This window comes from Neodiprion fabricii, chromosome 5 (genome assembly GCF_021155785.1).
Source record: "Neodiprion fabricii isolate iyNeoFabr1 chromosome 5, iyNeoFabr1.1, whole genome shotgun sequence".
Classification (NCBI taxonomy): Eukaryota; Metazoa; Arthropoda; class Insecta; order Hymenoptera; family Diprionidae; genus Neodiprion; species Neodiprion fabricii.
In genome coordinates this window covers 21,371,532-21,648,854 of record NC_060243.1, presented here as the reverse complement: position 1 = coordinate 21,648,854, position 277,323 = coordinate 21,371,532, and the positions used below count along the sequence as shown (strand labels likewise).

The 277,323-nt window shown below is 41.1% G+C and overlaps 1 protein-coding gene across 15 annotated transcripts; it reads right to left on the bottom strand.

Annotated features, from left to right (window-relative positions):
- Positions 1-37,588: 37,588 nt before the first annotated feature.
- Positions 37,589-194,760, bottom strand: LOC124183312 (protein muscleblind). 15 transcript variants are annotated; one of them, XR_006870959.1, is made up of 12 exons: positions 193,074-194,472; positions 186,197-186,222; positions 184,408-184,999; positions 100,883-101,053; positions 99,121-99,210; positions 96,964-97,152; positions 83,490-83,708; positions 76,440-76,607; positions 72,765-72,806; positions 71,851-71,983; positions 49,829-49,913; positions 37,589-48,726 (listed from the first exon to the last, which is right to left on the bottom strand). XR_006870959.1 is itself a non-coding variant. In XM_046571646.1 (12 exons), the coding sequence occupies exons 4-12, from the start codon at positions 184,591-184,593 to the stop codon at positions 60,109-60,111; spliced, it is 1,257 nt and encodes a 418-aa protein (XP_046427602.1). In that variant the 5' UTR covers positions 184,594-184,999; positions 186,197-186,222; positions 193,074-194,330; positions 194,500-194,760; the 3' UTR covers positions 59,674-60,108. The 15 variants fall into 15 exon arrangements, 13 of the variants coding, with proteins under 13 accessions (XP_046427602.1, XP_046427603.1, XP_046427606.1 ...); XM_046571646.1 differs by lacking the exons at positions 37,589-48,726; positions 49,829-49,913 and adding exons at positions 59,674-60,167; positions 194,500-194,760 and having other exon boundaries at positions 193,074-194,330; XM_046571647.1 differs by lacking the exons at positions 37,589-48,726; positions 49,829-49,913 and adding exons at positions 59,674-60,167; positions 194,500-194,760 and having other exon boundaries at positions 193,074-194,325.
- Between the last annotated feature and the right edge of the window lie 82,563 nt (positions 194,761-277,323).

Sequence of the window (277,323 nt, the reverse complement as noted above, 5' to 3'; positions counted from 1 at the left end):
AGAAAAAGGCCATACAAAGCGAATTAAAGACCGAAAATATTATGCACAGAAAATAAGTAAGGCTAACCCCTTAGTATTTTTGGCGAAAATTTTCGAGATTTTGAAAAGTGCTGGAATAAATTCTTTCACGCACTATTACGACGTAATTTTGCGAGAGGAATTGATTGGGCGCAGTTCCAATACGCTGCGAGCAACGGATCAAGATTGGCAGCCAAAAAACGAGAATCCGAGTTTTCGCCAATTTTCAGCAGGTGCTCTGTACGTCGTAATTTCTCTGCCGTTGGTCCTACGCACTTTTCGCTGCATTTTCTGAGTTCCTGGTAGTCCAATCAGTCAGAAAAAGGCCATACAAAGCGAATTAAAGACCGAAAATATTTTGCACAGAAAATAAGTAAGGCTAACCCCTTAGTATTTTTGGCGAAAATTTTCGAGATTTTGAAAAGTGCTGGAATAAATTCTTTCATGCACTATTACGACGTAATTTTGCGAAAGGAATTGATTGGGCGCAGTTCCAATACGCTGCGAGCAACGGATCAAGATTGGCAGCCAAAAAACGAGAATCCGAGTTTTCGCCAATTTTCAGCAGGTGCTCTGTACGTCGTAATTTCTCTGCCGTTGGTCCTACGCACTCTTCGCTGCATTTTCTGAGTTCCTGGTAGTCCAATCAGTCAGAAAAAGGCCATACAAAGCGAATTAAAGACCGAAAATATTTTGCACAGAAAATAAGTAAGGCTAACCCCTTAGTATTTTTGGCGAAAATTTTCGAGATTTTGAAAAGTGCTAAAATAAATTCTTTCATGCGCTATTACGACGTAATTTCGCGAGAGGAATTGATTGGGCGCAGTTCCAATACGCTGCGAGCAACGGATCAAGATTGGCAGCCAAAAAACGAGAATCCGAGTTTTCGCCAATTTCCAGCAGGTGCTCTGTACGTCGTAATTTCTCTGCCGTTGGTCCTACGCACTTTTCGCTGCATTTTCTGAGTTCCTGGTAGTCCAATCAGTCAGAAAAAGGCCATACAAAGCGAATTAAAGACCGAAAATATTTTGCTCAGAAAATAAGTAAGGCTAACCCCTTAGTATTTTTGGCGAAAATTTTCGAGATTTTGAAAAGTGCTGGAATAAATTCTTTTATGCAGTATTACGACGTAATTTTGCGAGTGGAATTGATTGGGCGCAGTTCCAATACGCCGCGAGCGACGGATCAAGATTGGCAGCCAAATATCGAGAATCCGAGTTTTCGCCATTTTTCAGCAGGTGCTCTGTACGTCGTAATTTCTCTGCCGTTGGTCCTACGCACTTTTCGCTGCATTTTCTGAGTTCCTGGTAGTCCAATCAGTCAGAAAAAGGCCATACAAAGCGAATTAAAGACCGAAAATATTTTGCACAGAAAATAAGTAAGGCTAACCCCTTAGTATTTTTGGCGAAAATTTTCGAGATTTTGAAAAGTGCTGGAATAAATTCTTTCATGCACTATTACGACGTAATTTTGCGAGAGGAATTGATTGGGCGCAGTTCCAATACGCTGCGAGCAACGGATCAAGATTGGCAGCCAAAAAACGAGAATCCGAGTTTTCGCCAATTTTCAGCGGGTGCTCTGTACGTCGTAATTTCTCTGCCGTTGGTCCTACGCACTTTTCGCTGCATTTTCTGAGTTCCTGGTAGTCCAATCAGTCAGAAAAAGGCCATACAAAGCGAATTAAAGACCGAAAATATTTCGCACAGAAAATAAGTAAGGCTAACCCCTTAGTATTTTTGGCGAAAATTTTCGAGATTTTGAAAAGTGCTGGAATAAATTCTTTCATGCACTATTACGACGTAATTTTGCGAGAGGAATTGATTGGGCGCAGTTCCAATACGCTGCGAGCAACGGATCAAGATTGGCAGCCAAAAAACGAGAATCCGAGTTTTCGCCAATTTTCAGCAGGTGCTCTGTACGTCGTAATTTCTCTGCCGTTGGTCCTACGCACTTTTCGCTGCATTTTCTGAGTTCCTGGTAGTCCAATCAGTCAGAAAGAGGCCATACAAAGCGAATTAAAGACCGAAAATATTTCGCACAGAAAATAAGTAAGGCTAACCCCTTAGTATTTTTGGCGAAAATTTTCGAGATTTTGAAAAGTGCTGGAATAAATTCTTTCATGCACTATTACGACGTAATTTTGCGAGAGGAATTGATTGGGCGCAGTTCCAATACGCTGCGAGCAACGGATCAAGATTGGCAGCCAAAAAACGAGAATCCGAGTTTTCGCCAATTTTCAGCAGGTGCTCTGTACGTCGTAATTTCTCTGCCGTTGGTCCTACGCACTTTTCGCTGCATTTTCTGAGTTCCTGGTAGTCCAATCAGTCAGAAAAAGGCCATACAAAGCGAATTAAAGACCGAAAATATTTTGCACAGAAAATAAGTAAGGCTAACCCCTTAGTATTTTTGGCGAAAATTTTCGAGATTTTGAAAAGTGCTGGAATAAATTCTTTCATGCACTATTACGACGTAATTTTGCGAGAGGAATTGATTGGGCGCAGTTCCAATACGCTGCGAGCAACGGATCAAGATTGGCAGCCAAAAAACGAGAATCCGAGTTTTCGCCAATTTCCAGCAGGTGCTCTGTACGTCGTAATTTCTCTGCCGTTGGTCCTACGCACTTTTCGCTGCATTTTCTGAGTTCCTGGTAGTCCAATCAGTCAGAAAAAGGCCATACAAAGCGAATTAAAGACCGAAAATATTTTGCACAGAAAATAAGTAAGGCTAACCCCTTAGTATTTTTGGCGAAAATTTTCGAGATTTTGAAAAGTGCTGGAATAAATTCTTTCATGCACTATTACGACGTAATTTTGCGAGAGGAACTGATTGGGCGCAGTTCCAATACGCTGCGAGCAACGGATCAAGATTGGCAGCCAAAAAACGAGAATCCGAGTTTTCGCCAATTTTCAGCAGGTGCTCTGTACGTCGTAATTTCTCTGCCGTTGGTCCTACGCACTTTTCGCTGCATTTTCTGAGTTCCTGGTAGTCCAATCAGTCAGAAAAAGGCCATACAAAGCGAATTAAAGACCGAAAATATTTTGCACAGAAAATAAGTAAGGCTAACCCCTTAGTATTTTTGGCGAAAATTTTCGAGATTTTGAAAAGTGCTGGAATAAATTCTTTCATGCACTATTACGACGTAATTTTGCGAAAGGAATTGATTGGGCGCAGTTCCAATACGCTGCGAGCAACGGATCAAGATTGGCAGCCAAAAAACGAGAATCCGAGTTTTCGCCAATTTTCAGCAGGTGCTCTGTACGTCGTAATTTCTCTGCCGTTGGTCCTACGCACTCTTCGCTGCATTTTCTGAGTTCCTGGTAGTCCAATCAGTCAGAAAAAGGCCATACAAAGCGAATTAAAGACCGAAAATATTTTGCACAGAAAATAAGTAAGGCTAACCCCTTAGTATTTTTGGCGAAAATTTTCGAGATTTTGAAAAGTGCTAAAATAAATTCTTTCATGCGCTATTACGACGTAATTTCGCGAGAGGAATTGATTGGGCGCAGTTCCAATACGCTGCGAGCAACGGATCAAGATTGGCAGCCAAAAAACGAGAATCCGAGTTTTCGCCAATTTCCAGCAGGTGCTCTGTACGTCGTAATTTCTCTGCCGTTGGTCCTACGCACTTTTCGCTGCATTTTCTGAGTTCCTGGTAGTCCAATCAGTCAGAAAAAGGCCATACAAAGCGAATTAAAGACCGAAAATATTTTGCTCAGAAAATAAGTAAGGCTAACCCCTTAGTATTTTTGGCGAAAATTTTCGAGATTTTGAAAAGTGCTGGAATAAATTCTTTTATGCAGTATTACGACGTAATTTTGCGAGTGGAATTGATTGGGCGCAGTTCCAATACGCCGCGAGCGACGGATCAAGATTGGCAGCCAAATATCGAGAATCCGAGTTTTCGCCATTTTTCAGCAGGTGCTCTGTACGTCGTAATTTCTCTGCCGTTGGTCCTACGCACTTTTCGCTGCATTTTCTGAGTTCCTGGTAGTCCAATCAGTCAGAAAAAGGCCATACAAAGCGAATTAAAGACCGAAAATATTATGCACAGAAAATAAGTAAGGCTAACCCCTTAGTATTTTTGGCGAAAATTTTCGAGATTTTGAAAAGTGCTGGAATAAATTCTTTCACGCACTATTACGACGTAATTTTGCGAGAGGAATTGATTGGGCGCAGTTCCAATACGCTGCGAGCAACGGATCAAGATTGGCAGCCAAAAAACGAGAATCCGAGTTTTCGCCAATTTTCAGCAGGTGCTCTGTACGTCGTAATTTCTCTGCCGTTGGTCCTACGCACTTTTCGCTGCATTTTCTGAGTTCCTGGTAGTCCAATCAGTCAGAAAAAGGCCATACAAAGCGAATTAAAGACCGAAAATATTTTGCACAGAAAATAAGTAAGGCTAACCCCTTAGTATTTTTGGCGAAAATTTTCGAGATTTTGAAAAGTGCTGGAATAAATTCTTTCATGCACTATTACGACGTAATTTTGCGAAAGGAATTGATTGGGCGCAGTTCCAATACGCTGCGAGCAACGGATCAAGATTGGCAGCCAAAAAACGAGAATCCGAGTTTTCGCCAATTTTCAGCAGGTGCTCTGTACGTCGTAATTTCTCTGCCGTTGGTCCTACGCACTCTTCGCTGCATTTTCTGAGTTCCTGGTAGTCCAATCAGTCAGAAAAAGGCCATACAAAGCGAATTAAAGACCGAAAATATTTTGCACAGAAAATAAGTAAGGCTAACCCCTTAGTATTTTTGGCGAAAATTTTCGAGATTTTGAAAAGTGCTAAAATAAATTCTTTCATGCGCTATTACGACGTAATTTCGCGAGAGGAATTGATTGGGCGCAGTTCCAATACGCTGCGAGCAACGGATCAAGATTGGCAGCCAAAAAACGAGAATCCGAGTTTTCGCCAATTTCCAGCAGGTGCTCTGTACGTCGTAATTTCTCTGCCGTTGGTCCTACGCACTTTTCGCTGCATTTTCTGAGTTCCTGGTAGTCCAATCAGTCAGAAAAAGGCCATACAAAGCGAATTAAAGACCGAAAATATTTTGCTCAGAAAATAAGTAAGGCTAACCCCTTAGTATTTTTGGCGAAAATTTTCGAGATTTTGAAAAGTGCTGGAATAAATTCTTTTATGCAGTATTACGACGTAATTTTGCGAGTGGAATTGATTGGGCGCAGTTCCAATACGCCGCGAGCGACGGATCAAGATTGGCAGCCAAATATCGAGAATCCGAGTTTTCGCCATTTTTCAGCAGGTGCTCTGTACGTCGTAATTTCTCTGCCGTTGGTCCTACGCACTTTTCGCTGCATTTTCTGAGTTCCTGGTAGTCCAATCAGTCAGAAAAAGGCCATACAAAGCGAATTAAAGACCGAAAATATTTTGCACAGAAAATAAGTAAGGCTAACCCCTTAGTATTTTTGGCGAAAATTTTCGAGATTTTGAAAAGTGCTGGAATAAATTCTTTCATGCACTATTACGACGTAATTTTGCGAGAGGAATTGATTGGGCGCAGTTCCAATACGCTGCGAGCAACGGATCAAGATTGGCAGCCAAAAAACGAGAATCCGAGTTTTCGCCAATTTTCAGCGGGTGCTCTGTACGTCGTAATTTCTCTGCCGTTGGTCCTACGCACTTTTCGCTGCATTTTCTGAGTTCCTGGTAGTCCAATCAGTCAGAAAAAGGCCATACAAAGCGAATTAAAGACCGAAAATATTTCGCACAGAAAATAAGTAAGGCTAACCCCTTAGTATTTTTGGCGAAAATTTTCGAGATTTTGAAAAGTGCTGGAATAAATTCTTTCATGCACTATTACGACGTAATTTTGCGAGAGGAATTGATTGGGCGCAGTTCCAATACGCTGCGAGCAACGGATCAAGATTGGCAGCCAAAAAACGAGAATCCGAGTTTTCGCCAATTTTCAGCAGGTGCTCTGTACGTCGTAATTTCTCTGCCGTTGGTCCTACGCACTTTTCGCTGCATTTTCTGAGTTCCTGGTAGTCCAATCAGTCAGAAAAAGGCCATACAAAGCGAATTAAAGACCGAAAATATTTCGCACAGAAAATAAGTAAGGCTAACCCCTTAGTATTTTTGGCGAAAATTTTCGAGATTTTGAAAAGTGCTGGAATAAATTCTTTCATGCACTATTACGACGTAATTTTGCGAGAGGAATTGATTGGGCGCAGTTCCAATACGCTGCGAGCAACGGATCAAGATTGGCAGCCAAAAAACGAGAATCCGAGTTTTCGCCAATTTTCAGCAGGTGCTCTGTACGTCGTAATTTCTCTGCCGTTGGTCCTACGCACTTTTCGCTGCATTTTCTGAGTTCCTGGTAGTCCAATCAGTCAGAAAAAGGCCATACAAAGCGAATTAAAGACCGAAAATATTTTGCACAGAAAATAAGTAAGGCTAACCCCTTAGTATTTTTGGCGAAAATTTTCGAGATTTTGAAAAGTGCTGGAATAAATTCTTTCATGCACTATTACGACGTAATTTTGCGAGAGGAATTGATTGGGCGCAGTTCCAATACGCTGCGAGCAACGGATCAAGATTGGCAGCCAAAAAACGAGAATCCGAGTTTTCGCCAATTTCCAGCAGGTGCTCTGTACGTCGTAATTTCTCTGCCGTTGGTCCTACGCACTTTTCGCTGCATTTTCTGAGTTCCTGGTAGTCCAATCAGTCAGAAAAAGGCCATACAAAGCGAATTAAAGACCGAAAATATTTTGCACAGAAAATAAGTAAGGCTAACCCCTTAGTATTTTTGGCGAAAATTTTCGAGATTTTGAAAAGTGCTGGAATAAATTCTTTCATGCACTATTACGACGTAATTTTGCGAGAGGAATTGATTGGGCGCAGTTCCAATACGCTGCGAGCAACGGATCAAGATTGGCAGCCAAAAAACGAGAATCCGAGTTTTCGCCAATTTTCAGCAGGTGCTCTGTACGTCGTAATTTCTCTGCCGTTGGTCCTACGCACTTTTCGCTGCATTTTCTGAGTTCCTGGTAGTCCAATCAGTCAGAAAAAGGCCATACAAAGCGAATTAAAGACCGAAAATATTTCGCACAGAAAATAAGTAAGGCTAACCCCTTAGTATTTTTGGCGAAAATTTTCGAGATTTTGAAAAGTGCTGGAATAAATTCTTTCATGCACTATTACGACGTAATTTTGCGGGAGGAATTGATTGGGCGCAGTTCCAATACGCTGCGAGCAACGGATCAAGATTGGCAGCCAAAAAACGAGAATCCGAGTTTTCGCCAATTTTCAGCAGGTGCTCTGTACGTCGTAATTTCTCTGCCGTTGGTCCTACGCACTTTTCGCTGCATTTTCTGAGTTCCTGGTAGTCCAATCAGTCAGAAAAAGGCCATACAAAGCGAATTAAAGACCGAAAATATTTCGCACAGAAAATAAGTAAGGCTAACCCCTTAGTATTTTTGGCGAAAATTTTCGAGATTTTGAAAAGTGCTGGAATAAATTCTTTTATGCAGTATTACGACGTAATTTTGCGAGTGGAATTGATTGGGCGCAGTTCCAATACGCCGCGAGCGACGGATCAAGATTGGCAGCCAAATATCGAGAATCCGAGTTTTCGCCATTTTTCAGCAGGTGCTCTGTACGTCGTAATTTCTCTGCCGTTGGTCCTACGCACTTTTCGCTGCATTTTCTGAGTTCCTGGTAGTCCAATCAGTCAGAAAAAGGCCATACAAAGCGAATTAAAGACCGAAAATATTTTGCACAGAAAATAAGTAAGGCTAACCCCTTAGTATTTTTGGCGAAAATTTTCGAGATTTTGAAAAGTGCTGGAATAAATTCTTTCATGCACTATTACGACGTAATTTTGCGAGAGGAATTGATTGGGCGCAGTTCCAATACGCTGCGAGCAACGGATCAAGATTGGCAGCCAAAAAACGAGAATCCGAGTTTTCGCCAATTTTCAGCGGGTGCTCTGTACGTCGTAATTTCTCTGCCGTTGGTCCTACGCACTTTTCGCTGCATTTTCTGAGTTCCTGGTAGTCCAATCAGTCAGAAAAAGGCCATACAAAGCGAATTAAAGACCGAAAATATTTCGCACAGAAAATAAGTAAGGCTAACCCCTTAGTATTTTTGGCGAAAATTTTCGAGATTTTGAAAAGTGCTGGAATAAATTCTTTCATGCACTATTACGACGTAATTTTGCGAGAGGAATTGATTGGGCGCAGTTCCAATACGCTGCGAGCAACGGATCAAGATTGGCAGCCAAAAAACGAGAATCCGAGTTTTCGCCAATTTTCAGCAGGTGCTCTGTACGTCGTAATTTCTCTGCCGTTGGTCCTACGCACTTTTCGCTGCATTTTCTGAGTTCCTGGTAGTCCAATCAGTCAGAAAAAGGCCATACAAAGCGAATTAAAGACCGAAAATATTTCGCACAGAAAATAAGTAAGGCTAACCCCTTAGTATTTTTGGCGAAAATTTTCGAGATTTTGAAAAGTGCTGGAATAAATTCTTTCATGCACTATTACGACGTAATTTTGCGAGAGGAATTGATTGGGCGCAGTTCCAATACGCTGCGAGCAACGGATCAAGATTGGCAGCCAAAAAACGAGAATCCGAGTTTTCGCCAATTTTCAGCAGGTGCTCTGTACGTCGTAATTTCTCTGCCGTTGGTCCTACGCACTTTTCGCTGCATTTTCTGAGTTCCTGGTAGTCCAATCAGTCAGAAAAAGGCCATACAAAGCGAATTAAAGACCGAAAATATTTTGCACAGAAAATAAGTAAGGCTAACCCCTTAGTATTTTTGGCGAAAATTTTCGAGATTTTGAAAAGTGCTGGAATAAATTCTTTCATGCACTATTACGACGTAATTTTGCGAGAGGAATTGATTGGGCGCAGTTCCAATACGCTGCGAGCAACGGATCAAGATTGGCAGCCAAAAAACGAGAATCCGAGTTTTCGCCAATTTCCAGCAGGTGCTCTGTACGTCGTAATTTCTCTGCCGTTGGTCCTACGCACTTTTCGCTGCATTTTCTGAGTTCCTGGTAGTCCAATCAGTCAGAAAAAGGCCATACAAAGCGAATTAAAGACCGAAAATATTTTGCACAGAAAATAAGTAAGGCTAACCCCTTAGTATTTTTGGCGAAAATTTTCGAGATTTTGAAAAGTGCTGGAATAAATTCTTTCATGCACTATTACGACGTAATTTTGCGAGAGGAATTGATTGGGCGCAGTTCCAATACGCTGCGAGCAACGGATCAAGATTGGCAGCCAAAAAACGAGAATCCGAGTTTTCGCCAATTTTCAGCAGGTGCTCTGTACGTCGTAATTTCTCTGCCGTTGGTCCTACGCACTTTTCGCTGCATTTTCTGAGTTCCTGGTAGTCCAATCAGTCAGAAAAAGGCCATACAAAGCGAATTAAAGACCGAAAATATTTCGCACAGAAAATAAGTAAGGCTAACCCCTTAGTATTTTTGGCGAAAATTTTCGAGATTTTGAAAAGTGCTGGAATAAATTCTTTCATGCACTATTACGACGTAATTTTGCGGGAGGAATTGATTGGGCGCAGTTCCAATACGCTGCGAGCAACGGATCAAGATTGGCAGCCAAAAAACGAGAATCCGAGTTTTCGCCAATTTTCAGCAGGTGCTCTGTACGTCGTAATTTCTCTGCCGTTGGTCCTACGCACTTTTCGCTGCATTTTCTGAGTTCCTGGTAGTCCAATCAGTCAGAAAAAGGCCATACAAAGCGAATTAAAGACCGAAAATATTTCGCACAGAAAATAAGTAAGGCTAACCCCTTAGTATTTTTGGCGAAAATTTTCGAGATTTTGAAAAGTGCTGGAATAAATTCTTTTATGCAGTATTACGACGTAATTTTGCGAGTGGAATTGATTGGGCGCAGTTCCAATACGCCGCGAGCGACGGATCAAGATTGGCAGCCAAATATCGAGAATCCGAGTTTTCGCCATTTTTCAGCAGGTGCTCTGTACGTCGTAATTTCTCTGCCGTTGGTCCTACGCACTTTTCGCTGCATTTTCTGAGTTCCTGGTAGTCCAATCAGTCAGAAAAAGGCCATACAAAGCGAATTAAAGACCGAAAATATTTTGCACAGAAAATAAGTAAGGCTAACCCCTTAGTATTTTTGGCGAAAATTTTCGAGATTTTGAAAAGTGCTGGAATAAATTCTTTCATGCACTATTACGACGTAATTTTGCGAGAGGAATTGATTGGGCGCAGTTCCAATACGCTGCGAGCAACGGATCAAGATTGGCAGCCAAAAAACGAGAATCCGAGTTTTCGCCAATTTTCAGCGGGTGCTCTGTACGTCGTAATTTCTCTGCCGTTGGTCCTACGCACTTTTCGCTGCATTTTCTGAGTTCCTGGTAGTCCAATCAGTCAGAAAAAGGCCATACAAAGCGAATTAAAGACCGAAAATATTTCGCACAGAAAATAAGTAAGGCTAACCCCTTAGTATTTTTGGCGAAAATTTTCGAGATTTTGAAAAGTGCTGGAATAAATTCTTTCATGCACTATTACGACGTAATTTTGCGAGAGGAATTGATTGGGCGCAGTTCCAATACGCTGCGAGCAACGGATCAAGATTGGCAGCCAAAAAACGAGAATCCGAGTTTTCGCCAATTTTCAGCAGGTGCTCTGTACGTCGTAATTTCTCTGCCGTTGGTCCTACGCACTTTTCGCTGCATTTTCTGAGTTCCTGGTAGTCCAATCAGTCAGAAAAAGGCCATACAAAGCGAATTAAAGACCGAAAATATTTCGCACAGAAAATAAGTAAGGCTAACCCCTTAGTATTTTTGGCGAAAATTTTCGAGATTTTGAAAAGTGCTGGAATAAATTCTTTCATGCACTATTACGACGTAATTTTGCGAGAGGAATTGATTGGGCGCAGTTCCAATACGCTGCGAGCAACGGATCAAGATTGGCAGCCAAAAAACGAGAATCCGAGTTTTCGCCAATTTTCAGCAGGTGCTCTGTACGTCGTAATTTCTCTGCCGTTGGTCCTACGCACTTTTCGCTGCATTTTCTGAGTTCCTGGTAGTCCAATCAGTCAGAAAAAGGCCATACAAAGCGAATTAAAGACCGAAAATATTTTGCACAGAAAATAAGTAAGGCTAACCCCTTAGTATTTTTGGCGAAAATTTTCGAGATTTTGAAAAGTGCTGGAATAAATTCTTTCATGCACTATTACGACGTAATTTTGCGAGAGGAATTGATTGGGCGCAGTTCCAATACGCTGCGAGCAACGGATCAAGATTGGCAGCCAAAAAACGAGAATCCGAGTTTTCGCCAATTTCCAGCAGGTGCTCTGTACGTCGTAATTTCTCTGCCGTTGGTCCTACGCACTTTTCGCTGCATTTTCTGAGTTCCTGGTAGTCCAATCAGTCAGAAAAAGGCCATACAAAGCGAATTAAAGACCGAAAATATTTTGCACAGAAAATAAGTAAGGCTAACCCCTTAGTATTTTTGGCGAAAATTTTCGAGATTTTGAAAAGTGCTGGAATAAATTCTTTCATGCACTATTACGACGTAATTTTGCGAGAGGAATTGATTGGGCGCAGTTCCAATACGCTGCGAGCAACGGATCAAGATTGGCAGCCAAAAAACGAGAATCCGAGTTTTCGCCAATTTTCAGCAGGTGCTCTGTACGTCGTAATTTCTCTGCCGTTGGTCCTACGCACTTTTCGCTGCATTTTCTGAGTTCCTGGTAGTCCAATCAGTCAGAAAAAGGCCATACAAAGCGAATTAAAGACCGAAAATATTTCGCACAGAAAATAAGTAAGGCTAACCCCTTAGTATTTTTGGCGAAAATTTTCGAGATTTTGAAAAGTGCTGGAATAAATTCTTTCATGCACTATTACGACGTAATTTTGCGAGAGGAATTGATTGGGCGCAGTTCCAATACGCTGCGAGCAACGGATCAAGATTGGCAGCCAAAAAACGAGAATCCGAGTTTTCGCCAATTTTCAGCAGGTGCTCTGTACGTCGTAATTTCTCTGCCGTTGGTCCTACGCACTTTTCGCTGCATTTTCTGAGTTCCTGGTAGTCCAATCAGTCAGAAAAAGGCCATACAAAGCGAATTAAAGACCGAAAATATTTTGCACAGAAAATAAGTAAGGCTAACCCCTTAGTATTTTTGGCGAAAATTTTCGAGATTTTGAAAAGTGCTGGAATAAATTCTTTCATGCACTATTACGACGTAATTTTGCGAGAGGAATTGATTGGGCGCAGTTCCAATACGCTGCGAGCAACGGATCAAGATTGGCAGCCAAAAAACGAGAATCCGAGTTTTCGCCAATTTCCAGCAGGTGCTCTGTACGTCGTAATTTCTCTGCCGTTGGTCCTACGCACTTTTCGCTGCATTTTCTGAGTTCCTGGTAGTCCAATCAGTCAGAAAAAGGCCATACAAAGCGAATTAAAGACCGAAAATATTTTGCACAGAAAATAAGTAAGGCTAACCCCTTAGTATTTTTGGCGAAAATTTTCGAGATTTTGAAAAGTGCTGGAATAAATTCTTTCATGCACTATTACGACGTAATTTTGCGAGAGGAATCGATTGGGCGCAGTTCCAATACGCTGCGAGCAACGGATCAAGATTGGCAGCCAAAAAACGAGAATCCGAGTTTTCGCCAATTTTCAGCAGGTGCTCTGTACGTCGTAATTTCTCTGCCGTTGGTCCTACGCACTTTTCGCTGCATTTTCTGAGTTCCTGGTAGTCCAATCAGTCAGAAAAAGGCCATACAAAGCGAATTAAAGACCGAAAATATTTTGCTCAGAAAATAAGTAAGGCTAACCCCTTAGTATTTTTGGCGAAAATTTTCGAGATTTTGAAAAGTGCTGGAATAAATTCTTTCATGCAGTATTACGACGTAATTTTGCGAGTGGAATTGATTGGGCGCAGTTCCAATACGCCGCGAGCGACGGATCAAGATTGGCAGCCAAATATCGAGAATCCGAGTTTTCGCCATTTTTCAGCAGGTGCTCTGTACGTCGTGATTTCTCTGCTGTTGGTCCTACGCACTTTTCGCTGCATTTTCTGAGTTCCTGGTAGTCCAATCAGTCAGAAAAAGGCCATACAAAGCGAATTAAAGACCGAAAATATTTCGCACAGAAAATAAGTAAGGCTAACCCCTTAGTATTTTTGGCGAAAATTTTCGAGATTTTGAAAAGTGCTGGAATAAATTCTTTCATGCACTATTACGACGTAATTTTGCGAGAGGAATTGATTGGGCGCAGTTCCAATACGCTGCGAGCAACGGATCAAGATTGGCAGCCAAAAAACGAGAATCCGAGTTTTCGCCAATTTTCAGCAGGTGCTCTGTACGTCGTAATTTCTCTGCCGTTGGTCCTACGCACTTTTCGCTGCATTTTCTGAGTTCCTGGTAGTCCAATCAGTCAGAAAAAGGCCATACAAAGCGAATTAAAGACCGAAAATATTTTGCACAGAAAATAAGTAAGGCTAACCCCTTAGTATTTTTGGCGAAAATTTTCGAGATTTTGAAAAGTGCTGGAATAAATTCTTTCATGCACTATTACGACGTAATTTTGCGAGAGGAATCGATTGGGCGCAGTTCCAATACGCTGCGAGCAACGGATCAAGATTGGCAGCCAAAAAACGAGAATCCGAGTTTTCGCCAATTTTCAGCAGGTGCTCTGTACGTCGTAATTTCTCTGCCGTTGGTCCTACGCACTTTTCGCTGCGTTTTCTGAGTTCCTGGTAGTCCAATCAGTCAGAAAAAGGCCATACAAAGCGAATTAAAGACCGAAAATATTTTGCTCAGAAAATAAGTAAGGCTAACCCCTTAGTATTTTTGGCGAAAATTTTCGAGATTTTGAAAAGTGCTGGAATAAATTCTTTCATGCAGTATTACGACGTAATTTTGCGAGTGGAATTGATTGGGCGCAGTTCCAATACGCTGCGAGCGACGGATCAAGATTGGCAGCCAAATATCGAGAATCCGAGTTTTCGCCATTTTTCAGCAGGTGCTCTGTACGTCGTAATTTCTCTGCCGTTGGTCCTACGCACTTTTCGCTGCATTTCCTGAGTTCCTGGTAGTCCAATCAGTCAGAAAAAGGCCATACAAAGCGAATTAAAGACCGAAAATATTTCGCACAGAAAATAAGTAAGGCTAACCCCTTAGTATTTTTGGCGAAAATTTTCGAGATTTTGAAAAGTGCTGGAATAAATTCTTTCATGCACTATTACGACGTAATTTTGCGAGAGGAATTGATTGGGCGCAGTTCCAATACGCTGCGAGCAACGGATCAAGATTGGCAGCCAAAAAACGAGAATCCGAGTTTTCGCCAATTTTCAGCAGGTGCTCTGTACGTCGTAATTTCTCTGCCGTTGGTCCTACGCACTTTTCGCTGCATTTTCTGAGTTCCTGGTAGTCCAATCAGTCAGAAAAAGGCCATACAAAGCGAATTAAAGACCGAAAATATTTTGCACAGAAAATAAGTAAGGCTAACCCCTTAGTATTTTTGGCGAAAATTTTCGAGATTTTGAAAAGTGCTGGAATAAATTCTTTCATGCACTATTACGACGTAATTTTGCGAGAGGAATTAATTGGGCGCAGTTCCAATACGCTGCGAGCAACGGATCAAGATTGGCAGCCAAAAAACGAGAATCCGAGTTTTCGCCAATTTCCAGCAGGTGCTCTGTACGTCGTAATTTCTCTGCCGTTGGTCCTACGCACTTTTCGCTGCATTTTCTGAGTTCCTGGTAGTCCAATCAGTCAGAAAAAGGCCATACAAAGCGAATTAAAGACCGAAAATATTTTGCACAGAAAATAAGTAAGGCTAACCCCTTAGTATTTTTGGCGAAAATTTTCGAGATTTTGAAAAGTGCTGGAATAAATTCTTTCATGCACTATTACGACGTAATTTTGCGAGAGGAATCGATTGGGCGCAGTTCCAATACGCTGCGAGCAACGGATCAAGATTGGCAGCCAAAAAACGAGAATCCGAGTTTTCGCCAATTTTCAGCAGGTGCTCTGTACGTCGTAATTTCTCTGCCGTTGGTCCTACGCACTTTTCGCTGCGTTTTCTGAGTTCCTGGTAGTCCAATCAGTCAGAAAAAGGCCATACAAAGCGAATTAAAGACCGAAAATATTTTGCTCAGAAAATAAGTAAGGCTAACCCCTTAGTATTTTTGGCGAAAATTTTCGAGATTTTGAAAAGTGCTGGAATAAATTCTTTCATGCAGTATTACGACGTAATTTTGCGAGTGGAATTGATTGGGCGCAGTTCCAATACGCTGCGAGCGACGGATCAAGATTGGCAGCCAAATATCGAGAATCCGAGTTTTCGCCATTTTTCAGCAGGTGCTCTGTACGTCGTAATTTCTCTGCCGTTGGTCCTACGCACTTTTCGCTGCATTTCCTGAGTTCCTGGTAGTTCAATCAGTCAGAAAAAGGCCATACAAAGCGAATTAAAGACCGAAAATATTTTGCACAGAAAATTAGTAAGGCTAACCCCTTAGTATTTTTGGCGAAAATTTTCGAGATTTTGAAAAGTGCTGGAATAAATTCTTTCATGCACTATTATGACGTAATTTTGCGAGAGGAATTGATTGGGCGCAGTTCCAATACGCTGCGAGCAACGGATCAAGATTGGCAGCCAAAAAACGAGAATCCGAGTTTTCGCCATTTTTCAGCAGGTGCTCTGTACGTCGTAATTTCTCTGCCGTTGGTCCTACGCACTTTACGCTGCATTTTCTGAGTTCCTGGTACTCCAATCAGTCAGAAAAAGGCCATACAAAGCGAATTAAAGACCGAAAATATTATGCACAGAAAATAAGTAAGGCTAACCCCTTAGTATTTTTGGCGAAAATTTTCGAGATTTTGAAAAGTGCTGGAATAAATTCTTTCATGCACTATTACGACGTAATTTTGCGAGAGGAATTGATTGGGCGCAGTTCCAATACGCTGCGAGCAACGGATCAAGATTGGCAGCCAAAAAACGAGAATCCGAGTTTTCGCCAATTTTCAGCAGGTGCTCTGTGCGTCGTAATTTCTCTGCCGTTGGTCCTACGCACTTTTCGCTGCATTTTCTGAGTTCCTGGTAGTCCAATCAGTCAGAAAAAGGCCATACAAAGCGAATTAAAGACCGAAAATATTTTGCACAGAAAATAAGTAAGGCTAACCCCTTAGTATTTTTGGCGAAAATTTTCGAGATTTTGAAAAGTGCTGGAATAGATTCTTTCATGCACTATTACGACGTAATTTTGCGAGAGGAATTGATTGGGCGCAGTTCCAATACGCTGCGAGCAACGGATCAAGATTGGCAGCCAAAAAACGAGAATCCGAGTTTTCGCCAATTTTCAGCAGGTGCTCTGTACGTCGTAATTTCTCTGCCGTTGGTCCTACGCACTTTTCGCTGCATTTTCTGAGTTCCTGGTAGTCCAATCAGTCAGAAAAAGGCCATACAAAGCGAATTAAAGACCGAAAATATTATGCACAGAAAATAAGTAAGGCTAACCCCTTAGTATTTTTGGCGAAAATTTTCGAGATTTTGAAAAGTGCTGGAATAAATTCTTTCATGCACTATTACGACGTAATTTTGCGAGAGGAATTGATTGGGCGCAGTTCCAATACGCTGCGAGCAACGGATCAAGATTGGCAGCCAAAAAACGAGAATCCGAGTTTTCGCCAATTTTCAGCAGGTGCTCTGTGCGTCGTAATTTCTCTGCCGTTGGTCCTACGCACTTTTCGCTGCATTTTCTGAGTTCCTGGTAGTCCAATCAGTCAGAAAAAGGCCATACAAAGCGAATTAAAGACCGAAAATATTTTGCACAGAAAATAAGTAAGGCTAACCCCTTAGTATTTTTGGCGAAAATTTTCGAGATTTTGAAAAGTGCTGGAATAAATTCTTTCATGCACTATTACGACGTAATTTTGCGAGAGGAATTGATTGGGCGCAGTTCCAATACGCTGCGAGCAACGGATCAAGATTGGCAGCCAAAAAACGAGAATCCGAGTTTTCGCCAATTTTCAGCAGGTGCTCTGTACGTCGTAATTTCTCTGCCGTTGGTCCTACGCACTTTTCGCTGCATTTTCTGAGTTCCTGGTAGTCCAATCAGTCAGAAAAAGGCCATACAAAGCGAATTAGAGACCGAAAATATTTTGCTCAGAAAATAAGTAAGGCTAACCCCTTAGTATTTTTGGCGAAAATTTTCGAGATTTTGAAAAGTGCTGGAATAAATTCTTTCATGCACTATTACGACGTAATTTTGCGAGAGGAATTGATTGGGCGCAGTTCCAATACGCTGCGAGCAACGGATCAAGATTGACAGCCAAAAAACGAGAATCCGAGTTTTCGCCATTTTTCAGCAGGTGCTCTGTACGTCGTAATTTCACTGCCGTCGGTCCTACGCACTTTTCGCTGCATTTTCTGAGTTCCTGGTACTCCAATCAGTCAGAAAAAGGCCATACAAAGCGAATTAAAGACCGAAAATATTTTGCACAGAAAATAAGTAAGGCTAACCCCTTAGTATTTTTGGCGAAAATTTTCGAGATTTTGAAAAGTGCTGGAATAAATTCTTTCATGCACTATTACGACGTAATTTTGCGAGAGGAATTGATTGGGCGCAGTTCCAATACGCTGCGAGCAACGGATCAAGATTGGCAGCCAAAAAACGAGAATCCGAGTTTTCGCCAATTTTCAGCAGGTGCTCTGTACGTCGTAATTTCTCTGCCGTTGGTCCTACGCACTTTTCGCTGCATTTTCTGAGTTCCTGGTAGTCCAATCAGTCAGAAAAAGGCCATACAAAGCGAATTAAAGACCGAAAATATTTTGCACAGAAAATAAGTAAGGCTAAGCCCTTAGTATTTTTGGCGAAAATTTTCGAGATTTTGAAAAGTGCTGGAATAAATTCTTTCATGCACTATTACGACGTAATTTTGCGAGAGGAATTGATTGGGCGCAGTTCCAATACGCTGCGAGCAACGGATCAAGATTGGCAGCCAAAAAACGAGAATCCGAGTTTTCGCCAATTTCCAGCAGGTGCTCTGTACGTCGTAATTTCTCTGCCGTTGGTCCTACGCACTTTTCGCTGCATTTTCTGAGTTCCTGGTAGTCCAATCAGTCAGAAAAAGGCCATACAAAGCGAATTAAAGACCGAAAATATTTTGCACAGAAAATAAGTAAGGCTAACCCCTTAGTATTTTTGGCGAAAATTTTCGAGATTTTGAAAAGTGCTGGAATAAATTCTTTCATGCACTATTACGACGTAATTTTGCGAGAGGAATCGATTGGGCGCAGTTCCAATACGCTGCGAGCAACGGATCAAGATTGGCAGCCAAAAAACGAGAATCCGAGTTTTCGCCAATTTTCAGCAGGTGCTCTGTACGTCGTAATTTCTCTGCCGTTGGTCCTACGCACTTTTCGCTGCATTTTCTGAGTTCCTGGTAGTCCAATCAGTCAGAAAAAGGCCATACAAAGCGAATTAAAGACCGAAAATATTTTGCTCAGAAAATAAGTAAGGCTAACCCCTTAGTATTTTTGGCGAAAATTTTCGAGATTTTGAAAAGTGCTGGAATAAATTCTTTCATGCAGTATTACGACGTAATTTTGCGAGTGGAATTGATTGGGCGCAGTTCCAATACGCTGCGAGCGACGGATCAAGATTGGCAGCCAAATATCGAGAATCCGAGTTTTCGCCATTTTTCAGCAGGTGCTCTGTACGTCGTAATTTCTCTGCCGTTGGTCCTACGCACTTTTCGCTGCATTTCCTGAGTTCCTGGTAGTTCAATCAGTCAGAAAAAGGCCATACAAAGCGAATTAAAGACCGAAAATATTTTGCACAGAAAATTAGTAAGGCTAACCCCTTAGTATTTTTGGCGAAAATTTTCGAGATTTTGAAAAGTGCTGGAATAAATTCTTTCATGCACTATTATGACGTAATTTTGCGAGAGGAATTGATTGGGCGCAGTTCCAATACGCTGCGAGCAACGGATCAAGATTGGCAGCCAAAAAACGAGAATCCGAGTTTTCGCCATTTTTCAGCAGGTGCTCTGTACGTCGTAATTTCTCTGCCGTTGGTCCTACGCACTTTACGCTGCATTTTCTGAGTTCCTGGTACTCCAATCAGTCAGAAAAAGGCCATACAAAGCGAATTAAAGACCGAAAATATTATGCACAGAAAATAAGTAAGGCTAACCCCTTAGTATTTTTGGCGAAAATTTTCGAGATTTTGAAAAGTGCTGGAATAAATTCTTTCATGCACTATTACGACGTAATTTTGCGAGAGGAATTGATTGGGCGCAGTTCCAATACGCTGCGAGCAACGGATCAAGATTGGCAGCCAAAAAACGAGAATCCGAGTTTTCGCCAATTTTCAGCAGGTGCTCTGTGCGTCGTAATTTCTCTGCCGTTGGTCCTACGCACTTTTCGCTGCATTTTCTGAGTTCCTGGTAGTCCAATCAGTCAGAAAAAGGCCATACAAAGCGAATTAAAGACCGAAAATATTTTGCACAGAAAATAAGTAAGGCTAACCCCTTAGTATTTTTGGCGAAAATTTTCGAGATTTTGAAAAGTGCTGGAATAGATTCTTTCATGCACTATTACGACGTAATTTTGCGAGAGGAATTGATTGGGCGCAGTTCCAATACGCTGCGAGCAACGGATCAAGATTGGCAGCCAAAAAACGAGAATCCGAGTTTTCGCCAATTTTCAGCAGGTGCTCTGTACGTCGTAATTTCTCTGCCGTTGGTCCTACGCACTTTTCGCTGCATTTTCTGAGTTCCTGGTAGTCCAATCAGTCAGAAAAAGGCCATACAAAGCGAATTAAAGACCGAAAATATTATGCACAGAAAATAAGTAAGGCTAACCCCTTAGTATTTTTGGCGAAAATTTTCGAGATTTTGAAAAGTGCTGGAATAAATTCTTTCATGCACTATTACGACGTAATTTTGCGAGAGGAATTGATTGGGCGCAGTTCCAATACGCTGCGAGCAACGGATCAAGATTGGCAGCCAAAAAACGAGAATCCGAGTTTTCGCCAATTTTCAGCAGGTGCTCTGTGCGTCGTAATTTCTCTGCCGTTGGTCCTACGCACTTTTCGCTGCATTTTCTGAGTTCCTGGTAGTCCAATCAGTCAGAAAAAGGCCATACAAAGCGAATTAAAGACCGAAAATATTTTGCACAGAAAATAAGTAAGGCTAACCCCTTAGTATTTTTGGCGAAAATTTTCGAGATTTTGAAAAGTGCTGGAATAAATTCTTTCATGCACTATTACGACGTAATTTTGCGAGAGGAATTGATTGGGCGCAGTTCCAATACGCTGCGAGCAACGGATCAAGATTGGCAGCCAAAAAACGAGAATCCGAGTTTTCGCCAATTTTCAGCAGGTGCTCTGTACGTCGTAATTTCTCTGCCGTTGGTCCTACGCACTTTTCGCTGCATTTTCTGAGTTCCTGGTAGTCCAATCAGTCAGAAAAAGGCCATACAAAGCGAATTAGAGACCGAAAATATTTTGCTCAGAAAATAAGTAAGGCTAACCCCTTAGTATTTTTGGCGAAAATTTTCGAGATTTTGAAAAGTGCTGGAATAAATTCTTTCATGCACTATTACGACGTGATTTTGCGAGAGGAATTGATTGGGCGCAGTTCCAATACGCTGCGAGCAACGGATCAAGATTGACAGCCAAAAAACGAGAATCCGAGTTTTCGCCATTTTTCAGCAGGTGCTCTGTACGTCGTAATTTCTCTGCCGTCGGTCCTACGCACTTTTCGCTGCATTTTCTGAGTTCCTGGTACTCCAATCAGTCGGAAAAAGGCCATACAAAGCGAATTAAAGACCGAAAATATTTTGCACAGAAAATAAGTAAGGCTAACCCCTTAGTATTTTTGGCGAAAATTTTCGAGATTTTGAAAAGTGCTGGAATGAATTCTTTCATGCACTATTACGACGTAATTTTGCGAGAGGAATTGATTGGGCGCAGTTCCAATACGCTGCGAGCAACGGATCAAGATTGGCAGCCAAAAAACGAGAATCCGAGTTCTCGCCAATTTTCAGCAGGTGCTCTGTACGTCGTAATTTCTCTGCCGTTGGTCCTACGCACTTCCGCTGCATTTTCTGAGTTCCTGGTAGTCCAATCAGTCAGAAAAAGGCCATACAAAGCGAATTAAAGACCGAAAATATTTTGCTCAGAAAATAAGTAAGGCTAACCCCTTAGTATTTTTGGCGAAAATTTTCGAGATTTTGAAAAGTGCTGGAATAAATTCTTTCATGCACTATTACGACGTAATTTTGCGAGAGGAATTGATTGGGCGCAGTTCCAATACGCTGCGAGCAACGGATCAAGATTGGCAGCCAAAAAACGAGAATCCGAGTTTCCGCCAATTTTCAGCAGGTGCTCTGTACGTCGTAATTTCTCTGCCGTTGGTCCTACGCACTTTCCGCAGCATTTTCTGAGTTCCTGGTAGTCCAATCAGTCAGAAAAAGGCCATGCAAAGCGAATTAGAGACCGAAAATATTTTGCTCAGAAAATAAGTAAGGCTAACCCCTTAGTATTTTTGGCGAAAATTTTCGAGATTTTGGAAAGTGCTGGAATAAATTCTTTCATGCATTATTACGACGTAATTTTGCGAGAGGAATTGATTGGGCGCAGTTCCAATACGCTGCGAGCAACGGATCAAGATTGGCAGCCAAAAAACGAGAATCCGAGTTTTCGCCATTTTCCAGCAGGTGCTCTGTACGTCGTAATTTCTCTGCCGTTGGTCCTACGCACTTTTCGCTGCATTTTCTGAGTTCCTGGTAGTCCAATCAGTCAGAAAAAGGCCATACAAAGCGAATTAAAGACCGAAAATATTTTGCACAGAAAATAAGTAAGGCTAACCCCTTAGTATTTTTGGCGAAAATTTTCGAGATTTTGAAAAGTGCTGGAATAAATTCTTTCATGCACTATTACGACGTAATTTTGCGAGAGGAATTGATTGGGCGCAGTTCCAATACGCTGCGAGCAACGGATCAAGATTGGCAGCCAAAAAACGAGAATCCGAGTTTTCGCCAATTTTCAGCAGGTGCTCTGTACGTCGTAATTTCTCTGCCGTTGGTCCTACGCACTTTTCGCTGCATTTTCTGAGTTCCTGGTAGTCCAATCAGTCAGAAAAAGGCCATACAAAGCGAATCAAAGACCGAAAATATTTTGCACAGAAAATAAGTAAGGCTAACCCCTCAGTATTTTTGGCGAAAATTTTCGAGATTTTGAAAAGTGCTGGAATAAATTCTTTCATGCACTATTACGACGTAATTTTGCGAGAGGAATTGATTGGGCGCAGTTCCAATACGCTGCGAGCAACGGATCAAGATTGGCAGCCAAAAAACGAGAATCCGAGTTTTCGCCATTTTTCAGCAGGTGCTCTGTACGTCGTAATTTCTCTGCCGTTGGTCCTACGCACTTTTCGCTGCATTTTCTGAGTTCCTGGTAGTCCAATCAGTCAGAAAAAGGCCATACAAAGCGAATTAAAGACCGAAAATATTTTGCACAGAAAATAAGTAAGGCTAACCCCTTAGTATTTTTGGCGAAAATTTTCGAGATTTTGAAAAGTGCTGGAATAAATTCTTTCATGCACTATTACGACGTAATTTTGCGAGAGGAATTGATTGGGCGCAGTTCCAATACGCTGCGAGCAACGGATCAAGATTGGCAGCCAAAAAACGAGAATCCGAGTTTTCGCCAATTTTCAGCAGGTGCTCTGTACGTCGTAATTTCTCTGCCGTTGGTCCTACGCACTTTTCGCTGCATTTTCTGAGTTCCTGGTAGTCCAATCAGTCAGAAAAAGGCCATACAAAGCGAATTAAAGACCGAAAATATTTTGCTCAGAAAATAAGTAAGGCTAACCCCTTAGTATTTTTGGCGAAAATTTTCGAGATTTTGAAAAGTGCTGGAATAAATTCTTTCATGCACTATTACGACTTAATTTTGCGAGAGGAATTGATTGGGCGCAGTACTAATACGCTGCGAGCAACGGATCAAGATTGGCAGCCAAAAAACGAGAATCCGAGTTTTCGCCAATTTTCAGCAGGTGCTCTGTACGTCGTAATTTCTCTGCCGTTGGTCCTACGCACTTTTCGCTGCATTTTCTGAGTTCCTGGTAGTCCAATCAGTCAGAAAAAGGCCATACAAAGCGAATTAAAGTTCGAAAATATTTTGCTCAGAAAATAAGTAAGGCTTACCCCTTAGTATTTTTGGCGAAAATTTTCGAGATTTTGAAAAGTGCTGGAATAAATTCTTTCATGCACTATTACGACGTAATTTTGCGAGAGGAATTGATTGGGCGCAGTTCCAATACGCTGCGAGCAACGGATCAAGATTGGCAGCCAAAAAACGAGAATCCGAGTTTCCGCCAATTTTCAGCAGGTGCTCTGTACGTCGTAATTTCTCTGCCGTTGGTCCTACGCACTTTCCGCAGCATTTTCTGAGTTCCTGGTAGTCCAATCAGTCAGAAAAAGGCCATACAAAGCGAATTAGAGACCGAAAATATTTTGCTCAGAAAATAAGTAAGGCTAACCCCTTAGTATTTTTGGCGAAAATTTTCGAGATTTTGGAAAGTGCTGGAATAAATTCTTTCATGCATTATTACGACGTAATTTTGCGAGAGGAATTGATTGGGCGCAGTTCCAATACGCTGCGAGCAACGGATCAAGATTGGCAGCCAAAAAACGAGAATCCGAGTTTTCGCCAATTTTCAGCAGGTGCTCTGTACGTCGTAATTTCTCTGCCGTTGGTCCTACGCACTTTTCGCTGCATTTTCTGAGTTCCTGGTAGTCCAATCAGTCAGAAAAAGGCCATACAAAGCGAATTAAAGACCGAAAATATTTTGCACAGAAAATAAGTAAGGCTAACCCCTTGGTATTTTTGGCGAAAATTTTCGAGATTTTGAAAAGTGCTGGAATAAATTCTTTCATGCACTATTACGACGTAATTTTGCGAGAGGAATTGGTTGGGCGCAGTTCCAATACGCTGCGAGCAACGGATCAAGATTGGCAGCCAAAAAACGAGAATCCGAGTTTTCGCCAATTTTCAGCAGGTGCTCTGTACGTCGTAATTTCTCTGCCGTTGGTCCTACGCACTTTTCGCTGCATTTTCTGAGTTCCTGGTAGTCCAATCAGTCAGAAAAAGGCCATACAAAGCGAATTAAAGACCGAAAATATTTTGCACAGAAAATAAGTAAGGCTAACCCCTTAGTATTTTTGGCGAAAATTTTCGAGATTTTGAAAAGTGCTGGAATAAATTCTTTCATGCACTATAACGACGTAATTTTGCGAGAGGAATTGATTGGGCGCAGTTCCAATACGCTGCGAGCAACGGATCAAGATTGGCAGCCAAAAAACGAGAATCCGAGTTTTCGCCAATTTTCAGCAGGTGCTCTGTACGTCGTAATTTCTCTGCCGTTGGTCCTACGCACTTTTCGCTGCATTTTCTGAGTTCCTGGTAGTCCAATCAGTCAGAAAAAGGCCATACAAAGCGAATTAAAGACCGAAAATATTTTGCTCAGAAAATAAGTAAGGCTAACCCCTTAGTATTTTTGGCGAAAATTTTCGAGATTTTGAAAAGTGCTGGAATAAATTCTTTCATGCACTATTACGACGTAATTTTGCGAGAGGAATTGATTGGGCGCAGTACTAATACGCTGCGAGCAACGGATCAAGATTGGCAGCCAAAAAACGAGAATCCGAGTTTTCGCCATTTTTCAGCAGGTGCTCTGTACGTCGTAATTTCTCTGCCGTTGGTCCTACGCACTTTTCGCTGCATTTTCTGAGTTCCTGGTAGTCCAATCAGTCAGAAAAAGGCCATACAAAGCGAATTAAAGACCGAAAATATTTTGCACTGAAAATAAGTAAGGCTAACCCCTTAGTAATTTTGGCGAAAATTTTCGAGATTTTGAAAAGTGCTGGAATAAATTCTTTCATGCACTATTACGACGTAATTTTGCGAGAGGAATTGATTGGGCGCAGTTCCAATACGCTGCGAGCAACGGATCAAGATTGGCAGCCAAAAAACGAGAATCCGAGTTTTCGCCAATTTTCAGCAGGTGCTCTGTACGTCGTAATTTCTCTGCCGTTGGTCCTACGCACTTTTCGCTGCATTTTCTGAGTTCCTGGTAGTCCAATCAGTCAGAAAAAGGCCATACAAAGCGAATTAAAGACCGAAAATATTTTGCTCAGAAAATAAGTAAGGCTAACCCCTTAGTATTTTTGGCGAAAATTTTCGAGATTTTGAAAAGTGCTGGAATAAATTCTTTCATGCACTATTACGACTTAATTTTGCGAGAGGAATTGATTGGGCGCAGTACTAATACGCTGCGAGCAACGGATCAAGATTGGCAGCCAAAAAACGAGAATCCGAGTTTTCGCCAATTTTCAGCAGGTGCTCTGTACGTCGTAATTTCTCTGCCGTTGGTCCTACGCACTTTTCGCTGCATTTTCTGAGTTCCTGGTAGTCCAATCAGTCAGAAAAAGGCCATACAAAGCGAATTAAAGACCGAAAATATTTTGCACAGAAAATAAGTAAGGCTAACCCCTTAGTATTTTTGGCGAAAATTTTCGAGATTTTGAAAAGTGCTGGAATAAATTCTTTCATGCACTATAACGACTTAATTTTGCGAGAGGAATTGATTGGGCGCAGTTCCAATACGCTGCGAGCAACGGATCAAGATTGGCAGCCAAAAAACGAGAATCCGAGTTTTCGCCAATTTTCAGCAGGTGCTCTGTACGTCGTAATTTCTCTGCCGTTGGTCCTACGCACTTTTCGCTGCATTTTCTGAGTTCCTGGTAGTCCAATCAGTCAGAAAAAGGCCATACAAAGCGAATTAAAGACCGAAAATATTTTGCTCAGAAAATGAGTAAGGCTAACCCCTTAGTATTTTTGGCGAAAATTTTCGAGATTTTGAAAAGTGCTGGAATAAATTCTTTCATGCACTATTACGACGTAATTTTGCGAGAGGAATTGATTGGGCGCAGTACTAATACGCTGCGAGCAACGGATCAAGATTGGCAGCCAAAAAACGAGAATCCGAGTTTTCGCCATTTTTCAGCAGGTGCTCTGTACGTCGTAATTTCTCTGCCGTTGGTCCTACGCACTTTTCGCTGCATTTTCTGAGTTCCTGGTAGTCCAATCAGTCAGAAAAAGGCCATACAAAGCGAATTAAAGACCGAAAATATTTTGCACTGAAAATAAGTAAGGCTAACCCCTTAGTAATTTTGGCGAAAATTTTCGAGATTTTGAAAAGTGCTGGAATAAATTCTTTCATGCACTATTACGACGTAATTTTGCGAGAGGAATTGATTGGGCGCAGTTCCAATACGCTGCGAGCAACGGATCAAGATTGGCAGCCAAAAAACGAGAATCCGAGTTTTCGCCAATTTTCAGCAGGTGCTCTGTACGTCGTAATTTCTCTGCCGTTGGTCCTACGCACTTTTCGCTGCATTTTCTGAGTTCCTGGTAGTCCAATCAGTCAGAAAAAGGCCATACAAAGCGAATTAAAGACCGAAAATATTTTGCTCAGAAAATAAGTAAGGCTAACCCCTTAGTATTTTTGGCGAAAATTTTCGAGATTTTGAAAAGTGCTGGAATAAATTCTTTCATGCACTATTACGACTTAATTTTGCGAGAGGAATTGATTGGGCGCAGTACTAATACGCTGCGAGCAACGGATCAAGATTGGCAGCCAAAAAACGAGAATCCGAGTTTTCGCCAATTTTCAGCAGGTGCTCTGTACGTCGTAATTTCTCTGCCGTTGGTCCTACGCACTTTTCGCTGCATTTTCTGAGTTCCTGGTAGTCCAATCAGTCAGAAAAAGGCCATACAAAGCGAATTAAAGTTCGAAAATATTTTGCTCAGAAAATAAGTAAGGCTTACCCCTTAGTATTTTTGGCGAAAATTTTCGAGATTTTGAAAAGTGCTGGAATAAATTCTTTCATGCACTATTACGACGTAATTTTGCGAGAGGAATTGATTGGGCGCAGTTCCAATACGCTGCGAGCAACGGATCAAGATTGGCAGCCAAAAAACGAGAATCCGAGTTTCCGCCAATTTTCAGCAGGTGCTCTGTACGTCGTAATTTCTCTGCCGTTGGTCCTACGCACTTTCCGCAGCATTTTCTGAGTTCCTGGTAGTCCAATCAGTCAGAAAAAGGCCATACAAAGCGAATTAGAGACCGAAAATATTTTGCTCAGAAAATAAGTAAGGCTAACCCCTTAGTATTTTTGGCGAAAATTTTCGAGATTTTGGAAAGTGCTGGAATAAATTCTTTCATGCATTATTACGACGTAATTTTGCGAGAGGAATTGATTGGGCGCAGTTCCAATACGCTGCGAGCAACGGATCAAGATTGGCAGCCAAAAAACGAGAATCCGAGTTTTCGCCAATTTTCAGCAGGTGCTCTGTACGTCGTAATTTCTCTGCCGTTGGTCCTACGCACTTTTCGCTGCATTTTCTGAGTTCCTGGTAGTCCAATCAGTCAGAAAAAGGCCATACAAAGCGAATTAAAGACCGAAAATATTTTGCACAGAAAATAAGTAAGGCTAACCCCTTGGTATTTTTGGCGAAAATTTTCGAGATTTTGAAAAGTGCTGGAATAAATTCTTTCATGCACTATTACGACGTAATTTTGCGAGAGGAATTGGTTGGGCGCAGTTCCAATACGCTGCGAGCAACGGATCAAGATTGGCAGCCAAAAAACGAGAATCCGAGTTTTCGCCAATTTTCAGCAGGTGCTCTGTACGTCGTAATTTCTCTGCCGTTGGTCCTACGCACTTTTCGCTGCATTTTCTGAGTTCCTGGTAGTCCAATCAGTCAGAAAAAGGCCATACAAAGCGAATTAAAGACCGAAAATATTTTGCACAGAAAATAAGTAAGGCTAACCCCTTAGTATTTTTGGCGAAAATTTTCGAGATTTTGAAAAGTGCTGGAATAAATTCTTTCATGCACTATAACGACGTAATTTTGCGAGAGGAATTGATTGGGCGCAGTTCCAATACGCTGCGAGCAACGGATCAAGATTGGCAGCCAAAAAACGAGAATCCGAGTTTTCGCCAATTTTCAGCAGGTGCTCTGTACGTCGTAATTTCTCTGCCGTTGGTCCTACGCACTTTTCGCTGCATTTTCTGAGTTCCTGGTAGTCCAATCAGTCAGAAAAAGGCCATACAAAGCGAATTAAAGACCGAAAATATTTTGCTCAGAAAATAAGTAAGGCTAACCCCTTAGTATTTTTGGCGAAAATTTTCGAGATTTTGAAAAGTGCTGGAATAAATTCTTTCATGCACTATTACGACGTAATTTTGCGAGAGGAATTGATTGGGCGCAGTACTAATACGCTGCGAGCAACGGATCAAGATTGGCAGCCAAAAAACGAGAATCCGAGTTTTCGCCATTTTTCAGCAGGTGCTCTGTACGTCGTAATTTCTCTGCCGTTGGTCCTACGCACTTTTCGCTGCATTTTCTGAGTTCCTGGTAGTCCAATCAGTCAGAAAAAGGCCATACAAAGCGAATTAAAGACCGAAAATATTTTGCACTGAAAATAAGTAAGGCTAACCCCTTAGTAATTTTGGCGAAAATTTTCGAGATTTTGAAAAGTGCTGGAATAAATTCTTTCATGCACTATTACGACGTAATTTTGCGAGAGGAATTGATTGGGCGCAGTTCCAATACGCTGCGAGCAACGGATCAAGATTGGCAGCCAAAAAACGAGAATCCGAGTTTTCGCCAATTTTCAGCAGGTGCTCTGTACGTCGTAATTTCTCTGCCGTTGGTCCTACGCACTTTTCGCTGCATTTTCTGAGTTCCTGGTAGTCCAATCAGTCAGAAAAAGGCCATACAAAGCGAATTAAAGACCGAAAATATTTTGCTCAGAAAATAAGTAAGGCTAACCCCTTAGTATTTTTGGCGAAAATTTTCGAGATTTTGAAAAGTGCTGGAATAAATTCTTTCATGCACTATTACGACTTAATTTTGCGAGAGGAATTGATTGGGCGCAGTACTAATACGCTGCGAGCAACGGATCAAGATTGGCAGCCAAAAAACGAGAATCCGAGTTTTCGCCAATTTTCAGCAGGTGCTCTGTACGTCGTAATTTCTCTGCCGTTGGTCCTACGCACTTTTCGCTGCATTTTCTGAGTTCCTGGTAGTCCAATCAGTCAGAAAAAGGCCATACAAAGCGAATTAAAGACCGAAAATATTTTGCACAGAAAATAAGTAAGGCTAACCCCTTAGTATTTTTGGCGAAAATTTTCGAGATTTTGAAAAGTGCTGGAATAAATTCTTTCATGCACTATAACGACTTAATTTTGCGAGAGGAATTGATTGGGCGCAGTTCCAATACGCTGCGAGCAACGGATCAAGATTGGCAGCCAAAAAACGAGAATCCGAGTTTTCGCCAATTTTCAGCAGGTGCTCTGTACGTCGTAATTTCTCTGCCGTTGGTCCTACGCACTTTTCGCTGCATTTTCTGAGTTCCTGGTAGTCCAATCAGTCAGAAAAAGGCCATACAAAGCGAATTAAAGACCGAAAATATTTTGCTCAGAAAATGAGTAAGGCTAACCCCTTAGTATTTTTGGCGAAAATTTTCGAGATTTTGAAAAGTGCTGGAATAAATTCTTTCATGCACTATTACGACGTAATTTTGCGAGAGGAATTGATTGGGCGCAGTACTAATACGCTGCGAGCAACGGATCAAGATTGGCAGCCAAAAAACGAGAATCCGAGTTTTCGCCATTTTTCAGCAGGTGCTCTGTACGTCGTAATTTCTCTGCCGTTGGTCCTACGCACTTTTCGCTGCATTTTCTGAGTTCCTGGTAGTCCAATCAGTCAGAAAAAGGCCATACAAAGCGAATTAAAGACCGAAAATATTTTGCACTGAAAATAAGTAAGGCTAACCCCTTAGTAATTTTGGCGAAAATTTTCGAGATTTTGAAAAGTGCTGGAATAAATTCTTTCATGCACTATTACGACGTAATTTTGCGAGAGGAATTGATTGGGCGCAGTTCCAATACGCTGCGAGCAACGGATCAAGATTGGCAGCCAAAAAACGAGAATCCGAGTTTTCGCCAATTTTCAGCAGGTGCTCTGTACGTCGTAATTTCTCTGCCGTTGGTCCTACGCACTTTTCGCTGCATTTTCTGAGTTCCTGGTAGTCCAATCAGTCAGAAAAAGGCCATACAAAGCGAATTAAAGACCGAAAATATTTTGCTCAGAAAATAAGTAAGGCTAACCCCTTAGTATTTTTGGCGAAAATTTTCGAGATTTTGAAAAGTGCTGGAATAAATTCTTTCATGCACTATTACGACTTAATTTTGCGAGAGGAATTGATTGGGCGCAGTACTAATACGCTGCGAGCAACGGATCAAGATTGGCAGCCAAAAAACGAGAATCCGAGTTTTCGCCAATTTTCAGCAGGTGCTCTGTACGTCGTAATTTCTCTGCCGTTGGTCCTACGCACTTTTCGCTGCATTTTCTGAGTTCCTGGTAGTCCAATCAGTCAGAAAAAGGCCATACAAAGCGAATTAAAGACCGAAAATATTTTGCACAGAAAATAAGTAAGGCTAACCCCTTAGTATTTTTGGCGAAAATTTTCGAGATTTTGAAAAGTGCTGGAATAAATTCTTTCATGCACTATAACGACGTAATTTTGCGAGAGGAATTGATTGGGCGCAGTTCCAATACGCTGCGAGCAACGGATCAAGATTGGCAGCCAAAAAACGAGAATCCGAGTTTTCGCCAATTTTCAGCAGGTGCTCTGTACGTCGTAATTTCTCTGCCGTTGGTCCTACGCACTTTTCGCTGCATTTTCTGAGTTCCTGGTAGTCCAATCAGTCAGAAAAAGGCCATACAAAGCGAATTAAAGACCGAAAATATTTTGCTCAGAAAATAAGTAAGGCTAACCCCTTAGTATTTTTGGCGAAAATTTTCGAGATTTTGAAAAGTGCTGGAATAAATTCTTTCATGCACTATTACGACGTAATTTTGCGAGAGGAATTGATTGGGCGCAGTACTAATACGCTGCGAGCAACGGATCAAGATTGGCAGCCAAAAAACGAGAATCCGAGTTTTCGCCATTTTTCAGCAGGTGCTCTGTACGTCGTAATTTCTCTGCCGTTGGTCCTACGCACTTTTCGCTGCATTTTCTGAGTTCCTGGTAGTCCAATCAGTCAGAAAAAGGCCATACAAAGCGAATTAAAGACCGAAAATATTTTGCACTGAAAATAAGTAAGGCTAACCCCTTAGTAATTTTGGCGAAAATTTTCGAGATTTTGAAAAGTGCTGGAATAAATTCTTTCATGCACTATTACGACGTAATTTTGCGAGAGGAATTGATTGGGCGCAGTTCCAATACGCTGCGAGCAACGGATCAAGATTGGCAGCCAAAAAACGAGAATCCGAGTTTTCGCCAATTTTCAGCAGGTGCTCTGTACGTCGTAATTTCTCTGCCGTTGGTCCTACGCACTTTTCGCTGCATTTTCTGAGTTCCTGGTAGTCCAATCAGTCAGAAAAAGGCCATACAAAGCGAATTAAAGACCGAAAATATTTTGCTCAGAAAATAAGTAAGGCTAACCCCTTAGTATTTTTGGCGAAAATTTTCGAGATTTTGAAAAGTGCTGGAATAAATTCTTTCATGCACTATTACGACTTAATTTTGCGAGAGGAATTGATTGGGCGCAGTACTAATACGCTGCGAGCAACGGATCAAGATTGGCAGCCAAAAAACGAGAATCCGAGTTTTCGCCAATTTTCAGCAGGTGCTCTGTACGTCGTAATTTCTCTGCCGTTGGTCCTACGCACTTTTCGCTGCATTTTCTGAGTTCCTGGTAGTCCAATCAGTCAGAAAAAGGCCATACAAAGCGAATTAAAGACCGAAAATATTTTGCACAGAAAATAAGTAAGGCTAACCCCTTAGTATTTTTGGCGAAAATTTTCGAGATTTTGAAAAGTGCTGGAATAAATTCTTTCATGCACTATAACGACGTAATTTTGCGAGAGGAATTGATTGGGCGCAGTTCCAATACGCTGCGAGCAACGGATCAAGATTGGCAGCCAAAAAACGAGAATCCGAGTTTTCGCCAATTTTCAGCAGGTGCTCTGTACGTCGTAATTTCTCTGCCGTTGGTCCTACGCACTTTTCGCTGCATTTTCTGAGTTCCTGGTAGTCCAATCAGTCAGAAAAAGGCCATACAAAGCGAATTAAAGACCGAAAATATTTTGCTCAGAAAATAAGTAAGGCTAACCCCTTAGTATTTTTGGCGAAAATTTTCGAGATTTTGAAAAGTGCTGGAATAAATTCTTTCATGCACTATTACGACGTAATTTTGCGAGAGGAATTGATTGGGCGCAGTACTAATACGCTGCGAGCAACGGATCAAGATTGGCAGCCAAAAAACGAGAATCCGAGTTTTCGCCATTTTTCAGCAGGTGCTCTGTACGTCGTAATTTCTCTGCCGTTGGTCCTACGCACTTTTCGCTGCATTTTCTGAGTTCCTGGTAGTCCAATCAGTCAGAAAAAGGCCATACAAAGCGAATTAAAGACCGAAAATATTTTGCACTGAAAATAAGTAAGGCTAACCCCTTAGTAATTTTGGCGAAAATTTTCGAGATTTTGAAAAGTGCTGGAATAAATTCTTTCATGCACTATTACGACGTAATTTTGCGAGAGGAATTGATTGGGCGCAGTTCCAATACGCTGCGAGCAACGGATCAAGATTGGCAGCCAAAAAACGAGAATCCGAGTTTTCGCCAATTTTCAGCAGGTGCTCTGTACGTCGTAATTTCTCTGCCGTTGGTCCTACGCACTTTTCGCTGCATTTTCTGAGTTCCTGGTAGTCCAATCAGTCAGAAAAAGGCCATACAAAGCGAATTAAAGACCGAAAATATTTTGCACTGAAAATAAGTAAGGCTAACCCCTTAGTAATTTTGGCGAAAATTTTCGAGATTTTGAAAAGTGCTGGAATAAATTCTTTCATGCACTATTACGACGTAATTTTGCGAGAGGAATTGATTGGGCGCAGTTCCAATACGCTGCGAGCAACGGATCAAGATTGGCAGCCAAAAAACGAGAATCCGAGTTTTCGCCATTTTTCAGCAGGTGCTCTGTACGTCGTGATTTCTCTGCCGTTGGTCCTACGCACTTTTCGCTGCATTTTCTGAGTTCCTGGTACTCCAATCAGTCAGAAAAAGGCCATACAAAGCGAATTAAAGACCGAAAATATTTTGCACTGAAAATAAGTAAGGCTAACCCCTTAGTATTTTTGGCGAAAATTTTCGAGATTTTGAAAAGTGCTGGAATAAATTCTTTCATGCACTATTACGACGTAATTTTGCGAGAGGAATTGATTGGGCACAGTACTAATACGCTGCGAGCAACGGATCAAGATTGGCAGCCAAAAAACGAGAATCCGAGTTTTCGCCATTTTTCAGCAGGTGCTCTGTACGTCGTAATTTCTCTGCCGTTGGTCCTACGCACTTTTCGCTGCATTTTCTGAGTTCCTGGTAGTCCAATCAGTCAGAAAAAGGCCATACAAAGCGAATTAAAGACCGAAAATATTTTGCACTGAAAATAAGTAAGGCTAACCCCTTAGTATTTTTGGCGAAAATTTTCGAGATTTTGAAAAGTGCTGGAATAAATTCTTTCATGCACTATTACGACGTAATTTTGCGAGAGGAATTGATTGGGCGCAGTTCCAATACGCTGCGAGCAACGGATCAAGATTGGCAGCCAAAAAACGAGAATCCGAGTTTTCGCCAATTTTCAGCAGGTGCTCTGTACGTCGTAATTTCTCTGCCGTTGGTCCTACGCACTTTTCGCTGCATTTTCTGAGTTCCTGGTAGTCCAATCAGTCAGAAAAAGGCCATACAAAGCGAATTAAAGACCGAAAATATTTTGCACTGAAAATAAGTAAGGCTAACCCCTTAGTATTTTTGGCGAAAATTTTCGAGATTTTGAAAAGTGCTGGAATAAATTCTTTCATGCACTATTACGACGTAATTTTGCGAGAGGAATTGATTGGGCGCAGTTCCAATACGCTGCGAGCAACGGATCAAGATTGGCAGCCAAAAAACGAGAATCCGAGTTTTCGCCAATTTTCAGCAGGTGCTCTGTACGTCGTAATTTCTCTGCCGTTGGTCCTACGCACTTTTCGCTGCATTTTCTGAGTTCCTGGTAGTCCAATCAGTCAGAAAAAGGCCATACAAAGCGAATTAAAGACCGAAAATATTTTGCACAGAAAATAAGTAAGGCTAACCCCTCAGTATTTTTGGCGAAAATTTTCGAGATTTTGAAAAGTGCTGGAATAAATTCTTTCATGCACTATTACGACGTAATTTTGCGAGAGGAATTGATTGGGCGCAGTACTAATACGCTGCGAGCAACGGATCAAGATTGGCAGCCAAAAAACGAGAATCCGAGTTTTCGCCAATTTTCAGCAGGTGCTCTGTACGTCGTAATTTCTCTGCCGTTGGTCCTACGCACTTTTCGCTGCATTTTCTGAGTTCCTGGTAGTCCAATCAGTCAGAAAAAGGCCATACAAAGCGAATTAAAGACCGAAAATATTTTGCACTGAAAATAAGTAAGGCTAACCCCTTAGTATTTTTGGCGAAAATTTTCGAGATTTTGAAAAGTGCTGGAATAAATTCTTTCATGCACTATTACGACGTAATTTTGCGAGAGGAATTGATTGGGCGCAGTTCCAATACGCTGCGAGCAACGGATCAAGATTGGCAGCCAAAAAACGAGAATCCGAGTTTTCGCCAATTTTCAGCAGGTGCTCTGTACGTCGTAATTTCTCTGCCGTTGGTCCTACGCACTTTTCGCTGCATTTTCTGAGTTCCTGGTAGTCCAATCAGTCAGAAAAAGGCCATACAAAGCGAATTAAAGACCGAAAATATTTTGCACAGAAAATAAGTAAGGCTAACCCCTTAGTATTTTTGGCGAAAATTTTCGAGATTTTGAAAAGTGCTGGAATAAATTCTTTCATGCACTATTACGACGTAATTTTGCGAGAGGAATTGATTGGGCGCAGTTCCAATACGCTGCGAGCAACGGATCAAGATTGGCAGCCAAAAAACGAGAATCCGAGTTTTCGCCATTTTTCAGCAGGTGCTCTGTACGTCGTGATTTCTCTGCCGTTGGTCCTACGCACTTTTCGCTGCATTTTCTGAGTTCCTGGTACTCCAATCAGTCAGAAAAAGGCCATACAAAGCGAATTAAAGACCGAAAATATTTTGCACAGAAAATAAGTAAGGCTAACCCCTTAGTATTTTTGGCGAAAATTTTCGAGATTTTGAAAAGTGCTGGAATAAATTCTTTCATGCACTATTACGACGTAATTTTGCGAGAGGAATTGATTGGGCGCAGTTCCAATACGCTGCGAGCAACGGATCAAGATTGGCAGCCAAAAAACGAGAATCCGAGTTTTCGCCATTTTTCAGCAGGTGCTCTGTACGTCGTGATTTCTCTGCCGTTGGTCCTACGCACTTTTCGCTGCATTTTCTGAGTTCCTGGTACTCCAATCAGTCAGAAAAAGGCCATACAAAGCGAATTAAAGACCGAAAATATTTTGCACAGAAAATAAGTAAGGCTAACCCCTTAGTATTTTTGGCGAAAATTTTCGAGATTTTGAAAAGTGCTGGAATAAATTCTTTCATGCACTATTACGACGTAATTTTGTGAGAGGAATTGATTGGGCGCAGTTCCAATACGCTGCGAGCAACGGATCAAAAGTTACGGTCATAAAACAAGAAATTTCCTGTGTAATTTTCTTGCAGATGGTCCGACGCACTTTTAGCTGTGTTTTCTGAGTCCCTGAGGGTCCAATTAGTCAGAAAAGGGCTATACAAATCGAATCTGAAACCAAAAGTTTTTCTCCCAAAGAATGAAGAGAAAAGTAAGGCCCTCTGTATTTTTGGCTGAAATTCTCGTGATATCGAAAAGTGCCGTAATAAAATCTTTGGTACATCATAACGACGTCATTTCGCGAGAGTAATCTATTGGGAGCAGTCTCAATACGCTGTGAACAACTTAACCAGAGTCACAGTCTAACAACTAAAGATTTGCGCGATAAGTCCTATACCATCGGACCGAAGAATTCTCTAATGGTTTTTTTGTATGTCCCAGGGTCTAATAAGTCGAAAAAGAGGCCCGCGAAACGTGTACGAGATAAATAATGTCCGAACTCTGAAAGTTGCAGAAAAGCAAGGCGCACCTCTCTGGTTCTCAAAGAAATATTAGTTATGTGTCCTAGATTCATAATAATAAGTACGTCAGTTACATAAAACTACCCCTTCATAAATCAATTTTTCAATTATAGCTGTCGTGGCTAGTTTTTCATTGTTGATAACAACAACTGGTTCCCAGCAGTTTATTTTTTGGATCTGTGTTGCGCACGTATTTAAATAACATTGGTGTTGACTACGTGACTGATTGTGAGATGTAATCAGATTAACATTGCTGAACCTGGCTGAAATGATTCGCCTCAAATGAATTTGCACAGTTATGCTGAGTATATCACGTCCATATAGCTGTACACGCAAATTTCAATCCGTGGTCATTCCGTAGCCATAAGAAATAACCGACACTGCGTTATCCATCTGGGTACACGTCATGGTAACATCAGTCCCCGTCGTATTTTCGTACCCACCTTATCGACTTTAGTTACATTACGCAGAGGGCGCCGCTTGACGATGAATTTATCCCGTCTATTTTTGGTTACGATAAGCCCTCCTGATAAGGCTAGAAGTTTTTACACATCTTGAATCAACGTTTTCGGCTGGATATTTTTCGAATACCAGGAGCAATGTCACTTTGAATTTCCTTCGATTCGCAGAATCCAAATTAACATGAGCATCGTCTCAAACAGATGCATGTCCTCTTTAGCGGCTGAACCTCATCTAGACACGGCGAATCGACGTCTTCGATAAGTTATCTACTGATTGTTCTCCAACCACATCTAAGCTGTTGGACTTATGAACGCGAAACATTCCTGAGAATGAGAATGAGATGGTGGAGGAGTGAGTTATAGATACTTACAATCAGTCAAATAACGGAGTCATAAGTAACAATATTTCAGTCACTTCCGAAAGTCATCAACCATTTGAAGATATTTCACGTTTTAGGTCAGTAAGATGTCTCGTCAAATACTTACCATAACGTTGTAGAATTAGACCATCTCTGTCACACGAAATTTCCGCAAAGGGATCGCATAGATAATAAATGAATACAAGTTTTGTTCAATTTTACATACTGTTTATTGTATCTATTATTATTTATGTAGCGTACTCAGAAAATGTAGGAGGGGAGCGGCCTCAACCAGTGGGCCATATCTTTTTCTAATTATTTTCATTTCACCTTATTTGTTTCATTTAAATCTTTGTATACTTATACCGTAATTTTTATTTTTACTTAAATTACAAATATATATATATATTATATATGTCATTCATACATATTATATAATATATATACTTGATCAACGATCGCATCACAATGTTATAATATATTCTTTATAATTCTCACCGCGTCCCTGAATTGCGGATAGTTCGATCATTACTCTTTTCTTTCTTCTCTTAACTTCATTATAAATTAGGCTTTGTCATGTGTTGGTTGTCTCCTTTCATTTTTCTCGGTCGTTGTTTTATTTCATTTCAATCAGTTTTTTTCCGTTCATTTCCCACGCCTTAACAGCCATGTATATAATAATAAAATATAAGAGTTCATCGTGTTTGTCAAGTTCTTTCAAAAGATTTTCTAAACGCAGTCGGCATATAATATTCGCGATTTTCAAAAAAATGTATAATAATAACCTGCTATCTTCGGCTTTTTCTCTCTCTCTCTCTCTCTCTCTCTCTCACTCTCTCTCTCTCTCTCTTTCCCTCTCTGTTTCCCTTTTCTCCTCCCTCGGGACGCCAGATGATATTTTGTTATATAGTTTAAGTAGTAGTAGGTAGTAGTAGTAAAAGTAGTAATAGTAGTCACAGTAGTACCAGTAGTAGTGATGGTAGTAGTAATAGTAGTAGTAGTAGTAGTAGTAGTAGTAGTAGTAGTAGTAGTAGTGGTAATAGTAGGTAGTAGTAGTATAAGTAGTAGTGGTAATAGTGTAGTGGTGGTAGTAGTCATCGTAATAATATTGATAATAATCGCAACAACAACAGCAATCATCGTAATAAATAATAGTAACATGAGTAAGATGTAGCAATCGATCGCTCATTACCAATTATGTTGTATATGGATAATTCTATATGTTTAGTCACACTAGATTTATACTTAATGTTATTTATAATCCGAATCATTCTTACCGTAGGTATATACTAAGGGTATATGAGGTACATTCATATTAATAATACATTATATAACAATAAAATGTATAATTGCGGAAGATATTTCAAATTCATTTTTATCGTGATTATAAAAAATTGAATACAATTGAGAAATGTGAAAAAAAAGAATTGCCAACAAATTAAAAACTATACCAAGAATTAGAAAGAAATAACAAATGATTCAAATTTCGTCTTGCTTTCTTATTTTGTCAACCGTAGTGTTTTTGATTTTTCGTCATAGTCACGGAACAATTCCCGAAATTTTTAATCACCATACAAAGGTATTATTTATGCTATGATAATATACTACAATATTATTTTACACATGTACGACGATATTCCAATCATACAATGTATACCTAATTATAATTTCAGCGCTACCTCCGCCAACAACTCGACTACTTTGTAGTTTTTGATCGGAGGTAGCATAAGAAAATTGGATTCATGGCATGTGCGCATATAGGGATTTCTTGACTCGTGTGAGATTCGCGCTCACCTTCGCCTTCGGCTCATGCGGAAATTTACACTCGTTAAGAAATCCCTATTTGATGCACACTTGCCACTAAAATAATTATTAAGTTTATCTTACAAGTAAATATATATATATATATATATAGGACATTCCATCCCAACTGACCCTTGACCTCTCCGATTTTGCTTGCGATGTTTTATACGATTGTTTTAACTCTCGAAAGCACTAATTTCAAACATTTTTTTTTTTTGACATTTCGCGAAGAGATTGTTATTCTGCAAGATAAACAAATTGCAAATTATTAATTATTTTGGAAACGTCTGTCTAGAGCAACCGCCCGTAGTAAACTGACTCTTCCTTCTAATATTTGTTAATGCTTGTTTCGAAGAAAGCTCGAAACAAAGAAGGGAACAACGGCCGCCTCAGCTCAAAGCTGAACATTTTTTACACCTAACTCATGATTTTTCAGAATTATTACAGATTTATAAATTGTGTCAATCAATACGTTCGTTTTAAGAAATTTTAGATAGTTTAAATCGATTAGAAGAATTCGTAATGAAAAAAAAAAAAAAAATTACTGCCGTCGAGAGTCGAAACAATAGTGTAAAAAATCGCGAGCCAAATCGTAGAGGTCAAGGGTCAGACCCAGGTTAAGTTGGCATGGATATGGTATAATATTCTATTTCAAATTCTAGTTCAAAAAATAATATATATGGTAATATTTTATTATACTGAGTGTGTATTAGGTGTACTAGGTTTCCATTAGTAATGAAACTGTGGTAGCGTGACATCTGGCGGCAGAAGATATCTTAAACCCTAAATTCATGGCCGCATATTTAATTATAAACCTTGTTCTTTATCCCATATTTCACTTCATGTCAACTCAGCGTAAGAAATTATGAGTCTGATAACCTGCACGAAATTCCTGTACATTGGTATTCGCATAATTCACGCTAGAACGACGTGTAACTGACATTTGAAAACCTTCGCTTCAGCGCCATGATGCGGATCTACGCTTCTTATTACGTTTCGTGTCAATTTCTCTTACACCACGCACGTGACTGATTTTCATGTTTCATTCAAATATACATAATTGATTTGTCATGTTTTTTATTCTCTTTGAGTTTACATTTTTATGCACGATTAGTTGTAGTTACTTGGAGGATATATTACTTTTTTATTTCCATCCTTATTTGTTGTTATCTCGTCTTTCTTTAATTTACCTTATATACGTTGTTACAGTAAACGATTATTAATGTATATAATTTTCTTATCGTTGTATACAGTCTATGAATGGAATCGCTAGGCGCTTTTCGAATTATTGTTAATTTTATGTACGTGTAACCTAATAATTACATTTGAAAATAACAAACATTTTTTATTTCGCTTCAGAGATTGTATAATAATTCTTATATTCGTTTCTTACTTTTTCCTTCGTCTTAAGCCACATCTTTTTCTGGTTTATCCTTTTTCATCGAAGTAAGTATTTTGTCGCAAAATCGCGGTTTTATTGCCTATTATTATTATTATTATTATTGTGATATTTTTTTACTATCTTTATCGTTATAGTTATAACTGTCAATATAGGTGTGACCGACGTTATTATTATTATTATTATTATTATTATTATTATTATTATTTTGCTGTTATTATTATTGTTATCATAAGTATCAATATTACGGTGTTCGTAATAAAAAAATTTACTTCCTTACGCTTTGTACGATCGCTATAATTTAGCGTAGTTACAACTTACTATCGACAAATATTATACACAAAAGAAAAAAGTGTATTATAGAAAACTGGTGTTGTCATCATCGTAATTATTGTTTTTATTACTATTATTGTTATTATTTTTTTTATCATTATTTAGCATATTATATAACAGAAGATCGTATTAATTTCAATATAGATTGTGAATTTTCAGTTATGCGCTATAAGTATACGTATAGCGTGAATATCTCACGAAGCGGGCTAATTGTAGAGGTAATCGAAACGACTAAGTAGCTAATTGACTAATTGTCAATTAATCGAGACGACTCCGAGACCTTCATGCATTAATTGCTACAAGTGACTCACTTCGAAAGACGTTCACGGTATGTATAACTATTTATATAACATATGTAAATGCTGTCGAAGGAAGATTTTCTCTCTCTCTCTCTCTTTCTCTCTCTCCCTTTCTCTCGTTGTCTCATTCTCACTCTCGCCACCTAACTAGCTGTCTATCTATATCTTTCGTACTAACTCTTTCGCTCTCTCTCTCTGCCTCTCTTATATATAATACTATATGTACCTATAACTATTCCATGCAATTATACTTTGCACAAGTTCAAAACCTGATTATTATTATTATTATTATTATTATTATTATTATTATTATTATTATTATTATTATTATCAGCATCATTAGTATTACTGTTATTATCATACCATCGTATGTATATATTACCGATTCATATGTGTGCATTTATTTGTATCATATATACTGTATATGTCTTTTATTCTGCGGACACAGAGTTTATTTCACTTCAGGGATACAATTTTTCTTTCCTTCTTTTTCTTCATCTTCCTGTTCTTGTTCTTTTTGTTGAATTATATTTTCTAATTTTCATTCCAATTATTATTATCGTTGCCATTACACCGAGATATTTATTTTCCCTCATTGCCGTTCTTTCAATCCATTTTTTGGAATTTCTTGTTTCCCTTTCGATTAATTTAAACACTTGGAGCCAGGGGCCGGGGTGAAGGAGAGGGGGGGGGGGGGGGTGTATGTGAAGCATCCCGCCACAGTATATAATGTAAAGCAGAAGCCGGATTGATCGCAGCTCTACCCAGTGAACCAAAACGAATTGCTTGGAATTGAGTACGTCCAAAAAAGAAATTAGCTCGAATTGAAGCGAATTCTAAAGACTTAATTACCAATTCTTTTGAATTTGTTTTAATTTCATTTCAATTCTGTCAATTCCATTTTCGCCTTACTCAATCCGATACGGTTTACTAGGTACATATGCTATTTGAAAAGATTCTATTTTGATTTTTGGAAGTTGCAAAAAGTTGGAAATATTTCAACATATCACTATAAGTTAAAGTTAGATCATTTGCCGTCTGGTGGCGCCATACAGAATTGTCTCATCGGCAGCAGGAAGCGGAAGTGCAAGGTGCTGTGGAACATCAGCATGGATGCTTGCACTTGTATGCTTAAATATATACGTTAAATATAGCGATAAGCATTATGCTATGGATAATAATATACGATATAATAATAAATGTAGCTGAACAACATCGACAGTGTAGTAAACTAACCTCTAATTCCTACTTATAGCGAGATGAAATAGTTTATTAAGCTATACTTAAATATTTTGTATAGGCTATCATACACTTGTTATGTACTAGGTTATAACTTTTTATTATGCCAGGATTGCGTTAAGCTACCATATATCTATGTGTATTATATTAATAGGTTATATTAATAACATGTAGGTCCTAGGCAGTAACGATGGCCGCGTTTAGGTCGAGTAATAAGCAAGATATTTACCGCAGACGTCCTTTTAAATAAGCATGACACATTCAGAATAATAATTGCAAGAAAACTTTAAGTAAATTGAAGAAAAATAGAAAGAAAAACACGTAACAGATTTCTTCCCATACATCCATCGTTAATAGATATCGAACAATTTATCATCGGTATTCATGTCATCGATATTTGGATACCAGGTATAATTTTATACCTCTACAAACTAATTATTAATTTCCGTTACACCGCGTATGTATTTTTGATTACGCAATTTAACAGCTGGAGCAGCAGAAACAACGACGCAGCAAAAAGAATCAAGAGGATGCGAAAATTTCGCGCCGTTTCTTAAGCGCATGCGCAAGCCCGCGCATTTTTTCGATATATGGCGGGAATCAAGTCTCCTCATTGAAAGCGCGTAACAATTTCCTCAAGCGAATCGTTTGACGTAGCTTCTGTGTGTAACATCGATGAAGAATGTACCATGCAGAGATCGTTTATCCCGATATTGATGATCAATCAGCGATAGAAATTAATTCAAAACAGTAAGAAAGAATAAGACGCATTCCATATTTGACGAATGGTTCAAATTTATCATTCGTATGTAATAATTTTCTAGACCAAGTTCTCGTATATTTTCAAATCATGTGTACACAGAATAGACAATTATTAATCGGCGATTATTACTTTTCGATTACGAGAATTTTGTGCGCGGGCTTGAGTCATGTATACACAAGCATGTTATACGCACATATTTGTTTATTTTTCTTTGAAAATTACATTGGGAAACATTTCCAGCTGCTCGCAAAAAGCCCCTTGACTTCAAGTGGAATTGATGAGGGTTAATTTAGGGTTAGGTTAGGTTAGGCTTAAGGAATTGAGAGGCTGAAAAACTGTCACTGATTCCGTCCTACACCGGTTTAACATTACTATTTTTTTTAACGCTTTGATGTTCAATTTCAAACGTTTTATTCAATGTTATTTTTCCACTTATTTGTTTTCATTTTATTATTTTTGTTATGCTTTTCTTTCTATATGTGTACGTACTTATATGTATAGTATGTGTATATATATATATATATATATATATGTATGTATATATATATATGTATTCTTCTCTCGTTTCAGACTTCAATCGGAATAACGTTTTATAAACGCAGCAATCACGTTTTGGACATACAAGTTCAACGATTAATCAATCGATCATTTGATTTTCTGTTTCTTGCTGTATTAATTGTATCGATCAATTTTACATTTTGGTATCGAAGGGCAAGACATTCGATCGTCATAAAGTGTTCTGAATCTGCATACAGTGATTAAATATTATTATTATCATTGCCGTTAATCGATCAATCAATTTGTCATCATTACTATTATTAATGTCATTATCATTACTGTTATTATTGCGAACGTATATCACATTACTATTAAAGATTAAAAATATTTCCTAATCAATAACAAATAATAAAACGATGCAAGTATTGATATCGTGTATAATTAGAATTGAATAAATCTCCTCCCCCTTTCCCACCTCTCGCCATAAACGTTGAAAGTAAATAAAAGGAGAACAGAATTTTGAAATATTTAGTGTATACAATTTATAATTGTAGTATACATATAATGTATATGAAAGTATATTGAAAATGTAGGTATATAATTTTACGTTAAGTAAAACTACATACCGTATATGTATATTAGTCATAATTATTGTAACATAATAATGATGTATTGTTATTTTCACAGACAATAAACAGTATACCGTTGAACTATTGAGTAGCAAACCTTTCCATACTGATACCAAAGTTTCAATTCCACATTTCGTTCACTCCCGTTAAGATCCTTATTTATTTGTTTAAAAATTGTTTCCTTTACTTTGGTTGCTTGTCCTTACCATTTGTTTCTCTTAAAATGTATTAGGTCTTACATCGAGAGTAGCATGTCTATATATATATATATATATACACATATATATATATATATACATACATATGTATATACTTGATTCTTAAATGCTGTACAGGAACATTTATATGCGTCATACGATATAATACGATATTTTAATAATAGTGATTTATTATTCAATTTTATGTCGACAGTTAGTTAATCAATTACTTAGTTAATGAATATCAATCACTTGTGATTGTTGTATGCATGTCATACAGCTTCGTCACGTATGTAATATTCTGTACACAAGCTTTCTGCTCCTGAGTCGACATGTAGAGAGAACAAAAAAAGAAATAAAAAATCAAATTATTGTAAAATATATCTCAAGATTGGCGAAAACGAGGTCTTTCTAGTCTGGATTCTGTTCATTCCCAGAACTAACGAACTTCTAATCTAACCTAACTTAATACGACAACATGACTAGTTCGAAAGTATGGTACCGTTCAAAGGATCAAGTTGAAAAACTAATTCCTCAATCGCATATTCGTCGGGTGAATTCACACTACACCTCCGAAGAGAGCGAACAAGAATTATCAATTCGATTCCCGGTGACGGCAGCCAAAAACAACTGTGCAGGCACCGGTGGCCATTATTCGATCCTCGATCCACCTCGCAATTTTAGGAGAATCGTTCTCGTCAATCCTTTATCAAATTTGAAAAATGTTGATTTCATCAGCTTTATCATCTCCGGCACGAGGAGAATGCATGTATTATCATCTGCGTTCCGAGGCCGAAAACATGCGAAACAGACACTGGTGTAAAAATCGACGTAACATATCTTTTTATCACGACGGGGAACAATTATTATTATCATTTTAAAAAACAGATCCAAATATACTAGAACAGAATGTTGTATACATAATAATTGAGAATCTAATTTTTATAATCAGTAGCAACGATGAAATAATAATAATAATAATAATAATGATAATGCTAATTAATATTAAAGAATATTTCATATATTATCGTAAAGGCTTCATATTGTGTACTTTACATCTACTTTAAATTAGAACGTAAGTCCATGTATTTGTATAACTTATGAGGAATTTTAGAAACACAGAAGAAACAAAGATAAATATAAAGTCAAATTTGAAAAAAAAAAAAAAAATAATTAAAACAATAAATAATACTGAAAAAGTTTGTTCAAAGTTCCTTTGCCTCACTCTTTTCCTTTCTGCCCAAATGTATCTAATAAAATTTCATTTCGTTTCTCTTTGATCACAATTTTCTTATTATTAATATTTTATTGTTATAACTTCTATCTTACTATTATTACTATTATTATTCGAGAAATAATTTATATATATAGTTTATTAATCACCGCGTTGTCGTTATTCATAATATTATAATCCGGCATTCATCATATTAAAGTATAAGTATTACTTGACCAACGGATTGATCAGTTTACTAGTCTGTCAATTAGTTAATTTTATACCCCTCGGTAAGTAAATATGTATAATCATACCAATTAATCAACTAATTATTATACATCATGTGCATTATAATATGTAGTATTGGGGTGGGAGATTTTTTAATTTATACGATTACTGTTATTTATACACGTTTCGTTTTTTGTCCGTTGCAAAGTCGTTTTTTTTTTTTTTTTCTTTTCGCGCTTTACTTTAGGAGTATAAAAATGAGGATCATCTGATTCGTAAATGCGTGGTCCGCGCACGGACCCTAGCTAGTCTATGCCACATATACCGTAATAATAAAAATGACAATAATGATAACAACAACAACAACAACAACAACAACAACAACAATAATAATAATAATAATAATAAAATCAAATAATATTAACAATGATAATAATAACCACCTATAATATATTACTATACAATTATTACATGTATAATGAAAGGTTATTTATTTTTAATTTTATTTAATTTTTTTCTGTTTTTCTTAATAATAATCATATATCTTGGATATACAATATAATATATTATTAGAGAAACTAAAAGTACGTAATGATTTTGAATAAGTATTTTTTTTTCTCTAACGTGTATAATCACCCGAAAATTTAATCAGAGTTTTCTTGTAGTATAAAGAACATATATATACATATACAATATATATCTATCAATAATATATATATATATATTATTATTATTATATATATATATATATCCTCGCACTTATGATACCTATGAAATCCTTACTTGGTACACGAATTTAAAATTCAACTTACGAAGACAATTGATAAAATGGAAAAAAAAAAAAAAAAACGTGAAACGAAATCGTACGAGCAATAAACAAAATACTAAAGATTATTTCGTACAAGTTTATATCATCTATAGTGATAATGGTTAATTAGTCATTAATAGTCATCGGGGGGTTTCCGAGAAAAATAGATGAAAAAGAATTGTCATAATAAGAATAGTAAAAATATATGTGTTTCTCGAAAAAAAAAAAACGGATATAATATTGGATGTCGATAAAATATGAGAGTATGAGAAAAAATAGAATATAGTAATGATAATGATAAAGTACGACGGTTGATACCAACGCATCAGGAACAATAGTTTTTTTTTTTTTTTTGTTTTTTTTCACTTCTTTCTCATATCATCACCCTCCGCTCCGTCTGTCGTTCTCCTTCCTTTTTCTCTTTACCTTTATTTATATCGTAATTTTTTTTTTCCATTTTCTATCCTTTTCTACGAGTACGTATTCATATTATATACATTACATGCGCTGCTTCGAAACTTTGAATATTTCATCATTCAGAGAACCGGAAAAAAAAATTTTCGAACGAGATATTATTTTAGCACCAGTATGTGTTTCTTCTCCGTGTGAGAGTGTGTGTGTGTGTGTGTGTGTTTCTGTGTTTTGTGTGTCTGTACGTACCACATACATATATAGACGAATGCATGTATCCAATACCGCGTCATCATTATACATATACGAGTAATATGCACATATACATATGCGTTTAATATATCGTTAAAATAATAAATTAAGATCAACATATTATCACCACGAACAAAAACGAACCAAAGAAGAATGAATAATCGGCAATCATCGGTGTGTGTATATATATATATATATATATTATATATATAAACAAAAACCTTATTTCCCCTCGAGTGTATATACGTATGTGTACCTACGAATGATTAGTTAGGGGTCATTAAAATATTACGTCACGCTATTTCCGGCAATTTTGCACACCCTCCCGAAAGCGTGATGTAATATTTAAACGGCCCCATGTATAGACCGTTGTTTCGTTGCGATTGATAAGGGATAATGATGAGGGTTTGGGAGAAGGGAAGAGGGGTTGAACTTTCGTAAAAACATGCGGCGATAGGACGGTCCATTCTACACAGATTCGAATCTTGTATAGGTTGCTTGTTTCACTGCTTTGTTTTACTTTTTTTATTCTTTAATTTTAACTATTCAATTATCCAAATTTATTATTCTTTTTCGCGTTTTCCTCAGACATTATTTTTAAATATGCCTATAATAATGATAATAATGATACTAATAATAATACGAATCACCATTGAAATAACAATAGTAATGACAATCATAACAATAGGCCTATACAGTCATTAAAATCTGGGAAGGGAGTTTTATGATTTAATGATCTGTGCAGCTTGGTGTTTTTTCTTTTTTTTGTTAGCTTTAAAATTATTAAATTTTTACTATCCGTTTCATTTTAAATTCCAGTTTGATATTCATACAATTAGATTATATATATATTTTTATATATGATAACCTAGAGAGAGATTCAGTGTTATTATCATTGTAGTATATAATATTACATTATATCTATATAACATATGGTACTTACTGTGTTAAAATTTCGTGTTTATCCTTTAAAATCGCCATCTTTATGTTGGTAAAAAGTTTTTTTTTTTTTTAGAGTCCTTTTTTTGAGATTTGTCTTTCCTACTTTTTTACGTATTCGATTTTTTTATTCGTTTGTTTTTCTATTGTGAACGTGAAGTTGTATGCACATATATATGTATATGTGTTTGTGTGTGTGCATATATATACACACACACACACAACCTTGTATATTATAATTATTATTATTATAATTATTATTGTTATTATCATTATCATTATTATCTTTGTTTTCTGTTGTATATTCCGATTTCAATATTTGCTCAAGGTTTTTCTTTCCTTCTAATATTTATTCAAAGAGATTATTATTTTATAGCTACTGCAGGGCTAAAGCTGCGTTGCTGTTCGTTTTTTCGTTGATAGTCGCCGCCGCGAAAACGACGGCATTCGACGACGTTACGTTAGCATTATTACTTATACGACTTGCTGACGTTTGAATGGTGTTGCCGCAGGCTGTTGCAGGTGATGCTGATGATGCTGATGATGCTGACGACGGCGATGACGATGATACCGATGCTGAGAACGCCATCAGGGGTGCCGGTGGTAGAGATACCGGTATGTGGTAATATTTACACTGGGGACGTACGCAGGCACCCTTAGCTGCGTCTCGGCATACCGTGACACGGTTGTCGATCACCTCTACGCTTCCTAAAATGTAAATGAAAATGGAAGACCATTGAAAAACTTGTCGAAAGATCGGTTTCGTTGCCGATCCACGTTAGCGTTTTGACGAATGTCAGTTTTCGGGCATGTAAGGAAGGAGGAACGACCGAGAAATCGGCGGTAAACCGATTTCATTACCGATACCGTCCTAAAATCTTGACAAATGTCAGTTTTTGGACATGCGAGGAAGGAGGAACGATCGAGAAATCGGCGGTAAACCGATTTCATTACCGATACCGTCCTAAAGTCTTGACAAATGTCAGTTTTCGGACATGTGAGGAAGGAGGACCGATCGAGAAATCGGCGGTAAACCGATTTCATTACCGATACCGTCCTAAAGTCTTGACAAATGTCAGTTTTCGGACATGTGAGGAAGGAGGAACGATCGAGAAATCGGCGGTAAACCGATTTCATTACCGATACCGTCCTAAAGTCTTGACAAATGTCAGTTTTCGGACATGCGAGGAAGGAGGAACGATCGAGAAATCGGCGGTAAACCGATTTCATTACCGATACCGTCCTAAAGTCTTGACAAATGTCAGTTTTCGGACATGTGAGGAAGGAGGACCGATCGAGAAATCGGCGGTAAACCGATTTCATTACCGATACCGTCCTAAAGTCTTGACAAATGTCAGTTTTCAATTACGTGAGGTGAACAATGACAAAAGCGAAATCGGTAAAAGATCGGTAATATTAATCACACGAACTAGACTCGGAATATATTATGATTTTCGGGAACGTGAAGTATAGAATGACGAACAAGAAACAGGAGACGAGCCGATTTTTTCACCGATACATACTAACCTATTCAAATGTTCACTTCCGTGTATTCGGTAATGTAAACGGTAGCAAGAGAGAAATCGGTATCATTAATGACAGATATTAGACTGGTAATAAACTTCGACTTTCAAGGATTTGAAGTAAAGAACGACTGGCAATAAAACGATAAAAATCCGATTTTAATTTTGAGGGATGTGAGGTAAACAAGGTTGAAAAAGGAATCGTCAACGAACCGAGGTCATCTCCGAGGGCTGCACAAGTAGTAAAATACTATAAAAACAGAGGAAACACGAAAGAAAGGACTCACCGTCATGTAGATGGACGAACTTGCAGGCTGGTCGATTGCATAACTGACGATTAAAATCTTGGCACACCGGGAGGGTGTCCAGTAACTGAAATAAAGTACAAATACGATTTATAGCCGTGTGAATGATCGAATTTGGTGGATTAATTTTCTCCCCCTTCCCCTCAACCCCATCCCAAATTCCGTACAGGTACCCCATCTCGGGCTTTGTGGGTAACGAATACCTTTACCTCCCACCCTCCCTCCGCCCCCCCCCCCGCCCTTCTTTCCCCTTCTCATTCAGTAAAATCTAAAAAGCGTCTATCATATAAATAACCTTATTTCTCTAACCTATAACTTATTGTTAATATTTATTTCTATTCATACAAATGTATCATAATATTATACGATCCGTATAATACTTCATACATGTTTGTTTGTCAGATGTATGTACACATAGTGTACTATATGCGTGGTATTTATCCGGAAACAATCTTCAGACTTTCCTGAACAGTAACAATCAACCCAAATACGTGTTCCGCTCTCGTCTCTCGTTATAAGTCCGCTCGATATAAGGCTGTTTCTCGTAATTTCAACTTCATATTTTTTTCCGCAGATGGCCTTATAACGCGGGACGATCGCAATCCGTGCGACCTGTACATATAATACACTTTGTGATTTCCGTTTTCACGTCTTTCATGTTTGCTCTCAATATTATATACTGACTTACGTACTATGTAAGTAAATAAAGAAAAAAAAAAAAAAAGAAAAATTTGACGATTATTCACTTAGGTATACTTCATACTATTCAAACACTATCTAGTTTAATATATCATATATGAAATTGTCACGCTGGAATAACCAACGAACAAAGTGCAGATTTGTTTTAATTTAATATGCATATTTTTTTTTCGAAAAGTAAACACGATTAGCGACGATTCGTTGATCATTCGTACGTTCCGAAATGAAATTTAAAAAAAAAAAAAAAAAAAATAAATAAACGAAAACACAATTCTGTATTACATGTGATGACAATAATTATAATTTGATTTGCAGTAGAACGTTTTGATTTTCTTTTTTCTTCATCTGTCTCACTGTATTATAAGTTTTTCTGCACTTGGGCGATTATTTGACGAGTGCGTGTATGTGTGAATAAGTAGTCAAAGAAACGCAAACGGAAGTGAATCGAATGTTTTTTTTTGTTTTTGAATAATTTATATGATTCTTGTCGTTATCGTTCGATGTGTAGTGTGTAGTAAATAATACATGATATGTACGCTATGTGAAAAAGCCCTCTCTTCTCGACGGGCCATTCAGCTGCATGAAGTGACGCAAGACAGGTTCGTCGATCGAAGATTATCTCGATATTGGATATCGATAATTATTAGTACATGTTGTGTAAAAGGTGTAAACATATGAAATAATAACAAAACCAACTACCAAGTCTTATATATTATCCGTTGATATGCGTCGGCATGTGATTTGTACGTATTTATGTCTAGATCATATACTGCTGTCAATATGTATACTTTATATCGATACATACATATACTGTAAAGAGGATAAAGAAAGAAAATAGTGAAGAATGCATGTATACACGGTATACAAGTATAACGTATATCCAATATACATTACGTGAAATTAAACATCGATTGTATAATGTATAAATAATATGCAATATGTGTATGTATAGCACAAACACGTTAAGACACAAAGCAATTGTATATACGTATATATGTATATACAACGATCTACCAGAAAAATGTTAGGTTATGCATGTTGTCGAAAAACAAGTGCAAGAGAGAGGGACGAGATGAAAAAAAAAAATAAGTAGGAAAACACGAATCGTAGGTCGGCGGTATAAACATGAAACCAAATAATTAAAAATATCTATTAGATCAGCCTGCGTAAAAAAAAAGAGAAAACATAACCTCATTTATATATGCAGTATAATAGTACCAAGGCTCACCATATATAATCGTATATTCAAAAGCGTGCAAGATGTAATATATAAGTTTCAACAAGGTATAATCTATATGTAATATTGACATTGAGAGTATTCGGCAATCTTGAAAAATTCAAATCCATCATTACATGTGAGTGAGCGTATTTAAACGTGTGTGTGTGTGTGTGTGTGTTTGTGTATCTGCAATATATACTATATAAATAATGAAAACTATCCATGTACGTTTGAAAAATGGTTACGGTAATATTATTATAAAAGCAAGACTGCAGTTTTAGGTACATAATAATATAATAATAGTGGTGTTCGTGTGTATGAACGGTAACGGTAGCAGTAGCCGTAGCAGTAGCAGTAGCAGTAGCAGTAGCAGTAGCAGTAGCAGTAGCGGTACAGCAGTAGAACGTATAATTATGTATACCGTATGACAATTACAAGTGATATAAATCGAACAATGAATTGCGTCGCGGGTATTTTCATACAGAAAATTTCATCTATCGATAACTAAATCGCGACATGACAATAAGACCGACTCGGGTTAGCCTCGCGTTTCTCTACTACCGTTGTTATGACACCGGAATTAAAAGGTCTGCGAGATGTATTTTATAATAAAATTTCATTGCCGCTCTACGTCTTTTGTCTCAGTTTACTCGACGTGACGGAAAGAGGAAGTAACAGCTTGCAAGATGCTCGAGATTCGCGAAATTCAGCCAATAAGGATCAGCTGATTGCCCGTTGCGACGCCATCTTGCCTCAGCCACACAGATACTTCGGATCCCGAAATTTGATGCGGCGCTAAACCGTGCCGAGTCTCTTCGGGTATTACAGTGGCATTATACAAGCTGTATTAATATTACAAATATACTATAAGGTGTGTGTAACTACTGCAGTATGTACGTATATAAATTATATATAATAACTCTTGTAGTTGTATATAATAAATATACATAGATAAATTTATTATTGTTACGATTATTATTAATAATAATATTAATATTAAGAGGTAACTGTTTTTTTTTTTCTTCTTGCTACGAACACACAGAGTCTGGTCATGCAAATATAATGGCCCGGGAGAAGGGGGGGGGGGCGGGGTTGTATATATGTATGCGTGTGCGTTTTTTGCATTCTTGCGTGTGAGCGTGTTGTGTTATACGTGTGTCAAAGGCTTAGATAAATATGCATTAAAGTTCTTTTCCGTCGAATGCGTTGTGGAGAAAAAAAAAAATTACCACATGTATTTCTCAAGCAATTTGAAGTAATTGAAGGGTAACCGTTTGAATATTTTTGAAAAACGATAAAGGTAAGAAGTAATTTCGTTGCGTAATCAATCGTCCGTGATTTCACCCAAGCGTGTTAGAAACAAAGAAAAAAAATAAATAAATTTAATTCCCAAAGATTCGGTTTTACTGCGGCTTTTTTCTTTGTTTGCTGTTATACACATGTGTGTACAGCGTGTGCATGTGTTTGTGTAAAATATATGAAAAATATTTAAGGGGCAGGGGGGGAAAATTTGTTTCGTAATATATATATATATATGTATATAATATATAAGCTTTCCAAAATAAAAAACAATAACAACAATCAGTATAAATACGTACGTGAGTTGGATGAAAAAAAAAAAAATCAGATTATCTTTCTCAAGTATTATACGTATTTATAAAAATTGTATGTGTATATAATATAATAAAGATATTCTACTGCAAATAAGTTCCAACATTACTAAATAGTATTTCAAACTGCGGCTCCGCAACCATAACTATATTATACATCATAGATATAACAGCAATTGCTACGATTATTAGTATTATTGTTATTGCACAATAATTTCAAAAGATACACGTATAATTTACACATAATATGCGTTATACATGAAGTAAAATGTCTGGGCTTGCAAAATTTTGTTTCTGTTACGACAACAACAATAATAAATTAACAATTATAACAGCTACAGCAACAGTTATAATTTTAATGTCAAATGAATGCGGCTAAGTTGGAATCATCGATTCGTTTGCTGTATATTTATGCATGGAAAATAAAATATTTGTTGTTAGAAGTGAAAAAAAAAAAAAAAAACTTCATTGTGACGGTAAATAAAAAAAAAAAATAATTTTTAAACTAGTACGAAAGATTCAAACTCACGGCTAGCAAAGTAATGCTTGTATATTTAATAGATGTATATGTATGTATGCAATGTATGTTTATGTAGTAATATTCACCGGGCGTACACAATAAGGATGAATAAGCGGTTAAGTACAAATCCAAATCAAGCTTCTGGCAGATCAGAACACCGATATTAAATGCCGGAGAATGTTTCTATAGCATTTTTTTCTTGCTGTGCGTTTTCTTTATTGTTCATCAATTCAAAGCAGTGAGAGAAAAAAATAACCAAAAACAACCAAAAATTTCGACAATTAAATGTAATTTCGGGACGAATTCAGAAATACTTTTCATAAATATTTTCAACTTTCTTCATTCGATTCGGGATTGAAATTTTCAGAAAATTTAGCGAAACGAAACATTGAACAAATATATAGCACAATCATTGATGGTTTTTTAATTTTTTTTTTTTTGGTTACTTTTATGTTTGGATTTTTTCTGTTGCTTTAGGCGGCGCAATATGTATATAATATATATATATATAAATATATAGAGGGAGGGACACAAACACCAGATATATGCATATACGAGGCAAATAAGTGGTTATTATTTTCTTCGAGTGTGTGTGTTTTATTTTTCAATCATCAAATTAAGTTATAGTTGCGGTGAGCAGTGAGCCGGTGAGAGAGAAAGAGAGAGAGAGAGAGAGAGAGAGGGAAGAAGAGAGGGCATCCTTCCTTCTCTCTCTGTCAAAAAAAAAAAAAAAAAAAATACACAAAAAAAAAAAAATGACAAATCAATCGATAAAAGCTACGTGTTATAGCCAAAGTTGCCGTCGAGATAAGAGAAGCCTGACTGCAATTTTACTGGTATCTACCGACTTTTCGCCGCACAGTTTGTCTACCGCGTTTTGTGATCATCCGAGTCGGGAGGCTCGGCAGGGTTCCGTCATAATTTAAGGCTTATTAGGTATTGTATGCATTCAATAGCTGCGCCCGTAAAAGCTTTGGTGTTTTCATTGCAAAGTATAATATTATGCACAAGCGTGTAAAAATATCTTTTTTATTTCTCTTGTTAGAATGCATAGAAAGACACATATGTGAACACCGATGACTGACAAGATAGTGATGGAAAGACCGATAGAGGGTGTTGTACAACGTGAAGATAGTAGCGATACGGAAGGAGAGAGAAAGTGAAATTTACGTGGTGAAAGAAGTCAGATGATAGAATAAGATTTAGACAGACCCCGATATCCCTACGGCAACTTTGAGTGTTAGCGGCAATAAGATTAGTTTCGGGCCTGTAAATTTTCTCTTAACAACGATTTGAGAAAAACGAATCGGAAAAAAGGAGGAGAGATGATTTTTTTTCTTTTTTTTTGAATTTATCATCAATCGTTCGATAAAATGGAAATCAAAGAAAGGTGTTCACCGGATTTTTCACGCGTCAAAATTCCTGCCGGTTACACGGTTCGATTGACGTCGTTTTTGAAAAAACAAAAACAGCATCGAATTTAATTTACAGGTTGAAATTGAGAATGGAGTAGGATACAGGCCCGAGACTAGATAAAAACTGGTTACAATAATGAGTCTACCTGTCCGCAGCTGTCTGTGTAGATGACACAGTGAGCGTTTTGGGGCACCACTTGGGCCCCGACAGTGGCTAAGGCTGCTAAGGCGGTCCACATGCAGCAAACGAGGCAGTGTTGGTACGGTATATTTTGAAAAATGGATTATTATCGTTGTTAACGAAATGTTTATTATTTTTGATTCGTTTTGGTAGGTTCATTTTTTCCATTCTCGTTGTCGTTGAATTATTTTCGTATTCGAGATTCGTTTTTAATTTTTTTAAGCGCACATAATTGTTGTTGTTTTTTTTTTCCACATCATTTCGATTTTAAGCAATTTTTTTTAGTTTGAAGAAATTTCGTCAATTTTCGTTATGGATTTCGAATTACCGTTCCGTGCGTGCATATGTGTGCGTGTGAGTAAATATTTTGTTGTTGTTTTAATATTTTTAAACACCCAGAATTCATGTACCGAAATCCGTATAATTTCGGCAAAAACGTGTATTACAAAATATAAGAACCATGCAGAGAAGAAAAAAAATATCGTCCAAAAATTAAACACCGATGTGACAGAGAAATGTACATCGAACATATTGTCAATAAACATGATTTTATTTTGTTTTTGTAATTCGAGGAACGCCGAGGGTTACAAAAAAAAAAAAAAATAAAAAAAAAATATCAGCAAAACACATTTCGTTCGATTTTGTTATTCCATTATCAGTTTTATTTCGATTGTTGGTTTAATTCCGTTTCATTCGTTTATTGATTCAAGACACGCGCGCATAGGGACGAAGGTATGTTTATAATTATTATATTATTTTAAACATTAATTTGGTTGGTCGATCGTGTTTTTGATTTATTTATAAATTGCGTCAATTACCAAACACCGTATTAAAGTAGCAGTAAGAAAAAAAAAAGGATAATAACGAGGTATCACAAGTCATATTTCAATGGCGGCCATGGCAATAATTTCAGCGGCAGTGCACACATAACCAAGCCAGCGATTTCGATAATTACGAATTAATTATGAGTATGGGACGAAGATAATAATAATAACAGTAAATAGTGAGTAACAGACAATAATAGTAGTTACGGCTCAACGAGGAAGAAATAAAAATTTTGTCAAAATCATTGATATTGTTTTCGATTGGATTTTTGAAGGGACATGTAAAATAAGTAGAACCAAGGATTGAAATAGTATGGTAAAAAAAAAAAAAAAAAAAGAAAAACGTTGGTGAGGTTTAAATAAATGTTTTTTTTTTTGTTTTGCATCATAAATCCAAATAGGAGTATTATCATTGATATATGTATACATGTATACATATACGTGTATGAAATATGCGGAACGGCCCAACACCAGGGTAAAGAAAAAAAAGTTAGAGGGTTTTGAAATGATTTTTATATTAGTTGTCATTGGTTTGATTCGTCGTTTTGCATTTTATAATTCCGATTGATTTAAGTTTTTCATAATCCGTTTGGTATTTCAACCGATTGTCAAGTGCATTTGTCGCGTATGCGGTGAGAGCCACGTTTTTTTAAAGTTGAAAAGAAAAAAAGGAATTCGAAGTTAAAACATATCCACGAGAATGTAAACAAACAGATACGTCAGAATTATGGTTTTTTTTTTTTTTTTGTTACACAAGTATCGTATCGTATTTAAAATGTGAACGGCAATTCGATTCAAGTAACGGGGACAAAACATAGGAAAAGGATCGAACGGTATTGGTCAAATTTTTGTTTAGTATGTTATTTGGATGATTCGGAGGTTTTTTTTTTTTTTTTTTTTTTTTTTTGTAAAGGATATAACATTGCATCGAAGAATCATGCGGGGGATGTGGAAGTTTCATATGAGGTGCCATGGTTCGACGTCAGGACGATTGGGAGGAGGAGAAGCGTTGCCCATTAACGCGCAGGAGAAGACGATATCAGGATGCAGAGTTGAGAATAGAGAAAAAAAATAAAAAAAAAAAAAAAAACGGCATTAAAAGTGTCGAGGAAAGGCACGAATATAATCGATAATAACAGGCGTGTGTATCCAGCAGGCAGATAGGCGCAGGCATGAAACAGAAAGATAAAAGAAATATTTATTGAATAATTAATGGTCAATGTTTAAGAGAAAAAAATAAAATAAATAATAACGAACGTTGTTATTTATTTCTTTTTTTTTTTTACTGCATGCGCAAATTATGCTGAATTGACGAAAATTTGAAATTTATCACATCATTCACTCTCCGTAACTCGCTCGGTTTCACTGACCCCGAACGTTTCCGTAGCACCTGATAACTACAATGAATACGATCTTTCGGCGCGAGGAAGAGAACGCTGCACGTTGTACGATCGAATACTAAGCGAATCCCGTTCGTCAAACACGAATAGCGGGCCCGCTTGCGCGAAAGCTTGTTTGGAAACGCGCATGCGCGCGAGATAGCGAGCGCTCGCCTTGACGCAGAGACGCTCCGACAGTGACTGAACCGCGGTCACGTCTTTGATTTTGGAATTCGCGCTGCTCGGTGAGAAGTTCACTTTTATGTCAATTGGAAGTGCGGTTCCGCACGCAGAGAAGAGTATTTATACAATATTCATGTTTGACCGACGAAATTTTAACTTTTTTTAAAAGGTAAACGGTGAGCAATGTTTGTTCTCTTTTGTCTTGTTCCTGTTTCAAAATTTACTTCTCTTTAGCGCCGAAATATCGATGCCGAAACCAGGGACAACATGCGTCTATCGGGATACTGACATGCAGCCTCACTTAATAATATTAACGCAATCAACAAAGTTTCACACTCTTTACAACCGTGTGAACCCATTCTTAAGCGCTATGTTACTGCTCTATGCATAGTCGATGTCACGTTGTGTATTTTGTAACCTCGAGTTCAACATGCACTAGTTAAAAATCAGTCGCTTGGTGACGGGAGTATGCGCTAAACATGCGGTGCTCGATTTTTATGGTTGAATGAAATTCTGGAATTGTCCATTGTTTAAAATATTATTGGGGTTTTCAACCCTGAGCATGTGCCCCAAGTCGTTTTGTGTTCTAGTAAAAAAAATCAATCTATAAAATTATTCAATTCTTAGATCGTTGTTAAAGTTTTTGATATTTAGCATTGATTTTTTTGACTCTTCAGTGTCTGCTAGAAGTGAATTTTTGGTGGAAATATGATAACGCCGTATTTATTTGAAGCTCACTGGTTTCTTGGCATGTAAAACTAAAACTTTTTCGTTCCCTTGTAAGCTTACGCTGTATTGTGTTTTCAATTATGCTAGAATTTCGAACATTTGCCCAAGGTAAATTCTTGTTCGGGTGACAGTGAGAGCAACTATAATAGCATTAAGCACACAACAGGCGTCAACGGGACGATCATGCAGATTTATAACGCATAAACGATTTTTTATCGTTCTACTTTGCGTAATTTTTTTTATCGTTACGAATTCTTAGACGTAATTAGACAAACAGGTATGCGTATCATGCATAGGGCTTGACGTTCAACCGATTTTTTCTGAAAGTGTTTTTTACGCAAATCACAGTCTAGCACGCTGCTAGTTTAGAACATATTAACAATTATCAAATCAATAAGCGCTATTAACCGTTGAAAAAATTGGGATCGATCGATCGGATTAAGCTGGCGTTAGTTTTGATGTTTAACACAGTCTAGCACGGTGCTAGTTGAGAATACATGGACAATTTTTGAATCGCCAAACGCTCATTTTCACGGAAAAGAATTGAATGGAGAAATCGGGATGAGCGAGCATTAGTTTTGATGTGCAGAACACTCTAGCACGATGCTAGTTCGACATACATCAGTATTAAGTGATTTCAATCAAGGTTCACAATCGTCGAAAAATCTAGATTGATGCCGAGCCCCGCACATGCTCATCGCTATTATTATTACCTGTACTATCATTGCCATTTTAATTTCATCGTGAGTGCCGAGGACGATGATAGTCGTAATAATAATGATATAGAAGAGAAATCATAGATGTTCAGTTAGCAACACGCAACACATTATTTAAGCATCCTACAACAACATTCCTCTCACCTGCATTATTCGATTTGAAATATTCTCACAGCGATAAATTAATGTTCGTCACTTTCTGTCACTCTACGTCACTCACTCTAGAACTTTTTTTTTTCTTTCGTTCCGTTTATTTTCTTTTTTCTTTTTCACTTTTTCTTATCAACCTCGAAAGAGACGACAAAGTGATCCTTTATGGGAGATGTGTTTGTATTTTGTTCTACTTTATGACTCACTTCATTTCATTTCATTTGGTTTTTCTTTTTTTTGTCGGTTTTTTTGTAAAGCGTAAAGCCTGCGCAAGATTCAACGTGAACAAAGCTTTGCAACTTAATACAATGTGTGTAATATAGCTCTGTAAAAAAAAGATTATAGAATATTTCATAACCATACATAGTTAAATATAATTATCAATGATAGTAGTGGAGAGCTCTATTATCGTGGATATGAATTCGTGTTATTTGTTTTTTCTAAATACGTATAGAGTCCAACGAATATAGTGGAAAGTGTTGGAAATTTTTACAAGAGAGAAAGTTGTTTTTCGAGTTTTCAAATTCGATATCACTGGTTCTTTTTTTTTTTTCTTTCTTTTTTTTGTTCGTGTGTATGGTTATATGAGTGTTATCTTTGATACATAGAGATATTCTACAGATCAGCAACAACAGCATCAGCAACAACAGCAGGAGGGGTGAACAGCGACAGCATCAACAGCAGCAAAACCTCTACCTAAAATTATTTTTATCAGCTCAATCATTAAATTTTTGTAATGCAGTATAGGTACAGAGTGGTAGTTGTGAATGGTTGGTAGGAATCAGGCTGCGGGTAGACATAAGTGTCACATAGAGGAGAATGCGATATGCTACTATATGTATTACATACCGTTTAATAGTTTTACATTATCCATATATTGAAATTCCACATGTACGGTTTCAAGAAAAGCAGTTATTTGTAACAATGATTTTATTCTTACGATTTTTAAACAAGAAGGATTTCCAACGTGTAACGATCGTCAATTATTTAAATGTTATTGTACCAGCACCAGAAGTTCAGAAACGAAATGTTGCGAGTTTGTTTTGGCAAACCAGTGAATTATTATCGGAACACTTAGGTTGCGTTAGAATTAAAAATACGTTACAAAAATGGATCGATGTTTAACAAGATAAGAATCTACAAAAAGCTGTACATACATGGTGGGAGGAACTAGTAAGAGGGACACAATGACATGGTATAAAGAATTCATACATACACAGAGGAAGAATGACACAGAGAGTGAAAGAGAGAAATCATGAGGAGAAAAAGCTTCACCAAATGAAGGGGAGGAAAAGAATAACACATAAGCCACGTACATGGATAAGAAGTATACGGATTAGTGGATTGATGGGTCGTCGGTGCTTATCGATAAGGGAGGAAAATAAATATAAATAAACAAGTTTCTGTATTTTTTATCCGTTCTTCAGAAGCACAACAAGACTCGGCAGAGTTTCGCGCCCGCAGCTTCGGGCAGCGGCGATGATTCCTCATTTACTTCAACTTCATGATTATTATTTTCTTAGTTACAAACATCATTTTTTTTTTTTTTTTTTTAATTTGTTTTCTCCATTTTGCAAATCATCTGAAGATTCTACGAGGTTGCAATACGGAGAGAACAGAATGATTGGTATCGTCGCCGTCATCGTTATTAACTTTTTTTCTTTTGCTACCGAAATTTTTCAGCTCTGCTTTTATTCAATCATTTGTTTACCACCGAATGCGTATTTTTTCACTGATTTATTATGGAAATTGTTATTGGTTGTAATTATGTTTGTTTAAATCTCTTCACGATGTTGATTCATTCTTTCTTCCTTCTCTCCTGCAGTGTTTGATAGGGTATAAGTATTTTTTTTTTTTTTTTTTTTTTTACGGGAGGGTCTGATTTCAATTTATTTTTTTTCTGATTCTCCTGGTTGATGTTTGTTTCTCACAAAAAGCATATATATATATATATCCATAAATATATATATATATATTTATCTACTGGATACAAAAAACAGGTGGAAAAAAGTAAGTGGATACAAAAAGGACCGCCCTTCAAAACTAGTGCTTGGCTTAGTCTGTTTTCCCCCAGCCCATCACTCTGTTAAACCCATCGTCGTACATTTATATGTATATAATAATAATATTACACACGATGACCTGTACAACAAATTTTTTGTTCTTTTCCAAGTTAATTATTTTCAAATGTAAAATTTCATAATCAAATATATCGAATGTATTATGTGAGTTTTTTTTTTTTTATTGAATATCAAGATTCGAGGATCTATCTCGAGGATTGAATCATGCGGTGTATAAAACAAGAAGCTTTTATGATACGAGACGGGCTCGAGGGGATTGACTCCGGTTGTTGGGGTGGGGGGAGCGTGGATGGTTAATTAATAAAAGCACAAAATACGTCTTCGCACCACTGGCCGCGTGTGTCGCAAGCAAAAGCTCGAACAAGACCCTCTCATTTCCGTTTTCTTGGTTTCTTTTCTTCTTATCATACTGTGTGTAATAGCGGCAACAATGATTACCAACAACGAAATGAAAATATCTCATGAAACAAAACAGGAATAGGTAGTCTCGTAGGAAAGAAATGATAACAGTAAGAAAAAAAAAAAAAAAAAAAACAAAGGAATATGTGAAATCATACGCATCTACAGATTCAAAAAGAAGTGGATGGTTGGGGAAGAGAAATGCAAAGAGGGTTATGCCAAGTTACCGGCGTAAGGAGGAGTGGGGATGAAGGAATACGCGGAGGGTTCGCCGCTACAAGATCGGCGCGAGAGAAATGAGAAAAATCAATCCTTGGTCGATTTCTTTCCTTGTTTCGTTATTTATTTAATTTTTGAGTGATCTTTTTTTTTCGAACGGACAACGGGAAAGGACAAAGAAGGAACAGAACGAAAATCGGTAGAAATAAAGGGAAAGAAAAAAAAAAAAAAAAAACAACAACAACAACAAGCTACGTGAAATTCGATATACCAATTAGAAGTTGAAAAAAATACCAAGCACTGTTTCCTGCAAACGCGCATCTACGTATGCATATATTAGAAAATATCACGTAAGTAGGTAATATAGGCGTGATTATATATTATAGGTTTTAATACGGGAAATATCGATGGTTCTTAAAATCGACGGGGAGAATTCGATCGGGATGAAGATATAGATAATAGATAGGGGGGGGAGGGGGGGGGGGATGGCATTGGGTGAATACGAATGAACTGATTTTTCTTACATCGATCAATTATTCTCTTCAAGATATATTGTGTAAAATCACAAATATATTTGTGTTATGTATACGTATGTATATGTATATACATGTATGTATATATACATATATAATAGAGTTACAATAATAGAGGTTAATTTGTAATATGCTTCCTTTTCGTAATTGCGGAGAAATTTAAAATTCGGGAGGAGAACGAAAACAATGCGGGATGGAAGAAAAATATATGAAAATAGGGGAAAACAGAGGAGGGAATTATTACCATAGTATATAAGATACAATCTATAGGAATTGTATGATTGGAGACATATTGAGATATATGTATGGATAGATATATATATTTATATATATATATATATGTATATATAACGTAATATATATATATATATATATATATATATATATATATATATATATATATATACGTATATAAATATGAAATAAGATCATGAAGCATTAATAAAACAAATATTCATGCATTTATCAAGCATTATTATTACAAATACTGGCTGACTGACTGAATGATTGACTGACTCTGACTCCTTGACAATTAAAGACCCAGCCCACCGACCGAATATGCAGACGCAATACAGTTTCCATAGTTGTCTTCCTTAACTATTCGGTACCTTTGTTTCTTTCATTTTTTTTTTTTTTTCTTTTTATCTTAAATCTCTTAGTTTTTAATCTTAATTCCAAGCGATCTACATAATTACTATTAATCGACGTAACATTACACTCAGTTCCTAATTACTTGGTTGGATTTTTTCTCCTTTTTCTTGTCGTCTTTTGAATGCGTGTTTTTTTTTCATTTTTGTGCTTTCTTTTAATCTGCAATCTTGACCAGTTTTTCTTCTTCTTACTTTCGATTTCACGATCCGCACGCGTTCCATCGAACGTGGAAATTTTTTTTTACAATACAATATACGCCGAGGCGCCCGCGCCTCCTCCCAAAGCATCGATCTTATCAACGATGGAAGAAAAAATGATTCAAAAAACCACAAGAAAAAAAAAAAACAAATTCTGATACACATTTCAGATTCTTTGTCTATGAATGCGGACACAGATGCATTTTATAATTAATAATAAATTAACGAATTATTTCTTTGTTTACGTGTGTCTGTGTGTTTTTATGTGTACTTCGCGAAGTTTCATGTTTTGTCTTCGTGTTATGTTTAGGTCAAAATCGCGCTTTGCATCTGCAGATTCCACGGAGCCAGAAGTAGGTATATAGCGTATCGATATATAGGCAATAATAATAATAATAATAATAATAATAATAATAATAATAATAATAAATGTATAATAACAACAGAAATTAATTTACGCGCGAAGAATTATCAGTGACGATACAAGTACACGATGATAATAATAATAATAATAATAATAATAATAATAATAATAATAATAATAAACACTACCTACGTAGGTGTTATGCATGTAGGTATAGGTTGGTATAAGTTTATGTAGTGGTAGTGGTAGTGGTAGTAGTAGTAGTAGTAGTAGCAGTAGCAGTAGCAGTAACAGTAGTAATTGAAAAATTTTTTCGGTTCTCATTTTTGGTGTACAAAATTTTTTTTAACATGTATCTCGTCAGTAGTTTGGTAGGTAGGTGGATAATTTTTTTTTTTTTTTTTTTGCCGCTTTTTCACAGGGCTTTCTTCTCTATCATATTTTTTCGTTGCACTTTTTTGCTCTCCTCGTTTCTCTTCCGATCGACTAAATCCGCAATTCACGTATAATATAAATATGTACCCTAATATATCCCTATCTATCTACGTGTATTATCGTTTCGCGATTACATATACATATATATATATATATATACATATATATATATATATATATATATATATCTTATTAAACTCTTATACCATAAATATGTGTATATAATCATTAAAAAGTATGTTTAGTTTTAGTTTCAATACAAATAATGTAATAGGTGTTTGCGCACGCGTGCTTTTCTACTACTGTTTCTATTTTCGCTCTACCCTTCCTCCTTCAACATCTCATTCTATCTCGTACTAAATTATATGTAGTGTTTGCGCGCGTGTGTGTGTGTGTGTGTGTGGTGTGTGTAAACTTCGGTGCAATTTAAAGGCACTTGGTTTTTTATTTATTTTTTTGTTTTCTGACTTTTTCATTTTGCGCTTTAATTTTCTCCCCCTCCCCATCGAAGTTGCATATTTTTAATTTTTCCTGCATTTGCTTTACAGATTGTTTTCAGATTCAGTAAGAAGGCAAGGCATGAAAAAAACAACTCGAATGCAGAATTTCGGCAGAACATTATTTCACGATTGATTTCTTCTGTTTCCTTGCACAAATTTTGAGAATTCTAATCACCGACAAGAATACACTTATATACATACATACATACATATATATATATATATATATAGTGAATTGCTAAAGACTGCATGATCCGTCGTCTAATGCGCATGCGCTAGAATTCGAGTTATCATCGTTGACTACAATTGTCAGTGAACAAAGGTGAAAATTTTTGAGATTATGTTTATGACGCTTGGCCGCCCTAGGACACAACCGCTATCGAATTTTTATCTGTATATGTATGTATATAGGGTATTCATCGAATGAATTAGAAAATAGAGAAAGAAACCTCGATGTGTGGAAACTGTTGCATGTAATTGCAATTTCGTGATTTTCCTCTTTTTTCAGAGTTGTCAAGTCATTTTTGTAATTATTTACTTTACTTTACAAACACCTATAAAATACGGATCGGGATATTCGGGACAATCAGACATACATGTATAATATCTAAAGTCCGAAATAGAGCCAGGAAGTTACGAAAGAGAAGAACTAAAAAAAATGAACCACGAGGAAAAATGAAAATAAAAATAAAATAATGCGACAGCATAATCGCGTATTCTCTGTACAGCTACAGTCTAATAGTTAGTTATACGTGTTCGCGTGTTCGAATACTCGGTATTATACATACACACATAGGAGGAATATAATAACGTTATATATAATATATCACCTATCTATGTTTACGACAGTATAATGATAATAATTACAACGTAGTATTTATAATACTAGTAGTACGTGCAGCAGCCTCTGGTTGAACAACGAGAGTCTACTCATTTGTATTTGTAAATAAGACTAATCAATTATTGATGTACATTTATATTTATATATAATTCCGTTTTTTTTTTTTTTTTTTTTATGTATTTATTTTCCCCCCTTACGAACCGCTTCGTTATGTGAGATTGAAAATTGATTAACGATTTGTCGATTCGTCACTTTGTTTTTGACATTTTTTGCGTTTTTTTTTCTTCTCGGTTGACAGCGTAGGAAGAAAAAAAAAAAAAAAATCGGTAGCAGTTAAATGAAATCAATAATATAACAATTGTTCGAAAATTCCGCTATACGTTGTCCCGCGCGATAAATCGAGATTCCGAAATAGATCAGAACAAGAGAAAAATTGATACACGATAATAATTACAAATAAATAATTTGGAAGACTATGTGCGTGTCTGTGCGGTTTTTAATTTTTTCTCATCACTTTTCTGCGGCTGTTATTTTAATCATCGCGATCTCCTCATATGTATAATAATTATGCTTGTACTTTCAACGAAATTATTAAATATATACCTATGCTTACGATATATAAAAAGCTATGGTAAAAGCCAGAGTCAAATTGATTTTAAATCTTGTCAAGGATCGTTGATTTGTTCTTATTTTTCAAATCGGTTTTTTTTTTTTTTTTTTTTTTTTTTTTTTCAACCAGCGATTTCGTTTCGTTTTCTTTATCGGTAAAAATTTTTTTGTTCGTGCGTTTAAAAAGGTGCCGTGACGGCGGCGGAGAGGCGGCGGGGGTGGGGGCGGGGAGGGGGTGTTGGTTAAACACTGGATTTCATACATACATACATATACGTATATACATATATGTATATATTGTAGCTATCTACCTCCTAGCCTACCGACTACTCAGTAATACGAACCTTTACGTGTCACCTGTTTGTGTATAATATGCGCGTGTTTATTTCTTGTTTCATTGCTCGTTTGCTGCTTTCTCTTACGTACTTTGTTAACTTTTTGTGCCGGTATGCAATTTGCGCGTATACATGGTGTATTGTTGAAATTCATTTTTTGCCTAATTTTTTTTTTTTTTTTTTTTGCAATTCGATCTGTTGAAACAGTTGTTTCTTAAATCTTTCTATAGGTCATTTCGGTTTTCTTCGATGAAGTTCCATCATATATCTAGATGATATTCTTAAACGATTTATAATAATAATAATAATAATAATAATAATAATAATAATAAAATTGTTGTTACACACTATATAAAATACATTTTACGATTATCACTATGTAGAGTTATCATAATATTATATATATACATGTGTATATGTGTGTTCTGTGTGTGTGTGTATATATATATATATATATGTGTATGTTTTTTTTAAATTTTTTTCGCTGTATGTCGTGTGAATGTGTTCACGAAAAAATGGCGTGACACGGTACGTGGAGTTGGGAGGTAGCAAATGAGCAGATAGTGCATGTTCACACATTGTATTTCATGTGAGAAAACCTTTCTTTTTTTTTTTTTTTTTTTTTTAAGCAAATCAAATTCTATATTTTTTCACTCTTCATTCCCGCTCCAACTCGTGTCAGGTTTTTACGAGACCCAATTTTTCCACTCAGCTTCATTGAATTCTTGTTGATAAGAAGGACAAAAATTTATACTTGCGTGATTTTGAATCATGTTTTCACTGTTTCGTCGTCAACGAACTTTACCGTCTTCCGCGCAAGGGTAAGGAAAAATTTGGAAATGCAGACGAGCGCTTTTAATATTTTCATCCCGTCACTGTCTCGATTATTCGAATTCAAATTTAAATTTAATTCTTTTGTACGGCAGAAAATCGCGCCCCACTCGACATCGAATCACGATCAAAAAGTAAACACAAAACATCGTGGAAAAATTGTACTTTTCTTACTACTACCTCCATATAATACGTATATATTATATGTACATACACACACATGTGTGTGTGTGTGTGTTATATATTAAATATAGTTATAGCATTGTAGGTATATTTCAACGCATTTTTTTTTTCCTCTCTGTATTTTCATATACCATAAAGCGTTTATATGTATGTATACGCATCTCACCCGAATTGAATCTTGGACTTAAATTTTTATAGGGTAAATAGATACGTTAGTTGAGGATATACGGAGGATTAATAATAATAATAATAATAATAATAATAATAGAATAATGATATTAATAGTTACTAATAAACCTTTCAATAATATATGTATACATATATATTCGTGTATTTACATAGTACGCTTTTTCGTTAATGATCGGTGAAGATAATTATTCTTTTAGAATATTGTTTTCAGTTTTTTTTTTTTTTGTTTTTTTTTTTGTTTTTTTCCCTCAATTTTCTATTTTTCGATTTTTTTCTCTCTCTTCATTTTCTCCGTTTCCTTTATCCTTCGGATCCATTTTCGCGCTCGTTCTTTACTAACCGGTATATGTGTATTCGTATGTATACATATATCTCCCTATATATTATGTACCTAATTATGAAAGGGACGGTGGAGGGTAGAGGGAGGGCAAGGTTATCTAGGAAACATATTTTTCACTGTATAGCTCTGCTTATACTGGGAACTTTGACAATTATCGGCGCGATAATAATAATATTAATAATAACAATGATAACAATAATATTGATAACAGTAATATGATAACTAGAATTAAAAATTAAGAATTTATCACGTAAAGAAGATGAGAAAGGGGGGGGGGGGGGGGGGGTGGGGGGTTAAAATATGAGATAAAAATGTGACAATTGCAGAGTCTGGACAACGGGTAAGAAAAGAACAAAACTAAAAGATAGAAACTGAACAACATTTTTTTTTCTGACCAAATATGAACTACACTCTAACAAAGAAATTACAAGGAAAAAAGAAACAAACAAACTAGAAACAATTACAAAACTAATTCGTTTCATATTAATCTAATAATGGTATATAATAAATAGTGGCGGTAAAATCTGCGGCTTATCATTCAACCGTGAATAAAATTTGGAGAGTTTTTATTAAAAAGAATTATCGACCTTTGAGGTCCGTCCGTTTAATACAATAAAATCAATAATAATCATTAAAATAATAACAATATAACGTAAGGTGAGAACAGCGAATGAAATTATTTGTACACGAAAAAGATGAAAGGTGATTTGCCAGAAACGTTGCTTATTAAATTGTAGGAGACAAAGAGTCTTGATAGGATATCGAGTCAACGATCAAGTTTAAAAGCACGTTGCGCCATTGGCGGCTTTGGCGTGCGAAATTTTCTGCAAAACTGAACAACGTGAGTTGGCGAACGAATAAAAACTGGAATGGAGCGATAAAAATTGTCTGTAATACAGCAAAAAACGAGATAATAAAAAAGAAAAATTATCGATATTAATGGTAATAACACAATATCCTTTACGATAAAATCACTAGCTACATGTAACCAACTAACTAACTAACTAAATAACTAACTAACTAACTAGCTTACTTAATCAAACCAAAACAATAACTACGAACTAGCATAATCGCCGACTACTAAACCGCAATTATTGTATAACCGCGCGTTTATACATTGTGTATATATTTTGTGCCTGCATAAGATAGGACATCAAGTTGGGTTATGTGAGGCATGGTTTTTCTTTACTCTACGATATATGTACGTATGCACGTGTATATAGTTACGACGAATTTAATATGAAAACGTCACACGGTATCTAGGGAAAAAAAAAAAGAAAATTAAATGAAATATTAATGATGATAATAGTGATTATTACCCAAACGAATAAGCTCAATATTTTACATAAATTGTTTTTTTTTTTTTTTTTTTTTTGTCTTTCATCTTTCTATATTCCTCATTCACTGTATAATTTATATACAAGAGACTACGATTACTATTATCAATTCATATATAGGACCGGGTTTAAGGTTTGGTTAGGTTTTTTTCTTCTTTTTCTTTTCCCTCTTCTGGTTTTCTCTCATTTTTCTTTAATATATATATATATATATATATATATATTATATTTATATATATATAACATATATATATGTATATATATAGGCATGTATTTATTATATAAGGCACTGTTCACCGACAATGTCTGACTAGAAGATGAAACTCAACGTCTCTCTTTCTATCTTTTTTTTTTTACGATTTTTCTTTTCTTTTCTCATTTAATCTGATACATACGTCAACCGTATCCAAGTGTCTGTGACTGCTACAATGGCTTCGGTATTTTGGATTTGATATTTGATATCACCCCTCTCACAAAAAAGCAAACAAATATTAGCAAAAAAAAAAAAAAACAGACGAATTCACGACTCAATCCAACGAGGTGGAGGGAGAGGGGCGGGACTTTAACCGACAGATATACAGAATCGCGACCGATAGCTCACAATAGAAAAAAAAAAAATAAAATAAATACACGAAAATCATGTGCCAACTTTCGAACTTGAATACTCGGTTCTAATTTTTATCTATGTACAAATTACAAATAACTAATACACGTTAAAAAGCCAATTAAAGTCGCGCGACTGTTTAAAAAATAAGAGTAGGATGTTTTCCCCTTGTCGATCGTCGAAACACCTTGACTAATCCAGGTCCGTCACCACCCTGAATACAGGCAGTTTTATGGTTCGAAAGGGTCTCGGGTAAGATTCAGAGTCTGCGCAACGTCGAACAACGACACAGCGCCATTCAAATATCTCGCCTTACCGTCTCTGAGCCACAAAACAACAATCGAATCACCCTTGTTCAAATTTACGTAGTTTTCATTTTCTTATACGGTTGAGTGATAACCTGAACACCGGTATTGGCCGAGCTGAGAGCAACCTGCGGCTGTGCGACGATGGTGGCGGCGTTGCCAGATGCTAGCTGTGCTTGGAGCCCAGTGGCGCCACCCTGCGGAACGCCCGAGACGCCGGGGATTCCAGGCGGCAACATGGCGGCGTAGGGATGCCCCTGGTGCGTGGCGGCGGCAGCGGCGGCGGCGGCGGCGGCGTAAGGATTTCCCTGCATGCCCTGAATGCTGCCTAGCGGCACGGTTTGCATGTACGAAGTGGGCAGCATCTGGTGGTGCGGCCGCATAAGCGAGTAAGGATTTATCGGCTGAGGCTGTGGAGGTGGCCGCGGGTAGTGGAAGAGGCCCGCCGATAACGGCGATGCCGCGAGAGCTCCCGGAATGCCGGCGAGGCCCTGAAGGCCCAGGCCAGGCTGAGGGGGGCGGGGCGTCGCGGGGGGAGCCGAAATCGAAGGCGGCGGCATCGCGAGGGCCTGTTTGTTCAGTGCTACGCCGGTGTAGTTGAGGGCCGTGAGGGGATTTATGCCGTACGATGCCTGCGAGGCGGAGAGCTTTACGGCCTTGGCGTAGTTCTTCTGAGCTACCTCCTTCGCCAGCGCTGCCGGGTCCATCGCGAGGCTCTGAACCGCGTTGAAGTTGTTCAGGGCGTTGATGTTAGCCATCGTGTAGTGGGCCTGCATGTTCGCGTGCATGCTAGCCGCCATTGACGACATGCTTGCCAGGGACGTGCACATGCTCGGGTTGCTCATCAGCGAGGCGATCGACGTCATAGCCGCCGGGGACATCGAGGGGGGCAGGTGGTGCTGGTGGTGGGGGGTCTGATGGTGTGAGTGAGGGTGGGAGTGGGAGTGGGGGTGATGGTGATTCAATTCGGGCGAGGTACGCGGCCGGATTACGGCGCCCTCGGCGCCTTCGCTGCCCTGCTTGTCGACCCCGCCGACGCTCAGGCCCCCCGGGGGCGGGGGCGGCGGGTTCGCGGGATCGACCAGGACACCGTTCGTGTTTTCGCTCGCGAGGCTCGAGGCCTGGGCTGCGGGGCCGGCGGAACCAGCGGAACCGGAACCGGAACCCGAACCAGCGGTGTGAAGTTGGTGGTTGGCAACGGCGGCGGCGACGGCGGCTGATTGGTGGTGATGATGGTTGTTGTTGTTGTTGTTGTTGTTAATGTTACCCGGGTTCGAGGCATTGGTGTTATTGTTATTACTACCACTATTACTATTCATAAGATTACTATTATTATTTGAGGTTTGAGATGATTGTAGCGTTGTCGTTACAATCGAGGGTGGTGGTGGGTGATGGTGGTTTGTTGGTGTTACTCCAGCGTACTCACATGAGACGGGGACGAATGGCTGCTGTAGCTGCATCAGCTGCTGGTAGGTCGTCGCCGCTCCCGAGGGCTGGTACACAGGCATGCCCGACTTGTCGCCGGCTGGACGTTTGTACGGTACCATTCCGGGGAAGGCCTGGAAGAATATTTTCACGGAACGGAAAACGGAAAAAAAAAAAAAAAAAAAAAAAAATCGCAAGTTGAACAACGTCAATATAAACCTTTTTGTCGTCGTTATATTATCGTAACGCGTCGAACATTTGCAAAGATACAAAACATCAAGTACGCGTGACAATGTATTCATAGATATGACGAATTGTCAAGTTCGATTTCGACGTTGTCGCGTATACCTCCAAATCGTCGTATATACCGAAGTCCACGTGTCTCAAATGCGAAAAAAATGCTCAACAACCCCGTTCTATACGCAATTCTGAACAAAAAAACACGAATACATTTTCATTTGACGAAGAAATAAAGAAATGGCATGAATTCGACAGATTTAGTATTACGATTTCGTAGAATCCTTTATTTCTGTTCCAAATGAAAATGGATTCGAGTGTTTCTGTTCAGGATTGCGTACAGAACGGGGTTGCTGAGGTTTTTTCCGCGTTTGAGACACGCGGACTACGATATTTGGTGATATCTACGTCAACGTCGAAATCGACCAGGGCACCTTCTAAGGTTTTGAATTCGAAGTTTTGTTTCAGTTTTTAAGAATTTTGCTACTTTCTTTTTATTTCATAGATTATTTTAATTGTTTGGAGTGAATTTGGATCCTTTGATTCTTTTTGGCTGTTGTTTCGTTGGTGATTTGAACTTGGATTTTTTTGCATCAATTTCTAGATGTTCGTTATTTCGTTTTTTTTTGGGACGTTTTTCATTCACATTTCTAAAAGGGTTTTTCTTTTTGCACTTACAAAATTCTCGTAGTAGAATGACCCGACTGATTTCATGTCCATCTGTAACAAAGACACGAATGTGTTCAAGTTTTTGTTCGATGATAATTGATTTTTATGAATAATGATAATATTACTTACAATGTATTTAATATATAACAAATAGAAATAATAAAAAACTATTATTTGATGGTGTTGTTCTTTTGTTTTCACTATATAACAACGATAGAGCAACAGTGATAAGAATAACAGCAATAACAGTAATTCTGTGCTGTTCAAGAAATACTATTTCCAGGAATTCAAAGGCAATGATTGTATGGCTATCGTTATTGTTGTGGTTAAGATCATCATCATCATCGCAATATAATAATAATAATAATAATAATAATAATAATAATAATAATAATAATAATATACATAGATAAAAAATATAAATTATTATTACATATAATATATAATTGTGCCGATGACGCATGATAAATTAGGAATTGGATTAGTCCCACTCGAAAATGATTGCATTTTATACATACTAAGAGATTTTGTATGTAATACGAAATTATCCACGTATACATGTATGGTTAATAACAAATATACTGTCATATACTTTTCGTCTTTTTTTACTTTTCAGTCGTTCTTTTCCCCATCCCGAATATCTTTTGAGAGAAGAAGAAAATTTTCTCTGTTTCTCACCCGAATATAAGTGGGTATATATGTACAATGTGTATACGTATAAATAATCCACGGGATGGATACCGGTAATTATTTGGAACGAAAAAGAGCGACGTACTTTCAGCGCAGTGAAATAAATACTGGTTGTTTTTCCGTCGTTTTTTTTTTTTTAAATTACACTTCAGTCAAAAATTTAATCTACGTATTCATTTCTGGCATCCTTTTGTTATTTCGCTTTTGTTTTCTTCTTCGATTTACGATAATTGCGAATTTTTGTATTGTTTCATTTCGAATCAACATACATATATGCATATAAATTTATTTTCTGGTGTTAAAGATATACAATGACAAAATAAAATCAGAGCCTTGCCGATGTTTTTCCGACGATTGAATGATTGTTGTTATCATCATTACAGCTGTCTCGTTTACTATACCGTATTCTCACAGCGGTACGGTAAATTTTTTTATTTTTGTTTTTTGATCTTGCGCGCGCGGCTTTATAGATACCTACTTAAGAAGAAAGCATGGGAAAGTATATAGGCGATGCATATAGGAATTGCAAGATTCAAGTTGTGATTTAAACCAAGAATAGTAGAACGAATCGCGGATCATTTTTAAGAGTATCTACACGTGTTTTTTTTTTTTTTTTTTTTTTACATTTTTAATTGTTGATTTGAAATTTCGTCACGTAACATGGGAGATGTAGTAAAACGATGGAAGTAAAGATCGAAAAATAGAGAGCGAAAAAGACAAGGCTAAGGAATTACGCCACCTTTACACGAAATTAATTTTACTGCACGTAAACAGCGGTTTGAGGCAAAGAAAAAAAGTGCAAAAGAAGAAAACGTTGTCTTAGTAAGAAGAAAGATTAATAAAAATAAAAACACAACAATGTGCAAAACAGGGCAAAGCGATGAAAGAAATTGTTTTCTTTCACTATCAAGTTACCTGAGTTTAATTATACTATATTTATAATATATAAGAGGTGAAACGAAAGAGGAGGATTATAAGCAGCAGCGACGACATTTTGCCACAAGCTTCAAAGCTGCAGGGATTACACATTTATTGTAATAATTATATAAGCCAATTGGGATATTCTGATAATTAATTATGCATTGCGTATCAATTTTTGTAAGTGTTCTCAAATCCTTGCTATTTGTATAAGCCTTGAGGAAATTTGGAGTGCTCTTTTTTCTTTCTTTTCCATTTTACTCGAAGTTTACAACACGTGCGAATTTTTTCCTTCGTACACATACGTAGGTAGGTATATATAAATATTTTTTCGTGAGCGTGTGTTTTGTACATAAGCGGTCTACTGCGATGCGTTTCAACGTGGTTAGTCATTTCTCATATCTTCCTGAATTCAGACGAAAGTTAATAAATTGTTCGAACCCAAAACGGTTGAATTCGTTTCTCTTTTTTTTCTCATTTTGTCGTTCAGACTGCATATTTAGATGAACGTGACACGAAGAGCAGAAAAAATATATACGATAATTAAACATGACAATAATCTTCGTGAATCCGGATTTACAGAGGTACATAATTAGGACTCACATCCACCGTGTAACGTTACATAGTCAGAACGGGGGAATGGCTAGCTTTTCGACCATAGAAGAACCCTGGGACAAATTTTTTACTAAGTTCATATGGACATAACCATATAAGTATATAAACCCATCTCGAAAATATTCGCGTAAAAGCCACAACATGCATCATCGGCGCAAGCTTATTAATTATTATCACGTCATACGTGGTGTACAGGTACGTATGTGTGCATCACTACTGAGGGTATACATGTACGTACGTGGAAAAGAGATAGTGTTGAGTAGTAAAAACAGTTTTGCATTGAAGATGCAAATTGTATCTTCCATGCGTGTGTGTGTGTGTTTTTTTTTAATACAAAACTTCAATTCTCTTGGAATGTTTTTTTTTTATTATTCAACTATTCTCATCATTTTCATGTAGAAAGAAGATTTTGTGAGCACGAGAACTATACACGTATATGTACTTTGTTTATCACAATGAATTCGAGGGTAGATTATAATGATGTGAAAGATGTAAGAATTCTCAGATACATGCTGCTGGTCAAGTTCAATTTTTGCTGTGATCGAATTTAGTGAAAATTTTTACACATTTCTCATAATGATTATTCTAATTAGAAATTGAAAAATTTTTAACGAGAAGGTAAGAAATTTCACAGCTCAAATTGCACGATGGAAAAAACCAGCATTAATTTTTATGAAAAATTAGAGTTACCTAGAGGTGTATACAGTGTGAGCAATCTTTGTGTGTGTGTGTGTGTGTGTGTGTGTTTGCGTGTGTAGAAGTAATGTAAATATATATATAAATATTACGAGGCGTAAGCTCTGTGCTAAGGAATCACACACATAGGCAAAGAAAGAAAAAAGAAAATAAAAAAAAAAATTATAGTCTATATACGATAATCTGAAAGTATTATACGTATATTGCCTCTGTACGTCCGATTATTTTCAAGTTTGAAAGCAAATAAAAATAAAAGAGAGAAATAAAAAAAACTGTCTTTTTGAACTTTGCCGAATCATTTGAAGAATAAGAAAAGCAGGATAGGATTGCGTACAGGGTGTTCCGGAGTTACCGACAACGGAAGTGCGCGATTGAAATCGGTACCGATCGCACGGTCTGTATTTCGGGTTGCGATATCGTTCAGCTTTAATAATCCGTTTAAGAATCTTTCGCTCTGTCGATAATTGTACGAAAACACCCTATACAGGTTACTGGTACTTAACTAACTAGTTTGATCAAATTGACTACTAACGATATGAGTCGGGAGCTGATTTCTTGCGTCGACAAACGAATGGGAAAATAACTAACGAGAAGAAGCTGTTTATAACGTTAGAATAACATGTGAAATTTCGTGGCAAAGAGATCAGTTTCCGACGTTACCGACTGCTACTAAAAAAGAAAAATGAAGAAAAGAGGAAAAAGAAGTAGTAACGTTTATAGATAGTAGTAGAAGTAATAGTGTACTCCATGCGAAAGCTGTGGTACCATTAGCAGGTCGTCATTGGGATCGCGCATCCGTTTCTTGCCGAGTTCGACGGCGGCCATATTGGCTGCAGCGGCCGCTGCAGCTGCGTTCTGGAGTCCCGTTGGCACTCCTGGCACTCCTGCGACGGTGCCCATTCCCGGTACATTCGTCTGCACAGTCGCCGTCTGCTTTAATGCGTGTTTTTTTTTTTTTTTTTTGTTCCACATGGTGTGTTTTTTTTTTTTGTTTTTTTTTTTTTCGTTTAGCAACGGATTTTTTTTCCCCAGTGTTCCCAGCGTCGGTTTTGAAATTTTGTTACCGTTGATTGTTTCGTTTTTTTTTGAAATGGATAGACGACGACGAAGTCGACGAACGTGCGATGGTCGAGAGCATCGTGTTTTTGTAGGTTTTTTTTTTTTTGTTTTTTTTTTTGGCAGAACGGCATTTGGCGGCAGGCGTTAATTGGCAGGTAGAGAGCGAAGCGCACGGGGCGGCGGTATGTGCAGGTTTTTGTTTGGTAATGTTCAGCAACAGCGGCAGCAACAGCAGCAGCAAGCATTTTTTGAAGCATCGCCAGCGAGAGGACAAGATCAAAATCAAAAAAAGAAAAAAATACTAGTTGAGGCTCCGGCACAGAGAATATATATTTATAATACATAGATATATCAATAGATTGTACTTGAAAAAAAGAAAAAAAAAAAAAAGAAAAATCATTCCATCGAACGGTCAATTAACTAATACTAATATAGGTATCGTAAAATATGTTGCGATTCGATACCATTTTTTTTTTTTTCCCTATACAGATTAGTATAAATTAGTATCAAAGTTTCCCATTCAATTTCATACGATGTATCCATACGTAGGTGGCATATATGAGTTACTTGTATACGTCTCTTAAACACGCAGCTCTAAAATTCGAAATAATTCATTATTATCATTATTATTATTATCATTACTGTCATCATTATTATCATTATTATTATTGTATTATTTAATTTTTCTGCATGAGATTTTAATATCCTACCACCACGCGTCTCAGGGTATATAAATCAGGATAAATTACGTTAGCTTGGGTTCGCTTAGATTAGAGGTTTGGATTGAGATGGGTTAAGTCTGAATTGATCTAGTGCCTTGGTGATGTCCTGCGATTAGATGCACGCGTTCGTTTCATTCTGTAAATTAAATTTAGTGGGCCAATTTCCTAAATGGAGTCATTCACATGTTCACTGGTAGCAGTTCTCTGAATTCCGATACAGATAACCTGTAAATACTGAAAGGAACCGAAGAAGTAAAAATAATTAAAGAGGGACGAGACATTCGACATCCGGTAGAAATTTTGCTGAAAAATAATGATACACAAGATCGTTCTATATTTTTGATCGATTTCTGTTCGATTTCCGCTCTGCAAAGTTTACTCCTCGCTGTTATCGGCTGAGCCCACGATCAATCCTGGAAAGATATTTGTTATACCGATAAGGAAGAAATAAGGACTCGGTAAGGTTTCCCGTCGATCTCTGGGCACGTGTAGCAAATCTTCTTTCTTCGCAAGAGAATTGAAATAGGTGACTTGCAGAAAATAACATTACGAGAAATAAATAAATGTATGAATTATTCGTATTATCATCGTCATCATCTGCAGCAACGCTATATCCTGAAAATGAAGAGCTGTAAATCAAAAATACATGTGTACATGAATATACTTTAAAAAAAAAAAAAAAAAAAAAAAAGATATGATAATAATAATCGATCATCATACAGTTTTGTACAGTATTTACAGATTTCTTGGTCTTTTTCGCTGCTGATATTTCTTTTTTCACAGATTTATTAGTCGTAACGCCTGAGTCAAAGAAGAACAAAAAAACCAATGTATAAAAAAAAAAAAAAAAAAAAAAAAAAATATCCGTCGATGTCATTGTGTGTACGATAAAGGGTAACATCGTATGCGTTCGTTCGCAAGTTGTTGTGTTAGAATATGTGAATCGCTGCATAAAAGTTTCTTTTTCGTAAATTTCTTTCGTTAAGAGTCGTGTGAGGCTGTGTATGACATGCGTGTGTACCTATAAATTGGATTCTTTCGTGTGTATGTGTGTAATGTAAATTTCGATTTTCAAAGTACTGAAACTACGATAACGATATATGCACATACTTATTTATGAATCAAAGAATTATTCGTGTGCGTGAGAAATTTGTTTTACCATCATCTGTTGTACAATAGTTATAAAGAAAGACAAAACGAAAAGACACTTGTACAAAATATCGAGGTAAATTATACTGCGTTGCAATTCTAAAGAGTGCATAAATAGTTACACGAAAGTCAACTTTTTACAATTTGTAAGAAAAAAAAAAAAAAAGAAAAAAAAACAACTAACCATCAATTTTCCGTCCCAGTGCTCAGTTATCTATCCTTAATTGTTATCAATTAATGCATGTAAGACGACCAAGAAAAAAAAAAAAAAAAACTCGAATTCAAAACGGACGGATACACATTGATAGAAGCAAGTGAAGAACAGATAAATGTAGATATTTTGGCAGGTACAAAACTTAATCTGAAGGAAATGAAGAAGAGATGCACCCTTTGCGAACTGTAACCCATAATTTTCTGTTTTCATCTTCGCTAATTGTTTTTTTTTTTTTTTTTCTTTTTCTTAATTTTTTGTTTTAGAGAATAAGACTTCCCTGCCAACAAGCTGGACTGCGACGAAAATCCGGTCGGCGTACCCGTCGTTCGTTCGGGGGAGGGGGGGGAGGATTTTCGTGTTTCCTGTTACTCGGCCCGCCTCGAATGACTTGAGATAAAGAAGTTGCTAGGGGGCAGAGCGACTGACTCAGCCCCGAGGTTTTTCAATCCGGGAAATTATTTTTCTGCTCTTTCACTGTTTTTCTTTTTTTTTTTTTTTTTTTGTCTTTTTTTTTATATTTATTTTTTATTTTCTTTAGAAGAGAAAGAGGAATAAATCAGAGAAGGTAAAAGAAAGGGAAAGAGAGAAAAGAGAAGACGAGATACACTATGTTTCTCTCACACATACAAACACTATTCCTTTTGTTGACGTGGCCGAAGAGTAGCTGTGGAATCGATTTAGCGGTATCAACGTAATCGAGAAAATTCTATTAGATTTATACCGTTTTTTTCTTTTTTTTTTTTTCTGTCGGAGAATTTTACTTCCGCATTTTTCCATCTTTACATTTTGCACAACGATGCTTTCACTCAGCCACTCACCCGGTATTCCAATTCGATGCACCTCGTCGTAGTTCCTTACTTGCTTTCGAGATAAAAACGGATAACAATTGCGTTAATTTTTTTTTTTTTTTTTTTCTTTCTTGTTATCGCCAACGACAAAGAAAAATATTTTTTCCATCACCTTACACGTCACAAGATATACAAGCGTGTTACTTGAAGATAGAGCCGTGCCTCAAATGACTAGCATATGGTTAGGTAACGTACCAGTAGAAAATGTTCTCGACTCATATTGTATACTTACTTGAATAAATTTTGTCCAAAAACTGGTGACGTCTGTTTTCTTATCGTTTTTTCTTTCTTTTTTTTTTTGCTTTTTTTTCCGGTTCTCATTTTCGGGTCGACGAATTAGCACTGATCAAAATAAAAATAGAAACAAGGATAAACTGCAGAGAGCCAATCGAGGCACAGCGATGAAAAATTTTTGTTTATCGGTATTTAAAAGAAAAAAGAAAAGAAAAAAAAAAAAAAAATGGAAGAAAAAACAAACGAACAAAAGAAACTATCTTCACATTCGAATTGCCATTGCGGTCCTCTCAGATCCGTGCTTCCCAACAGCGAGTTTCGATTTCATTGCGGTCAACTCACGCAGCGTTATCTTCCCTTTTTTTTTTTTTTTGTCGCGTTCGTTAGTCGATAAGAACAGTTTTTTTTTTTCTTCAGTCACTCTTGCAATTTCACCCTTTTAAAATTTGTCTGGTATTTTTTTTTTTTGTCACCAGTGACATCGCTCTAGTGCGGTAGGTATAAAAACATAATATGCATTTTACATACATATAGTTTCGAATGATTTCGCGATGCGTTATTATTATTATACATCACAACCCCGTGATGATGCAAGAAAAAGTTTTTTCCCCTCTAAATTTGACGTGTGCCGTTGGTTGTTTGTATTTTTTTAATTTTTTTATTCCGTTTTAAAAATTTCTTTTTATTTTTTTTTTTTTTTTTTTTTTGGTCCGTTTCATTTTGTAATTCCAATGTCGCGGTGTGTATAAATAATATATATATAGGCGTTTGTGTTGCAGTGAAAAAGGCGCTGGGGTTTTGGGGGGTTCAGCAAACAGCAGCGGGGGTTTTAGCTGGGGTTTCGTGCAGCGCAGCTTGTCAGCAAGGTTGGTGTGGTTGTGTGCGTGTTTGTGTTTATTGATGTGTACTTGTGCTTGCGCGTGTGTGCCTTTCACAATTAAAAAAGAATCACGTCTAGTTCTAAATCATTTTGTGGCGGTAAAGTGCACCGTTTTTTTTTCAATTATTTTCCATTTTTTTTCTGTTCTGTTCAGGGATTCAATATTTTCATGTTTTACACACAGGTCCTTCGCTATGCTTCTGCTGACAAAGAAAAACGAATCGGAATAAAGAGAGAGATCAACGAAATAACGAACAGGCACGAAATTTCTAATTTATAACAGATCATGGAAATTTGACTCTGGACAATTAAGAAATTTAAAAAAAAAACATTAAACGAGAAACAACATCGGATTACTGGCGAGCCACAAATGTATCAAGTTATTATTACATTTTTTCTCAGACACTCAATTAAGCAGAAACGTTTGGACTACGTGACTACATTCAGAGATTATATTGAAATTAAACAGTAGCTAACAAAGAGCCAAGCCAACTTTTATCTGTTAACAAACCAGATAAAATATACCTGGCGCCGTATAATCGTATTTTGATATTATATAGTAATCGGCAGATCGTTTTAGGTGAATTTTATAAATATCAAAGCAGAGAAAAACCTGGCGCAAGAAGTCGAGCTATCATTACGTCGCATCAACTCGATTTCTGGTGGAAAATAACTATTGGAAAGTATTTCAAAGTGGAATACGATTGTTTTTCGAGTCGGAGATATTTTCTTCCGCTAGATGGCGTCTTCCGGTTTATGATGGATTCCGATATGATACGAAGTGACGTAACGTGACGTGACACTGTACGATAAAGCTTGATATAATGGAAAATTATCCACACGACGATGGTGCCCAGAGACAAATCACATGTGAATGCATAGGTGTAACATATTTTTGATTTGGTATTACATTATGTGCAGGTAAAGTGGTGGTCAGTGTGTATGAGGTCATAGTGGTTATGCATGTACAGGTATCGGTATATATGTATGTATATTGCACCTTGGTATACATAATAATAGGTATATAAATATTGCTGGCGATAGGCTTGCGCTAGAAAGAGAGAAAAATAGAGAAAAACAACAGCGGTGGTTTCGACGACGGTGACGGTCAAAAACAGAGACTTTTTTTTTCTTTTTTGCCCTTGTTACAGGACCTACATAATATATATCTAATAAATATACATAGAGGAGGGTATCTCTACATATCTATTGAATAGACAATGTAAGTATATATAAATACAACACAACACACTGCTACTTTTTCATTTAGGTATATACATGGTGATAAGAAGTAAACTACTGACGAGAAGGAAAAAAAAAAAAGTGTAATTCGAAAGGAACGGAAAAACACAACGATAAAACTAGAGGTCACGACTAAACTTCAAAGACACAGGATTTTTTCGGGATTTATTAGGTACTTTTTTTTTTTTTTTTTATGTTCCAAACAAAGTTTCTACACACGAACACAAGTTGAAGCACAGATTATATAAAGTGGGTCTGAGAGGCGCGGGAACGGGAGGAGAAATTTTCGTAATTGATTGAGCGATAAAAAGATTGGTTCAAACAAAATATTCATATTTAGCAAGAAACGGCGTGAAAAATAGAAAATAGGAAAAGTCTAATCGCAGTGCAGCGATTTTTTCTTTCATCTGCTTATTTTTATTTTTTTTTTTTTGGTTCTTTAGATTTCGTATTACGAATAATCGAAGATTTCGGTGAAACGGAAGGTATATACAGAAATCATTTGAGAATATTTCACGCGCTTTGATTGACAAAGTGAATAATTCATGCGAAATAATAGAAATTAAAATGACGATGATAGTGATAATATTGATAACCGTCGGAAAATACAGATAATCGTATGTGACCACTTTCAAAAAGACCACTGCGCTACGTTTATCCAATGATTATCATTCCACAGTCTATTTTCAATTTTCTTCTTCTTTTTTTTTAAGTAATTGACTTGATTTTAATTCTTACCTAACAGAATGTACATTGAACACATGGATTGTTAGAATAGAATAGATATAGAGAAGAAAAGGCTGAATCAGTGTGCGTGTGTAATAATTTTGGACGCCACACCAATATCTGTGTGTATACATATGTAATGTGAACAATTTGTAAGTATACAAGGACTAGGAGTACCCTGATATAGTGTTATAGTGTTACAGATTGCCTGGAGAGACGTATAACCAGCCATATAATATAGTATACAATATATACCCATATGCATTGGCGTAAAAGCAGCGCAGCAGCGCGGCAGCGGAAGCATTTTGAAAGAGAAAAAAAAAATTTCGCGTATTCTTGGTTCCGGTTTTTTTTTTCTTTTCTTTTCCCCTTATAATTCGTTTCTCAACAACGCGCAACAAAACGGGATATCACAGTAATGATTCGCTGGGAAAATGTAACGAGGGGGAGGTGGGTTGAAAGCAAAAAATACTATTGATCAGAAAAAGAAGTAACACGGACGGTGGAATGGTTAGTAGAAAAAAAAAAAAAAAAAAAAAAAAACCGTGGAACGAGTCAAACAAGAGAAAGAAGATGAAGTGGAGCCCGAGCGTGGTATTAGCTGCTTGAGGTGATGCTGCAGGGTGAGAAATAGCGAGGACAGGAGAAAGTAGAGAAAGAGAGATAGATAGAGAGATAGAGAGAGTGAGAGAGATAGACAGAGAGAAAGAGAGAGAGAGAGAGAGAGAGAGAATGCATTACCGCAATGCTAGCCCGAGATTGTGCGGCCTTAATGTGGGCTTGAAGGTGCAGAGGGGGATGGAAATAGCGGCAGGGGTCTCGATTGCATCGGCCCTTGACTGCGTCCATGCAGACCGTCACAGAGCCGTCCTCGTTCGCCTGCACCGTCTCCAGGGGGTGCGCAAACCGACACTCCGTCTCGCCGCGTTTGCACGCCCCGCGCTGGAACTCACGACATACCTACAGCAAGAGCGAACACGCATGGCATGGCAATCGCACGGCAACTATACTTTCTATATTGCTTTTCAATGGTGGTGGTGGTGGTGGTGGAAGTGATTTTCGAGGTTTTTTTTTGTTTTTTACGAAAAAGTGGGTCGGGGGGCTTTCGGTTACCTCAGCATTTACTTTAGCGATAATTGTTTGTGCTGGTGGTTGTTGCTTGCAGCGATAGACATTTCACGAGAGCCTTTCGTTGCAAGACCGCGGTTCTGTAGCGAGACTGATCGCGTCAGTTTGATCACCGAAATCACTTTGGACGGTTTGTAACAGGTTTCGTAGACTCAAGGTCGAGAGAAATCGGCCTGAGACCGAACGGTCTTATAACGAGAGACGGTGTGTGGTCACAGAGAAAAGTGGTGAAAAAAGACATTCTCATAATACTCTGCGATCACCTCATCAACGTACAATATATCCCTGCATCTGGTGGCGGATCTGAGTAAGCTATGAAATTGTAGAAGAATCGGAAGAGGGAGAGAGAAATATTCCCGTTATTCAATCGGTAGACTCGGTAGGGACTAGCGTGTTTTTACTTCTTCTTGACCAGATGCAGAGACCGATGAAAGCGACAGAGAAACGGAGAATAATATGAGAATAACGAAAGTGTGGAGCATGAGGCACGTGACGCGAAAGAAGATGAAAAATATAGAAAAGAATAAATAACATGTATGGATCAAATTTATATATATATACAACATTCATGAATAAGCGACGAACTGGTCTTCTAGTATACGTGGGTATACGAGTTCTTTGGATTCAGATAGCACTCAGCCACCAGCCTATACTACGTGAGGGTGTATGGGCAGTTAGCTTTTTAAAGGTTAGGGTTAGGTCGGGTTAGGTTAGGTTACTCGCTACAGCGGACCGTGTGTTAAAATGATGCTCGAGTCGATTTTGACAAGAAATTAATATATTTCCGATACGATGCTACGCGGTGGATTGATCCGTTGGGATTCGATGATTTATGAGTAATATGATCTAAAGAAGTCACGAAAATCGTCAAAATCTAGAAAAAAAAACTGACTTTTTTGTGTCTACGGGTCAGTTATTTCAATCATTCTTCAAGCTCACGCATCGCTGGCACGATTCGGGAGTGATAAGCCCGTTCCACATTCAATGCCAAGCACAAATATGTGAAAAAAATTAAATAAATCGAGTGTCGTGCAATAATGGTATCGCAAAAGAAAAACCTTTAATTTTTGGTAATTGGCGCACTATCTTATAAAATTAATGAGTCTTTGAGGTTAGGATGACAGTTTTACCGACGGATCTTGTACGTTTGATTAACGCGCGCTCTGTCCGCCGATCATGGAAACAAAAAACATAAAATCGATTTTCTATAAAATCGATGCGATTATTGCACGGACCTCCATTTTTTTTTTTACACATCTATGTTCGGCATTGAATGTATAACGGGGCTACCATTGCTTGAATCGCGTCTGTGATGCGTGAGTTTGGGGAATAATGAAAATGAGTGACACGTCACATGAAAACGTCATTTACTCTAGACTTTGATGATTTTCATGACTTTGTTACATCCCATCACTCACACATAAATTATCGAATCCCAAAGAAATAATCCTCTACGTAGCATCGTTCCGAAGATACATTAATTTTTTTTTTTTTCAAAATCGTCTGGTGCTTACTTCTAAGAAGAGTTAGAGCGTGGTTAGGGGTTAGGTTAGGTTAGATCGGGCGATGGTCCTAGGTACTAGGCGCTAGGTACTATGTAAGGTACTAGGTGTGTATGTACTAGGTTTTATAAATAGTGAATTTTTTTTTCGGACGCATAACAATCGTGAGCTGATATTTGTACAGACACAAAAGCATCGTGTGTTTGTTACGTTGAAACGTGTAATGCGAGATTACTTTAGGCACATGTATACGAAATTTGATGTTTTGTTTTTTGTTTCTTTTGTTTTTTTTTTCATTTTTCGTCCATTTTTTAATGCATGTATAATAACAATAGGTTTACACCGATAAACTCTTCATCCGTTAATTTCGTTAACTGTTATTTGTATTATTGTTTACGTATGTGTACAATATATCGTACAAATCGCACGGGGGCGAGGTGAAAAAAAAAAAAAAATTTTGAAAACTGAAAGAAAAATTGAAAGTAGAGAAACAGTTGGGAAAAACGATCACGAACGAAAAATAACGTCAAGGCGAAAGGAGAGAATAAAAAATATCTGTCCGCGCACAGCGAGCATTCTATATACTATGCTACCAATGGAATATATTCAAATGTCTATGTATTTTGAAAAATTTGTGTGTTTAAATATTTTTGTATGATATATGAATAGTAGCACAATATGCACAGTTTTATATGATGTAATATAATTTGTATACGAGGTACGCACAAGCGCACGCACACACAAATATTATATATATATCAGACGCTACATTGATCTTGAGTTTTTGAAATGACGATTTTAAACGGGCACGATTTATCAACACTAATAGAAGTATAATTGGGATAAATAGAAGAAGATAAGAAAATGCAAACGAACCACATTCGTTACAAAGATTTAGAGGCGGAGGGATTAGTTCTTCTTGAGAATCGCTCGAGAAAGGGATGAAAGAGAAGTTGAAACGTACTTGAGTCGAGGACTCTGCCAAATCTCTTGATGCAGAAAAATAATTTACTTGTAAACGAACCTCGAATATTAATTATCCGTCTGTACCGGACTTTCTACTTTTCTTGTTCTTTTACGCCTCTGTAAAGCATTTGACGTGACAAATTTTTGTAAAGTTTGTACATTTCTTTTGTATATATATATATAATTACAACGAGTTTTCGTACGAAACATTTAACGCGGTTTTTTGCAAAATTTGTGCGAATCAAATCGCTCGATTTGAGAGAAGGTGAAAGAGAGAGAAACGTTTCGTGTTTTCTCAAGAGACAGAGAAGATGGTTTCTATTTATCTACGATTTTGTGTTTGTGCCTTTAGACTTTGTTTATAATTACAAAATTCTACATTGCAAAACTGTGGATAATACAGCAGCAGCGGTAGCAACAGCAGTAAAAGCAACAGCGGATCTGATACGGAATTAGCGCGTACAATTCGCGTGGTATTCGCTTGCGAATTAGAGAAAGGGAGATAAAGAGATGGCGAGATAGAGAGAAGAGAGATGTAAGCATGTATTGGTGTGAGTGTGCGCATGTGTGCCTGTGTGCGCATATAAGAAAGAAAGAGAGAGAGAGAGTGAGAGAGAGAGAGAGAGAGAAGAAATTATAGATCATATCGGCTGAAGAGGCGCATGCTAGGTTTTAGGCCCCCTTATCGATCATATCAATCGATTGAATTATTTTCCCTTATATTCCCTCAAGTTCCGTTATCACATCCGATACGTTTGAAAAATTTTCCCTCTGTGATCAACGCTGTGAATTGCGATTTGCTACCTTTCATTGGTTGCGTTTGTTCTCGATAATACATATTAACATGTGGGCATGTTTGCTGTCTAATAATCTGCCGATATACCGAGAATGTGTGCCTACTTTACAAATATGTTATGGCAAACATAACATGTGCACGTGTCGCGCGGTCCCTATAATAATAATAGCGGTAAACGAACAAATCGATTGTAATTTTATTCTCCCATCCTTTTTCCCAGAAGATGAAAAAAGTGACCAAAGAAAAAAAAAGAAACATGTGCAAAAAATATACACGTAATAATAGTGGTAATAATAATAATAATAATAATAATAATAATAATAATAATAATACTAATAATATTAATAATAATCGTAAATTCAACCTTTGTATTTCATCTTCATCCCTAACAATTGTACATATACAATTACTAACTTCATTACACATGTGGTTATTATTATTATTATTCTTTTGTTTTGGTGATTGTATCTTTATCGGAAAACAAAAAAATTTTGTAATTGTGACGCGTGTGTTGTTTCTGTTTTCTTTTTTTTTGTTCGCTTGTTCGTTTATTTGGTTAATTTGGTTTTGTTGTTTTAATATTTTCGATTTTCGGTGTGTACTCTGTTTTCTTCTTAAACGTTTCGATTCGTGTTATATTTTTGTTGTGTTGCGGTTTTTTTTTTCTTGTTTTTTTTTTTTTTTTTTTTTTTTTTTTTTTACATCTGTTCGCTTTGTTATAATCGACTCGGCTGAAAAGAAAGATCAGTGCAAAATACTACACACACAACATCTAGACGACGACGATGTATTATTATTGTTAGCATCATCTCAGTGAGGAAACCAATCTTGAAAAGTTTTTCCGAGACAAACTGGAGGGAACAAGAAAAAAAAATTTTTTTCTTAACAGCAATTTTCAAAACGTTTTTTTTTTTCACATAATATCGTCGTTTCAAGAATGGCTCAATCATTGCATTTTATGTACCCAGGCAATAAAATATTCATACATACACAATATAGTACGTGAAATACTCCCGAAAAAAAAACGTAAATAATTCAAAAAAAAAAAAACAATTAACGAAGAAATTAGATAAGTATTAATACTCGTATACATAGCACTGAAAATTGGAAAATTTGCAAATTAAACACGTACAATTATTACATAGAACATAGCGAGTTATTTTGTTTTTCTCTGTCTTCCATATAGATTTATATAAATACATATGCAGGTAAAGAGAAAATAAGGCAGAAATTCTAAATTGGTCTAATCAATCCGACAGCGCATGCGTTGTTTTTTTTTTTTTTGTATTTTTTTTTTTTCCTCTTGTTTTGCGCATATAGTTACACATCAAGCTCCATCCTTCTCCATATGCAATATTACGTAATACAGCGCACTCTCTCAATAGGGCCGAAACGGTACGAGGAGGGAAGCGATTTTTCAAAAGTCACAAACTCTCTCATCGCCGGTAATTTTATTTTATTGTTAGCACACATTCGTTGTTATTGACACATACGCCCCCCCTCTCCCCTCCCCCTGTACGTGATTATTCACGCGAGAGAATTGTGCTTCAAAGATAAAATTGGCCCGGGGAGTGGGGGGAGAGTAATCGTATACGAAAGCGGGAAAGCGGCCCTATTGAGAGTGCGCACTGTACAAACAATAATATTACGTGTATGCGTGGCTGCAGAATAAACGATATTTCACCCATTCAAAAGAATGATTCGAATTAAAACGAAAACAAATTAACTGCAGAAAATTGGTGTACATAATGAAACGGTAACAAATACGTGTACGTATGTTAAACGTATAGATATATAGCTGCGTGTGATGGAGAAAAAGTAAAAAAACAAAAAAGTAATAAACACATTACTTAGCGACTATTGTTTTTCTTTCTGTTTTTGAAGCAACAGCGCATGTAAAAAAAAAAAAAAAAAAAATTTCAAGCGAATTCATTTAGTTACTATCATATTGCTGTTACTAACGTTACTATTTCTGCAGAGATTTTTACGTGACAGAGTTACAAGGTTAAGCCGCATTCTAATAATGCAATACGTCTATAATTTCAAGTGTAATAAAATAATCGCGAATAAGAAGCAGGGTTTTTTACTGTTCTTGTTTGATGCGACGGATGCCCAGCGGAAGAAAGAAATATTGCGAAAAATTGTTTCTCCGTATATAAGATAAATGAATAACATACATTTGTTCACATACGTACACATACGTATTACACAATAATATATTTTTGCGTACGAAATAGGAAGCGTTTGTTGTTTGTTGACGCAGGGTTCTTTTTCCCCGATCTGCAACGGTTAGAAACTCCACTAACTAAGAAAGTATATTACATCATAATGCACTAATATGTTATATTTTAATATGCAGTGATATAATACGGATATGCGACAGATTGCACGTTAAGTATGGCGGTTGGAAAAAAAAAGAATGGTTAACAAAATCTGAAAGAAAGAGTGAGAAAATTCACTGCGGTAAAAAATAGAAAGAATTTTCGAAATGAGATCAAATTGGTGTATTTTTGTTATGATTTTAGAATAAATCAAGAAGCGGTTCATCATTTGTAGCAAAGAGTGAAACATCAAGTTATCATTGTTATAGTAAAATAAGCGGAACAATCCTGATTTCAAAAACTTGGTTCAGTTTAATGCGCTGAGATATAATTTTTTCGGTCTTACTTCTTTTTTTCTTCACTTTCCGAGTATGCCGTCTACTGTAAAATACGACGCGTCACTTTTCCAACTTCAATTATATAATGTATATGGGGCATTCCACCTCAAACCAAATTCCACGTCATAAATTTTTTGGTCTGTTTAGGTCAAAAGTGATAGGTAATTGATGTTACAATTGTGTGTAAAAATAAAAAATTTACGCCCCGAACCTAATAACATCACGAATACGGGTAAACAAATGTGAAACAGTTCCGCTTCTTTTTTTTTTCTACCATAAAAATACGCGAATGTTCAAAACTTCGTAATGATTTTTGAATATTCAAATTAATACCTGAGATATTTAGCAACAAACGAAAGCGTAGATCAATTTCAACTGTCGATCAGTATTTAATCAAATGTGATGCAAAAGTGCGGTTATCGAATTGAAAAATTAATAACGACAACGATGAAAAGTCTTTTCTTCAAAAAGAAAAAAAAAAAAAACAAAGACGGAAAGATTGTCAACTATCACAATAAACAGGCAACAGGCAATTATATATCATGGTATAAATGCAATATTAATAACAATAATTATCGGTATTCGAGGTGGTTTGTATTATAAACGTATATGTATATACACACACACATATGTATATATATATATACATACATATGTATGAGTTTATATACCTACGCGGAGGGTTAAGTTAGTGCAGATTAAATTTCTCAAACCAAACAAAATAAAAACGTAGTTATTCTTTCCTCATCCTCAGCGTTTGATGACTTGAAAATTTTTCCCCGTCATCTTTAGTCTTCTGCTCACCGAGTTTTACATCTTTTACTTTATAAATATAAGTATTAGTCAATGAAAGCGAGGATGAGAAAAGAGACGGAAAAAAGATCAAGGTTTGCAGAATGATAAAAAAAAAGAAGAAACAAGAGCAAGAGACCGTTGAATAAAAAACCTTAAACGAAAACTGAAATTTTATCAAACGTAGTTTTTTTTTTCTTTTGCTAAACACACATATATACGAATGTAATATATGTATATCAATAATAATAATAATAATAATAATAGTAATAATAATCATGAGTTGCAATAAATACAGTCTACGCGTTGGTGGTTTGTTTTTAGTTTCAATTATATTCGTTTTATTTGAAATTCCAATCATCATCATCATCATCATCATCATCATAATCATCATAATCAAATTTTCAAAATTTCTTCCTTTTATCTTTCTCACGAGACCCGAACTTCATGTGCGAGTCACCGAATACATCATCATCATCATTATCGTAATAATAATAATTATCTTCATAATTATAATAAAAATTAATCATCCTCATCATATACCATCATCACAAATATTATTATTATTAAAGTTTTTTTTTCCATCGTTGTTCATCATCATCATTATTGTTATATTGTTATTATTATTGTACTGTTATTAATTATATTGTTGTTATGGTTGTTATTAATGTTATCATTACTTCTTTATGCAATATTACTACATCAATTTATCGTCATTATCTCATTATTTTATTTAATATACATTATACATAGGTATATGTATGTATGCGTACATTGTTATCGTTTTTTTTTTTTTTTTTGCTTCGCCAATTTATTTCGCATATCTTGTTTTTTCACCTATCGTCAGTTCTCACGATTTCTTCATTTTTCTCACATTTCATTTTCACTGGCGTTGTCGCTGTTGTTGCTGTTGTTGTTGTTGTGATTATTATTTTTATTATTATTAATGTCGGCGTAAACTTGCTTTTAAATAAATATTATTAAATTATAATTCGTGTTATGAGTGTTGAACGAAACTGGTTCACATAACGACTCACTTATGGATATATATTTATTTATTTATTTATTTGAAGTATACACGGACAAATTGAAAACTATATGTATATGTATATACATATAGAGAGCAAAAGTGATTCAAAACTAAAACGAATAGTTTAATAATAATAATAATAACAAGAACAACAACAACAACAACAACAACAATAGTAATGACAAAAAGAAAAACTGTGACGATATCTTATTATGAATATGTGTATATGTAAGGAAAAAGAAATTCTGAAAGTGTGAAAATTACTTTTCTCTTTTGGTTTTCAGACGTTCGTCGCAGTTTTTTCTTCATCTTTTTTTTTCTTCCTCGTTTCTGTAAACGTGTTTTCTGGAGAACACGTACAATTGGGTGGTGAAAACGAGTCTCGGTCTCGGCCCAGCTCGCTCCACTTCACAAATTGCAGGGACGTTATACATCGCGTGTCTAATGGCATAATGTCGTAACCACCAAAAATGCGATTTTACCACCTTTTGAATTTTTTAAAAATCATTTTTACTGCAAATGATCAATACGTATAATTCAAGATTGAAATCAAGTGTTTGAAAATATGAAGGCAAATGGTTGTATGTTAGGTAGATATAACCTTTTTCCATTAATAAGTATACATGAAAAAAATGATCAAAGCAGAAGGTCGTAACCACTGTTTTTTTTTCTTGCCAATACTCTAAAAACCATTGCAACGAATAAATTCAGAAATTAGAAAAAAAAAAAACAAAAGTTCGAAAATAAAACCAGAAGGTCGTAAGCGTAATTTTTTTTTTAGCAAACGCTTTAAACACTCCTGCAACGCATAAAAACTTGAAACTAACAAAGTTATGTACAGTGAGGATGTCGATTTTCTGAACATCAATTATACAAATCGTTAAGTAGTGGAATGATAGGAATAACAATAATAATTTTTGGCGGTACCGCCCTTATGCAATTACCGTAGTAGATCATTTTTTCAATTTTGCCTTTTGCTTTCAATTGAAGAATTTATACTCGGGCCCAAGAAACGTGGAAAAAATCATTTTGGCAGATACAACCTTATGGAATTAGTGGAGAAAGGTTTTTATGGTTGAATCAGTAGTAGAAGGTCGTGCATACGATCTTTTCCTAATTAATTAAACCGTCATTCAATTTCAAAGTTTCGGATCATATTTTCATGTTTGAAGCATTGATACGATAAAAGAAACGCCTTTTCGCCTACTTCAGCAGCAAAAGGGCGTAACATGGCGCTTACTACTTTATGCCATTAAACACGGGATATATATATATACACGAGTCTTCTGCGATATATCGGCATTGTCGTAAGAAGTTAAAATATTACTAGGCATTATATAATATTTACAACACGTCCTTGTCGCCGATTAAAAATATAACCTGTGTATGTATACCGAGAATTGTTCTTGGAAAGGACCTGCTTGTAACGCGCACGATTCAACTTGCTTGATTTTGATTGGCTGACACCCGTGCTCGCAGCCTGAAGCAAACCTTCGCTGCCACGAACAAATTCCCTAGAATCGATCGCTTGGTAAGTGACAGTCAAACATAACCTCTCGCTTGTTAAGAATCGCCGGGTCACTCTGCCTACCGTGATACTAACATTTTTACGAAGTTGGCTACGCTTATAAACTAGACGAGTTGCAATTGTCGCGGAGCTCTTTTCAAGTAAAATTCTGGGTATATGATATATCATGTGTACGTGTTGGGTCAAATTAGTTTATTTTAAGATTAGGTTTATGTGTGTATATATTATGTACTTCGAACCCAACGTTTTCACGAACTCGACCACATACACTTTTTCCCCGATTTCCTTGTCGCGTTTGCGTCTTTCTCACTGAACGTTGTTATGTATAATGTATATTTATATTGTAGGTATTTATATTGATATATAGTAATGTATTTGTATTACGATGTACGTGCTGATTCGACCTTCTTACTGTCCAGCTTATAACCTATAAATTTACTGATTCGTTTGCTAAAAGTTACTAATCCTTATGTGTATATATATATATATATATATATATATATATATATATATATATACACACACACATAAATAATATGCATTCATTCTTTTACACAGAATTTATTATTACAAATATTAATACACCTATCGTCGTTGTTCTTGTCATTGTCATGTTTTCGTCGGTATGTTTGATTTTTAAATTTTCTCCTTTTTTCAATTGTGTTTGCCGAAAAGAAATGTACGTACCTACGATATTCGATCGCGGATTCAATATTTTTTTTTTCTCATTTCAAGCTTCTTCACGCATAATTATTCACAACGATGAAAATTGAGAAAATCAAGATTATCGAGTGAAAAAGAGATTCTGAATTGTCGATTCGAACTTGAACAACGTATAAATTATAGCTTACTGAAAAAATGCACGATGTACATTTTTATTACCATGGAATTTGCAATGATAATGTTTATAACAACAAATATATATTAAAAGACATGCAAAATATTTCAAATATGAAGATTTTTTTCACCAACCGAAAAATTAATGCTTCATCACGTATTTAGGTATTTATTTATCCGTCTGCCTACAACCGTCCGTCTATCTACATAAAAATTCTTCACTTCGCCTAACAATTCTGTTTTCTTTCTTCGATTACAGACAGCGAAATTTTCATTTAATCTTACTTCTCTTCCCTATGTAACTATAATAGTTTCATGCCACTTTACATTTTATGTACTTACTTGTATAATTATAATTAAAAAAAAATTACGAATACACCAGTTAATGTATATATATGTATATATATAGTCGTGTTCGTTATCGTTAAGTATTTATTTCCAAACCGGCGTCTATTTTCTTTTCTATAATTTTCACCGATTATCAAATAAACTTCGAGTAATAACATTGGAAAAAAATTATTATTGTTAAAGCGAATAAAGACAATGATAATAATAATAATAATAATAGTAACAACAACAGCTACAGTAGTATCGTAATAACATTGTCGTGATAGCAAAACTAAAAATCGATCATATCGCGATAGCATTACCTAGTGTTATTTATGTATGCAACACGTCCCGATTATTTACCCTACCGTGATTCGTATTCAGTAGTAATAATGATAACAATAAATGCAATGATCGCAACAGAAAAAATAATAATCGCGAGTGAACATCGGTATAATTTTTTTCTCCTCTTGTACAGATTTTCATACAGTCGACATCACGTGGATTTTATATACACTTGATTCATTTTCATATTTATAAATTATTTCAGTTTGATCGACTCAACTGAGTGTGAAAAAATAAAAGGAAACCAATGAATAAATATCCCGACGTATAAATAAATATATAGATGTGTCTTCTTCCCCTCCGACCAGTGAATTCTTTCGGTTTATATTTATATATATATATATGCTATAAAATATTATAGGTACACCTAGTCATTATATGTATATGCCTATCTATATTTACGTGTTAATTATTATGCGTAGATAAATAGCGTGGACGCTGTATGCGAATTGTATTAAATATCTTTCTTCGTCTCTTTGTTCCGTTCCTTATGTTCCGTTCTTTTTTTTTCAAACTTTGATTTTTCACTCCAATTCCTTTGTTTACATAATATCGTTATCGTTATTATCATTAGAATTATCGTTACTGAAGAATTATGCATACTCATATGCTCATTATTATTATTATATTTGTATATTTAATCGATTGCATTAATTAGTATATTTAGTAGTTGTAGTAGTGGTTTCCGTTTATCGTTCATAGTAGATTGTGTGTGTATATTATCTATGTGTTAACTACATACTCGATTTGTTTAGTACGTGATTCTAAAATTTAGAGATTTTGTTGTTTCTCCCTCTGTTTGTATTATATAATCTTTTTAGTGTAGTTGCAGAAATAGTATAGTAGTAGTAGTAGTTTTTTTTTTTTCATTTTTCATTTTTCATTCGCGTTGTTATTATTGTACAGAATAATGGTATTTTTTTTTTCTTTTTTTCTATTAACTTTTCTTTTCGTATCAATTCAAATTGTTTGACATATAAGTTAAGGATATTATTATTATATATATATATATATATGTAAACGTCAAACCTTGTATATATACATACATATATATTTATACATGTATAATAAATATCAGGTATATATTATATTCGTTGAACGTTTTCGTGTATGTACCTATATTCACGGCGTTTCGTGCCATAGCTTTAACGACCGACGTCAAATCCTTCAGACAATCCCCAATTTGATCCTAGCTATATTATTCAATTTATATTGTTTTCGTTTTTTCGCTTTCACGTAATTATGCCAAATCTCTGAAACATTGTCACGGTATTTTTGTTCTCTATCGATGGCCCGTAAAGAACGATTTTAAAAGCTTCAAAAAATTTGGTATCACATTTTTTATTGCAGGTATGTTTTTTTTTCGTTTTTTTTTTCGTTTTTTTTTTTCTTTGTTGCCCTTTTTTAAGAAATTGGTCGACATTCATTGATAGAAAATAAATTGCACCGTTTAGATTTTATCAGCGATGTGTTTATGTGTGAATTGAAAAAAAACATGGGACACAACAGAGCATCGCGGTCAGAAAGATGATAGAAAAACAAAACAAACGATCTTACGTAGGAAATCGGTTATCGAAATTACAACACCGTTCGATTTTTTTGATATCGATTCGTTCGAAAGAGAGAATTTCAGCTATTTTCATACTTCTTTTTTTTTTTTTTTGAGTTCAGAGACGAAGACAAGAGGAAGAAGCTGGGTGTTTAACTGATCAATCAAAAGAGCAGAGAGAGAGAGCGAGAGAGTGTGAGAAAAAAAAATTAAATTAAAAATAAGGAAAACCGTGGGACATGTTTTTTTGATATTGGTACCATAATATAAAAATAATGGACGAAATCAGCGAGGGTCCGCAGGGTTTCGGAGACGTCGGTAGTTTCGCAGCCGGGTTACATGGATATTGATATATATATATATATGTATGTAGGCATGTATATGTATATATATACGTAGGTATAATATATGGGGGGGGGGGTTTGGGGGGTGGCGATATAACACGGATAGAGATTAGTAATAGGCGTGGACGTAGACGAGGTTATGGAGGGGATGGTGATGGTGGTGGTGATGGTGGTGGTGGGGGTTGTGGATTGGAGTGCAAACTGAGGTAGTTATCGTCGTCGGGGAGGGGGAAATGGATCCAGAGACGGGCGACACCTGGTTCGGGGGACCGGTCCCCGGGTTTACTTGGTAAACGGCGGTGGTTGGGGGGCCGCCGCCTCCGCCGCCCCCGCCGTTCATTTGGGGGCACTGTGGGGGCGGGGCCCCGTGCTGCCCGGCGTGTTGGTGAAGGTAGTTTGGTGGTAGACATACCTCGAGTCGATCGCTCCTTGGCATTTTCTGGGGTACGGCGACCGTCTGCGGAACTACGCCAAGCGGACTTCCGACGCCCCCCGTCGGGTCGGCTGGACCCATTATCGCTGGCATTATGGGGCCAGGCGCGAAGTACGGGCTGTAGGTGCTACCGACCTGCGGCATTCCTGTCAGGTACGGATTCGTCGCCTGTTGACACAAATTCGTAACAAAGAAACGAAAAAGTAAAAAACAAAGGAAACGAACGGAAAGGAACAAAAAAATAACGGTTATTTCTTTTTATCATAAGTACTGGAATGCGTAGGTTAGATTTTATTTATATCGATATTCTGTGTATGGCGGATGACAATGATTATGCTGCAAGTTTTCTGTGAAACTCACCGCTCAACCCTGGCAGGTAGGCAACCGAAGCTACATCGTATATCGTGACGGTCAAGCCGAAGCTACATTATTGTTTTCGCGCCGTTAAAACGAAGCTACCACTCGCGTTGTCGCGTAGTTCGAATGTAGCTGCGTTTTACGTTGCCGTGCCATTAAAATGGAGCTACATTTCGTATTGTAAAATAATTAAAATGTAGCTACATTATTCAAATACCTACTCGGAATGTAGGTACTATGTAGCCGTGAGGTTACACAGTTCAAATGTAGGTACACTTTTGTATTGTCACAATAGTCAAAATGCTGCTGCATTTTTTGTATAGCTACGTAGTTCGAATGTAGCTTCTGTGTCGGTGCTGACGTCGAACGGCCAGTCTCACAGAAACTCCCGGTATATGAAAACTTCTTGATCTAGTAGATAATTGTGATGATCATCTCTGACATTCGGAAATCAATGGAAAATAATTACATCAAAGAAAGAACAAATAAAACAACAAAAACGAGAGTAGTTGACGTTTTTTTCATTTGCATTTTTTAAACGAAAATATACAATTAACGATGTTGCACACTGAGTATGCTGTTTCAAAATTTGACAAATTTTATCATCACAATCACAATGATCGACTATGTTTGTTAAACCAATGATCATACGAGGTTTTTGGTCATTTTTTTTGTGCTCGGAATTAATTTTATTGCAGCAAGATTCTATGAAAAAAAAAATTATAAAACAAAAATATCGAAGTCACGAATATTGTTTGTTAGAAATTCAGTTTTAATTAATTCTGATGTATGGTTTTGTAAAATATGAATCAGATCTTCGATATTTCTCCATTGTATGAGACGACAGCCTAATATTATGACATCGATATATATACGATACGACATTATAAATATGTATGTAAATAAAAATATACGACAGTGTAATACAGAGTTCGAATGGAAAAAAAGAACAAATAAGAAAAAAAAAAAAAAAACATTGTGTAGTATAATGTTATATAGATTTTGGAAAGCTTTACGCAACTATAATAGAATAGACGAGCTATTTACCACAGCGTTGGAATAATATACATTCGCTCATGCAATTGCTATGACTACAACTACGATATAATATGTGCGACTGTTGAAATAGTAAAAAACTAAAAAACGATAATGGAACAATCGTAAAACGTTCAAACAAGGACGTTCCTTTTTTCCCAAGTGTAAAATCACAATGAAATTAAATCGAATCAAAATGGAAAGAGAACGGATAAGATTGGAGACGAAAAAAAAAGCAAACAAAACGAAAAACTACTATTTTGAAAAAACCGACAAACTAATTTGCACGATTACTGCATAATAAAATTTACAGTAGCCTCCCGTCACTGGCCCGCTCTTATCATTAACAAAAAAACATGACGAGGAAATTTCCCCCCAGCGACGAATAAGCGTGAGATACCCAAAATTTTGCGTTTAGCGAGGTGAGAATTTATTCTCAGGTGCAGTCCGAACAGCGGATATAGTTATCAAGAGGCTACCGTATATTCTACTGTTTCTACAATCGTTATCTTTCCATTTCATCACAAATATGCATATTTTGATAGGCTTTTCGATTACATTGCGAGAGTAATTGAAGGTCTATGAAATAGGTGAACAAAAAAATAAATAAATAAATAAAAACAAGATACTCTTATATTTTTAAAAGAAACAAATGGGCAAGAAAATAATTAGACAAAAAAAAAAAAAAAACAAATAATAAAAAAATAACGAATTTAGTGAAAGCCAACCAAAACCAGGAGTTACCATAAAGGCGTGGGTAGCGAGGAGCTGTTGCTGGATTTGCTGTTGGAGATGATGATGGTGTGACGAAGGAGGTGGTGCAGTCACCTCCTGCTTTTTGTTTCATATCACCAATAGGTAGAGGTAGTAGGTAGTAGGTTCATTGCACACGCACGTTATTGCGGTGCATGGGCACGTTCATTGCGTAGGTACGTAGATAGTAGAGAAGAAGGTCAACACACCAACAACCAACCACATTCGAGCGAGCGCGCCAACACAGCGACAACATGGGGGACAGACAGACAGGCGGTACGTACCGTGTGTAGTATTTATTTATTTATCATCATTAATATCACTAATCTGTTAGTCCATCAATTAATTATTCATCGCCGTTACAGGTGCGATAAAGTAATGATTCTACGGATAGTCTCTCTTTCTTTCTGCAAAATTCACAACGATTAATTATCACAGCTGATTCTTCGCCGATCGCTGTTCGTTATTTATTTCAACAATGATTTGAGAGAGAGAGAGAGAGAGAGAGAGAGAGAGAGTGAGAGAGAGAGAGAGAGAGAGAGAGAGAGAGAGAGAGAACAGAGAGAGAGAGAGAGAGAAAGAGGGAGAGAAGATAATAACAGATCAGTGCACAACAGTCAAGAGTTTAACGTGAAGTTGAGCTACGTGGCAATGCGTTGCAACGTGTATAGTAATGATGAGTTAGGTTATGTTCGAGACCCTACCGAGTCTCTTGACAATTATCGTGTTTCTTCGGATTGAATTGTACAATAATGTATATTGATTATATTTAATGATATAATAAATGCTGAAGGTCCGCTACGGGGTGCAAGACAGAGATCATAGCGTCAATGAAAACCATCCTCAAGGAGATTGTAAGGAGGCACAGTGGATGAAAATTAAATCTGTTAAATTTTTGACAATTCTTCCGAAATATATCCATATCCGTTCACTGTTTTTGCTTACAATTTGACAAATTTTCAAGTGATCGAAAGAAAATAGAAGAAAGGGGCAAAAAAAAAAAAAAAAAACTGATCTATATCTCCGAGAAAATGTTTTTCTTACGTACTTTTATTATTGTTTCAGGTTTAAATTGATGATATTAGACACTTATAAATGGTGAAAATGAAGAAGTGAAAATATATTTATTATAGCTAAAAGAAAAAAAAAAAAAAAACAAACAATAACAAGAGAGCGGGAGCAACATTGACGAAACATGCGGCGTGCTAATCCTTCATTCAAATAATAATAGTAATAAAAATATCGTATGTCATTTTACGTTTCTTCGTTTCTTTCTGTCCCTGTTTTTTTTTTTCTTTTTCTTTTTTACTCCATCACAACGAAATATAATCAGAATTTACGAGGCTTAAAACTATATGGTAAGAAAAATTTATCATCAGAGGAATTATTTAGAACACATCGGTTCAATTGTTGTTACTACTTTAATTGACGCATAAATGTAGAGAGGAAAAAAGAAACGAAGAGACAAAGAACAGATTGAAAAACAAAAATAATAATTTACTACGGTTGGAACTAAAAAGAAGAACAACACACACAGATGATGAGAAACGAAATCTGCACACTCTAAGCTTGTTTATACGACAGGTGTGGAAGTGAATAAGAAAAAAAGGTAAAACATAAATACAGATATTTCAATAACGAAATGAAAGTATGACGTGGGTGGCATTTTTAATTGACCCGACATATAATCCACCCTGCGATATTAATGTGTAAATATATAAAAAGTGATATCGAGAGACGGAGAGCAACATACCACAGCGGGCACCTGGCCTGGCACTAAGGTCTGTCCTGGTGTAAGGCCCATCTGATGCATCAAGGCGTTTTTCAACGCGAGATGATTCCGACCGTTGATTAGTAACTGGTCTTTAAGATGCTGTGGCGGATGGAAGTACTTGCAAGGTGGTTTCTCTCTGTTACATCGACCCTGGATAACAAGAAGAAGAAAATATGCATGATTAATCATGTCTCAGAAGCAGATTGGCGAGTACTGACAACAGTTAATGACTGGATAACGTTGATGCTTAAAAAGTATTAAAAAATCTGCCCGAGGTGAACTTCACCAATTTTTATCATTCCGTGATTTGTTGTAGTACTTAAAACACGAGACACGTATTTACAGGTCAATTAGCTTTGCAAGGGGTTAAATTCACCCCCCCAATGTTTACCCTCGGAAATCTATTTTACCACGAATTCTTAATAATGAGATACATTTTTTGGATCAAACCAATTGAACATTGTTCACGGTAAACAGCCGATACTATGCGCAGTTTTTTTTTTTTATTTTATCCGCGAGAGTTGTTCCTCAGATTTTTACGCCTTAAAAGGCCCAATTGTAACTAAAAAAAAAAAAAAAAAAACGTGCGTCGTGGTTTTTGATCTGCTGTAACACATCACAGAATAAAGAATATCAGTGATGTACCTCTCGGGCATTTTACTCGTGAGCGTAACTCTAAAGCTAACTGCATGAAAAATCCGGAATTTCATCAGCCTGCAGACGGAAGGCGCTCTTCGCGAGAGGCGATGAGGAAAAAAGAAGAGTCTCGTCGTCTTCGTCATCCAATATCGCTGAAGCGTCGCGGATGCTTATGAGACCCGCGCTAATTAGACCTTAATAATATTAGTTCAGGCAAGACGCCTGAGGATGAGAAGAGGAAGAGGAAGAGTCTGGAGTCTCTGCACGTCCTTTGCCGCCGCGGATCAAGTCGGCACTGCGTATAATCGCGACCCTTAATTTCACCAACTGCCTTCCACGTTATGGTCATGGTGACCCCGATGCTTATCAACCCCAGACGTCGTCAAATATATTCCTCTAATTAAGCGGAGGTCCAGCATGAGTTACGTCAAGTTAGATTAGGTCAGGTCAGAGTTGGCTTGCAATTTTGCGCCACTGAAGCTCAAAATTCACCTCTTCAAAATGATAATAAAACCCCAAATACGCTCCACGTCTTTAAACTAATCGCGCAAAACTCGGAACGCGATTTCGACACTGTTTCAATCGCTGAGAACAATCTGAGCATTTCGGTTCTTCGATACTCTACTTTTGTTCTCCATGAAAATTAGCGCATTCATAAATAAAAACCCACCTATAGCTCATCGTCTCTCTTACCTGTCATCTTAGTCTATATTTTTAGCTGCACAGAGTCAAATCATAAACATTCTTAGTCACAGATACTTGAAATCCGTCAATATTTTCAGCCTCACATACGCACAGACATAAACACACACACACGCGCGCGCGTACTAATTTAACTACGGTGGTTACACCGTGGCGGACCGGTAAGAACTGAACTATTTGCTCTCGGGTACCAGATTCCTGATTTTGGCGTCTGCACAGATGTGCTGACCTCTGTATACAGCGAGCACTACTACTACAAAAACAACAACAACAACAACAACTCTGATACAAGTGTTCGAGACGAGTCGTGTCAGCATGCTCCTTCATTCCATTCTTATATGTTCACAGGTGTTGTGAGAGATCTTTTACGATTCATTCGAAGAAAGTAAGTCGACCCTCATTAGTGAGGGTTTCAATCGTAACTGAACTCGAATGTTCTTGAATACATATGATATTACACACGTAGTCCTTTATCCCAAGGTTTAGTCGGAGTTGAAATTCAAGATTTGAATATGTTGTTCGTTTTTTTCTTCTCATTTTTCATAACTTTTTTTTATCTCCTGCATGTTTATCGTCTTAGGTGCATTCTTCTAATTCCTTCATTTTTTGAACTTGCTAATTATTCTCTCAATCTGTTACATTGTATTCTTGATTCTTTTTCTTTATCCTCTTCTAGATATTCATCATCTTCGTCGTCTTCGCTCGATTCGTCAACCACTGTATGTTCTTCAAATGTTCATCGTCTTAAGCATCTTCTAATTGTGATTTGTAACCCTCAATCTCAATTCTCTCTTAATCTTCGTCTACGTGCTCGTCATCTTCGGTATTCGGTCCAATTCGTTACCATCCAAATCTCCTGGATTTTAAACCAGTTCTCCACCTTCTCCTGCATCTTCTCGATCTTATTTTCGATCTCCTACCTCGTACACCCGGGCGTATTGCCATCCCTACCCGGAGTTATCAGCATTCGACCCTAACCAAGAAGAGATGGGATAGCCCTGGACTTTGGCGTAATAGATGAGATGGGCGAAGTCGCGGAGGAGGTAGAGGATGTGGAGGATCCGAACACAAGGGGCGGTTCGGGAATCGATGTAAGAAAACCGATTTCGAGTCACTGTCATCAAAGACGAGGTGGGGGTTGGCCATTTGACTGTCGAACGAAGTGTCACCTCGGCGCGATGCGGTGCAGCATGGACGGGCATCACCGAGGCCGAGGGGCGGAGGGGGTGGCTAATACACGATCCTTCAGCGGGGTGCTAACCCCACTTTATAACCGCGCCTCGTCTCCCGGGAAGAAGAAGGCAGCGCGGGGACTGGAGAGATCTACTCCTAGGATCTCTTCTCGGCACGCGAGGTTCAGATAGAGAGCGAGACGCGGGGAACGAGGAACGATGAACGGGGAACGGGGAACGGGCGTAAGGGGTTACCTGGGAGATTACTAGGATTTGCGAAGAGATTTGCATATCGATTCCGACCCCCCCACAATGGGGCGTCAGCAACGAACCTAGTCCAGGATCATCTCGGCTGTATCTTCTTCTGCTTTCACGGACCGGACAAAATCGCAATCGTTCTTCAGTCTTCGCTTCGCGCTTCAAAGGACAAAATGGGAGAAAAAGGAAGACGTTCGCTGTTTAATGCGTATTCATTTTTTGATCCAGCTTTGCCGCTTCTTCTTGAAATGAACATTGTGCGAAAAAGGAGAGAGTGGACAAGGCTCCAGGTGATCGATCTTGGTTCCAATTATCGACACGTCTACGTGGTTAATTGAACACTGCACCCTTTTGTTGCTCAGGGGTCGTACTTCATCCCCGTTCAACAAAGGAAAAGAAACACCCGGTCCCGTTTTTCACTCACCACGTAATACCGTCGGTGATGATCAACAGTCAGCCGAACGAGGCGCTACTCTATTCTCCTCAGAGCTGGTCAATGAGATAGTGACGAATAAAGTCTTGTCTGGTAACGATGAAGAAGAAAAGATGAGCCTGCCTCTGTTAAAAAGCGACCTAGTTCTCGAGTCTTGACGATCAGGCATGGGAGCCTGTCTGTGGTCACTGAAATTAGCTTTTCTCCTTTCTCTTCCAGGAGGCAATTCACCTGACTGACCAATTAACAATAGAGTGCAATTTTCTCCGTCTGTCTTCGTTTTTTCAAGGTTTGAAAGGTTTGGAGTCGCGAGAACGGTTTTCTTGCATCACCGAGTCGACTCAAGTTCGGGAAAGCTTTCGAAGAGAAAGGATTTGCATTCTAGGCACCTTGTTGTTCTTCTTCATCGACAATTCTATAATCTAAGACTTCGATCATCTTTTATTCCAATCCCTCCATTCATCCTGCTTCTTGTTAACAATGTTAAACGAGAAATAAAGGAGTACTTGAGTAAAAAGTTTTCAGTTCAGTTTCATTTTCACGGCAGAGTCAAAGCGACATTCGGGATCAGGTTGGCGTACCGCGGTTCGCGTGACTGGAGGTAATTTTGCACCATCCGCATCACTGCAGGCTTCACTCGCTCCCGTCCTCCCCCTGTTTTAAACACAACTTTATGGGCCAGCACCAGCAGCAACCAGCAGGCAGGCTCATTTAGCGGTATGGATACGTTTGTTTAATCGAATCCAGAGCCCGGCCAGGTAGTAACTAGCTAACTAGTTGGCGCGGAAGCGAGGAACCGCAATTTCACGGGCTTGATGATTAAAATTCGTTCATCAGTAGCAGAAGATCAAAATCAAGGCTCATGGGACCGACTGGAATACCTTCTATTAAAGTTGATACTTTTGCATAATCATCAGCATAGATTTTCTGATATTTGGTTTGTTCCTTACTCAAGTTACCTTCGGCTGTTCTTCGTGTTAAATTATAAATCATGCCAAGATTGCGCTCTGACTGACAAATCGTCAAGTTAGAATTAGGAATAATAAAGACGAGTTTCAAGTGAACCTCAGCGATCATTTAGGTTACTTTCAAACATATGAAGTACAAGAATACAGTGTGACCGCTTTAAAAGTTCGACCAAAGTCTACTTTAATTATCAGCATTAAATATGACACAGATTCTATTTTGAACCATCTAATACTGTATTTTTCCAAGATTAAGTCTACCGAAGTTTTTCGAAAGATTCTGGTTTTTGAAGCTGACCTTCACCGGCTATCTTTATTGCCTTCTGAAACATCACTATCTGAATGTCACTAGCAGAGTAAGTTGTAAAACTTTTCAGAGGTTTATTATTATCATAAAGACGAACCCGTCCGACTATTTGATAACTAAATGGTGTAACGATGTTCGGTAGGCCAAAATATACGAAAGCATATAATGAGTTTACGGAATGTCATCGTTCAGAAGTCGCGAACGGGAGTAATTGACCGGCTTTCGATTGTCACCGATAATGGGGCGTCATAAGCGATTGGCGCTGGCAGCCGGCATCAACGCTTATCACCTGGCCGATCACCTGCTGTCCGACCAGCTGTTGGCTCGTTCTACTTACCCGGCATCGAGCAACTGCAGAGACTGGTTTCAAAGTGGCGCAGTGTAAGTGCGTACCGAGAGTAAGTTGGTCTCTCTCTCTCTCTGATTTTTTCTCAACTCTAGGAATAACAATAAATATTGCGTGTAGGTATTCGCACCGGTTCTCTCTCACACTCTCTCTCTCTTTCTCTCTCTCTCTCTCTTTTATTTTTTGTATTTTTAAATTTAGATTCATGGTATAAGAACATTTGTATTTTGCCAACGTGCGAAGCGACTCAACTTGTACAATCCAGGCAGTCGTAATCTCCAACCATTTAGCATATCTTTTATTTTTGTCAGTTGACTGGACTGTAAAGGACCTCGAGTCCTTGGTCTTATCAATAAAATTCAATCTCTCTCTCTCTCTCTCATTTCCTTCCTTCCTTCCTCACTGATTTAGTTTCACTATTCAAGTTTTAGTAATAAGTGGTTACCATTGTTCACCATTGTTTATTTACCGATTTCCAAATCGTATAATCATATATCCTTGCCAAGGCATAATTAAATGCATCAAATCAAATCAATGTCTCTCTCTTTCTTTCTCCTTCTCCGTTTTTTACCCTCTCTCCGCTTCCCTCCTCGCTTTTCTGCGCCGTTGGTGACCCCAGGTGCGCGGCAGCACCGTGCGACCACCTGCTGCTATCAGGCGATGTGGTTCCCCTCTCCTCTACAGCGGAACAAGGGGTGCAGAACAAACGCCCCACGTGAATTTCGCGCACAAGCTGTACCCTCGCCATTTTACATATATTTTTCTTTCGTGCCTTTTTACATCGCGTACTTTTCCCCCTTTTTTCTTTTTGTATAATTCCCTTTTTTTCAGCACAGCACAGGCCGGGCTATAAATGTGCAGAATATTGCGAACCGGAAGTGTAGTTGCCACGCGGGGGTCATACAATGCCGCCACTTCCGCTCTCCTTTATTGGTTGCTCCCTCCGCGGTCGGTGCTTAAGCCTATCGCTACCGCCACTCATCGTTTTTGCTCGTGCCTCTCTCTCTTTCTCTCTCTCCCGCTAGCCCTGCATGCGAAAATGGTGCACGGCTGGTTTCAGAACGAAAATTCGCAAAAACAATTGACGCTCACTGAAAAATCAAAAAGCAAAAATTACTCGCCATTTTTTGCACGAACGGGGAAAAATTTCACTACCCTCGATGCAAAAAGGGTCTCTGAAACTCCGTTGTTTTATTGTGCATGTTGCTTCGTCAACGCTGCGTTGTATCGTCCATAACTAAGGCTCAAAAACGTATATAATACCTTGGTGCGTGCGTGCGTGGGTGCGTGCAAGAGTTGGTTAATTGAATCGGGGAGGAAAAGTACGAGGTCAGCGATATATCTAACAACTCGGCAACCCTACCCTTATACTTTTTGGGGTAAACGGAACGTAGAGAAGGCGTCACGCGAAAACAAGGAAATTGGCGGATTTTTCATATCCGATGAGATTAGAATTGATAATGTCTGGGGTTACAAAACTGGTTGGTCAATCGTATTTGAAACAATGAACGTTACGACTAATTGCGCGGTGATTTCATTGCTAACCCGTGCAGCGCATAAAAATTTTATTCTATTATTTTTTGCACAACTAGTTGCGAATAAACGTATTCACAATTTTTACGGATCCTACTGTAAGATTGGAATCTTGTGCTCTTATTGTGCCTTTTGTTGCAACAAAGAAAACGCTTTTCACTAAGTCACAGACAAGTCTGTGGAAGCTAAAATGAGTTTTTCATCTAACCTCAACGTTAACACCTCAGTCTGACGGCAAATGACCAAAATTATATTTTGTTTCGGTTTCTTGTAATCTGGTGCCGAAGAAAGAAAGCTTTCCGTAGAAATAAATCGTTAAATATTATAGCGTCTCGAATGATATTGATGAGCTTGAAGTTAATATTCATTTGAAAATGGATGAAGAGTTTTGTGCTAATCTTGTGCTAGTTTGGTGTGGCATACTTTTTTCTACTACAGATATGATTTCACGTCTGCGTGACTGATCAGAAGGGTGAGGGATGATTAAGACTAATACTTTAGCGTCCGACTGTTAGCTGCACACGAAAGAGAAACGAGTCCGTTATAATTGTGTATTTTGAAATAAAAGAGTTCTTCTTCTTCTTTTTTTGACTGTTCTGGACAGATGGAAGAAACGAAGGGTTGCAAAAGACCAGTACCGTTTCCAGAACGTCGAACCTTGGTGAGTTCCAGACGTGGGTAGGAAGAGGGAAACTAGGGGAATGTAAAAAGTCGAAGATGGTGAAACGACTCCCGAGAGGCTGGCCCAATCAGCCGGGCTAGCTATTCAGAAAAGAGAGGGAGAGGAGAGGGAGGGTTGAGGTATTCCTTGCGCATAGTATATACACGTAATACCACTTCGAGCTCGTATACCTGCCCTCCTACATTCCCGACACGCGAATACCGAATACCGAATGCATACATAAATACGTTACATGTGAGTGTCTAGAAACTGCGGAAGAGGCGATAGCAGCGCGGCCCCTTTGCCCTCCATTTTTTTCCCTCCTTTTCCGTCTCCTTCTTCGACTTCTCAGCGTATAAATAAGTAAATTCATCTGCAAATATACCTGTACCTACGGGTGTACTATGCATGTGCAGCGATGAAATAGGGGCGCATTGGGAGTCTAGGGAGAACGGGGAGAACCCAATCGGTTCTCGTTATTGACGAGGCGTTCGAGTTCTTGCAAAAATTTCTCGTCCAAATGCACTCGGCGAAAAGTAAGCTAGGTATAATACAAATCAGTATAGCAAAAAATGTTACTTTTAACAAAAAAAAAGTCGTCGGGGAAAAAGTTCACCAATCTCGATACAAGTTTTTATTCTAACTTCCCGCTTTAAGGTAAGTGAAAAATAAAATGATCAGAAATGCTGAGAAAAAGGATTTTTTTAATGGTTAAATTTACCCTTCGTTACCGATTTCGGGTTTCGTATTTCGACTTATAAATAAATTCCGTCTTTTTTTAGCAGAGAAGAGATGAAAACTGAGAAAGACCATCGATCCGGGGGGTACCGATTGTAAAATATTCAGTATTAGAAATTGCAGGTGAAAATTAAGGGTTAGCAATATTGCACCGCGGTTGGTACATCGAGGGTGTTAGTTGGATGCAGGTAGAGAGAGTTTCAGTTTCCGGTTGATCTGTGGCTCCCTTGCCGTGAGAATCGATGCCGTTGGGCAGCCAATAACCATACATCGCTCGGCTATCACTCCCTAGGGTTCTACCGCCGCTGCCCCCTGCCGCCTCCAGAGCTTGCTTCCCTTATTACGAATAGCCGTTGGTGCTGCTCCAGGCAAGTGCAGGGTACCTATAGGTGTCTATATCTACATGTATACGAATATCAGCGACTATGCAAACATATTTGTATACCAGCTAGCTGTGACGCGAACGTCGTAGAAAAAAAAAAAAAAAAAAAAAAAAAAACAACTGTTTTTCATGAGCAATATTTTCTTCGTAATTAAAACGTTTTTTGTGTAATTTAATACATTCCCAATTTCGTTTGTCGTCTCTGAAAACATAACGAGCAAAACCAAAAAACGAATACTCCGACTTGTGAAACGTGTTGAATACATGCAAGCGTTTGTGTGAGTATTTTTGTGTGTGTTTGTCTCATTTTTCGGTTTGAATTCCTCGTTCGAATTGATGATCCGAAAACGGCACGTTTTACGTCGGCGTCCGATGGACGGAGGAGACGGGTGGTTGCGGCGCCTGGCGTCGCGACGCGCTCAGCTGATCTCCGACGGACTGTGTGGGTGGATGGACGTCGGTGTAGCTCGGACGTGGGGAGTTTCTGTGATGCTCGAGGGGGGGATTGGGGGTGGGTGACAGTCAGAGTGGCGCCGCGACGCCCGCGTGACGTCTGTCGGCGCGTCGGGGCCAATCAATAGCATCCCCATGGCAACCACAGATAACATCGCGTGTGAGCAACACGCACACACGTAAGAGAGGTGGTCGAGGGTGTTGGGCGTCACGCACACGTGGCGGTGTAGATGGCGCAATCGGTCGAGAGTGTATGAAGCCCGAGGTTTCGCAGCGGTGGCGCTCGCGTCGCTCCGGCCGGTTAAACGCTTCCTCGAACCTCGTGGGGACTCGGCGAAGACTCAAACCTACCCCCATAAAATTCGAGCGAAGGACGAACGGACGGATGGATATCGTCGAAGACGCCTCACAGTCGCCAAGGGTTCCCAGACGCTGGCGCGTGGAGACACTAAAAGAAAGAGAGAGGTAGGGAGGGTGGAAGGGAGAAGAGCCTAGTCGTGAAATTGGAATTGTGCGCGAAAAATTTCGTGGGGTAGGGTCGTAGGGTAGGGTAGGGTTGGTATCGCGGAATTGGCACGCGGCCATCAAATGTTAAACTCACACGCGAACTTCGCTTTCTTGTGTCCCTCGCCGTTGCTGCGCAAGGATTAATAATCTTTTACTGCTTTCCCGAAATTCTACCCTGCACGTATACTTTTGGAAATATGTGTGCTGGTACCGAGTACATATCGGTGGGTAGATTTTTTTTTTCCTTTCAAGTTCACGAATAGTGAACATAGTAATTTCAACTATTGCCTGAATTCGCTTTGGTTAATAAAATTGATGGAATAAGAGTTGAATCATCGTTCATTTCGAGTTTCAAATTACTTAATAACCGTGAAAAGTTCGTACCGACCTAACGTGGGACTTAAGCACGAAGTTTTTGATAATTCGTTATCACCGATGTACTCCAATTACAACGCGCCATTAGATTCCAATTAACTGCCCAAACAAATATCGAACTAAATGAAAATCGTATACTGTAGTATCCTACATCCCTCCCTAGCTTATATACTCACATCACAAGTTCCGCATGCCGCCCACCCTTCTATGCCAATATACGACCGTACCACACCGCACGCGTGCAAATGTACAATGTACATACCCCGGTGCGAGGATGTGTGTATTGGCAAATACGTAAGCGTGCTCGTGTATGGGGGCGTACGTATGGTGGCCGGCGTCGCGGCGCCACTCCGAGGCGGATTCACCCCCCGCGTCACCGGCATCACCATCCAACCCCCAGGCCCTGTGCCTCCGCTCAACCCTCCGTCGAGACGACGACGCCACGAGGAATTCGTGTGCGCGACCCGATCAGCTGGCCAACCGCCTGGACAGCTTCCAACCGGGTTAGTTAAACCCGCTTCCCACCCCTGATCCTACCCCCACCTCACATTCTCTGCCCACCCGCAGCACAATCACCATACCAAAATTGTGTTTTTGCTGATTTTTTAACCATTGTATTGATCAAATCTGCGTGAACTTTCATTTTTGTTCGTAAGGTGAACCAGAATGAAGATTTGATCATTTGTGTAGATGGAAAAAAATAAAAATCACTTTTTAAAATAGACCGAAGTTTAATTCTTCATTCTTTGTTCGGGTATTTTTTCAGTGTTATGATATTCCCGGTTCGGTGATCTTGTATTGTATTTTCATGCAGAAAATCACCGTTTCACGTAGTAATGGAAACAAACTAGGGATATGCGCTTCGTGAAGCTGAAGCTAGCAGCCAGAGTTGGCAGCTAAACGTGTTAAACGTTATGGAAATAGAAAAACGCAGTCCATTTTTATTCTCATAATTCGATAAAAGTATCGGTGGTTCAAGGTATTTCACAAAATTTTGATTTCCGGACTTCATTACCTTATTCGAATGAACATCGTAACGTTTGGCTGTTAATTCTGGCAGCTAGCTTCAGCTTCGTACGCGCTTCTTGCGAAACAGAGAGTAAAAACGTAAATAAAAGTAGTGTAAAGGAAAAATTCATTCTCACTTGGAAAAGTGAGAAAAAAAATAGGGGAAGAGCTGCCTCGCTGCGACGACCGGGGCGTCGGGGTTGTTATTTGCGTAATTTAGCTTTGGAAGGCGTCGACGACGTCGAGATAGTCAGGCGGCGGTCGGAATCCTTGGCATTTGATTGAAAATTTCTCGCCCCGTGGAATGAGACCGATGGGTTTTGGGGGTAGGGAATGCTAGCTTAGGGTAGCGGCATGACATTCGTACAATTCGATCCTTCCCCGTTTCTCCACTCTTGCGCGTCGCTTGCAACGGAGGCTCGTCTTCTTCGGTGATGATACGATTCCTCAATACCAAGCTACGCCTCTTTCTCTTTCCCCCTTCACCCCGCCCTCTCCAACCCCAGGGGATATTAAGCCAGCGCGCAAATACCGAAACCCTTAATTTTAGTAGATATCTACCCACGCACGAACGAACGCACGGACGCACGAAAGCACGCACGCGTGTTGGTTCAGCACGTATTCCCTTCGCAGATTAGATATCCGGGCCGCAGCTGATATCTGTCCATCTAAAACTCACGCAAGCCCGGAAACCAACGGTTCTCTAACCCTTGCGTTGTGACAAGATTATAATCCTGCCGGAGATATAAAAATTTTGGACATGGAAGCAAGGTGGAAAAAGTAATGTTGAACAAAAATTAAGCATCGGAACACAACGAATTCGAAATCAAATGCAATTTCGTAAAACGCAGCTAACCAAAGTGACTCCACATTTTTTCATTAATAGATGAGTGAAAAAATAGATACACCTCCTCTTTAAGCGTAAGGCATCGTCAGAAATATCCCAACCGAAATTTTCCTCCTACCCCTATCAGCGTGGTAACGCGATATTTAAATGTCAGGCACATAACACGCGCGCTTTTCCTCCTCCTCCTCTCCTCTTCTCTTCTCGGTTTCTTTTTTTTTTTTATCCCTTCCATTTCACATCTCAGGACGATTAGAAAAAGCGACTCGTTCAAGGTTTTAGGTATACCTATATATTATATTGTATATATGTATAAACCTCCGCATATGCGTATCGAGCTTTTATCAACTCACTCCCTTGTCTCTTCAGGCGGAGTAGGTTTCAAAGTAAACGAGGAATATTACACACACCACATATAACGATGACAAAGTTTCCCAAGGAAAAAAATGAAAATATGCTGATCATGTGTAGTGATAAATAAATAAAGAGGATTTCTGTTATACTATGGTCTTCTGTGCCTCATGAAATCCGCATTTTGAAAATCTCCCATCCTCAGCGGCATCGTATTATATTTATTACAAGGTGAATACGAACCAAACATGACGGACACTGAGTTATCCCGTTATGCCCGGAAAAGAATAAGACCCGACTCACCTGCAACATAGAATTAGAGAATTGGGTTAGCTCGAAATTTGGTTAGGTTAAGTTACGGAATTAAATTTTGTACGATATAATAGGGACAATGCATCACCTGACTCGTTAGACAACTGAGCACAATGGAGGTGGTCTATTAATATAGGTATACACATACAGCCCCTCGGAAAGTAGGCGAGGAATCACGTCGACTAATACATTTCTCACCCCCGATAGCTGGCAAGGTAACCCGAGCTCTAAACTTTTGATATAGGGCATAAGGTGTATCTAGTTATGAGGGTGGTGTGATAATAAATTAGAAACACGAGGCGAAGAGGCCTGGATCAGCGTGGAGAGCGTGTTGAACTGTGCGCGGTGGGATGTTGCTTCGGTTATTTAAATAGAGCCGGATTTTGATTAAGTTTCAACTTTTGCACTTGGCCGCCACGCGACAACGGCGACGAGTCTTGAACAACACCGTAATCCAAACCACCGGCACCTCGTTAGCCGCTAATTATTATTTAGATTCATCCGCCGTAATTTTTTGTTTATCACCCCTTTTCGCCCCGCGAAATATTCGCAATTTTTAATTTTCTAATTATTTAAGTCACTTAGCCTGGAAGTGGAAGAAAGAAAGTTTCCCAGCTGAGTCGGATATTCTGTATCAAGGGACGGGCGGGCGGGCGAGCGGGGGGATCGTTTTACGATTTCGTTTAATTAAATTTTCATTCAAACTTTTCATCTTATAGTGCTTCTCCCTCTCCTCTCCTCTCTCAACTCGACACACTGACGTCGGCGAAATATATACACATTTTCTATTCTATTTTTCCGCCTTCATCCCGGCACCGGGTGCGGTTAACGCTTCGTTGGGGGTTTAAAGAGTTTCACCGTGGGCACGGCACCAGGAAAATCCCAGTGCAGCAATGTTTCCCACCCGGTGCGCCGGCGACGAAACGAATGATTTTCATAAGATAATCGGCCGCGAGGAAGAAGCGCGGCAAAAATGGGTTGGAAAACAATCAGAGAACAGTAAAGATTGCGGGGCTCGCCGTTAGCAGGGTTGATCTTCTCCTGGGATGATTGCTGCTGGCATGGCGGTCGGGTGACGATGGCCGAGAGGGATAAGCCAATAATCGTATAACGGAGAGATGGAACCATGGAAACTGCAGAGAGGATAGAGGGGGGGGGGGGAAGTAGGAATGAAGGAAGAGATACTGACTCTCGATGGTCCTTTCGGGCGCGAGATATGCACGCTCTATTATCTCCAATTATATTATTATCGACGCCGCAGACTTGGCCGAGGTGCTCAACACGCACTCAAACCCCATTGCTCGGCCACTTAGATGCGTTTGAATGATATTCATTATCGCACAATATCGGTCAAAACCAAGAAAGCTGACCTGCCACAGTGATATGGTTTTTGGTGTGGTTATTTTTCAAGCGCGTAAGTTCTTCTTCAACAGGGAGACTTATTTCTTTTTGGCGATAGTAGCAGCCTGCGACTCCATCTGCAGGAATATCTATTCAATTACTCCAATAATGTCGCGTCATTTGAAACCTTCTCTCTCATCCTCTGCAAGTCGTAATCTCTCTTCATCATCTTCAGAATCATGTCTATCTATCGGTCTAGAACGCTTAGTATTTGATTTCACCGTTTCCATACGATTCGAAACCTTCTACATCCTCTTCGTCTTCCTTAACACGGATGAATTTTCACCTCAGCAGAAAAAACTTCAGACCCTTATCAAAAAAAGCGACCACCATTTGATTTTCCCTGTTTTATGTATTCGGGTAATTCGAAGAGCTTAAACCGACGCTTCGGGGTTGGAGTGATATGTCTGTTTTATCCGATAAAAACAAAAGGAAGAAAGAAATCAAGGGAAAAAAGTCGCAGGCGTTTCTGTTCCTAATCTCATTACGTCAACCGAGAGTCTGTCCTCAGGGTCGTAGATAGAGAAAGAGAAAACATTAAGCAGCGGCTAGTGTCCGGCGACTCTTATTGGCATGTGAAAGAGCGGATAGAGGTACCTGCACTAATGTAATGAACTTGGCTAGGGTGTCCGTCTATCCGTTGGCCCATCCCACCGCATCGCATCGCATCCCCCGAAGGTTTGGTGTAAGCGAGAAGGTTGGCCAGCAGCTAGCGGGGTAACCCTCTCCGGGTTTTACGAGGCAGCGGGCAGAGATGCCTCGGCTGTTCTCTCTCAATCCACTCTCGGCGTATTAGATGTGCTGCCGTGGAACACAACACGTATACCCACTCGTGTGGTTGGTTTTCCTCTTCCTCACCGTGGCGCCGTGTCCGCGAATAAGAGCGAGCAAATTGGGCTGGGTAAATAAAAAAATATAACCTCATCCTCCCCAACTGGTCCCCGAGCAAAGGGAAAAGTAAGGATGGGGGGATGAGGATCGCGCGACCATGATGACTGACCCCAGCGTTCTACCTCATGAGAAGACCCTGAGACCAACCACCAATGGCATTTCTGATTTCCCCCTCCTTCATCAATGACCTGGGAAAGATCGAGGACAAAGAGGACCGCGTATTTATTATCTTTCACCTCCTGGCTGGTACGTTCAAATCCCGGAACGCTTCTTCATCATGCACGTGGGCTAGACTGCGGGGACGATATATGTGCTATTACATTAAGCTGCAGGCTGGCTATCTACTATACAATGTCTGCAGCGCGCAGCGTAAGCTCTATAATTAACTTCGTTAATTTTTACTACCGCCACCGGCAGAGGTGGCCAGCTTGCTGCACCAACGGTTCAACTTTCATTCCTCCTGTTGCATCCCTCCCGTTGTGCATGCGGTGCCTCTTCTTCCGCATTATTGCGTAGATTGCAATTCGCAATTAACAGGGAAACATGGTTACTGTATTCGGTATTTAACCGCGCGGTAAAAACACGATGATCAGGAAATGCTAAATACTCGTCATCATCATTATCATCGTCCTTTGACGGACCCCATTTCGTCACTACAGCCAGTCATTTCCGAGACTGTCAACTTCCTCTCATAATCCGATCAAAATTCGGGAAGTCTAGAGTTTGGCGCACGAATCGTTTAGGCAGTAGCTATTAGGGGCACGAAACGTGAGGATTATCTCCGCTCAATAGAAGCTTATAGATCCTGTTTCGGGAGTGATAGGGGTTATCCTTGCACCCGGAATGATCTGAGTTCGCATCTCGAGTATCGGTTATCCTCAAAGATTCGGTTCTCGAGGTCTCGAAAAGAGAGTCAGTGAACGGAAACAGCGTACGTAACGGAATGGAATGGGGAAGAAGCAGGAAGTGGCGCCATTTCGAGTTTCCGAGTAGGCTGGCGATGGCGGTTGATGGTGTTGCGTGTGACTGGGGGGTCAGTCGGCGGGTGAGGCGTGGTGGTCGCTTGTTCCTTATTCGATTGCGAGAGTACGTAGGAGGAAACGGACGTGTTCGCTGCGAAGGACATAATAAAGGCAGACGGCCTCGCCACCCGGCCCTTGCCGTGGTAATGGTAACGACTATGGCTACGGTGGTGGGTCCGCTGCCCCCGGGAGCACTGGATTGCTGTTATTGGACCCTTAACTGCCGTGTGGCTCTCTCGAGAGCGCGATTCTTCCACTCTGTACATCCTCGCCCGCTCCTTATCCAACGGGATATAACCGAGCACCCGGAACGTGATCAATCGATGCGGCACGTAGTCGACTCAAAGAATAGGAATAAGAACAACAGGAACAACCTGAGGAAGATCGGGGTGTAAGCATTGGTTGCCAGCAGGTTACTGGAGAAGAATAGTACTACCATGACTGGGAAATCCGTTCTCCTTACTTCTTCGTTGTTTGCGTTTTAGGGGTGCTGACGGTGAACATCGGGGTGCGAAATTGAGACGGCAATTGCCAGGCTCCCGATACTTCCCGAAGGACGAGGACAGCCGTAATGCCTTGCCGTTAGGTTCGGGTTCGGGTTCTCGGGTTCTCGCTTGCCCCCCTAATGGCGTTGAGTTCAGTTCGCGGGGTTGTGTAGATGGGCCGGTAAGGTTTTCTCCTTCCTCCCCGCAGCTGATCCAGGAAGGGAGGAGAAGAAGAGAGGTAATAGAGGGGAGGGGAAGTAAATGCCCCATGAATGAGCGATGAGCCCTGGGGCCAAGACGATCTAACCCTACGCCCCCGTTCGACTGCTGCCTCTGCCCCGCGGAGAATTCGAATCGGATTTCAACTCCTCGTGCCGTCCGCGGAATCGTGATCAGACCAGATCCCTATCCTGTATCCTCATCCCTCTGGCCTGTAGATACAAACCAATACAGAATACTGAAACCCGTAGCAGCCCGCCGTGGATTACTTCAATTACGTATTTCCCCGAGCCCCAACAATTCTCCGACTCGGAGTGTCACATCGATGAGACTCTGGCTAGAGGTTGAAGGAGGACAGTCGACTAGGGAGGAGAGGAAAATGTCACCCAGGTCGTGATGCCACTAACTCGCGAAAACTGCGCGACTACTTTTTAAATACGTGCCATTCGCCCGTCTTCTTTTTATTACAGCTTCTCGTCATCTTCTTCTACTTCTTATTCTTTGAATGGTAACATTCGCAGCGATGGTGGGATTCGATGGTGGGATTTAGACGGTGTACGTATAGCAGTCAGGTTTCTATCCAAGACGATAAACGAAGCGATTGAGAACGGATGAAAGATTCATGCTGCGTGCAGTTCTTCTAGCTCCCATCAGAATGCGCTAGAGCTTCGAGTCAGTCTCACCCCTTCGAAATAAATCCGTCGCGGGTGGCAATTCTGGCATCCACATCCTCGTCGTCTTGCACCGTCGACGTTGATTAGCTGACCGGAAACAAGAGACCCGCGGCACTGGGAGCGACGAGGAATTGGAGAAAATAAGAAGAATGGACGGGGAGCTGCGGAAAGTTTGCAGACTGCATCATGATGATGTATCTAGCGTCCCCCTCCTCCTCCTTTTTTCCTTTAGATGCAGAGAAATGGATAAAACAGAAAGAGAAGAAGATTCGATAACTTTTCCAAACGTCTATTCAGCCCTCCTATAGCATTTGAAAGTTTGATCGTTGCATCCTGAAATCGTCAACCCTGAATGGTATTCAGGCCTGCTTTTATCCATCCTCATCCTCCACCTTTTCCTTCTACTAAAGGTGCACGTTAACGTCGTTGACTGTGTACAAGCGGTTATCATCCATTTCAGATACTATAGATCAGACCACAGGAGAGGGAAGGAGACGAATGAGGAATGAATAGAGGAGTGAAAGAACATCGTCGTCGAAGAAACAAGAGAAGAAGAAAATGCTGGGTTAAATTCAGGATTGGGTGGGATGGGGTTGGGTGGCGAGTTGCCGGGGCGAATCTGAGGCTACGAGACCGAAATATTGGGGCGATGGAGGAAGGAAAGAGGGAAAGGCCACTTGAGATTTCGGACGCGAACCGGCCCTTTCTTAACCTCTGCCTGGTTCGCGTTTTTTAACACACGGAATCTTTTTCTTCCTCCCTTCGAGTCCCGCCCACCATTCGGCTTTCGAGCTGCCTCTCTCTGCTCACCCTGGCTTCTCGATTCCATCCTCGAAAAACGATTCGAAATCCCCGCACCAACAGCTCAAATCAGCTCAAATCACGCTCTCAGCTCTGACCGACCATCACATCGCGTCTTTCCCTCTCTCTCTCTGTTTCTCTTTCTCACTTTTACACGCGATCAGGAAAACACTTTTTCATTCCGGTCACGACAATGCGTTCAAGCCTCGGGGTAAGTATGGCACCTGGAGAATCTGCAGAGATGTGTAAACGACGAAGAACGGGTGTTTTTAGCTATCGAAAAAACTGAACGACGAAGACGGAAGTGGGATGAAAAGAAGTTGATGACGGACGACGAAAGAGGGGGGGATACAATGCAGATGTTACGTTGCAAAAAACGCATGCGAGGGTTACTATCTATGTTAATTAACGGTGGGGGTTTGGCAGACAGGCGGGGAACAACCACGCGGGTTCTTCCGTTCGTTGATGGTAATTACCATGCGCTCGCACCTGCAGCCCCCTTCTGCCCCCGTCCGTGTATCGTAAGAGTGGTAATTAATTAGGTAATTATTCGGGGGAAGGGCGACGCTGAAGAGGCGTTCAGATAACCGAGGGAGTTTCGAACCCTGCTATCCCAGCGGATCTTCTCTCTTTTCTTCACCTCGTCTGGCACCCGGTTGCTCTCGTAATATGTCCGGAAACCTGCTAATCTTTCCGAGATACTCCGTGTGCTTTTATTTATTCCAGTAGCAGTCAAGCGGACGAGGATCACATAACGAAAAACGAGAACAACAAGAAAGGATCACCCCTAGGATGACGATAAATTCGTCTGGATCGTAGCGCCAGAAGCCGACGATTCATAGTTTCTTCGCGCTTCTTCTTCGTGAGTTTGCCTCCGAAGAATAAGAATATACACGAGGAATTACGTCGTTTGAATACAATATGCTTTCTATTCCTTCGTACTCCAATCGTTTCTCCGGTATAGATCTTTTTCGCGGCATGAAAAATGCATCCGGAGACCCCTCAGGGCTCCGTTCACGTCTCGTACCTTTTCTTTCGTAGGGCCATTACATTTTTCAGATCAAAAGTTACAAGTTATAGGTATCTACCACCCTCTGTGTATCAATACTCGCTCCACAGTCAGCGGATGCCGAAAATAACTTTTTCCACTCTTATTTTTCCACGGATACAATTCCGCGACAATCGATCCTGAACGCAAACTTTTGGGGGGGACAAACTCGGCACATTAACTCTATGACCTTGACTAAATCCTTCCTGATTACAAATGAAGGAAATGATGAAGATTTGTTTTATGGTACAAAATTGAAGAAAACTCCCCGCTCAGGGTTGGCAAACGTTTTCCCCTGCAGCTGGTGCTCGCAAGTTGCGTACACGTATCCCGCAAAGTTGACTCACTGTCGGAGATTTCTGGAACCGCACCATGCGATATGTTTGGTCTAGGAATGAGGAGATTCCGAGTAACGAACGAATCTTTACCGACTGCAGTTGGCGTCCGTCTGGGTCGATGAAGGGACTCGGAGGGGGGGGTCGTTAGGACACGCGATACTTGGTCTCTCCTTCTCTTCCTCTCCTATTTCCTCCCTCCTCTCGGTGAGTCATTGAGAAGGGGGAATAGCGAACTTCGACGAGCGGTAATTTATTATTAACGGCATCGAATAGACTGGTTCGTGTGCGTGTGTCCAGCTCTCTGGAACGTAATGAGAAAGAGAGACTGTAGCCAGTTCTTTCATCGCGTTTGAAATCCGGAGCTGCTTGGAATCAGGCCGAGGAGGCGTACAATGGCAATTAACGCCAAGAGACGAACGATTAGTTGTATAGCGGGTCGCTTACAAATTCTGTTCTCCTCCGAACCCAGGCCGCCAGAGAAGGGTGATAAGTCGCTTCGTATAATTGGTTAATTAATCACCGAAGGGAGGGGGAAAGACCCACGGCGTCGAGCCCGCAGAGGACTTTGGCTTTTCAAACCCCCAGATATCGATCTGCCAGACAAAGACTCTGGAATAGCAACGACGTTACTGATTGTGCAGAATCGGCTTTGCTACTAGGTCGACAAAGGTTTCGCTCGAAACGCAGACTGCATCATTGGCGATTGACTGATTGTGAGGGGAAATCGAAACGTTCCCGTACTCGTTCTGTATTTACATGCCGCGCAGCCTACCTGTCTGCTGTCTAGGAAGCTAATACCCCGAAAGAAGAACTTTGCATTACACAGCTTGATTCGATTCAGTGCTCGCCTGGATATAAAGTTTGTTTTTCGAGTGGATACGGATGAACCGTAGTATTCATGCAGCAGTGCAGCGCGATTGCTTTTGAAGGTTTCAAGAGCTGTTGACAAATCGCGGAAGAGCAGACCGGAAGGAGGATGCGGAGATGGAGGTGGAGGTCTGAGAGTATAACTTGAGTTTAGGGTTGTTTGCACCGGGCTCACGAGTCGCTCGCTCGCGTAGCCAATCAAAACGTTCGTCTGATTAGAGGGCCTCAAAGCTCATTAACTATCGCTCCAATTAGCTCGAGAGATCTCTCTTCTCCTCTTCTCGGCGACGGTACCAGGCTGCTGCTGCTTCTGCACGGTTGAAAACTTGAGCCCCCAACGACCCCTATGGAAACTAATTATTTGGAACTTGAGCACATTTTCTTAACCGGCCAAAGGGGTCGCTCACTCGCTCGGCCGCTTCTCCTCTTCACGTTTCACGACTCGGCTGACTGTACTCGGCTTTTGAACGTTTCTCTCGCGAATTCTCCCCTACTTGACATCACCCGCCCGATCTTCTTCCATCCCCAAAATCCTTTAACATCCCTTCCTTGTGCGTGCGTACAGGTTTCCTAGTTTTCCTTCATACTCCGGAGGCTCGTGGGATCACAGTGATTGGACAGCTTCGGATAGGTATAGACGACATTTTTTTTTCTGTTCTTTACTTCTTATGGAAAAATATCATCAAAGAATTCAGAGCACGAACGACTAACTTTTGATGGTTCAATCTTGCCGCGAGCAGCACTTGTGCTCGGAGGGGTTCGTTCGTTCGTTGGTTGGTTGGTTGGTTAGTTGGTTGGTTTGGGTCTGGGCTGCCTCACTCTTCTCGAGCATCGTTGGGTTGGCGTAATGTCGCCAAGTGGGGAAAAAGTTTGCAACAATTCCGGGACGTGCCAGAGCGCCTAATATGTTTCGTATATCCTCCCTCGGCAGGCCGTGGTCACCCCTCCTCCTCATCCTCATCGCCACCTTCTTCTCGGCGACGATGCAGGCGCTCAAACTCAATCCCACTTTCATAACTTGGCTAAGTTTTGCGGGAGATTCAAGTCAGGCAGGCAACGTCTAATAGCCGCCACGTTGCGCCTGCCTGCCGGCCTGCCTTCGGCAGAATTCCAGAGGCAAACTTTCCTCTGCCAAAGGTGGTGGTTAGGCGGACCGTCCTTCGACCCGTTAGCATTACTGAGCACCGGACGAAGCGGACACACTAGAATTCGAAAGCTCTGGGAAACTGTCAAAACATAACGCGGGAAAACAGCGGAAGCGAGCTCCGAATCAAAACTTTGGTTACAACCCCATTCCTTACACTCTGTAGTTGATTTTCGTGCACGAATTAAATACTACAATTCTCCACATACGCATGCATGGTTCAAAAAATTGCGACTGGTTGATTCGAATAGTTGCCGATGATAATGATCGAAGACGACGACCATGAAGAAGCTTTGCATTTTATCCAGTCTTCTTACGACGTTGCTGGAGAGAGAACGGAACACTTGCGTAAGCAGGTAAGTAGGCGGTTAAAACCTACAAACACACATACAAAACCGATCGATCAAGTTACGAAAATAGTTTCAGACCGCCTCCTCCTTCTTCACGGGCAGCATCGATCCGACTTTTTATAATTCCTGATATTTCCAAGCTGGTCGAACAACTTGAATGGTAGGTAGAAGCATCAGAAGTTTATTAGTCATTTGGTCTGATCATCTAATGAGACTGTTGTTTTTGTCATTGTTGTTGAGTAGCTGTAGTATGAAAAAAATCTCATCGACGTTGAGCATCGATTTATTTTTCCACAAAGTATGTCTCATCACCATCACCTATATAATCACGAATGACGAATGCACCTCAGGACTTTTTTGGTTCAATAGATTTCTGAGGAGATTGTCAAAATGTATATGAATTTTATATTCAACTACTAAAATAAAATGGTAAACGTAGCGTGAAACGCTCTCTGCTTTTACCCTTTTCCTCATACCAGGCGTACATCCGGGCTGAGTCTCGCTGCAGCAACAGTAGCCTCCATATCTTTCGTGCAATACATTTCACCCCGTTCCACTGTTCTACCCTTTCTCCTTGCTTCGCTTCCACCAAAACCTGAAGGTACAGCACCATGAGCTCAGAGATGCACATTTTTCGTTTTACTCCTTCTGTGTGTCTATCCACCTCCTCTCTTTGCCCAGTTGCCGTTACATATCTGGTAGACGTATGCGGAGACGGGGATGAAGAAGGTTTGGGGCAGCAGCGCGCCGAGTTGGATAAGCTCACTCGGGCACAAATCCCCCAACCAAACAATATTCAACTAAGTTTTCTGCTAAATTCGGCATTTCGGTGCAGCACACGAGCACACTGCCAGTGCTGCAGACGCTGGTAGGCATGTGCCGGATAGCGATAAAACATCGGGATAGAAGAAGAGAAGAGAAGTGAAGAGATGGGTGGAGAAGAGAACTCACACACAACAGGAGGAACGAACGGGACGGGATAGGATAATATGGGTTGGGATGTTCCGGTATAGGGTAAGCTGTGTTGGGTTGAGTTCGGTCGGGTTCACTCGCCTGTCGACTCGAAGAGAGAGGAGATCAGAGAATAGCTGGAATTGCAAAATCCCTTTATACCAACACGTGCTCTTCCAACCAACCAACGGGTCTCTTCGATGTACATGTCCTCTTCTGTACACAACGTATCAAATTTATAATAACGTAATGTACAATGCGATTCATGATAAATTTTCGTTGCATTTACCTGTCCATTGAAAATTTTATTGTGCAGTATTCCAATCAGACGGTATTAAGCGTTTTTCGAATACATGCGTGATTTGATGACTTCAACAACGCACGACCACTAAAGACTTTTCCGTCAAGTATTCAATACGTTGAAGCTATAAGAAATGATGAATCTCTTGATTTCATTACTAACGCAAGGATAAAAAGAACCTTGTGTAATACTTTTCGTGAGCTTGAAATGCTCAACATAAACGAGACTCGAAATGAATTGAACACAACCGTGCACCGTGTACAATTATGGAATCGTCAAGTCCGTCTGCGCGAAGTGAAAATTGATTGCAGATACGGTCGATCAGAGCAGAGTAGCGTCCGAAGATAGTTTCAGGTCTGCGTACACCGAGTGGCGAGGATGAGGATGACGGGTACTGAATGCGAGGTTCTATTCTGTTGGCAGTGAAATTTTCTCACCCCCAGTTTTCAGTTAGCTACACTTGCCTAAGCCAGCCGAACTGTAGCGTTTCCAACCTTTATGTGTATTCTACTGGTGTATCTAACTCTGGCGGCACGTACAGGTGGTGCAGTTATAGCTGGGAAATGAGAGAGACCGCGACAAGGATTTCGTGAGAGAAGTGAAAAGCCCCATTTTCGGTTAACCCCGAAAACGTGGTTCACTCGATAAAGTATCCAGCTCTCGGCTTGGTGAGGATGACACCGGGGTCCGGAGGAAGCAGGCAGGTCCTGCAATGCGACAACTAATGAACCATCTTCCCGAGGACCCTCGAACGCCGTCGTCCCCGGGGACGTGACGGCGCAATGCAGTAGCCTTTGACCTTTCTCTCTCTTCTTTCCCCGTGTGTCCTCTGCCCTCTGCTACTCTCGCCAGAGTGACTCGGTGTCCTCCCGCCCTCCGAAACTCCATTCGACGGATTCGTTCGCTCGTTCGTTTGTCGCGAGTTTTTACCCAAACTACCACCACCACCATCGGCCTCCTTACTTTAAAGTCACCTAACGTTTCCTAGCCTGCAGGACAGTAGACAAGGATAAAGGAGGTTCAGCAGTTTCTTCGGAGGATGGGGATGGGTTCGGGACGGGGTGAGCTAGGGTGAGGATGTTCGACATCGTCCCCCCCCCCCCGCCGCACTGTCTTTCAGGCGTATCGACTTGTTGCCCCGAACACGATCGCCCACCACTACCAACATCATCACCACCGCCATTACCGCAAACTCGAAAACTGATCCAGTCGGATTTTTCCAATCGATAAAACTTATAGCCGAAAAGAGAATGGGACGGGGTGAATGTTCTAAAGCGAAAAAAGCTCCGCACAATTACACGGAATATAAAGAAGAAGACGAAGTCCAGAGTGAAGAATCAAAGATGGAAAGAGGGACTATGAATACTTAACACTCGCGCTTTTAATATGAATCGAAAAAGACGTGACGCTTTTTGTCGTTGGAAGTCGAGTGGCAGGGAGAAAAAAAAATAACAAAAAACAAATTAGAGTGTTGTTACTTCAACGCGGGGGTTTAATCCACCAATGTGTATTCAAGGAAATTACGATTATGCGAATGTAGAAGGTGGGTTAATTTTCTTACCCCCCACTGTGTGCAATAGAAAGAGAAAGCAGCGATAAAAAAAGGGTGGGAATGGGGGAGAGCAGAAAAAACTGTGGGAGAAGGAGGAGGTGGGCGGCTATGATCCTGCAGCAGTCAATTAATTATAATTTGAGTCGCGCGCCCTCCGGTTGGTTGAGGTGCAGGTTGTAGACGCAACACGGTGGAGGGTAAAAAGGGTACGGGAAACAGAGAGAGGGATGAAAATTTGGTGGTGTTCGTAAAAAGAAACTGGTGAGCGGGCGGGAAATTTGAGCGAATTTTGCATGAAAGTGGGAAGGAGAGAAAGAAGAAAAAGAAGAAAATTTAGAGCGCAATATTGTCCCCCAAATATTTTTTGCGAAAAGGATTTATGTATTTCGTAAATAAGTATGCTATACGTATACCGCCTCTGTCCCATTTTTCACTTAGTTATTCTTTTCCGTCTCCTCATTTTTATACGCTTCCACGTTTCGCTTTTTAATTTTTATTATCACCGTTCGCTGAAACGTTGCTGCTAGGGTAGGTATTGTTAAATAATTTGGTGGATTCCAGTGAGAAATGACCGCAGGCGACTTGCACGAAACCGGAAAAAATCGCTCATTTCGCACGCGGTAAACATACCGATTCTCTTCCTTTTTTTTTCTCCTATGCCGTTCTTGTTTTTCAGAGGTCAACTTTTTTCGCATGAAACACAACGCTTCGACGCGTAAAGGGAACAGTGGAACAAGGAGGAGAGATGGAGAACAGATGGGATTGGGATGGTAATTGATCGTAAACAGCATGGCAAGGATTTTTCGAAATATCGGTTTCGGGAGGCGGGGGTTGATACGTTGGTCCAATATTGATTCAATAACGGGTGAATTCTTTACTGCTTTGCAGAGGAGCTCAGCTGAGCTGAGTCGTCGACGGGCGCAGCCGGGCGTGGCATGCCGATTCCGTTTCATCCTTTATACCCTTCGAACGAACGGACGGACTTCGAAGCGAAAAGAAGGAAAGGGGGAAGAGAGGGACTAAGCAAACCGAGGGCAAACTATAATACAACCCCTCACCTCGCGTTATTTTCCATGCCTTTATATTATTAGTTAGCTGTACACCATGCTCAACCGGACAAGAATATGAGAAACCGAAAAAGGAAAAGAAAAAAAAACCGCGTCAAAGGCGAGTCAGATCTAGTCGGTTTCTCGGATCGAACGATGAAATAATCAAACAACACTCGGGGCGCCAAAAAAAGATCCAGAAAAATATCAATCAAATTCCGTGCTTAGAAAGACAGAGAGCGGTAATCGAATTTTGAGAACCAGAAAACATTTGCTACTGTCGAAAAGAAAGATTTCACATTCGCACCAGACCGAATACAAAATATCCTAGCAACATTGCTGATCAGCTTTTGATTTCGATTGTTTTCGTCCAAAAGCTAAAATGAACCAACATCGTATAAACATTGGCCGTAGAAAAGACCGTTAAAAAAGTACCTCATCTCCGTTTTTTCGTTCGCATACGATATTGTTTTCAAAAATTTTCAGGGCGGAATTAAGAGTCCAGTTCGGCATAGCTATAGAGAATACGGGGGTCGGTTGAATTTACTCGGTGAACAATGGGGTTTCGGTCTGGGTGGTGATTGTTTGCGCGGCTACGATCCGGGGGTGAGTTTTGATGATGATACCGAGCCGGCGGGGGGAATGGAGGCAGATACCCATACATGCGCACATGAGTCTGCTGGGCGGATGAATTTCAGCGTATTTTGTTCGGCAGAGCGATATTGGGGTGGATCCGGCGATGGCAGCAGCGGCGTCACTTGGTTTAGCAAACAGATCGAAAAAATGAAGAACCAACAAAAAAAAAAAAAGAAGGCAAATAGATAAAAATGCCGTTCGGATAGGGACGCATACCACTCCCACGTTTGTGGCGGTGTGTCAAGCGAACGGACAAACAACCGTTCTTCTCCCCTGCCCCTCCTTATTGCCGCCGAATAGCTGCGCACGCCGACGTATCGAGTCACCGATATTTTCCACCCCTAGAAGCCAGACCAAATCGCCACGATCAAGTATGAAAAGAAAGAACACGAGAAAAGTCAGAAATCAAAAAATTTCAACGAAAACTTGGAACCAATAATATGACGACATAGGGTTAAAAAAAGGTTAACCATTTTCTTGAATTGGAAGGTTTACTCACGTTTGGTCAAACAGCGTGATGAGACACTTTGGAATCGAACATGGAAGTCAGTACAAAGCTTGTAAAATCGTAAGGATAGCTTCGAGTCATACGAATTAATCTCTAGTCAAGAAAAAAAGTACTTCAAGTCCTTTTTCGTAAGATACTTTAAGTATTGTTAAAGCTTTTTGAAGATTCTTCACCTCTGAGCGAAAAACGAGGAAAATCAGTGGGTAAAAAAGGGCAATCAGCACAGCCTTTTATCGTCTTTGTCGGATGTATAAAATTTCGAAGTGCTTGCTTTGGATTTACTGTTTCGTAGCAGGGAATCGAAATGCATGCTCCGCGATGTTTCCTTCGCTTTCCCGGTTCCTGAAAGCTGCACAACAGGCTGCAATGCGGTGACGAGGGAGGCGAGACGAGGGTGTGCCAAGGGTGATGAAAATGCAGTGGATACGGAACTAATTAGTGGATTTCCGTGAGGCTGGTGGACCGTGAAGATTAACTGGTTCTTTCTTCCCTCTCGTTTACCACTTTCCTTCATTTACCGATTCTCGAATCGATCCTTCTCGTCTCTCCACTCTGTTTCACAGGAATTCAAAACGCCGTTGAGAGGACAAGTACACCGCAACTGCAGCAGCAGGAACAACCGATGCAAATAAATTTCCGATAATTTTCCTTGACAAGTAGCCGCCGGTGCTGCAGCCCGATGCAGTTTACTACCCCTCACCTCTCTCGGCGCACTAGCGAACTGACTGCACATTGCACATTGGTGCTGCTCCTGATACTCCGTGTAGTCCCGATTTTTCATGCCATTCTACCACAACTGCAGACACTGTTTACTCGACTTGCAATATGCCCCATTCGACACGGTCGAAATATCCCCCCCCCCCCCCCCCCCCCCGATACTCGGTTAAAATTGAATGAAATAGAAGAAGGGTTTGAAGGTAATGACTCTTCGAAGTCGTAGGAGGAGTCCAAGTAACTGAAATGCCGCCAACCATCACGAAACAAACCTCAGGGGGATCATCAAATCATTTTTCGGGGATACTGTTGGTTGTCAAGTCTTCAAGTTTTCACGATTAAGAAATCCAACTCATTGTGACATAGATTTTTGTTCTGAATTTGAATCCTGGTGAATGCCTATCCAAAATCATATCGACGATATTAAATGATGACATTCGTTATCCCGATAGCAAACTTATCACTGTTATCATCGTAACAAGAAATTATCTCCAATTTTTGGTACATGACATACAACGTGGATTCGGTCTAGAATTCTCCTGCCCTAATCTTCGCTCCCCGGCGACCCTTATTTGCTCATCGGCGCGTGCCAAAGGTCGAAAGTGTCGAGTCGTCATCTGGTTGGGGGGGTTGGATGACGCAACGTGACGCCACACCCATGTGTACCAGGGGCAAGACCGATCGTTGCTCGTAATTAGCACGAGAGGCAGGGCAACGCAGGTAGGTTCTCGGTGTGCGCGAGTGTCGAAGGGTGCTACTTTTCAGCCATAAACAATTTTTCGTCCCGAGAATGTCGACGACGATGACGACGACGACGCCATGGAGGACAAGGACCGCGCGAACCGGGCAAACGGCGAGGGAATAGAAACGGAAACGAGCGGAGCTTATTATCCGCGTACACAGTGCCGCACTCAGCCCCTTTCCAACAGCCGCACTCACTCCTTCCACCCGCGTACACATCCACGAGGAGTGCCGAGTGCTTGCCAAGGGCGTCCACGCGGGCCGGGAAAGGCCAGGCCGCTGATTCCGGCGCTGGCGCCGAGCAGTTTCCTTGTTTGTCAAAAGAGCCGGGGCGGCAAAGAGCCGAGGGATGGAAATTTTCTACGCTTATTAAATTTCCACACATAGTATCTGCCTACGTGCAGCTGCTCCGGCAAATGAACCGTATTCCTATGATCAACCAGTTCTCTCCTAGATTTTTCTCCTCTTTCCCAGGAAAACTCAACTTTTCATTCCCGCACTGAGCTTTCACCCTTTTTCAAATCCCCGTGCAGGAGAATCTGGCTCTCGCTCCGTGTGATTTATCCCATCGCATCATCAAATTTTACGCGTCATTGATCAATTATTGGTTTCTAGATTCAATGATAACGCCGTAGTGGTTGGTTTATTTACTCCAAGCTTGATACTTCACCGGATCCCAAGGTCGAATGAAATGGTACATTGAGTAATCGTCGATGAATCGGCAGAAGATTCTAAGCTCCTGGAGTATGGGACTGGGCGCGCTGACTCACGTACTGCAAGGGAAGCAAACCGAAGGCGCAAAGTTTCCTCTTAAGTCTTAAAGCGAACCCAGTAGTGCTCGCACGCGAATTTCTCCTCAAGTTATGATTTACGGTCTGCACTGCGCCGCGGGCCTGGCATGAAGGAGAAGAGAGAGAGAGCGAGAAGGAGGGAGGGCAAAGATAGAGGAAGAGAGAGAGAGGGTTGGTAACTTCCTAACAAGGCGGTTAGTTGCGGCTTAGCAACGCTATAAACAGGAAATATTGCCCAACGGTGTTCTACGCTAACGCAGTATTTCTTCTCTCTGTCTCTCTCCGATTCCCTTTTTTCCTTCTCTCACCAAGTGCCGAACGATCGAGGGGAGCGATGATGATCGATCGAAGGATCTGCAGGAAGGTTTTTATAAAATTTGAAGAAAATTCATCGCCCCTGTGCGGCGAATGAACGCAATCCTCGTATCTGTTTTGCCGGATGACTGTGGTAAAGTGTTTTTGTGAGGTTTTTGATTGTTCATTTTTGTCGCTCGCTCTCTTTTTTTTTTTTTTTTTTTGTGCAACCGATGATTAAAATGCGCGCTCCTGAAGCGAGGCGTCCGGTCACCCATCGAGCGAGAGTCATCGTCGACGACGTGGCGGAGCATTAATCATCCGGACGGAGTCAGGGCCGAAGCAGCCGCGTGGCGTTACGTCAGACATCAAACGCAAATTTGCTGCCACTGCTTCGAGGGTTGCACCGAGGGTTTGATAGAATGCACATCAAACTAACAGCGCTCTGGGCATTTTATTGTGAGACGATTTTTTCAAAGAGACTGTGTTGTTCTTTGATTTTGAAGATGCTTGAATGCCCGATTTCTGGGGAGAGTGGGAGAGATTGATATTGTTTATTTAGCCACAGGCTACTTGTTTTCATTTACCATGCTTCTACATCGTTTTCGTTTGATGCGTTCATACGAGAACAATTTATTTATCAAGAGACACGAAAGTGTCTCGTGCCAAGTAAGAAAAAGTTTCGATCAAACGAAGTGAGCCATATGAATTTGAGTACAAATTATACATTTCATAAAAAGAACTGTCTTGATGATGCAATATAAACAATATAAGTCGAATCACGGCGATAAGAAATTTTTTTTGACTCTGATGTAATTCGTATAACGTAACGACGGAAAATAAAGTTCTTGTGTAAATGTGATTCATAGTTATAAATAAGTAACAATATACAAATTAGTTTGATCAAATGCGGAGCTTTCCATGGGGCTAGACGCATGACCAGTAGTCTTGCTAAGCCCAAGTTTATGCTTACGTGATCGGTTAAGCTTGGTTTGTCGATGTATAGCGCCTCCGAACAAATTGAATGATGCTGTAAAATTATCTTAGAACAACCATGCCATTGTTCTAAAATAATTCTCTGCAGAAAGTCATGAAATCCCCGAAAAATACCTCTGCTAAATATTTGCCAAAGGCTCGTCTATTCGATGTAGTATCACCAAGTTTGAATCTTCGTTTTCTATTAATTAGGTACTTTACTTAAGTATTACTTTTTTCTTTAACTTGATGCGTAATCCACGGATTCTTTTTCCATCTTACAGGTATTGTTTTCTTAATTTGTGGTGCTACTAAATTTATTGCCTCTAGAATGTATTGTGCAATGTGGTACGTCATCAAATTGATGTTGTTATTTCTATTGTAATTCTTTCTAGTATGCACTCGCGTCGCGTCATTAAAACTTTGTTTGCTAAAATTTGTGTAGCAGCGTGTATAAAAGTTTACGGTTATGCCTTTGTCCTGTTCTTCAGTATATAAATCTATTCGTAATATTTAATGGTCTGTTATTTGCGACGTTTTAAGCACATTGGTCACAACATAAAAGTTTGAAAATACTAAATCTATTCGTGTCTTTAACGATTCTGTAATCCTTGTGTCTCCCGTTACGTATTGTTTGAGTCCAAGGCTTGATGGATTTTTTATTAATCTTCTTGAATATTTTTGAGCGTGAGCTGATTTCGGGCGACTTCAAAATACCTTCATCATTATTATTGTTATATCATCACTGCTACCACTAGTAATACTACTAATACCATTACCATTGTCATTCGAGCATTCCATTAGCGCGGTGTTATCGAGCGGAATATTGGCATACCGTTTCCCTGACGAATAATTGGAAACCCAAACGGAATGGCTTTCGTCCCTGATAGTTCGATAATTGGGTCTCTTATCAGGGGTTTCAATACACCCCGTTTTCTCATCGCTTCACCCACTCTTACACATACAAAATGCATGCATGCATATTAGAGTCAAGAGCATTAAGAAGCGATATGAAACCGTCCGACCGAGTTATCAACAAAGATAAAAAAAAAACGTTGTCGAGAGATGTGTCGTTACCTAACTGGACGAAAGTGATGAACAACGGACCGAAAGAAGGGGATCACTGTAGTAAAATTAAATACAAAGGTACATAAGTACGGGTGTAAAACAGCTGCAACTAGGGTTGTTATCTCTCCAAATTTTCGTGCATATCAAATGGTATTGCAGCAACAGCAGCAGTAGCAGCAGGAAGAGAAGGGTGGAAGTTGCGCCCCAGGTGGCGCGGCGAGGATTGCAGGTTGTTAATACACACCTACATTATCAGTCCGAGAGGGTGAGGGGTGGGAGGGGGAGGGGTGGGTCAGTGGCAGCTTTCACAGGTAGGTACGAAGGGCGAGGGTAAATGCAGGCGGTGATACACTGTATATACAACGCGACGCGTTGTCCGTCCGTTAGCCAAAAGCGTAGCATAGCAGAGCTTGCGATAAATTTTGGCGAAATCGCTGGTGCGGTTGGAGCGGCGCAGCTACTTCGTTGTGTCGCGCCATGTGCCATGCCAAAATAACCGACCACCCCGCGCCAATCCGCTGCTGACGTCATTACGACCCCCGACTCTGTCAGACCCCCGCTGGGCAACACGTCAATCATTTTATTGCGTTGGTCGGCCGGGGAACCGGATAGATAGGTAGATAGATAGATGGATGGATGGATGGATGGATGGATAGATAGGTAGATAGACGGCCATGCCGAAATCAATCAGTTTCGGTGTCCAAGCATGAAAATCGATCAGACTTAACCGGAATCCGTCTGTTAAGGCAAATCAACTTTCGACGTATAATTACGAAAATTGGAAAAAACCGACCGACGCTTTGCTCTCTGACGTTCCGACACCCGTCGCCAGCTTTTCGCGAGCCTTGAAGCTTCCCAGTTTGGTTATTATCGTCGCGTTTCGAACAAGGCTTTTTCAAATTTCATTCTTGAAGGCAATGGATATGGAGGGTATATAATTAAAAATCATGCGGCGGTTTGGCAAAGGTACAAGCTTCCAAGTATCTCGAACAATTAGGGCTCTCGTGCCCACGAGGGTGGGTGGTATGGACCATAACGGAAAGCAGGCATAGACAGTAGCGATGGTCGTTTTCCAGGGGGGGGGGGGGGGAGGGGGGGGGGGGCACAGGGATAAAATTGGAGATTAAAGTTGAACCTTCGCAAAGTCATTTTCTTGTAGGTCGTCCTCCACGAGAAGCAGAAGGAGGAGAAAGAAGGGCAGATCGGCAGGGGAGAGAAATATTTATAGAGGTGGAGTACGAGTTTTTCATTTCCATAAGTATAGCAATATCGTCCTTTTATCTTTCGCCTCGTATCCTTACGTCTTGATGGCTTTAGCCATGTACATTTGTACGTCAACTACCGTCGTCTTCTCATTGTTATTCCTGTTATAATATTAAACTCGCATCAGGTTAGAATTAATTGCATACGTTTACCGATTAAAATTTTTTTCTTTCGCTCTTGCGAGCCGAAACTTCGAGTAGTAATACCCATCAATCTTTTTCACTGTCTTTTTTATCTGGCTAAGACGATTCGAATATACAAATTTTCAAGCTCCATCCACGATGTCGATCTACTTGAACCTCATCATCTTCAAATTATTCTATATTCTAGCCCTAATACTACCTTCTTCAGATTCTTCATCGTACCATTCATCGAATCTTCGCAAAGATACGAAATCCTCTGATTCTCCGAATTTCTCAGGAAGACGAAGTGTGAAACAGCAGGACATCGCGCGACCGTGATTTTATCACAGTTGGGTAAAAGTTATTATACACGTATAATGTAAACAATGATATTTCTGTACACGGTAGAAGGTGGTAGGTTACTGGTCAATTATTACAGGGTTATTGTTCCGGAGGCACCATTGTGTGTATATCGTATCGTGCGGAGTATTCAACTGGGTATTGTATTCCAAAGTGTGAATGTATAGCGCACGCCGTAAAGGTTACGTAGACGACGCCCCCCGTACTCAGTATCTGTACAGGAATACCTACCGGAGTGAGTGTTTCAAGTTTGAAACAACGCCATCAGAGCACCAACAAGAACAATGATTCACTGTAGAGATTCCACGAGTATAATAATATGGCATTGACAAACATTATAGTCTACGACATAATCGACGACGCTTGCTTCCTTCCTTTGGCAAATTTGTATTTACCTTCCTAGTTTCTTATTCCAGTTCCGTCTTACTGTTGGATAAGAGTACGCAGGAATTTTTTTCTTCTCAAGATCAATTCGATGAGTCAGTCATCGCCGAGCACGTGACAGGCTTGCTCAAACGCAAAGCAGCAACCCATTTGCGTGACTGCGTGCCTGACTGCGTGCCGAGTGAGAAGAGGAACCCAAACCAAGGCCAGGTACAGCATAGTGTAACAGTGTCGGTGTGAGCCGGTGAGCCATACAACGGGATCACCCATGTCTGATGGTGGTGATGGCGTGTCGAGGTTGATAAGGTCCTCGTTTCTATGCCACCTAAGCGTTCGGGGCACCAAAACTAAGTGCGTTTCGATTCTGGTTTGCATCGGCGAGCCTTCGAAAAACCGTGTACTTTTTGCCAAAGCAATGAAGGACTAGGTGAGATCACGCAGCGTGGTGCATGACTGGGAAGTAAATCATAACTAACAGGTATTACGAGAAGAGTGATAATGAGGGAAGCAAGAAGTATAGATTGAACGCACCTAATTCCGTGGCTCAACCTTCTCTGCAAGATAACAAAAGCGACCGCGATAGGCCTTGAGTTCTGAACAGAGAACACGGATCTGCGTAAATAGCGACAGCCTAGACGATCCAACAATCGGTTCTCTATTAGCATATCAATTTATGGTGCATCCGTGTGAGCAGGAGTGGCTGCCTGGCTGACTGCGGCCCCTGCTAGCTCAAGCCAAGCCAAGCCTCCGGAAGTACGCTTCAGCGCCCTTCCGGGAACGAACGGATAGTCGGGTATAACGACGACCACCACAGCTAACCGAACGAATGTGAAGTGGTAGGATAAGAGGAGAGGCCAGTTTTTCAATGATTTATTTCTATGTATGGTGGGTGACTTCATCGTTTATTTCGCAACAATGGTATCGGCGGTACTGTGCAATGGCCATCGATGAGTAGTATACTTGACTTGAAACTTTACGTAATCCCAATTTTTTTTTCTTCTCTTTTTTTGATGGCTGTGGCATTTTTGTTTTGACAAGACCATAACGGAGATGTTTAGATTCTTCCCATGCTCGAGAGGCCGACGGGCGGAAAAAATGTGGAGAGTCGAGAATAAGAACGGTTAAGTGAGGAAAATAAAGTAAGGTTCGAAAGGACGAATGAAGAGCTGCGAAATACAATGCAAATTTAATTACACGAGCAGACGAGGAGAGCGGAGAGGAGCGAGAGACCGCGTGAGAAAGCGAGATAGAGAGAGTTGGAGAGAGAGGAAAAGAGAGAGAGAGATATCTGAGTATTTATACGGAGGCAGTTTGTTTAGGCCGCTTATTAATGGGACAGAAGAGGGGTCTCGTTGTAATTAAGGGTGAGCACGAGGAGGAGCCAGGATTCCTTCCTTTCCTCCCTTCTCTCCTTTCACTGTCGCTTGAACCCGGAGCATCCTCACCACTGGCGGTTCGAAACTCGTTTAAAAACAACCCGGAAACGTTGCGAGTGTACAGGATTGCGCTGATGACGTATTACGAATAATCACTTCATCCCGCCTCTTCACAGATTTTCTCTCTTCGTGTGTCGCCTCGTTAGTTCGTTATTTTCAAGAGTTTTTCATGCAGGCACGAGTTGCGAAAAATACCCCCACTCATTAAACGACGACGATAATGACGATGATAATGATGGAATCACAATTACCGCCCTGTTTTTCCAGACGCTTTTTCCCCGAAGGTCGTTGCTCGTTTTTGCCATTTTACACCGTTCGCCGCTTCTCTTATTCTTCGGCTTCTTGTCCTTGAGAGTGTATTTTAACCGATAGGCTGCAGACGCGTAGATTCACGGAGTGTGCATGTATATCTGTCGGTTGGTCTCGAGTCTGGAGTCTAGACACTTTCGTCAGATAGCTAACCGACGCTTTCACCATCGGCTTCTTCGATACCACCACCACAACCAACGAGTCTTAGCTTCCGCCCGGCTTGCAATTTCAGAAGTGTCGAGACAGCACTCCGCCACCTCCTCGTCGTCCTCTTCCGCCTCCTCCTTCTCCTCTAGGTCTGTGCCTAGACCGTATTAAATATTGAGAGGATGCCTTATACCCTTTTCAACCATTGTCGACGTGTCTGTACGCAGTTGAATCCTCCTGCATCGACCCCCGCCGCCGGCAAGCGTTGTCGTCTTTTTCTCCGTCTTCAACGTCTAATTCCTTCGGGATTGGATGAATTAATTTTCACCCCAAAACCGTGAAATTAAAAAAAAGGCAGGCAGACGGCAGCCCATCAGGGGGCGAAAAACACGGTGAAAATTGCGTCGCTAATGAACCGCGTTGACACCGTTCCATTTTTTAATTTCTTTCTCTCTCCCCTCGACCCGATCTCTTTTTTCTCCCTTCCTTCACGAAGAACAAGCTACTGTGTCATGAGCAGTCGATTTCTGACAGTGTGCACAGAATAGTGTTACAGAAGTTTTTATCATCATCCCTTTCATCGTCATCCTTTTCACTAATAGAACCGAGTAATACAAAGAAGAAGAAGAAGAAGAAGAAGAAAAAAGAACTGGGTTTAGGAAGGCGTCCTGGGAACTTACGTCACTTGGAAGAACTCTGAGAAGAAAAAGAAGAAAGAGAGGTAGGTAGGGAAGGGGGCACCGCGTAAGAGACACTCTCGCAAGATTGAGCCTGAATTCAATAGGGGATGAATAAAATATACACACCGCCCCCCGCGGTACCGGAGGGGTAGATATAAGGTGGGTTTCCCACTGCCGCCGGTGGTGGTGATAGAAAAGGTAAATATAAATAAATAAACAAGGGCGGTGATAAGTAAAAACACAAAATACTGCGACGAAAAAAAAAGGAAAAAGTTTGGATACCGGATGTATTATAATGTCTCGCAGACGAAGAGAACGACACGAAAATTTACGGAGTGATCGGGAAAGTGGTTCTCTCATTTTTCTCGCTACTACATTTCTACTCCTTGAAGCGATATTGAAGGCACGTAGGGAAACGATTAACGTTACTGTACTACTGCAGCTGGTTTGTCCATCATTCCACAACCCCATGGAGTGTTGGAATTGCCTCTTTAAGTCGAGTTTTTAACAGCGCGAATAACACAGAGATAAACATGTCGCTACCCTTATGATGGAGGGCGGGAGAAGTCTGTGTGCGTGTGTCTGTAAACTTTTTTCTCTTCTTGGTTAATCCGTAATTTTTGTTCACTGCAGAGACTTGTTGATGTTGTCGTTGTTGTTTTGGTCGTTGACTCGGAGAGAGCAAGAGAGACGGAATAAGGAAAGTTAGGGGTTTCCGGAAGAAGAAGAAGAGTACTCAAGGTATAATCTCGTTCTAAATGTTGCGGCAAATTTCTTCTCTTACACCGAAAAATATCGTCCTTGTCGTCTAGACGTTGTGAGAAGGTGTAGGAAGGAATTCGAGAAAGTGCGGGACGCGCCACGAGACAGTAGCACCGTTCTTCTCCTTACTCTTCTTCTTCTCCCGTTAGTGCTATTTCTTCTTTTTTATTCTTCTTCTTCTTCATCCCAAGGGAACTACCGAGCCAGGCAAAACTCTCGAGACGCGCTTTAGGTCGACGGAACTTGGGTAACCCTGAATTGCGCATTTTCCACTTTACTGCTAATTCATTCAAATTGTATTTGTTCCCAAATACACATCTCATCCTCTTTAAGCCCCGCGGAAAAGCAAACTGTCCTAGCCGCTTTTTCCATCCTAGGCAATCCTCTTTTGACATTTTCTTTTTTCAACCGCCTTCGTCAAGTCAAAAGGTGTATAAAAATCGCAACTGACGTGTTGAAATGGGGGAGAAAAGACGCATTGGTCAGAGTTATGCGAGGTTAGGTTCGATATTCTAGCTCAGACGGGGTGGAAGGGGATCTATGGGTTTCGGCTGAGCTCCGAATGGAATTCCGGGAGACGAGGGATGAGGCTGCACGGCTCGCTCATAAAATGCAAACGGGGCGCGCACAAGTTTAAGTTAAGTTTAGGCGAGCCGCCGGCTTCCACCCATCGGTGTAACCAACCGCGGCCGACAATAATGAAATCCATAAATCCGGACCGGGAACGCCGAGATGGAGGAGGAGGAGGTGGAGAACCGGGACCAGGAGGTGGAGAAGAAGTCATAAGATGCCGAGGCGGAGGTTGCGGTCGGAAAAGCTCATTTGAGTAACGGTAACATTCTTGCAGGGTCTCGACAAGCCCGAGGAGGTGACGAGGAGGAGCAGCGGAAGCAGCAACAAGCTGCGATGTCCCTCTTTGTCGAACCGGGACATCACGAGCATTCGTTTTCTTCCGACAATTCAAGGGGGTAAATATTCACAACCAGGGTGGAATCGCAGAACAAATAAATTGCAAATACCTAGGGATCGGCTCTCCTAGCTGAGGAATGAGCCAGTCCTGTTCCTCGTAAGACGCTCTTCCAGGTTCCAGGCGTTCCAGCCACTCGGCAGTGGGTTTAATAATTCAGAGCAATACCGGTCGGCGCGTGTATCTCTGCTTTGCGCAGCCAGCGCGCTGCGGTGGCTGGATGGAGTCGAGTCGAGGCGAGGAGGAGGAAGAAGAAAGCGGAGGCGGGAGGGGGTGAGGATCCGGGGTGTATAACCGAATAATATAACAGTGTCGGTGGGCCGCTATATTCCGAGACACGGCTTGCATTCATGCTATACGTGGCTTGAATCGTATAAATATTAGGAGACTGCTCGTACCCCTCAGACGTTTTGCTTCGGGGCTTTCGTTCGTTCGCTTCCATGGGTTGCTCTGCTGGAAAATAAAACGCCATTTCCAACCATGACGACTATTTCTCACTTCTCACTCGTCGCCAACCAGTCAACTGAAGATCCTAACATCCGGGCAACAAAACTGCCTGACCTTCCGTTACGTACCATCATCGTATGACGATGCAGATGACTGTGAAACTGTAACGATTCACGCGGAACCTTCGACGTGACTCGTAAGTGTGTCAAATGATTCTCAACGACTGCAATCGACATCTAACCCCCATCATTCTGGATAAATTCATGTATATGCATACCTGATTCGAAGGGTTCTTCGATCCGCGATCAAAATTGACAACTGGACGGCAGTTGAGCAAAAGCACAAGGATGATCGTGGCGTAGAGCTCTCGGTGCGTTGAGGTATGAAATGGTTTTGCCGATTCTTTTTGCGCGCTGGCGGTGGGCGGGGGGCCGTGGTACCATAAAGTGGGTTGTTGGGCTGGGCTTGGGGTGAGTCGGTGCCCCCGTTAGAAATGTATTCGTTGCCGTGCGACACATAAATAACGAAGTTAGAGGAGTTAAAAACTTGAAAAGCGGGGAAAAGAGACGCGCTGCGGGGTGGCGCGGGCGAACGAGGAAACAGCGAAAGGCGAGAACGCGACTGTGAGTCTCAATTTATTGCTGGGTACCTACATACGACTCGGAGGGTTGGATGCGTCTTATACCAACCCGCCCAGAAAGTTCGGCAGTTCTTGTAAACAAGTGCCAAGCAACCAACCAGCCAGCCAACCAGCCAGCTTTCATCCTACCTCATCTAGGTTGGAGCTGGGCTAGGTTTGCATTCCTCAACCTCGTCGACTATTTATACAAATCACGCTATTTACATCCTTCCAGTCTCTATCGGTACAAACTTCTTCTCGAATTGGGCTTAGACTACAACCTCATAGATCTTGTTATCCGAGATTATGAACTGTTTGAACCACTCCCTCTGTCAGCGTCGTGTGTAAGAGATCGCTGATGTTGACGCAAGCGGACTCGAGAATCGAGAGTTGTCTTTCTCTTTCTGATTGTCGTGTCTGCGCCTTCTCTGCATCCCAGTGAAAAAAAAAGGAGAGATAAGTCTCTATTCTAGATTAACCGGGTAGGTAGTTGTTGAGCGTGGAAAGAGGGAGGGTGGAAGAGGGAAAAGAGCAAAAGGGATGGAGGTAAGGGAACCCGAAGAAAGAGCCAACTGGCTTGTTTGTTTCACCGTCCGAGAATAAGACTAGAACTTGAGTTGACTGAGCGAATTTTCATTCGTCGAGAGGGTGGGAAGAAAAGGCTGGTTCGGAGATAGGGTCGTGAGGTAAAAGTCCAGACAGTTTTGTTGTCCGAAGCTGCGGTGAATAAGAATGAATCCAACTCAACCCCGGCATCTTCGTCTTTGTCTTTTCCTCCCTCTTCCTTACCCCTCATACAGTTTCCTACATCATGTATACGAGACGATTTTTCACCGTCGCCCTCTTTTCCTACTTCCCACTTCGTTGGGATAGGCCTACTATATGACGCTGTTACAGGGGCTGTAATCAACGAGCAGTACGAATCTTCAAATCTTGTGAAGATCGAAAATACAAGTTTTCACTTTCTTCTATCTCGCTGGAAGACCGAAAATGTCGGACATGCTGTAGAAATTTGCTTCGTTAGGTGTGCAATCTATTCTTCATAATTATACGAGTGAACACCGTGCAGCATCGGGTTTGCAGCGAGATAAATGAGAGGAGATTCTCGGGTTCGATATTTCCAATCAGGAGTATAACCCCCGGAAAGAGAGGGACGAGGAAGACAGAGAGAGATAGAGAGACACGATATTCATTAGCAAATATTTGAGTTTTAAATTGAAAATGTACATCCTGAAACGATTGGGAACCGGCAATGCCGATAATACCGCAGCTCGATACACTCCCCGAATCTGCTGCTGCTGCTAATCGCCCGGTCTTCAACCACTCCAACCGGAAATCATCGCCTAACCATGCTGAACACATTTGTATATCATAACGCAAATGAAAGTGTACCTTCGAACCTCCGAATAATTTCATTTTATGTTCTTCTCTTCATTTTTTTCACGCTCTTATTTATCATCTTCAGGTTCTTCTTATTTATCTCCAGGTTCGTCTGTACCATCTTCTTCATCTTTTATCGAAAGCTCTTCTACTTCTGACGAGGGCATCCGTTAAAATAAGAACACATTTTCACAACGTTTCTACGTTTTTCGAAACAAACACTATCAGTTTCTACGATAATTCAACGAGTCTAGAATTACATTATGACCGGTCAAGATGGCTTTGGATCGAGGTCGTTTTGTTCGTTAGTATTTTGATGTGATTAAAACGATTTATAAACCGATCATCGCGAATGGATACATCCGTAGCACCATAAAGCATCACTGTCGGGGTGGTAGCGAAACAGAAAAGGCTACCTCGCGCGAAAAAATAAAACCTGACACTGTAATTGACAATCATTCACTCCCGCTCGGCGCTCACTCACTCACGTTACCAGTCACAAGCAGGCAAGCGTCACACGAGCCATCCGTCTGTTTGCATATACATACATCCTGCGCGGAGATCAGATCGAATAATTGATACACGCGGATGCCGTATGTACCCTGGAAAAAATAACAATTTCGATTTGTCGGTGATTGAATTCCGCCAATCAATTACCCACTTTGACCATTCACTGTATACCACATAGTCCAGCGTGGAGGAGGAAGCGTAGTGAACCAAGTGCTAAAAGTTGCTGAGAGTGAAACAAAAATAGCGGAAAAAGTATACCTGCAGGGTGAAAGAGGCAAAATTGAGGACTCTGGCCTCGAGCCAACACCTGCTCATCCCAGGAAAGCGCATCTCGAATCGAGTACAGTTACGGCAATAACGTGAGCCACCCTTCTCTCTCTTTCCTCTGCGCTTCTCTTCTTAAATTCACTTTTTTGTCTCTCTATCTTACTCTCTTCGTTTCTTTTCATTTCCTTCCTCGTCAGAGTATTCTTTTTTTCCCTCTTCTTTCATTTCTGTGTCCCTCTCTCTCCGTCTTGAGACTCTCGGCATTGGTGCGCGAACAAACAAGACCCGCCGCCATGGCGCATATTGCCGTCGAGAGTGGATGATTGCAGGGCTTGGGCGGAAGAAGGTTTGAAAGCTGGTCGACCGAGGCGGAAGGAAAACGTCGCGTTGTCTCGGGCTCGAGGAAATTTTTGATAGGGTCTTAGCTCGGAAACAGCATCGCGGACAAGCTCACCCGATGCAAAGGATTTGCTGGCGTTTTCGCCGTTGACGGGTTTTCGACACGTGTGGAAAAACGACTTCCGAACAAAAATCCCATTCATAGGAATCTTGTTTCTTAAAACAGTCTTATTACGAGTTCGGGCTTTTCACGCGGATTGGAATGGTGGTCATATTCTCTGCGTTGCTGGATCATTCTTCGCGGTTAGCAAATGGAGAACGAAGAGCCAGCTTCGCTGAGACGAAACAGTATCCAGCTTCGAAAAATATAGAAAGAAGAACCGAGAACGTTAAAGGTGAGTTAGGAATGGGTTTGCCTCGGGAATTTTATTCGCATTAGGGGATGTGAAAAGTTCGATAACTATGATCCGCTGCTGCTGCTGCTGCTGCTGCTGACGCCATTGCCGATGCTAAGGCGGAAAATACCGCTGCAGCCGACGGCGGCTTCCTTCTCTTCTGTGACTTTCCACCTCCTCCTCCTCCTCTTCGTCACCTTATTCTTTTAGGGGTGGATGAAACCGAATGGATATATAAGCCCACCCGCCTACTGCTGACGATCCGCGAACTTGTCCCGTTCCTGGACTCATACTTAAATTCTCGTTCAATCTTTTTTGCGTTTATTTATACATACGCGTACGCGAAAGGGATCATCGCCTTTTCTACCTCGATACGAACACTCCGAAACGATTTTTGCCTCCGCAAGAGCAGAAGCCTCAGTTGATTCGATTTTGAACATGACGAGTTTCTATTTCTCCATTACGTTCCTTCATTTTCGAAATTCCCTAAGTCCCCCTCGTCTCTCACCATCGAAACTGTAACAAAATCCTCTCCTTCTTACCCGGGGAGAATACTGATAATCGTTGCTCCTTATCAAGGAAATAAGTTCGTTCTCGTATCTTTTTAAGCGGCTGAAACTCGCCGCGTCCCTTGAATTCGAGCACGGGGGACTGGCTAATTAAAGACTTTAATTTCATTCGCAGAGTAAAAACGAAGAAGTAAGTCACTCCTCTCCTTTTCTCTCCAAATCTGGAGTCTTATCAGCGTAGGAATGAGCAAACAGAGGGTCGCTTCGCCCTCCTTTTCCCTCTGTTTCACCTCTTCCTCCCAGCGCCTTCAGGTGAGGTAACCCTGCATCTGTGGTGTAGGATGACAGATGTCCACGGCACCTTATTATCTCACGGACCGATTACGAATTCAGGCTGGATGCGATAAAGAATATTAAAATTCAGAGTGCCGGTGTAACGTGCACAATGCGATTAATAAGCGAGATTATCATTGGTAATCACATTTCCGATCGGTTATTAGCATTTGCCAATGCATATTTAAAACATCCGTGAATAATCGGTCTGTAGCAATCCTTTTTGCGTCTATCTGCAATTTTCGTTAACGAACTCCGAAGCCAATAAAACAGGTTCGAACCAAACGCAAAAATTAATTATTAAATTCAAAAAATTATTCTCCAATTATCACGAGCTCATTCTTTTCGAGCGTTTTATAATTCTCTGACGAGTTTTTTTTTCTTTGCCAACTCTGTAACTTGTGATCACTTTCTCCTTCGATAGGTTGCATCAATATGACATGTCGGAGGATTTTATATTCCAACTGTAATTGCGAATCGTCGAGAAAATATTATATTTCAGGCTTGCGGAGAAAACAATATTTTCTTACTTTCCTCGATTTAAATCAAAATTCTTTTGGTCTCCTCGGTGACGCGAATCTTCGAGTAGATGAATGAATTATGGGTACAAAAACAATGGCAGTTTAGAATAAGGGAGACAATAGAGTTAAAAATTATTGGCAATCGCGAGGACTTTGTTCGGATACCGAGAGAAGGAACAGGGCGGGAGAGTCTGAGGAAAATCAGGAAAATTAGACAGAGGGTAGTAAAAGAGAAACGGACGGCGCTGAAGGAACCGAATTAAAGGCGGACTCGTGCCGAATACAAATTTTCATGATTCCCATAAAATATATGGGGGGATAAAATTTCTCTCCGTATATACAGCTACAAAGTACCATCCTCAGATTTGTCACCTCAGCCAGTAGAAGCCATATGTTGTGCTAAAAACACCGTCAATCTTGTCGTTATTTTCGATTTCTTTGCATGTTTGTTATTTTGGAACTTGAATGATTGTTTTCAGAATATGTCAAAAAACATCCACAAGATTAAAAATAAAAAAATTGATATCAAAATTCAACGAAATTAATAGATTAATTTCGTTATTCGATTACGTAATTTCATTCCGCCTTCGTGAACCATTTAAAATTAAGGAATATGAACACAACGTTGCAGTAAAATATTTCAAGAATCCGATGCTGCAGCAGGTTGGTGAAGAGACATCGTAACAGTTTTGTAAAGTTGCCATTTATTGTAGCTCTTATACCCACTGCACATGCCTATAGATTTTTCCCTTTTATCTTTATTCTTATTCTCGTACTTCGTTTTTCCGTATCCCATTCGCCCCGTTAACAGGTATGAACGGTATATACCGGATATTTCATTGAATGCATTTTTCTCCGTCTTATGCGCACGTAGCCGAAGTTTTTCCCAGCTGATTGGAATAGTTCCCATCCCCCGCCCTGAACTCCCGCCCCCGCTCTCGTCACCTTTCATCCCCCTGCAATATACGAGAAACTGCTTGGGACTGACGGACAAACCGGTTTACGGTTAGCTTTTTTCATTCATTCTTTTAATTTTCATCATTTTCTTTCACCCAGTTCTTATGCCAATAGTAGGCTTGTTGTATGGCGATGTGAGCAACCCTTAATTGCAAATCATTAAATTTGATTGCCATAATTATTCTTGAAAATACTTGAGTCAAAACTTAATGAGCAGACAAAAAATCTCTTATTCACTGTTCAATGGCGGTCGATTAATTTTTTTCTGACATGTAATTCGAATACGATGATCGCCAGAGTGAAAAGGAATCTTGTTTCCTTTTAGCTATCTTGAAAAGAAACGAAGGCAAAGAATAATCGATACTTATGAAAAACACAACTTTGACGCAGAGTTGTTCCGATTGTTTATGTTTCTTTGCTCTTCGCTATTCCTCGCATTAAGCCGATTTATATTCTAAATTATACTGTACATTTTTTTTTCTTGTCATCTTTCGGGGTCGCGGCGCTCAAATTTTTTCCACCTTTGATACGTGTATAGATACACGTAAGCGTCCTCTACGACATAATTATGACCCCGGTAGAAAATCCCTGAAATCCACTTAAAAATTTATGACCTTAGCACTTTGTCGGGGATTTGCATCGGTTCCATGTTATGCGCGTACGATGTCAGCTATGGTACCACTAAATCAACCCTCACGAAAAAGAATTGCGAGCATACCCATACAAATAATTTTATGTTAATGGAATATTTTTTCTCACTCACGTGGGCAATTAGGCAGGTTCCGATAAACTCAATCTGCAGCTGTTTGACTTGGAAACGAAATTAAGAATATGCTCCCGAGTGTTAATTCGGTACACTTACCTGAAACAAAAAATTGTAACACATGAGATTAGATCCCAAAACAATTTTCACATGTATATTTAAGTCGAAAAAGACGAAAAGGAAAAAAAAACTAATCAATTGATCGAGTAAAATGAGTAACGAGTAATCAGTTGTTGTGATTCAACAACACCGGCAATTAAATCGGAATCGCGGCGAGCAGCTAACCGGAGAGTAATTAAGGGATGAAGAGAGGTGACTGACAGTTCGGGGTTTCGAGGTTCTCGTATTAGTTCTCTCTCTCTCTCTCTGTTATTCTAGATCAGGTCAGAGAACCGGGATCAAGACCACCAAATGAGTGGCTCAGGTCGCTGGATCTTTTCGGGTGTAAATTTGAAACGGGCATGACAGAGAAAGGCGAAAAGGAAAGTGTGTATAACACAGGGATGAGGAAAGATCCAAAAAGGCAGGTCATTTCACTCTGTAACCCACGCGTTCTACTCTCACGAGTTGATGCGGTGCGGCGTCGATTCATCCCCGACTGAGTTGAACATCATCCTCACCCTCCAACAACAAACCCTGCGCATTCACAGCGGCGACTTGACGCCATTCTAAGAAGTATCTATTCGACGCACAATAGGTATTCTGAGAGTCGTGTTACGCCGTAAATGGGGTCCAAACACTGAGGAAGGATTTCTCGATTAAACTGAATATTATCTAGAGATCAAATGTAAAACGTTATTAGATTCGGCAAAAATGTAATCAGACTGATAATTGGTGTAGCAAAATAAAAACTTGGCATGATTTATTTGTATTGGAAAAACATTCCACTAACCATATTTAATGAAATTGGTGAATTTCTTAATACAAGTATGTTTAGTTCTTGGTAATACCGTGTTAAGATTTGTGCTCATCAAGTAGCCAAATTTAATTCCGACCAATAAGCGTCAAGCAAAAGAAGCTGGACGGGTGGGTGAGAAAAGTGTTGTCAACAGAGAGATATAGAGGAGAGACAGGGTGGGGGGTGAGAGGAAGAGCAAAAACGAAACTGGGCGGAGAAGTAAGCAGAGATAATGGCATTAATGTAACCGCGCAGGTATGAATATGAATGAACATTTAATGACCGAAAAATTCGCGTCCTCCCTCGAGGTCGAGTGGGTAGGTGGGCTGAGGCAGGGAGGATCGCAAAGCGAGAGCGAAAGAGAGAGAAAGAGAGAGAGAGGCAGACAGAGAAAGGAGAGAGTAAAAGCGGCGTTAGTCGAGAATGACAATAAGCGAGGTATCCACCCTCCGCGCTGAGGGTGGCAGGCAGCAGCAGCGGCAGCGGCTGCGGCAGCAGAAACAGCGAAGCTCCTTCACCCTTATACGCGCAGATCCTACGCGCCATTAGGCGCGTTGTTTTATAATAATTTACGGAACAATATAGTATCCCGCTTCCTTCGCGGGGGATGCAGGAAAGGGATGAAAGGGGTGGGGGGACAACCGCGCCGTGCCGCTAAACAAGTGCCGTCAAGTGCCTACTTCTGTTTTCCGGCCCGCGTTTGGGGCGCGCGAACTATCCCCCTCTCGAAACAACCCGGTAACTCGAGGTACCGAAAGCTCGTGGGGTGAGAAAACAAGCCGGGAAGAAAGAGGGCGGCCTCGCTCATCCGATTCCGATTTTCTTACGCGACAAAACGAACTTTTAAACATTGGTATATAGCGAGCCTCGTACAGTTTTTACACCGTGAAAAATGATCGTGCTGAATTCGATCGAAATTGGCCTGTGTCGACTGCTGAAGAATAATTTTGTTGGTTAGTTAGGAAATTCAATGTCAAATAGTGTCAGACTAACACTGTATAGTCTACAGAAGTTCGCGATTCTTTTTTATACAGAGTGGGGAAGTCTACAAAAATCATAAATATGCTAAGGTTATCCAGAAGTCAAAGCAATTCAATCAAAAATCACGAGGAAATGCTCGAAATGATAAATCTCAATATCAAATGTCATCAAAGCTTATCCAGTAGGTAACCAATTTTTGATTATACGGTCATGAATTACATCATTACTTTAAAAGTAATGAACTGCCAAGATGGTTGAAGGTAATCAAAAGTCATCACGAAGAGCCAGAAACAAGGGCAAGATTGGTCTTATAGTACAAAATGTTATCAAATATGGTATTTATATTGTTGTGAATTGTCAAATATGATCAAAAAAAAAACCCGATACAAAAATTTAGGTAACGTGAAAACAACTGAGGATGGGTTGACGAAACATAGAAACGTGTTTCCGTATTCTTCGAGTACCACAAGTCTCTATTTTTGACTCAGAGAACCCTTTTTTCCTTCCGACTCGCTCGTTTCCATCCCTGAAGGGAATAAACGTGCAGCGAAGGGGATGAATAAAAATTGTGAGTGATCCGATTTGAATAAGGGAAAATTTTGGAGATGATAGGTACGGGGAAAAGAATGAAACGAGGCCCAGCAAATAACGACACCGAATTACACGAGGGGTTGGAATTTTTTATGATTCCAGCATCGCGAGTGGTCCATGAATGCGACGAGGTGGTTTGCGTCGCGCATTGCCGACTGCGTCGACTTGCTGCGGGCGCACAGTGCCTCATCAGAAAGTCGTTAGCCACCCGTGAACGTTGGCCCGGGTCGTCACACCCATCCTCGCCTAGGTACCTGGTCTCTCTCTCATTCCGAAACCCTTGGCATCGGCAGTCCCGTGGACAACCTGACCCAGCCCAACGACAACGCGAGACGACGTCACATCAAACGAAGTTCGAAGAGGCTGATGTGGCGGCACGTCTTCCACGAAGCGAGGAGGGTGAACTTTCAGCGAGGCATTCAGCTAATTAAGACTGACGGGAGTGTGTCGCTGGATAGATGGATGTCGATACACCGGAGGTCATTAATCATCCCAAGCTGGATTCGCGAAATCATGGTCTTGATGCTGCGATGGAGAGTCAATGAGTCGGACAGAATGAACCTTCTTCTTTACTCCTCGGGTTTTCATTCATGTGCAAAGCGACGATTGTACCAGATCATCGTGCTCGTTGTAATGATGGATGGTCGAAATTTGTTGGCAAAATCTCGAAGGAACTATGTATTTTTATCCATCTCCAGATTTGGAATATTACTCATCTACCGATCTCGGCGAAGGTGCGAGCCGCGCCAATTACTCTGGCAGGTGGCGTCTATAAAAGTTCATCCTTTTAGGCCTGAGCCTGGCCCTTGAGACCAGCAAATAGACGCTTGGTTGTATTATGCCCTCTAAAAGCAAGGGGGACCGACCACCGAGACCCCTTCTTCACCGTAATAAAGCAGACGAAGAAGAGTCGAGTGTGTTGTGTTATGACGAGCAATTCGTAACCCGAGATTTTTTCTCCCCTTTCTCATTCTGTCTTTTTTTTTTTTGCCAGGGTTCTTTCGGGCACACACGACCTGCAGCAGCACCTGTCAAGCGATGCAAAACGCGGAGTCAAATGAGGAAAGAATTCCTTTACCTGGAGGATGATGAAAGATATTCGAAGAAGACAGATAAGCTGTGTATCCAGATTTTAATTATCATCCTTTCGCACGTTTCATCTTACTTTTTAGTGTCGTGGTAGAAAAAAAAGTAATGAAAAACGAATGAAACTAGCCGAGTACCACTGATGCATAAAATTGATTCATGGCTTCGTGGATGGCCGGGACGAAGATTGAACTGACCGGGCAGCCTGGACGCTACACCGCCAGGTTATAACATTCAACATGCATACGTACCTACGTGCATCGGAACGTTCAACGGACTTCTTGTAATGCGGATCGGCCTGGGTTATAAATAGTACAAAATGACCGCAACTTCAGAGAAGCGAAAGTGGTTACTTCACGTCGTAGGAATGTCGGGTCATATCGTAAGGCGAAACGTGTGTCTCTCTTTGTCCCTCTCTGGCGAGTCGAACGACTAAGCGCGTTGCGCGATGCAACAAAGTTGAAACTGCAGAAAACGAGAATCAATAGAAAAAGGACCGAAGCTCAATTTCACGTGCAGGAGCGAAAAGGGAAAAACCCAGGGAAAACAGATATAAGAGAATGTATATAGGAAAAACCGAATTCTACTTGGAGATATCTACAGTTTTTACGATAATGGCTGCTACACGAGTTATACAATATACAAAGAGCAATAGAATGTAAAATCTATTATTAAACCGCGCCGAATTATACTCGTATAGTACAAGAAGACGAACAAGGCCAAGAAAAGGGAAACGGATACCCACAACTGGCAACTATGATGGCGCCCGTGCCACGGTTAGGTTCGGTGCCCGCAGTGTCACGGAACCGTGACGGATTATGCAAATTCTTTTTTTATCGCGCTGTACCGATGGCGCAAGTGTGTTGGTGCACTTGTGGAAACGCCATAGCTTCACGTAGCGCGCGTGCACACGTAAGGTAGACTGTTTAGGGTGCAGTATACGTCTTCACTATGTCCGAATTATGCTAAACAACCGAATCGAACACAAGCCGCAACGCCCGATGGAGCAGCCCACGGATTACTCAGATACTCGATATGTTGTACCTGAGGGATTACGTCAAGGAAGAGCAGAACGGCATAAGCTGAAATGGTATTAGAACTGGAATGTAGGATTAGGGTGGGGTGGGGGGGGGGTCAAAGTAATTGTCTGATTTGTCAGGTTCCAGGGTAATGTCTACTCGGGATTGGAAGATGAAACCATTAAGAATGATGCTACTACCTAATCATTCCCCTTTGTTTCCCTTTCATCTGACGTTTCAGTCTTTTTAATATTCTCCACTATCTGCATCAAATCCCGCACCAAGTATGACATACGTACGATGGTCGGCAAAGCGATCACCAACGATGATCAAACACCCAGCGCGTCAATGACCGTGACAGTATCAAATATTCCCTACAAAAAAAAAAAAGAAAATGCAAACAAAAGAACCTTTTAACCGAATTGCCAAGGTGGTGATGGTGGGCGCTTTGGTTGGAGATTGAAAAAGCGAGTCGAGAAAGAAGAGAGATTCAGAGGTTATTGGTAGGCATGTGAGGTGGGTGGATTGTTTGAGTCGCCCTCTCAAAGACCGAAAGAAAAGAGAGGAAGAATAAACAGGTATGCTAAATACACCGTGGTCACAGGTACGGAACACAAGGCGTGCATATACTGTACGAGAATGTATATATAATACACCACACAGAATGTTATATTGGAGATCAGAGATTGGAGGTTGCGCGCGTGTTGGATGGATGGAGGTGGTGGTGGTAGTGGTGCTGCTGCTGCCTGTGCTGCCGGTGGTGGTTGATTTTAATTTCACGGGGCGCGAGCCTTCGGTTACGCTCCAAGCACAATTCAGCTAAGTGTATCCATTCCGTATTCCGCGCTTTCCCTCCCTTCCTCTCTTTATCTCTCTCATTCTCTTCCCATTTCTCTCGGACACACGAGTTATACATACGTTCGTTCAACGAACCAGCAGCGTTTCTCAACTGGCACTCCATCCAACTAGGACGATAATGACGCTATTCTGGACTTGGTTTTCATCATCGTTATGTCATGACCTCGTGACAGGTTTTTATATACACTTAATAAATCGATTTAAAAAGTTCATCACGATCAGGACTATCGATAGACAGTGCAGGGTCTGGCAGTCCAGAAAAACGAAGATGGAGATACAGATACGAGGCCGCGATTTCGGATGCATCGAATGTGATGAAATGGAAACCTAACCTAGCCTAACTGAACGCGGTGCATGGTTAACCGGAAGCCAAAGTTGAGAGCGAACGGGACCCGGGGGATGTAAATACAGATTGAGGGAGAAAGACTGAGTGGGAGGAAGAGAGATAACGATAGTGATGGATGGGGTGGCGTCAGAGCGTGTCTAAATAATTAGCTGTCCCCTCAGCGACCCCGAATCGTTTGTACTGACCACTACACCAAACCCAACGGTACCGCTGCGCCGACAACACACGCAGAGTCACGAACGTTGGAACACTTTCGTTACAAACCGGAGGTCCCTTTCTATATTTCCTCTATCCAGAATGGAAAATAAAAAACAAGCTGGAAGAAAAATCCTCCCCTTGGATGGTGGGAGTACGTATTCAGGACACACGTCGAGAGAGAGTAAGATATTCGAATGCGCTTGACGATGTTTCGTCATTTACTTTTACGATACGGATCAAATATTTTCGAAAAACTCTTAGAAAAAAATATTCCCTCTAGACCTCAAGTAAGCCAACTCGAACTGAGGGTAAAGATGGCTGACTCTAGGTTCGGAGGGTGAGAGGGCGCACACGAGAGCAACATTCACCATTTTCAAACTATATAGAAACCATTTCTTCAGAAGACGAGGCAAGGTGAATGGTTCGGAGGGTCCAGACAGCCCAGGGATCTGGCCAATACTCCGGAACGTGATTTTTGTTCCACTTCTTTTATTTTTCTTACCATTTCCTTAATCTCTTTCCTTCGTTGTGTTTTTCTCCTACCTTGTTGACTCAACGTATTCCTTTTTAATTCGAGGGAAAATTTTTAAAAATTGATAACGAAGTTGCAAAGCTTAACTAACCATACTCGTACCTGACAAACATGCATGAAACGTGCGAGAATCGAGTCCGTTGTCTTAGTTTAAGAAGAAAGAAGGGAGAGATAAAGAGAGAGCCAGGCTGGTCATGCAGACAACCGCCCACCTGCCCCTACTCCTCTTTTTTATTCTATCTTTTGGAAGAGGGGAATGAGAGAGGCATGGTCTGCTGAGGAGGAATCGTGAGAGAGTCTTCGTATAATCCTTCCCTCCATCTCTCTCATTCGTAGACTCACTGGCGGCTCCCCGAAGAGGAAGCCAAAGAAGAAGATGAAGCTCCTCGATCGCGAACAACCCATACAGATATACTAATGGACTGTTTAGTCTTAGTTCGGTCAGTCCCCGATTGTGTGGTTTCTTGGTACACAACTCAAAAAGAAAGAAAGAGGGGGAGGATGATGTGCGAGAGCGGCGAATACCGAGAACGAAAGAGCGGGACTGGGATGAGGATCAAGAGGAGAGGAACGCCAGCGTCGAACTGTGAGAACTGAAACCAGTCCGGTAAACGACTCGCTCTCCTCTCCTCCTCTCAACTCTCCGCGGAGGAGAGCTCGACCCGTGCCTTTGTGTGTAAGTTGGTTGGTTGTTGGTGGGTACCAGTTACGACAGTCCGGTCCAGAGGACGGTGTCTTCGAGTTCGGTACAGAGTTCATTATAAGCTCTGTTGCATGCAAGGTATATTTCCGATCATACAACGGGTGTCCAATACACCAGGAGCTTTGAAAGTACATAAATTATACTGTCACAGTTTCACCAAATCCACTGAATGATCGCAAATTTTTCGAAACGAGACTTTTCATCGCCAGCGTAAAATGGTAACTTTCGTTTTTGATGACACTTTTGTACCGGAAAGATCCTTGAAAGGTTAATTTCTAACCATTTTCAACAGTTCCTGGCGAGTTCAGAGTAGGCTAGGGTCGTTTGGCGAACGGATGTTTTCAACGCACAAGTCCAGACTACGAAGCGCCGAAGATTTTGTGGATTCATATAGTTGCATATAAATCATGTTTTTTCTTTCTAGTGGTATCAGAAACGACTAAGTCATGTAGAAAAGCCAGCGAGGTATACAGAGAATAGAAATGATCCACTGCAGAAGCGTTATGAGGAAAGAGAAAGATTATTCACTGAAACGATTTGACACAAGTTTGATGTGTTGCTCTCTTCGAAAACAGTTATAAAACGGTTGAAGATGAAAGTATGTAGGAGAATTTATCGTCGATAGGATTGAGAAGTATAATAAACTCGGCGTAGCGATAACCTGGAGGTAGATGGTGCAGCAGCATCAGCAGCATCAGCAGCATCAGCATCGACAGTGGGGGTAGAAAAAAGAAGGAGGAAACAACGACGCACACCGACCCGACACACAATATTGCCGATCAATAAACCTCAATAAAGTCAATTTCTGTCGCAAAACCATTTGAATACGAGAAATTTTGTATTCCGTTGGCTAGGCATCTGCAGCAGGCGACCGAGCGAGCGAAGCCGAAGCAGGACGAGAGTGAGGGAAAGGAGGCACGTGCCTCGAATGCCAAACAACTATCAATCTATATACCCTTGTGCCCCTCTGCACACGCGTTACGCGTCCATCTCCCGTACTCTGGATGTAACGCGAATGTCTGTATGGAAGTTTGCTCCGAAAGGTGTGGGGATAAACGACGCACACGATTTCTGTGCGACGATAGAGACCGCGAATGTGGAATTCGATAAGGACAGGGAAGAAGCCTGAACCGAGACTGAGAATGAGAATGAGAAGGGAAGGGAGGGGAGGGGAGAATAACGCTCTCGTTAAGCAATACTGAAACATCTGCAGGGTGGAGGCAGCTGGACCAATAAGTTGAGCGCGTTCACGATCTTTGGAGATATTTTTGTCAGATACACGATAGGGGGGGGGAGAGGGGAGGTGAAGGTGAGCGCGAAGAGGGAGGAAAGGCAGGCCCATCCCGAAGCATTTATCCAGCCCATTTACCGTTCCCCATTTGCCATTTGCCATTTGCCATTTGCCGTTCGCCATTTGGCTATCTGCGACATTAGGCTGCTGGCACCCATGAGGAGAGAAGGAGAGAGGTAGGAAGAGGGAATGACAGTTCCCTACCTCGTCGATATAAACCGGAGTACCGATCGAGGGTTCAAGGCTTTTATGAATTTTCTATATTAGGCGTTAAATCGAGGGTCGTTTTCCCACCTCGTTACTGTCGAGTACCTATCTCTACACCTTCTCCATTCAAGCTGGAAGGACCAATACCTCGATGCCACTTCTCGATCCGCTCTCTAAATATGAATCACCTAATTGTTGGTTATCAGTAGCGACTAAAACTAATAAAAATGCCACTGTGTACACAACGTGTCACTCGGCTAACGTAGAATTGAGTCATTAGCTAGGACTTTTTGGCATTGGGAAATCCCCAATTAACGATTTATTACCGCTTGACAAAGAATGTTCTATTCGTAAACTTGATATTCATTTTACTGTGATTTTTTTTTGTTCCGGGTGAGCTTTTTCTTTTTTGTGGATTCAAACTCAGAAAGTATTCCATTATAGCTCCAGTCTAGTTGAGTTCAGTTTCGTTCCACGCAAATTACCCGGCTTGTTTTTTTTTTTACGTTGTTACTTTGTTTTCTGCAAACGGAACACGCAAAATCTTATTCGACAATGTGGACAAAAATTTTCACCAACAATAACAGAGATGAGATCAGATATTTCTGAGAATTGTAGTTATTAAAAGAAGCTGTTGAACTGTTTAACTTGGAAACATGCAAGATGAAAGTGTATAATTGATGAGAAACTGGAAGAGGGAAATATTACGATATTGATGGAAAGATGAAAAATGAACAGAACGATTGGAACTAAATAAAATAAAAGAGAGAATGGATGGAATGAATCATCGTCCAAGAAATGTTACTTACGTAACGTCGAAAAAGGAGAAGTATGACACAAAGAGAGATGAGAATAGAAAAGAAACCGAGCCTCGCCTTGCCTGGGAACAATTCTTATATACCTACTCTACTTTGCATTTCCTATCTGAAATCGTTCCTTCGTCTCCATCTTTGTCTCTTACTGCGTCCCTCTTCACCAATCACCGTCGTAACACACATATTTTTGCACTTTCTCACATGCATCCGCGGATATATGTATACGTATATATACAAAATCGCCTCTCTGTCCCTCTCTCTCTCTCTCTCGTTATCTCTCTCTGGCCCGTTTTCTACCAAGCAGTGAACCGCGTAACGAGGCACGTAAATCAATCGACTGCGGCAGCATTTTGGCCGCCGCTTCGTCGTTCGTTCGTTGGTCGAAAGGAGGACGTAAAAATGAGAAAAAAATAATAATAACAATAAATAAAACGAGAAGATTAAAAGAAAGAAGATCCCGAACAAATATATTCGCGGGAAAATAAGGAATGAGATACGTAACGTATTACGCACGTTGTCTGCATGTAGCTTTGAGGATTTATCAAACGTTGTACAGACCGGTGAGAAAATTGAACGATTCAAAAGGAAATCGAGTGCAAAAAGTGAACCTTGAGGTAATTACGTGAAATAGAATGTTCCAGGAATCTTTGCTTACGATGTACTGTGAAGTTTTCAAATTTGTTATTTTCTTTTTACTCAAAAAATAATTTGACCGATATGCAACCAATTTTTTGTCGATATTCGAAATATTTTATGAGTTCGTGCATTTTTTATTATGCAATTTTTTCACTAGATACCAGTGCTCAAATTTTAAACGCAGTTTTCTTCGAAACTATGTTTTTCTAAACCGTGTACACGATATCTCGAATTGTAACTGATAAATCTTGACTTGAAATTTAGTACACATATTCAAAGAAATAGCACTTTTCGGCTTACGGACGATTTTATCGTTCTCTTTTTTTGCTCAGCAATTATTAATGGTAATAAAACGTATTCTTGTACCGAAAGCATCGAAAAAATTCACAGGAATTTTCTTCTCGACACCAAAGACAAAAAAAGCTTCGTCTGCCGAAAGCTAGTACAACCTATTTACTTAGCATATTTTTTCGCATCAGACTATCGACAGACCACGCACGAAAACCATCGAAAGGCGACATATCTTTATAAAATTGTATTTTTTTCCCGATAAAAATTATTCATCACTCATATAAACAACTTATTAATATGATATCAGTTGTTTTTTTCGAAAACTAGCATGTTTCGTCGCTCGTCACAGTAGGGTAACCGCGTAATGTAAAATTCAGACACCCAACGAAACTTTAGTTTTTCACAAGTTGAAAAGTTTCAATATCATTGTTCCATTCACTTGATCCGAAAATCGTATTGATTTTTCAAATTCGATGGAAAGTTCATTCGGCTCGTAAATTGATTTATTACCACCGATCGCTTGACATGAATTTCGAATAACTATATCAAACAGTTCTCAAGCATAAGTTTACGAGTGGGGTGTGATTAACCTTTTTCTGGTTCCTAATAATTGCACCTTCGCGTTGGGACTGTACGCCCGATACATCCTTAACGCGATACGTATAGAAATGCGGGTTATATGGGTGCGTCACATTTCATTTCACTCGGCGTCCCGCGTGCCTGTGTGCCCATATCGAATCCCTGCATGTGCACTGTACGTGTGCAATGTACAATACATACGCAAGTAGATAGGTGAATGTGTACAGCGTTGCACGACACAAATGGCCCAATCGATTCGCTGAGAGCGTCGCATCCGAATGCTCGAAAAATCCTTGAATTACTCCACAACTCATATTACACGTATACTTATTCTCCGTTTTGATAAATATATTCGCTAAGTAGTCTGTAATGTATTATATATATATATATATATATATATATATATATATATATATATATTCGTTGCAACGAAGCAGGAAAATATAGCATAACTGAAATTATAAAGTAATAACGTGTACGCAATAAAATTTCCTCAGCGTCGGCGGCTTGCGGTAATTACTCAACGACACGATCTTCGTCGATGGTGATAAGTTCTCGAATCACAGATTAGATTAGATTCTTTACACGGCCGTAATATCCACCGCGCGAATGCAAGCTCCTAAATGAACAAAAACGCCGTTCGACCTCTGTGAGAGAGAAAACCTGATTGCGATAAAGCTTTTCAGGCAAAAAATTTCGTATCGAGGCTCGTGTCAAGAATAATAGCGCAAGCTGCATGCGATTGAAAATAAGCGTAACTGCGTTCTCCGAGTGTTCGGTAAAATGAGAAGGCTGGATTTTGGGGCGGCGGCTGTTTCAGAGCGCGATTCGTGTGTGGTTACCAGTTTTAAAAAGAGAATAAAAAGCGAAAACGAATAAGAAGAAGGCAAGAGAGAACAAAGACGACTTCGCCAGCTAGTTGGTCGGGTCGACTCGTTTCGCAAGGGCCGATTTTTCTCGTGCAGTTCGTTTTTTCATTCTGGTTCCCTCTTTCTCCTCCTTCGTCTCCTTCGCTCACCGCCGCTGCAGGCCTTGAGAGAATTTTTTTTATCTCTCATTTCGGGTCTCCGAAAGATTCGCTGCCTCCTGCTTATCCTTCGTTAGGTCAGGTTCCACCTTTTGCCAATCCCCTGGACTCCGACTACTTCGCGAATGGGAAATGCTCGGTCAGCATCCTCGAAATCCAACAAGCCGAGTATATTTTTACACGTGGGATGCCGAAGAATACGGTTAAGGAACCGAAATCTGCATCGGCTAGAATTCATAATTCTGAGCAAAGATTTATCTACTAAATAACCAAGTGCCTGGGTGATGATATTTCAAATAAAACTACGAAGGATTCGTGAAGGCTTCAAAATCTCTCACGGAGGGAAAGGATTAGTTGCGTCGAGTGATATTCGTTTGCCTCAACTAAATTCTGTAGTCAGATGCGGATAACACAATAAATATTCACTTGATTCAACGAAATACTTTTGTCGTATGAAGTACTTGGGGTAACTAAATATAGAATTGAATCAAGCACTTGAATGCTCATGTTGATTATACATTTATTTAAGATAACACGGCCTGCGTTGCTTGCAATAATACGAACTTTGTATTAGAGAAATGTGTGATTGTAGTGAGTGAACGTTAGATTAAACTATCAATTTTTTTATTTTGAAAATATGCAACTTTTATATCAAAACAAATGGAGCTTGTCTGAATTCAAGTTTTGTTGAGATCAGAGACCAATGGTTGAAACAGGTAATTAAATTTGTTGTTACAAAAATCTTTTGCATTGACTGAACATTGGAGTTACTCAAGCACACAAAACGTATTCCTCGAATGATATCCTTTGTAATTATCTTGACTCAAAACGCTACTCGACATTTATCGGGTTAAACTCTCGGTAAAACCCGAAAACTTATTGTTGTATATTTAGAGGTAAAAATTGAAAATGTCTCAGTAGTTTTTATTTATTTGTAGTCAATATTAATTTCGATGACTCGAAACTTGGTATTATGCTTTCTTCAGTTGTACTAGGTTTGATTACAAATTTATCTAACGTTATACGTATTTGACTTCCTAAGTTCTATCCGACTATCCGCTTTTAAAACTATCTCTAAAGCTACTCCCGTAGCGAGAAACTTCACCGCCTAGTGGCTGTTTATAGTACTAGCATACTGATGTTTACGATGAATATATTCTCTACTTGTTTCAAAGCATGTGGTCTTTCTTTTACCGCGAAAACAAATTAGTGCGATTGACTCAACCAGTTACGCCAAATAAGCTTCGCTTGGATCAGCAAAGTATGGCATTCAATTGATATAAATTTTTGGTTGGGTACTTAAATTATTTCAAGTGCCTGAGTGTTTTTGCGAATAAACATGCGACTTGGAGGAAAAATACATAAGCTCTAAATGAAATAATATTTTGTTGATTCAATTACGAACGCACATCAAAAAATTCAGTGAAATCAACGCTTCACTCGATTGCGACAAGGAAAGCTTTTTGAATCAAGAAATTTGTTTGACTAAATCATTTTGTCAAACTTACTAAATTGAAATTGTTGAATTAAAGCCGTCGTATTTGGAACAAATAAGGCATACTTGTTTGAAGCAAATGGACTCCAATAAAATATAATTTGTTGGTTTAAGGATTCCATTCCTTCCGTGCGTCTGCGCATTTGAGAAGGATGGTTTAGGATGTAAGGAGACCACGCAGCCTTGAGCTTGGTTAATTGCCACAGCGGTTTATGCTAAAGTCCTTCGTTTAGACCTCACTGCAATTTCGGGACGATGAAATAACACGGCGCGTTGAGTACTTGAAATCAAAGCGTTTTTTAGCGCCTTCGTTACTCGGCTGGTTCTAAACTTCTTGAACCGTAGTCATTGGGTATAATGATTCAAATTAACCTACGAAAATTTCCACACTTCACATCACAACCAAGATGCAGTTGAAGTGGTAGAATTTAAGGGTAAAAACACAGTAGGAACATCGAAAATTAATTTCTTTCTGTCAGGAATAAGTTCTCCAAAGAGAATATGTTCTCCAAAACGAATTCAATCACAGATGGCTCTCTGTATAGAGAGTTTTGCCTGAAGACTGACAAACCCTAATGACGGACATCGGACGAACAGCTGTTTTGGAATCATGGAACAAAAATCGAACAATTTGGTTACACATTCATCATCATAAACACTCTCTGAAGAAGACACTAAAACTATCTATAAAAGCATTTCGAATTCAATTCCAAAACATCACGACCATGTTGGACCTACTTTTATTTTTCATACAAGTAGGTAGATAGGTTTGAGGTAACCAGCAGCCAACGAGTGCAGAAGGGTCAAAACATCGTTGCAGAACAACGAAACGATTCCTGCAGCCATTGGCGGTGGGATCCCAACTTCTTCTCCTTCCTCTCCCGCGTGACCGACCAAAAAATATGGCGGTCGACCAGGAGGCAGAGAAAGGATTGGAGAAGGAGGTGCTACGGTAACAGGACTGGTTAGCGAAGTTCGGGGTTCTCTCTAAAAGAGGGAAGTGGACGAGGTGTGAAGCGGAGTCCGAATTCGAAAGACCAGTTGCCTCCACTCTCGCCTCGCCGTTGTTTTCCTCGTGTGTGTTTTCAGCAGATCAGGGGTCAACAGGACCCGCAGCGCACGTAGCCAGGTAATTCGGTCAAAGGACATCCGGTTGGGGGGGCTGACGGAACTCATTTCAATACCCCCTTTGACAGAAGAGACACCTTTGCGCTTCCAGCCTCTCGTGAACGCGGCCAAAAGCATGTATTAAAAAAATTCCAGCCCCCGGAGTTCGGCTCTCCCGTAATATGCTCTCTGCCGCTTTCGCTAGCTAGAATCTCATAAAAATTCGGCGCGTTTGTCCAGATTCTTTTGCATTTTTTGTTTTTTTTTCATTCCACTATTTTCGTCTTCCCGAGAGCGCTGTTCTCTCGTCATCGTTGTTTTTCACCGAGTTAGTTTTCGAGGTTAAAAACTCCGGTGAACCGAACGGGCGCAATAATCGCCCGATGATAAATCAGTGAAGGGTGACTTTTCTTGACTGGCTAATGTTTTTCTTCTCTCTTCTTCTCGCTCGTAAGGGTTTTCGCGGAGGTTGATGGATTAGTCGGCGGCGATGGTAGCGGGTAAGTAAAAGTAACTCACTGCTGCTCCTCGCCAGAGCAAGAGAGAGATAGCGAGCAGGCGGTCTGAAGGAGGGTAAACACTGTTCCGATATGCGGGAACATTAATCTGAAGCTCATTACCCGCGCCGGAGATTTTAATTAATCATTCATAATCGCGCAGAGTCTGGTTGTAGCCACGATCGTGGCGTCGTCGCCTAACGTTTTCGATGCTTCCAGTACTTATGATAGATTGAGATTACACGACAGCCATCCACCTCCGGTATTTCTTCTTCTTTTTGTCTTCACCTCTCTTCCATTTCCAATTGAATCAAAGAAGAGAACCACGGGTCAAACCTGATTATGATCGTACTCGTACTACGGATGCGACAAAGATGCATTACTGACTGCATGGTCAAGGTGATTACGTCTACATATCTCTCCATATTTTCGTTGGAGTTCAACTTTATTTATTTTTTTATTACTGACAATAAATTCAGAGCCAAGGTCCTTTTCGCGGCACGATTCGCGGTTATGCGATGCTGAGGAAAAGACGACAACGACTATGGTGGTGGCTTTAGGCCAAGGCTTTCAATCACTGTCTAGACTGTCTCTTGTCACGAGAACGAGGAGAAGCGGTAACAGCAGGCGGTAGAGTGCGGGGGGTAAGAAAAGGAGCAAGCCGAGCGGGTGGGTAAAATTGATAAAATGTGACGAGGAACTTCGGCAAGGGTGCGGTGCGCGTCTGACGTGAGATAAGATGTGCCGGCACGTGGCAGACAGTCCAGAAGCCTCGAAACACCACCGCCGTCCATTTCCCAAGCCCCTAAGAGGTGTGCCGCCTTTCGATTTACTGATGAACTTTGGTGCGATGAGGACCACCTCTCTCTCTCTCTCTCTCTCTCTCTCTCTCTCTCTCTCTCTCTCTCTCTCTCTCTCTCTCTCTCTCTCTCTCTCTCTCTCTCTCTCTCTCTCTCTCTCTCTCTCTCTCTCTCTCTCTCTCTCTCTCTCTCTCTCTCTCTCTCTCTCTCTCTCTCTCTCTCTCTCTCTCTCTCTCTCTCTTCCTCTCCCTCTCCGTCTCTCTCTCTCTCTCTCTCTCTCTCTCTATTTCAAGTCGAGGAGATAAAGAGTCGGGCGATTTTCGTATCAACTGGACGCGATTAGACTGCAAAGTTGGGGCTGACCTTTTTGGAAGACTCGAATACATCCTGCCCGGATTTTAGTGCCTCGATTTTATCTCTTCCAGATCGATCTGAAGCTAGACGAGCGCATTATCATATCGCTGTTAGGCTGTACCAACCAGTTTTCACGAATAGCAGGAACCGACTCACAAACCTATCCATCTAGCTCCTCCTTTATGTCACTGGGACGGTTAAGCTCTCGGGTGGTTGCACCAACTGCCTGCCTGCCTGTCCCACCGACGTGGTTTGGTCGGTTTCATGCCGCAGTATTTGGACGGTAAAATTTTACAGCCTGATCCGGCCTGCGTTACTTTTATTTATAGATAAATCGCTGGAAGTATACCTCCTAGCACAACAACAGCGATGGATAACAGCGGCGATAACTCTACTACAATAAAATCGTCGGGCGACCTCCTTCCTCTACGTACATTTTAACGTCAATTCGATACACAGCTATGCCGCGGTTATTACACAGTATTAGGAGGCCACGTGCCAAGAGGAGAGAAGACCGCAATTGCACTCCTTACCAAGTTCGATTAATCACACCCGGAAGCATGCGGCGAGGAGGATAGTTCGAGACCAGGGGCGGGTGGGTACCCACTTCGGAAGACGCTATTAGAGCAGACAGATTGAGGCCTTACTCCCTCGGCGCACAGACCTTCGATATTATTAATTACCATACTGATCAACTCTGAATAAGGTCGTTCAAAAGGGAGTGTGAGTCGGTTCCTCATTCTTCTTCGCTACGCCTCAACGAGCTGCTTTGTAATGGCCTCGAGTAATGGAGAACACTGTAGTACCGTGCTTTTTCAATGCGAGACACTTGGCGACATCGATATTTCGGAATCATCGCTAAGGTCGAACGACCCCAAATCACGGAGAATCAGACCGTGGATGTTTCTTCTCTTCTTATCTTGACAGCGCCGCCGCCGCCAAATGTCCTGAATATTTTAGCGAAGCTCAAACGACCAGCTACTAGGCAGCGTATAAACTGCGGACGAGCATCGCGCGAGAAATCTTTAAAATATGCAACGCATTTGCGGACTTTACCCAAGTAAAGCCAGGGCACGGGACATGGCATCCGCCCTAATTGCCGTAATACTCGCTCTCTCCTCTCTCGACTTTCCTCGTCCAGACTTGGCTGCTGCCACCGCTGCTTCATCCTCTTGAGACCGTACTGGAAAATACCCGATTTATGTACTTTGCATACTGCGGTTCGGGGAAACTGGAGCTACTTTTGACGTATTCGTAATCTCTAAGCTGCTGCTGGCTAAAATGTAATGCTAATGCTTTTGATGATTATTCTTATTGGAGACTGGCTAAACTTCAGATTATTTCATGGGTTAAAAACACTCGTAAACGGCTTGTTCGCGAATTAAAACCTTTCGAGAGAAACGACTTTAAACTACCACGTGACTTTGGAGAGTTTGGACTGAGTGACTTTGAGTAACGTCGAGTGACTTTACGTGGAAAGGTTCTTCGCCAAGTGCAGCAGCCCCTCTGAAGACTTCAAGAATGATTAACCTCAGCTCAGACATTCGTTTCTTTCCATCCCTACTTCCCGCTTTACCAAACGGTTTTTTCATCGACCCATTCCAACTTTTTCCTAACCTTCTTTATCTTTTTATCTAACTTGACTTCATGAAGGTTTTTGTGTTGTAACGTATGCTCACAATTTCTCTGCAATTTTCATCCGTCATTCATTAATTTCCTTTAATACTCATCATCGTCGCAGAGAATATCCCGGCTTTAATTTAATCCCGTTGAGATGAAAACTGTGATACAACAACCACACAGATCGACCTAAAACGGAGAAGAAGAAGCAAGGATAGCCGCGCGCCGCTGTCCGCGAGAATATCTTTGTTGTCTGGTCTGGTTCGGGGTGAAAAACCGTTGGATCATCGCTGTTACTTTCATCCCTCTGTTACACCAGCATCCAGGGGAATACTTTAGGCGCATTTAAGCCGAGGCGCGTCGAGTTGAGTTTCTCGGAATATAATATCGCTTGACGGTGGTAGCAGCGAACCCTCAAACGTTACAAGATAATATTCGGAGCGGCAATTTAGGAATTAATTCCCGCATAAGCGGGTGCGAGAGAGCCATTTCACTGTGAAACTGCTCTTCTCGCTTTTCCCTCTTCCATCCCTCCTCCTCACTTTCCTCGTGTTTTCCTAGGTTTAATTATTATCAGCCTGGTTTGCGAAGCTCTTCTCAAGGCAACATCCACCGACTCGACCCTATATCGAATATCTCGGGATTTCACCCTCCAGATTGCCTTGCTTTGCCTCATTCCTTCCAACAGTAACAATGCCATGCAGGAAAAATGATTATACGATTTAAAAAAACGACGATCAGCCTGAGAAGGAAAGGGAACCGTGTCACCGTCGATCAAAACGTGACTGTTATGAATAGGGTCCGCAGGCAGAGGACGAGTGCAGTAATCTTTGAGCTTAGTTGCTCCTCCTTTTCGATATCCTACCATCATAAGCGCACCGTGTGTCGTGCAGAGGCAGGGTGGAAACCTTTGCAGAGAGCCGCGAGCGGGAGCGTCTGAGAGTCGTTGAAAGAAGAACGACCAAAGTAACGAGACTTGAAGAGGAGGAGCCGTTGAGCTGCAGCGCTGTTCTCTTTTCTCCTCTTTCCTTCTCTGGCAAACAATCGCGAGTTTTATAGATATACGCGAAAGAGAGACATGTCCGCGAATATCCATCGAGGAAGATGAAGACAAGGAAGAAACGAAAAAAAGTAAGAAATCCTTCTCCACAGAGATAGGATTTCTCTACACTTCTGGAAAGAGCACCGAACCGCGTCTTATTAATCGCTGTTCTCTAGTCGGATCGTCTGAGCTCCTCGACCTTGTTGAATGGTGGATATTTGCATATATTTAAAACCTCCTCCCAATCGCCTGCCACTTCAGCTATTGATATATCTACTCGAGAAGACCAAAGAATAAAGAAACGAGCCAGAAGGCTAAGAGTCAGAATGAGAAAAAGAGCCAGGACCATGATATTGAAAACAAGTCGAATTTCTTCGACGACGACGACAACGACGACGACGACGATGATGATGACGACGATCATATCTATCGTATTTTAACGCCGGTGATGTAAATCCGGACGAACCCTGCAGCACATAGGGTGGCACGAATCGAGGGTAGGAGAGAAGATAGAGACAGAGATGAGGCATGTATAAGAGTCGTGCAGATCCAGATGTATAGAGAGTAGTAATATAGCCGGGAGCGGGTTATATAGCCGGAGACTGTAGGTGGAACAATGCCTTATCGAGGCAACATTGTCTACGGCAGGTAGGTGGAATGGGAAAAGACACACCCCCATTGTCCGCAAGGTCGGTCGTCGGTGTAGTATACATAGTGTAGCAATAAGGTATGGAGAACTACGGGACGAGGACAGTATTGGGGCCCACACCAACTTATCTCCGAGTTGAGCTCCTTCCGCCCTTCTCTGCCTGCCGTTACCGCATCTAAGACAATCTCGAGTGGATCACTTGGATCGCGCAATTAGTTCTTGTTACTGTTGTTATTGCCTTCCCCGCCAAGCTAAACGAAGACTTTCAGACTCTCGTAATCGTTGTAAAAACACTACCAAACTAGAACTCCCGAATCGTGTATGACATCGAATGATCTGTACTGTACGTTGGCTCATTTATTTCTCAAGGTTACTGGAATAGCCCATTCTTTCCACATAGATAGTGCCCGTAACTGTTCAAGAGCATGCTGAACAAAACATTATCTCGTGTTTTTCCCTCACAATAAGGATAACAAATGAATGGATCAGCATGAGTCGAAGAACTGAACAAGGTGTGCTCAATATCGATTCACCACGAGTGCAGCAGACTTAGAGGACTAACACCAGCATCACCGTATCCAGAAGAGGTTGCAGGGCGTTCCCGGGGATGCTCGGTGCTCACAAAGTGCTAATGAGTGTCGCCTCGTAAGCCAATTAATACCGCACAGCGCCCCGAAGCCCGTGGTCGACGAGGGGCGGGGAAGGGAACGGGGAATAGGTACATGACCAGAATACCACCCGGACTTGGTATGCTCGGGTGCGCCTGACCAAGTCCCGGCCACCGACGTCACCTCGTCAAGTTTGCACTGCGTAGAGTGGAGCGTAAGACGGCTACAAACACCTCGCGACAAACTGCCAGGTGGTCACACGAGGCCAGTTCTCCAACTGCATGCTCTTGGGCAGCCCAAAGTGGTCGCGGTGCTGCTTCATACACTGCGCCAGTGACGTTACTTCACCTCCGCGTCAGCGGGGAGGGTGCAGGGGTGGTTGGTGGCTGAAGAAGTTAACGAAGGGGAGAGTAGGGACGCCCTCGTTCTGTACAATGCTTACTTCTTACTTACGAAATAAACGCGCCGCGAGTTATAAGAAGCACGTGATGCTCCAACGGAGGAGAAAAGAGAAGAGGAATTTTCTTCTTCATGAACTCGTGTAATTCCTCTTCAGGTACTAGTTTGCTCGCTTATGAAAAGCTTTTTCACCTGGTGTATGATTTCTTTTCGTCAGTCGAATTTCAAGGATCAGTATCGAGATTGCTCAACGGGCGAGTAATGACGACACCATGAAACGGTACCGTGGAACAAATTTAATGTGAATACGCGTGATGGTATTCTCCGGGGGGAGAGTCACGATTGCAGCAAATGATTGGTGTGTAAAGAAACGGTTGTAAATACAACGAGAAAATTTGTGAAAAGTTTATGTAACGTACATTTAGTGCCCATCATTCTATCTACTTCATCACTTAAACTGTTTATTCATTGCTCAATTTCAGCTCTAGTGCGCCAGTTAAGTTATATCATCACGGGAATAGATCGTTCTGATGACGATAATGACGCTGATGAAAAGAGTTCTGTCGGTGGAGGAGAAAAATTTTTTTTACTAACCCTCTTCATCTTCGCAACGTCAGACAACCGGTTGTAAAGACTGTAAGCTGTGCTGTAAATGTATCACGTGCCGTCAAACTCGTACTCGCTTGTCACGTATACATTTTTCAAGAGGTAAAAAAGGAATCTACGACTCCTTCGAGAAATGATTTCGAGACTCCTGGTGCAGATCCCATCGCTAGCTGGTCGGATGGGGAGGAAAGCTCGAGGAGCGGTTTCTATTCAGAGCGTTAACGTTTACCGCGTGTCTTATCTCTCGGTGGTATTTGTAAATGAAGATGATAGTGGTATACCTACGATGGCGGTCTCCTTGCTTTCGGGAAAGGTCAGAGGGTGGTGAGAGAGTGAGAGGTACGGAGAGAGAAAGAAAGGGGAAGAGAGAGAGAAAATACTGCTCGGGTGGGATTTTAAGGCTGGGTTTTGGGGCCGAGGGGTTGGAGGAGCAATAAGGAATTATTGCGGTACGATCGACAAACGGCGCTACGTGGCTGCACTACAGACGATATTCTATCCCTCTCTCTTCTTTTCTTTATTCCTCTTCTTTTCTTTTCATCCACGCGTAGGTATACGTATAGGTAACGCCTTTAACCCTTATGCGCAAACGTGGAATTAAATATTCTCACGTTACGTTATTTCGTACTCGACATCAGAGATAAAAGTTGAGTTTGTTTTGATTGTGGAAAAATGGGAATAAGACGTAATATGCCATCCATGCAGAGAATAAACGTGTTAAAGAGCGGCAAGGAAATTACTCACCGATCGGCGGTAGTGTGTAAGCACTTGAAATAACCTGGATAACTCACCTGGAATAGAGAAACATAAAACAAACACATTAGTCAGTCTATCGGTTATAAGTATACAGTAAAGCGTGATCGATATTATTGGCAAGTGAAACAAATAGAAAAAAAAGAAAAAACGATATGCCAAAGTCTGGGGCACCGATAACCTCTGTCCACGTTTGGGATTGACGTTTTATTATCGCATGCTCAAAGCCCAGGACTATAGATGAAAAAAACTAAAAGTAGAGTAAAAAAATTAATAAGGGACGCATCTAGTGCGCATATTTTTCACATCCTATGCGTCTGTAGTTAACTGCATTCACCAAAGAGCAAAAAATATATTGATAAAACTAGAAAACAAAATGAAATTGATGGAGTATCTCGATGCTCCGCTTTTTCTACCAGCGATAGCAATGGCCCTGCTATTTTCGAGCAGAAGCTAGCTTAGCAGGTGAGCGTTGAAGGCGTGATGGTTCTAGTCTAGAAAATAAGATCACGTACCGAGAAGAATAAGAGATACAGTTAGGACTGGCTGACTGAGTGACTGGCTGACTGAGTGACTGAGTAACTTGGTTCGCCAACACAAATACATTAACAACTACCCGCAAAGCTAATGCTGTTGCTGCTGTTTCACGTTGAGTTTCGTCGTCGCCGCTTACTAGCGCGATATTTATGTTTGATCAGCTGCCACGAGTCGCACCTAACCCCTTTTCTCTCATATTCTTCTTGCCTGATGCGGCGTGACAGTGCATGTCCGAATTTATGATAGGTGATGTTTTTTCCTATCAAGCTCGACGTTAGGTTTGATGTTTGATTTGGGCCGGATGCGGCGCAAGTCTACGAATCAGGATGAGGAATATCGTATCATCGTATCGGCGTAAACAGTGAACCAAAGGCTGCTTTTTCAAAGTGCGGTGGTGCTGATGACGGCGTAATATCGCTCTCGATGTTTGGTGAGAATCTTTCACCGAATCTCCATTACGACGAACGGGTAGAGCGTGCGCTATCTAGCCACGCAGCTTGCTCTTGTTCTGGCCCAATACTTTCTCCTTATCGTATCACTATCATCATATCTATCCCTCCGCGGTCATATAACAGCGTAACGAAGAACAAACCGAACAAGAAGACCATGAAGTGAATCAAGCTTTTCAATGAAACACACTGACACGGGACACGAACCGGTTTGAATCGTCAAGAAAGTGTTGTCAGAGTTGTAAAAACCTTCAGGCAGCAGGAATATTTGGTAATTATATTTTTAGCTGAAAAGAAGTAGCGAGCTTAAGGATCGGTAGGTATATAAGGGAAGAGAAAAAGAGAGGGCTGCCTAACCAGGGCATGTAGGAACGGAATGGAATGGTACAAAACGACGAAGGCGTGCAATTACCACGGGATATCTACTCATCTCTGGGGGTGCTTTGTGCGGGTTGAAAAGCACCGTGAAAAGATCCACGCGCCCGAAAGAAAGGAAGGAAGAGAAAAGAGACAGAGAAAGAGAAAGAGCGTGTACATCGACATGGACTAGGAAACTCCCTCGTCACTCGTTCCCTTCCGTCCTTTCTGTGCGTTAACTTCCTGGCTCCCCTTCCTTCTCTCTCTCTCTCTCTCTCTCTCTCTCTCTCTCTCTCTCTCTGTGTATCTTTTCAGAACGAGGCGGGCAGTACTCGGTTATCCGAGCAACTATCTCGCCTCTCTGCGAGCAACGGCGGATGTGCAGCACTGTGCACACACACCTCATCGTACTTCTCCTTCTCCCAGTGACGGTGGTTAGCCGCACTCAATTCCCGCCCATCAGCTACAGTTTCCCGGCAATTATATAACGACCAAGGCCACCGGGTAATCTGCCCACTTCTGACTCGGAAAAGGAGGCAGAAAAAAAGGGTGAAAGATTTGAGTAAAGAATTTTGGCGGATCGGGAATCAGCCAACGGCAGAAATTAGAGGAGCATTCATGAAGGTTACAGGGATTTCCCATCACGGTGTGCCGACTACCGGGGGAACAGTGAATGCTGGTAGGGATGTCCTCTCTGGTTCGCCCCTCAATTTACGTAATTGAGACCTGAATTATTTACGCATTCATTCGGATGCGTCATACTTCTGCCGCTGCCTACGTCCACTCGCGTACTCTGTCTCTACTCATCCGAATGTTGAATCAGTGCGGCTGACGGCGCTCCCAGCCCCAATATCAATTTCGATTTCCATTTCTCAGTCACGCCACTGCACACATATTAGTTTCGTCATGGTTACACCATCGGGCTCCGAGTGTTCCAGCCTCAGAATTGTACGTAGTCATCATCAAGTACTCGGGGGAATCTTTCGACGGCCATTGTCTTGACTAGGTTTCGATCGTAGTGTCAGGGTCGAGGTGGGAACAGTAACGTCGGTGTTAATAACGCCAAGGTTTGGCACAAAATTAAATAATAATACAACAACCGTGTGTAACCCGTATTGTGGTCGCATTTTGCTGCCGTTGATGCTTCGGCGTTTGGCACATTTCTCGCCTTCTTCCTCGTGTCGATGGACGAAATTCGAGTCTCGTTCACCGTTCCCTACCTTTTTCGAATTGGGCCGGAAACAATGTTTCTAAACTACGTCTTCTGTTTTCCGCAACACAGTTTCCCAACTCCGTTGTTCCGGTACTCAATGGCCTCTTTGGGAGCCTCACTCTTTCCTCCCTTTCTATTTCCCTGTACCTACACCGAGGGCACGCAGTTCTGCATACAAATTTCTAGAAGGAAGGAAGGATTGTTCAAGCGCGTAGGAGGTTATCCTTTGGCGGAATCTGCTTCTCTTTACAGGAGAGATTTTCTCTCTTCTCCTACTGATGCCGCTCTCATTTCTGGAGAGAGAGAGAGAGAGAGAGAGGGCGAGAGGGAGAGAGAGAGAGAGAGAGAGAGAGTGAGGCGGGACCAGTAAGGGGATGAACGAGTGATTTGATTAGAGAACAATGGGTTTCCATTAACAACTCCCGACTGAGAGCCGATGCACCAGTGCCTCTCTCTCCCTTTCTTTCTTTCTTTCTCTCCCTCCTCAAAAGCGGGTACTGGTCGTGAACTGTTTAAAAATTCGACAAACGCAAAACCTTCGTCCTCAACAATCTGGAGACCAGCTCGCTCGACTAAATACAACGGTGACAAGGTAATTGTTTGCCGGTACCACTTTCGGAACAAATTCCAAGTCCAGCTTCTGGGACAAGTTGTTTTTCTTTCTTCTCTGATGCCAAAAATCGGCGATAACGAGTTGAAAAGCAAATTCGAATGGAATGAAAAACAGAGAGGAACCGGAAGAGCTCCTCTCTTTCTATTAGAACAGCTTCGAACTGCCCCGGGCTTGTTTGCTTCCTCTGGTAAAACGGAAAACCACTTACTTTTGCATATTTTTATCCGTACAGCTTATACAAGCCGGCCCGCTTGGCGGATTGATGCCGGTGCTGCAGGGGGTGGAAATCATATAGCGCGGAAAATATTCGTGTTTGTTGGTAAGAAGGTTGGAAAACGCGTGGGGTCGGTCGGTGAGCGTGCAGATATATATATATATATATATATACACACACACCTATATATGTACGTGTATATTGCCCGAGTTTAAAGTACGGTTATACGGTAGGCATACGTATAACAATACAGAGCAGGCACTCCTCCACTTTCCAGGCACTTGGGCGCGATGATATCAACAATCCTGCCAACCGAACCGAACCTAGCAGCAGCTCTCCACATCCCTCTCGGTTATGACACTGTAAACTTTTCATCAAAATTTTTCTGGGGATCACAGAAGGATTCATTTTGACTCGGAAGTTGGACTCTGGGCGTCCGGCTCAGGGGATAAAGTGACAACAATGACGAGGCGAAGCCGCCGGAAAGCCGTGGTTGGACCGACTGGCGGCTCAACCCCCGGAAGTAAGAATGCAAAGCACTTAGACCTGGTTCGCCGACCGACGAATGATTACTTCCCTAAATGAAATAAGAAGAAAGAGGCCCCTAAATGAAAATTCAGAATATAAAAAAGAAGGGAGAAGGGCGAAGAGAGGAATAATAAAACCTCGTACCATCATCAAAGTTTGTCTTCCGAAAGAATCGTCTCCTTTGTTCCCCGCTGCGGCGATCAGGGCTGCTTGAAGAGAAAAATTGAGAGAGGAGCACCCTGGACCATCGGGTCCAGAACAGGGGTGCAACTTGCTCTTCTCTCACTCTTTCTATCCGTTATTCTCTCCTAACACTCGTGCCGGGAAAGAGAAGAGACCATGGTAACATCAGCCCGCGGATGAGCAAACCGACAAATGAAGCGACGTTTGCGATGTTCCATAACTGCTGCTGCTGGGTTTGAGGCTCTCTCGTTTCACCAGAATAATTCCGGAGGCAGAGAGAGAGATTTGCGAATCCGTCCATCTACTACCACATCTTTCTCTCTCTCTTTCTCTCGCTCTCTCACTTTGTCCCTCCCACTTCGTATCGCTTTTCTCATCGACATACCAACACACGAGTAGCAGCCCCAGTTGGCGATGGTATGTATGCACGTCTCGCGAGGAGAACTGAAACTCTGCGAGCTGCACGGTCGTTAAAAATAATCGATCTCCGCCAAGCCCTCCGCCAACTCTTCTCAGGTATCTACCCTGCGTACTTTCAGTTGGTGTACGCCATGTTTCACCTCTCTCTCTCTCTCTCTCTCTCTCTCTCTCTCTCTCTCTCTCTCTCTCTCTCTCTCTCTCTCTCTCTCTCTCTCTCTCTCTCTCTCTCTCTCTCTCTCTCTCTCTCTCTCTCTCTCTCTCTCTCTCTCTCTCTCTCTCTCTCTCTCTTTCTCTCTCTCTCCCTCTTTGCCGTTACTTACACCCGAATCCACACCCTCTTCTCTCGGCATCTTGTGTATTATTATGCATCACGATGAAATAAAGAGAAAATATAATAACGGCTGTATAATTCATCGTTCAAAGCTTCTTATTTTTTCTTCTTTATTACTTTTTCTTTTCTTTGGTGGTCGGTATATTAAAACGTCGAGTATAACGACTCGTTTCAATTAGACTCAGAAGAAAAGTCCTGTCTGTAGAATCGTTGTCGTTGCCAAAATGAGAGGAAAAGGTGAGATTGAAAAATACGTAGAACTCGTGTGGAGTAACGCCAAAAGCGCGATACTGACCATTTCCCCGTGTTTTCACCGTCCGGTCGTTACTCACAATCGACGAGTATTAGTTCAGTTTCTAGGCAAGTTAGGTCGGCTTAGAGCTGGGTTGGGTTAGGTTGGGTTAGGTTAGGTTTAGGACGTGTTGTTTCTAGTGGTTATCGCCGTGTCGCGAAGCTAAGCGTGGGAAGTTTAACATCGGTCGCTTTAACGATCTCGGCTCGGCTCGGCTCGCTTTGCTTCACACACGCGAGACGTACACTCCTCTACCTAACGCGTACAAATGAATCCAAGCCTACGTCACGACCTACGCACCAGTGCACGCTTATGCGTCTACTACTCACACCCTAGGACAGAAGAGAGAAAACTCACGAAATCCTACACCGTCACCATTATCGTATGGTAGGAACCGCATGTGGGCTTGGCACTTTGATACGACATTTCGACCATCTGCGCGGGAGCAAAAAAGTAAGGTTCGCACTTCGTAGGAATCTCATTGAAGAATGGAGAATATGTTTAAGATTATTTCATGCTGTTCTATACTGGATAATAGATCGGTTCCATCAAATTCATCATCAACAATCCTTTTCCACGTTTCTATAACCTGAGACCATATGCTTCGACTGATCCTGATCAGTCGTCCTTTCTCAAAACAGCAAGGAACGTTATGAGATAGTAAAAGTTATCAAGTAACCATGTCGGGACGATTGGTATTATTTCTCCACTCTCGGCAATGGAAAGTTAAACGCTTCCACCAAGTTCCTCATCATTAACAATCCTTTTCCTCGTTTCCATGACTCGAGACCATCTAATTCAGCTAATCCTGGTCAGTGATTCCATCTGGAGATAGCATGGAATTGTGAAAAATATGAAAAACCACCGAGTGACCATGTTAGGGTAATTGTCAGTCGGTTAATTACGATGCACGATGCTGAAGCTGGAGGACAGTCGGAGAGCAAAGCGAACGATGCAAGCATCATCAGCATCCGGTGACCGGGTATGGATAAATAATGGTCAATTTCCTTCTATTCCGAGTGGAGTGAAGTGGAGAACTGCTTAAATTATCGATTACCAGCTACGCCTACGACTGGGACTACTTGCTCGGCTACTCCAGATGCAACACGGGAAAATATCGTCGCTGCCACCATAGCCAGAGCTGGCTACCGGCCCTCGTACTGCTCACGCTACCCGGTGCGGCTGCACCGCGTTCGCATCATCATCGAAGGCCAGACGGGAGGAGAGGAGGACCGGTTTGTCGCCCGAGTCCACGTCATCGTCTCTCCACTCCTCAACGAGTAGAGACGAGTCGAGAGGAGACTCAAACTCGATTCGACTCTCTCTCTTCCATCTCCTCGCCGCAAACGCACCCACACTCGTTCCTCGTCCTCATTGTACCTGAGCTTGTGCTATACACGACAGTTGGTGAAACCGTGTGTGAGCCGACAGACTGAGGTAGGCCACCACCACCATCGTCTACTGTAAATGCGTCTTCCGTACACGGTGATCGGTAACGACGCAACGAAACGAGCACTACTTTGTATCATATTTTATTCATGAACAGTTTTGGCGAAGAACGTGCAAGTGATCGGTTCCTTAAAATAACCATATCTGGACAAGTGTCCTCTCAGCATGGGAACTACGGTCAACGCAAAAAATACACGCTTCGTTTAAGGCCGCGCAGTTTTCCTGGCCGCTATTCTGACAAAGTCAATGATCGGCGAGATAATACCATGAAGAGGACTAACCTATATTCGCGATTCTTGTAACATGTCTTTGAAACCCACCAAAGATTGGTTTTATCAATAAATCAACTCTGTGAAGATTTTTTTCATGATATGATACCACAAAAAACAGAGTGGCACCTAATAACGATGACACCTTTTACGTTACTAGATCAATTTTATTATATCTCGCTAGGAATTGGATGAGAAAAGTAACGAAAAGACTCTTCCTATCAAATATAGTGTCAGTATCGACACCCTGTAGAAACGAGCGCAAACTAATACACCTGTAGATACCTGAATAAGGAAAAATGAAATTAAAAAAAAAAGAAGATAAATGTATATACACATTGGCTGTAAAGAGAAACGGGCTTAAGGAGCCGCCGCAGGCGTCAATGAGGCAAGTACAAAATGCGTGATGAAAGAAACTTTAGCGAACCTGAAACCAGCCAAAGACGATCATTGCCATTCCCTGATCACATTAGCTTGCTCTAATCGTTCAAAGGAATTGTCAATCTCTTATTTTCCTCTCGCCTTTTTCGCTTTTTTCTTTCCTCCGCTCTTTTCCTGTTTCTTCGTTAATGGACTAACGCTACTCAACTATAGAAACTATCGCTGGAACTGTCCGCCGCGCTAATTGCTCTATCACCATCATCCTCACCTTCGTTTATCGAAATCTCGTTTGTTTTATGTAGAGTAGTAGTACCGGTTCCACTCACCTTAGTTATACCAGTTGTGGCCATCGTTTCATCCCGTTTCGGGCATATTCATTACGCGTAAGTTGAGGTTATGGCCACAAATGGCAAAGAGGTGGTTTAATCTCGTAAAGACTACTTTTAAAAACAATACAATGTGTACCAAGTATAAAAAACTTTTGGCTATAACTTAGTTAAGAGTCGGTTTTCCGGCATGAATCGAGTGATTGAAGAGATGAAAAAGCGAATTAACGTGAGTGATCACAAATGGTGCATTTACCCTAAATTAGAACCAATTAAATTTTCTCAGCCACTTCTTCTAGTGCCATTGTTTTAAAATACTTGATGTATTTGAAATTTTACGATACGCGAACGGTAGAACCCGATGATGGATGTCTTCGCCATCTCCGGCCTGAATTTAAACAGAAAATGGGCGGTGAGGGGGGGGGGAGGTGGGTGCAGGGGGGTGGAGTGACACTCAAAATTGGTGATCCTCCCGTTTATAGCTTCCGGCTTTTACGTCAACTAATTCGGGTATTTATAACATCGTCGTGGCTGCAACAGGATCGGACAACAGCATTAGTATATGGGGAACAATGAGGAAGATTATAATGAAACGCGTTAACCGCGGGGGCGTTTTGTAAGAACAGCTCGCGTTTAAGACGACAATGTCGACGTCGAGGCGACGGCGTCGAGACGATGAAAGAGAAAGAGAAAGAGAAAGAGAGAGAGAGAGAGAGAGAGGGGGGGGGAAGGGGGGAGAGAGAGAGGGGGGGAAGGGGGGAGAGAGAGAGAGAGAGAGAGAGAGAGGGTTTGTTCTCTGGGTCCATGATAATGAAAATTCCTCCTGGAATTCCCGGGAATATCATTACTACGTCTCATGAGAGATGAGAGAAGATCTCCAAGCTGACGGGAGGTTGGAGGGCCAGAATCCGAAGTGGAGGTCAGACGACGAACAATCGAAGGAATAGAATGAATAAATGAATTTTGACGTTCCGAAAGCCAAGGAGACAGAAATCCGTAAATAAGAGGAGCGCAGGCTGTATATCACAAGAAATTCCGAACCAGGAAAATTAAGGTCCTCGTTTTGCGGGAGAACTCGAACGAATTGGTTTCTTTTTCTCATCTATTTACGTCTTTCACACAGATTTAATCGGAATTTTCAGCAGATTTGGAATTTGTTTGGCTAATGTCTCAGTGGGTTTCGAACGACTTTGACTCCAATTTCCGTGAGATAAGAGGAAACGATTCAGAATCAATCGGAATGCCGCACTGACAAGGACACAGAATTTCAGGAGTAATTGTTCCTCGATTTCGACCAGTTTTTCCTGAACTTTGACCAAATGCTCGTTCACCGGCTCGTTTTCTCGATAAATAGGTAAGCCTTATTCCCGAAGGGTATGAAGGAACAAAGGAGAGCAACACAGCATCGCCATCAGGAGCGTATCCCTCCCCAATTTCCAGTCCTCCTCTCCCTCTTCGTCCTCTTACTCGTCGTCTATAGTAATTAAGTCCGGTCCACTTCGAGCGACGCGCGCAAAGAGAGCGAGAAGGAAGAGGGATGAGAATGGGAGAAGATGGGAACGAAGCGTGGCGAGCGGAGAGACGGAAGTTTCTATTGTCCAACGACTTCCTCGAATCTCCCTTATTTATAAATAGCTAGCAGAGTTTTCTCGTTTGTTGTTGACCGTTGTTGTTGTTGTTGTGATCTGCGTCTTGTGAACGTAGAAAGTCTGATTCGAACGAGACGAACTTTCCAGGAATTCAAGAAAGCAATTATTTTTTTATGTCATTACACCAGACGCTTTCATTATAACCGGATAAGATTTCCCACTTTATATTCAGAGAAAAATTCCGTCTCGCAACATACTTTTATTGTTTTCAGTATCTCCGAATCCTTTAAAATTACCACCCTTTATCATAAGCCGCGGTTTAATTAAGAGGTGCGAAGAATGCGTCGCCACGCGTTTCAGTAGCAAAGAATGTTTCGCATAAACATTCCACGCGAGGGCGCCACGGTCAGGGCTCTCCGATTGAACAGAGACGTATGACGTAGCTCAAGGTCGAACGGTTGTATTTCCAATTTCACTGTGTACCGTTCACGTAATTTGCTCTGCCAGATCTAGGAGGTTGAAATTTTTTTTCGATTTACGGCACCTCGATTATTATTGCAACATTCCTTAAGTATGCGATTAATGTTTTTTGCAATATCCGTAAATATCCGGGCAGCAATGAAAATTGAAAAAAACATCTTCAGTCAACGGAGATACCAATAAGGAAGGATTGCCGAGCCCACGACTATGCGATCACCGCCACAGATTTCTACTCCACGGCTAAATGCAGACGAAATTCTAAATATAGTAATGCTCTTGCGCCGCGTTAACGTAACCTAACCTAACCAGCATACTTATATCCACACATACTCGTATCATCAGTACAGTAACGATGATGGTGATGACGATGATACCTTGCACGATACTGGAAACCATACCGCGTATAATTCGATATCATCCCGTCGCGTTACTGCTGCGGCTGCGGTAACATCCGCGGGCATTCCTTTATATATATACGAGATTAATTATGTACAGTGTAAACTTGGACGATGACGTCACCGACGTACCAGCGTATAACGCTTGCCTTTCTTCTTAGCACTTCCTCTTACGACTGGTTAGTTTGATTAAATTTTTTTTTTTTCTTTCTTGATTATTATTCCAACTCTGCTTGATTTTATTCACGATACGAGGAAATTGGTGTCCCTGTTTTTTTTTTTTTTTCCGAACTTCGTTAGAGACGAATGTCTGGTGGCTTCGGGGGGAATGATATACGGGTCGTTTGCATACGAAAATCAGGTAACGCGAATCTTGATACACGAGGAAGAACGCTCGCTGCCCGCATGACGTGTGTATCTATCTATACACGTTATATCATTTTATACCAAGTGTTAAAAGTCCGACGTGAGAATGCGAATTGTCGTACTAACCAGTCGTAATTATTCGAAGCGTGATCGTCATTCGGATTACATATTATTTACCAGTCGCAGTGACTCCGCTTACGCGTATGTATGAAGGAACGACAAAAAATGTCCATTACGCCTTTGTGTGTATAAGCATGTAAGTATATTAATAAACGCAGCCTTACTTTCGAGTATAATATCGATTATTAGTTAAACCATTACCATTATTCTTGTGTCGAGCTGAGCGCGCGATAGACGAAATGGTGCGATAATGATTATAATGGTAATAATGACAACAATGATAACAATGGTTCCTGAGACTCAAAAAGGCAGTATATCACAATTAGCCGGTTAGCCTGCAGTCAGTTTGATTGTTTTTTATTGCCATTTATAGCTGATGATCGCTATTGTGAGTTACTCGCCGCAATAATAGGATCGGAACTCCTCTCCTCGTCTAATCTCATCTCGTATCGTCTCGTCTCGTGGTTAACGAAACGCCGTTGCGGTAAAGATTCGTAGCAAAGATAAAAAAAAATTTCACTCATGCATCTATACGTGTTTGGATCGAGCTAATCGATTTATTGTATGATTGAAACTTTGGAGAATATATAAGAAAATTATTAAACAAAGCAATTATCCGATAAATTTAATTACGTGTGTATAGAAGAGAACCGAGGCACCGAGGACCGATAATAATTCTTTCTTCTTTTGTACTTTCGGAAATAACGGGAGAGAAAGAGAGAACGGAAAGGTGGAAAAACATACTACACGATGAAGAAGGGAGGGATTAGCGAAGCCTCTTGCTTCCCTCAGGGTTTCGTTCCCGATCGTTTCAATATCGCGCACCGCGCACAGACAATTTTCTTTGACCATTAAAATCACCCCATTCCACCTTATACACAAGCAGGTGGATATAAGGTAGCTGCATCCCGCGATCTGCACAAGTAAAAAAGAGGATATTTTTTTTTACCCACCCTTCTTATTTTTTTGCACCTTCGTATAAACAGCGTCCCATTTACATAAATAAGGCGCTATGCAAAGAAGAAGAAATTCCGACTGATGATTTGGTACTACAATTGAGCACTGGGAGTAATTTCACCGTAAGTAATTTTATAGAAATTTATGTCTTGACTTTCGAATGCCTGAGAATCGCAGAGTTTTTACTAAGCTTGAAATTTTTCGAAAAATCACAACTCGTTTACTCACCATCAAAAAAAATCCAAAACTATTAAAGGCTGTTTCTTTCGCGTGTGAGAATATGCGACAAAATATGGTGAGAAAAATCGAAGAAGATGCGAGTTCGGGTCTGATGGAATTGGCGTGGAATATCTTATACATGATGTAGGTGTAGGGGGGGAAGCGCCTGACGGTTTGACTCGGTGAAGGCTCAGGTCGAGTCGCACTTGCACGCTTTTCTCTCTCTCCCTCTCTCTCTCTCCCTCTCTCTCTCTCTCTCTCTCTCTCTCTCTCTCTTTCCTCTATATCGATTATTCGTTCACACTTCCCCCCCAGTCCCCCCGCCGCGAAGAATGGCGGACGCGGGCAACCCTAAAGCCCTTACAAGAATCCGAGCCACCCTCTTCTTCTCCCTCGGTTCATCCCCGACTCACCGAACCTGCAGCAGCCTACCGCCTCCACATTTTCCTCTCATCGTCTTCTTCTTTCAAATGAAAAACAAGACGAGAGGAGAAGAGAGAAGAGTAGATATGCCACAGAACGGGCTTGACAAAAAATTCAAAGGGCAACGTAACGGAATGATACTGAAAACAAACATTCGGTAAGCTGCAGATACACACAAAAAAAAAATATCTTTCGACAAGAAGTAACAGAATCGACTGAATACGAACTGGAATACAAAATAACTAAAAAGTGGGACGCGTTGTACGAAAGGCAAGCTATAAAGTAATTAATGTGTAAATTAGATAGAAAAAAAAAAAAAAATTAAAACAAGTACAAAAACAAAGTAATAACAGTTATAAATAACAGTCGAAAAACGGGGTAATGAAAGATAAACCTGAGGCTAAAAAAGAAAGAAGAAAAAAAAAACAATGGCTGACGAAAGGGAAAAGAATCGTTACACAAAACTGTATGACTCATAGATTCATTTTAATATTGTCTTCTGCCTTTTATATCCAAGTGTTTGATGGGATGGGGTTGTTTTTCAAATTTTATGGGTGTTCACTTTATGGCCGAGAATACGGAGACCGACTCAACGTTAAAAAATTTCTACCGATAATCGAGACTAACTCTTCGACCTTTTTCCACCCCCTCGCTTGGGGTATCTCCTCTCTTTCTACGTGTAGTTTTTTATTCCGCTCCCTCGCATTTGGATATTATATTTCGTCGAGTATTCTCGCTCTCTCTCTCTCTCTCTTTTTTCACCCCCACGAATTTTATACCTGGCGCCACCCGAGCCGCGGCTGACACGTCGTTTGAAGGAGGAAAGGGAAGGAAGGCAAGTTATGTCACCTGTCAATGGCATCGCATCTCCCTCTTGAAGGAACCTAAAACTAGAATATGCGAGGAACGCAAGCCTAACCCACATAATATAATCCTTGTCGCTGAAACGAGGATCGATCAAATCGTCTTGTGTATACATGTGCAAAGCGGCACAAATAGCTTCCGGTATTTCGCCTGCCATTATACGCTGGCATATTTTGTATACCGACACTTTGAGAGCGGTTTTTGAATAAGCACACAAGAAAACGCAAACAACTTTGTTCTTTTCCTTCAAATTCCAAGATATGTTCTCTGAGAGCTGTTGCGATTACGGTGCGTTTTTTCTCAGCTTAAATACAATGAAAAATTATTTTATTTTTCTCTCGATGAAGAAGCAAAGAAGAACGCACGGTTCGACATATTTTGTTTGAAAAGACCAAACGGGTCTGCGGGAATGGCTAGCAACGCTGCAGCATTGTGCTAATCACACGATCGAGCATCGAGAAGAAGAAGCAAAAGGATAGAGGCGGCCCAACGGTGAAGATAGACAGAGTTATGCGCCATTAATTTACCTCTCATTCTCGTATTGGAGGAGTTTGAGAATAGATCCAAACGTTGAAGGAGTGAAAAGGAGGCTGGTAGCACCGAGCTATCGGCAGCGGGATGATTTTCTTTCCGTAACGAATCATGGAAAGATTTACAAGACGAGCAGAAAGACGTAACACACGTACCATCGTCCGATGGAGTCAAAGCGAAGTGATAAGAGGGCCGAGGAGAGGAGAAAGAGTGCTCAGACCGAGTCTATTTTCCGAAACTGAGGGATTATTTTCACAGCTAATACCCACACTAAACCAATCCAAACGCCTAATACACCTGCTACGGACGATGCAGCTTCTCTAGTTTCTCGGGGGTTCGTGCCTCCCATCATCGTTTATTGCTTCTACGCGTGTGTCCAAAACTTGGAGGACATTCCTACACTGAGAAAAATTTCATTTGTTACAGTGACTAGAAAAATTCAGTAAAACAGGTATCGTTAAAAAAACTGTTTGAATATTGTTGGAATTATGAAAAACGAGGTACGCGTAATCATTTTGCGCTATTGTCGATCCTTTTTTGGTTATTGCAACGCAAAATCAGTTTGTGAGGTTTACTCTACTTTTTTAGCTAAACAAGGCTTTAACGTCAATTTATTCTTGCACAAGCATTGAATTTTCGCAACAGTTATACAAGAAAATATAGTAACAGTGATCGTAATGAGAAAGAATAGTAACGGATACTAGACCTTCCGGAAACAGCTAGAAAATTAATTTTCATTTTGGACCTAGAACTATATTTTTTGATTGTGGTAAAAAATGAAAATAGTCAAAGATTGTGGAGTAACCTGAACAAAAAATTTCTCTCAGTGTAAAAGAGAGGAATTACTTCCATCGCTAACGAGCAATATTGGTATACCTTCGATTTTCTGACGGCAAATATTCTCTCACTCTTAATCAACGTTGCACAACCTTGATTTTAATTCTTTCTGTTTCAGCCTTGGTTTCACATTTGTGTTTGCAGGTTATTACATTGAAAGAGAAATTGCGGAATGCACTTGCTTCGAAAAATGGGAGAAAAACACAATGCAGCAAATCGTTTGCCCAGTGTTGTGTTCTAAAACGCAATGTTGCACATTGTTTCGAACTCATCGGCTAGAGCGGTGCCCAGATTTTGCGCCAATCTAGTATCAGCTCAATGCTGCGGAACAATAGCCATATTGATGGAAAAATTTAGTATCAAGGTTAAAAATAACCTCTCATAATTACACGAACGAGCTAATGATGATACAATCTCAGGAATAATTGATTCCGGAAATGACTCAATAAGCCAAGCATAGTTGAGTTTGCAATCAAAACAGTGAATGACTTTTTTCGAGGGTTCGATATCGGGTTACGCTCAAGGCTTGTTAGAGCGCACGGCAATTGGGTTTAGTAAGTCATTCGTTTGTCCGGTCAATCAGTCAATCATTCAGGTAGGCAGGCTTGTGTAAAAGGATAAAAGGGAAGAAGGCAAGGGTTCGGTTCCGAAGGTTTGGTTCTACAAGCATCGGAAGCTTATTTGTGCACGAGGTTGAAGTAACGCGATCGTGACACAAAACATTGGGAAAGAAATCGCTATTTTTTGTTTTTTTTTAATTTTACGACGACTTTGAAGGAACTAGCAATAAGATTTTCAAATATGAGCGTGTTTTGTTTTATTACAAATTTTTCCCCAGCATCAAATGTTACGATAACGTTACCAATTTCAAAATGATTATTTGCCGCAGATTTCCGGTTTCCGTCTCGGTGTTGATGTTCAACAATCGATTCGATTCCGTTCCCAGGACCCCGTGCACACGTTATATATAATAATGATAATGACGACGATAATGGCGGTAATAAGTAGCAGGCAGCGGTTGACTTTCGTTTATTTACCCCCGAGCGCCGAATACACACGCACGCGTAGTTTTAATTCCAACAAGCTTCGTTAATTAGGGTAAGTTGAGGCGAGTTAAGGCGGGGTAATCTTCGTATCTAGATAGGTATCCTGGTAGATACGTACGGATATAATAGGCTGGCAACGACAACTAATTACCCCCGTTCATTTACCGCATAAAGATTATAGTATCGTAACAACACAAGCATATTGTGTACGACATAATACGTGCGATGTCGGAATTTGTACAACTCGGATTACGGAGGTCAATTAGATAATATCGACTGTTGGTAAAACAGACGCGCATTCTACACTCCCGTAGCAATTTCGAAACGTCGTTGTAAAATTTCAACCGTCTCCAGCAGCAGGCGAATGGAAAAAATATCGGCGCACGTTGTAGCGAGGTTCAAAATTCAGTGGCATAAAAATAAGGCAACCTGTTTCCAAAGATCAACCTAACCGAACTAAACAAAAGACATTAATTCTTCTACGACGAATCGGAAAATCAATGAAAAATACGCTCAAGAAAATTGCAACAAATCGCTATCCAGCCGAATTCTACATCTTAAAAAAGTCTTGTAAAATACGCCATTGATTATTATTATTTCAAACCAAAGTAGTTAAATTACCTAACAACGAAGACTAAAGACTATAATGAATTGTAATAGGTTTAAAAAATAGTAGTCAAATCAACTAATGAATATTGTAGGAAATACCTGAGTAGCGGAATTATTCAAGAGTACTAAAATCAAGTGATTATTTATTTAATGGTCTTACCGAGAAGAAACGAAAGTACAAAAAAAAAAAAAAAAAAAAAGAACGGTCGGAAAACATCGACACGGCGCAAGGTCACAGGGTGTTAAAACAGGTAAATTGATTCTGAGTAATTATTCTCAAATTACGGACCTCTGACTCCCAATGTATATAGTATATAGTATATATATATATATATATATATATATATATATATATATATATTTACATTCCTTCCTCGCTTACATAAGCCTAGAGACAAGTAAACTTCCAACGCATGTATGTATAATGTATAACGTATATACACGGTGCCTAGCCTATGTTTGAAAAGGTTAATATATATATAATATTAGTTATATATAAATATATGCACTCCGAAAAGCCGTTCTCCGCGTGTATTAAATACAGTCACAAACAAAAAGGGGGAAACAAAAAAAAAAAACCTCCCACGTACAGATGCTGTATATGTATATATACATATATATATATATATGTATAACATACGTTAAAATTTATCACCGGCGATTAACAATATTACCAACGACCAACGACCTCGTTCATGCGACGCAATTACAACGCGAAAGATATCATCCGCCACCGCCGTTGGTGCTGGGAGTGCTGGGGCCGATGTAGATGGGTACATAGAGAGACCCACGTGTACATAAGTTTCACAATTGAGAGTAAAAGTGTATAGGTAAATATATCGCTGGCTAAAAGAGTGTGGGTGGATAGTTATGTGTGTGTGGGTAGATAGGAACGACCAGGTTTCGACTGGACAGAGGGAAGGAACCGAGACTCTTCCTACTCGATCCGCTGCGTGTGTATTAAAATTCTTCTCTCTCGTTATAACACCGTTCGATATAAATCCGCTCGTTATAAGACCGCTTCTTCCACGAAAGAAAACTTTTCCCATCAATTGACTCACCGAATCATCAAATAGAGTAGATTCAAGTTGGTCCAACTTTTTTTCGTCATAGTAATCCCCCGAGCCGGTCTTATAAGGAGAACGAAAAATGTTACCTAGAGATTCGCGTACCCTGCCGTTTGGCGAAAAAATGATACATATAAAAAACAAAAACTGTCGCAATAATACAAATTTGATTGCTCACCTTGATACTGTCGTAGCAAGCGGTGACTCGTCCATTTTGTACCTCAACGTTGGCTGGTGGATGTGCAAATTTGCACTCCGTGTCAGGCCTCGTACATTTGTTACGTTGAAACTCTCGGCACACTTCCAACTGTAGCCACCTCGAATCTTTTCCGTTCAATAGGTTATTCATGTTTACCATCGCCATTTCTTTATTTATATCTCGTTCTTTATATAGTTTTTGTTTGTTAAGGTTTTTGTTTTCGCTTTTTTTTTTTTTTTTTTTGTTTTTCTTTTTACTGCTTTATCACCAAACTTCAACTTCTATTCGATATATTATTTTAATCGCGGAACAAAAAGCACAAATTTTTTCATGTGTTCATGCGTATTTAGTTGTATTTTCTTTTTCGTTTTAACGCCTTTTTCGTCGCTACTTTCTATCTCTGTTATCAACTTTGTTTAAACTATACTTTCTCTCTCTTTCTCTCTCTCCTCTCCCCCCTCTCTCTCTCTCGCTCTCTTTCTTTCTATCTCTCTTCCTCGCTCACTTTCTCCTTTTCGCTCTTTCTCTCTGCCTTTCTTCTATGTGTGTATATTTCTTCTTTCACGTCTCACTAAACTTGGAGAAATGGAGAGAAACAAATTGTAAAAAAAAAAAAAAAAAAAAAACAAATTAGTATTATCGATATTATCGCTACTATATATAATTACTGATATCACTATTATTATTATTGCGCGTATTTGTGTACGATATATACATAAATATATATTATGCACAAATACACTGAAAAATAAAAAGCAATTTTCTTGTTTTTTTTTATTTATTGATTTAAACAGCACTTTCGATATTAAACACAAACACTTTTGCAGAAATTTATCATCGTCGTATTATGTATTATAGTGTTATTCGGTTTATGGAATATTTTTATACGTCGTAATTAAAAGGGAAAGTAATTCGATTTTGATATTGTTGGCAATATCATTTCCCAAGTCCGGAATACGAATTATCGAACGAAACGATGAATGGATCGATCAATCATCCAATTATAGGTACAATCAAATTGGTTTTTACCGTTGTTGCTTTCATTCGCAGATCTACCACTGAAACTTATTGGACGTTTGATAACGCCGACGGCAAAGTCATCGGCTGATAAGAATTAGCTAACTATTGCAATCATCGCTATAACGACCACTATTATTATTGATTTTCTTTGTCATTCTGAATCTACGACGAAATGCGTTATCGCTTGATTTCCTTTCGGAAACTGATGAATCATTTTTTGCTTGAGAGTTATTAAAAAGAAAAGAATAACTATACAAAAATTGGCCCGACTATCTTCAAATATACAATAAACTAGCAATTTCGCGAAACAAAGTACGTCGTATAACTATTCTACGTGATTGCGATTACAGATTGGGTTAGTTTCAAAGATTCTTGATATCGTTTAAATTTCCTCTACTTTTTCATTATAATAATATATCGTTGATTTCCCGTTATTCGAGTAGAAAATGGAAATATTTTTTTCTTTTAATGTAATGCAATTTTATCCGACGTTGATTATTATAATTATGTTTTTATTATTTCCCTCCCGCAAAATAATCAAAGATCAGCCACTGAATTCATACATCATCATTGATCATTTATTACTTTTTCGTTTTTTCCCTCCGTCGTTTTCACCGTCGTCGTTGTTATTTATTATTTTTTCTTTTATCGTTATCGTCGTTTTACTGCACCATTTTCTGTATCATCGCCATCGTCATCGGGTAGCGTGGTATATTAAAAAAAAAAAAAAAAAAAAAAAAAAACTCACAGAACCACTGAGCCTTTGTTGTTCTCCTGAAATCACAAAAAAAAAGAATATCCTGTTAGCCTCAAGCGAATGATTTAAGCTATTGATAATACGATTATACAACGTTATGCACACGGACATACTACGTGCCATTCGTTCCCATACATTCAACTCTCTTATCGAAAAAAATCATCGCATGGTGATTAGTATGATTATGTATACTTTTCAACTGAAGGAAAAAATTATCAACTCACATATACAATCACTTATCTACATACACTGAGAGTAATATTTTTAGTTCCGGTTACCACTCAGACCTCAACTATTTTCATTTTTTACCACAATCAAAAAATATAGTTCTAGGTCCAAAATGAAAATTAATTTTCTAGCTGTTACCGGAAAGTCTAGTATCCGTTAATATTCTCTCTCATTACGATCACTGTTACTATATTTTCTTGCAACTATTGCGAAAATTTAACGCTTGTGCAACAATAAATTGACTTCAAAGCCTTATTTAACTAAAAAAGTAGAGTAAACCTCACAAACTTATTTTGCGTTGCAATTACCAAAAAAGGATCGACGATAGCGCAAAATGGTTACGCGTACCTCGTTTTTCATAATTCCAACAATATTCAAACAGTTTTCTTTAACGATACCTGTTTTAATGAATTTTTCTAGTTCCTATGACAAGTGAAATTTTTCACAGTGTATAAATACATGTATATTTGATTTGCAAACTTTTTAAACGCGCGGGGATTATGTATGCATGGGTTTATAGTATATTATGGGTAGACACACACTCACACACATACACCATGTATATATCGAGGTCAGCGTCAATTCACGCGCGTGCAGCCTCTACAGCCGCCCTCGTCGACGCATGCGTACAATATCGTATATAAGTACAGGTATGTATAGCAAGTTGTGTATATATATATATATATATACATATACAATATATATAGTAGGTACGCGTAACGCTACACCAGCTTTCGAAATTCGTAAATTATCGCTCGGACAGATGGGATCATTGTTGCCGATAATATCCCTCGTGGTTGGCGGAGGGAGATGAAGGGTGTGGAGGGGATTCGCCCAAAATAGAGGGAAAGAGGAGGAAAAAGAAAGAGAAGAGGGAAAAAGCGAGGAAGCGTTAGTGGCGTTATTTAGTACGACGGGAGGGAAAAGCGGACAGGGAATGAAGGATGAGAGATCAATCGAAAGGGCTGAAACGAATAGCCCAAGACCACGAAGAGAAAAAGTGTCGTAAATTGGTCGAAATAATTCAGGGATAACAAGAGGAAGCCTTCCACGGATAGGTTTTCACAATTTATTAATCGACACATAAATTTTTAGAAATTACGATCGGCAATATTGATCAGTTGAAATTTTTTTCGGGAATTATTGGTGGAATTTTTTCTAGTTACTGTAACAAATGAAATTTTTCTCAGTGTAGGCTAAGGAATAGGTAGGCGAGAGATAGAGAGAGAAAGAGAGTGAACAAGAGAGTACTGCATAGTCGGTGACGGCAGTCAGGCAGCATTATAAACCGACGAAGCAACGGCGGCAGCTTGTCACGTGGCTAAAATTAACACGAGACACACCCACCCACCCACCTAACAAACCGAACCAACTGAACCACCCAACCATCCAACCAGTCAGCCATTCACTACGACCACGGTTCCTAAGCATAATCATCCGCGATTTCATCGCCCAAAACTGGTTGTGTTTATTTTGAGAGGGTAAATAGTCGTGAAAAATTTGGCGTGACCTTAAAATTTATGCTACCGTTCTCAATGTTAGCAGAAATTTTGTCCTTTCGAGTGAGTAACGGAGAAATCGAAACGGTCAGAACATATATTCTCTCTCGTTTCGTGTTCCGATTTCGACGAATGAGCATGATTTGTTTTTTTTATCAATTCTTGGAACCATTGTTTCTTTTTGTTTTTTTTTATTCCACCCAATTTTTGGACGACGAGACGTTTTTGACGATTGTAGAATCGTCAGTTCACATTTGACGGCCAATTCGTGATAAGAACTTTCTTTCGGACTTTATCAGTGGGGAAACCTTTTTCCGTAAACTTTTCAATATTTTTTCGATGCAAATGAACACCGCGATTCGTTCAGCTCCGTGTTAAGAGGATAACACTTCGATTGAATTCCAGCTCAAACAACTTCGATTACACCTGTTGAATCTGTGCCTTACAATTACTTTGTCTCGACTGGTCTGGACTAAAACAATCGTTTAAATCAATCGGGAGTTCATTGATGTTCAAAAAACATTTCCCAAAAGTTGATCAATGAGCCGTTTGAAATTGGTGGCAAAGAACCTAAGCGCATCCTCGAACAAATGTTAAAGTATGGCACTTGATAGAAATTGACCTAAATTCGTACCCTGAAGTTGATATTAAAGTCATGCAACAGTCCTACCTTTACCGAGCGAGCAAACTCACTATATCATTCCTATATATTAAATAAACAAATAAACGGAAAGAGCTAAACTTTCGACCGTGCATCGCTCTTTCGTAACTGAATTGAGGAAAGTGACTCATATCCGGAAAATCGTCAAAAAATTTGTGGGTTTTCGACACGTGCTCCCATTTTTACATTTCTGGCACTTCAGGGGCCAAACAGTGCATAGTTGACATACTTTACGCAATACCGGAAAGTATCTCAACTATGCACTTTTTGGCCCGAGAAATAGTAACATATATCACAAGACTACACCGTTATTCACGATTTTCGGGATATGAGTAATTTTCCTGAATTCTGCTACGAAAGAGCGATGCATTGTCGAAATTTGAACCCTATCCGTTCATTTGTTTATTTTATATAGGAAGAAAAAGGATGAGTTTGCTCGGTCGGTAAGAGATTGAACTGCTACATGATCTTATACTCGAATACGTCCTATTTCGGCGCTGTGCTACGTTATACTGCTTATCAAGTTGTGCGACTCTCATAAAATTTGACACTGCTTTTCCAATTTGTTCCAACCAACAGCAACAACAACGAACAGAATTATTTACAACAAGCCCGTGAAGAAGATTCATAGCGTAAAAGTGATGGGGGGGGGGGGGGGGGGGGCAGAAGATTTAAGAATGATAACACAAAATCCAAAACAGAGAGGCTAATGGAATGTAGACGTGAAAAATTAATGTTGAGAAACAAGGAGAAGAGATGATATATGAGACGGGAAGAAGCTAGTTTGGTTTATTTATAAAAAACACTACGAATAGATGGATGTAATGAATTTTTCCCTCTTTCACGTTGATTCCTTCTGTTAGAATTTTTCTATTCTTTCATTTTTCGGTAATAAGTAGCAGGCAGCGTTTTTGTACATGTACATTTATTCATATCTGTTATTCAATATCATCATCATCATCCATTTATCAAAATTTCCTTTCACTTCTTTTTCCCATAAAGTGTTTGTTAGTCATAATCGTTGTCTCATCAAAATTTATTTGCATTCATTCATTCATCTTCACTAGAATGATTTATTGATTGTCATTTTATAAAAATTATTCAGTCATTTACCAGCCACTAAATTCTCGTTTGCTCAATTCTTCTTGTATAGTTTTTTTTCTTGCCTATCGTAATTGCAGTTACTGTTAACTCAGGCATAGACGATCATTTTGATCGCGGAACAAAGCGATTAAACAATCAGTGATTTCCATTCGGTCGTGTATTTTCACAAGATTACTTTCACGAGTTCTGAGCTCGCCGATTGAATCAAGACAAATGCCCAAGCAACACTGACACTGGGAAAGTTGCGAATAATCGTGGAATCACGCAATCAATCGACCCTCGTAGTAAACGGTGTTGAATTTTCTGAGGCATTAAACATGCTTGAATTCGGGTATTCATCCGGCGAAAAGTGATTTGGTAACTTCAAGTCATGTGAATTTATTTCAAGTTTGCCCGAGCAACTTGAAGTCACTTGAATTTCTCGTCTTTTCAACGGAATTAATCTCGTTGCATTTGCTTTGTGACCGCAGCTGAATTCTCGACTTGTGTAACCGAAAGTCTTTCGAATTCACATGCTTACGGTCCTGAGGGCTCCAACTGATGGGACAAACGCCTCATCGCAGAATCTTCCAAACTTCTCTGGAAGTATTCTGCCGTGCATTTTCATTCTTATCGATTTCCACTGCGCTTGGCGCGAGACTCCACCGAGTCTCTCCCGATTCGCAGACATGCGTCACACCGACGATGGCAGCGACGATCAACAACACTGCTCGCTTTGTGCAATGTGCAATGCATGCAATAACAGCCAGACTGCAGCTGCAGCGCAGCATATTAGCAACAAACATTGTTATCCATTCGAGACTGTTCTCTCGACTCGTTAACACGGTCTAATTTGTTGACATTTTGTCCTTGTCGGCATCGTCGTCGTTCTCAAGTAACGCAGACAAAAATGAGTTTTTCTCATGGAAATACCGTGCAAGCACAGTGATATTGTGTCCAGCGATATCAGAATTCAATATTCATGTATAATTTCCGTATATTCCTGCTTTTTTTTTCAAAACTTCCGTATATTCGTGTATCATGATCTCTATGGCGTTTGTCCTTTATTGTGATGTAATCAACGTTGAACACCGTCGTATTCGACGATGTGTAGAACTGATGAATTCGGGTGGAGTCAAAAATGTAGAAAAATCCAAAAATAAAAGGGTCACAATACCGAATTTTCAATTACGCGCAAATGTATTTCAAAGATTTTCAAAATTTAGAAAGCCAAAGTAAAGAATGGTTAAAACGAAAGGTAAAGTATTAAAAATCAGAATACAGAACCGTCACAAAGCTGATGTATTCGTTGTGACAATTTTATATTACAGCTCTTTATACTCTATTCTTCTTACATTTTGACTTTCTATGTAAGTTAAAAATTCTACAATTGCAGCGATATTCCGAAGAATAATTTCATTGCAAATTCCCGGTTGCTGTGGGAAATTTCCGTATAAGTCCAGTATTTTCAAGGGCACTTTGATATTCCTGTATAATTTCCGGTTTTCCTGGAATTCCCGGTTGCTGGACACGATTAAAATAAACTCAGTAACAGTTACCAATTTATTTATTGTTTTTTCCTTATTCGAAACTTAATCAATCAATACGGTATACATACAAAATTGTCACCCGCAAAAGACTAAAACGATAATTAAGAAGAATTGATCTTCAGAGACACGTTATATGTGAAATACTTATTATTTTATCGTTGTTAATGGTAAAATAATTGTAAATATGTGTACACCATTTTGTTGAATTTTTCAAAATATAATTTTCAACCATTCCGATGCCTCTTTTACTTGTTATCATTCCATTTCTCGTTAAAACTATTTGTACATTCAAGAAAATAAATGAAACCAGAATTGACTACGTACGAAGAGAATAATTTTTCCTCAGCAAACTGAAGAAGATGACTCTGAATGAAAAATATCGTTTATACTTGCAGGATTGAACTGATTTGATGAGTGAAGATTTTATGACGAACTATTCCCTTCTACTTTTCTATCTCGCGGTAGTGTTTTTTTTTTTTGTCTTCTTCAATCCGCTTTTGCCTTCACTTTTCTACATATAGCATACTTTATTTCTCCTTTTTCGTCGTCTTCGCCTTCTTTCTTCGCTTTTACGTCTGCAGTTCCTTTTTCTCGCGTTGTATTAAATTATACGACGATGAAATCGGTGAATTATTCGACGCAGGAAAAATGAAGGCTACCAAAAGAAAGAGAGAAACAAAAGACACGAAGAAGGAGATGGGAAAGCAGAAAACATGCGTATGCTCACTGTACACACACAGATAACAATATTGCCGATGTGTGTTTGCTGCCACTCATCTTCTCATCGGTTTGACTAACTGACTGGCTGACTGATTGGATGAGAAGATTTCTGTTTAACAAAACTTATCTCAGTTGTTAACCACGCGTGTTGCACGCGTTAGGTGTATTATTAATCACGTTTTCAGCAGAAAGCAAGAAACAAAAAAAAAAAAAAAATCGATCAACGCGAGTCAATCATCAGCATCGTCCTTGTTTCAGGTCCGTCGTCATCGTGGTAATAATATGGTTTATGAAATAGGCTGATTGATTATAAACAGTGTATATATATACATGTTGCGTATTAATACGATTAAACGTGACGATGATGTAACTTAAGCGTTTCATGATAATACTTTGCGGTAATAACAATAATAACAATGATATTAAGTATGGGAAAAAGAAATATCACGTAACTACGACGATGGTGGAAGCACAAAACAAAAGGAGGCAACAAAATATCGTTTAATGTGACTTGGAGAAAATTTCAGAATATTTTATATCCATGGATTAAATAAAACTAAAAAATAACAGTATAAAACGCAGTTTTTTCACCGTTTTTGACTGAAATGCTTTGTATATTTTTCTTCAATTTCTTTCTTCAAAATTGCGACTTGTGCAGTATGGAATGTTATAAATGAGAAAAAATACTGCGAAACCTAGCAGACAACTACTCAAAATGCAGAGTTATGGATAAAAATTAATCCGATAGAATTCAGAATTGGAAGAATAGAATGAAGCGATTTTGTTAATTGAAAAAAAAATAAATAAATAAATAATGTACGATTCTGAGCGTCAGTGTTACTTTACACCAGTGAGTATATTTCCAGTACAACCTTTTTATCGCCTCCCTTTTCTCAGTCTCTAACTTCTGACCGACTTCACTCTTACACAATCATTCTTTTTCAACTCTCTCATACTTCTTTCATAACGCACCTGAGAGGTGCAATATACGTATACACACACACACTCACACACTCACACATGTATTCAAAACACAAATATGCATAAATAGATAACCGCATACACACACAAACACACACAGTCGCGTCTAGCATAAAACAAGTCACAAGAGCGTGGGTAATATTTACCTACGAGTTCTGCAAACGGTGAAGTAGCGAAGAAGAACAAGTGGAAACTGAATCGGAATATCCCCCTTCGGCTGGTTTTACGTCAGTTTTAAAAACGCGGTAGGAACGCGATATTCACAAATAATCGAAGAGGAAAACGAGGGACTGGGGAACAACAACGATCGAAGCGATAAATTATACACGCGGCACTCGACGAGCGATGCACACAGGCCGATTGTTCACGTGATACTCATCGCACGGAATCAAACCGAAAACCAGTACGATTACAAACACCTCCGTTGTATCGCTGCCGCTGTTGCTACCGCAGGCACGCACAGTTTTCTACCGGTATGACGCCGCCACGACTTGGGCTCGGGACTCGAGCAACGATTCCGGCGAACGAGTGCCGCCTCCTTCGCTCCGCTCCTCGCCTCTCCTTCTCAAGTCATCGATGACGCCGACTCAGTACCACGAGTTGGTTACTCCAACGGCTGCTCGCCGCCTCGCAACGCTATCACGAGTTCCACGCTCCGCGCTCTCGACGTTGGCCCAACGATTCTAATCTTTCATAAAACTACAGCACCATTATATTTTCTTACTTCGTATTTTCGTTACTTTCTTGTTTATCCTTTGTACTACACACACGTGTATATTTATGTTATCGATGCTGCTGGTCTTCGCTTCTTCTCTCCTCTTGTGTTTTGTGTTGTGTTTTTTTTTTTTTTTTTTGCTTGTATCAGTTTCTTTACGACCAATTCGAAACTGGCTCGAGTCGGTGGATTTGTCCTCGTTCTGTTGACTGTTTCTTAGGTTTTATCATCGACCAAGTCTTACTATCAAACTTTTTCGCGATAGTTTATAACTTTTGATTAAAACCGTGGGGAATGAAATATGAATAAAAATTAAGATAAAAATTTACAATTGTTCACGCGTATGTACTGTTCGTTTGTAACATACGTTTCGCGATATGACGTTTTATGTACTCGCCAGATGCACCAGTATAACGTAATGTTGTTTAATCAGTTGACAGCCAACGGCTAACCAATGAAACTTTGACCACGAGAACACAGAAAATCACACCAATCGAGAAACCGTTTGCGACACAAGTTTTTTCAGCGTTTTATTCGTTCCTTTCTGATGTCATTATTAAAACAAGCATAATACGATGTTGATTTGGATAACCAATGTATGTATGCAGTTCGCAGTCACAACGTTTGGGATTAACAAGAAGCGCAGACTGTGTTATCACCCCGTTACGAAATATTATCTCTGCCTTTTCTTTCCACCACGATGATGACAACGACGACGACGACGACGACGACGATGTTGATAAACATTATTTTGATTATTAACGCGCGATTAGAAACATTTTACGACAATAAACCTCGGAGGAAGGAAAATAACGAATACATAAATGTATAAATACAACAATTACAATTATTTTTACTTTTATTGTTGAAGCAGAACAAGATGCGCGCTAGGATGAAGATACATATACATATACATATATATATACATATACTATGAAGCAATTAGAACGAAAATAATATATATATATATATGTGTATATATATGTATATATATATATATATATATATAGATATATTTATTTATTTGTTATTTTTTCGGGGTAAAATATGGAGGCGAGAGCGATGCTGGTTAGCCTTGCTTGTGCTAGCGGGGGCCTGGCGCGACTGACTGACGAACGCGGCGGCCGCTTCGCCTCCCCCCTCCACATGCCCCGCGGGCGTCGAGGAGAGTCCACTGCTGCTCCCCACCAGGCACCGCGAATATTCTCCTCCCTGCCCCTCCGCCCACGCGCTACGCCGCGCTACTCGATAAATCTGAGCACTGCGCATGCGCGGAATCGCCACGGCTCGATTCCCACCCGAAAATTCGCTCCTAGTCCTCCTCGCTCGCCGCGCTGCTGCACTGCTGATGTGCCGGCCACCCGGACCCCAGACCCCCCTTCACGGCCTCCTTGCGACCCCTTACTTCGTGTATTCTGCGCGCCACGAAGGAGTTGGGAAACCTTAAGCTCTTTTACGCTGCCGCTGCCGCTCCTTCTCTCCTCGAGCTTAAGGTGGTTCGTCTTCCATGAAATGAAATGGTAAATATATGACCTTGTCTCCCGCGATATGTGTGAAAGTTGAACCACCTCACTTCGTACATCGAGACCATGTTTTAGACTCCGTTGACGGACGAATGGAAGATAAAAACGCCGTATTTGATATTCGAATACATGCGACTTGATTATTCACCGTACACGTATGGTTTCCGCGTTTCGTTCACAGTGCATGGATAATATACCTCGTTCTACGCACACACGTGCGCATACACATAAGTGTTATAACAACGGTAATAGACTTTGGAAAAATTGATGCATAATTGAGATTACGTAACATGACTCAATGATGGTCTCTGATTTTTTAATTAGACATTTATATTTAAATTGAAAGGAGTACAGCTAAATGCTCTTCCGTAAATTTAGCGCTATTCAAGGTTGGATAAACGTGTCAAGTAAATGAGAAAGGAGATTTCAATCCAAGGGGCTATTTACTTGGGAAGGCGTATTTACGCTGATCTCCGATGGCTTTGGGAGTCTGGATATTTTTGGAAGACCGTGCAATTCCTTGGAAGTCTTTGGAAGTCACTACGGAGTTATATGGAGTCTTCTGGAAGTCATCGGAACTCATTGGAAGTCAGCGGTAGTCGATGAAGTTTCATTCTTACGAGTCGTATTTCATTTTATCGTTAGTCTGTACCAAAATTAAAGTAACGTTTGAAAAATATTTTAATTATTACAGTGTCATGATATTTCGCACTTTACGATGAGACCAAACTCAAGTTTAAAAAAGGTTTCACGTATAATGATGTTGAAATTATTCTAATTATGTGTGCTTCAACGGTTTGTGCTGAAACCGAAATAAAAATAAAGTATGATCAAAAGGATAATTGTTTTAATTTCGTACATTACACTCAATCGAGCCCTTGACCTCGCGTTCGACACTACATAACATCCAAATTTACTACGCGATATGATACACACACCGAGATCAATTGCAACTACACGCTAACTACACGCAAAATTTCAAACAAAATTCGTAAACCGTCGAGGACCATCCGAAATTTATATAGTTCAACTTTGTATCTTCGCATCGAGATGATCATAAACCACATTAGCGAAGACTTTTCTTCGACGAATTAGAATTAAATCTACCCAGGAGTTATTGAGTTATTCGCGCTTGAAATTAATTACTACAGCAACGTTGAAATTGCTTAGGAAATGTGCAGAATTATTGGAAATTACTAAATATCATTGGAAGGCACTATTAGATTGACTTGAAGCCATGAGTAGTCTTTGGAAGTCATCGGTAGTCAATTGAAGCAATTATTAATCTTTGGAAGTAATTAGGAGTTATTGGAAGTTACTGGAAGTCATTATGGAGTCATACGTAGTCTTCTGGAAGTCATGTGAAGTCTTTGGCAGTTAATGCAAGGCTTTAAAACGCGGAAGTCACTCCTAAACCCAAAAATGAAGTGAATAGCCCCGAGCTTCAATCCTAACGATCCGATTCGAAGGTAAAAGAGAGGAATTATGAAAGAAAAATGAAACCACGGCCACAGCGTTGTACTTGCAGCACTGTATAATACGTACGCATATAGGAAATGAACGATAACTATGCGACGCCATGGGGGCAGGAAGTGGTACTACAAGCGGTTTAAAGCGTGATAAGAACCAGCGCGTTCTCCATATTGTACGAACAATTAGGGGTACATGCCTCACGCAATACTTTGCGATTGAAATTTTGAACAGAGAAAGTGGGTAAACAAATTCTTGATGTTGCGAAGGAGAGAAAGAATTAACAAAAGAGTAAACCAAGGGATCAGCCTGCGTTTTTCATGTTACAAGGAATGTTAGAAAAACGAAAAGTTAACATTGTATTAAGATAAATTGTATGAAAGTGTCACACAAAAAGAAAATATTACACCGCCAGTAATACAAAAAGCTGTTTACGCATCCATACGTGGGCGCATAAAACTGCACGCGTGTATAAAATCGAAAGGATTATTTTGTTTTCCCGATTATTCGGTTAATTCCCCTGCTAAAAACCGAAAGAAACTTTACACAAAAACGAGCGTGATAAAAAATTGAAATAATGCAGAGTTTGCCAAGTTCAGAATTATATATTCTGTATCGTTCGAAAGAAATGTCAGTGGGTTCAGGATTACGTTTGGTGTGAATTTTCTTCTGTTCAACACCACGGCCTGACCGAGACTAATTTTTTTTTCGCTTTCCATATTTTTTCTTTTTGCCCTTCTGAACATCTGGACAGTGAGACACAAAACATGAGTTCCATACACATATTTTTATTCAGTGCATTCTATGTCGAATTGAATAAAGCGTTAAATCTTAACCATTTAGAATCACAGCCGTGTTTTTTTTTTTTGACATTCTCCCAGTTCCTGCAGCATGCTCATATATTTTGAGATTTCCTTCTGTTGAGGTCTTAGAAGTCGGTTATTTTTGTTATTTTCCTTTTGATCTACGTCTGTATTTCTGTTCGTACCTTTTTTCCGTCTCATCGTTTTACCCTCCAAGAATTTTTCTGCTCGATTGTATGTGGTTTGTTTTTAATCAGGACTCAGAGGTATATTGTTATATGCAGCTTCTGTTTATCAAGAGACGCGGTGGAGTCGCGCGCAAAGTTAATAATTTACTTCTCCTACCTTGCGGAGTACTATTTTTTGCCGTCCTCTTTTTATCCTAATTCTTAACGTTGTCCCCTTTGTTGTGCGCACAGTATATGTACAGTGTCTCAAACACTAGGACGTAAATAATTCAGTTTTTCAATTTCGCTCTCTGTTTCTCCTTCGTTTTTCTATGCTTCTTATTTTTAGGCAAATAACCCCATATCATCTTCTTTCTGTTTGGGAACATTCCATTTAGTTCTTTTATCCAATCACTCACGAAATGTACGGTACAGATTTCCCACCTTTCAGCAATTTGCAGAAATTTTTTGGTAATCACATCGCGAAGCGAAATAACGCATGGAGGACGGAACATGGAACATACGGCGTGAGTTTGCACGAAACGCGACAGCAGCGCAGCGCTTCGCTCGACTCGGACCAAAGAGAATTGGGCGGGAGACTAAACGGGGAAAAACCTGCTTCGATTCTCCGTTTTTCTCTTTTTCTCTTAAGCATTCATGCATGTCTCGTAACACTGCAGGCAGGTTGGCCATCCTCCGCTTCTGCAGCCCGTTCCCTCGGTGAAAGCGTTAACAATTCCCAATAATCCACAGAGTCAACGAGACTACATGGAAGCACGACAGAAACGGACGTAATCTTCAAGAGGAATGCACTACATCCGACTTCAGGAAGATATAAAATAACGAAAAAAAGTAACAAAAACGGAATGAAGGAAATTCTTCAATTAAATCTGCATAAATATAACGTCACACATGTTCTTGCATTCAAGGTTACAATATTTGAAAAAATTTTCAAAATCGTGCTCTAGTCCATTCTAGCCTCATTAACTGAAGATTATCTCAAAGCAGCGTGATTATTGCTTTGCACCGCGATATCCGTCAAGAAGTTGGCTACAGTGGATTGTGGTCAACGTAAACCAGTGTTCAATTTCAAGATAATCTCCGGATATAAATGAGGTGCAGAAAAGCTTGTGCAAGTAAGAAATATTGATAAATACAGAATTCTCGGGCCGAAGTCATAGCTCGACTTGGTTATTATTATTGGCGTTTATCTTGATCAAACAAAAAAACCCCACCGCAAGCTCACGAGTTCCAACGATAAAAAGAGTCCACGCGGCGAGGTTCCAACAATTATAAAGGGTTTCTAAGGGGTTATAGTCGCAGTTTGACGTTACGGCAATTCGTAACTTATACATGACGCAAACACAGGCGTGTATGCGGCCCGAAGCCGGCGAGTATTAGCGGAGTAGGTAGGCCGTAATCTAATCTCACTGGCGCATATACGTATAACTACAGCACAAGATAAAACCTCAACGGTCGCCATGAGTCGCGATAAGCCTGGCTGGCGGCACAGGCGAGTCGCGAGGCAAGAGGCGCGAGAGGGGCGGGGGAGGGGGGGGGGGGGGGCACAGCGGTCTAGGGCGGTTTGCAGGATGGCGGGCAGACAATCAGGCCATGCCGTGCCTACCTCCGCGTATAACCTCTCCGATGCGAACACACCTTGTGCCTTATACCGGCAACGCTTCCCCCCTTTTTCCCCACGCTTCCCCTCGTCCGGCGGCGTTACACTGAAACCTACCCTAACCTAACGTCACCTAACCTAACTGCGCGCTGCAGCGGGACGATTTGCTCTCGATTCGCCTCTACCTGCACTAGTTGGTACTGTAATTCCTTCCTACTTGCTCACGGCATGCTCACAGAACCTGTAAATCCACGTCCGCGAGAAAAATAAATTTTAAACACCTGCAACGACGGGTAATCTCATTTTGCTTGATTAGAACGAGGAAAGAAGTTGGATTGAACAAAAATTCACTTGCTGGTTTGGTAAATTGAAACTAAAAAAAAAAAAAAAAAATTACGGTTTAGTTTAGGTTGTGTGTATGCTTAAAATCTTGTATAACATGTGGATATATCAACATGGCGTGAGAGTGATTTTGCGAAGGAACATCGCGTCGTTTGTGTTATAATACGCTATGGTATTTTTATCAACCTATTCTGTATCCTCAGGTGGTTTGTGTAGTTAAGATATAGTCGTTACTTACAATTAGTTAAGATATTTTTATCGGTTAGCATACTTATACTTGCTAATTCGTTAAAATGCCCTTGTTCACCTCTTAGTAAACAACCATTACCGACGTACGTATACAATATTCAAGCAAGTAGAATTTATTCAAAAAAAGCATAAAAAACCGTTGATTGCAAATCTGATTCAAACCAAAGAAATTTTATTCTGGACGGACATAGTGAGCCGATTGACTTACTCGTTCTTGTTCAAGTGTATTTTTTTCTTCTTCTTTTTTTCCATTGTGTGTCATACATTGGTCACATTTCGACCATCGTCGTTGGACTCTGCTGGCTCGGTTATCGGCTATCAAGCTATCGGTCACGCCAGCTTAGAGTGTCCGAATTGTTTATTGATCGGCATACCCCCTGCCCCCCTCACAATATTGTGTTTTGTTACATGCGGTTTTCGTATGACGACAATGGCAATCCCCGTTGCTTCTATCCGTAACTCACAATCAGTCCCAAATTCTCTGGCAGCGTTGTACGTTTGTGTCCCAGATGATACCGTAATGACATCTAATACGCATGTGAGTGATATAAATAAAATACCGGAATGAAAGAAACCGCTCAGAATTCGCTTGGTTTGGTTACAACCGTTTCAGCTACGACATAAAGTTCTTGAGTCCATGGAATGGAAATCCTGATCCATCACTCACGGTCCCCAATCCTTGTATGGTTAAGGGTTTTGGACTAATTCAACTTGCCGAAGAGCTTCTCGTTTCTGTTGAAAAAGGTTCCAACTACGTGGAAGATAACTTGAATCTAACAGTATCAAAAGATGTATCTTTAACCATCAGTGACATAACAACGTAAAAGGAGGTAGTGAGCGAATGGATACCACATAAAATCCTCACTCATTTGTTATAGCTCCTTGATTTCTGCTAGCGAGTATCTACAGATGAACTGGCAGATAAAACGACCTGACCAAACTTAACCTGCTGTACAGAATTTGGCCGACTATTATAATAAATCACGATGGGTTGAAAACCGAAGGATTCTTGGCATTCCTTCAATGCTCCGTTACTGTTTCCTGCGGCAGTGCTAGATATAACTTCTTATACCAACAAAACGCCGGTAATCAATCGTGTCTATCTCTGACCTCATATTGTAAGACTCTCGTTGTCGAAACAAGAATAAAAGAAGCTGCAAGCAAGAGAGAAGAAAAAAATAACCCAAAACCGGAACGGCTTTCACGGTACAACACAAGAAGCTGCATAACAAGTGGCTGCTGCAGGTTATGAGAGGAGGTGATGAGATCATGAGGTTGAACACTCGCAGGGGTCCGTTCTGCAGCACGCGCGACCCGTTGGCCCTTGGTCCATGATGTCTGGCCCTTAGCCCTCGGGTCGACGTTCCCCTCAACTCGCCTTTCGACCCGGTACCCCAAGAAACCCTGACCAGTCTCAACCAACGACATCCTTTTTATTGCACTTCTGCAAGACCCGATCACGTAGGGAAATCCGTCCAATTCGTTGGTGCTTCTGGTGGGAACCTTATGCAGCCTTCCAGAAATTTTGCAGCATCTGCAGCGCCATTGGAAGGGATTGGAAAATGTTCGACTCGTTCTTTTTTCTACGGTTCCTGTAACGATGCGTGAGAAAAGCTTCGCGAACGGGGTGAAGAAGATGTTGAAGTTGAAGGATCAAAAAAAAAGATGACGAGTATGAGGTATCGTTGAAGAAGAATCAGAAAACAATAAAATTTGAAGTATATGACAATGCCGCTCGAGTTGAAGAGAATAAGAATAGAAAGAAGTACAGGAAGATGGAGATGAGCCGACGAAGTCGATTGATACCAGGGTAAGGAAAGAAGGAAAAAAAAAAGTAGAAAAAAGGCAAAATTAAATTAACGGAATTCCGGTAAAGTTATATATACACAGTAAATTTCAGGAAAGTAGGTCGAGATTCGTGATCAACTGGGTAAAATCCCATTTCCTCTTTCTTCTGTCTCCGTTTGTCAATCTTTCTCTCTTACTCTATGTGACTCTCGCTTTTCGTCTCTCAATAATGATTTCTCATTCGTACACCCTCTGAGCGTCTATCTATCTACATATCTATCTATTTCCAACTCTCGCTCTTTGTATCTAATGTATTATAACTCTGCGAGAACGAAGTAGGTATGAAATTAATATGACAAATGTGATGGCGTCATAAGAAGAGGAGAAAACCAGAACGCGGAAGAAGACGGTTAAAAGACGTTTGATTAAAATTTGAAAAGGAATAAAAACTAAAATTAAAATTTACTTAAAAACTGGATTATATTTTTTTTCTACTTGTTTAACTAAATCCGAATGGCTTCTCAATTTCTTCACCTGTTTACCGTGTGACAAATATGTGTTATATACACAAGGTTCCGAAATGGAAAAATTTTTCTTCATTAAATTTGATTTTGTAACACGGTTGGCCAGTGAAAAAAGTGACGAAAACAAATTGAAATTTAGTATCCAAAAAGTAGTTTCGTCAATTATTCTTTGTTATCATATTTTTTTTTCAACTTTTGTCTTTTGATAAATTACATTGCGATAGACGGTACGTTATAACATCTTGGTATATAATCAGCGAGTGTGTAATGCGAAGGAGATGACGCAAGTGACTGTGACGAAGATTTGTATAAGACGTAGACGAGAACGAAGAAGAGGCGGAGGAGTAGGAGGAGGAGAAGGAGGGGAAGGAGGAAAAAGACGGAGCGGCGGTATCAGTGTGTGTCTGACTATGGACATGTATGTACGCATCTGTCACACACGTGTGCTTCGTGGTGTGTGTTAAGGCGTTAAGAAGGATGTACGAGTTTAACTCTGAGTTGCGTTACATTAACAGAGATGAACTCATTCCGGGACATGCTTCATGAATTAATCTATGGGCCATTCCATGCTAACTCTACTCATCGAGATAAAGAATAATTTAAATCTATAATTGATGAGATACGTGAAAAATTTGTACCTTCAGAATTGAAAATTTGTACCTATATTGATAACTGTTGATACATTTTTTTTTAAAAATGGCATACGAAACAACACTCGATATGAAAATGCCTTTTTTTACATAGAGAAGCAATAGATGAAAAATGACGGGGAGAGAGTAACGAAATTGCTAGCTGCCGCATTTCTGTTTCGTCCACTTCTCCTTCTGCTTCATATTCTTCGTTTGGTCAAGCTATACAGCTCATGACCGAGGTAAAACCCAGAAGAAAGAAAGAAAGAAAGAGAGAGAAGGGGGGGGGGGGAGAGAGTAAGGGAAGAGTTGAGTTCGAGGCTTGAGCGAATTGAGCAAAAGGAGGAGAAGGAAGAGAGGGAGGAGGTCAGATCGCAATCTCTGCATAGCGACCGACGTGGCGGTGAGTCACGATCAGCAGCAGCAGCAGCAGCAGGATCACTCGGGTCTTCGACCATTATACATTATAAATTTTACACATACACACACAGGTATATGTATATAAATGTATGTACTCATACAATAGGTACCTAGTTACTAGTATTATGCATATTCAAACTACACTCATCAGAAAAATCATGCGAATGTACAGGAAAGAATAATTATTTTTTCCCCGCCAACAGTGATTTAAAATTTTTGTTCGTGTAATCGGAAACTTTTGTTTATTCGTTTTAGGAACAAAACAAAAAAAAAGGAAAAAAATTGATATTTACAACTAAATAATTACTCGATGGAATATTTATACCTAGCAGATGTTCTCACGATTTGAAGAGTATCTAATTAGATTTGATTGCTCAGCATACACTCGTAAATAATTTTTAAAAGCAATTCACTTTCTTGACAGCGCAAATTAGCTAAGTTTCAAATTTCTGTGATAAAGCGTGAAGTGTGTATGACGATGAGCGGGGGAACGAAAGAGACGAAGTACAGAAGAATGGACGAATAAAGATGGAAAAAAAAGCAGTAAAGAAGGCCCGGGTCTGGTTTTGGAGAGTTGCAGGATCTTGCAGGAGCGGAGCTGGACATCAGGATCGGTGCTCCTGCGCAATGGAGGGAGAAAATTACCGGTTGCAGCCCGGCTGCTCGGTGCCCCCCGAGAGCGAGTCGAATTCGTGTCGCAGCACGGTTCTCTCCTCGTCATACTCTCTTCGTCTTCTCCTTCTTTCTCTCTCTTTCTCGTCCGAGCTGAAGAAGAGAATCGTATGTGTGTGCACAGCTCTTCTACGGTCTGCAGGTGCGAACCTGCCGCGTTTCAAGAGTCAGTAAGGCGCATGTGTGCGCGCATTCGCGAAGAGCCAGACTCTCTCTGCGCTGCGCTGCGCTACTTGCCCCATCGCCCATTCAGGGGCTGGTTTCACGGACCGTGAGACTTGGACCCTTCGACCCCCCGGGCCCTTGGACCCCCACGAAGATCAACGATGACCTCGAGGAACATCAAGCTTCGCAGTGCCCCTCTCGCTTCTTTTTCTCTTCAAGTGTTTTGTTTTCTTTTTATGCAACGATTTTTGTACCTTATTTATATAATTAGTAAAATAGTTCTACAATTGACGATTATTCGATGAAGCTAGATTGATAGTCGTACGGAACAGAGATGACAGCGAAATAGGTGAGAGGGAAAGAAATTTAATTGCTCGAATTTTTTTTATAGATCACGTGTTGAGTAAAATTCGTTTGAACTTTGCGAATGTCGATGAAAAATAGCTAGTGCTTGTGAAGTGAAAATTGGTGACGGTGAATACATCATTGAAAAAATTAACGTTAGCCTCAGTTTCAGAGAAATTTGGAAAACGTATACAGATAAAAATATTCTGTTGACGATGGATTGATAATATCCAAATGTTTGAGAGTGAAAAAACTTTGATCATGGCAAAAAGAAAACTTTACTTTAGAGCCTGCAAAAGTTCACAGAAGGTGAACCAAAGAATGGTACGCGGATGATGTTGGGACTAAACTGCAATGGAAAATCAGGATGCGCTATACATCGAAGTATTATTTTCTCTTCAACGTGTCATCAATCAATAAACTAACAAATATCCTCTCTCCGAATTAGAAAGCGGGTTCTGCGCTGTAATGCAATAAGCATAAAGTGTGAGACTGTAGTTGTATCAGCTACTTTTACAGAGTCTACAATGCAGCGGCAGCTCACAACGCTGTGCGTACCGGCGATGTGCACAGAGAGAAGAGAGGAGGGGGGTCGAAAGGGGATCGAACTGCGGAATTGAATGGCATTAATTAGCCGGAATATGCAAACAGCCGAGGGAGATGCTCACGCCGGTTGTGCGGTCATCCGGTGCCAATGTGTGCGTAAGTGTAGGCATAGAAACACACAGCTGTAGCTCTACGACACGTATTCATGCACGTGTATCTTGAATGCCATAGAATATATCGAGTTCCATCATCCTGGAAAATTGCGACAGTGTAGGTATACCGAGTCCACTGTTGCAATTTCACGAGTTTCAGCACTTTATAACGATTACAATACCCGCTAACATCTATTTCCTTTTTATTTTTGTAGCGAATCCCTTTTTTTGGATCCAGTTCGAATTGTGGAATTTTCTTGTTTCTAGATCGTTATCATCAGTCGATAAAATCGCGCCGTATTTTTGCCATTTCATCGATCTCCTAATTTTGTAATTGTGGACGCAAAAGGAACCCATTTCACCAAATTTTAAAAACCAGGACGGAGTCGTAAGAATCAGGTATAATAAGAGAAGCCACTTACTTTTTGCAACTTAAAATTCATCGGAAATTGCAAGCTGCGTATTTTCAGCCGTGACAAGTGTGAGGCTTGAACGACTCGTCAGAGGTTTGGCCGAATAAGGAAAAAGCTCCGAGGAAAAAGTAAGAGCGATGAAAAAAGATGAGGATGCGTACAATGTGAGAGAGTAATCGGAGTGAGTTTGAGGAGTGTTTGCAAAGTTCTGTGTACGTGGGTTCGCTGGATGTTTATTCGTTCCAGAGCGAGGAGAGGAAGAGAGAGAGGAAAGGATAGAGGTAGTAATCAAACTCGTGAGTCGGAGTTTATCACTTGATGGAGGGTAATTAGGTAATCGAGTCTCTCTCCATCTCTCCGTCTCTCTTTCGATAACTCGCGTGTGGCATCAGCGATGGATGATAATTTGGACGAAGCAGCGCTTGTTTATGATGAACGATATGGAAAATCCATCCTGCTCTCTCTTTTTCTACCTTTGATCAATGCTCTGGAAATATGCCAGAGAAAATCCAGCAGCCGCTGCCGTGGTCAGAGCGGTTGGTTCAGAGTCCAGGAAAAGAAGGAGAGAAAAAAAAAGCCAGAGGAGCGTGTCGAATTTCTTTAACAGATTCGAACTCGTGAATTAGAGAGTGATATTTTTTATGACAAGTGGAAAAAAAATAACGGATTACGAAATAATACAAATAAACGAGAATTTAGGATGCGGAAAAGAAAGAAGACGGAACATTAGCGCCACTATAACGAGGAACGTGAAAGTTGAGCTGGGAGAAACACTATTACCGCCGCGTCTACAACCTCGAAAACTAAGTGAAAAAAAACGCGATTTAGAAACCTCTCTAATTGTGAGTAACGGAGACTGCGTCATGCGTCTGTGGATATGCGCATTATGAGAGAGACAAGAAGATCCCGGCTCTGTGCCTCGCCATCTACTCGACTCTTAGGATCGTTTAAGACCGTTTAGGATCAATTAGAGTCAGGCTAGGCGTAGGCGAGCTCGACAGTGCTGCTGTTCTTACCGGCAACGTGACGCCTCCTGGCGGTAAATATCGGCGACAGAATCCTAATCAATATGGCCTTCGTAGACAGTAATCAGCTGAATATTTTAGGTAAATTTCGCAGCTGTCAAAGCACATGAACCTTTGTGCAAGCTGTTGTGTTCTTTTTTTATGGTATCAAGTCGATTCGTAGTGGGTGATTACAGAACAAAATATTTGTTAACTCAAATACGGCGGGATGGAAACATTTTTCGTCACCAGATGGCGGCTTTCGATATCTCATCCACGGTTAGAGAGTTTTAATTTTTTTCATTTGGATTGAAGTTTCGTTGTTAATTTCAATTTTTTTTGCATGGCGCAATTTAAAAAAAATCTAGTCCACTTCATCCTACACTATATCGGTTGCCCGCTGCAGCACGTGTTGCAGCAGTAAAATTGTTAACAGCATCGGGATCCGCTCCATTTAATCTCCCGGAGAGACCATCCATCTGTTTTGCTACACGAAGGCCCGGAAGGTAGGTAGGTACATATGTAAAGTTACTAAAATAACTGTCAAAACCGGGTTGACGTCGTTAAATTGACAATAATTTCAATTTCGTGTAACATATTGCACGTAGGATATCGTGTGTTTGAATACCCGTATTGTGGTATCGCTACCGTCGTCCGACTGGTAATATTTTTTCAGTCTTATCCATGTCGTTTTTCCTGACCATTTGTTTATTTGCAAAATTTCATTTCCTCTGGCGTAGTCAAATATTTTCATTGAAGTATTGAATACATGGAAAGATTTGACGGAAAAAATTAAATTAAAATAATAAATAAAAACTTCTTAGCATTCAAGGAAAACGGCAAATTGTTCCTCCGCCTGTGTATTCGTTTAATTTTCAATTCACCAATTCGCAAAATAATAGATTATACAATGTAATGCATAGCTGATGACTAGCAGCCAGAGATGAAGAGAAGAGATGTATAGATATAGATATGGGTAAATGTAGGTTTGATAGAGCGGCGTAGGCGGTCGGTTGGTTGGTTGGTTCGTTGGTTCGTTGCAATAATAATAGTCAGCTCGAACTCCAGCGCGGGCGGCGAAATCTATAATTAATCGAGTGAAATGTGGAGACGCCCGGGTGTATAGGAAGTGAGGAACGATCGGGGGAACTGGTAATACTCGGTCGCGTCTCCTCGCGACGTCTCAAACTCTACGAGACGCCGTTTCTGTGCACCTGCAATCAATTTTCAAACATCTGTTAAACCGAAGCTTGAATTTATTATAAGTCTTGGAAGTTCGGATACGTATCGCAAGTATTAGATTGGTTCAAGATGTAGCTATTGACCAGGAGCGCATAAAAACAAGTTAGGAATGATCATCGAAACAAGATGGCGCTGAAGAGAGAGGTCAGCTGATTACGGTTTTGGTCAATAAACCGAACATCACGGTAAGAGAAACGCTGCGCAAGCTGTCAAGCCGCTGATTTGATTCGTTGCATTCGTACGTGGGGAGGAATACGATGGAAAACGAGTTTGATAATGAAATGCGGTGATGTGTTGATGTTCCATACTGGCTGCCACCAGATGGCACGTTCCGATATTTGTGATCGAAATAGAAATACGCGAAGAGCGGAACTGCGTGGGAATTTGAAGCGAGTCTAATGCAAACTCGAGAAACGCTATTAGGCAGAAATGAAAAATTTCGAAATTTCTGGATAAACAAGTGAAGTTTGAAGTGGGTAAAAGAGCTCCCGGCGATATGCGAAGTGGCTGTGGAGGCAAGAATGGCGTTGTATAAACCAATTAAAGTATGACCCAGATACAGAGTGTGACTCTGCAGCGTTTCGCCGCTTGAGAACGGGAATCAAAAGAGCTAGACGAGGCTAAGGACAAGAAATACACGAGTAGAGGAAGAGGAAGCGGAAGAGGAGGGGAAGATGGAAGGGTGGAAAAATGGTTAACAGCGCGTCAGAGAGCGAGAGAGAGAAGGAGAAAGCAAAGAGAGAGAGAGAGAGATGTCAATTACGCCACTAATGACCCGCTTGTTTGCTCAAACTCATGAAATATCCCGTGTAATTGTAGACGCGACCTTGTTCCCAGCGGTGGGGTGGTGGGCACAGGTATGCACAACCTATAACCAGACGGATCCTATAAACCAACCTACATTTCCTTCTCTAATAGCGTCAATTGGTCCACGAACCGATTGTTGTTCATTAAAAACGTCTTAATATCGACAATACCCGCGTGTTTGGCTTGGTTTTTAGTCTTCCAGACAACAATGTTTGCAAGGTGCCTTCGACAATCATTTCTTATGCCGTGAAAGCTTCCGTCCTATCGTTTCTCTCTCACTGTCTCTCCCTTCTCATTAAAAAAAATGCATGTATTTATCTATATATCTATCGCAATATATCGCATAATGATGTGAATAAAAGATTTTTGAAGGAAGGAATCACTCTTCACCTTTCTCTTCAGGAGTATAGCGAATTGTTGTAGTTTGAGGTTAACATCATCATCGATGACAGTATTGTGTTCGAAAAAGTTCGCTGAGTATGATGCGATGATCAAGGTAAAAGGAACAGGCGACCTAATTGCGAGTGTAGGTATTGTGCTAAAAGCGCGTATTTTAGAAGTGACGTAATACTTTTTTCACGGTGATTCGTAAGTGGCGCTCAGAATGACGAATGAGCTGGTTTCTCAACTACCGGTTACAAAACTCGAAAATAATTCATCTTCACAACCTGCCCCCCTCTCCCCCTCCGTCGCTGTCTTTTTCTTTCATTTCATTCTCCTTTCTTTACGCTGCAAGAGGTGAAGAGAACCGGGTAGGGGGGAGTAACGAAGATGCCCTGGAGGCCATCGCATCGCTCTTTTATATTCAAACACAGTCGATGGTAATGGAATATCATTACTTTCGCTTTAGTTGTCCGATGTACGTGATTTTGTCCCCACTTTTCTCTCTAGCCGTCCTCATCCCCCTAACTTTTTTTCGTCTTCCCTACCGAAGACTATTTAACCAAGAATTCAGTCAAAACTGCGAAGTTTCTCTTACGGTTTTACCCTGATTGGCTAATGTAATTATTAACTGAGAAATCTTTTCTCACGACGATTACAGAAATCACGCAAATTTTTCGACAGAGTTGAATTTTTGAATGTGCAGGTAATCTGACTATTTTTTTGGTCAATTTAATTGAGTTTGCTGCAATCGTTGCATTTAGACGATCAGTTTATTAAGCAACATAGTGTTCTAAATATATCCGGGATACAGTTGTCTTAGATTTTAAAGGCAAATTCTGAATACAGGTACAAAATATAATGAATTACAACTATTTGTAAGTCACTACATAATATCTGTAACGTGAGAATCAAAAAACTAACCTCAAAAGTAAAATGAATTGTATTAGGCATAGAGACACTGTGAAATTATAAATTAGTGACAAAACCGATGAAAAGAAAAATTCTTTTGATCAAATTGTGAATAACAATGAAAATGAAACAAGATAAAAAGGATCGAGAGAATATTGCACACGAGGTTTTCGCCATCTTTTTAACCTATAAAAACGTTGTATAATCATTCACAGGGTAAAATGGTAGTGGGAAACGATAAAAAGAGGGTAGAAAAAAGAAAAAATACCATCAGAAAGAAGAAGAATGAAAATAAAACTAAAAATACTGTTAAAAAAAATTAAATAATGATAATAATAATAAATAAAAAGAGAAGCAGGAGCAAGAGAGAGAGAGAGAGAGAGAAGAAGGGAAGGAAATAGGTATAAAGTGAGAAGAAAAAAAGGGGTAAGAAACGAAACGAAAAGAAAACGGAGTAAGGGTAAAGCGGTTTGCGCGTCTCGGCATTGGGGAGAAAGCTTGCCTCCTCTGCTGCTGCAGAGGGATAACGGTGCAAAATTGAGTACGTGTTACACGTTACAAATCGAAACTTTACCTCTGTTTCCCTGTTTCATACACGTACCCACGGCACATATATAAATACTGGCATCCAGACCCCAAGCTCGGTCACGAACCTGAAACTGTTCTCCCGTGTTGTTGTACAAAAAATTGATAAAATCAGGATAACAGAAGTATGATGAGAATTAGCGAGTGAAAAGAAAGGGAGAATTTTTCGGACTTGGAAATCACTTTCTGCCGATCATCTGTTACCTCCTGAGTAACTGTTTGGATGGGTCAAAGAGGAGGAGAGGGGCTTGGATCAGCTGGAGTGGTTCCAGTATTTCCGAATTCTCGGCTGCTGGCGCTGAGCTGCGGGGAAATATACAAGGTAAAAGAGAGTTTGCACGAGGTGGAGGAATAAGAATAAGAATAAGGATAATAATAAAAATAATAATGATAACACTGAGAAGAATAAGAAAAGGAAGCACGTAGGACGTCGCCTGTCTGCCGACGCCGTTGGGGAGCCAAGGAAAGAGAGGAGAGGAGAGGTGAGGTAAGGGAGAAGAGAAGAACGGGAACGCGAACGCATGCAAAATAGTCGTTTAAATTCCGCTCGCACTTCTCAATAATTCCGCGTGCGTTATTTTATTGTTAAACCCCGATATGGTCTCGTCTTCTTATTCTACTTTTTTTTTTTTCTTCCTCTTCTTCTTCCTCATTCCTATTTTCGGGTCCTTCACGCGAACGGCGACAAGGAGGAGGAGGGGAGACGCGTGCTTCGGAGAAAATTGGGTTCTCGTCATATCCAACAATGCTAAACTCCACTTTTTCTGCTCCCTCGTTTCGCCCCTTTGCCCACGAAGAAGAAGAAGAAGAAGAAGGAGGCGAAGAAGAAGGAAGAAAAAGCGCAGGAGAAACACCGCCGATCCCAACCCTGCTTTTTCTCCCCCTCCTCCATGGATTGGAAGGAAAGTCTTTGTCGCTTGAACAGCGTGAGGACGAGTTCCAAATGAAAACGACTACTTGAGCCAGTCTCAATGTGCAGTTATATAGGTCCAAAATTATCTGTCGAAAATCCGTACCAAATTTCCCTCGGTTTATTATTCGGGTAAGTAAACAAGTTCACAATGTTCCGAAAATTCATCTGCTTCGGGAAAATCAGCTTTTAGTTCAAATTTGATTACCAAATACACAATAACGACGGGTAGCACGATATACAGTCAACGAGATATGTTTTCCCTATAAAAAAGTGTTAATTTGCATGTTTATGAAATAGACATCCCTCAGATCCTAAAATTTATAAATCGAATTTGAATTTATTATTATTCCATCTTTTAATTCTTAAAGAAATGTAAATACAGAGCGAGAAGCGAATGAGAAAGGACCAAAAAATCAGGAAACAATATTCACAATTTCGAAAAATGTTTCCGCTTGGATTTGACGAGTCACGGAATAAAAATTGAAGACAGCTTTTAAAACAGAGGCAAAAAATGAACAAAAAGGAAATTGAAAATAAATTTAAAAAAAAAAGAAATAAAACGAAACAGACAGAGGAGATTTAAAGCACAGTTGAACCGTTAGATTCGTGAAACGTCGAATAATTGATCTGCGCCCTGTTCCACACGTCCCTCGTGACGAGGGGCTGGTGGGGGTGGAGAGAGGAAGGAGAGGTGGGTCATGAACTTTGATCGACTGCAGGAGTGGAATGTCAACGGATGAAATACCGACGTTATGCGCGGGACTCTCTGCGCTCCAGGGTAGCCTCTCGTTTTGACAATATATACGTACGACATACGAGAGGCAGGATTGGGAATGCACTCGTTGGATTATCTCATAGAGCAATGGTGAACAAAACAGTACAAATAACATCAATAAAAAGGCAAGAGAATAAGAAGAGTATAGACGAGCAGCAGAGATCGCTGAATTCCAATTTATTTCCCGCAATTCGTTGTGGAAAATGTTATCGATAATGGGACATATATTATGGTCTATACTTCAGTCAGTATCGAGATGAATTTCAGGATAAAAAGAAGCAACGTGAAGGAGGTCGAGACAGAAGGAAGAATGTGGGTGTTGTTATGCTCAGTGCTGGATAAATCACCGGCTGACTAACGAGCTAAGCTGTTACGATGTTCGTGATTAACTGGATGACAAGTTCCAATTTGGTCTGAACTTAAGGATGTCGTTCATCCCCGTCGGTCATCCGACGTCATGACGCGCCGAGCTGCGTCAAGTCATGATTTTTATGACACTGGTGAATATTTGTAATTATGTACACATTGAGCAAGACCGATAAAATAAATTATCACTGTAGTGAGGAAAACATGCAATCTAATCAAAATTTTCAACCGAACACTAACACAATCGACTAAATTCGACTGTGGACTTGCGGTGTGTAAGATGAGTGAGAACGGTCATTAGAACGAGAAGAGGATTAGTGAAATGTTCTGATATACTTAAAATTCCAGTCTGAAAGATGAATTTTTCTGAATCTGCGTTACGCAATGAAGTAAAATGCAAAATCTGATTAAACTTTTGAAGTTCATCCGATGATTTGCATTGGCAAGACAGGCGGTACCGTTACACTGTTAGTCAAACTGCGGCATTCCGAATTCCGGGCACGTCAAGAGAGTTCAGCGCCCACTTCTCTTTCTCGTTTTTCAAAATTTATTCTGATTGTTGTTATAGTCGGGAAAAAATGCACGAATCGTCGATCATCGGGAATACAGCCGCACAGCTGCGGGTCTCCAGCTGAGGCGGAGTTCTCCTAGTTGGTTGGCCGTGTACGTGAGCTGTATGAATGATGAAACGTTTCGACCTTGCCTCAATCAACATTTAAAAGAGCGTCAATTGAGCTCGGCAGTGCGGTCATGCTTATGGTCATATCGTGTGGCGTGGGTGTCGATGTCGAATCCTCATCGGAGACTGTCAGCGAGTCGTTTACGACGATGATCGCACAAGGAAGGAGAAAGAGAATGGGACAGAGAGATACGTTCATGGACTGCTGCGTAGCTCGTACCCCAGCTATTCTCACTTGCGGAAACTTGAATTGACGACGAGAGGCTCACTGGCAGTCAGGCGACTGCAGGTTCTGCCGATGGAATTGTTTGGTCCAGCTTCAGATGTCGCCAAACAAATCGGCCCGAGTCAACTTTTCCCTTCAGAGACTAAGCAAACAACCCAAAAGCGTCGAAAGAGGTGCAATGCGAGCTGACGTGACGGTAGAGTCCAAGCCAGTTTCTCCTCTCAGTGATTTCACGCTGCTTGCACGTTCATTTCCTACTTTCAGTACCTCGTAAAGACAGTTTGGCAATGATCAGTCCATTTTTTCTACTACAGAAGCTTTAGAGTCCTCGTCAACATGGTAAATAGCCAAAAGACAACTGTGCTGGTGCTGTTAACACGTTTTAGACAGTCAACAACGAGCGCGGTCCAACCTACCTCCTCATCCATTCTCAGGTTACAAGTGGTCTCAGTCAGTCATTCTCTCACTCTCTCTCACTTCTCTAGCGGAGAGAAGTGTGATAGATCTACAAGTGGTCGAAGTTTCGCGGTCTGGCCTCCTAGCAGTGTAATTTACGCCACTCGATCCTCATCCTCATTCACGTCGTCTTCATTACCCGATCGGATCTTCTTCCTTGATCAAGTGAAGACTACAAGTGTGATTACATTTTTTCCGCTTCAACAACTTAATTTTCCCCTGCATGGATGCATCTGTCCGTATAACTTCCAGGTGATTATGCTATCAAGCAGGGGAAAGAAACTGAGAAAATTTCACACTCAGCGATCATTAAAAATGTTCGAGGCATAGCTGCAGATAAATGAAATTTCGCAGAGGTATAATCGAGCATTTCGGACATCTCGGATAGATTGCCATTGTAGGTGTCCAGCGTCTTCGGCTGTGGATCATTTTCTTCGAAATTTTTCAGCCCGTGCCGACATTCGTAGAAGAAGAAGAAGCAGATGAAGGAGTAAAAGCTGGAGGAACGGGTAGAGGGGTGAGATGGCAAGTAGGATTATCAATTTGCGTTGATTACCCTGGTTTAATCCACTCTGCAGCAGAGGCCGGTGCTCACCTGCCGTCCTCGGCAAACCGATTCTGTGTTAGTGTCTGTGTATGCAAAAGTGTAGGTAACGCTACGCGCTACAGCGCGTTTCATTAAATTACTTTTATTAATTAAGACTCGGGATCCTCGGTAAATGAACAAATTAAATTACATTCATTTGCCTCGACGTATCGGCCCCTCCTCCCAACCACTCGGCACCTATCACCCACCTGGAACTAACTATTTTATACCTGTTCGCAATTTTGACGTGTAAACGTTGTTACGATCATACTCTGATTCTACGTTTTTTCCCTTTGAACGATTTCTTCCACTGTTTTGGAATCAAACCTAAGCTAGGTAAGAATTTAAATCCTGACCTATGACAAAAAAATGAACAATTTTTCGAGAATTGGAAGAATGTTTTTCTCTTTTTCTTGGAATATGCCCCAAGCAGAGGTTGAGCATAGAGGTAAGGTAAGAAAAAGATGGTAGAGCAAAAGGAAAAAGCATGGAGCCGTATTTTTGATCGGGTCTGATCCACGCCTTGGCCATCGGAGTATAAGTGACCTCTCGCAGAGGCTGCATGGACGGGGGTTGTAGTAGCCAACAGCACTTTGCACTTAGGGAAAGGTTTCGATTAAAGTTGTCCGCCGACGTAGGTGTACATGTACACGTCTTCAAGTAGTGTATGCACGTGTGTGTGGTCGAGTAACGGGCTTAGCTGTTGCTGCACACAACGCGGGGCGCAAAAGGAGATGAAAAAAAACAGGACATAGAAAATCCCGTCGCAGAAGAATATTCGGTAAAAGTTAGTAATGCAGCATACGCTGGCGCATAATCCGCGAAAAGTGTAAATTTATGATCGAGTTTGCTGTGTATAGAGGAACCGGCGAGATACGGGGAAGAAATCATGACGACCCTAAGGAGAGATTTCAGGGCTGAATTTAGGGAGACTGACGGTGATCGTCCGCGCCTAAGGTAATTTAGAAGTGTCGTCGTGTAGTTTTGGCGATTCTCGTTTCTCCTGGGGGATTCCGCGGGACAGGGGTTGTGCTCCAGTTTCCACTTCCGGGGACAATGGCAATGGCCTAGGTGGGCGGGTTGGTAGGTACCAGACTCATCGTCGTCGGACATTAACGCCGGCGTTAGGGTTCGGGTATATCAGGATAAGAGCATCACCAGCCAGCGTAGAAGAAGAAAAAGAATGAGGAGAAGGAGGAGGAGGAGGAGGAGGAGGAGGAGGAGGAGGAGGAGGAGGAGGAGGAGGAGGAGGAGGAGGAGGAGGAGGAGGAGGAGGAGGAGGAGGAGGAGGAGGAGGAGGAGGAGGAGGGGGGGGGGAGGAGGAGGAGGAGGAGGAGGAGGAGGAGGAGGAGGAGGAGGAGGAGGAGGAGGAGGAGGAGGAGGAGGAGGAGGAGGAGGAGGAGGAGGAGGAGGAGGAGGAGGAGGAGGAGGAGGAGGAGGAGGAGGAGGAGGAGGAGGAGGAGGAGGAGAGGCTAGATCCGAGATAAGTATCACCTTCCTAAAGTCAAATTATCACCCTCGGCACTGACGCCGGAAAAGGAAACGCACACTGCCAACCGAGCCGACTAAAAGTGTCCAAGCTCTTCAGTTCGATGGTTTCGAAGACGGAGAAAATCGTCTCGCCGTGGTATGGACTGGGATCATTTGTGAAATCTACCTCGTGAGGATTTAAATATTGTCCGAAGCAAGATCGTGAATGTTACGGAAAAGAATATAATTATTATGGTCATGCTCGAGGTTTTTAGAGATTTTCTACGAGTTCGGATGAGGAATAGGGTTGTTGGCCCGAGGCCGAAATGGTAATTTGGTGCCGTCTGCTGTGTCGGGTGAGGGATCAATGTCGCAATTAATGAAAATAATTGGGAGATTTCTTGTTGCTGAGGTATTTTCTAATTACCAATTAGCGTACCAACTAGTTCAGGTTAGGCTTGATGGGCCTCAAGCAGACGAGACAAAGAGAGAGAGAAAAAGAGAAAAGAGTAAGCACACCTCAAGATCGAGAAGAAAGAAAAGATGAGAAGTGAGAATGTGTTCAACGCGTAACAGTTTGTCTATTCAGTCCCCGGTAAATGTGGAAAAAAGCAAGCCTTGCAAAGGTGCAGAGAAGTCGAAGTGACCAAGTTGCCCCGACACCTGTTGGCGTCAACGCCGGCAGCTTGATGACGACGCTGAGTAATTTCTGCAGTCAGGGATGAGTGGATGGTCTCTTTTTTCCCGCTTTCTTCCCTCCGGGTTCACTTTTCTTTTTTCTCCTTCTCCCCTCCGCGAGAAAGCTCTTTGAAGCCCTGATTAATTAACCACGAACTCTTTCACACTGTTAGCCAGTAGTTTGAAGAGATCACGTTGACGGTACATAAACACTTGTAAATTGTTTTTCACATTTAAAACATTTTTTTTCCACGATCAATAAATTTTTAGGGTGTGCATGGCGGGTATAAAATAATAAGAAGAAAATCATCGCACTCTTCATGGGTTGAAACTTGTCCTGGGTTGGGTATGTATTTACTTCTCAATAACCGTATGAGGTCGTAATATATTGCCGATTTCCATACAAAGTACTCGAGCTGGTGCTCCTCGACTCTGGGGCTGAAAATGCAGGGCGATTTCGGGGTAGCAGCAGTCGCTCTCGAAAGAGAAGAGAGCACCAGAGGTGACTTTCTCGCTCGCACTTCGGGTCAGGTACTCGTCTGTATACCTGTATAGAGTACGAATATCGAAGCGATGGAGCAAAGAGCGAGGGAGAGAGAGCAAGTCGGAGATTAATCTGCATCATGCCAAGCTGGTGCAGCAGACTCCTCGCTCCCTCTTCTCCTCTCCTCTTCTACGGTATATTACTGTGCCGAATGTCGAGTCGAAGGCATGGAGTCGATTTTTCGTCACGGTTCGGGATCCAGATCAGCGAACGAGCGACCTTGGTGTATCTCGGAGAAATGAAAATAAACACTTTATAGCCCGCCTAGACCGGGCGTTGTTGTTACGGCGAGAGAAAGGTCGCTAATTTCATTTCATTATCTGGCGAAGGTCGAACAGCTGCAGGCTCGTTTTCCGGCTACTTCAATATCTCGGAAGGCGAGTTCTTGCTGCCCTGGTTTCTCTCTTCCCGGGTGAAAGAAGGAGCGTCAAACCCACCCGACGAACCAACCCTTCTTATTACCCTCTCCGATAGGAGAATCTCGGGTGGGATAGGCTGGGATTTTCCGGGCTGCGCTTTTCCCGCTCTCTATCTCTCCGGGTAATTTTATAACTAACGCCTTTTCATTATATCCAAGCGTGGAGGAGAATTTGTTTCCGAGCCGTACCAATATCCGACCAAAATTCTACGCCGTTTTCGGTACTGTTGCCATGGGGACTAGAACTCATACTTTATCAAAATATCATCTTCCTCTTTCTCCAGCTTCTCCATGCCCGGTCCGGCGAGTAGAGGACTGCTTGATTAAACCGACGAAAATAGCCGGCGCTCCTCCTCCGCCATTCTCCACCGTTCTCCACCTTTTTGCTCACTGGCACAGCAGCCAGTTCTCCTCGGTGCAGTTTTGCGTAGGACACCCTGCCACTCGACGGCCGCAATTAATCCGTAACGATACACGCGGGATGAGGTGGTAATGTACTTTGCAAAATGCAAAGTCGTACTGGATGTACATTCATTGTTGTCTGGCATCTCGCCGCGCTTCGCGGTGCGCGACGTCGTCCAAGGCTGCGAGGTTGAAACAGGAGGCTCCGAAGATGAAATTGAAACTGAAAAGCGGAGTATCTGTGCTCCGGATCATGGATTCTTCTGAAACTTCTAGAGGTGTTTCTTTGGCCCAAAACATGGAGCTTCCGATGTGTAGTTTCATCCATTGGCCCTTTCTTGGCACCAGTTCAAAGTGACCGTATGAACAGTTTAATGAGTGAAATACCGTAATAAACATAAAGAGTTGTGTATGTTTGGCCTAAAATATTAATTACATTGTGTTCGTTAAAGTTCCATGACGGGTTTTCATAGATTCAGATTTAATGCTGTCTGCGAATTTTCTGCAAACTTGCGACACTCTGATCCATCGTAGATTGAGCGAAGGATGATCTAGTGGACGGAACTACACATTGAAAGCTCTGTATCTTGGGCGAAAAAAAACACCCTTATGAGTTTGAGCAGAATCTGTGATCCGGAGGCCTGATACTCTCCTCGTGAGAGAAAAAGAGGGAACCCCCTCATCATTCCTCCTCTTGTTCATCGGCATTAAAATCGACTGATCCGATAAGCGTCCCTCTTCTTCTTTCGCGTCTGACTTTTTTTTCAAATCCCCTTGCAGGTCTGCATGCCTGCAAATGCCGTTAACCGTGACACGACAATGGCGGAAGGCCCGATTTGTGCGGGTGGAACCCGGAGACAGGAACCCTCAGAGGCTGGCAGCGACGTCGGATGCTTCGCGTAATAATCGTAACCCTCTCGACATTCAGAGTTCACAGCTCGACGAGCAGGGATGCCCCGAGTGGTGGACGACCCTAGGTGAGCAGTCCTCTGTGATATGGCGCGAACAGGACTATGCGATGAATTGATGAAAGCCGTGGAGTAGTCAAGAGGGCCGAGATCCCCGGGGTTGGAATTCGGTCACGGAATTTCTAACGTCAAAAGAAACCTGGCATGGAATGAGGTCCGTGGTATTTTTATTTTCTCGACCATTTTCTTCCTCGCGCGGAACGGTCGATAAGAATTTTCGGAAAGTCCGGATGATCTGGAGGGAGCGGGATAGCAGGAACCGCAAAAGTAGCTGTGGAACCGCCGAAACCACAAACCGGCTGGGGAATTTTGTTCGGTCCAGTTGAGTGGCGGGTCTGATGGACGCAGGGAAGCAAACACCCGCGGGAAACGGTTCCAGCAGTCCGTTCAGCCGACCACGGATTAGGAGATTCTGATTCCGGGTTTCGGAACGGGAGAAAGAAGTCGAGCGCACCGATCAGCTCACACATTTCGCGGATCAAGAGTGAGTCTACAGTCGTCGAGGAAAGACGGAGCACTCCTTCCTAACGAAGGCAATTTGCATAGTCGTTTGCTTAATTGTTGTCCCACCGACCGGGCGTATGGCCTCGGTGCTTGTAGCGCTGTAAACACCGAGAGAAGCTGTGTGCATGGACCCGCTGCAGCATTATCGCCACCGATGGACGGAGCTCAAGTCGTCGAAAGTTCTGTCGCTGCGCCAAGTGGGCAGAGTGCCAGTCCTCGACGCGAACTCGGTACCGCTGTGAAGCTGACCTAGGAAGTGAGAACAACTCGCATAAGAGTGGAATCGCCATGCAGGAACGCATCAAGGGGAAAAATCGAGATTGATGGTGCTTCGGATTCTCCTGAGACGACACAAATGGTCCTCTTCAGCTATGCACGCCGGCAGACTTTATCAGCGTTTATCTATGCCAGGGACGGATTCCGGAGTTCACTTCTGTCCAATGCTGTCTGAGTGTCCTCCTTGATGGATGGATCCATACTCGAAACCAGCTCGATGACAACATCCGGTTTTGAGTGATCCTCGTTGATACAGCGCTTCTCGAGTCAGTTGCATTCCTTTGCGAAGGTCCGCCCGGTAACTGGAAGGTAAAGTCTCTATTTCTTCTTCTTCTTCTCCTTCCCTACGCCGTTCGTTAGAGAGGATTATTATGCTATATCCTGCTGCAGTTGAGAGGAGTCAAGACTCGTGATAGACGCGGCTTGAGAGAGTCCGGGGATAAGGATCTGCCGACGAATCTTCACCTCCGGTGGAGCTGGAAGTTTAACGCAAATGTGCTTCTTCCTATTCCCTACATGCGGAGATGAAGAACGAACGAACGGCATCTCTTCTTGTTAAAGGCTTTCGACGTGCTTTCGGCTTCTCTTTCGCAGCGTCGTTCGTATCGATCAGCAAAGTACCGAGTCCTCGGGGCATCCGGGATTAGTTTCACCAGTAGAGAAACAGTTCTAAGAGAAGACGGTAAGAGGCAAAGATGTGTTTCGTAAAAAAGTTTTCAATATCCTCGGAAGTATGCTGCTAAAAGAACTAAAAAAAGAATCCTGGTGGAGGAATATAGTAATTCGGTGAAAAACTGCCGCAAAGAGTCTCTGCTTCCATTTTTCCTGTTCGTCCAACTACTTTATCGGTATAATTGCACAAGTGCCAGCGCAAAACTGCTGGAAGAGTTTGACCCCATCTGTTGCGGCTGAGGGATGGGCGGGAGAGGCGGACGGCGGGCGTTACTGGCAAAGCTTTTAGAGGAATAAGTAACGCTTTAACACTTTGGTAAGACCCCTCCGTCCCTCATTCCGCTCTCCTTCACGACTACCTAATCTAATCTTAAGCTCTGCAACCTCGAGCGTTATAACACCGAGCCAATTTCTGCATCTTTAAACGAAAATCCGAGCCAGGATTTCGCACCCTCCGGTCGGCTCGTTGGTTGGTTGGTTGGTTTTGTATATAATGGTATATTGGCACACGCGCGTTGGATGCGAGAGAACAAGAGAGTGAGAGAGCGAGAGAGCGAGAGAGAGAGAGAGAGAGATCAGCCGCCGCGAAGCTTCGACCTTGAATAATACACCCACCAAACTCTCCGCGAAGTTGGGATAGACTGATAATCCAGTGTCATATAACTTTGTGGGTATGTTCCGCAAAGTTTCGCGAATCCAACCAAATCGTTACCAGCCAAAACGTAGAAAAAATGACGATAATGAAGGGGAATTATCAACCCAATTCACATTCAACAACCTAGCTGCTCTAGTCTTGGTTACTTTTGTTCCTTTACATGGTAGTTGATCATATTCCCAGGTGGTATCTGCATGATGTACGAGGCACAGGGCGCGGAATGCTATCTCCTCCGGGCTGCTACTTGGCGTCTGGGTGTAGCGCTGCACTGCCTTTCCACAGAGCCCGGACCCCTAATAGTTTTTTCGATATCGACGCACCCACCCTTGACTCTGACTCCAGGTGCCACAAGCACATGGTGTCCATGTATGCCTGATAGAAGATGCAACCAGGAAGCAGAGGAAGAAGAAGAAGGAGAAGGGTAGCGATAGAGGGAAATTGCGAGAAGAGACCTGTGGCTCAACCTCTGATATCCGAAGCCTGCAGGGCAACGGTGGAGGAGGTAGGATGGCTGGCTGGGCTCCGTAATTTCACATATTACACCGTTCCTTATTTATTTAGGGGCGATATATTTCAGCCAGCGAATGAACGAGTCGCGCGCACTGGCACCGCCACCTTCCTATTTGCATCGGGGCACTGCTGCACGTATACACGAGTTACCCACCTCGCTACCTACTACATCCGGGAGTGCGACCAGGACGAAGTACAGGTCTCGTTGATTTAGCACCGTTTTCCCCAAGCTTGCTTGCTCACGCTCCTGTAAACCTCCTGCAGTTTCGCCCACCTCACGGGGCTGCGCGACCGCCATCTAGAAACGACAAGGTAGAAAAATATCTTCGAAATACACTCGGGTGCTCTTATGTCGTCAAACGAAACCCGGAAACTGAATTTGATAAAGCTTCACTTCAAACCAGACAGTAAAGCGTCCTCAGGATGATCCTTCTTGCATGTTGTCGATGAGTTACAACTCGGAACCTGAATGCGACAGACACTTGACGTCCAAAGCACAGTTTGTTTTAGGTTCTAAAATCCATGAGCGAAACCTAGTTTCGTGTTTCATGATTAAAGAATGGTTCGTTGAGTTCTTGTTTCAAAAAAGCCACCGCGTGCTGATGACGATGATGAAAAAGAGAACTATTCGGAAAAAAGAAAAGAAGATGGAATGGGCGGCAGAGACGACGCGCTGGTGCCGGGATATAAGGAACGTAACAACTATTCAACGGTCCTGTATCTCTAATTAAACTTGGTTGTACGGAGTGGCGTAGCAGGGCGAGGAGGTGCGACGTGGCGCGTCTGGCATCCAGGGTCGAGTCTGTACGGCTGGTTCGGGGTCTAGGCATCCGGCATCTGACCCGCCGGGTCGCAGAGGTTCGCATTGTCAACCCACGATCATTAGAACGTCACTCGTCTCGAGCTTCGCTCCGCCGACGGGGGCGGGAAAAAACGGGTGGAGACGAACTAGACGCTTTGATCAGTTACTCACCGTTCCTGCTTATACCACTTCTCTACTTCTTCTCTGAACGCCGCTCAAGATTTATTCCTTAGTACTAGAGGTTTCTGTGGATTCGAATTTTCTATCTTCTCATCTCAATTTTCACCCAGATCATCCAAGACTACAGTGATCGATGTCAAGACTAGCCTTTTCCAGAAACCGAAAGAGAAGAAGAGTAAGAAGAATCGGTACTCAATGATGGTTGGACTAACTACAAACCTTTTCTATGATATCTATTAACCGTGATGAAATATCTTTTATCACTGAAACCACTAGTCGTTACGACTCGAAAAAGGGTCTATAATGATTTTTGGAAGATCTGAACTTGAGTTTTGAATGAGTTGAGTATATCTTCATCAGTGTGGCGATCTATTAGCATTACCATTCATCAAGAATCAAGGAATGATCTCCAGTGCATTGTGGATGTTCTTTGGCAATCGAACAATTGGCATTCGGAGGGTTTTGAAAGGGTCAATTTTTAGTTTGGTAGCTAACCTGGTAAGAAGAGCCTTATATCAAAGGTAATGCACTCCTGTTCGAGGTATCCGGTATTTGGTTAATTAAGAGAAAAGCAGTGCTTCGTATATTGCAGGGGTTCGCTCTCTTTCTCTCCTAGGCGTTGGCGTTTCACTTCTGTACGGTCGTCGCCGGAAAGAATAATTTAGAATTACAGCTGCTACCAGGGCTGTTTCGCAGTCTGGGGTTTCGCTCGACGCACCCACCGCGGATTTAATACCTCGTTCAAGTTCGCCTTGCAGTTTCCAACTTGGTAAGAACTCTGCTCGAACGAAATTTTCCCTCCCTCTTTATAACACTCCCTGCGAAAACCGAAACTCGCAATCTTGTTGCTGTTCTCGTGCTCTTATTGTTCCTACTTATTCTGTCGAACAAGATATTCCCGCGCCGGGAGAATTGTTCTGCCTTAAGTGGCCGTGTTTCAACTAAGTAGATAAAACTTTTCTAGAATGTAGAACGCAAAAACTTGACCTTGATAGTAATTTGTACGGTTTGCAAAAAGAAAATCGTCTTCTTAACCATTTTAGGATTTAAATATTTCACCTGAGGTAGTATATTTCCAGTAATACTCTGTCCTGATTTCGGCTTAGTAGAAATTCAGGGCAACCGTGATCCGACACTGCATTTTTATTCGTTATTTTCTGTAGTTCCAAAGTGGATTTCCGGGATTTTTGCGTTTGCTTGGCAACTGGGATGCATAAAAATCTGGAATAAATTGATGTAGTGAGTACCCCAGACCGCCGTGGTTGACAGTGTATATTAGTTAACGCGTTCGTGAGTCGGGCCGACACAGTGACTTGTGACCCGACCAGCGACCACTGGTGGGTAATAATTTACCGGGCACGTAGGCACGGCGTCGGGGTATAACGACGTAGGCACCCAGTGCAATCTATACTCCCTGGTATTCTACAAGTGATATAATAGCCCCGGGAAATTGTACAACATGTGTACAATGTGTCCCCGGTCAAAAAACCGGACTAAATGCAGGGGGACGAAATGCCCAAACCAAAAACGCAACGGAAATTGTCGGTCATGTCCGATTCTGTCCTCCGGTTCATTGTGCTGAAAATACCGCTTTGATTGTGGGATCATCGGATGATCATTGGATCAATTTTGAGAGAAGTAGAGGTTATGTAATTACTGTCCAGCTTTTCTGTAAAATTTATTCGAACTCATTCCGGAACCACAATTGTACGATGTTACGTAAAGCATCATTGGCTAATTCTTTTCGACATTAGAAACCAGAAGGCACTTTTTTGAATTCTTATTGTCTTTTGTATGATTACGTTTATGAACGAGTAAAAGGTGAACAGTTTATTAACTGACAAGAGTAGAACTTACAAATGGACACAAAACATGTTTGGTTGGTGATTCCTGACCTCGGGAACAAGACTTATTGTTAATACTAAATTTTTGAATATTCATTGTTTCTGTGTGACCATAGTGACGAAAAAGTGAAAAATGAACAGGTATATTAGTAATTTATCAGACAAAAACTAAAAGGGTCAGAAAACATCTTTTGATCCCAACTCCTTATCTTAGAAACTAGCAGAGCATAGTCCGTTTATGAATCCCTCATTGTTTCTGATACTTTAAAAATTGCGAGAAGAAGTGATAAGTGAATTCACATAATTCTGCCGATATTGATGATTCTAATGAATAATTTCGACGGTCTATCCATCTCACGATTCGCCGATACAAATATGAAGATCAAGTCTGGTTTTGTTCACTGTGAAATAAGAGGGAGATGGAAAAATTGTGGCCAATAATCGGCGGTCAGAGCGGACATTCTGCGCATCTCGAAGCATTTGGCATTTGGCTTTTGGCTTGTTGACGGGCAGAGGAACGGGGCTATTTGCGTATACGGAGAGAAGCGGGATTAGCCCTCTCTCTCTCTCTCTTTCTCTCTCTCTTCGTCGACGTTCCGATTCCACAATGTCCCCTCCGGGAACAGCCAGCTCGCGCGTTGCGGCCTCAACTTCCTCGACTCGGATTTCGTTCTCGTGTGACGCGGACTTGCCGCCCCCGGCCGGCGGAGGCCGAGGTGGAGGTGGCGGGCGGAGGGGGAGGCGGGGGAGGATGGATTGTGTGCAGTACGGTATACCGACCTAAAATAATGCCGGCGAGCTCGGCGAGCTGTACAACGGTGCTCGGCGACGCGACGCGACGCTACGCAAGGAGACAGCGGCTCGCAGCTCTTATAGAACCGGACTGCAGCCCACACTCCCTCTCATACATGATACGGTTACATACCAGGTTGATTGACCCTGGAACTCGGGAAATTCGATATTGGCATCAAAAACATTTTCTTCTCGACGAGATTCATGTTTCTCTCACTTTTGACGTAATAGCCAAGCTAGTGAAGAATAGAGAAAAATTTTATTTCTTCAAACGAATGACATGGAAAATATTTTTATTTATTTATTTTTTTTTTTTTTTTTATCAACGAAATTCATGCGTCTCCTATTTTGGAATAACCAAAGCTTGTAAACGATAGCAAACAATCGCTTTCTCTTCGTACAGGTGACATCATACATTTTTCTTTTTTCCATACAAGATTCATGAGTTTCTCCTACTTTGAATATAATAATCACGCCTGTAGATAATAACTGTACAATTTTTTTTTTTTTACTACTACGTACTCAGGAAATAAAAAATATTTCTTTTGTAGAGTTTCGTATTTGTCCTACTATGGACCAGCAGACAGACTAAAAAACACTAGTGAATAGTTTTTTTACTTTCATTCGGATAATAGTTACAGTTTATTACACAATTTAATAAAACTATTGAATAATTCTCAGTACATTTCCGGTAATTTTTCACGCACACACAAATAATCCGAATGTTTTTTTTTTTTCTATAATCAATATACATTTAGGAACAAAAAATATACCGTTAACCCCGCTCCGATTTCCTGTGAATTCGCGCTCTTTCGGTTATTTCACGCGAATGCGGTATGTCAAGATGTCCACGGATACTTGAGAAATTTGATATATTTCAAAAATTCCGACTGGCATTTGCGTATTTTAATACTACAGGCAGGCTGAGTGGAAAGAGAAGGCATCCTTGCGGAGCCGGGATGAGCGTCGCGGATTTCTGGCAGCGAATTTCCGACCCGGATAATTCCTCCTCCGGATGAATTGCACCGTGAAGCTAATCGTTCCGACGGTCACGTTCGTGCCGGCACGATCGCGTTTCCCTGCTTCGGATTCAAATGCCGGGGAGTCAAATTTTCGAACTGACTAATTTCAGGAGCTTAACTTACCTGCGGCCAGAATTTCGGGACGGTGAGTTCCGCGATTGACTCACCTGTGAACAGACGGAGAAAGGTAGGATAACGTCGGTAAACGGTTCTACATAATATTGCATCGAACCGACGAAGCTCGTTCGGCTTTTGATACGACCGAGGCTTCTTTCGAACCAAAAAATATTTTTAAAGCACGGCTGGATCAGCGCCAGAGGTTGTTCAGATTCATCGTTTCGCAGCTACGCGGAGACGGCCATCGGTGGCAACCGCTAGAGCCGTTTATATTTATAAATAAAATGATGCTTCGTCTCTCATTAAATTATTCCAAGCCACGCCACCGTCACCAGCTACTCGATCGGTCCGAGCGACTGTCCCGGGTTTTCCCAAATTTACTATATACGCCGTGCCAAGACTTAAATGCAGGTTGTATTTCCTCCTCGACTGAACATCAGAATTTTGTTGGAAAAAGGTTTACGGTAGGCGACGGAAAGAGAGAGAAGAAAGGTATATATTTTTTTTAAAACCCCTTCACGGGAATTATATCGGTGATGAATTTCAAAAGCGTGCGTGAATTTGTAACGGTGAAAATTTCTGCCGGGGCGAGGATAATAAACGCGGCGTAGGGATAAGAAGGGGCGAGGATGAGGGGGTGCGAAAAAGTGAAAAATTCGAGCCGAGCGAGAGCTGTGCAGTATTTTTCCGGACAATAAAACCGAAACAGGGAATTTTCTGAAGCGTTTTATAATGTGAGAGAGAGCAGCACCGGCGTGTATTTCCCGAACGAACGCGAACGGAACACTCGCGTGCAGTCTGTAGAATAGAAAGAGAGAGAATCCTCTCCCGCCTCCCCCCCTTCACCCCCGGACTTGGGAACCTCGCCAAGTGAGCCGCGCGGTGCACGTTTCATGCGATTTTTCGGGATGTGATACAGTAGGACCCCTTTTTTCGGATGGATCGGGTTGTCCGGGCTGAGGGACCGAGGAAAATGCTGAATTAGCAGCCCTTTCAAAACAAGGATGCAGAAACTTTAGATATTCCTGGTTTTGCGGGTGAAATTTTTTTCAAATATGATAATCGAGAAAAAAAATCAGTCAATTCAGATAACGAATTAAATGACTAAGAAAACTACAATCAAAACATTCTTGCAATAATTTTTAGTCTGTGGTGGCAAGTGTGTCCGTAAAAAATTTGAAAATTTTATGATTAAAGCTGACGGGAAAGAAACGTTCGGAAAAAATCTTGCACAAAAGTATCGACAACTTTCAAATCGATGAACTTGTTGAGGTTGAATTTGGTTTCGATTCTGATTTCAGGGTTCTAGACAAATAGTCAAAAGTTTTCGAAAGATTTGAACTTAACCGAAGTCCCCCCTTAATTGACTCATCGAGAAGAAAAGAATCTGTGAATCGTTGCTGAGGTTTAAGGGCTGCTTGGATTATTAGTGAAACTCTGCTCGGAGGGTGGAAAAAGAAGAATCACAACGACTCGAGAGGGGGGCAGTGATACTTGTCGCCCCCGGAAAAGCGGATTTTGGGATAAGTAGAATAGTTTGTTATAGAAAGGGGGTGGAAACTTTGCTCTTTGATCTTCCAACAGGTTGAAGGGGGGAGAAGAGGGGCTGGAGGGGCTCGCGAGATCGCAGCCATTACTTTCTGCCGGACAAAGCCTTGTACTCTGATCTACGACGGAGATCAGAGCTCCGAGACCCGACTGAGACCGGCGAATTCCTTCCTTTATGGAACGTCGGAATCAACGTTCTACCGCCGCTTCGCCTACGCCAACAATAAATACCGAAACACGTCGACCACCCTTCGCACGATCGTCGATTAAATCTGAAAAACGTGAAAGTAGGAGATGAAAATAACTCACGCAGGAAAAGTAAATCCCATCACTTTTTTCATTATTAGCGGTAAAAGTGAATCCACTTCAAGTAAAACCGCCCTTTCCTCCAGAAATTAGGATACTTTTTATGCCAATACTAGAGCACTTTTCATTATTTTACTTTCAATTTACACTCAAAATTAGTGCATACGAACATGTAAGTTTTAAACGAAACCGTCCAATTTATAATCAATTTATGTGAACTGTTTTCGGCATCAAAAAATTGATTTCTCTGCTGTTCTTATATTTTATTTTACGTCGTCGCAGGGTATGATTTGTGCAATATTAGTTCTTCAACCCGATTGATGTTCGTAGAAAAGAAAAATAAAATTCTTCAATTTTGATGCTTTCTGAAAGAATTTTTTATGTAGAGGAAATTAATAAAACAGTTGTCGAATCATGTCAGAATGAATTTGCACGAGTGTTGACAGTATTAAATCTTCTAGCAGTGAAAATATCAATGATGTTACTCTACAAGAATATTTGAAAACACTGAACCAGCCAAATTTTGCCTTCACACAAATTGCAATTAAGAGTGTATTCTGTGATTATGTATTATATATATTAAAATCACGTGATAAAAAGAGAGATAATAAACTGAAATGAATAAAAAGTAAAACTTCAGATTCTAAATGATGAATGTAATAGAAAATTTAAAAATAAAATATCAGTAACAATACTATATCTTGTAAAGTGAGACCCGTAATTTCTAATGTGTATACATGGCCACAAGTAATTCTGAGATGTCTAATATTTTGGACAAGTCGGTTTCGTTGGTAATGGAGGCTGCAGGCTGATTCTGCATTGTGAACGTAACCGGCTTGTCCAAAACATTAGCCATAAAGTAAACAGTCCAAATTTTTTTTTTTTTTAAGCAATTATTAGTTTTGACAGTAAAGATTTCCAAAAACCCTATCGATTTATATTCACGGTACTCAAAAATTGAAGCACAGAAATCAGGGTTCATGTTACAGTAGTAAAACTTCGGTTTGATATTAGTGTCCCTAAGGATTACAGAATTTGAGCATGATCAACTCACTTCATTAGAGACTCTCTGTTTAGAATGATGAATCCGGGGGTTAAAAATAGTGAATTTATACTTTTCCATTTTCATGCGAATGAAATATCTGCCATACTTGTTCGAACCATTGTAAGACTTCGTATTTGCACCCTCAATCTCTTCTTTCTCTTTCTCTGAATAAGGGTGAATTTCTTTCTTTGACGAACATCGAACCACAGAATTTCGAATTAACTGGACCGCGAAAAGTAAAAAGGGAGCAAAATGGTTGACACGGTGCAGTCACCGGGATGCGGAGGGTTGAGAAAGTACGGCCGTAAGTACGTTGGGAAACGGAAAAAGGGGTGCGAGGAACTGGGTAATGAATTAAATGAACGTGGGTAAGTAACTACCGCCAGTACATACCGATTGACAAATTACCGATACCTTTGGGCTGCAAAACTACTTCGAAGCGGTTCTGGTTTCGGAGGTGCAGTGGGAGATGCGGGTGGCGGTTTTGCGAAGGAACTTTGCCGGAACGAGAGACTCTTTGGGAATTCGAGCGATGGCGAGTTAATGCTAGACTAGGTGCAGAGTGCCATAGACACTTATAGGGTTCTGGATACAAACGGGAATACTGTACTGGACAACCGATGAAAATCTTCATGATCGAAATCAAGAGTAGTATTGGCATTGGCCTACATTTCGGGTGGCCGAAGTTACGGGTCCAATTACGCTACAGATAAAAAGTTTGGTTATAGTATTCGATTAGGCGGTCGAAAATAAAAATGAACAGCAAAGGCATATTCGGGGAATTTAGAATATTAAGAATACGCTGCAAAGGCTACGGAGGGATCAGAACATCTGGAAATCATCAAGTCGAATGATTTGTGAAAAGAAGAAAAACTCCACTCCACGTTTGAATACATCGACTTCGCTGAAATATATTGTGGATCCGAAGCTATTGCTTTTCTTATAATTTTGTTAATGTTTTAGGCATAATGACCACCGTTCAATACGTTCTCGCACTTAAATCTTACCGTAACTTGGATGCTTATACATACAGTCGGAACAATTACGTGATCATCATGCGATGCAGTTTTTTTTTCGTTGTAGAAATTGACTAAACTCCAGTGTCTGTTTGATGGTGCAGGTACGGGTCTTCATTCGTTGGTAACAGGGATGCCGGTAACGTAAGGTGTACGTGAAGAGGTTGTAAATTCGGATAGGAAGCGAGAGAGAAAGAGACCGAGAAATAAAGAGACATGCAGCGAGGAGAAAGAAGGATAGCCGTGACTCGGTGTAAGAAGAAAACTTGTCGACATTATTTTTCTAAATAGTATATTCCATGCAATAAAAAGTTCGGGTAACTACCAAAGTTTAGTCTCGTTTACCGGATTTATTTGGCTCACCCTCAACCCCAGAACTCAAAGTCGGTCGTCGTCACTCCCGCGAATTTTACATTAGCATCGCGTCCCTTCCATCCTCAGACCAGCAACGTTTCCTCCGACTCCATCATGGTCTGCCATAGACACGGAATACCTTTGCCCCACCTCCACGGATGGATAGATAGAGAGGACGAATTCACCCTTTTATCTCATCATGTCTAAACTGCTGGTGTACTAGAAACGCTACTATCGTACCTATCCTGGTATCCTGCCCTTGATCATACTCCTCTTCTCTTTCATCCCTTAAATAATGTTACCCTAGAGTGAAACAAGCGAGTATTTCACTAGTTTTTATGATGGAGATTAAACGAAGTAATAGTTACACTGGATCAAGTTGATCGCGAGGTATTCCAATTTCCATCTTCCTTTAGTCAGCTATCGCTGCGTCGTGCATTTTACCTCGACAGATCTTGTGACCATTAATTATGTCATCATGAAACATCACTGACTTCTCAAGTCCATATTCACGGTAGGTAAATTGAATTTAACTCTCAGATAACGAGGCAAAATTTCTACGAACAGTTAACGTTGTTTAGATTTAACCTTCAATCCGATATCAGCAACGAATGAAGACCACGTGTTATGGTATTTTAGCGCGAATAATATTAGTATAACATTGGAGTTGGTTGATTTCAGCGTTTTTGAAAATTGTTCATAATTTGTCAGGGAAATCCGAAAGTCGTAGACTTTTTTGATAGCAATTTACGAAACAGAGAACTCATTACTTCAGAATCATATTGCAGGACCATTTTTCAACTAATCGGACCCCAAGAACTACAGAGACGGAATTTAACATCGGCAGATCAGCGAATATGAAGATACAAAGGAAATACGAAGATCTTAGTTTTTCATATCGTTTACATGTAATTATCTCGCATAAAAACCCTAAAAAACTTTGAAGAAAGTACAAAGTTGAGGAAACAGTGTGACTGTGAAATAAAAGTTGTGACTTTGTGAAGTCAATTTTACATGACATTTATGGAAAAATAATTTCTGATTTAACGTTCACCATCAAGTTTGTAGTTCGATGACAGTATTTTTATAATATAAAGCTATGTGCACATGCTCGAGTCATCAGAACCAGTTTTTCCTGTAATAATGCCTTCAAAGATCACACTATAAAAAATTAATAGATTCTATGATCTCACCGTAGTCTTGGACTACGATCTCCGATTCCAGATCCACACAGCATATCTTTTACATCTTCGAAACAATTATTGCCACAAGATGATGTGTTCTAATATTCCGAATGACGTTCTATAATTTTTTCTACTATTGGACGATACGTCCCACTGTTTTGAAATGACATCCTACTATTCTAGAACGATGTCTCACTATTCTGGAACGAAATCACCCTATTCCATATGTCCGTCAGACTAATTCTTCTATTACGGAAGATTGTTTCCTCTCCTTCACAGTCCTTACATACAGGCGAAACAACAGGTACGTGTTGGAAGGTTGACCAGAAGGTACCGGGTTCATCCTGCCCGCAGGACTCTACCCTGCAGCGCGAGGCAATTGGCTTGATAGATAGATCCAGATCCTTGCAGTAGCGGTAGCAGCAGTACCGGTAGCAGGGATCTTGATAAGCTGTGCAACAGCGCAGCTAAAGCGAAGCCACGAGGACGATGTGTGAGTTTTACAGGCGTTTGTACCTGATTTGCTGCTCAAATTGCTCTCGGCCTTCCCTCTTTCCCTTTTCTTCGTTGCACTCCGGCGAGGTAACACTGCGAGGGTAATAGAACGCGGAGTACGTAGAGGTAGAATTAGCTCCAGCCCCCGTCCCTTGGTCGGCGGCTACCCTTCCAATCGCGGAATCGAATGCCGTTCGAATCGCGTACTTTAACTGCACCGCTCTCTCTGCTCACTGTACGGTTTTCACAGAGATTTATTCCTTTCCAATTGACGATCCTACGCCGTTACCTGCGATTCCAACCCCCCTTCCTTTCCCGACTCCCGTGGCGTGTCGAGAAAATTAAGTTCAGCAAGGTTCGGTCGAAGTTCGGGGGGGTTAACAAATCTTCTCAAGTAATACGCGTATGGGTGAATATAGGAATTCGCTGTGTTACAGGAAAAAAGTGACTCGCCGAAGAGATCCGATCGCGAATGGAGAATTATCGAGGTACTGAAAAATAAAGAGAGAGGAAAAAAGAACCGAAAACAATCGACCAGCGTTTCATTATGCATCTCTCTCTCACTATTACTCTCTAATTTTCTCTCGACTATTTCGCTCTCTCTCTCTCTCTCGCGCTCTCTTTTCAGTTGGGATGCTGAGTCAGCTCCGTTTTCTTGGTTTAACGAGCTACCACAGGATTTATTTAAAAAGTAAATTAACCGGAGGGGATGCCGGGGTGCAGGGCGAAGGGAAGCTTGAAATAATAACTTGATCCTCTCGGCAAGCCTCGCTCGCTCTCCGTTCCGCCTTCTTTTCCTGTACGTAAGGATCTCGAGAGGATTGCTCTATTCTATATCTCTGCATTCGCCGACAAGCCGTCGTCACATTCTCTCGCTAATTCCTCGACTCGCAATAATTGGCAAAGCAGCGCAGAAACCAGGCATATTTTCGTACCGGGAGTGATAAGGAAATATTGCGTATTTAATACGATTCTGAAAGCGAAAAACGGAGAAACATTATATTGTATTATCTCAATTGTTGATTCTACGATGTTTTATCTTTTTTATATTTTATTAAAGTGGGGGCGATTTTTTTTTCAAGTTTTTGAATCATACTTCCGGTATACTGGGTCGAAAAATTCTTAAAACAAATTTCGATTGAGTTTTTCGTCATGCACTTTCGTAGAAAAAATTGTAAAGCAAATCTGAGACATTGACGTAAAATCTTGATCGAGATGTCATGGAATACCCCATATATACATATTTTTTCAACTGTCGAAATCGGTCTAAACCATTAGCACTGAAGTCACGTGGAACAGTTACCCTTGGTACTTGAGAAAAAAAAATCGCTATCAGTTCCTCCAGCGCGAGAAACTTGTTCTTTTTTCTCCACGTTTCCCTTACCCGCATTAGCCTAGTTTTGATACAAGAAAGAAAACGTGTCATTGTCGCCGAAGAAGAAACGCTATACGCATCGTGTAAACCAACACCTTAGCGGAAGTGGAAGCAGAAGTATCACCAGTGTCATGAGATGAGGAGAAGATATTGAGACCAGTATCAGCAGCAGCAGAACTGGCACCGTTTTATACCAAGAGAAATAAATTCTTAATCCAGTCCCCGTTAAGTTTGACACGTTTTTCATTTACTTCGAGTGTATAAATCTTGAACCAGTCCTTTTCTTCCCCTGCTCTCCTCTCGCTTCTGCCTCCCTTGCGTTAAGCACCAGGCAGAGAATCGTATTTTTTGATTTTAAAACCAACCCCTCTTGCCAGTTTTTCTCACTGACTCGAATTATTCCCCATATATTACCTGCACGGAGATTCCAGCTCTCATTCTTAGTTCTCGAATTATCCGATCGAACTGCCGAAACCCGCTTCTTCAATTTGTAATCAACGATTCCGGTTTTTCGCACAATTCAAAAAGTCCAGATTCTCCTCATGGGAAATCAAATTTTTTGTACGTATCACAGCAGTACCGAATTTCAAGGCTCCAGGAATATCTGTAGCTGATCGATTAACGTGATTGACAGAATTTATACAACAAAATTTTAAATTACACAATGTTGGGCTTTGCAAATCAATACGTTTTAGTATTTTTATTACGACATGGTCACCTATCGAATGTTTGTCAAACTATTACATTTTGTAAGTCATTCATAAAAGCAAAATAAGCATTTAAAAATTGCGAACAATATAAGTTTCGATATTAATGTTCATTCAAATCTGCTTTGAAATGGTAAACAATTTAAAAGAATACATCCGGGAAAAGCATCGTAACTTACGAATACAACAATATGTTAAACGCTTGACCATCGTGATGAAATTTTATCAAAAAAAAATCACTAATCTACAACTGTACAACATCCCTTCAAAAATTCGACCCTATAGGGTGTTACAAATATCGAAGTGAGTCCAACTACAGGGAAAATATTATGTTTTTTGTTGTTTTTTTGCATTAAAAGGAGGGAAATAGTTGCAATGCGAAAACAAAATAATAGAAAGAAAGAGGGTGGAAAGGGGTTGAAGAGGGGGGGGCGCACTGCGAAGAAAGTAATTTGACCTTCTCGAGACCGCGCACGCGGGCGAAACGCAGGGGTTGTTCGTTGGGATCCGAAAGCTCGGAGTCAGTGGGGTACTGTGTGGGGATGGGGGGTTGGGGGGTTGGGAATGAGAGAGAAACGGGGGGCGGCGAGGGGCGCGGGGCTAAAATCTGAAGCACACGCGGTAGAGCTTCGAAGCCCCGAGGGTGGCCGAAGTTCCTCTTTCCCTATTTTCCCCTCTTACCCCCCCCCCCCCCCCGCCCACGCGTTCGCGCTCTCTCTCTCTCTCTCTCTCCGCGTCCCGAAACGCCGCCACCCCCTGCGACGCCCGACCGGCACATAAGTTCGTTAGGCCGGCCCCAATTTCCACGTTATCAGAATTTACGGCCGTCTAAAAGGCGACCCGCACTTTTCCGCGGGCGGGTGCACGCATCCCTTCTCCGACTCTCCCCGAAAAAGACCCGAAGCCCACCCCACAAATTGCGAAATCAACGAGAAAAAAAAAAATAAAAAAAAAAAAAAAGAAACAGAAAACATGACAAGAATGAAAAAGGGGATGAAAGTGAGTTGAGAAGGGAGACGAGAAAAATCACGATCCGTTTTCGGGACGAAAAGCGCACGACGGAGAAGTAAAAAAAGATTGAAATGTATGGAAATAATAAAAAAAATTCAACGAAAAGAAAACAACACGCTAGGGATTTGAGCAGGTTGCGAATAGAAGGAAGAAGTGACAGAATTAGAAGAAATAGGAAAGAAGAAAAAACGAAAAACAAAACTGGAAGAAAGAAGAAGAGAGAAACAGAAAGAGAGGTGGCGACAGGGGCGGAGGGGGGGGGGGGGGGGCGGCAAAGAGAGAGAGATAGAGAGAGAGGGAAAAAAACACCGTCGGAATTTTAAAAGGTTACCCAAAATATTGCCTCTCCTCATCCCTCGCGCCTTTATTTTAAAGGCCATTTCCACCCTATCCGAGATCCCTCCGCGCCCTATGCCCCCGAAAACGAATTTTCTTGTACCTACAATAGCTGGGGCAGAAGAGGAAGAGGAAGACGGGGGGATATGCGGAATTTGGAATACTCACAGGTGGCGAGGCGGGATGCGGGAGGCTGAAGGGAAATGCCCAGCGCTCTTGTGTACCCAAAGAAAAAAATGAAATAAATAGTCTCTTAAAAATTGATCGAATATTGTCCGACCTGCGTTGTACCATATTATGTAAGACGGAATGATGGAAGGGAGAGATGGAAGATTAAAAAAAAGACGTGTAAACCATAGTAGTTTTACATAATATATTATTACAAAGGGTGAAATCACCCGTTCCTGATTTAGAAACGAATGCCCCCTCGCATGTACCGATGGTTTTACCCTTTGCAACAATATATTATGTGCCCTGTTATGGTTTACACGTTTTTTTTTCTATTCGTTCTTCTCTTCCGATCTCTTCCGATCTAATAGTCGTCATAGATAAAAGACGCGTAAGAGCTTTCATGTGTTACACAGTGAATAAGGTTGCTGCGCCAACCAATCTTATTGTAAAAACAGTTTTGTTTCAGACTTTAAATGGTAAGCATGCATTGCAATCAAAGGATTTTTCTCCATCTTTTAATTTCGCTGCCTGTTAATTCGTTTCATTAGCTCACGAACCTGTATATTTTTTCTGTAACGCCTAGATCGTTACAATATGTTTTACAAAATATTTGTGCGAGGATGAAGTTTTTATTCTTCATTCTCAATAGTTTTCACTTCAATTCTGATTCGTGTGAAATATTGAGAAAAAAGAAATAGAATGTAGTAATTCTAGAAATTTTGAACGAAATTAAAAGTGTTGCTTGGACTTGGCGCTGAAGTTTTCTGCTCTTTTTCAGAAGAAAAACACCAGAAAATATTATTTTCGTGACTTGAAACATGATTCCTAGATAAAAACGTTAAGACCATCTAAAAAAATATTACTGAAAACGGAGTCATCCAAAGATTTTTCGAAAAGCGAAACTCAGTGTCGTTTGAACTTGAAGCTCGTGTGTTCTGTTCGTCTTTGAAGAAGACAAAAACGTTTTGAAAATATTGTTTTTAAGCTCTATTCTTAGGGAAAAAGCGACAAGTAAGAAAAAAACAAAAAATATCAAAGAGTGCCGGAAACCTTCTACGACGAAAATCTCTACAGAAGCACGGGAAGACCATATGTTCGGCAGTTGACCCGTATTTCGAAAGTTTCAGGTACCCATATAGGAAATAGGGGTAGGGGAGGTAGAACCGAGTAGTTTGAAGTTTAAATTTGAGAGCTTTTTCTCTCACTTTCTCTCTCTCTTCAGGTCTATAAAAAAAAAAGGTCAAAGGTTGAAGGTTAAACCTTTTAGGCAGCCCTTGGCGCATGTGGAGGGCGACGGCTCGGTTCTTCCGAGGAAAAGTGAGCGTGTCGATGTTTTAAAACTCGTAGCTATACACAGAGAATCATGCTGCACGCGAGGGTGTTCAAAATTGCGACTAATTGCGGATTTGCAGGGAGAAAAGGATAGAGATAGATAGGTAAATGTTGGTGTGGTAAAGTACCTATCATACCGGTGTTACACTGCCGTCCAGTGCGCAGTCGATGTACCTACGAAGGGATAGGGGCGGGGGTGGCATTAACGCGGTATCGCATGAAAATATCCGCCCCTGATCCGCGCCCTCAGCCCATCCGCCCCCTAATGGGATGCAAATCGGGTAAATTTTAGGCACCGATTGTGTGAATTGGGAAACTCGTTTCCCGGTATTATTACAGCTAGGCGCCTACTAACTACTCTCATTCTCTCTTTACCGCTATATATTCTCCCATTCCATCCACCCCGGTCACTGCCCGTTCCGCTCGCTTTCTCTCTCTCTCACACTCGCTATTCACCCTGATTATTACTACGTGTGTACGTGTGTCTCGCCGCATTATTATCATCGGCCCCATAATACGGCAATATGCCTCCATACCCTCAGTCTCTCTTCCGGCCCAGTCAGTCGAGTTCCACCCTCCAAGGGCCGCATAATAATATACAAACGCTGTGGTGCAAAATTAATTTCTCACTCCGGTTCTCCTTCTTTTCGTTTTTTTTCCCCCTTGACGAGCAACATACGCCATATTAATATTTCGGTTATTTATTCAGAAATGTTTTCGTGGTTGGACGCAAAGAATCAGTCGCGTAAACGATACGAAAAATGAAAAGGAATTATCGACAGTCTTTAACGACAGTGTAAAAAGTTTTCAACAGAGATCACACCGACTTTTGGAATATTAAAGTCCTTCCCCAAAAGTATACATCAAGTTCCGTAACTCTCGATGAAGAGAGGCATCTCGAAGAACTGTACGAAAAAGTTTTTCCAGATACGTACAAGAATCTTCAAGACGTCTCTTCACCGAGTCCTGCATCGGAATCAGCTGGCATATTGCACAGAGTCTATACTATAATAAAACCAACTGAAAACTGTGTTCACAGCGATGTTTGGACAAGGAGTGAGAATAAAAGCACTTAAAGACCAAACGAGCAACGCGTTTACACTTGGCAATTAGGGTGTGGTCAGCAGTGTATGATGCTGAATATTTTAGGCAACGGATGTTTGAATACCGAAAGAGGACGGAGGAAAGTTGAGTGGTCAGAACTTCGCCCTCCGAAGCATTCATTTTAGATTCAGGTCTATGCGACCACTTTTCTGCATGGCTCATCGTTCTGCACATACTGAGACCAGCACGCGTGGCATCCTCTTTTCGTCGAGCACGCTCACACGACATGCATAAGCTATGGCGGAAAATGGCCGAGGGAGAATAATTATAGGGTTAATACAAATTGCTAGACGTTGGCGTCGGAGTGCGAGGATCCGCGAACGGTGTGCTGCTGCGTGTTATTCGCCTCAGGTTACGTCCTGCTAGACGATCTATGGGAGTCCAACAAACCGCCACTCTCTACCAGCGGACACTGACCAGAAAACCACCCTTGAACGTGGGGCTAAACTCCGCTTATTATTTATTCATTTATAGCCAAAGCTGCTTTGCGGTTAACAAACGCCAGCCAACCCCTGAAGTACGAGGCGTCATGGTTTACGACTCGGTCTGATCTACCTTTACACACACCACTCCATAGTCCCTCTACCCTTTTCCCTTTTCCCTGTGTCACCATATGACTTATTCTGACCAGTCGTTTAGATCTCGTTTTGTAGTTGTGTATAGAAAATGCAAACGCAAATTGATGACGGTTAATCATAAGGCCAGAAACAAAGATATCGTATAGAATAAAACATCTTAACGAGCTTGAAACTTCGTTATTGACACCTTCATTTGGTGCGATCGATTGTTCACTGAGAAATGGACGGAATAAGATTTGCGATTCCGAGAAGGAAAATTCCGCAAGCACTTCGGCCGACGACGCGAGTTATGAGTAGACCATGACAAAAGCTCGATCTTAGGAGATAGTGATGTCGGAAGGCCGGTAAGTCAGTAAGTTGAGCTAAGGGTATAGGTATATTCCTCGTATCTTCATCCATCGTTTGTCATTCGCCATGAAGAATCGAGAGGAGATCAACTATGTGAGGTGAGGGTGAGGCGAGGATGATGAGGGAAGGAAAAAAGTAGAAGATAGAGGAGTCGTCGGACATGTCGAAACTGTTGCTTCTCAGTAGAGACACCGCTACTCTCGACTTTGGCCTCTCCCTCTTCTCCGGCAATCCTTCTCCCAAGGGTGTTGGAGTCAAGAGACATTTACGTCATCCCCGACGGACGCGAAGAGATGAGGGACGACGGGGTGGCCATTTTTCACGAAAGTGGTCGTCGATACAGCGATCACTCTAAATTCCTTACAAAAAAAATTACCAGGGAATCAAAGAAGATCAGTAACTCAATCCCTCTTTCTTATCTCTCAAACAAGATTCACCGTCTAGTGCACCTGATCCAGGATGAAACGAATCGAGAGTTAAAGGTGGGCTGCCGGAGGAAGCGAGCCCAGCAGCCAGGGCTAGAGGAATTTGAATTAATTACAGGGGAAAGTGTGGCCCCCGCTCTCCCTCTCTCATTCTCTCTCTCTCTCTCTCGCTCACTCAGGAAAATCAGAGAGAGAAGTGCGCAGGCAGGTCTAGCTGGGGTTAATGGCGTGGGTCTGGGGTGGCGAGGTTGCCGGAAGACCGGATGTTGTGAAATTGTTCTTCCGCGTTACTGCAGAGAGCTGTGAGAGGAGCAAGTCGGACGCCTCCTCCAGCCAACTTCACACCTCAAGTATCACCCGAAGTCAAGTCTCTGCTTTCAGACCCGCATCCTCTATCGCCCTTTCAGTATTTTCACACTCTGGAATTTCACCACGCGATCCTGAAACTCAAATTTGACTCGCTTTTCCTCTGAAAACGGCATCCTCGTCGATATTCGGATCCGCGCTAACCTATTCCGAGTACTCGCAGACGGGGTTGGACATCGAGTCCCCAGACGTGAAGAGTTCCGACTGCAGAGTACCAGCGGACTCAACACTCTGGCAAAGTTCCCGAATCCGCTACAGAGTGTCTTTAATAATTCTCTTGTGCTCAAACTGCCCTTGCCGATGTTCAAAGAGTTTCGATTACGCTCGATTCTCTGCTACTCTGTCTCGTCCCGCTTTGTAGGTCCACGCCTCCCCGACGATACAAGAGCTGGAAGGCTCTTTACGGGGTGAAAAACTCTGCACTGAGTAACGCAATACCTTCCTTCCCATTTTCAAGGCACATGTTAAAGTGCGACGCTGTATCAAGTTTCGATCCGTTCGCCATTTACTGTTCTTCGAGTTCCAAGTATCCTGAATCGTACACGGTGGTGTGTTTCTCTGTCCATGGTTTGGGGTCGAAGAAATGAGCCCACTTCCTAGGTCCGTCATTGGTGAGGGAGCAAGCTTAGGAGAGATTGATATTGGGCTTGAGTTACTGATCATTTCCTCAGTGTGACCTTCCCTATTCTATTTTCTCCCTTTTCCTTCGCCTTCTTCTTCGTCTTCGGAGGTTATAACAATAAGCCTCGGTGATCCTGGACCCCCGCTCTTTTGTCTTCGAGGAAGACGGACCACGCGTGTCTGGCAGGCAGGCTCCTCGGGTTTTCACGCCGAGGATAATCCGGCTTCATAAATCCCGTCGCCCGATAATAATTTTATCAACGCGACCACTCACTCCGCTCCAGCGTAGCCAAAACCTCATCGCCTAAGCCCCGGCGCAACGGTGACTCGCCTATAAATCAAGTGTATAATACTTGAAACATCTGCCCACCCTTCCGCCGCTCTTCATTCCTCGTCTCTCTCGGGTTCCGTGGTCCTTATCGAAGTAAAAGGGAATTCCAAATTTCGAAGCAAAATCTTTGACGGATGACGTCGGATCATCTGGCTGAACTTTCCACGACGAACCGCGATCCAAGGTGAAAATCAACTCCAGGCTGCAACGTTGAGCAGGTCTCCATCAAACGGAGCTTTCTAAACTGGATACGCGAGAGCTGCCGCGGCTCTTTGGTTCTTCCAATTTTCACATGCCCGTAAAACTCCCGGGAGTTTTAGAGACGCATTGCAGCCACATGCGCCGAATCGGTTCGAGGTGATCCCGGGTCGTCGGGGTCACCGAGGTCATTCGTGCATTTCTTCTTTCTCTTAGCCTTTTTCTGCTCCTCCAGAGGGAGAGAGTGAGACCGAATTTTTTCCACCTGGGTAAGGCAAGGACCAGTCTACCTTACACTCGGTTAAGGGAATCCCATAATCCTTGAAAACCTTCTTGAAGGATGCGTTACACGGTGTCCCGCAGTTCCTGACCGCCGCAATCACCTTTGCCCACTTTGTCATGCGGCTTGCTGCCGCTGTTGCTGCACTTTCTTCATATCCCGGCGCAACTTACACGACGTTCATATCCCGCATCGCCCATCTGGATAACTCCTTGTCTGCGAACCAACCTAGATTGCGACAAGACTTACGGCATGATGTGTACGGAGTGGAAAAAGTCTGCTTTACACCCCTTTTATTGATGGCAAAACATGACTTTTGTCTACAATGTGACCAAACTCTGACCAGAAATTCAGAGTTAGGCGTAACCGTGGCAGCCATGATTGATTCCAAACGAATTTTCAATTTTTGTAAGGTTTACCACGGTGAATTTGGACTCTGGATGATTTCATCGACATGCAGCAGAAGTAAATTAAGGAAGTCTAGAAACTCCAGTTTATTTCTGATTAGGCCCTGACTGAGATTGACAGATCGTCATTATCACAAAAAACATTAAATTACAACTAACATTAACTAATTAAACATAACTAATTAAACAACTAACAATCCTCAACTTTAATGACAAGTTCTTCTGACCACTTCTGACATCATAATCCAATCAGCATCGGATTCGGATTTAGCATAGTGGAAGGGAAATATTATAATGAAAATCAAGACTGATCCCGATCAAATTCTAAAAAGAACCTGCCAAATTTTACGACACCCTAATACTCAGGAAAAATTATATGATATGGGGGGAGATATGGGGGGAGCAGTTGTCAAAGGACACATTCGGATTCAGCGTCGAAAAATAGTTGGGAATATCATGGTCTCTCTTGCAAATCTGAAATTATTTTTGATAAGCTCTGTTACCTAAAATATGGAAATTCAACAACTTTGCTCACCCATATCCCCAGAAGTCTTCGGATGGTCAGGGTAATATTTTTTTCCGAGCACTAGGCTATCGCAAGGTATCATTTGGCCATTTTTCGAAAAAATTCACCTCCAAAACCAAAACGCATCTGAACGAGCGAAGTATTACCTAATCAGGTCCTGGCCCTAATCTGGTGCTGATGGGTAAAAATTCGCATGGAAGCTAGGACTAATCTTAATCAAATTCTGATCTCCGATATAAAGTTTTTCTGATAAAAGCCGCACCCAAACGAACCATTCAGCGGTTGATCAGGATTTGACCTGGTGCCGATAGAGAAGAGTTGGCATGGCAGGCAGTCCTGATCCCGTTCATGTCCAAGACTGTGACATCGGGTATTCCGGATTGAATATCGAGCGGAAAAAGACCGACGAGAGATGATCGCAAGTAAATTGAGGAATTGTTTCTGTCATTGTTTGAAACGGTTTCCGTACAGGGTATAATAGAGGAAGAGAGGATGAGTAGAATCGATTGCCCGATGAAATCAGGGCCGCGTCTGAGTGGCGAGGAGGGGCGAAGGCAGGAAAAGAGACCGGGTAACGGTGGGTGGTAGAGAAAGAGAGAAACAAGTAGGCGAAAGACCAAAAGCGATAAACCACAATAAGCCGCGTTATATTGGACGGTGTAATGCGCTACTGTCTGCCTGCCCCCTCGAGCTAAACCGGGCAAAGTGCTCTAATAACTCCCTCCCATTCCCCGGTCCACGCAATCCCTCTTCCGCTCGTCTCTCCTTCCCTCTCCTTCTCTCTCTTTCTCGGTCTTCTTTCCGCAGATTTTCGCTCTCCGCTCTCTTAACGCCACTGGGTGTATAAGGGTAACTGTAGCTGTACCAAGTTCACGCCCAGCCACGCCTTGCTGTAGAAAAAGGAAAACAACCAAAAATAAAGAAACGTCTCAAAAACACACGTACATGGCTGCAGCGTTCTGAGACGATTGCCGATCGCGTTCTCGTAGCTTTCTAGTACACGTATTATGAGAAAGGAAAGAAAATCATCAATATATTTAAAACAAACGGGTTTGGGCTGACTGTGAGTCAGCCTGTGAACTTTCCGTTTTCAAACTCGTTTCGAGCTAGAATAATAATAATGCGATAGTAATAATAGGGTGTATAATAAAAATTTGAATAATAATAATAATAATCATGTCGTCATCTCGTTCGAACTTCGGAATCTCAATGTCAAATTCGTGATTAGCGATTTAAATAACCGTGAAGTACTAATTTTCATCAAAATACAGATGTTTTTAGTTTTTTTCGGGATGTTCAATCCGCCAAATTTGAATTGTGGAGATTTGACTCTAAATTCGCGATCAGCGTCCCAAAAAATTGAATACTACCAATTTTCATGCGAATTTGATCATTCGTTCTCAACGCATAATCATTTTTCGTTTAGTTTTCAGAATTTTGTTATTTCAAGAGGTTCCCAAGTCACAATAATTTTGGTTTCCTACATATTATTGCAGTCGGGTCCATTATCTTTATTCTGATTGATAACCGAACCAGAAATTTGTCGAGTTAAAGAAGTTATGAGCAGAAATGGCGATCCCCGCTTCGCCGTTGCGCGGTTGTTTTTGATAACGGTAATCACAATTCCATGAAAACCGTTCATCCGGTCACTTTGAAATATATACACGATTGCATATGATTGTGGGCTAACGGCCTATGGAACGGATTTAATATCCGTCTGTACGTTCAGCATATCCAGCTGAAGACACTGCTGAAAATCCAGAAAATGTGACTTACCAATAAAAAAAATTCACAGCTCTACTAAATTTCACTTAATTGAAAATCGATTCCATTGGAGGATAGAGGGAACTTAACATTTGAAGTTATTTTTTGTTTGTTTTTCGCATACTTCGTTTGGCTGAAAACATGGTTACCGTTTTCAACGTTGCTTTTTGGACACCATGACTTCAACGGCCATAGCAACCACGGCTTTCATGTTGCAAAATAATTTTTTTTTTCAAATTAAGGCTGAAATTGCGCACTTCTAAACCCAATTCGCTGAAATTCTTTTCTTGTCTTACTCCCCAACTCATAGAATTTTGCAAATCACAAACATGTTTACAACGCTCTTAGGTTAGGAATCCCCTTAACTAACGCGAATAGTACTGAACCGGTCAAAGCCAAAATCTAATCAGCTCTAAGTTTGGAAAAACCGCGTCGATTGAGACCAAAATCTTTAAAATCCAGCGACTCGTTTTCGAGACATCGTCGGACAAAAAAATTGATCACATACGTGTAAACTTAGGTACATGCATAATTGCATACGCACATACACACAGACGTCCACCTAAAATGATTGTAGCTGATTCTGTAACATTGAAACAGAGTTCTGATAAAAACTCAATTTTTCATTTTCGGGGTAGTCAATAACTTCCTACTTTCTCAGAAAATAGAGAAACGAGAATTTTAAAACGTATAATATGTATATATTTTGCTTCTCATATTGGCTTTGGATCGTTTTTTTTTCTTTTTTTTTATGAACTTTCGAAAACTGCGAAAATATGGGAAGGGGAAAGATATTGTTTTTATATCTGAAAAGAGCTTGCACGTCTCCTCTTTCCCGCCACATTCGTTTTTTTTTTTTTTTTTTTTTTTTACCATCACCCTTCTACATATATGTTTTTTTGCTATCGTATTTTATTCTATTATTTCTCCTACTTTTTCTCGTTCAATTCTCTCCTTTTTTTTCTACTCCGGCACACCGGAGGCAGGCAGGGCTAATTTGGAGGATAAGGCGTCGAGTTATTGGTCATACGGGAGAAAATAGAAAGAATGAAAAAAACGGAGAAAGGCTCCCGTGGGACGTACGCGAAAAGGGAAGGATAAGGATAAGGATAAGGAGAAATACGGGGGCACGAGGGAGCGGAGATGAAAAATAATGGACAGAAGAATAAAAGACGATCAAATAGATTTAGCGGTGCTAAGGTTACGCGCGTGCGTTTATCGGTGTGTGCAACGCACACACAGGCAATTGTTTCAGTTTGTTGTTTGTTGTTTTTTTTTTCTTTTGGTGTAGATAATTTTCCCGGGGCCGCAACTCGCGTCGTTCGCGTTTCTACGCAGGGCGAATTCGGATCGAGCTGAAGAATAAGCAAGCGAATCCTAACCAAGCCAAACCTGACCTCGCCTAGTCTGTCTAATTTTCTCACTTCTCCCCCGAGTTTTTACTCCCGAGTTGTTGTTTCTTATTTTTTCTCCCTCGGCGTTAAACACAAACAATAGGGAGGTTAGTTACCGTATAACCTATACAGAGTGAATTGCTAAAGACTGAATGCTTGATGCGCATGCGCAAAAATTCCAGAGCAAGAGCAGTTGTTCCGTCAGGGTCAACAACATTTTTGAGGTTACATACATCGCGGTGACCTATCATCCGAATTTATGAATGTTGGTTGCCCTGACAAAACAACTGCTCTTTCTCTCGAATCTTAGCGCATGCGGATCAAGCATACAGTCTTTAGCAATTCACTCTGTATAATGCACAAAAGCAGGGCCCTGCGATCAATGCAAAAAAACCGATACACCGTGAACAATGAAACAACCCCCTGCAACAGATGCGTTAATTTATAATATTGGAAGATTTTATCGCGATCCCAAATGTAAAACTAACACGACTCTGGCTGTAAATAAACGGAGTATGGGTCGCATTGTCTCCGGGGTAAAGCGGTCCGCGCAACCCTTTCACATTTCGTTCGGCATCTCTGACTGCAAAGAGGGAGGAGCGCCGGAATTTCTTTATCATTGGTATATATAATCGTGGAGCCAAGGGTGAAAATCGCTGCCTTTTCACCCCTTCCTCTCCCTTTTTTGGACACGTGTATAACGCTGGTACCTGTTCGTATATAAAAGATCGGGTATACCAGATATGTAGATGAAGATGTGGGAAGGAAGAGGCGTCGGGGGAGAGACGCAGAAGCTCCGCTGAAAATTGAGGATATCGTCGTCGAGGATATTCCGATATTATGCCCGATAAAAATGGAGAATGGATATTATACTCTTGCGGGGACACCGGCGCGACCCGGGCTTCTTTTCCCCGCACCCCCATGCACCCCCGTAGAATCTCAAGTCGAGCTTTTCTCTGTTCGTTCCTTCGTTCAACCGAAGGCAGCGAGCAGCCGAAGCTAGCGAGCTAAAGAGAGGTTAAGCTACGTACCATCTGGAGCCACCAGGCCAACCCTGATTACCGCAGGAGGTACGGAGCAAGAACGATCCCAGCCCCTTGCTACGCTCGTTCGTATCGATCTTCAACATCTGCCTTTAATTAAAAAAGTGGAGTGAAAAAAATAGTCATTATTCTATACTTCGTAATATGCCGATTAGCCGCGATTGGACCCAGTCATTTTTGAAATAATAAATGGAAGAATGAAAACAAACCGTTAAACCATGGAACAAAAATCGGAGTCGAAGCTAGAACGTTTGAAATATAAATTACGCGTACTACAGTCTACCGGTTTTTGAATTACATAACTTTGAAGTTCGACCAATCGCGCGGCGTCACGTGACGACGACCGATAGAAGAACCTGTTCCGTGATTCATCCACACGGTTCTGCTTCTCATTTGAAAACTATCGCACATAGAACATTTTGGCAAACGGTCTTTAGTTCTGATTTTTCCGTGACTATTTGCAGAATCGATTCAATACAGTGTTTCTTTCAAAGAAGAATAGTACGTTACAAAGTAGAGACGAAGAAATTACTTTTCTTTATCTTATGTGAACAGCGTGATTAATCGAGACGCGGGAATTGCGGTTAGATCAGACGGGTATGGTGAAGTATAATGAATTTATAAAAAGATTAAATCAGTCACGAATTGCATTAACACCGCGTCGCTTTCGTATCAGATGAACGTGTCCCAGCGCTTGCCGCTGGTGCTGCTGCTGTTGGTAATGAACGCGAGGTTGTAATTAATAGTCATCTTTTTACGCCAGGTTCTCTTCTCTCGGGTGTTATCACAGCGGTAACGCCGGTTTTCCGCTTTTCTGATATTCTCTCACACGTTCTGCATAACGTACCTGCAAAGATCGCCAGGCAACAAACTGCAAGAAAAAGAATTATTGTCGCAGTGGAAAAAGCCCACAAGACTAATCACCAGGCTGGATTTCGGATACGTTACCCGTTTTGCGTTTCGTTTGTAAAAATAATAATTAAAAAAAAAAAGTAAGAAAAAAAAACAAATAAAAAATATATACCAGAAAATTCAACTACCTTGAAAATCTAGTGTACAGGTTATATTCATATGTGGTGAAGAATGTTTTTTTCCGCCGTTTTATGGGTTCTTACACAGCGTCGCGTACTACATGGTGCTGATGGTGGAGAGTAACGGTGACAACGAGATCCAGAGGTGCTTGATCCTTTCTTATCTTCTTCGGGGCTGAAGGGGGGGGGGGGGGGGGGCGGGGGGCGAAGGAAGGGGTTTCCGGGCGTAGATATCGAGGCGCATAAATCATAGGCTTATTGTGAGGTCGAGTCGCCGAGGGACGCGATACAGAGCTCAATACAGATGATCGACTCTATCCATCCCCGTGTTTCAATCAGCACATAACAACAAGCCCTCTCAGCACCTTCCGATCGATTGCACAGCCTGACTCTGAAGAACTTTGAAGCAGACAGTATTCAAGTACCGTCAGTTCCAGGTCCCATTCGTACCTTTGGTTTCAATTGTGTTTCTTTATCTGGTTTAGGAATTAGCGAGGAAATTATAAGTTCCTCGCAACTTCTGCGTCACGACATCTCTCGACGGGGCGAATGAGGTTAGTCGTAATTGTCGTTCAAAGTATAATTTGGCCTGCACGAGTTGTTGTTCGTTCACGGACTTTTGGAGTTAGATCAATACGTAGTCGTAGTCAAGGTCTTTCGGCCAGAAGGTAGACGCTGCCTGAAGACTTTAATAGACACCAGCCACTACAAACATCACCGAACAAACGAATGAATGAACGAATGATTGAGTAAATTCATCGACCAGGTAATTGGCAAACCAACCTTGTGCCTCATCCATGCCTCATGTTTCGTGTTTTCTAGAATAAAACACAGGCAGCGTACTTATTCTATATGTATCGCCAAGGGCTGTAGGTAGAGGCGGTAAAGTGAAAGGAAAATTCTTCACTTCGTCAAAGAGAAGAACCCCAAACCACTCGAACGTCGTGCTGCACCTGATGCAAGGAAAAGAGAGAGAGCGAGAGAGAGATGTGGAAAAAGAAAGAGGGATGTGAGTGTCTCTTCGACGAGACTCGCGCGTGTCTTCGCATCCTCCGGCACTTGACACAAATCGTGGGGTTCGTCCACCAGCTGTGATCGGGACGAAGAGCGAAGAGATGGGGAAGGGGGAATACTGGCTGTCATACCAAGTCAATAGTTCCTTTTCAGAAAACAATTTTTCATTCGTGTTGTTTTCGTCGTCTGTCGGTCAATTTAACCTGTTGCCAGACGGAAACTGTGCCTCGATAAAAAAAGCTCGGACATCGATGTGACGAAATGCCAGTGAAATTGAATGGAATCAATAGAAGTTAGCGTGGAACTGGATGAATCTTGGTTCTCTTTTCATGACGGTTGTTCCTCTTCATGCTGCTCCGCTTCGTCGCCGTTTCCTGTACACGTAATGTGTTAGGTAATATCTAGTAAGAGGGAATGGGTATTAACAACTCGTAAAAGTGGTTGATCCGAGGTGTTTGGTTGCGTGGTGGGTTTAGGGGCTTAAGTTCGGGTTGAGGGGGTGAAAGAGACGGGGCTTGTGGACATCCGCAACTACCATCGCCGATGGTGTTTGGGACCAAGGTTTATGGTTGACATAACGCCGGTTTCGTTCTTTTATGGAATGGTTGCTCTTCTTCATTCTCACTCTTTTTCGTGTACGCAGCGTAAAAGGCGCACCACGGGGATGGGAAATGAAGAGGCTTCACTCTTCTCCCAGACTCGGTTCGACGTCCCAGGCGCCGCAATCAAAAGCTCCTTGGATTAACCTTCCAAAGGTTCGTTGGTTCGTTTCCCGCCCCGCGTTTCTTCATTGATCGCCGTTCCGCGGATGTATGAAGCTTCGGCGAAACAAGATGAGAAAGGAAAAGCTCGGTGCGAGATATCGAGGGGGGTAAGAAAAGAAGTAAGGAAGGGAAAAAAGCGCGAAGAAAGGGGAGAAACCAAGGTAAATTCGACCAGAGGTACGTGGGGAAAAAGTTTCTCCAGTTCACTCTTGACGCGCACGAATGAAGAAAGTAACTGGCTGGTGCGACGCGGTGTTGGTATAACTGCAGTCACGGCGGGGGTCGAGTAGCGAGCTGCTGCAGCAGAGACGACGGTGTTGATAGAATTGCAAAATAGATTTACAAGCGGCAAGTCCGTGTGCCAAATTGAATAACTTTTAAGAGTTACGTGCGAAACGTACATCACCTACGTGTCTACGTACGTCGCGAAACAGGAGGAGGAGAGGGAGAGAAAATTCTTCAGCCTTACACCCTGGGGCACGGATTAACCGAGTTGCTTTCGACCCCTGCTGAATATTGCAGCAGAAAGACAGCGGATGTCAGGCGATGTTGCTATATTTGTTACGAGTTGTGTGTTTTTTTTTTTTTTTTGTTTTTTTGTTTTGTCTGTGTTTCATCTGTAGCAGGGGTAATTCCTTCTAGAAATAGTATATTGTGCACCGAGTGGGCAAAAGTGACGATTCTGAGCGAGTTTGAAGTCAGCCAAAGACTATTGTTGCGTGATGTTACACAGACTCAGAATCGTCGTTGTCCGTGAGTTGCAGATGATATTTTTTACATTAAAAATGTAAAATTACGCGCTTTTGGTCACCTGCTGAAAGTGTACAAAACACGCTGTTTCTCAACGAATGCAGTGCTGGTTGGGAAATAGCGTCTTTTGTTCATTTTCAGCAATCAGGCAAAATCGCTTATTTTTACGTTTGACTTGTGAAAAGAATTTTTCGGAGAGTAAAAATTTCTCATCTCGTAAGTTAAGTAACCCAGATGTATAATAATATTCATTAATGCCTCAACCTTCCGGTTGAGAAACAATTTAGCCGGAAGGTTAAGGCATTAATGAATATTACTGTACCTTAGGGATTTTCTTCATTCTGTGATATGCTGTAGTACATTAAAAAACATTAGCCACGTACTTTTTTCACGTATTGATTTAGTCGTTCGCGCGCAAAAGCAACCCTCAAAGTTGACTACCCAAAATTAATAGGTGCAACCCCTAATGATAAAAGCAATGAGCATATTGTGAACTGTCAATGGTGGATAATATCCAATTTCTTTTATCAAAAAAACATATGTCGTCATTGCGAAAGACTGAGCATTTGACCTTTGAGGGTTAAACTTCAGGGGCGGCTTTTATCCCGTAAACGAACGAATTGGCAGGTAACAAAAATACGTAGCCATTGTTTCTCGGTGTATTACAACGTGTTACAAAAAAGAACAAAATCGGTGAGGTGCACCTTGGATACCTCCCGAGTGATCAAAACCATTAAAAAGTTATGTACAACGCACTTCTTCCGATTCAACAATTCACTAGAATTCTTGATTGTTCGGTAGGTGAGTTGTTTCGTTTTTTAATCTTTCTTATTATCGCGATCATCGTCATCATCATCATTTTCTCTCTTTGGTATTCAGCTCTCTTTCCTTAATCCCAATTCGAAGGGTTGGGAACGAAATCGCGGAGAGGCGTTTTTCTTTCGTCGGATCGGCAATTCCGTTGATTCTCCGTCGGTCGGTCGCGTGTGCAGGACGAAGAGGACGAGGAAAATAGAAGAAGAGTTTGGAGGGCGAGAGACGATCCTCCGAGGAGTCTGGACAATTAACATCGAATGATTGGGGTCTCCCGATGGCTGCTATGGGTCGTTAGCTTTCGGCTGACCCTGCAGACTCTCTTATCCATTGTCTCTATTATTCCTGTCCTGCATCCCCTTCCTCCGTTACCCAGCCTCAACGAGAGCCTCCCTCCGAGCCCCGAGAGTTGTACGTGAGCAATTATATGTACCCACCCCCACCACTGACCGGGGTTTTCTAGGGATGCCCGAATTGGCTTCCAGGAGCGAAGAAAATCGGACGATTCAGTTCGCGGAATTTGTGTCTTCGTGTTTTCTTCCAAAGTTACTGCTGTGGTAATTCACATCAAAGTTAAATATTGGGTTTGCGGGAAAAAAAGAATAATTCAAATTTGTGACTACAAAGTCACGAGAACTGGAATTCGTTTTGAACGTTTTGAACGATCATTATTTAGAGGCCAGGTTACGTAATCGAAAATTGGGAACAAAACAAAGCGTTTCAAACGCCTCGGATTCCTCAATGCGCAATATATTTCACAAAGGTGTCACAATTATGTTACGTATATTTTAAATCGATATTAACAGATCAAATTATTATTAAAAAAATGTAGACAGAATTCGTGAAAAACTCGTTATTACAAATCTGGAATTGAAAGAAACCTAACACTTTTAAGTATATAATAATCGTTGAACAGCGATCATTTGTTAGTCCAAGATTTTAGAGGATGAAGTGCCTATCGCGTTTTTTCAGTCGTTGGATGCAACCTAACAACTAATTTGTTTCTCTTTACTGACGTGTTGTTTTCTTCGAGATTCACCTCCATTATTTCGAATGACTAGCCAAAAATTGTATAGTCACTACAAATTCATCTTTACAAAGTGTTTTATCATAAACGAAAAATATGCGAAAACCATTTTCTGCATCTCGGAAAAATTGCGGAGTCGTTTTAACTCCGCGATCGACTTTGTCTGAAGTTTTTATCATCTTTTCCTTCCCTTATTTTATTTGCTGTGTTTTTTCTTTTCGTTTCAGAGAACTTTATTAACCCCTGCACGCATCGTCGCCCCTCTTCTACCTTCGCCTCCCCTCCCTCCCCCTCCCCTCCCGCATCACATCTCGGGAAAAAGAATTTGCTGGGCAACAACTGACGGTAAGCCGCACGACGAAATTACGTGATTGTCTGTCGTGTCGCGTACCAGGTATAGTAGGATCCACCCTTTCTAACGGACGAACCGCGTTGCAGCGCGCATCCGCGTTCCGAGGGGTGTAAAGGGGGTCAGGGGCCGGGGGGGGGGGGGGGGGGGGGGGGGGGTCGAAAAAGTTTACGCGAAATAATTGATAAATGTTTCGCCTGGAAAAGCGGAAAGGGAAAAGGTTTAGGGGCTGGAGGGGGGAGGGGGTCGAAGCCGGGGTAGGGGGTAGATTTACTGCTCACCGGGGAACGAAAACTGTTGTCACGAGCCACGTCGCTATGCTGCTGCTGTTCCTGGGTTTATTTGTACCTTATATATAAGTATATCCTGTATATGTATACGTATATTACAATATATATATATATATGTATATGTATAAATATATGCCGAGCCTCGTACGTTAGATCAGCAATTGCAGGGTTCGAATGAAAGTTTCGGTTCGTGAAAAAATGAGAAGGAATGAAGAGTGAAAGGGCATTGGAATTCGTGTTTGATAAAAAAGAAGTTTGATGGAAGAAAAACTTTTTTAAATTATTGAAATAAACAAACTTGAAGTACATTTTTTTTTTTTTTTTTTAACGACTAAACAATTGCATTTGCACGATAAGACTATACGAATTTATGAAATGGGCATTATATATAATGCTTGACAAAAGATCAGGAGAGGGTGAAAAATTATGAATAAACACCGGACGTACAAAACGGTCATGGATGAAGAGATGTTATTATTTTACGTATAGGTAGGTTAAAAATTGGAAATGAATACGAAAGGAAAGGATATGGAATAAATAATATGTACCATCTACGTTGATGCTTGACGCGAGGGAGAAAGTGTTCGTCCGAGTGGCTTCAATTGACAGCTTAGAAAAGAGAAGAGGAGAGAGAGAAAGAGAGAGAGAAAGACATTACGTACATGTATATATATGCCATTCCATGTCAACTCGATCAATGATTTTCCCTTGCCACTTTCGACTTGCTTCACGATGTTTACGCAAGTCTCCGATCTCAAAAAAGCTCTCCCGAAGTTTTTCAATTTTTTCCCTTTAACCGCTATTTTTTTATGATTATTCAAACCTACCTAAAAATGGGCATTTTTTAAATATCTCAAAATGTTGTTAAAAATCTTATTTTTCATTTCGATCATTCTGATATCGGGTCATGATGGAGCGCCTTTTTTTAGATTTTTTTAACCACTTTAAGCATCTTGAACAAATAAAACACTATGTTTAAACGTTTCAAAAATTCTCAAAAAAATTTCGAAATTATTGTATTTAACTCTGAATCTATTGATGCATTTTTTTGAGACTATTATGATCGTTTAAATATGATGCTTTGTTTGTTGAAGATGTTTAGAAGGCTAAAAAAAAATCGAGAAAAATTCGCCCCATCATGGATCGATATCAGAATGCTCGGAATGACCAATAAAATTTTTTAAAATTTTTTGAGACTTTTAACAAAGGCTAATTCCTAGACAGTTCTGAATAATCATAAAAAATTAACGGTTGTACGGAAAAACCTGAATAAATTTAGGTATGCTTTTTTGAGATCGGAGAATCGTACGAAAAATCCTGAATCAAATCAAAAACAGTGAGGGAAAATCATTGGTCGAGTTGACATGGAATACCCCATATGTATAAATTACGCATATATATATATATATATATATATATATATATATATATATATTATGTATGTATGTTTGCGTGTGTGAAATATGAGGCAAGAAGTTTTGTTCCAGAGTTCATCCGATTGAGTGGTTTATTTATTGGATCACAAGTTCGATTCCGTATAGACATTATGCCCTAGGTATATATGATCCATATGTACACCCATACACATACTCGGACATACGTGTAATCTATCTGTATGAATTCGGCAGAGAAATATTGAGGTACGTTATGCGTATAGGCAGACGGGTGGCATACACAGTTCGCTGTCCGGCGTTTTGGGGATCCGCAACTTCTTCCCGGTTCCATCAATTTTCCTTCACCCCAGTTACAAATTCTGGAAACCCCCTGCATCTAATACATTACCTCCATTATTTACGCACTTAAACGCAGAATCTTTTTCCGAGACAAGTTTCACTTTAGCAAGAAGATTCGGAAGTCTTGTTTTATCGTCAGGATTTTAAATACATGTTAATCAGTGTCGTCAAGGAAAGTATCAAGAAATAACACGTTTTTTTCTGTCACTGTTGATACGCATACTTGGCAAATGATCTGCAAAACAACGATGTCGCCATTGTATAACCGGTACACGGTTTACACTTTGTATTTTCAGCTAACTACCCAGCTACACTGCGTCAAGTATACCGACAAGAGGATGGGTCTGGTCTGAGTACAATGGACAGATGAATAGATGGATAGATGGAAATGGAGGGTCGGGGGCTGGGAGAGATAAAGATGGAGGGATACCTGCACCTTTATACGTCCTGGACTGTATGCCGAGCGTGCTCAGCGTGTACACTGGCACAAAACCCCCTCGCAGGCAAAGTATTAAACAGATAAGACGGGGTGCAGAAGTGGGAGGATAGAGTAGAGGAAGAACTGCATTCGTCTTCCGCATCGCCAAGATAGCGCCGTGAACTTGTATCACGATTCCACGTTTTGGTATAAGATCCGTGCGCGCGCAGAGAATCGTGGTATGAATAAGGAAAGAGAATAAATTGAACCAACCATGCATTCACTGGACCCACCTAGTTTATAGTAAAGATTCCAACCAGTCCAAATCGTTCTAAACCTGACCACAGTGGTTTTGCATAGTTGCTTCCAGAGAGCAAAACTGAGCTCGATTCTTTTGCCATCAAATTTGTCATTGCTTATCGAGTCTGGGGTCGCAGGCTGCTGGGCAAAGACGGGGTCTCATATACTGTTTCTAATTTCGGTAAGTCAGGTTGGCCGGGCCCCTCTGGGATGTTGGTAAAGTATGGCGAAGGCGGTATATATCGGATATACAAGAGACAACAAGGACCCTATGGAACAGTGAATTACAATTAATTAGAGTCATTAATAACTGGGGCGAGGGGCGAGGGTAAGGAGGCCCTCCTCTCCTCAGGGTTGCACAACTTGCCAGTAGCCTTGTTGCACGCCCGTGTTGCCGGGGGCCTGTTTACTTTTCACTCCATTCTCCGTGTCGCCTCAGCCCCCGTCTGCCGGTTCCCATTTGCTAGTTGTGCGATAGTGTCGTCTGTGTGTGCCGTGAGCGTTTTCTGCGCAGTGGTAACCGCCGTTCCCGCTATGGCGAATGGACACGCGATCCTCCCGGGAGGAATATACATGCATTGATAGACAGACGGATAGATAGATACCCGGACTTTTGAGCATCGCCACGGAACTCGCTGCCTACTCCCGCAAAGTTTCGACTGCGGAAAAGTTTTGATAATCGATAGACTTGCACCTCTTCTCTTCTTCTTCCCCCTTCCCCGCTGCCCCCCCCCCCCCCTCCTCGCCCACTCGTTTACCTCCACCCTTGAGCCTCTATCCCGCTTTTTGGCCGGAGAAAACTTTTCCGTCGGTTGGTAAATTTATGCGGTACAGATAGATAGTTGGATGGTCAGATGAATGGATACTTTGTTGTTGGGTAGGAGAAAGAGAAAGAAGAGAGAGAAGTGAAAGAAGAACGTTAATGACAAATTTCCACTTTTAATATGTTTCATCACCGTGATAAAGAGACTTGTCCTTGGAACCAACTTTTTTGGCTCAGAACACAGGGAATTCACTCATCCGTGCAGATTAAATGTCTGGACTGTGCGGAGTTCGTTCTTGAAGACGACATATCGCTTACATTGATTTATACCTCTACTCCTGACGATTATAGGATCCCAGAGATTTCCGAACTTTTGATTATAAGACGGTAGTTTGATCTCACGTGTATATGGAGGGTTCCAAATGTATACCTTCAGAATTTACTTTTGAGAATGAAGTCTCAGAAATCCTCATGAAGATGAATTTTTCATTTATCAGGTTTGAACACTTACCATTAAAACTGACATCTTTCCGAGTATTTATTTCCAATCACAAAGTTGTTGCTGGTTGGATACTCTTGACGGAATAGGAATATGTTTAGGAAGCATTAATGAAATCACTAAAGTTAATTTTTATTTTTACACGATGAGAAACCAGCATCGAGAAGCAGGTCTCTAAATCTGGTGCAATTTCTTTGAGCTTAAACTGAGCTTGCGTGCACTTGACGTGAAGGTCCTTGAAGCTGCTACTATCGCGTTGCGAGTCTAACTCGACTAGCGTTGCCTCGAGCACGTTTTCATTAGCACGTGTACTCTCCTCTTCCTCTCGATCCTCCACCACCACTGTTATTTTAAATTTTTTTGTTTGCGTTCTGAATTCAGAGGCTTTCTTACCGACTCTGATAATTTCAGACCTACTTGTATCGGCTTTCTTATGCGTTTGTGACGTAAAAAATTTTTTGCTGCACGACGTTAAGTTGTCAAACTATTACAACAGGTACTCAATTTGCGCACTGTGGCAAAAATGCGGTCAAGACTTCTATGGACTGCAATTTGATGTCAATCTAACACTATCTGATGTTGAAGTTCCGAATTGACCACGTAAATTGTACTTTGTAGTAGTATACCCTGGCCAATTTGGTCAATTTCAACATCACCATTTGTCACTGACAGCGTAAAAAGCTCATCACAGCCTCATGTGTGAACTTTGACAGTCCTTTACCCAGTAAAATCGCTTTTAAAAGGTGTTCGCATGAAGCGCTAACGACGAACTTGAGGTGACATTTAATTTTAGGCGATAACGAAGGCCCAAGAATAGTCGAAATTGATCAGGCGACTTCTGACGAGGGTCATGAGGTTTAATATTCAATTTTCGATAGTCTGGATCCGATCTCATCGCATGATGGTGGTTTGGCTCGGTGTTGTGTTGTACATTGTGGACTAAACCTCGCGTGTCTGGTAGTAATTGACTTTATTCTGCGGTAGCTGGTATGGCGCTGGTCTATGAACTAGAAGATATATGACGAGAAAAAGCAGGGAAAGAAGAAGAAGAAGAAGCAGGAGAAGTTGAAGAATTAAACCTTATTGAGAAACGTCGACGCCGACGTCAACGAGGTGGCGCGGCGGTGGAAATAAAGAGAGTTTAGCGCCAGAGGGGGCGGCATGAGAGTCCGGCGACGCGACACCCTCTCTCCCACTCTCTCTCTCTCTCTCTCTGCCGTGAGGTGATTCCGTCGGATACGTTAACGTCACCCTGCAGCAGCGGCTGTCACCCGGTGGATCGGATTATTGAATTTCTCTAACAAATGATCGACCGCGTCTTCGTCGTCTCAACACGCTCTTCCTCCTTCTCCGGCGGCTCTTCTCGTTTCGCCAATGACGTATTGCCGCCTCGACTGGCTGGCTGGCGCCCCTCGATGCTTACAGATTCAGCCCGCGTTGTTACGGGGTGTGTGACACGTAGCTGTCGGGTAGTAGCACCGAATGAAAATTTGGAATATATTCCAGGCTGCTGCAGCTTTCTGGAATTTCTTCTCCAAGGAGCCCGCACCGAGACCAGTGAGACTGGAAAACTGACCTTGCGGATAATTTCGACGAGATATTGGGCTAAGAAGGGTGGGATCATATCAGTTTACAGTGTCAGGCACTCGGCTTCGACTCCTACGATATTATGGATCTTGGACTGCTTTGATAACTGTCTCCCAACCGTCTTCCTCATATATTTACCATGTCGAACTCTATCACAAGAAAAGCATGATCGTATGAAACCGCATTCTTTGTGTTGCTGCGGTTAGAACACTATTAAATGCAAAATATAGTGTTTTAATGACCATTTAAGAGAGTAGGTGAACTTTGAAACTGCTAAAATTTGTAACATAAGTTACTGCATTCGTGATAAATTTATTTTTTTTTTTCAATAAAAATTCATCAAAATAGAATACGTGGTTCACAAAATGTCACAACTTTTTATATGCTCGCTAAGAATTCGACATTTTGAACTTGGTGATCTTTATGATTTGGCCCTGCTTCAACTGCTAAGTTCTTTCACGATAGTCGGCCTTGAATTTGATCCCCGAAAGTTCGGCGATATTTTTTCGGATGTTACGGATTTTCGGGACAATGTTTCGGACCACAATGAGGTAAACCGGTAAAATATGCCGCTTGGATGACTCACAATACCTGCAAGAGCACTCCACAAGTGGCAGAGGAAGAGAAGACGACATTCACCTCCATCTTAAGGAAGCCCAACTCACCCGACGATGGGATTCCGTAATCCTACTAAGGTGGAAGTTTCTTACACAGGTGCTGGCTCTCTTGAATCGAGCTTGAAACTTACCGTTTGCTGATATCTTCCTTGGGTATTTTCAATGGTATACCCTGTAACACTATCTCTACGCATGGTCATAAATTGCATCAAGTACTGAACTTTGTTAGCACGCACAAAGGAGAATCTTAATTAAATTTCAATCGGAATTTATCAAGATTTTGATTTTGACGTTGGAAATACATTGTTCTTTATTCCTGAGGAAAGTTTCAAACGATCAGTGAAAATCGCTTTAGACGCAACGGGCGCTGTCCTTGGAATATAAGTGATAATGTTTCGAAGCGTGCTTAAGCGGTGGTAAATTATTATTAAGCGAGCAGTTGGAACAACAGTTAATTACTTACAAAGTTGTGTCGTTGCCTTCAGGCGGGGTTCTATAGCGATGTTTGAAGCGAGGAAAATTGTGGCGCAAGCGAGCGAGGTGTAGATCGGAGCTTTGTGGGGCGGAAGCAGGTGGGGGGTTGGGGGGGGGGGAGGCGGAAGGGGGCATACGTTTCCCTATCTGCGCCATTAAAAGTTAATTGGAGTGGAGCCCGGCTCTTCCTTCGTCTCCTTCCTCGTCTTCTTCTTGTTCGTTCCTCTTATTCTCCGTCGCACAGGCGGCGGACTACCAGAGAGTCGAAGAGGTGAGAAAATGAGAATTCTAGTACCCGCCTGAGAGGAGAGGAGAGGAGAGAAGAGAGTAAATCAGGAGTTATCACCTCCTGCAGGCGATTCGAAGCTCCCGGTTGGTTTCCCTGCCCGCCGAAGAATCTTTTCGGTGTTCCGGATGCTCGGCCCGTCCTGTCTAGGCTCCGTTACAAATTCACTAACAAATGTAAATCGCCCTAGACGTTTACGTATTCTTGGTGGAAAACTTTTCCCCCATCTCTCTATCGCCTCCCCCCTTCCTCTATCTATCTCTCTCTCTCTCTCTTTTCCTCTTTCTCAGGCAAAAGTTTTGGGCCAACTGTCGTCTGTCAGAAGCCTCGGGGACGGGAGGAAGGAGAAGAGCAGCAGAGAAAGAGAGAGGAGCGACTTCTTCACCAATTCGCCCTCCCGCTAACGTTTCTTAATCACTTTCTAAGACTCACGTTTATTCACCATTAGCAGACAGCCAGGCAAGCAGCGAGCGCTGCTGGCTTCCCGCATTCGTTTTCACCCGATGACGCGAAGGCGACGCGCGCGCCGCGTTTCGCTCTATGTTCAACATACTCGAAGGCTGACGGGAGAAATCCGGAGGAAATAATCCGCGTCCCGGGTCGGTCAGACCTGTTGACCCAACCCCTGTAGCCGGCCGCAACTCGAGAGCGTCCAATTCAAGGTATTGGAAAGTTGATTCCAATATTTGCCTCGGACAAAAGTTTACCGTGAAATATCGCCCCCCCCCCCTTCTTATTCCTTCGCTTCCATTTCTTATTCCCTTCTTCTTATTTCGCTGCGGTTTCGTTTAAATGAACCGAGGAGAGAGAGAGAAAGAGAGCTTCTGCAGGTCGGTGGAAATATCAAGTGGCTCTTTCCGCATCGGAAGAAGAGGAGAAAAGGAAGCTGCCAGCCTTCTATTCCAGGAATCATTTCAATTAGATTCCAAATCAGATGAAGCGGTGAATATCCTCAGAGGTACAATGCCCTGGTGGAAAAATGTTTCTTGGTTTGTTTTTTATAAACAGATACTCGACCAATTCGTACAAACTTAACAGAGACTCCGGTCTTACTCTCATTTCTTTTACGATATTCAAAGAATCATATCTCTGAATGTATTTAAATAAGCAATGCGATCGGACCTTTACAAAGTCTCGTCGAAATGCTTTAGATTCTTGTTTAAGGAATTAGAAGATAGAAACAAGGAGATTTGATTCAGGAAACGAAGGCCACGTGTCAAGATGGAAGTGGTAGATAAGTAGAGAACTGCCGAGCGCCTTAAGCATTGGTCGAAGAGGCTCCTGTACTGCCAAATATCACGAAGGCGGTTGACACGGGAATTCCCGACGTGCCTAGACGGTATGTATGAGTCTGCAGGCCTCGAGCGAAATTCGCCCAGTGCTGCGGAGTATTAGCGTAAATGCACGCCTCTTCGCCGTTGAGTATGGGTGTGTTTCAGGTGGTGAAGGTACCCTCGCATACTGAGAAGGGGAAAGAGGAAGAGGGGCCTCGTCTGCGCGGCCCGACTGACTGCATGCACAGGGCTCCTTTGGCTCCTCGGTATGGTTGGAATATAATTCTGTCCCTATCCAGTTGAGTTGGCCTCCAGAGAACCGTTTGGGAATATTTAGTGCCACACGACGAGGCGCGCGCCTTCCTTAGACTCAAACTGAGACCTCCGCCTCGCCCTTAAGTCGTTCGTTCAAGTTGCCTCCTTTCCTTCCGAATATCCTATTTCTACCTCTCGACGTACCCCCGGACAACCCCCCCACCCCCCGCCACCCCCTCTCTCTCTGTGTACGAATCTCGTGTGACGTATCGGAGAGATGGATACATTCAGGTCGAACCACGGGCTTCTGAATGCACTCACATAAGTTGCATTTTCCGAGAGATTCGTCATTTAGGAATTCACGGTAAGATTAACTTCGAGACAATACTGATTCGAAAGACTGTAAGTCGATTAAAATGTTTCGAAAAAACTTAAAAGTCAATTCACGACTTGGAAAGGATAAAAAATACTTTACCGAATGAATTTATGAAGTTAAAGAACCTCCGAGTCATTCCAAGAAGTCAAAAGACTTCAAGTCTATTCGAAAACTTTTATTAACTTCAAATGACATCGGGTGAGTTTGTGAACATCTAGAAAGACTTCAGTTGGACGGAAATGACTTTTACCGAACGAAAGTAGGTACTGTACACCACTGGTGTATTCTTGAGAAATTGGTAAGGCGTTATATAAATTCCAAAAATGACTGCCAGAATCCAACTCCGGGTGCAATTATTATACGCGTTTTAGATTAAAAAAGAGTAGCGGATGATATATTCTGGCGGAAGAGGGTTTTCTGGGGGTGCATAGACCAGTCGGGAGTAGATACGGGAGCCTGGAGGATTCTCGTCGGCGATTTATCCAGATATAGATATACCATATATACAGCCGGGGTAGCTGCTCGCCGACGGACTCACCCCTTCCTCTCCTCCACGGCTCGTCGCCGCCATCCTAATTTAAATATAACACGGAACAGTCTGAAAGCATTCTTATACATGTATATGTATACACTTTATACGTATATCCCACCCGCACCCTCCGCGATCCAGTGCACAGCAATACTTTTTATGCCTCGAAATCCCCGCACCGATCGCTTATTCACACCCCACGTCGCCCGTATTTGTACCTGGCTGGTATTGCCTTGGGGGTATTGTTATAGATATGCACGCTTTATCCACATTTCTGACGCCGTTTCCGTGTTTTCACCTCCGTTAAGCTGGCTATGCCAATGTAGCACAACAAATAAATACAAATTGGAGAATTAGTCGCTAATTGAACGAATTTTAATTGCGGAAAAACAAAATTTTTTTCACTCCAACTGTTTTTGAAAAGAAAAAAAAAAAAATGAAGCTGAATTCGAAAAATTTCAACACGAGATTTATTCGGTAATTAGTTAGTTAGAACCCCCACCCCGAACATTCCACCCCTGATGTCGAAAAACCAAACTGCTTCACGCGTCGATAAAATATCGAATTTTGGGTCGTCGCGTGGACGCTTTGCTTTACGTATGTACAAAAAGTTTGCGTAATTATCGGCTTAGGGTGGGGTGTGGTGACGGGGGGGGGGGTACAACATCAGGGGTGAGGGTGGTTGTAAGAGAACGGAACTGATGTTATCAACAGCGATTAATTAGTAAATAAATCTCGCATAGAAAGTTTTCAAATTCGAATTTTCAATTTCGAAAACGGCTGGAGCGAAAAATTTTGTTTTCATTAGTGACTTATTCTCCAATTTGTACTTACTCGTTATGCTATATTGGCACAACCAGCTTAACAGGGGTGGTTTTTTCTCTCCGATTTACTCGTCGAGATCCTCTTTGTCCGTTTTTCGTTTCGTAAACAATTTATTCTTTTTTCTTCTCTCTCCGACGTAACTAAGATGCAGTATTCAAATTGACTTGTTACAACAGAATGAGCTCTACTATAGCTATTTTCCTGATCTCACAAAAAACTGTCATACAATTGTAATAATAAGAACAATTAAATTTTTATCATCACCGTATAGTAGTGGCTATGATCATAATTGTGATAATAATAGGGGATGAAATGTGACTCTGTGAAGAGGGGAACGGATAGGATTTTAAAGAATATACATGTATATAGTATGCGTATGGAATAGCAAGTGCGGTTATTAAGAGATCTTATTAAAAGATTATCCACAGGTACGTTATATACGGTATTACCTAATTTTCCACCAGCGTAATATCACGGTATGGTTACGCCTGTGAATGCAGGACATGGAGGAACGGAGGAACGCAAGAATGAACAGATTTCAGATCGGAAGAGAAATAAGCGACGTTCGATTACAACTGCATGGGAAATAACATTTGCATCAAAACTTTGGAGAAACGGAAAAAGTCGGCGACAGAAAAAAAGTCCCTGTGTTCTACAATATCCGGCCTTCCTGAGTCCCGAGGGATTTTTCGTGCGACTTGGTACCGGGGCAGGCAGTCAGGATACATATAAGAGGCATTGAGGATTAAGATGGGGATTCTAAGATCCGAAGAATATCGGAAAACGGCTTCTCTTGCCGACGATACGGCGCCACTTGTTCAGGCTTTATTCGATCCATATCCTAAGAGAACTTATTAACACGCGTTTGCATAGCAAATATACTACATTCGCAAACTGGAAATGCGATCAAGATCGCACGCCGTGTTATGCTTACCGAAAATCGGAGAAAGAGGAATGATTATACTTCGTAAAATATTTTCCACCATTTCATTTTGAAACACTCGTTTGTTCAATTTTCTCGACGGGATGAAATTTTTTGTCTAACAGATGTTTTGTCTCCTAGATCCGTTCTTAAATTGTCCGAAAGCTTGAGAATATCTTACAAAGTTCGGTGACCGAAATTAATAAACACATTGAATAGTAATGGACCAAATTTGGTATACTGGCTACTAAAGGGTTGATTCACAAAAAAAAGGTTTATTCGGTGTTTTCTGCTCGTATCAATTTAATCTTAAAATAAAAACTAAAAATATTAGTTGTTCAACAATGATGATATAGCTAAAATTGACTCTTTTTTTTTCTCGACATGCAAGATATCGGTTTCGAGTACGAAAACAAAGCCGTCAAATGTGAATCGTCGAATACGTGTTAAAGCAACTTTTCCTCATGATTCTGAAAAGTGTGTTTGGCCAGAGAAAAAGCGAGAAAAATGAATGAATACATAAATAAATAAACGAGCAAGACACACCCTGTGCAACCGTTCTCAGGGCGACGACTTCACGATGGGTGGGCATCGGGGAGGGTTTGGAGCAAGCGGGGGTTTTGGGTTATTCAGGGTCGAGGCGTTGCCGTAAAGTAACCCTGGTACCTGTATAATTCAGTAAGTTTAAACGCGCGGCAGCGGAGAGAAGACTGTAACTCGTATCCTCCTCGAGCGTCGGGAACGTCGAGTGAGCGAGATACGGCCCTGCGTTTTCCCTCAACCTCAAATCCGACCTCAGCTCCGACCTAACCTGACCCACTTCGTGCCTCTCGAAGGTCCGAACGCAAATTCCTGCAAGCCCAACCCCAAATTGAAGGGATGCGAAAACCCCAACCCCTAAAATATTACCGATAGGTACTTTGCCTCCGCTATGGCGAAGCTACATTTGTATACTCCGATAAAAATTTCCAACTTGGAGTGAAAAGCCAGAGGAGCACTTGAGAATAGCAGTCTTGAAATAACGTTGATAACTTTTAACTAGTCAACTTATTTTACACGATTAAAAAACTGTCACAAGGAAAATAGCCAAGGTGCGTCCCATCAATTTTATTTAGTCTGTGATATGTGTAGTAAATTAAAAAACATCACAGACGTGTTTTTTCCACGTGCCTATTCAGCTGTTTCGTGAGTTAAAACCACCTATAAAGTTTACCACTAAAAATTGATATCTGAAAATTGCTCGATAATGACGTAATTTTTCTTTTGATAATACCGATTTGACATTATTCATCATTACGATTTTCACTCTACTTCACCTTTCTACAATTTGATATTGTGTAAACTAAGCTCTTCGTGTTTTTTGAAATTTGGTATTGTGCGCCTTCTGTTGTGTAGCTATTCCATATTCTCTGGCCTCCCTACTTTCACTTTGAATAAATACACCAGATTCTAGACGCTAAAATTTCAAACTTCAAATCTCGAAGCAAGTAAGTCGCAGTAATTTGCAAAACCTTTTTTCTCTGCGATTAGTTTTTTTTTTCTTTTTTACACGAACCCGTTCTAGTATTATTGATAAGTACAAATTGCGTCGTGGCTTTCGACTTTTCTCCCCTTTCGTGATACATCGACAAGGCAAAGAGGGTGAAGTTTTAAACATTTAGGAACCGAGTCGGGCGGGCAGGCAGGAAGGGGATTGCGATACACGGTACAATTTCCGAGCTGCAGCGAGAGACGTAGGAAAGGGGAGGAAAAGCTTCTCGGATGGTTTTTCAGCCCCAATCCCCCAGCCATACCGCGGGAATGACGTGCGTTTTAAATTCACTCTTCGGATCTATGGAAAGTACGGCGGCGATAAAGTGTGAAATTTTATTTGAATGTCATGACCGGCCAACCTGGAGCAATAACTTTCGTGTTCTGCGGAGTGAAACTCCGTGACGATCAACGCCGATTCCGGGACTAGCCTGCAGAAAAAGTACCTATGAAACGAAAGGGAGAGAGAGCCTGGAGCGACTTTTCGCTTAGATTCTTGTAGGCAGCGTATCCCTGCAGTCATAAAATAAAAAGCTGTAGTGAGTTGTGGAACAGTTCTTCGTTTTTCTCTTTTCCCCTCCCTTCAGCATTTTATTAAAAGATTCAGTGGCAACCCGATCCGATCAATTGCCAATTGCAGAGCAAAGTGTTTTTCGCCAGAATTCCGGCTCGGTTTCACGAAAGCCTTTCGAGACTCCGGATCGATGATTCAACGAACCAATTAAGGAAAATTAGCGCAATCAGCCGTGAAGACGATTCACCAGGGAAAATAATTCCTTCGTTACCGTCGAGTTTTTTCAACCTGCTTCGAGTATTCGAGCTCTCGTTGAGGGTATAAGATTGCGACCGCATTCCGGGGATAATCAGAGTAGAACAGTCAGGCTGAGCTGGTGACCTTTCGATAAAGTAACCTTATACACCCGCTCACACACACCGATAGTCGTTATAGGGTCCCTTTCCGATCGGCAAAGCCGTTCCATCGGGGATTCCAAAATTTCGGTGAGTGTGTGAGTTGTGTTTTTTTTTTTCTTTCTTTGCCTTTCGAAGAGAAAAAAGAGCAATGTGAAACTGATCTTTCCCTTTTACTCGTTCCAAGCACCGAAATGTGCGTGTCTTTTATTTCTGATATTCCAATTCATTTCCTGATATTGTGAACCCGGTAGGTGATGGAGAAATGGGCAGACAGAGGAACAGCGAAAGAATTTATAAAATGGAATCAATATGAAAGTTACATATATATCGAGGAATAAGGAGAACCGGAGGAAAATAGTATATTTGGAAGGAATAAAAGTCCTTGCTGGCCAAGCAAGAAGGAACGACTGGCCGAGGTCCTCTAGCCTTCCCTCAATTCCTATCATTTCTCCTACCTTCCTTACCTCGACTTCGAAATCCGAACACGTATTGCAGCCTCGTGATGTTTGGCCGATGTGAACCAACTCCCAGCTCATGTATACGGTCACAGACTCAAACCAACCCAACAGTCGTGTACCATTTCAGAATTGCTATCCTCCTCGACCCTTGCTCTGTACCCTTTTTCCTCTTCCAGTTCTTCTTCTTCTAGTCGTTATTCCCAAATTCGGTTTCTCACCCTGTTGAACTTGCAGCTCTATTCGATATTGAGAATCTATGAGAACTATTTGAAATCTCGCATCATCCACACATGTGACACCGCACATGACAAAGGAGTCGAGTTCACCACTTGAATGATGAAAATCGTCTACTTCCTCAACTTTCTGAACCGAGTGACAACATTCATCAGCTTCTGGGACCAACATTACGTCCCTCCGAGTCCTGAACTCGGAGTTTCGCGGAGTATTGGTTGGACTGCGGTTTCGGATGCGGGAAAAGGCCATCCGGAGTCAGCATTCGGTATAAGCAGAGTCGAGACACCCGCAGTAGGCGGTCTATAAGGGCTTAGGAAACGACTGGAAATCGAAATTTAAATACCAATCTAAATTTGCCGACGTAGTCGCAAAGAGAGAGAGAGAGAGAGAGAGGAGCGAGCTGTTTGCTATCAGTGATTAACGAGCCGCTGCTTCACATCCCCTCCTTCACTCACTCACTCCTGTTGATTCGTTCACACAGCTATCCTAATGTCCGAAAGCTTCCTTCTTCGCTTCCCTCGTCCCTTTCAACTTATACCAGATATCCTGTTGCTTCTTGACTTCCACGAGCATCGTCATAACTGAATCGGAAACCTTTCACGGAGTACAGATTGCAATCCCCAAATTCTGCCCGGGAAAGAGTGAACGCGATTTTGTACGATGATGTCTGCCGTTTTGCAGAGAAATGAAAACGGGAAACTTACACTGTTCAAAAATGAAGCTGTTCATGGAAGATCGTTCATCGAATAATAACGTTTCCGTAATTCGGCAATTTCAATTATGCTTTGTCAATGATAAAAGTTTATTGTAATAAGTATTGCATAAGTAAAGCACCTGTACAATCCATTCATTATCTTGACCGTGGATTCAACGATGGAGTTTCGATAAGTCCGTTTCTATTGAACCTTCTTAAGTTGTAATTCGAATCTCCGATATCCTGGATGAAAAAAGAAACCACACTAACAAAACAAAGCGTATTACGAAAGAGAGAAAAAGAAATGAAAAAAGAAGAAGGTCCCGAGGCACACGTAAATCGGTCTATACTACATTTATATATAACCTACGGTAAGTGCATTGGTGCGTAGTAAAAATGTATGTATTTTTTCGAATATCCAAGGCTCTCCAACCCCCGTTCTTGTCCTCTGTTATTCCACCAGGAGAGAAATATGCGTCTACCCGACTTATCGGTGGAATCGGACTCTATGGCTGCATCGTGGCATGATGGTAGTGGTTGTAAGATATATTTATACGCAGGCGGGTGGGCGGTTACACCGTCCGCATACATACTCTGCGTACCTAGCATCCATGTATCGGTATGAAGCAAAGTGCCGGGAAGAATGAGGCCGACGTTGCTCGTGGATTCTTCTTCGGACCTGCAGCAAGACGAAGAACGTAGATCCGGGTAATCCAAACGTATCGGCGTTGCAGGGGATGCCCGCCGCGATATTTGCCATCGGACGATGCTTCAGGGGAAGATTAAAAAGGAGCGGGTTCTACGGTGTGTGTATACAGCGGAGCTTGGCAAGACGGACTGATAGATGGTGTCTCCCAGTTTGCTTTTGGAATCACAGAATTATCCACCTTCTTGGGATCCCGAGATCCGTTGTGGGGTAATTAATTAAAAGGAACGGTGGAAGGGTTGAGGGATGGAAGTCGTCATCCCCATGTCAAAACACAAACTTTTACCCTTCCGGGTGCGATTTGCTTTTTTTTTCTGTTTCTTTTTAAACGTCGAGATATTCAAACAGTCGGATGACTCGACGAACGGGCGAAACTAAGGAGCGAGTTTTCAGCCTCAAATATTATTCTTTCTTAACGAACTGTCTTCGGATGCCTGCAGAGGGGACAGGGAAGTTTCGAGGAGGGTGAGAGAAACTTGCCCGACGAGGCGAGGCGAGTCGAGTCGGATTTCGCAGATTCTCTTCCTCAGCTCACTGCTTGCTGCAGGAAAAGGAGACTGCGCTAAGAAGAAACCGGAGATATGAATCTGATTAACTTATTATCTCATCACACGCTCGGTTGGCTGTCGAGACGACGCGAGCCGAGATCAGCCCACGCCTCGGAGTTATATTAACGGCCGGGAAAATGAGGTAAAAATAATATTAATAAACCAGGCTCTGCGTCCGATTTGTCTGATATCAAACACTTTGAAATCGCCTGAGATTTAAGGAGGGCCTCGGGGTACCAACTAAAGTAATGTAAGCACTTGCTGGTCTTTAATACTCGACTGGCTTTTAAAGAAAACTTTCGTTCCTTGGGGGCCAAAAGCCGCCGACTTGCTCTACTGAACCGTTCAGCTTTTCGAACCTCTCGAGCCAATGTCAAGTCTGAAAATTAATGGCGTCACCCCATCGATTGACGATCAGCAAATGTACCGACAAATTTCACTTAAATTTTTGATTAATGGTCGTGGAAATCGCCTGGAGGTTCATCAGAATTTACCGTTTTTGAATTGAGGATATAATTCGCTCAAGCTTGAAAATGACTAATTCCAATCAATACAATTCACTTCGTATGAATTTTAGTGGATTCAAATGAATTCAACTGACTTGAAGTGAGTTTATCTGAAAAAAGAATTGTAATGACCTTAATTGAACTAATTCTGCAAGTGACTTAGGAGCAAGATTGCACCGAACTTCAACTTACTGTAACTGACTTCACCCAATTTCTCGTCAACTTGATTCAAATAACTTTAATTGACTTCAGGTGACTTAGTCTCAAAAACACACGCGACTTCAACTATTCTTAGTGTTAAAGTGAGTACAGGTGACTTTAAATGACTTTAAGTAACTTTAGATGATTCCAACATAAAGTCCTCGCGTTGCTCCGAGTACGATGGACCCCTGATTGCTGCTTATGCTGAGTTCAAGTTTTGGAATTTCGAATGTGTTGATTATTCTCAAGTTCTAAGAATCGCTACGACGTTACTTGAAGTCGTAAGGTTGTGAAAAGCGTTTCCGAGCTTGTAAAATTTGAATAGAAGCTTTTCTCCCTTAACTGAACTTCATTACTTTGCGTGCCTGTTCTGTCAAGCGTTCATTCTCACTCTCGGAAACGCGATTAGGGTGAGACATCCACGATACGAAAGTAAATCGCGTCCTAATTCGGGGATGGATGATGATGCGGTGCGGAAACCGGAGGTGGGGACCTATCGAGTAATTAGATTTGGCGAGCGCTCAGCGCGCAAAACTACCCCTGGACTGCTCCTAGGTGTAGGCACATCACTTTGTGCGAAGACGTCGAAGTTGCGGGGGATCGGGGATGCCCGCAAACCACCCGTGACCGCTCGACACCCCGCTAAGCGTCAAAGTGAAACTCTCCGCGACCCCCGTCAAGACGAACTTCCACCCGCCGTTGAGTGTCTCCGACAAAAGGAGAAGCAAAGGAGAAGAAGAGAAACGTGCGAGTTCCGTTTTGCCAACCTCTAAATGATTTTCCGTCTTCCAGCGGCGAAGACTACTCGCTTCTAACCCTTCCAGCCCGAAACTTTCGGAACCGATCCAGACTTTAAGTGCGAGAATACAAAAGATGAACCGATTCTTCACTAAATCCGAATTTCCCAACTGATTATAATTCAACTGACCGTCCAGGGTGCGGCGAGTATGATTTCACGCTCATTCGCCGTCTCACTCGCTCTCTTAATAGATGCCCATTACGGTCCATTGTCTGTATATCCTGAGATTATAACCGACTAATACCGCGCTTAGTGCCAGTTGCCTGACCCGGAAAACCCGCTGTACCAACCAGCCACGGCGTATAGGCGGGATTCCCGGCGTCGCATTCACTACGGTTTACATACAATTAGTCGGCGTTTGGGTCGCGCATCTGCAGAGCCACGCGCGCCAATCTAAACCCACCAAATTCAATCCCCCATTTTGAATAATTCTGTACATGTTTTAATAAGATTTGCAAATATACTTTTTCGCAATACCTGGGTAAAAAATTTGATTTGCGAAGCAGCAAAGGGAACTTACGCTCAGTGATATGATGCGTAAGATCGAGTTGATTCGAACATGCGCGTGCGCTATTCAGAGCCCTAGTGTGGAAAACAGAGCAGTTCACTTATGCGCATGCGCCGACATTGGTTGTGCGCGATGTTTGGAAATAGGACACTTTGCGCACGCTGCACAGGCTTGAAAAATTGGAACTTTCTAGCCAGGTGTTCTCCAAAAATGAAACTCATTCGTCGCTGGATCCGGCGATTTGCTTGTACGGAAGTTCATCTTTTCAAACCGTAAGAATTCGCCGAGCGCCCGTTGGATTTTTAGATGGCGCTTAAAGCGTATAATACCCGGTGCCAGGTAATATACATAGAGAGCTAATACTTAGCACATAAAGCACACAGCTAGATTAAAATCATTTGTTTTACATTTTTATGGGACTCCGTGAAAATGGGCAACGCGTTAAAATAAAAGTCAGTCGAGCCCTCCCTCTTCTCTTCTCCTCTCTATATTTTTTTCTTCTCCTCTCTCATTTTTCATTATCATTATTTTTCATTTTCTCTCTTTCTCCGTTTCGCTCTTCTGTTTTACCCGCCTCGCGGATTATAAAACCTGCTAAAGAGAGGGACGAACAGAGAGAGAGAGAGAAAGAGAGAGAAGGAGACAGTGTGTGAGAGTTAATCTCTCGAGCGCGCGATGCTGTGAGAAAAAAAAGCCAGCTCGGAGTATACGCAGAGGAAAATTGGTAGAGCTGGAAAGAGAGGGCAAAGGGGAGGGGGTGAATTATTACCGACGGTATAGGCTTTAATCGTTGACGCTTCTTCACCACCTTTCGCGTCGGGTGCGAATAGCGTGCGGTTTTCCCAAATGTACATCACCGCGGCGACAATGAACTCCCCGCTGCGTTTCTCCCTTCTTTCTCTTCTCATTTTCCCGCTCGCTCGTTCAACTGTGATAATTATAATTATCGCGGCTAGAAAAGAACCCGACGAAGAAGAAAAAGTAAGCACGCATAATATACAGGGGAGATCGAGTGGCTCTTTCGTCGATTGCCGTTTCACTCTACACCTTTTTTTTTCGTACCTCTCCTCGTTTTGGAGAGCTGTTTCACTTGACTCGAGACTCTGCCGAGTCTCTCGAATTCGTCCGCATGGGGTTTTTATATACCGAGTGCTAATCTCATCGACTGGTGGATCAAACGATCAAATGAAACGGAAAGGTAGGTGAGGGAAGTAAAGGAAAGGGAAAGTTCGAGCTTCTTTGTGCTTTTAAGACTGCTCCGCTTACGGCGCGGGCACCACCCACTAATTGTAAGATTCTTCAGCCGCGCTTCTCGAGCCGATTCAACACCGACAAAGACGGTAATTAGACCTTTCCTTCACACACAGAAGCGGTGAGAGAACGTTTTAGGAACCATTTTATTCGATTCAAACATCTTAGCAACGGTTTTCAAGCTACGGTAACCTATGATTGACGACAGTGTGACTAAAGTAAAAACGATTCCGATCATTTTCGTAATATATTTAACAGATTTCTCGCGAAAAACCACGGCGATTTTGTCCGATCAACATTCGTGTAGCTCTAAAAATTTTCAAACTAGAGACGATCGAACCTCTCGACCAATCGCGTCGCGCGACTTGCGTAACGGTCGACACACTTTGAGAGGCTGTAATTCGGAAACGGTTGGATTTGAAAAAATTTCGTCAAAACCAAATCGGCTCGATTTTTTGTGAGGAAGCCATTTGCAGGGTTGAATGAAGAATTCATATCATGTTTTTTTTCATTCGATGTAATTTCCTGTCTTTCACCCCCTGCGTAATTGTATCATCTACTTCGTCATTATATTTCTTTACCGACCGACGGTAATAATCACTGCGGATATCACCAACTTCCGTGCTTTCGTTCTCGCTCCTTTCTCTCTCGCTCTCTATGCTTAAACGACCGTCATCGTAATTTCGGAAACGAGCGCGGCGTACCAGGGAAATGTGGTACGGGGAACAGGGTCTCCCTAGGGACACGTTGCCTCGCTGCTGGTGCTGCTGCGGCATCATACGTTACGCTTCCAGCTCCTCTTCCGCTTCCTCTTTCCGAGCCTGTCACCTACTCATCCGCACCAAATTCCGCCTCGCTGATCTCTTTTCCTCTTCTTGCTTTCGCTTGTTCCGCGTAGTGAACATTTTTTGTATATGCGGGTACGAATTTAGCGGTATAAACGAAAAAGGAATTTACCGTTATCAGTTCATATTCATTCTTTCATTTTGTATATTGATATTCTTGTCACGATTCCTTTCTACAATCGATAAAATAATTACATCGCATGAGTATAATGGGTAATAATAGTCGTTTTAGAAAAAATTTGAAAAATGCGAAAGCAGAAGCGGAAGAAACAAGAATACAAAAAAGACAGCGAGAAAAGTTGAAAGCTATCCAAAAGGGTGGTGTTGCCTCGATAATCCCAAAACAAACCCCTAACTTAGTATTTAACGCCCGCAAAAGTTAGTAGAGAGGGAGAGAAAGAGGGGAGTGCAGACGTGAAGAGAGGAACGAGAAGGAGAGAGGGAGATTTATAAGGGTTGGCAGACTTGACATATTCTTCCCCGAGGTCGGCCTGTTCCGCAGGTCCTCCCGTTTTCCCGTTTCCCGCGTTCCACTTCGGGCCGATAGCTGCGGCGTAGTCGTACCAACCTTACACCACGTCCTACCGACCAACCAACCTATCCTGGCCTGCCAGACGTTTACGGACGAACTCCGACCCCTAAGTGAAGACTAACTGCCGCTGCCTGGTAATAAAATCGTATCAAGCCAGGCTGCGCCATTGCGATGCGGTGAGGTTGGGTTCGCTTAGGTGAGGTTAACTCGCATCAGGTTAGGTTAGGTTAGCTTAGGCGCTCGGCGATACGGACCACGACGACCTGCAATCTCCGATAGTGACTAAGAAGCGTTTCCAGGTTGAACCTATTTACTCAATCTCGGAATACACCTGCGACATCTCTCTCTTTCTCTTCGTTTCTCTTTTCACGCTTGTAGCTAGAAAAGCTACCTAGCCATAAACAACAGACAATCTATAAAATTTTTTGGTTCCTCGATATTTGTACACAATGAACACCATTTCTTCCACTTGAGAATTATGAAGTTAGTTGTTAGGTAAAAGCAAAATATGAGGTGTACGGACTTCTGCGTAGGAGAGTAGAAAAAAGTTAGGAAGATGAAGAAAAGAGTGAGAGTGAGAGACAGAGAAATGCGATCTGCGGTGAAGCTGCGTGGTAAAAAGGACTCTGGTCGCGGTGGCGAAAGAAGAGGTGGTTGAAACCCCGTCGGAATTTCATTAGTGGTTCAAGATGAACCGGATGACCGAGCGTGCGAATAAGGGATGCGAACCCTTATACCTGCACAATGTAGTCCGCGTTGGTCTTAAGCCTGCACCTACAATTCGTACTTCTCTAGGTACTTCGCGAAGTGAACTCGAGTTCTTTTTCTACATTACCCCGATTTCAATACTCTTAATCTCACCGAATATTTAGTTGAGAGCTCATTAGGAATTTTTTTTCCCACTTTTATCACCTGCTGTGAAAATTAAAATAAAAAGGCATTTTGATGGGAATCAGACTGTCAAGTCAATCAGAAACCACTTATCCTAAAAATTTTAAATCGGTCGGAAACGGCGTTGAAATTTGTTCAAAACATTCAAAATCATTCAAAATTATCTCAAGCTACTTCAATACATTCTAAACCAGAATTTCACACGCTTGAAATCGCTTAAAACAGTTGGTGATGGTTCAAAATCAGAATTACTATCGTGTGAAATCGGTCGTAATCATTTAGCCTCATTTAATATCATTCGAAACCGTTACAAGTCATACTAATTCACTCAAGATTAAAGATACAATCGTTAGAATTAAAACCGAAATAGATTAAAGTGAGTAAAAATCATTTGCAAAAGTCATCAAAACACTGCAATGGACAGTTTCAATCTAATTTGTAAACATTTCTGATCAGATCATTTCCACCACAAATTAGTACAGAAATATGAAAATTAACCAGGTAATAATCACAGTCAACCATTTCTTGAGACGAATAAAATTTTTAATATGTGTGTGATAATGTTTTTTCCACCCCAATGAAAACAGTCACGTACCTTAGTCTTAGCGTCCCGAAAGTTGTATTTGAAAAACATATGTATACGTCGAATTTGATGACTCGGAGGAAAAAGGTGTGCGTAAAATGACTCACCTGTAACAAAAAAAATGTAATCGATTTTTAAAATTAGCCTCAACTGGATGGAGAGGTTTTCTACAGCTATGGAATAGTCTGGCTGGCTGATAGCTCTGGCTTCGCTGTTTTACGATGCGTACTTGCAAGTCAGGAATATATACAGAGTCAGGTATGTACCTACAGGCGAAAATGCCACGATTCGAGAGTTGGTATGTGCGACGGGGGTTGCAAGGATCTCGGGGAAAACCAGATCGAGCGTAAATTGGCGAAGCACGTAACGTATTGACGCCCCGAAGATGAGGAACTGAATTCGAAAGTAGCCCCCGGTTTTTTCGCTTTTCTCTTTCTTTTCCATTTTCTTTTTCTATTTTTCTTTTTCTATTTGCTTTTTCCACTTCGCCATTCGCCACACTTCATGAAATCGATAATCTTCCATACTTTATCAAGATCGGCGCTCGCCGATCGCGCAAAGTTCATAAAAAAAAAAAAAACATAAACGCCGGAACAGCATGCAGTGTGGAACAAAAATCAGTCCAGAGCACAAAGTGCGTAGCAAATGGTACGTCGTAACATCGATGCCAGACAAAGACCAAGAGCCAATGAAATCTGCAGAATATCACGAGACCTGCTTTTTGGGAGGATTATTCTTTCTTATATTTTTACCAGTTTCGCGTCAGGCATATCAATAATCATAGAGAATAGGAATTTACAAAGAAATAAACACAATTCGACCTTTGTGAATGGATCAACAACCACGTGAATCAAGAAGCTTTTAATTTATCTTTCAGCACCTTTGAATCATCAAACTTGTGGTGCAAAAAATTAAATTATTCAAATTGATATATAATAATTACAATATAATATATAATATAATGATTAATTGAAAGAAAAACCGAGAATCGATTCATAGCGAGCAGTTGAAATAACAATTCTTCTTCATCTAGTCAAATTTACCAGAATTTTTTTCGTTCAGCTTCTCGTAAATGATTTGAAGTTCGCATTTGTTTCTTGCAATTTTTTCCAATGCTTTTCTTCCTTCACCCCATTTCGAGGGAGATAGCGTCGACAAAAGGTGAATGAATGAAGGCAGCAGGGGGAAGAAAGAAGTCGAAGGGATAAGGGCTGTCGGTCCTTCTTCTCTTCGCACTCTCTTTCTCTCTCGCTCTCGGAAGTTGAAAAGGCTAGGGAAGCTTGAAAACCCGAAAGTCTGATGGTATGCAAAAGGACAGCGGGTTTCGGGAGTAGCCGGGGGTTGAAGTGCGAACGGATAACGGGGATATAACGGGCCAGAGATAGCAAACCGCGTCTCACAATAGTGCGAACAACGACTCGCGCTCTGTGTCGATGCAGATTATCCGAACATCTGTTATGGGCACAACACACAGGATAAGAGAGAGAAAAATACTCAACATGATAGCTGAAGACATGGACAACAGCCTTGAGTTTTGAGGAGAAAGATCAAAAACGGATCGAAAAATTTACTCGGATATGATTTTTTGGCTTTCGTGTTCTTCTCGTGTTTCAATTATACGGCGTTGAGCATGGTATTCATTCTTCGCGAAACAAACATCTTTATCTAATTGGTCAGACATGTGCGGAATGTGGGAAGTTTTTTTAGTTATTCATCAGTTACGTGTCCGTGAAAAGCTGAAAGCGGAATCGAGTCTTTCGAGACTAAAGTAAGAAAAAGTAGGAGAAGAAGGAGAAGAGAAATGAGATTGAGAACTAGGCGGTGTATCGGCGTCTGATTTAAATTGGCCAATTTGGCAGTAAACTCGGTAAGCCGAAGCGCAATATTGTAACACAAATCACGTTTATGCGACGGGGATGTTAAGAAGAAAGACGGGGATCGGGCGCACTGTTTTTTCTTCTTATTCTCCTTACGGTAATAGCATCAATTTGGCATCGCAGAGGTTGAATTATGCCGCCACGCCAAGTATGGCATAGCATTAAAGGGCATATATGTGTGTGTATTAAGAGATGAAGCCTGCTTTCTAGTTCTTATTGCGCTCCGTGTTATCCTTCAAAAATTCGAACCTCCACCGTGCCTCTATTTGGCATTGAGCTCACCGGCAGTTCTATCGAAAAAGAAAACTAGAAGTGCCTATCCATTAACCTCTGTATAGCAGACACTTTTTTGCGCTCAATAACACCGTAACTCGGATCAGACTGTTATTATATTTCCCCAGGCATGTGGGTACTCAATCGATACGCCGGACTGCAAGAAAAGTGAGGCTCTATCTGGAGGTCAATTCGGAGGGACGGTTCGCGATCAAAAGCCTCAAAAAGTATTTCACGGAGTCTTTTTAGGGCGCAAAAATTTCGTCAGACTCCACAGTCATTGTTCAAAGAAACTCCTCGATAAATCGCGACTCAACGGCATTAGCTGCGGATATACCATAGTTATATACCATGCACCCAATGTTCGTCGTAAACATTCAGCTTGTATTATAACGTGGAAACAGAGATATCTCATTCAGGTGTCGTATAGTCGGCGGTATTATTAGATAAAGGACATCGCACAGGAGGGCCGACAGCAGCGGCATCTGTTGTCAGATATGAAACTGCAAAGAACGAACGTGGCTGGGTACCGTGTGGGAGAAAAGGAACAAGGCGAC

Bases quoted from the DNA above. Each gene is read 5' to 3' on its own strand.
- LOC124183312 (XM_046571646.1), bottom strand. From the start codon at position 184,593: ATGGCGATGGTAAACATGAATAACCTATTGAACGGAAAAGATTCGAGG. The intron at 83,709-96,963 runs GTATGTCTACCA...CTCTTGCTGTAG, and splicing joins CAAGGAGCGATCGACTCGAG to GTATGTCGTGAGTTCCAGCG. The intron at 76,608-83,489 runs GTAATGCATTCT...CACGCATTAAAG, and splicing joins AATCTCGGGCTAGCATTGCG to CAGACGGCGACTGTGCAGAC.